Source organism: Zonotrichia leucophrys, chromosome 1A (assembly GCF_028769735.1).
Source record: "Zonotrichia leucophrys gambelii isolate GWCS_2022_RI chromosome 1A, RI_Zleu_2.0, whole genome shotgun sequence".
NCBI lineage: Eukaryota > Metazoa > Chordata > Aves > Passeriformes > Passerellidae > Zonotrichia > Zonotrichia leucophrys.
The window spans coordinates 16,095,358-16,341,738 of record NC_088170.1 but is presented as its reverse complement, the minus strand read 5'-3'; the positions used below and the strand labels follow the sequence as shown (position 1 = coordinate 16,341,738).

Genomic DNA, 246,381 nt, shown 5'->3' with positions numbered 1-246,381 from the left:
GAGCAGTTTTTCCAGATAAGAGTTAGTGCAGACTTCTGTCAGCACAGTGTCAGAGCAGAAGAGGAGCAGTAGATCATGGCTGAGTGACAGCCTCCAGCTCTGAAATGTGCCATCCATCCCCTCGCAGGTTCTCTGTTCCCCATCACTTGTGGGACATGTCAGACTTCCTGCACATGCCCTGCAGAGCTCGTCTGTGCCTGTGCACTCCAGCCTGCACCTCCCAGGTGCTTTCCTGAGACATCAGATGGAATGCACGAGTGCAAGGAGCCGCTGATGCATGCATCTGGGTGGTCTTTTCCAGGACAGGAGGGTATGTGGTGCACCTGAGCTCTGAGGCATGGCTGCATGTCCATGAAACTCGGACAAATACAGAGGAACATCAGGCTGTGCCTGGGCATGGTTATCACACGGAGAGAATGATGTGTTGTCCAGGATGGAAAGATCTGTTCCTCAGGCAGTGGAGCTTCACACTGCTAACACACACACAAGGATAAAAGTTTAAAGGGTTTTTTTGCTAAATTTTACATCTTTTCCACAGAAATTTGGAAGTGGGTCTGATGAATGACTAATAATGCATTGTCATTTCTTTAGCGGGGAGAAGGTCTCTAACCTGTGTGATATTTTTAAGCTAATAAATAAACAGCTAATTCTTAACACTAAACTTACCAATCAAATCAGCCTCGTGTTGTATTGCAGTAAACCTTAGCGATCTCCTTTCAGCTGGGGTTAGGTGTTCCCTGCAAATCCTCATAAAATACGGAGCTGTGGTACTCTGCCTGTGCGGAAAAAGCCTGGAGCCACATAGTGATGTATCTGTTCAGCAATGTGAGACAGAAATTCCCTGTTCACAGCCCTGCACAGTCAACATTGCCTGCTGGTAAACTTTAAATTGCCCGAGTTGCTTAATGTCGTGATTAAAAGCCATTTGTTTCTTTCTTGTCCTATGCTGTGTTTGGCAAAACAGAAGGAACAAAAGCCTCACAATTGCTTGCATGCCCAGCAAACAATTGCACATTGCCCAATTGTATGGGTTTTTCTTGTTCTTAAAAATATGGTCTAATAATACTATAGATACCAGAGGACCTTTTCATTTCCCCATTGTGAGCAAAGTGAAAAGCTGAAGTCTTGAATACCAAAGTGCAATTCTGTGACTTGTGAAACTGAGTAGGTATATCCAGCAGCTACTGAAAAATGATGGGACAAAACCTCAAACAAGCCATCATTGTTTCTTCCCAAAGATGCCAATAAAAAACGCTTTGGAATAATATTCAGCTTTTAATTAAGACAAATGAGAAATGTCACAAATAATGTGCATTACAGGACACAACAAAACCATGTGGAATTTCTCCTGTAGAATTTCTCCTTAAACACTGATGTAATTCCAAGTCTCATTTAACATGAGTTTTTCTTGAACTTTACTGCTATGTCAGAGGCTGAGATACTGCAAATGACTCTAAAACCTGAATAGCAGTTGCTTATGTTCCTAATAGTAAGATAAAATATCTACATCCTCATGTATTAAAAATAGAAAATGAAGTAGAGAGGAAAAAAAAAAAAGAAAACAAAGTATTTGCATTTTGAAAACTGTAGAAATATATATTTGGAATGGCACTAAAAGATGAGCTGCTTCTCAGTGTTGTAAATGAAAAAAAATTACTGGGACGCCATCTATAGCAATAAAAGGTTTTTTATTTGGCTGGTTGGTTTCTATCAGTGATATGTATTTTTCAGCTGAGGGGAAAAAGTCCATTTCAACAATCAAGTGGACATATTTGTGCTCCTATTTTAGGAACATATTCCTTTTATAGGCATTAAACACAGTTCACTATTGGAAAATTTTCATTTATTACATCTGCTTCATGTAGGGTCTTTCATGTAAACATTATAAAAAGGATTTAGTGTTGGATTTAGAAGTTGGGGTTTGGTTTTTTTGCCCTTTGTTCTCATTTTGCATTTTATTTCTTTGGAGAACTCTCCTTTTTTCCCCCTTTCAGGAAATTTCACATAATCTTTTCCATTCGTCATCAGCCAGGTTGCTGATTACCAGAGTAACTGCCAAGCTTTCAACTCCTTGTCATCAATGGGCTGTGAATGACAGACAGCATTAATGTTGGCAAGCTCCCACTCTCCTTTTTGCCTTTCCCAAATGTAATTAAACTGCACTAATACAGCAAAAGAAAAGCTGCAGCTTTATTTTACTCACCCTAATAACATAACAATTAAATCAGAGAAGCACACAATTCAGTCAAATAAACCCATCACGACAAGGAAATTCAGAGGTAAGGGAAGTGTGGATCTATCATTTAGTGAGAAACATGAGCAGACTTCCTTTCCTTTCCTGGCACTCCAGTGACTGCAGTGTTTGACCTTCGGCGAGAGGAGTCCAGCATCCAGCATCTCTTACAGCTGGGGAAAGGCCTCCAGGGTTTCCCCTTCTGTTGCACCTTTGGGTTAAGCATAAAGGGAATGATTAGCTTCTCCCACAAGAGATCTGCTGTCCCCCACGCAGGGGATGGCTGGATAAGGAACAAAAATGTTGGGGGTCAGAATATACAGTCTGGACAGCACTGCATGCCTTGGCCACCAGAAGGACATGGCATTCTCCTGAGCTTTGAGGAAGCCTTGAGTCTTAGGCTTAATGTCTGTAGTGGCTAGAGGACAGCCAGGAGTCAGGAAGAGGCAAAAACCAGAGTCCTCAGAGTCCTCACCTCACTTGCAGGTCACTGTGGAAATTTGTGGAATGCACATACACCATTGAAGCAGATAAACTATCAGGAGATGAATATATATATATATATATATATATATATTTCTCTGGATCAAGGCCAGTGAAGAAGTTACTGGCTCATGGAAAAGCAATAGAATTTCCCCATAAACCTCTCATTTCTTGCAGCAGTGTTCTAGGATGGGAAGCAAGCACTCCTAAGGAGGCTGAGAACTGCCTGCCATGAGCTCTGTTAGCACAGCTCTGAGGCTGGCAAGAGAGCCTGTCTCGTCCTTCAAGACATCCTTAAAAGTAACACAGTTGGCTTACAAGACAAAGCAAATTTACAGTAATGCAGAGGAATGGTTTGACTAAATGCTGACAGAAGAAAATAAAGGCTGTTGCACAACTAGCCAGAAACAAGGGACACCATATTCAAAATGGAAAAGCCAGAACCCTCCTAAGCCTGTATTTGACCATACCCTTAGGCCAGCCTGGCTAAACAGACTAAGTCTGTCTGCTTGTGCAATTTGGGTGAATCATGGTGACTGTTAGCTGACAGGTGGTACCTTATAAATCCAGCCTGTGCCAAATTCTCTGAGGAACTGTTCAGTACATACTGTAAGTAAATATGTAAGTTCTGTGGAGTAAGTAATTTACAACTCTGAACAAATTGTCCTACAATACCAAAAGCAGCTCAATATGATGATAATTTTCCAGAGGAAGAAAACTTTGGCTGAAATCATATTTTAGACAAAGTTTAAAGCAGGATTTTTTGTAGGTCTAGAGCTGGGGTGATCTTTTATATGCCTGCTAATGTGGCTAAAGTGGAGTGAACAGCAAAAAGGAAAAAAGGGAGGCATGTAAAACATAAAAATGTAAATCCACTGGAGAAAAAGCATAGTTGTATAGTGGAAACACTAAAGAGATGGACTTGGAGGTTTCTGTTAGATTTGTTCTCATACAGTACTGTTGCTTTAAACAGCCAGTTGCAAAATGGCCCAAAAGACCTTTTGGTTGAGTGTCATGATTTTCTACTTGATTCAGCAAAGATCAAGGCTGCAGTGTTCCAAGCCAGCTCCAGGCCCTCAGAGGGAGAAACAGCACATCAAACACCCACCTCATCTGTTTTTGCCATCAAGCAAAGAAAGAAGAGGCCACAAAGGACATGGAAAAAACATATCAGAAGGGCATAACTGAGCCTTCAGCTGTTCTTGTGTGTCAACCATAATTCTTGTTAGAAAAAAAAAACCATGGCAGATTTGGTTCCTGTGTAGAAACTACCCTGAGCACTTTAAAAGGCTTGCTCTGAGTTTCCATGAATAGATGATTCCCAGGACTCCGTAAAAATTTAATCTGATTTTCAGACTGAATACTAAGTGAAGACTGGCAATAGAAATTGGCCCTAAAAATGAGAGAAAATGCTTTTACTGCAAGCAAGGTTTGCAGCATTCAATGTGGTGGCCTTTGATTGTCATAGTGGGCAGCTACATTTGAGGCATTGCTAACGGAGGCTTTGGTCCAGGACTACTCCTGGCTTACTCACTGCACCTAAATAGCACCCTGGGCATATGTTGGTATCTTTGAACAAAATAAGATATATTTACAAATTGGTTGGGATCAACCCAAAGCTGCTGGCCTGAAACTGCACCCAAAGCAATGGGGATTGTGTTAAAAAGAATGAATTTAGGACTGGCACATATAACAGTGGGGAGGGAAATTCTACTCTTAGGATCTATGGACACCAGAGAGCTCCCCAGAGACTTCCAGATGTGCAGTTTTGAGGGACTTTAATCCTACCAGAAAAAGTTGTTCCTGTTTTCTTGCGATATCACATAACATTTGCATAAACAATGTTATTTCAATGGTCATTGCGTGATTTACTATTCAGAGATGAAATGGTTCTTTTGACCTTTTCTGTGTTAACTGACCAGGGCTGCAAACCTCATTTTCAATTAGACACAGATGCTACTGTTTAGGCACTGGGTATTGATACAAGAATTAAAATTACTGAAGAGAATGACAGCCTATTAAGAGTCAAAGGTAAACTCTTATAGGAAAAATTATCTTATGTTCTGTAGGAGGTAAAAACCGTAGAATATGTTCACAGCTACTTGTAGGAAAGAGGTTTCTGGTGGAATGCACCAGCAGTGGTTCTTCAGATTCAGAACCAGAGGGGCAACTTACTTCCACCACAGACTGGAATAAGGGGAGCTATGGTTTTGTAGTAACCCAAAAGCATGGACTGAGGCTTTAACATTGATGGTATTGATGTCTTGTCCAAATAACTTCATTGTGGGATTGATTGCAAATGCCAGCCTGAACAAAAAAGGAGCAAAGAATTGATTGTTCTGGGCAATGAGCACGTTTGGGGAGAGGTGATTTTTTCCTCCTCGCCTGTATTTTTCAGAAGTGCTAATCCAGTGGAACAGTTGCTCCAGGGATTCCCAAGAAACTGAGTGATTCCCACAGAGGGAATCTGCTACCAGAGTACTGTGCCATTTGCAACAGCCATCCTGGAATACAATCTGTCCCAGTGTGAGTGAAAACTCCTGAGGTTTTTTTCACCTGAGTGAAAACTGCATTCACAGTGGAACGGCTCAGAGTTTATCATCAAGCTCTGTATAAAAGATGAGAGGAAAGCAGTAGGCTATAAGATTTATTAGCTAGCTCTAGATCTACTGAAAAAGAATGATGTAGTGCAATGTCATAATTTGAAAACTGCTGGAAATTTTGAGGTGTTGTAAAGTGGTATGATCTCCTTTGCATGTTACAAATGGATGCAGAAGTTGCTAAGAACCATTGAGACATAGGAAAAAAATTCTCTTAAGCAGGATTTTGCTAAGCAGCTCTTCCTAATATTTTTAATAAGGGCTAGTATTTATTATTTGCTTGGGAATTTTGCAGTAGTTCCCAAAATTACATAGAGATCACTTGGGAAGGCATTGTCAGGGCCCTGATTGCACTACTAAGTCCTAATGTCCCTGATAAGCCCTACCTGAGCCCTCTACCCACAATCCTTGGGAGAACAGGAGCTCCATTTAAGCTCAGCCTCAGCACTTCATTCTCTTTTTAATCTTTGCTGGACAAGTTATGGGTTAGAGCCCTGCTATGTAGCCAGATTTGAAGCTGTGCTCTGGCTTCCTAGCTTGACCTGAACCTGCCTCATCATCAGTCTTGCCTTAGGACCCGGATTCTTCACTGGACCCGGCCACCATCTCTGGATTCGTGCGTACAGGTATTCTGAAGTTCTGTGGGATGGGGCTTGGCCAGTGAGGCACCTGCCTTGGTGGCCTCAGCATTTCCCTTGGCTCACCTTCCTTTAGGAAATAGCCCTGCCCAGGTTGCTTCCTCACAGATACAAAGTAGTGCAGAATGTAACAGAGGATTAATTAGAGATGAAATTTTGGAGTGAGTCATACACAGGTCAGGAAAAAAGTTTTGATTTGAAAGTGTTTGAGTAGATTATGAGACTCTAAGAAAAGTATTAAATACCTGCCATCTCAGTGCAACAACTTCTGATAAGATAGTGAGGAATTCAGAGTGGATGCTAGCAGTTCAGCTGACTTTTTTATCAACAAAAGGCAGAAATTAGTGTTTTGGGCTCCTTTTGAAGCTGTAGGAGCATGGGCTAGTGCTCCTCACTCTTGATTGGGGGTTGAAGACTTTGGAAAATTTTCTACCTGGAATTTTTTGTGGACATTCAGAAGCCCATAATTCCAAAGGGAGGAAAACCAAAATGTCCTATGCTTGCTGGATATGTTTAAATACAGCCTGTGATAAATGGGACTATCCACTGCTGATGTTCTGAGTGTGTAAGCCAGAAGTACTCCCCTGCTCTTGGGTGTGGGTGCTGTGCTGAGACAAGAGCCAGAGCACATGAGCCCTTCATTCAAAGGAGGCTTGGAGTTTCTCAGCTGTGGAGATCAGGACTGCAGGGTGTGCCAGAGATGACTCTTTTTCAGTAGCAACAGTGTCATTCCTCAGAAAAAGAGGATTTGTTAAAAGCATCTTAGGCACTGTTTGATTTTACTGGATTTTACTTACTATCTAAGATAGTTCCTAAGTTTCTGGCAAACTTTGGAGATTATCATGTCCTCCCCACAGAACACATCACAGATGGAACTACTTGGAACTGGGAGTTTGAGTCCCTATCACTGCTTTGTGAAGTCAATGCTCATTTTATCTGTGATAATCACTGAGCAGCTGAATGGTTTGGGGAACTTCCAGTTCAGAAGAATTCCTGAAAATATCTCACTTAGATTTGATTTGGACTGGAATCAAGTCTGAAAAGCCCCCTCAAATTTCCATTGAACTGCAAATCTTGCTTTTGAGCCAAATTTGATTGGAAAACTTAAACTGGCTAAACCTTGGATAGGGCCCTGCATGGATCTGATGTGAATGCAAGCAGTGTCACTGGAGATAATTTGGGGTTCAGCCCTGGATATAAATTGTCATGTCCAACCAAGACCATTTCGAGGGTTAAGATTGTTCCTTTCCCTTTTTCATCCTAAAATTTGAGGGAGTACTTGACAATCTCAAAATTGCAAAGGCTCTTTCAGTAAGAAGCTGCTGCCCCCGCCCACCCCTCATTAGGACATAATCTGTGGGGTGCCACAGCCAGAAATTTCTGCTCATACACCTGACACTACTCAGGAGCCTTGAGTCATGTGTCCCTGCAGGCAGCCTGAAGGAGACCTGGGCAGGGAGTGAAAAACTCCAAAGACAAGTGTGCTGAGCTACAATTTGGAGTAGCACATGAAAACCCCTAATAGATAGGATACTATCTGATAGATAGATACTATAGATCTACGCTATAGAGAGCTGGTTAAAATTATGTAATTTGTATTGAATCCTCTAGAACAACTCCTTGACTTTCATTTCCTTTTGAAGGTGACATATAGCTGTCAACCTTCTGTCCTAAGCTGCTGTGATGAGTAAGTGAAGTTAACAGATAGGGCTGTGAATTGTCTTGAATTGGATCCTAGAGCCTCCCTTATAATTCTAGTAAGCCATAAGGAGCTGTAAAGCTTCTCCAAGAAACACGACAGTAGAAGTGATGAAGATTTCATTCCAAACAAAGTTATTTGTCCAGAATCAAAGATACAGAGAGTCTTCTTTTGAGTTCCCTTCTGCTCAGGCCAATAGGGTGGCATCAGAGAAATAGCTGACCTATCGGTCCCTCCTCCAGCTGGAGCAACCTGCAATGGCCAATTTGTGAGTCAGCAGGTAGCAGGTGTTATAACACACACGTGTAACTTGCTAAAATAATTTTCACTGTTTAGGAACTAGTTTCTTTTATTCACTGCATGGATCTTGTTTGTCATCTTGCTGTTTGCAAATGGACAGTAGGGAAGAAAAAAATGTTGGCACAGGGAGATGTGGATCCTTTCACGTTAAAGTTAAGGAATAGGGACAAGCACAAAGGAAAATTCCACAGTAGGAACTTTTTTTATTCATGGTGCCAAGAAAAAGCATGAAAGATAATACTATGAAGGTTGGAAAATAGGAATCTCATGCCCCTGATGTTAGAACCTCGGAAATAATGTGTCAAAGATGCTGGAACGTTTAGAATACAATCTTTTACTGTTTCAATGTCATCAACATGTTGTTCTTGCTATTTTCTGAGACAGGAGATTTTATTGAGTCAATTTGTCTTCAACATGTTAAATGTACTGTGTGTAGGAGGGCAAGCTAACCTTATTTATAAAGTATTACAAGGGAGAATGCTAACTCACATTTGCACTCTTGAAAACTGTACTTTTTCTGACAGAAAATACCACACATTCAACACCCATGCAGGTGTGAGAATACTGTTTCTTAAAAGAATGGCTTTTACAAAGAAGTAGTATATTGGAGGGTAACCTGGTTGTGGGGTTGAAGATACACAGACGCATTTATTTGGCTCTTGTCACTTTGCTTAAACTGCTCTCAGACCAGATACTCATCCTAAGATACCTTTTCTTACTAATCCTGAAGTATTGGTCCCATTTCTGCTTCATGCATTGATTTCATCTTTTCAGCTCCATCTTTTTTACTTAATTTTTTGTTGCTCTTTGTGATGTACAGGAAAAATTTTTTTCCCTTTTTCTGCCTTAGTGTTAATTTTGTTACCCCTTTCCTGCAGGTTTTGATAGAGCAAATGAGACTCAACCCTTTGCATTTTGCTTGTCTTTAATCCTGGCCACTTTATACCTGCTGTGTGACACCAAGGGTCTCAGTTGTCCAGTCTGGTCCTTCTGACTGACTTGGCTTTTTGTCACTGTCTGGTAAAACCTGTGCAGTACAACATCCCTCTCTGCTGCTGTACATACTCAAATCCAGCTGGAAGTTGGGCCACTTTATGCTAATTCCTTATTTTGCAGCAATATTCAAGAGACGCCACCTCTCTAAGAATTCCTTCTGACTGAGGTGCTCTTCCTGCAGGTGATCTCCATAGTACTGAACTTCCATGGCTGTTCTTTTCATGTCCCCTTTCCCACCTGGCAGCTGCCAAACACCTTTGCTGTTTTCCCTGTTACTTCTCCTATATGGCTCTTTCCTGTACACACACACAGCTGAGATTGTGACTGTGTGTATTCCTGTACCTACGTTCCCTGATATTTTCCTGCAATCTGTTTGAGATCAGTGGTTGTTTATTTGAAACTTCACCCTGAAAATCTAATTTAAATATATGCTCTTTACATTTTTAACTTTTGCCCTTTTCATTTTTCCCTGCACAGACTTCCCTTCTCAAGGCAGATCATTTCTCCAGTCTCATCTTTTTCAACACTTACTTTTTGTTTTCTAAGCAGCTTTGTATTTCCTCCACTTTCAATGGCTCTTGGTCAAACCTCAACACGTACATTTCTGCAGAGTAGTCATCCCATATAATTAAAACATCTAACAACCTTTTTACCACTTAGCAAAGGTAGGGTTTGCTAATATTTCTAGATAATTAATTAATCCTTAAATGCCTTCCTGTTTCTGAGAGGGATGCCATATGTTTGACTTTCCTCCCTTCAAGCAGAGGTGACATAGCTGCTTTTGCTAATCATGTGAAAGGTGGTATCATATGCAGAGAGAGGATAACAAGCAGGCTGAAGCCAAACAAGTCTAAGGGGTTCACAACTTGAGAGGCATGGTCTGACACCTCTCTCCTTTTCTTCCCTGCTCTGCCAAATATTTCTTCAAAACATGACTGGCTTCTTCTCTTGCTAAAATAGGGGTCCTTGCCATACTGTGTCTCATGTCATAGATACTACAATCTGTTCTCCTTTGGCTTTATAACAGCAACCTTGCTTATTCAAGCTAAGCCACTAGAAGCCACAGTCCTTGGATGTCAGTCCCAAAGCTCAGTCTCTCTTACCCTCTCCACTTGAAATTGTTGTATCAGTTTTCACACTGAGCAGAATGTCATCAGTTGCCTTTCAGCACTTAGTCCCTGTCTGGTGACATTTCTGACAGCTTGAACCCAGCAAACACTCTGCTTCTACAAACTGGTATGGACCATCCTCCTTCCCTGCTCTCTTAAACCAAGCCCATGTGCCTGGAACATTGTACTTGATGTTGTGCCTTGCCGCCTCACTTAGCAGCTGCACTCTGCAGGAATCTCATTCTTCTGAATCTTGCCATTAATGATATTAAATGTCCAAAATAAACAGTCCAGCCCTTAAATATCAAAACTAGGCCGGTGCTTTATGGAGATGTACATCTTATTGTTCGCTGTGGTGTCCCAAGGAAGAGCAATCTCTGACTGAAAACTCTGTCATGGTTGAGATGTTTGTATGGTCACTCTTGCACACATGGATCCTTGACATCTAAAAATATCCTAATCTAAATAACCCTCTTTTCCTTAGCAGAGATATTGGTTATGTTTCTGGTCACTTAATTTACTAATGCTTGAAAATTTTGGTTGATCTGGAGCCTGGCTGCCTGGCAAATTTGTTAAAAACTGTTAATGACTTGTGGAGGTACTCTGGGAGAGATAGATGTGCAAGCGCACACTGAGAACATGATTGCACAAGTGAAAACACTAGAAAGAAGCTTCTAATGTTTGTGGACATGATTTTTATCTGTTTTATTGTTACACACCCTTTTTATCTCCCCTCACTGACATACCTGATAATGTTGCCTCAATTTCTACTGTTTTCATTGGGTGTAATGCTTTCGTATACCAGCACTCCCTTAAGATTCCATGGGTTTAAGGTTACAGGTGGCAGGAGATTTTCTTCTCCTGTCTTCTGTGGTCCAGATCATGGCCTGCAAAAATACCATGTGTATGTATCCTGTGAACACATAAAATAATGTAAGTAAACTGCTTTCAAGGAGCTCTACAAGTTTGTGTTTGAGGATATTTTAACTTAGCACAAGGCAGTTGAAAAAACAGTTCTGTACCAGTGTGTATGGATGGAGAAGTTGGATACTTCTCTCAGTTTTACTGTGTTTCTTGAAAGAACAAGGAGCTCTGGATGCAGAGGTCACATCTGTATCTGCATTTTGGACAGTGGCAAGCACTCAATACATTTATTGGTACATGGGCAGGCCAATTCACAAATAGGGATGCCTTAATAACATTTCTACATTCTAACATTCAGAATTTGGGCACTCTGTTAAGGTCCTCTAGGGTTCACACAATGTGAATCCATTTGGCAGTAATGTTGGGAACTTTGTAAAAGTAAGACTAAACAAAAACAAATAAACTCCCAATCAACTACCAAAAGTCTCACTTGAGACCTAAAATTTGGATATTATTCAAAACACAAAGCAAAATGGGCTGAGAGGCACACTTGTAGCTGTTGAAATAGGTCTGGAAGTTGGAAGAATCTTCACTTAGTTTCAGTGATGCAAATCCTTTAAAAAGGCAAGAGCTCAGTGAACTGGATCAGGAAATATTTGAGTTATTCCTCTAAAGTGGATGAAATGACAGTGGCATAAAAATATCTTTTTGATAACTGATGGTGTTAGGGTTAAAGCGAAAGTGTACTTGCACTAAGAATGCATGACTGTAATGGGACACTGTGAAATGAGGTCTGTCCCCACACTGTAACCTTCATGGTTTTGGATTTTACTGTGAATGTAATGAATTAGAGCTAGGTTTGTCTATATCTGAGCAATAACAAGTCAGGTACTTAAAATTCAGGGTAAAAGAAGAAAACAAGATGGAGTTGCAGTGTCCCTGTAAGCTCTATGGAGCAGGCTTTAATTCTTTCTCAGCACTTGCACCATGCCCAGATTAATAGAAGGACCCTAATTATGGATCTGGAACAAGAGAATAGAAGATAAATTAATCTTCAAGAGACCCAAATCACAAAGCAATAGCATCTGAGAGGAAAATGTCATTAAACATGCTGCAAACATGCTGAGATTAAATCTGCTAAGGGGATGCTTAGTCAGAAGATTTTACAAAGTTGGGTGCTTTGTCTACAAAATTCCTACGACATTCTGCATGTATATTAGGCAATGATTTACAGATTCCTAAATTTGTTATTTGTTAAATTCTTTTCCTGATTACTCTCCTAATTTTGTTTCATTACTTCCCACACTGTTAAACCACATAAAAGAAAATCTACAAAATGAATTGTGTTTATCACTATCCAAAAACAAAGTATAAAAAAACACCTAGACCTGTTAATTCTGCAGCTGGTGAGGCACCTGTGCTGTAGCAAAGTCACCACAGAGGAAGATTCTCTGGTCTAGACTCAGTTCCACCAATAAGTGATTCTGGGTGCAACTTTCATTGATGTTAACATCAGAACTCAGTGTTTAGTAACTTGTTTTGAGTAATGAAATCTTATGCCTTGATCTACTTTGACAAAAAAGGAACTGAATAAAGAATAGAATAAATAAGCTTTTTTTCTCTGAAAAACCCAATTCTAGAGGGATGATGAAAAAGGAGCATAAACAAACTACTGGGAGAGGGAAAAATATATCTAAATTGGAGATTTGAGTTGCTACACAAAGGATTTCTAAGCGATGCTCAGATTTGCCCTTAAATTTTTTCTTGGACCTAAAGTCCCTGTGAGGTAAACCTGAGTTTGTACTTTTGATGCTTGGTTCTGGAGAGGTTAATGGATTCTTTGCTTTCCAGGAAAAGCCCTACGTAGAAAGAAGATATTTTGGAATACACCTACCTTCAAATCCCCTTTCATATTTTTTCTTTTTCTCCAAAACTGTCCTAACCATTAAACCACACAAGCCCAAATAATAACCTCAACTTCATTTTAATAACTTTGCTTATGAATCTGGCCACTTCTTTCCAAATCTTCATTCCTCAGAAACAAAACACTTCAGGTCAAATAAAATGTTTCCTTTCACTTGAAAAGGAATATTTTCCCTTTCCTTAAAGTTAAAAGTATAACTGTGGGTCATTCTGAAGCCAAATGTATATTAGATTCAGCTACCAAAATCATTTATTAGCACAGCTCTATGGCAGGGTGTTTTTCATGGCAAATTAACAACTCTAGTGTGCCTTAGGACCTTTGGATGAAAGGGATTATACAACTGGAAGGAATCATTAGGTCTATTTAGTTTGCCTTTAGTAAAACGATGGAGGAAATAATCAGCATATTAAACATACATGAAATATTTTTGGAATGTGTAGTGTGTTGGAAAGGAATGAATAGTTCGTGTTATTAGCTGGAAAATGAAGTATATATAATGCACTGTGTGTGGCTGTCATCAAACCCTTACTAGGAGTGCAAGACTAAATGTGCTATTTTTACCTTCTTCTTTCCTGCTTTGTTTGTGGCTTTGGCAGAACAAAAAAAGACCTGAATAAAATGAGAGAGATTGTTTTTCATTTATCATGATTGCGTTTGAGGTGCTGTCTTCAGCATGAAGACACAATATAAGCTTTTCATTCATTATTTGCATCAGAGTAGGGCATGGCAGCCTAGGCTGGTATCAAAACTCCACCTCTAGGCACTCTGTGCTCATGGGGAGGAAGGGTCTCTGCATCTGAGAAGTTTATGATAAAACAGCTGTGGCAAATGATGAGGGGTGAACAAAGCCACAGAGAAGGAACCCTGTGTTCACCCTGCACCTGGAACATCATGCCTGTGCTTGCTTTCTGCCCTGCTGCCTCCCCTGATCCCTGATGGATGTGCATCCTTATTGGAAGAGTGTGATACGTGAGTCACTACAAAGTGCACACGTACATACCTGAGCTGTTTTAACTTTATTGTGACAGAAATTTAAAAATAAATATATTCCTTTCACCTCCCAAATGTGACCTGGCAAGAACATTCGTTTAAAAAAGCTGGTGGTAATGCCATACAAGATATTAATCAGCCTTCAATCCATACCCTTTGTAAGAGAAAATGGGATGGTACATGCCTAGTCTTTTTTTATTGCAGTATTTTAACAACAGATGCAATGCTGCCTTTGTTATTATCCTTTATTCCTCAGACAGTGTTCCCCCTCCTAATTATTACTTGTCGTCTTCAGTAAGATTGAGAAATGGCATTTTTTTGAGCTCAGGTAAATATCAAAGCAATCTTACTTGTAATGACAGAGCTGCTTTCACCGGGGAGTGAAGTGTAATGAACTAAAAAAGGAATTTAATATGCTTTCCAAATTAAATAATGTATTAATTTCTGCTGAACAGGGGTCCCCAGCCCCCTTGAAAACAGCGGGTCTTGTATAAATACCTGCAGAGTTTGAGGGTGGTTTGGCAATCAGTAGCCAAGAAGCAAAAAGCAGATCAGGGCCATCTCCTTCAGCTCAAAGTTGCCCGTGATACCCTCGGGTGGGCTTTACCCAGGGCTCTCTGTGGGGACTCTGGGCTGTGTCCTTTGTCTCTCCCCGGGTTTTGCTCCTTTCCTGCTGGTAGTGGAGGACATCACTGACCCCATTCCCACTGTGTGAGCTCCAGGCTTGCTCTCCTGCCATCCATCACAGCGTGCAGCATCTTCCTTGCTGGAATCAGGATTTTACCTCCCCCTCAAAAATGGCCGGGATTCAGCTTTTGTGATAGCAGAGAACTGTTTGAATATAGAAATTCTAAAGGTTTGAAAATCAAAGGCATATTTAAAAACAGGCAATTTCTCTTTAGTATTTCATTAAGGCAGATACTCTTTTGTTTCAGGTACGTGTTTATTTAAAAGGAATGGGAGAAGATAAGGAACTCATTCAGCTCAGTAGTTTTAACCTCTTGGAGAATTCTTTAGGATTGTGCTGAAAAATCAGTGCATTGAATGATTTTTTTTTCCCCTGGCAACGTTATTTTTTTTCTTAACTGAAACATAATTTTTTATTCCAGAAAAGGAACCAAAAAAAAAAAATCCAAACAATTTTAGGTAGAACTTAGTGATTACTCTCTGTAACATGGCTTAAGGTCATTAAAAGCAGCATTGCTGAGAGCAAGTGTGGGCACAGAAACCTGTATTCCATCACTCTCTACAGAATAACCATAATTAAGGCATTCTTATCTAGGTAGAGAGAAATAGACTCCCAGAAGTGTTAAGAAATAAAGGAACAATCCCTGAAACTGAGAAATTTCCAGGCTATTGCTGATACAGTGGAACTCACAGAGCTGGCCAGAAATTTGTTAAGAACTACTTAAAAAAAAAAAATCTTATTTTGTTCATTAAACTCAAATCTGTTTCATTTACATTAATACTTAATGAGTGAAATAATCTTTTTTACTCCACGAAAAAAAAGCAAAGATGTGCTTCACAGGCTTGACTTTTCAGCTGTATTACATTTCTCTGCATATTACTCCCATTATTTGAAAACAAATCAGTAGTACTCATAGATATCCTTTATTTTTTTACACCAAAGTGACAAACTATCTTTATTTTTTTTCATTAAAACATAAACAAGAAGCTGTTTCAGTCCGAACTCAGAAACAGCTATTCATCACGGTTTTTGAAGTAAAACACTAAGTTCTCCTGCACCACAACGGTGACTCGGGGAACGCTCACATTCACACGTTCTTTTTAATATTTGGAATCAAGGTCAAAAATAAGAATATGTTAAAAAAAATGTTATTTAAGACATTTACTTTTTTTTTTTTTTTTTTATTTAACAGGCTCTTAGAAATATTTCGTCTGGAGAAGGATATTGGGAAGGCATTTCCTGTGAGGTGTACTGACCTTTAGTTTCCTTTTACACTCCGTTTTTCACTCGGTTTTCGCCCCGCTTTTCCGCGGCCCCGGCCCCATCCGGCGGCGGCGCCTGAGGCGGCGCGGGCGGGGCGGCGGCGCCCCCTCGTGGCGGGCGGCGGGAGCGGCCGCTCGGCCTCGCCCGGCCCGGGCCTTCCCCTCACGGAGCGGCCGCGAGCGGTGCCTGCCGATGGAGCGCTCGTTCGGGTGTTGGCGTTGGGAAATTCTTCACGGAAAGGGCAGCGAAGCGTTGGGGCAGGCTGCCCAGGGAAGGGTTTGATTTGCCAACAGTCAAGCGTGTTCCAGAAACTCGTGGATGTGGTGCTTAGTGGCTGGTAAAATTCACAACGCTGCAGGTTTATCTCCAAAAGGGAGACAGGAGAGTTATTCGAACATTATTCGAATAAAGGAAGAGGTCATGGGGTCTCTCAAATTGTTGGTGGATGCAGCCCCCTTTTTATCCTCATTTCCCAGACACACTGCCCTCTTCCTTCCCCCACTGGCTGATGTATGTGGAAAGTAGAGATTTCCCAAATCACCTACTCTGTGCCCCCCTCTAACATGCACTGCCCCCCTTTTTTTCCCCCTCTTATAACAAAACAGTATTCATAATTCTATTAGGTCTTTGTTCTTTTTCTCTAAGTTGAGGAATTTTACTCAGCCTTGGCTAAGCAGCACTTTGTCAATTAGCCATATTTTCTAGAACTGACGGTTTCTTCCATTAGTTCCCTATCTGCAAGTTCCTGGCCCTATCTACAAGCAGATCGCCATGGTTTGTTTGTAGCACATTCACCTTCTCATTCCATTAGGGACATGCTCTGGTGGTGGGGCTGTCATTGCGAGGTTGCTGGTTGGACTCAGTGAGCTGGGAGGCCTTTTCCACCTTACTGACTCCATGATCAGCCACCAGGTGACCAGAATCACTGTGTTTCTCACAGCTCTGCTGCCCTGGCTCTGACAGCCCTGCAGGGAGAGCCTTGCTAAGCTGTACTCCCTGCCCCGTGCTTTCCTGAAGTTTGCTCCATGGGACAGTTGTGCTCATCCTGATTGCTCAAGTGCCACTTAGCTAAAAACTGGTAGGACTGAGAAGGTCCCCAGGTAAATCACCCATGTAGGCAAAGCAAGAAACTGAGCTGTTTCCTTTCCCTCCCTAAAGATAAGAAATGAACTGTGTGACACACAGACTACAGCCTGAACGTGTCTCTCCCTTTTTCTTTCAGGCTAACTGGAAAATCTGCCTGCTTCAGACATTTTCCCACAGATTTGTGGTTGGGTGTTTGCCTAAACTATGGGCTCTGTGTTCAGCTGGGGTCTAGCAGATTGTTATATATGGGAATAGGGTCTTGTGGAAAGAAGTCCTGTAGGAGCTTGTGCTGTTTCCAAAGAAAGGAAATATGTGGATCCTTTGTCTGTTTCAACTCTTCGGGTAACCATGTCGTAGCTGGGAGAGTGAAGGGGGTGATGACACTGCTCAGATCCTGCAAACCTTAAACATGCACTGAAGTATTTCTGCTGCGGACTACACCACACACACTTGTATTATTTCATCTCTACTCTCTACCAGCTTCTCAATCCTCATGCCCGTTGTTTTTAATATTTAGGTGAAAATGCTAAGCAGAGTCTGACCCAAGACCAAAGAAATACCTGTATCCAGGCAATGATAAGTAGTAGGTGGAAAATAACGACACAAATTGTTCATTCAATCCATTGATCTGTCATTGAGTGGCATCTTCCAGGTCATTCATTAATCACTGATGTGGCCTCAGAACTGATGCATTAAAAGATAAATGCTTTATGGGGCTTTTTTAAGGTTTTGAGAAAGTGTTGGATGTTCTTTGGAAGAAAAAAAAAGTAACAGGAACTGTTGACTCATTCAAAAGAGTCATGTTCTTTTATTCCTGCACTTGTAGAACTTTCCCATTCTTATTCCTTACCTACAGCTGAAAAAGGGAGTAAACATCAGAAAGCACCAAACCAGTTTTTCTCCATAATTTATATATTCCCTTGGAAAAGTGAATTGCCTGCTTTGTTTTACTTGAAAGGTGTTCCATCTATTTTTTTATTTTTTAATGGAGAATGGATCAGAAGTAAATAAATAAGTGAGCTTCTTTCTCCTTACTTACATTGTCCTTTTTATTCCACGGAAGAAGATGCTTACAGAACATTTCTTCCCACACACTCTTATTTTGAGTTCTGTGCCCTTTTCTTTGAGAAGAAGGGGTTTAGAGATCACAGAACTGAAATAAATCCCTCCAAAAATCTTTTTTTTTTTAATATTTCTTCCTGTGAGAAAGACAGGAATGCAAGGCAGCAAATAACAGAAGTGTTTTCTTTTAAAGGTGGTACTAGGAATTAAAGTAGTGCTTTTCTTAGGATTAAAAATTATTTTCCCTTCCCCTGAAGTGTCTGTTGGGGATTTTTAAAGTTATTTCACTTTTTTTGTAAAAAATCTGAAAACTGAAGTTTTCTCTTAGAGTTTCAACAGAGGGAGGAAAAAAAAAGGTGAGAAATTTGGCAGAAACAAATATCCTGCCAAAGAGCTTCCAAAGTTAAATGAAGTGGAAAATGGAGCCATTGCTGGTGCTGCTGTTTCTTGCTCAACTTACATGTGGTCTGCATGAGAAAATTCACATTGGTAGGGTGTCAATCAGATGAGATCCAGTGTCCTCCTGACCCTTTCTGGAATTAGGAACTTAGTGGGACTGTGGTTTCTAGGTAAAGCCTGTGTTTCAGGACTGTCCAGGTCAGCTTTAAACATGAGGCCATCCTAGACAGAACAAGTGGCTCCCTGTGAGAATACACCACCCTCACAGGAATGAAAAAGGGTAAGGGAGAAGCAAATCAGGAATTAATGCTTGCTCATCAGCATGGTCAGAAATATGACAGTTATGTACAGATTGAGGCTCTTTGTGCCAAAAAAGCAATCCTATATTTTTAGGAGTTGATAATTTTTCAGCCTGCGGCAACATTTAATGCTAATAAAACAAAATATTGTGATTATCTGAAGATTAAGCTACTCCTGTAGGTTGATTGCTCAGATGTCTCCATAAGCATCTTCCAAGCTCAGTGATGTCCTGCTCTGTGTTATTTCTCAATGGACTAGGCATGCCCTGATATGTTTAAAGCCACATGGGAAAGATGTGACAGAAAATGTCTAGGGGGAATTATTGCTGGGAAAACCTAATCTTAATGATATTTCATTACCAGTTGGCAGGTCATATGCAGTGGCTTTCTGCAGTTTTTGAGATCTTTTGTAGAGCTTGAGTGTGAAGCAATGATCTCACAGTTTGTGCTGGCCTGAGCCTGGAGAGCACACTGTCCACTTTGTAGAGGACAAATGACACAAACCCCCATAAAACCTGCATTCTTGTGGACTCACCTTGTCATGATTCTTGGACAAGTGCCCCAGAGAAGCTAAAACAATCATGGTGTCTTGTCCTGGATATGTTTAATGAGCTGGTAGGCTGAACACCCAGTCCGTGCTCATGCAGTTGTTATTAATCCTGTATAATTCCAAGCACATAAATCAAGAAGCTCTCCTGAGTTTCCTTTTTAATCTCTAGAGGAAGGTTTCTCCCACCCATCCTGCCTGCATGTAATTCAATTCTTAAGTAAGGAGCAGGCCATCTCCAGAGGATGGTTAAGCTCGCTCAGGTGGCTCAGATGAGATGGAATCAGATCACCATTTCTTCTTTAATAGAAATGCCAGGATAGGCTCCATTGCACCTGGATCACATAGCAGTGAGTGCCAGCTGCTGAAGAAATTTGGGAAGTAGAAATATAAGACGAGGAGCGACACAGGTCTGATCAGTGCTGGAGAAGGGCAGGCAGGGCAGTGCTGACCCTGACACGACCTTATTCTGGCAGGCAGTGCCTGCTGAGTCAGCACTGGCTCATGTCTCCTCTAGTGCTGGCCAAGGAGTGCCACTGCTTCCCTGTCTTCTCCCTGCACAGTCCCCTGTGCTGCTCTCTCCAGAGCCTCCCTCCCTGCAAGAGCCTTTTCCAGAATGCCTTGGTATGCTACTGCCTCCTGTATTGTATTCCTCCTTCAGTGAAGGGTCAGAGTTATTTACCCCCACGCTTCCTCTGAAGTGGCACAGGAGAGAAGCACACATTGCTGTGCTCCACAGAGGTGAGGGAGACCCAAAGGAGAAGCTCCATTTACAGAGCAATTGAACCCACTGGCAGCACTTTGCTGCTTCCCTACCTGCACTAACTAGAGAGCACGTTTGGGGCTAAAACAGTAGAAAAAATAACTTGTTTTTTCTTCTTGAGCTTAGTATAGGAATAGTGGGAATGTGTAGCAGGATGTGGTTCCTTGATCACTCAAAGCACAGCCTTGGCCGCTAGACCAGCAACAGGTACAGCCCTCGGGGCCTTTTTGGCACCCACAGCTCCTTCACGGCCCTCCCCCCACCCATGTCCTTCAACAGCATCCATCTGTTCAGCTCTCGTGCACTGTTTGTGCTTTTAACCCAGCAGATAATTAGAAATACTCTTGCAAATTAGTTTGAACTAAAAATGCTGTTGCACTCGATTCTGGTTTCAAAAGGAATTCCAGTTAAAGCATCCCAGCTTCCACAGGGAGGCAGCAGAATACCTGACAATTTCTTTGCAACTTTAAACTTGCTCATTCTTCCAACAAACTTGCTTTTTCTTCTTCTTTTAAAGAGGTCTTTGACCCAGTATATATATTGTTTGGATTAAGAGGTTTTAAGAATTTGAAGTTCAGATGAAAATTCATTTTTTCGTGCCAAGATCAAGCTTGCCAAGATCAACATTCCCGTTATTTCCCTCTGAGCTGCCACCAAAATGATTTACAAGTTATAGAAGAGCCAATTTTGAAAGAAATATGCTTTTAATTAGAAACTAAAAATCAGGGTGAATATTTTGAGACATTGTAGTTACATTCTGTCAGAATTTCCATTATTTTCAGGGATTTATCACCTCAGGAGAAGAAAGCATTCTACTCCACTGAAACTTGGAATTTTAGTACTCAATACTAAAAATATAAAATAAGTAGAAAATAATACTGTGAATTCCAGCATTTCCAAACCAGGCATTCAAATATCATGGAGCAGACCTCCACCCTGCCCCCTAATTATGTTATTGGCTTTAAAAAGGTGAAAGTTTTAAAATAATACAAATAGGGTTTTTTGCTTGTCTTCTGCCTTGTGAGACTTTATGATCTCTATTTTCAAAATCTTTCTTTGCAACCACGGGGGCTAAAAACATTTTGCTTTTTCCCTTTTTCTAAATGGAAGTTGAGATTTTTTCACATGCTTGCATGACCCTGAAAGCTGAACTTTCAGGGTTCAGCTGAAAAAATTTTCAAATACCAAAACATCATATCTTCACTAAATTCAGCTACATGTAACTTTTCTGAGCTGCCCATGTGCTTAGCTTGTTAGGAAAGAGAGTCAGAAATGTTTTAAATCAGAATGGACAAGCTAGGAATATTTAAATTATGTATTTGCTTCAGACATAACTGGTTAAATTTAAATGTCCACTTTAGAGAAAAGATAGATTTTCACATTTATTGCTTTTGCGGGGGGTTTGGGGTTTTTTGTTGTTTTGGGGGGGGGGGGGTGGTTGGTTGGTTGGTGGGTTTTTGTTGTTTGTTTGTTTGTGGTTTTTTTCATTGCAAGTAAATTCATAATTTCTAACTTTTAGCTTTATCTACAGAAGAGTTGTCTCATTTCTAGGAGCAGCACACATTTCTTTTATAATGCCCTGAAAGATACCACTCTGCCTCTGAATTTCACTTCACAGGAGACATCCCAAATAAGCTTTCTTAGCTCCTTTTCTCCACGTATTTGCAAAAATACCACTCTCATGAGGAGTCTCTTACTTGATCCAGGGTTACAAATTCTATGTTCCTTGCGAGACTGGGGGTTTTAGACTATTTTCACAGGTTCACTGACTTGACATCTCTTTTTGGCTATCTCCAGGAGACTGGATCTTGCTCATCTCATGATCATGTCTTTGCAGCACAGCTAGATTTGGTTTGTTCAACCCCTGTCTACTTAGGAAAAAGGAAGAGGAATATTTTGTATGTTTCTGTCCCTCAAAATTCTGTTGAAGGTAAAAGCCTTGAAAATTCTTGTGTGTTTTTACCATGTACAGATATTTTCTTCATATCCTTTTTCATCGATCCACGCAAACAATGAGTTCCATTAAAAAAAAAATCTGGTGAAACAGGTGAGAGGTAGAGAGAGGTAGCAGTAACTGCCTTGTGACAAACACACATAAGTCAGGGAAAGCACCAAAGAGTGGCTTACAATCATAACCAAAGGAGACTGAACCTGTAACCTCGAGGTGAAAAGCTCCAGAACTTGCTACCAGAGCTGTGAGCTGTGTAATCCCTCTGGAGCCTGGTTATAGGCAGAAGATGGATGATACAATTTGGATAACTGGTAATGTCAGGCTCTGGTGAGGCACTGGATTCCTTCTCCAGCCCTAACATGGCTCTCTCTGCTTTGGAAGTGCCTCATTCCCAGTGTAAGCTGCTACTCTGAGCCAAAGGGCAGGGTTAAAGGCCCGGGGGGAGATGGATGGTGTGGCATTAGGGAAGAGCCAAAAGAAAGCTCCAGCTCCATGGTCAGTGACAAACACTACCTGAAAGATTGAGCACAGCCTAATAGTAGTTAAGAAAATACCCCAGAATACACTTAATTTCCACAGCAACAGCTGGAAGAAGCCACCAAAGTGTCAGTCCTGATCCATGACCCTGGAAGTGCTTTAGGTCTCAGACCCTGGTGGGGCCTGTCCAGTCCCCAGGGAGACAGGATGATCCTCAGCCTCTGCCTAGAGGCATCGATGGGACTTTGATACTGTGATCTAAGAGGAAGAACAGCTGCTGGGCATGGAGGGTGTGAGTCTTTCTGAGCCTTTGGTTCCTCCTCAGTGTAACTGATGATCTCTATTTTGCAGGATTGCTGGGAGGGTGAATGCATTAGTCACTGTTCCGATGAACTACAGGGATGGCTGTAGTCAGGTAATTTATTAACAGTCTTTCTTTCTTTCTTTGCTGCTTTTTTTCTCCACTGTTTGATATTGGTATCATCATGGCAGGTCCTCCTGGTATTCACAATTACATATAAAATAGTCATACTATGATTAAAGAGCAAATGTGCATCAGAACCTGAATTCAAATAGGGCCACAGAAACATAGGTCCACTGTGTTTCAGCAGTAATGGGGAGCCAAGAACCTGACAACAGGGCATCAACGAAGATATTTCTGATGTTTTCTGTTAAATAGATTCAAAGGCTCTGATTCAGGCTCAAGAAATTCATCTGCCTTTAAAATTAGCTGATCTATTTTTCACATCATAGCTGCAGTGTTTCTGTTCTCTGTCCTCCCTTTCACTTCATATGTAACCACATTTTGGTGGTAGATGAAGTGATTCCTATATATAGCACCCAAAACACTTTGTGATCCTTTCAGGGAATAAGTCCCAGATATATCAGATATTTATTTAGCACATTACTTTTTAGTAGGATCACAGACAGGAGCACAGCCTTGGAGCACAGCTCCAGCACCTGGCTTCAAGCTCAAAGCTCACCTACTGAATGTGGCTTGACCAGAATGTTTGCATAGTAGACAGGCTGGAAGAAAAAAAAAAAACAACTTTGTCTGCATCTTTGTTGCAGCAATGGTCTCCTCACCTTGGATTAATTGCAGTTTCCAAGGAGGCTGACAGTTCTGCCCATTTCCATAGGAAAGGAAATACCAAAGAGTACACTCAAAGGAGACCCTTTCCAGGAATTTAGGATTTGCTATACCTATCAGGTCAGATATCCTGTTCCTAGCAGCTGTCAGGACACGATGCTTCAAAGGAAGTTGGATGAGTTTGCGTAGCCAAAGCATGACTGACTAAAGATGGAGAGAACTGAGGTAAGCATCTCTCTGCAGTGCAGGACTCAGCTTTCTGCCCGTAGGAGGAGATCTGATTACCCCTGGCTTAGGAAGCTGTGTAGCTGTAATGTTAGCAGCAATCATATTCAGGCTTCTACAGCTTTGCCAGGTCATTACATTGTCCCTTTCAGTTCCCTGTTCAGCATCTGCTATGTTTTCCAAAGGTTTTACAACCAATATAGGGTACAGCTCAATGGGGAGACACAATGTAAGTTTGTGTGATTATTCTGCAATGTACTTTCTGCTGGGTCCTGATTTTTGAAACAGATGGAAAGTGGGCAGAGAGCTGAAAGCCTTAAGACCACTCAGCTTCAGCTGCTTTCCTGCCCACCAAATTACAAGGTCAGGTCTTCCATAACACTTCTGAAAAGTGCCATATGCTAGAGATACCACCAGTCCTTTCAAATGTCTATTGACTTCAGAGGCCAGACATCTTAAATTACCCTCCACCAAGTGTGCTACTGAGGCTTCACAACACCAAGTATTTTATTCCATGTATTCTTTCAATGTGCCTCATCTTTTGAAAGCTTACAGCATTAACTAAATTTGTCATCCAGAACAAATGGACCTAAGGTTTTCTAAATTACCTGAAGATTAGGAATTTGCTTACTTCTCATCTGCCTTCCCCTCCTCCTTGGAAATCACAAGTCATGTGGTGTTGTGCCCCTGGTGCTGCTTCCTTGCTTTTAGGAATGGCTTGACTTGAAAGTAGGTTGATAATTTAGTCACACTTATCTTTAATTATCTCTGCAGAAAAAGGACCCTTGAACATGTTGAGTAGGTAAATAAAACAGAGAAATAGTGACTTATTTCATACTCTCCTCAACTTGTATATGTTTTTTCTGAAGTTAGGTACAGTAGAAGGAGAATATTTATTTTAAATTTTGTTGTGGAAAGGTAGGAAATTAAAGAGGCTCTATTATTCCAAATAATTTCATTTTAAAACAGAACATTCCTTCTCCAAATCTCTTGAGGTATCATACATATCCTCTAGCATAGGAAAATCAATAGATAAAAAGGTTCCAGTTCAGTTTCCCTTGGATGTGATCAAGTACATTCAAATATTGAATGATAAATAGGCTAATTTACACATCTGCCAAACTGGCATTAGCATTTTACTAACTCCCTGCAGTGTCATGAGGTTTAATTAATGGTTGTAAAGCACTCCTCTGAATGAAAGGTATGACTTTTTACATTTGAGATTATGTAGATCCATAAGTTTTTGCTGTATTTGTAACAGCTGTCTAGAAGACTAATGGCTTTGCAGATTTACTGCTGTGCTCTGCTGCTTTCTGCTAGCCTGCACTTTTTGCAAGTTTAGTACTGGTAGTAACTTTCAGAGATTAAGACCAATCCCAAGTTTGTTTTCAGCTGAAAGACATGTCTTAATTGTTCAAGGCAATTTCCTTGCATTCTAGTACCTGTAACTTGCACTGTGTCAAATTAATACAAAGTGCACCACATTATTAAAAAGAATGGCGGTTTTCAAGTAGCTGGGGAAAAAATATCAATTTATGCAGCCTCAATGAGACAACCCAGTGAAGAAGTGACACTTTGTCTGACTGCAGCATCACTAGGGTGGCTGCAGGAGCAAGGTAACAAGCACTGACATCTCTACAAATAGGTTTAAGAAGATGGGTAAAGTGACAATTCAAAACATTTGTGCCATTCCTATCTGAAGGCTCTCTCTCGAGTTCTGCTCTAGCTCAATGTGGTCTTGCATGTCATCCCCCTGAGACTGCCCAGAGTATTCCAGTGAGGTCACCAGTGCTAACTAAAGTTCATGATGGGACCATCTTATTGAGGTACAAAGGACTTTTTCTTTTTTTTAACTCCTTTTCCTCTGCTCTACTCTATCAGTGTGTCTCCTGCTAATTTGGTGTAACTGCCCTTTGTGGGTAGTGGGAAAGAAAGAGAGTGAATGCATGCCCTTAAATTGAGCAGCAAAAATCTGCAGCCTGATGAAATATTCACTGATTTTGGCTTTTGCCTTTTGGAGTGCTCCACATCACTCAGTATTGTTGACTTGGTTCAAAAACATAATCAATTTTTTCTATCAGTGGTTTGAAAACTAAAGACAGACAAATAGAGCATGTGGTTGCCTTGGTCACCCTGAAGGTGTCCCACCCTCAGCTCCCATGGAGCTGCTGTATCCTGTGTTCCTGAAGGCTCCCCAGCTCTGCAGCTGAGCCCCAAATAATCCACTGCAATGCTCCACGCCTTATGCTAAATGGACTCCGTGGTCTCCTGAGGCTGACACAGCTGTCAGAGCTTGACAGAATGAGTAAAAACCAGGTAGGTTTTAGTATTATCCCATAATTCTGTTAAATATATAAATATTAGATACAGATTGAAGCAGGGTATCCTCGGCCTATGTAACTAACAGTTACTTACAGAAGGATGTAGCTTTTGGCCACATCAAGTAGGATGATTCACCCAAAGTGTCATTATACACTCTTTATTGTTATATTGATCCTAAATGTTGGGGGCTGCCAACAAGCCCTCTCTGCTTTAATTGGTTTTATTTGTATTGGCAGTGTAAAGACCAGGACTATAGAAGCACATATGTGTAAAGTGTTTGGGTTTTTTCCTTGTCTTTCCTTAGGATAGCCAATTTAGATTCAATTGTTTTAGAACCCAGCAATTCTCTGGCATGTATAACCAGAAATAATCCTGAATCAATCCAGATGTTGACATGTATTTTGATAATTCCTTTACTGCCTTTCTAAGACATGCCTGCTGTTTGAGATGTACTTTTTTAACCAGCACCTCTTGTCTGGGGAGCTAGAAAGCAGCCCTGCAAATAATTATCACCTCTGCATCAGTGTTGGAACAGGAAGCAATGCTGTACCAGTGCTAGTGAAGGACTGAAAAGTATAAAATGGTCTTTGGAGCTTTAATTACTGAGCAATTACTCAACCCACAGCAGGTCAGCAACAAACTTCAATCACCATCATTCTATTATTCTGTTTTTAAATGGTTTCATTTTCCTGTGAGAATTATGACAAAAAAGAAAAGCACTGCAGAATCCTTATGTGAGCTACATGTGACTGCAAAAAACCTTAAAAATAAATCTCATTATTGGTGACTTAAATGAACATATCCTGAAAGGTGGTGAGTGATGCCTCCATGGAATGCTTTACGGTACAAGTTGAAATTACAAACAGTACATGGGAGTATGTACGAAGGAAAAAGGACAAGCAAATAAAAGTATCACTGCTCTTGTATATGGAAGAGCACATCTAAGGGGCTGCAATTTCTGTAAGTAGGCAAAAGTTGCTCCTGTAGGATGGGCTTTTGCTCCTGCTAAGAAGACAGTATTACTGGAGCTTTTTGCCAGCCTCCTTCCAATGGCAGAAGCATTCCCAGGGACCATGGGGAAAAAAAACCATGGGATCTTAGTTAACACCCAGTGAAGCCCCTGTTTTCTTTGCACAGAAGCAGCTAGAAGCTGGTAGGAGTGGGATATGCCAGTGGATAGCCCTCATGTCCTGGGCACTTCCCAGGAGCCCTGCAGGTTGCTGGTAGGGAGGCGTGGTGGGTTCACCCAGGCGCCCACCAAAGCTGCTCTATCACTGCCCTCCTCACTCAAATGGGCAGGGGAAAGAAAATATAATTAAAGGCTTCTGGGTTGAGATAAGGACAGCAAGAGATCACTCACTAGTTACTGTCGTGGCGCAAAACAGACTCAGAGAACTTAATTGTATTTATTACCAATCAAAGCAGAGCAGGATAATGAGAAATAAAACCAAATCTTAAAACCCCTTCCTCCACCCTTCCCTTCTTCCTGGGCTTGATTTTATTCACAAACTTTTTACCTCTTTCCCTGCAGAAGTGCAGGGGAACCAGGAATGGGGGCTGCGGTGAGTCGATCTCAGTTTCTGCTGCTCTTTCCTCCTCAGGGGAAGGGCTCCACCCACTCTCTCCCCACTCCAGCATGGGTCCCTCCCACAGGACACAGTGTTCCAGCAACTCCTCCAACATGAGTCCTTTCCTGTAGGTCTTCACAAACTGCTCCAGAGTGGGTCCCTTCCACAGGGTCGGTCCTTCAGGAACAGCCTGCTCCAGAGTGGGAGCAAACCTGCTCCATCCTGGGATCCTGTCTCCACAGAGTCTGCCAGGACCCTGCTCCAGCACAGGGTGCATCTCTGCACCTCCTGCCCTCCAGGGGCTGCAGGGGCTCAGCCACCTCTCTGTGGGCTGCACCATGGAATCTCAGGGTAATCCCAGCTCTGGAGCCTGGAGCTGCCCCTCTTTCTGCCCTGCCCTGGGAGTTTGCAGAGCTGTTCCTCTCATGTATTCTCATCCCTCTCTTCTCTGTACCCAATTACAGCTGCGCAAAACCTTTTTTTTGTTTTGTTCTTAAATCCCTTATCCCTTAGATGTCACCACCTTCTCTGCTAGGCTTGACCTTTACCAGTGGCAGGTCTGTCCTGGAGCCTGGGCTGGCATTGGCTCTGCTGGACATGGGGGATGCTTCTGGGAGCTTCTCACAGAAGCCACCCCTGTAGCTCTCCCTTTACTACCAACACCTAGGCACACAGACCAAAATCAGGAAGGGGCAAGTACTGCAGCCATGCAGTGTCCAGTATCACCTCCCCAGGAGAGAGCTGAGATTCAGTCTTGTTGGCCTGGGCCAGACTTGTGCAAATACTCCATTTGTGCAACTGAATTGGAGGAGAATGGAAGAGGGAAAATAACTGTAGACATTTTAAAGCAGAGAATGAAAGATTGACTAAATAAACAGAATTGTGCCATAATACTGTAATATATCCAGAGGGTCTCTATGCCTCCTTTGTGTTACCACCCACAAAGTTTGTTTGCAGCTGTGTGGCACAATCTGCAGACCAATTGAAGGATATGTCATGCCACTGAAATCTCTTGCTTCAGGACTTGAAATTTCATCTTTTGTTTGAAATTTGACCACATTTGTAGTTCCTGAATTATTTTCTGTTGACATTTCAAGAAATGGATGGTGTTTGTAAGTAAAAGTGAATCCATCCATCCTCTGTCAGAAGTACTTTTAGGCAAATAAAATAGTATCCTTCCTTTTTGTCCTTTAACCAATTATTCTTTAATCTTTATTCAATATATTCCTTTTACTTGAAATGCCACATAGGCCTGATGCTATACTATGCAGCAATTTCTTTACTAATCTTGATTTGCCTTTCAATTTCGCTGATGAAGTAAGAGACCAATTTGCAAGCAAATGACCTGGGGAACAAATGCAAGAGAGTTATATCACACAAAACCAGTCCAGTTCTTCTATGCAGTCCCTGTTTTGCACAACACTATCTGGCTATATCAGGATGCAGCTCATGGGCAAGCTGCAGTGCACTGACAGCCTCTGCTCCTTGAGCAGGTGAGAGGGGAGTGTCCCACTTGGCTTTGTGCTTGTTAGATGCTAAGCTCTTGAGGCTCATTGGCTGTGGACCTTTCCTATCGTTTGAGAAATTCTGGCAGGTGGTGACTGTTGAACAAGATGTGTCACTGCCTTTCAGTGTCCAGTCAGAGGATGCATTCCATCAGCCACATGAGGTTGGGTTATCCCCATTGGTCTAGGGAGACAAATGAGGTCATAAATAATGGTTTGATGGTTTAGTACTGGGTTATGGCTCAGCCACTGCATAGGGAGCTGCAGTGTGTGCTCAGTGACGTGCACCCACAGGCCATCTGCTTCTGTGCTGATGTGATTTATAATGTAGATAACAAGGCTCCATTATGGATAGAGGTGTCACAATATGTCCATAGCAGTCCATGTGAAAAAAAAAAAAAAACCCCAAAACCAACAAAACCCACTGTGAATATAAGTTTTTTGTTGTGGTTTCATCCAGCAGACAGCTAAACACAGCACAGCTGTTCCCTCTTTCCTCTGTACTGTGAGGGGGGAGAAAATCAGAAAAAAGGTAAACACATGGGCTGCCATAAAGACAGGTTAATAGGACAGAAGAGGAAGGAAAAGTAATAATGGAGATAAGTGAACATGCAACACAAGTGATGCATAGTCTTATTGCTCACTACCTGCTGACTTAGGCCCAGCCAATCCCTGAGAAGCAGGTTCCCACGTTGCAGCCAACTCCCCCAGTTTCATTGTTCAACTTGAGGTCATATGGTACAGAATATTCCATGGGCCAGTTGGAGTCAGCTGTCCTGGCTGTGTTCACTCCCAGCTTCTCATGCTGCCCCAGCCCTGCTTCCTGGTAGGGCAGGAGAAGCTGAAAATCCTTGATTTAGTGTAAGGCCTGCTTAGCAACATCAGTGTGTTATCAACACTATTCTCATCCTAAACTCAAAACATCATTCTCATCCTAAACTCAAAAAACTCTTCTTGTTGTACCAGCAACTAAGAAGAAAATGATGTCTATCTCAGCCAAAACCAGAACATTTTTTTAAGTGTGCTTTTGAAATGGCACAAAGTACAGTAGGAGCCCATGGCAGTCTCTCTTGAGAGACAGAGTCCAGACCAGTCCCTGCATTCAAATGTCACTAGTCAATTTTCATGTCTTATTTAGGTTAAAATGTTTCATGTTCTTGGTTTTGAGACAAAAAATTTAGACACACAGTTAATGTCTAATTCAATAATGTGTTAGTGAGTTAATTATACTGAGAGAGCAATTTTATTTTACTGGCACCAAAAATTTCAGCAAATGTCAAGCAAGCTGTAAATGAGGCAATTCCAGACTGGGCTTTTATTGAATTAAATGGATTATTTCCTTGGTGCCTTCGAAGTCTTCAAATATGTCTGGAATCTCTTGTCCATTTCTCCAAGTCGGCCGAAGCCAGATTATTAAAATGGCCCGTTTTCCATAATATTGTCCTGGGTTTTTCTCATCACTCCCCTGATTATTATAAATTGCATGGTATGATATTTCAGAGGATTAATATTCCATCTGCTCTGCACTCTGCCAGAGGATCAAAACACTTGGCTGCTTCAACTCAGGCTTAATCTACATGATAGGCTAACCCCTGTAAACACCCGAGTTGTTCATGGTGGGCTGGTCTACATGGGTGGTTTACACTGGTGGAAAGCTGACTATCCATGTGCAGAGATCTGTGCCACACATCATTGACAAAATGCTCTTAATTCTGTTGAGAGCTTTTAATTCTGCTGAGATTAGTAGCACTGTGGCACTGGAATAAATACTGTCGAGAATCAAATTAATTTTGTCTGTGCTAACATGTTTTGTTAGCTGTCCAGTTATGTTGCTGTATTTCTTTGTGTCTAGTCTTGTACATCTGCCTGAAGATTCCCACTTCTGGCCATCTGGTGCAGCACATTGGTAAACGAGGAAAAGAACCTATTCCTCATTGAGGAGGAGCTAGCATTAGTCCAAAGCTTTTTGGGACACCTACCCACAAGCCTGAATACATGAAGAAAAGAAAATAAATCCTAGCAGTAACAGATAGCAGCCAGCAGTTTGTTTTGATATGGTTTCTGTTTTCAGCATTCTATCTCAGCAGCACAGCCTATACCACCCTGTTCAGAAACTCTTTAGCTCTAGAGAATAAGGGGAAATCATGGTGGCTCAATAGTGAGCCAGCAATGAATAAGTATTACATGGCAGTTTATACTCTTTGTCTGTGACAAAGGTGAGCTTCAACTCACAGAGGAACGTGCTTCTGGTAATTTTTTAACACTCAGAACTAATCTGGAGTGTAAATACTCAAACACAGTCGTGACAAAACAGTGTTGTTCACTTAGAGCAATGACTTGTGGTTCTTCCCCCTCAGATTTTCTACTGGTATCCTTTGCTGACCAGCTCTGCTCCAACTACTTCTGGTCACTACTGATGTCTGAAGGGAAAGGAAAACATTCTGTGAAATGACATTGTAATGTTTTGTGATGCTTATCTGTACATCTCTCAATCTCTCACTGAACAGGGTCATCATGCTAAATTCATAACTTGTTGCAACCCCACTGTAATACCATAAATGAAGAATTAATTTGGTATGCTGTATCTAAGTGGTTACTGAAATCACGGTACTTGCTAATGTGGACTCTTTAGAAGTTGTTTCCCAACCCTTCTTTGGTCCCCACTGTTTTTTGGTCCCCAGTTAAACTGCTAAAAAACATTGAAACTCCTAAAAAACATTGAAACTGTGTGTGAGCAAAAACATATTGTCTGTTATTTTGTGTAGTTGAAGCTAACAAAGCCAACCAAAAACTGTCCTGCTGAGTTTCATACAAGCATTTATTCTTCTCTGTGGCCAGGATTCAGAATTTGAAACCTCCCAAACCATCACAGAAATTTCTCTTTTGAGAAATTGAGTCTAACAAGGCTTTGAGAACCCTCATCTGGTGTTGAACTCCTAATTCAATTGGAGTGAAAAAACCACAGAGGCAAAGAACACAGGTTCTTAACATAAAAATTGTATTTCTAAAGGACTTGGCTGTACAGACCTTGGGGAACAAGTTAAGACCAGCTACATAGTTCCATTAATCCAGACTCACCACTTCCATATATCTGAAATTTATTCATTAGAGTCTTCCCCCTACACCTTGAGTCTTGCAAGAAAGTCACTGTATGTAGCTGCCATTGACCTGCAGCTACATGACTGCTCCAGTGCAATCCTTATCTCTCTTCCACTGAGATCCTGTTCCTGGAGCCATCATGCTGCAGTTGTGGTGTCTTGCACAGGAGATGTCCTGGTGAATAGTGAAGGGTCAGGAGCTGATGTCCCCAGCACATATCCCTGGGGATCCATTGCAATGGTCCTTCAGTGAAGTAATTTTACTTGGCTCAACACCTTGCAGTACTATGGATTGTGGACCTTACCCTCTCTACTGCCTGTTGGAACCCAGGGCACAGGGAATATTTCTGTCTGCTCTGAGGGGTCCTGACCCCCAGAGAAGCACTGCGTTTGACCTCTGCCTATGGAGAGGGCTTCTGGGACCTTGGGATAGACTGGGGTCTACAAGAGTGTGGAATAGATAATAGAGAAAAGTGTAGTTTGTCACAGGGTGAGAAATTTAGGTTTTGGGGGTTTTTAATATGGAAGTGGATAGGAAGCAAGATGGAGGATTTCAGGCGTTGCCTCGGGCTTCTTCAACTTCTCCATTTTCTGCAGTGTTGGTGGCCCCGGATGATTGGGTGAGGAAAGCTGCAGTGCAGAGGTTACATGGACAGACAAGGGATAAGTTATTGATAGAAAGGTGGAAATAAAGTACGTTTTAAGAGTTAGTTGGATGAAACAGCTTTAAAAGACCTTGAAACTGTACATCTTGTAGCCATTTTGCAATGCTTTCCTGTGCACTAAGTCTGGTATAGACGGCGTGCCAGAATTTTTGATAGCAACAAGGTGAAGACCAAAAAAGTCCCGTGCCTCTCTCTGTCCTGGCACAGAACTGTTACAAGAGGATTTCCCCCATCAGGGGAGCCCCCTGAGGCCTAACGAGAGGGACAAAAACCCAAAACTGCCCTACTTTTTCCTTTGTTTTTTGGAAATTTTGAATTGGAAAGCTGATAAAATCAAAAATAATAAATAGTGATAAAAAATAGGAAAGTGATAAAATAATAAATAATCTCTTGGGGACATGGAGGAGCCAATTTAGAGCAGCACAATACCCAGTATGTGCATGCAGATCACTCTGCATGACTAGCCTAAGTGCCAAGGGACACTTTTTGAAGCAGGTGTGTTTACCAGGGCAAATATAGACCCTAAATAGTAAGGACTATTATTGGAACTTACTTGTAACAGTCACTTCGAAAAAGGTCCTGGATATTCCAATTAAATTAAGCTGGATTTTTTTTTAAGGTGTAATGGTGTGAATTATTCTTTATGCCAATGCCAAACATTATTAGGCTCTTGAAGATGAAACCCTCTATTTTTTGAGTGTCTAGCCACAGTGAGAGTCCAAAGTGCAAATTGCCCCAGTAATTTTAATTGTTCTACAGAACCCAATTTGCTACCAGATATTTAAACAGTCTAGGAAGGGCCAGTTATTATAGCCCTGAGAGACTCCCACTGTAAGATGCTCTATCCAGTGGAAATTAAGACAAAATATGGTCATAATGAAAACCAACGTTTCTAGTAAGGTATTACAAGTGTGGAGTGAAAGTATCCATACCAACTTCTACAACTATTTCTTTCTAAAATGGACTGTGAGTTTCAGTTCTTCACCTAACCCAATTTGTTCAGCAGCAGCTGTTAGCTTGACACAAATGGAGAGAAAAAACACATTCTGAAAAGTAATCAGTTTTGAAATTTGAATACATGCTAGTGTCTTTTCTTCACTTTCACAGAACAGCATCTTTCATCTCAAAAGTTCAAAGCATTCCTCAAATAATTTATTACATCTCATCACCTCCTCTCTAAGGCTTTTAAATATTATTTTCCTCATTGCAGAAGATGGAAAAATGGAGAAATCAGAAAAATTAAGTTACTTTCCTAAGACCACACAGTGAGTCAGAATCAGAGTGAAGAGTACAAGTCTGAAGTGATAACTTCAGCTCTGCCATTCCAAATGCTGGATTATAGTTTGTCTGCAACATTCCCTACAGGGAGAAGTAATAACTTTCTGAAGAACTGCTGCAATTCAACCTGCAATTTACTGGGACAGATGTGTTAATTACTGGATGAAATTCTGTCACCTAACTATTCAAAGGGTCGGACTGGAAGGTCAAAAAGGTCTTGTGTCTAGTCTTAAAATAGAAGAGTCATTGCCATCATACAAATCTATTTGCCCTTTCTCTCCTTCCAACAAAAATCAGCAATTAGTCGTGTTGAAAAGCTTGCTATGAAACTGCATTTTTTAAATCCAAGGTATATTATGCCAGAGGTTAGCAAAAATAGCTTCAGAAATCCTGAAAAATTGACAGATTGAATCTATCAAATCCATTTTTAATTTTATTTTGACAAAAATTCACACTGGGGCTGACAGCTCCTTGTAAAAACAACATTGCTGACTGCAGTTTGAAACACGCATGCTATAAAACCTTGGGAACAGGATTTATAATACAAACCTGGCAGTCTCCTAACTCTACCAGTATTATCACCATGTGTGACAATAATATATTAGGACCATACTTCAGAGCTCCTTCATTAGATTCTGACATATGGAGGAGAAAAGAGACCCTGAAAACTAGGGAGGACATAGAGTGCAGTCTCAGCTGTGCATATTTATCATCTAAATCAAGTGAAGGCTATTTATTGACTTATTGATTCTAATTCAAAATGAGAACTTAATTAAAAGTTTAGTTCATTACCACACAATTACATGGCCCTCAAGACATTTCCAGGATAGTAAAGTGCACATTTAATCATGTGGTATATTGGATCTTCAGTTGTTATAAATCAGACATTAGTGGGGCCGTGCTAATTTACACCATCTGGGGACAGGGCCTATTAGTTTTCTATGCAGGAGACATTTGTTATTGTTTTAAATAAGGGAATTACAGTTTAATGTTGCCCTTTGCTGAGCAATAGTGTTAACTTCCAACCAGAAGGCAAAGCAGTGATGAGAAATTTCATTTTGGTTCCATATATAACACATACTTTTACCAGCCTTTGCTCAAGCAGCTTGAAGGACTGTCTGCCAAAATTATACTACCAAACCCCAAAGAAACTGTTCTGCCTTGGAAACAGGCTTTGGTGACTCTTCTAAGAGAGATTCTGACAAAGAACAATTTCTTTACAGAAGCACAGCACTCTTGTATCCAGATGCAGGCAACATCTCCATCAATGTGCTGTGCTAGTTCTGACATCCCTTTTGGTTCTCAGCCTCACAGGGCTGCACCTACACCTCACAGCTTGTGCTGCTTCCCCTCGACACAGCTAGTGGAAGAGTTTGGTTGTATAAATTTGTCTTCTGAGGTTCTTTGAATGCAGCAAATTTAGGATTTGGTCTGCAAAGGATGAGAGTCCTAACTATATTTGTATCCACCTAATGCAGCATTCCAGGGCTCTAATTGTGAGGATTTTTGTGTCTTTCTGTACTTTGTGATCATTTTTACTTATTTACAAATAGCCAAAACTGACAGTCTGGGAATCAATTTGTGACAGACTTTCACATGCAGACATGAGATATATTAAGCCATAGAGCATTTGAGGGCAAGTTAAGATGTTCATGAACAATCATTGTGTATCTTCAGTGACTGAAGTTCATTCTCTAAAAGAAAACTCCAAAAAAAAAACCCGAAAAAAACCAAGAAAAAACCTGCAGAATTAAAAAAAACAAAAAAAAAAAAAAAAAAAAAAAAAAAACAACAAAAAAAAAAAAAAAAAAAAAAAAACAAACAAACAAACAAAAAAAAAAAAAAAAAAACCAAGAAAAACAAAACAAAACAACTGGAAAAAAAACCAAGAAAAAACTCCAGCTCACACTACGCAGTGTGTTCCACAGTAAGGGTTTGAAACTTTCCCTTTGCCTGGCATCTTTATTCAGTAAATGCTTTCCACCTCTGAGCCTTCAAAAAAGAATTTGGGCAGACAATTTCTACATATGCTCATATTTTGGACTCTCAGCATAGGACTTTTAGTGGTACTGTGGAGTGGGTGAATGTCAAATTAATTTTATTGTACTTCTGACCTAAGGGACTAAAATATTTTTCAGATGGTGTGTCCTCTACTTCAACACATAAGCCATACACCAACAAAGAAGCAGGACTAGAAAGAGTTTTCAGTCAATTTTTGGCTCCCAGCTCCCAAGCTGTTACTCACAATTAAGAGGAAGAACTGGCAAGGCAGGTGTGAGCTGACTGAGCAAACAGCACAAACTACACCTGTTCAATCTGAAACAAGGCAAGGGCAGAGGAGCACAGAAGGGCACCAGACCCAGCCAGGAAGCTGCATTCAGCATTTGTCAGCCGGCAGAGATGAAGGCTGTGCTGCAGGAAGCACGGCGATTACCCATCACAGGTACGTGTGCTCGTGTGACCGCTGTGGTGGTGGCAACAGAGCCAGAGAACAGAAGCCTAAGGTGACAGAGCTTTTGAAAACTCTGTAGCCCAAGGAGTATCTGTAAGGAATTGACTGGGGGAGCAGGCATTTTAATAGCTGCTTATTAGGTGCACCTGCTACACTCAGCGTTCAACCCAACAGTATTTTCCAGCTATTGATTGAGCACATCCCAGAGCTGCTGAGGAGCTGGTTTTACATAATGCTGGATATTGTGTGTGACTCCTCTTCTCTTTTGCCTCAGATGTTTCTGTAACAAGGAGACACAGACTAAGATGGCCCCTGCTATGTTTGGTTGCAATACCTCCAGCTGGCAAGAGCCCATGTTTTACCCACTGCAGTTAGAATAATGGTTTGTGCCTTCCCAGTGCTTGCAGCTCTGAGCCGTCACACTGAGCTTGTAGCAATAGCTGCATGAGACATTCTGCTCTCTCAGATCCCATTTGCTGCTTCACTAATTGTCTTTCCTTTCCCTGCTTATGCTTTTTCCTAGGCTTCATTTTGGTAGGTTGAGATCACACAATATGTTTGTGTGTGGCCAGTAAATGTTACAGGAAGGGACAGAGGTGTGAGTAAGGGTAAAAGTTTGACTTGCAGCCATGCTCTGTGCCATAACTTGTAGACCAGAGTCAGTTTTCATTTTGCAGAACTTTTTGTCAACTTTTTGTCTGAGAGAAAATTTTCCTCACACCTTATGAACCCTACTGAAGTTTGAAACTGAGTATTCAGGGCTAGCAGATCTAAAACGGCCATCAATGTTAACAGAGCAATGCAACCAAGCAGATTATCAGTGCTTTTCAGGTTTGCAGAAACTGTTCTGATTTCTCTTAGACAAATAGTAATTGCTGGGTTAAATATTTCGTATGTTAGTAAATATGTAAATATAAACCCTATCAGGCAACGCAACATAGATTTGGTCCTTCTTTCCTAACCTGCAGTGATTTTAATAGAGCAGGAAGAAGCCTAATGAGATTTGTCAGGAGATACTGCTGAATCTGGAGGCTGTGGCAACTGAATGCTGGATAAAAGGTAAAACTCTTCATATAGTGCAGAGTGCTCAGGTTGAGTTGTTGACCTTTTACTATGGCTCCTTTGGCAGTTAAACTTCCATCTTTGAGACAAAGAAGTGTTTTCATACAAATGAATTCTGTAACACAGGGCTCCTGCAGCTCAAGAATGGTCCTGATTCTTTCATTACTGTAAACTGTTGGTTTTAGTGAAGCTGCTCACAGGAGTTCGTCTCTCTTAATCTTGCCCAGTGCTGGAAAATTTTACTTTCAAACGTTTTTTTATTCAGTGTGACTTCCTGTGGCTACTCTGCTGCACAGGTTTGTTGGCTGTTAATAGACTGGCCCATAAGCTAATTCTTTCCACGTTCTACCCAGTAGCTTTTTTCCTCTTCTTTTGTAAGAGACTTCAACAAAGATGGATTTTAGTGCTTTTTTTAGCTGTTGAAACCAAGGCTAGGGGAATATATCTAGCGTACCTAAATTCCTAAGGCAGCTCCTTGGCACAGAACAAGATCTGATTTGCAGTCTTCCTTTCTTACTGCTGCACAACGATAACAGAAATATAGTAAAAACAGGAGATATTTTATGTATTACTGAAAATCTGTCTTGTGTAGGGTGGGAAAGCATCAAGTTTCTTAGAACTAAGTGTCATGAGATATATGTCTGCTCTGAGGCACTTCCTTTCAAACCATTTTTTCAGTATTTTCATATGTTCTTATATATTTAGGCAGAGTGCTGAATTTTCAACAGTACTAAAACAGAGCTGGATTTGTCACATTAGATGTTCACAAAATCTTTCCCCCTCTCTGTCCCATTGCTCCCTCCCCATGTATATTTGCATTCTTTTTAGTGCTAATAGCTGATCTCCCTCAGAATTTTCAAAATCTAAGGAAAGAGTTTTTCAGAAAAATTCTGCTAAATACTGCTTGTTTTCAACCCTCCTGCAGAGTACTCAAAGACAATGGAATTTCTTTTCACTAAAAAATTTCATAAAGTCTAATTGTGCTTAGAATTTTTGGACGTTTTCGAGGGTTTTTTTGTGGCTTCTACTGGACCTTGGGTTTTATGCTGTTTGATTTTTTTTTTCCTTTGTAGACAAAGATAGCACCTGATTTACCCTTAAACCTGCTTCCTCTAGAACTCTGTCACCTTTCAATGACTCAGGTGTGCAGGTTTCCTCCCTTCCTTTCTGAAGGGAACAGATGGTCCAGTTAGAAGCCAATTTTCTTAGAACCACAGTAATTCAAATACACATTGATTCTTGGTCCTGTCTCGCCTAGTGACACTGCTGTGTTGTCAGTGACGTGCCCGTGTGTGACACCAGAGCAAACGTTTGCTCAGCAGCAGCCACTATGCCTGCTCTGGGGATCATAAACTAACTTTTACAAACCTTATCAAAAAAATGGGCATTTTAGTTTAGAATATGTGTAGTTTAGATTGTATGACTGTTAAATATGAAGTGTTACCTTCAAAAGAAAAGCACAGATGTCCGGTGTTATGCCAGTTGCAATTCATTTCTCTGAAAATATTTGAGTTGGGATACAATCTAAAAAGAACTTCTATTTTTCTGTCCGCTGCTAAAATTTTCTTTACTGAACTGTACTAATTTTAAAAAATTTAATCAGAGTTGCTGCTACCACTTCCTGCAAGATTTAGATTTGGTTGTTTGCTCCACTGTCTGACTAGGGTTGCAGTCATCTGTAAACACAGGGGACATTTAGAGTTAATAAAAGGAAAACATTGAAGCTTTGATCAGGGGAAAAGGAGGAGGTGGGTTTTGTTTTTTAATTTCTTCTTCATGATTTTACAGTTTATTAGCACCAACATAAACAAGCTAATAGGTTCCAATTACAACAAAATAATTGCAGGTTTTTTTAGAGCCACTATGAAATAAGCTCTCTCCCATTTTAACCTTTCATCTTGGTCTCATTCTTATCTGTGGACTGCCCCTTTTCCCTCTTCTTCCACTTTCCCTGAAAAATAAGCAGAAAATACAGTTTACATTATGTCTGTACACACATCTAGGTTTTTTTAATATATCCCCAGAGGAAAGTGGATAAATAAATATACATTTTTCAATAGCTGTAGAGCATTTGTTTAACATGGACTAACTCCCCAATAACTAGCAGAAGATTATACATGCAAATCTAATTTTCTGGCTAACTTAAGTCTCTCTTGGGAACCTTAGTGACTACTTGCAAATACTTTCCTTGAATCAGCAGTATCAGCAAAGATACATTATGGTGCTAAAAGTATATAATGTAAAAAGTGAGCTAAAAAGATGGAAGAAGGTTTAGAAAGAAGGAGGAGATGGAAAAGGGAAGTACTATAAAGGGAAGGGCATCTATAAAGAGAGAGGGGTCTAAGCCTTTTACAATAGAGGCAGACTGAAATAACCATGGTTTCTTCTTTGAGTCGTGAGAATAGCTATTTTCTTGTTTAAAAGCTTAAAGAGCTATTAAGTTGGGCAAATCACTGGTAAAACAGCTGGAAATGTAAATAGCAATTTAAACAGTCCATTGCCCCTCAATCCAAATGTGGAATGTGCAGATCTACTTCAAAAAAGTTCCTCTGGTTTTATTATATTGTCAGTGGTAAGAGGATTGAGTAGGCACCCTTTCTCCATGGGCTGAAAGGAGACAGTGTGCTTTATTTAGAAAATCCACAAATTTTTTCCTTTTCTCATTTTTCTCATTTTCCCCCTCTTCTTTCCCCCTTTTTTCCTTTTTCTCAATTTTTTCCTTTCCTTTTTTTCTTTTTTTCTTTTCTTTTTTATTTTCTTTTTGCAAGTGAGCAGACGAGTCTCTAATTTTCACACCATTCTCCCTTAGAGACCTCCTTCAATTGCACCATTCTTTCATTATGTGGAACTAATGAAGTGCTCTGCAACCTTTAGGTCTCCAAAGAATCCATTCCATTGCTTTAGGAATATAGTCCTTAAATAAAACATGTTTCATTGGCTGACTTCAAAACACTATTCTTATGGGGGAGGGGGGATAAATAATTGGCCTGGAATCACTGTGTGAAAAAAAGGAAGAAATTACATCGGACAATGCTTTTAAATTATAGTTACAGTCAAAGGATACATTCAGCAATGGCAGTTTGGGTTCTTATTCCTCGTAAGCTGCCAAAATTGGAATATGATTTCTTTGAAGTTCCAGATTGCAAATCTTTTTATGACTATTGTCCTTTCAGTGCCTGTGTTCTATTGAGAGCAAACGGTTTTGTGGTGTAAAAAATAATGCAGTAGCAGATCAATAAGACTAATAATTCAGCAGCTGAGTTGGAAGGCTGGCTGCTTGTGTGTCTTAAAAATAACACCTCACATTTTATACATTGCTTTTCTTCTCCAAAGTACCCACCAAACACTAACTCAGTCCCGTGGCTTGTTTATTCAGCATGTGGAAGCACAGATCTGTTTTATCCATGAGGTATCAAATGCCTTATTCTCCTCTGAATATTTGTGGGACGGAGTGCAGCTTATTTTCATCTGCCATTATGGACTATGGAGAACAGAGTTATTTCAAATTTGTCAAAGTCTCTTCTCTTTCTGTGCAACGTCTGCCCTCTGGCATTTTTAATTGATTTGCCTTTCTTCTCTAAAGCTTTTAATTGGTCTGAGCTCTGTTTTCCTTCCCTGTCCTAAAACCTTACAACTGAAATATGCTCTCTCATAATATCTTTGTCTGCATAATCTGCTTTTAAATTAGGAAAAAAAAAAAGGGAGTAGGGCAGACGGCAACAGGGGGAAAATAAAGCTATAGTTCAATGTAGGATTGCTTGTGTACGCTGGGTTTGTATCTGAACCCAGCAAACAAATGTAAACATTTAAATTTTTTTATTAGTATTCATTTCCTTTCACATTGCTTATCGTTTGGTGCTTGATTTAATTTGTAACATATTGGATCCTGGCTTTTGGTAAACTGAAATAACACTATCAGCATGATTATTGTTATAGTACTGGCACAAGAGATTTGCTGGCTTAATTTCAGTGAAAACTAGATGTCTGTCTTTGGCTGTAAAACAATTTATATTTATAGAAGCTGTTGTAATCATCTATTTTTGAGTGAAAGGATTTCTTGGAGCATAACTGTTTTGCAATACCCAGGACTTATCCCAAATTTCTAGTGTAAAAATTAAGCATTTAAGCTCTGTTGAACTGATTAGAAAAGAAAACAGTGTTTAATGAACATGGAGCTTTAATTTTTGGGTGGCTAGGGATAACTTAACAGCCTTTAATTAGCTCCCAGTGTATTTTGTTAGGACAGCACACTGCACTTTGCAGTACTGGAGACTGTGGAGCAGGAGTCAAGAACAAGGACTAAGTTTTGCCAAGGTCATTAGTAGCAGTAGTTGCCTAATTGTGGACCCTCTTGAGGGGCCTGATTTCAAACAGGCATGGAGCTTGCAGTCCCTGTGTTAAGCCACTCTTATATTTATAACGGAGTCACCTGAAATTCCTTCCCAAATCCTGGCTCTTGCTCCGTTTCTGGGTTTTCCAAACTTCTCATGTGAACCTGAGAAAGTAATTTAACCTCTCTGTGTGATCTTTCCCTTATCTTTCCTAAGGGAGACTAATACTCCCCTTTTCTGTGTTATGAGACCTAATCCATGAATATTTATCAATCTTTGTAAACAGAAGAGACTTGTACAATACTGGCCTCATCATAAATAATTTTTCAAATTGCAAACTGGAGACTTGCTGGAGTTTCTATAGCTTGATACAGAAGTGATTCTGGAGCTGCACCCTCACAGTTCCTAGTGTGGAGCAACTTTTATGTAACTTTGGTATCCAAAGACAAAATATTTTGTTTTCTGCCCAAAACAAAGTGTGCAGGCTGATCAGCTGGCAAGCTGTAGAAGCACAAAGTGAGGCCCAGGTGACCCCGAGTGGCACAGATGGCAGCACTTGCTGTTGTTGCCCAGCTGCTCATAGAATCTCTCATAGGGAGAGATGTGGGCTCCACTACACCTCACTCGTGTTCAGATGGAGCTGGGACATGCAGTGTAGGCCTCCCACGGGGCTGACACTGCTGTTCTGCACTCTGCAGAACTGTTCATCTTGCTGTTTAGGTCTGGCAGGGTTTGCACACCCTTGACACGTACCTGAGTGTGCAACTGAAAGCCAAATAAAGCCAGCAGAAAGCTCTACATTATTCTGAGTTGTGGGGTTGGACTTGCAGAGGTAGAAAGCAGATGAAAATTAAGATCCTGTTCAAACATTTAATGCCCTGATTAAGCACTAGCTGAAGACAGAACAGACAGAGAGAACTGTAGAAGGTAGACACTGTCATGTTCAGTGTCAGCTCCATAAAAACATGTAGATGAAATTGTCTATTTCCAGGTAAAAAACCAGGGATGCTGTGTTTCATTCAGGTTCTGCACATCAAGATCTTACATGTACTATCTGCAGTCTTGACACATGTAGATATATCTACATACATCTGGCCTTTTTGGTCCAGGGTTTCTTTCATCAAGAAATTGGTGACGCAAGTATTGATTTTGCTTCTCTAATTCTATTGTATTTGACTGAAATGAATTCCAAATTATTTTAGATGTGTAATTTAAGTTAAAGAACAATGATAATTTACCTGGGAGCTTTCAAGCAGTCAGTAGTTTGTGCCTGCTGTATTTTCAATTTGTTATATTATACATTTTTCTGATTTTATCAGCTCTCTGAGCACACTTTTATGAAGCCTTACTGTGCTGTAATCTTCTGTAAGCTACTTTCACTGCAATTTCCTATACCTGTGTTAATCCAATCCATCTCTAATGACATAATAATACCAAAAAACAGCAACACTAATAATGGGTCTGCACTGTGTATTTCATGTAATTTGAAAAGAGAAGCAATGAACATATGAGGCTAAATCCTCCTGTCATTATTCATTCAGCCATGGCCTTTCAATAGAACAAAATAATATGCAGGATTAAGGTGAGTGGAATTTTACCCTTTCTATATCCAGGCCTCCTGAGGATGCTGCATTTAATTCTATTTGATAATCTTCTCTTCTATTTGCCATTTCACACCAGCTGAAACTGCAGCTGCCTGTCAGGAATTGAGTTAGTCTGAGCTTCAGCTATCTCATAGGTAGCTTAGTGCACTAAAGCATAGGCTCCTCTGGAGAGTCCTTAGGGAGGAGAACTCATTTAGCTGAAAATTATAATTGGGGCTTCCGAGTCGTTCTGGAATCATCACTATATATTTCGACAGAATGATGTATTTTCAAAGCCTCTGCAAGTGTGTAACCAAGAAGGGTGTGCTTTTAAGGATGAAGTAAGCAACCAGAATGCCTTAATTCCTAGTCCTTTTAAACACGATTGCTGGGAAAACGTGTGAGATGTATACTCTGCCATTGAGGTGCAGCATGCTGGCAGTCTGAGGGGTCTGGGGAGGGTTGTTCCCCTTCTGTGCTGCAGAGGGATCTCCACTGGCTCCTTCACAGCAGTGTTGGGAAACGGGGCTGCTGTCTGTGTCAACATGGCCTGCGAGACACAGGCTCCCTCACAGCAGCTGCAATTACCCCTGCAGCCACCCTGGGACTGAAATAGAGTCCTGAGACTCGGGGGAAATGTGCGAGAAGGAATGAAGGTTTGCTGACCTTTTGTTTTGTTAAACTCAGGTTAGAACTGCAAAGATCAACACACTCAGGTGTATGGACTTGTCTTGTCTTGTTTTGTTTTATAGAGGGGGAGGCATTGGTTGATATGGTGGAAAAGTCTGAGGCAAAGATTTGAGCTTGGATATTTTCTGCAGTATCTTCTATCTTGGAAGTTCCTTGTAAACCACAAAGATCATGATAGCCTGGTTCCATCAGATTTATCTGGTGTGTTGACAAGTGCAGCATGATTCTACACAAGACATGGACTTTCCTATTGCTGCACATTTTGTGGGAACTGAATTTTACTTATAGTATTCCCATTAAAACCCTGAGCACCCAACTGTATCCTTAGGTCTAACTTTCATTTTTCTCTTCCTCTGTCTACTCTTTCCAACTAAACATATTTATTTGTGGTAAGGCTCATAACAGTGCTCAGCATCAACATTTGAAGCATTAAGAATACCTACAAATGTAAGAAACACAGCTGATATAATATAAATTGCAAAATTATTGTAATTCTACATTTTTATATAATTCTACTTTATAATGTATATTTATTATAATTTTAAATTGTTAAAATGTTAATTTATTATTAATTTAATTTATTCTAATTAATAAATTATACCATAATCTTGGCATGTCTAGACTTGGTTGTCTTTACAAGAATATTAACTTTACAATGCTGCATCCAAGTATTTGAAAGATCCTATTGTGAGATTTACCCTTTTTCCTTAAAAGACAATGAGGGAAAAAATCTCCTCCCTGTTTTGAATTCTTCTTGTTTCAGAAGCACTATTCTGTTTATTGGGAAACAGTTGAAACTTCTTTATTGTCACAATCCTTAGCTAATCTGAGCATGCCTAGAGCTGGAAAAGAGTAACTACAGGACCATAGGAGACAGGACCCTGCTTATCATCTTTCTGAACTTTTGATTGTGGTGCTCTGTAAGTTATTTCTCACATAGATCTTGTAATCATCTTATGCTCATGCTACAGGCCTCAATTTCTGCTGCTATCCCCCTGATACTCACTGGCCTTTCCAGGTGACAGCTACAGTGTTTCACAGTATTTTTTCACAACTGAAGAGGTTAAGGCTACAGTCACAGTGGGGGCGATGTAGGCTTCCTGATCAAAGCCCAGCTCAGTTCAGCTGTGTTGAAGGAACACAGCAACTGAATAAAAATGCATTTAATTACAGTACAAAGAATTGCATGCATTTATATTTCAATAGAAGTACCTACTTTGGAATAAAACTTTACTTGGTCTACAGAGATTTATTCTAGGATAAAATTGTTACTGGTAACAGGCCAGGCTTACTGGATAAAGTCAGGGCTTGAACTCAAGCACATCTTTCGTAACATGCTTCTTGTTTAAGATTAAGTTTATATGGCAGTGGGCTCTTAAATTGTGGATTGTGTGCAGTAAAGACTGCAGCCAAACAAGGGGATGAGTACATGTTTACACTTGAACTAAAATCAGCACATTGATTTTAGGAAATCTGTACTACACAGCTCCCACTGGCTTGGACTTGGTTTGGTAAAGGGATTGATGCTCTGACCTGGTGCTTAGCCCTCCAGCTGGTTTTGATGGAAGAGTTTGTGTCCCTGCAGTAAATTGAACAGATGCTGCAATGCAAAACCATCTAAGTTTCAACAGCGTTGGACTCTCTTCACATTACAGCAAATTAAAGGGAAAATCCTGAGAGCAGCTTTGGTACTGTGGGCCTCCCTGAAGAATGCAGAATTTCAAATTAGTACACAAATCTCACTCTAGCTCTCAGTGGCTGGGTGGGTAGGGAAGGAGGAAAATTGCAGGAGCTGGCTGCATTAAAGATACTTTTTCTTCCTGTCTGCAGGAAGGTGTCCTGAGAAATAACCTTTAAATAACCTTTAATTGTTTGTGGAATTGTGGAGAAATCAGGAAAAAATTTTATTTTATGAAAAAAGCTTCTGTTGGAATTTTTCTGGAGTCTTGTTGCTTCTAATAATGTTAAAAATGAAATGGTTTTGGTTCAGGAAAAGTTCAAAAGAATAGTTGCAGGAGTCTTACAAGATCTTACCATGATATGGCAAGATGTCTTGCCAACTCACCCACATCTCTAGCTGCTCTGCCAGGCTACAGTTGGAATTTGGAGCCTCTGGAAGTCCTGGGGCTTTTGTGAGTGCTTTTGGTTTGTGCTTGGGCTTTTTTTTTTTTTTTTTTTTTTTTTTTTTTTTTTTTTTTTTTAAGAGAAGAGAGGACAGGTAGGCCCTCAGGGCTGTGAATTGGAAAAAAATTTAAATTTCACAATATGAAGTTATGAAGTGCTCTGTGAAGCTGAATCAGCTTTTGGCTCTGAAGTGGTGCCATGGTGTGTTCCACAGAGCAGAGAGGACTGCCCATGTGGATTTGAGCCACGTCACTCCCCACAGCTGGTTTTGAGCTGCACTGAAGGATAAAGGGACTGTGAGTGGAGGGCACGGCCTCTTCTCTTTGTCCTGCACTACACAATCCCAGGCCTGCTGAGGCAGTCTTTGCAGAAGTCTATAGGCAAGAGCAGTCCTGCTGATCAATATGTACATGCTTCAGTGTTCCTTGCATGTTCAGGACCTTGATTAGAACAGGAAAGGGAACTGATAGCTTACCACAGATCATGGGTATGACAGAAAGTACCTCAGCCTGAGGGCCCAAAGTGCTTTGAAGAAGAAATCAGAGCCAGCTGTAGATATTTTTGAGAAAAAAGTTCACTTTCAAACAAGAGATCAGAAAATGTCTTCTAAAACAATCCAAAAGCTTTCTCTCATCAGCTGAGTTACTAGAGCTCTGTTTGCTGTTCTGTGCAGTCCAGAGCAGTCAATGACTATCCAGAATTTAAGATTTTAACTATGATAAGCCTAAAATACCAAAGACAGGACTTTCCTCTGAGTTGCTTGACATTTTTTGTGCACAAACCTGGTTGTTTAAGAGGATTCATTTTCAAAGTAACTGAAATGCTAATGTTAAAATACAATGGCAAGTAATCTGCAGCAGATTAGGAGCCAGAACTTGTACTAGCACAAGTCACAGTTCTGAAGTCTCCAGTGGGGGAGCAAATGAGTTAAAATTTTCATCCTACTAAAGCCTAGAGCTAGTGGATGAACAAAGAGCAATTGGATTTTTTTTTTTCCCTTGATATTTCCCTTCTGGCTTCCTTATGCCCCCACTTCCTAAAACCCAACCATTTCAGAATGCCACTTTCATATCCTTGTGAACACAAGGACACATCACTGCCACTTTTAAAACTATTTTGGCAACAGAGTTATCAAACAGGTCTTCTAGAAGGTATCATTCTCAGCTCTGTGTGTCCACAGGTCCTTGTCATCTTCTCCTACCTGCTAAGGTGTAATCCCAGAGCAGGTAGTAGGCACAACCTTGTTTTGTGTGTTCTCTTTTGCAGCTTTTAGAGATATCCCCTATTAATTTCAAGAGAGACTGCTGTAACCAGTCTCCTGAACAATGAAGGTTATGAGGTTTTATCCAGCTTTTTATGCATCAAGTCCTTATTCACCTGTTTGACATGTAACCTTCATCTTGGCAAAATATGCTTTTACTAAGATTGACTGAGTACCACAAAAGAAGGATCTACTCTGCTCTTCATGGTGATGGTGGTATTTTCCATCTCTTTGTTAATGTTTTCATCTTTTGCTCTCAGTGGTTATAATTCAAGCAGGAGAGAAAAAAATAAACATCTCCATTACTCTTCCTAGTAACTCCCTACTCTCCTGCCACTTTCTAGCTGTTGAAGCATTTTTCTGAATGGAAAACTGCTCATGACACACTTAGGAGGCAAGAAGTTTATGAATTTGTAGATAGTAATTCTCAGTAAGGCGTTTTGAGCCTTATAAGCCTTTTGGCCCACTGTGTAAAATAATTACAGGTGTAAGGAAATGCCTTTGCATGAGTCTCCATCTCTTTTGACACCCTGGCAATGAAAGGGGAGGGACAGTTGGATGAAGCAGGTGACAAATTTTGGAGGAAGGTAACAGCCAGAGAGTAACTGTCCTCAAGCATGGGTTGATGTCTGTCTTCAAAGTCTGGCACTAACTTACACCTTTTTTTTCCCCAGAATATCGAAATTTACCACTACTTCCACAAGGTTTCACACATTGTCTCACTGATGGGAGAGGGAGATAAAACTGATTGTGATCTCACCAAAACTATGGAATAAATGTCCCCTCTTAACTGTTACAGCAGCTGCTATGTAAGTCCTTGTTGCCTCCAATTAGGAAAAAGAAGAAAAAAATATCCTCATCCTCTTACATGCTGGATTTTCTTGTGCAAAACTTTATTATGGCTTATGGTGGACTTGTGTTGGTTTTTTACTCCCGTGTACAGGAACAAATCATTTAATTACTTCAGCAGCATGCTGCTGCTTGACTTCTAGGAAACTTACATGCTGTATTTTCCTGGAAAGAAGTATTACAGCATTGAGTATGCGGTGCAGTGCATGTCTATTGCCTGTTAGTTTCAAAAGCTTCCCCTAAATATGCGTAGAAATGCAGAATGGTCTATATTGCTTTGAAAAGTTGGGATTGCATGGTTCCTTTCTTCCTAATAGAAAGTATGTAAGTAAAGTTTGGAGATACATGTTTCACGGTTCATAATGTAGGTGTTCCCAGCACAAATTCTGGAACATGCATTCCTTGTCTCCTATCCAAAGGAGCCAGGTCTCTCCCAGTTCTTTGAAGTGCAGTTCAGAAAAATAGATGAACTGAAGTTAAAAGGGTCAGGTTTTATGTGCCTCACTGGCCTCATGAAAGCCCTAATTGGTGAGACAGACAAAACAAGTTTAGTGTGTTATTTTGAGGCTCTGCATTAATACAGTGAAAGACAGGCTCTGCTACAGTGGGCTTTTACTGCAAATGGGCAGAAAGAAGATGGACAGGAGGAAGGAAGGGAGACAGAAATGGAGAGGTAAAGCAATTGGTTCAAGTTTGCATAGGCTGTTGAGTGACTGCTGTGATTCCCAGCACTATCAATAGCTTGTGCTGCCTCCTGAGGCAGCAGTGGCCCCAATATACAAGTGTTCATTAACAGCAAACCAGGAAACCAAATAATTCTGCAGAGGCTGTTCTGTCTTTTCACAGCACTTTTGGAATGGTGCATATCTGTGGGAGAAGGTGTTCTGAAAGTGGGAGTACTGTTCTGCAGCCACAATTCTATTTATGCTCTTGCCTGATATGCAGCTTTGTATGGACTTTCTATTCTGTAAAAAGATGGATCCTTTTTAAAAACAAACCTCTTTTATTATTAAGCATTATTATTATTTCATTGGAATAGTCCCCAAAGCTTCAAGGGCATTAGTGTAGAAGAACATTAGAAGCCAATTAACATGCTGCTCCAAGGTTTTTAGGCACAGCTGAAGTACTTTGGCAGTACTTTCAGAGAAAGCTGAAACACTGGATGTGCCCCCCAGACTGGGCTGGCTCCACCTGCAGCCCAGGGTAGCTCTTGCAGAGAGCAGATTTACAGGCATGAATCTGGCTTTTACTGTCCACAATGGAAGAAGAGCTGCTTAGTCATTACTTCTAATATTAAATTTTTCATAAAAATAATTTTTGGAATTGACATAGAGATTGTGTTAGGTTATTATAATTAGAGAAACACAATTACAGGTGGAAAATGTGGGGATCCACAAGGATCCCTTTTCTAAGATGTGTCCCTCAGCAAGGAAGACTCTGAAAAGACCCATCTGGAAATATTCAGCCTGGCATTGTAGATGATGTTCTTTATTTTATGTGATAATCCTGACTTACAGTTCAGGCCCTCTTTTGATAAATACAGTACTTTTGTATTCCCTCGTGTATTCTATCTGTCCGGATCTTGGTAAAGGAAAAACACAACAAACTCACTAGAAGAGGAACAGCTGATATGAATGATCTTTAGCTTTCAGTTTATGCCACCCTCAGAGAATATATTAAAAGTGTGAGATTCCATCAAGGGCACCTCCCTTCCTGAGTGCCATACAGGTGTTATGGACTATAAACGTGTAGAGTTCATGTGTGGCGATTTCTGTAACTCAGCAGCTGCAGCTAACATGACACTTACAATGCATGGCAGAGAGCAAGTCACCAAGGCAGTGGAAGCATTTTGCTCCTTTAGCAAACTTATTTATTGCACTGTGGCTTTTTCAAAAGTTGAGATAGTTGATTTTTAGACAATTCTAGTGGACTCCTTAATGAAATATAAACTTTTTTTTGATTATTTATCCCATTACAAATTTTAGTATGATTCCATCAAATGGGGGGGTGGGGGAAGATTTGGCCTTACTTTTCACCTAGGACAAAACTCCTCCTTCCAAAAATCGTGAAGAGGAACGGCCCTTGGGTGGCGCTGCCCTGGCGGTCACGAGGTGGCGCTCCAAGGCCCCGTGTGCTCCCTCTGGGGACCTCCGCGGCACGGACGCGCCGTGGGGTATCCATGGAAGACTCGGGCATGGAATCCACCGCTGCACCTCAGCCGGGTCACACGCACACAAAAATAAGCGTCCGAATTTAAAATAGCAATAGCCCTAACCCCACCCCTAAGGGATTAAGGACGGGAATGCCCAAAGTAGAGGTGTAAACACGCGGAAAGCAAACAGCTTTGGCACCGTGCGGTAGTGGTTCAGTTTTATTGGAGAATAAGGACCGTGGTGTGGAGTTTTACTAAACAAAACTGGGCTGAGCAACTTTTCTTACGTTTCTTTCCCATCTCTTCAAGCTTAAAAATACTTAATAGTGCTACTTTCTGGGCAAGTGTATTGTTCTGACATATATGTGTATTTGGGAGGAACTTGTCAAAAAGAGGCATCTAAGGCTATGGCAGGGTGTATTTATCTTCCAGACGACAAGTGGAACTCATACACGACAGACAGACAGCCTCCCAGGGGAATTGGGAGTTGAAACTCCTAATTCCCCTGAAGTAAAGGGGAATTACTAAAGTAGCAAAGCATTTTAGTAGTGGGGCACCCGTCAAAGAAAGGTGTAAAGCACAGAGGGCGGCACGGCCGTAAAAATAGTCTATCCGCTATTTCAGTCCTTTAAAGACAGTCTGAAAGAGTTTAGGGTCATGGGGCTTGCCTCGGAGGGGAGAAATATGTCATGTTTGGGTTTAAAAGTGAAGGATTTTCGCCTCTAAGGCTATGGTGACAATGACACTCACATGTCCGTCTGCAGCGGAGATGATTTTGGGGAGAGCATCTCCCCGGCCCGGGCCAGCTCCGCAGGGATCCCTTGAGGAGCCGTGGTTGACCGGAGTGAAGGGCTTGGAGGAGCAAACCTCGGGCTGGAAAGGCGGAAAGGCGCACTGCCCTCCGCAGCAAAGCCCTTAAAACCTGGAGGAAGCCAGCGGCTGGTGATGACCCGTGGCAAGCGGGAGCGGAGTTAGCCGAAGCTAGGAGGTAGGCAGGGGAGAGGGGAAGGCAGTGGAAAAACAAAAAGTTGTCTTTTAGCCTGAACCCGAGAAGGGTGAAGTATCCCTGGCCGCCGTTGCCAAGGAGATGGCCAGTGTCCGCCGGCCTGTCTGTCCTCACAGCCGCGCCGTGGGGGTGGTCCGTCCGTCCGTCCGTCCGTCTGTCCGTCTATCCGTGCATGCCCTGGCGGCGCCCGCAGCGCCGGCCCCAGCCGCGGGGGGGCGCAGCGCAGAGGGTGGCGATGCTGCGGGGTCGCTGCGGGTCCCTGCGAGCTCCCTGCCGGGGCGGCGAGCCGGGCCGCTCTGCCTCGCCGGGCAGCGCCGCACGCCCCGCCAGCAGCACCGCCCGGGGCACGGACCGGCTCCCCGGGGCCCGAGCACCCCCTCCCCGGGGCGGCGGGGCGCGGGGGCAGCCGCGGGGGCGGCTCTGCCCCCGGCCCGCCCCGGCACCGCCCCCGCCGCGGGAGCCCCGGCGAATCAGCGGGGCGCTGTCAGGGCGTCAGCGCCGGCGGCTCCGCGCGGCCGGCCCCGAGCGCGTCCCTTATCGCAGACAGGCACCGGGGATCGCATCATTATCATGGGCACTGTTTGCTTTTCGCGGCGCTGCTGTTTGCTTTTCGCTCTCGCCTGGGCCGGCAGGTTGGCGGGAGGCAGCGGGGGCGCAGGTAAGAAGAGGGGGCTCCGCCGCCGTGCCGCCTTCCCCAGGCGCGGGCGGCGCGGAGCCGCGGCCCCGGGGGGACCGTGTCTGTCCGCTCTCCTCTGCCCGCTGTAAGGTGCTCAGGGGGAGGTCACTTCTCGCTGCTCCTAGCGCCGAGGGTTTTGGAAGTTGCGGTGGGGAGGCGTTTTCTCGCGTGTTTGCCACAGCCGGAGCCGAGGGATTTCTGCAGGGAGAGATGGGGAAGAAAAAGTTACTTTTCTTGAGTGCCTACGAGATAAGTGTGTGCTGAGCCCTGGAGACGCCGCAGAGCAAGCGTTGGCTGGGATATCTTAACAGGTTTTCCTTGTCTGCGCATTAACCCAAAGACCTGGTGTTTTAAACAGCGGCGCTCGTATCAGTTTAATAGCTCTAATTATACTTTGTCTTTGCTTCGGTGTTTAAAAAAAAAAAAAAAACCAAACCAAAAATCGAACACCCCCCCCATCCTATCTGCTTTGGAATGTTGCAAGCCCGAAGTGATTTCTGAAAGAAATGCATGCAGGTTTTGAAGTTGTGCGATGAGAAATCTTTTAAGGTGAAGTACGAGCGGGGGCAGGCGTCGGGGAGAGGGAGGGGGGAGGGTGTGGAAAAAATCCCTGTTCCTCGGATAGAGGAGTTTAAATGTAACAAAATGAACAAAGTCAGCCTAGAAGTTCTTACAGTCCCACTAATGCAATGTGAGATGTGGAGCAGAGCAGGGGCTCATACTTGGTTTTGCCCTTTCATTTGACTCATTGGCATTCACGCCTGACTCCCAGGCATCCTCTGGTTGCTGTGAAATGTCCCCCTTGGCTCAATGCAGTTTGAATTTTTGACGGCATTATAAAGAGTCCAGCTGTCACTTTTGCTGATCTTGATGGGAGATGGGTGCCGGTTTAATGACTCAAAAGTATGAACCAAAGCATTAAAAAAAACGCAGAGAAAACCCCCCAAAAACTTATTTTCTCTTTGTGCTTGACTGAATCTGTGCATGATCTGGGCAACACCTAAGCTAATTCACGTAAATCATAGCTAGATTTGAATTGGCTCAGCGATAAAAATAAACGAATGGACAAGAAAGAAAGCAACAGATTACAGCAGCTCTGCCTTAGTCCGGAAAAGAAAATTACGACGCTCGGTGTTCTGTTCCCCTCTTTCATAAAAAAAAAAAAAACAAAAAAAAAACAAAAAAAAAAACAAAACAAAACCAAAAACACCAAACAAAAAAACTCTACAACAATAACAATGCCGAGTCCGGGCAATTCTCTCTCTGGGATTCCAGAGGTGCCCCGCGGGGCCGCCCCGGTCTGCACCTCTCAGAGAAGTTCTCTGCTGTGTGCCATGCTACAATGTCTGCTTATTCTCCCCTCTCTAAATAGCCCCCTCCTGTTCCCGGTGACTTTGAAGGATCCGTGTGTTATCACTGGAGATGTCTGAGTGAGCACTTCTGAAACAATTAGCGTTAGGATTTCAAGCTAACAATAAAACTGTTTTCACTTTAGTGCACCTTTTGGAGGATCTGTTAATCTAATTGGCATGAAACCAACTGCACATGGCTCTCGCTGGATGCCCGTGTGCCTCCCTCCGCAGCACCCCTGTCTCCTCGGTGCTTCCTGACCGTACAGCGGGGGCTGTGCTCTGTGCAGCTCCCCGTCCCTCTCCGGAGGCCTGCCCGTGTCCCCCCGGGAGCCCCAGATGTGGCTGTGGCGTGGGGCAGGGAGGAGCCCCTGGGAGCTGCGGGACTGACGGCCCGGCCCGGCCGCTGTGCCCGGGCGCGGTGGCATCGCCGCCCCTGGCCTCGGGGGCTGCGGCTGTGGGCAGTGCGGGGCCAGCTTAGGCAGGGCTGTAAGTGTTCCCAGCACACCCCATCCCTGAATAGGTCGAGAGGTTTTTTTTTTTTTTCCCCATGCTCACTTCATTAACATTCCCACGACTACCAGATCTCGACTCTGTCTCATCCTCCTCCCTCCCCATCCTCTTTAAGTCTGGAGGAGAGAACGAATGCCCGTCACTAAAATGTTTGTAAAGGCTTCCTACTCTGAAAAGAAGAAAAGTGGTCTGGCTCCCCCCTTTCAGAGTAGGGCATATCCAGTAAGGCACCCACCCGAGCAGGGGTCAGGACGGCTGCTGGCACTTTTTTCCCCTAAATGTGTTACTCCAAGTAGATGATGTTATTGCAGGTTGCTTTCCTCCACTCTACCTTACCGAGTTTCATATGGTCTTCCATTTATTTATTATTTTGCTTCTCAGTAAAAGGTATTAATGTGGTTTTGCTGTTCAAATATTTCTTTTTCCCATTCCCCACCAGCTTAGTTTATTTAAACTAGGGTCTATCTCTATAAATTAAGAAAATCTCTGTGCTAGAACATGCAAGGGGTCTTTTTTTTCTCCTCTTACATGTAATTTAAGCATTCTCTTGTTTTACTAAGATGAGGGTCTCCAGTACCAGACTTCAACAGCAGAAGCTAATTTCTAGTGTCTAAGTGTTTTATTCATAGTGCAGAAATGTGAGACCGAGTCCCTCCAGCTCCGTGGAACAGTGCTTATAAGCGACTTGAGAATATCACGTTGTCTAGTTTAGTTATTTATCCTAAGATGTTCTCATTTCCAGCATGCCACTGGGAAGGCAGGCAGGCAAACAGCTTCAAGGGGAATATCTATCCTTGCTGTTTTGTGGCTCTGGTATCCCTTCTTATCTGTCCCCTTGGGGTTCCTTCTATGCTTCCAGATGTTGACGAGTGCGCAGAAGCTACGGATGACTGTCACATCGACGCAATTTGTCAAAACACGCCAAAATCCTACAAATGCATCTGCAAGCCGGGCTACAAAGGGGAAGGGAAGCAGTGTGAAGGTAAGGACAGATCGGCTCCTCTCCTGTCTCTTCTCCCGTCCCTTCTTTTATTTGTTTGCTCTTTGAAAGCTTTTGTAAATAGCTGAATTCCTGAAACGATTAATGCAGATTTACAGCTGCTTAACCTCAAATCTGGGTGTTTATTGGCAAGCATCCCCCTGCTGCTTTTGCTAATTGTCCGGCACCGCAAACGTTGTGCTCACCAGCCTGCTCTTAAGAATAAAATTGAAAAGAGGGTGTGAGGGGATGGCGTTCTCTGGTAGCACCAGTTCCTCCTGGGCAGTGGTGAGCCCGCCGCCCCTGGGTGCGGCCTGGGGATGGGATGGGATGGGCCGGGCCCCTGGCCAGCTCCCCAGCAGAGAGCGGATGGAAAGGACTCATCATTGATTTCCCCAGACAAGTTACAGAAGGTATTTTTCTGTACCTACTCAGACAGGACGCTGGACTTTGATTCTCTTTGACACTCTACATGTGTCGTGATTGTATAGTTCTAGTCCTTGGAACATTATTTTAAAAGGAAGCATTTCAGATTATTGCACTTATAACAGACTTGAAAAAACTTACCTTACTTCCCTGTGTCTTCACTCCAGTCTTTTAATTGAACAAGACCTAGCAGGTTTTATTAGGCTCTATGTACACTCATATTTTGGATTTTACGCTCTTCAACTTGTCTGTTGAATCTCAGTGGAGATATTCTCTGGTGAAAAGAACAAATATTGTAATCACAGCAGAATGCCTTACAAATAAAATATGCAAGATTGTTACTTTTTCCCACCTGTAGATACTTAGTAGGTATAATACTTTCCTTCCAAGTCTCTCTCATTCTACAGCAGAATGCAGCTTTTTAAAAAACATCTATAACTAGTCCATTAAAAAGATTGAAGACCTAGAAATTAATTTGGTCTACAAAAATTTGAAATCATGTATTATTCGCCATGGACCTCCAAAATGTTTGTTTAAGTACCCTCCAAAAGCATTTCTGTGGTTGTCATATTTTTCTGTCATGGGCTTAAATTGACAAATTCTGATTGTCCACCTTTTGGTGCTCTAGCATCTTTGAGCTGCTGTTCCTCTGGAAGCTGGATTTTCTTTCTTGCAAACAGGATAATCATTCAGCACCAGTTCTTTCTCTACTCATCCCTTCCAGGGAAAGAGCTACAGAACTCTGAGATAATGTACTCAAGGCCGCAGCTGTGGAGGTTACAGCATTCCCAGCACTGGTACTTCTTGTATTGCTTTTCTACATTAAAAGTTTCTTTATGCTTTAACTATTCATATTTTAGTTGTTGAGCTCTGTTTAGTGGTAGATGTGGCTAATATTCATGCTTGTCTAATACACATATATGTCTGCCTGACTTGCCTTGGTTCAGTTAAAAAAACCCTAAAAATCCCAAACTCAGTAAGTAGTGAAAAGCAAGAGTGATCCTTTTAATGATGTACAGAATAATGGAACATATGTGTCTGATATCAAACTAATATCTAATAGAATTTAGTGTCCGAAAAACCTGATAAGTAAACTGGGACAGACTGCAAAACTGCATGGATGTTCAGCATTAGTCAGGTAATATAAGCTGTCTAAACCAGGTGTTACTGTGCATGATATATAACATTTTTTCCTACAATATTATGTCAGCAGTTCCAAAGATTTTGCATTGGTTCCATGTCTGAAATTGGTAATTAATACCAAATTTTGGTAAAAGCAGAAAGCTTCAGAAAGGGTCAGTGGCAGGTCGAAGATCTGCCTCAGGCCTACTGTACATGGAAAGTGCATTATTTTGCATCTTGAGGTTAAGTATTCAAAACCTATGGAAATAAACAGACTAGCTTACTTGATTGGTATTTAGTATTTTGTCACAAGACAACCTCAGTGATCAGCTGTTAGAAGTTCTCTTATAAGATAAAAGTGTCTATTAACAAAGATGAAACCCACTGGATTGTTTTTGTTGTGCTAAAACTAAAACTGGGTCATTAAATAATTCTTGTCTTGATTTTAAAGTCCAGTCTTTATAACTGGGCTTTTCAAAATAAGCCTTCTGATCAGTGAAGCTAGTTACCTGTGAGAAAAAGATTTTGTACAGATAATGAGCCTCTTTAACTAAGTTTGCAGCAATCAACCAGAGTTGCTTCATGTGTGAAGAACATTGAGTATATAATAACTAACTCACTTATAGCCCAGGCTCTCTCATACAACCAGATTTTACTAAACAAGTAGAATTGCCATTCATGCAGCACAGTGAGCTTAAAGACATGCTATCAAATTCATTCTGATAAATTTTAGTGAGCTGTCAGTTTAGGTTGTATTGAGGCATTGCAATTAATTTAACAAGGTGCATGTTTGTTTATTCTAAGCGGTAGTCTTAAATATTGCTTTTGTTCACTGAAAATCCATTCTAGAGTAAAGGGTAGAGTATGGGAAGTAACATTTTTTGGATGATTCTGAGGAGCACATATTTGTACAAATGTGTCCAGTATATCAATATGTATTTGTGTACTCTTGTGTATTTAATCATAGTTTTTCAAAACAATGGAATCCTTAGATCAATGCAGTAAATGTGGAGCCCAGCCACTTTGCTCAGGTTTGCTGCTGTGAGCTGAAGGGTGGGGAGAAATGCATATGACACAAATATTCCTTTAAGGACATGTGGAGAACTCTAGAAGCAATTATATGGAAATGAAACATTTTCCTGACAGTCTGTTAAGTTTCATCAGTAGGGAGTTTCTTTCTGAACTTTGATTTTCTCTCAAAATGTCTTTTGGCTTGGGTTTCTCCAGAGTTTGTGAAGATTAAGGATGACTAGTCAGTTCACAGATCTTTTTCTTCTTTTATTTTTTTTCTGGCCAGCTTTCTTGCCTGAACCACTTGACCTGTTTCTTTCCACAGAGCACAGTTGTTTCTCTAGACAGAAGAGTTCCTCATTCTTCTTGTATCCTGTCTTCTGCTTCACTCTGTAGATTTCAGTTGACCTTTTTCTTTCTTTAAGGTATCTGTCATGCTTTGTAAAGCCTCATGGTCAGCATTGCCATGATATTTTCCCATATCATGTAATGGATCAATATCCCTTGAACACAAATTCTCTAGGTGGCATTTTCATAGGACAGAATAATGTGTCCAACCCAGATAATCTTTAAAAAAATAGTTCTCTCTTTCTAGTCAATATACAAAATCCATTTATTCACAATTAATTAATTTACTTGCCCTGCCACACCTGCTATTACCTAAGAAGTCTTCTCCGTTGTGATTTTAGTCAGGATCTGAAATGCAGTGGACTGGATTCAACTGCAGGCATGATCTTTCATGATCCATAGGACTTAGTTCTTACCTTCTCAACATTGAATTTTGGCTTCCTTCCTCACTGGTTGATATCTCAACAAAATTGTGTTGAAGGAATGAAAATTCCAGAAAGTTCAAAAGGATTCCGGGTCCTGGGGTTCCTTATGCCTCGGAGTATGCCGAGGAACGGAGTGTTCCTCATCTCCAATGCAATGTTGTGTGTTTGCAGTTGTAGGATATTCTGTCATTGAACTGTGGAGGAAGGGGTTTAGCTCTCAAACCCAGTTTTTTACCCCATACTACTTCTCTGACTACTCCAAACTCTCCTGCCATTAATGGTTACAATACTCTGTATAGTTGTTGGTTTATGTTTACCTATGCCCATTTTATATCCAGTTAGTGTTAAGTTTATTTTATAGGTTGATTTTTTTTTCTTAGCCTACTTTTTATTCTCAGTGGGACTGTAATTTCAGTGAGTTCCTCTGGCTGTTGGTTTTTTTCCTTTTGGATTATACTTTACATTGTAGGACCCTTAAGACATGTTTATTTGGACCTGTTACTTCTGAATTGTTAAACACTACTCAGTGCTTTCCCATATTGACTGAGATTTTCCTCTTGGAGCATTTTTTCAACTGTCTTTCATGGTATTTTCAGACTTCTGCCTCAGTTTTTTTAATAATTTATCTCATACAGTTGTTACAATGTTTCTTGAACTTTTTGTGCAGAAGTGTTCACAATTTTCAGCTGGACTTTTTTCCTTTTTTTTTTTTTTTTTTTTTTAATTCTCCTGTGAAGCTTCATCATGTTGTTGATTGATTTCTTGCTGAGGGCAACATACACATACCATGGCAAAGTGTCCTGGTAGAGTCTGCCCTGGGAGGGTGATTTTCAGATTTCTGCACACTTTGGAAATTTGTGCTATAGCAGCAGCAGTTCTGCTTGACTGCTAGGTGAGTGGAATTGTGCAGTTCTAGAGATTTAAGTTGGTCACGTGTTCATGTATTTGTAGTCTTTTTCTTAATGTAAATAATCATTCTAGATAAATAAGTAGGTGATGGTGATAATCTGCAATAAGGGCCTTTATTCTTGATTGCCCCAGTGGCAGCACCTCACAGGGTTTAACCATGGTACAATCTCAAAATAAACCATTCCTGCCTCAGTCACAGGTATAATGAGTCTCTCATATGTCCATTTGGAAGCACAGACCAATTGTCCCTTCTGAACCGTCATTATCATCTTCAGTAGTTTTGTGGATGTGAAGCCAAGTTTCTACTCGCACCTGTTTGTTAGATCTGTTTTTAATGGATTTTAAACAAATCTAAGCAATTGGAAAAACCTCTCATCACTTTCATTTAAATAATAATGATTGACTCTCCAAGCTTGACTTAAAACTCCTCTTATAATTTTAATCTTGTTGACCTGTTTTATCTTTCATTTCCTTAAGAAGCTCATTCATGGTTTCACTCATTGGGTTTTCATTTTATTATGGCCTTTGAAATACCTGTTGAGTTCTTCTCATGCTCTTCAAAAGTGAATCCAAATATTGTGACAGGGCTGCTCTGAATCAATCGATTTGGAAACACAGAACTTTCCAGACTTCTCATTTCCCAGCTCCCAGTCCAGTATCTCATACAAGATCCTCCTTTTGTCTGCAGGCATAAGTAAGGCACTTCTGGATGTCCTTTAAGTGGAACAATGATCCCATTTCTTTTAAGAGCTCCATGGTGTCCCATCAATCCACTCTCAGCAGTTCTTTCTTAAGTAAGTCATCTTCATCAGTGATGTCCTGGGAGAGCTGGAACACTGCTGGGTGTCCTTTGGTTTCTGAAACTTGGGCATCTTGATGCTTGCACAACTCTAGTGAGCTTAGACTTGTTCTGTCTGTCTCTGCAGAATAACAGTAATGCCACTGAACAAGGCAGCTTAAGTGACTTCTGATTGATGATTCTTCCAATTGCAGTAGAAGGTGAATTAATACTTTCAAGGACTCCCTTGGTCTCCCTGAAAGAGGTCTGCAGGGGATATTAGGTGCTGAAGCTGCTGTGCTTTCTGGGGTTACAATACCTTGACAGATGGTGCTCATATCTCGTGTTGAAGTTCATGTCACCCTCCCTTAGGGCTGTGCTCCAGATGACACCTGGTGCTCCAAGTCTGTGCTGCTGGAATTGTGAGGTTGGCTTGCAGCAGCCTGTCTGAGCACAGAGCAGCACACTCTGCCACCTCCAAAATTTATGGGGATTTCTATTCCAGGATCAAATCTTCCTTCCCAGTTTGATTCACACAAATTATGGCTTTACTCTGGATGAGCCTCTGTGCTGGTTTCACTGAAAGCAGCTTTCACAATGAAGCTGCTTTCAACAAATGAAGGAGAGAGAAAATAAACTAGCTTATTTGATTTGAGCTGGTAACTGCTTTTTTATTTTCACTTATTGGGTAGATTGATACATTTTATTTGGTTTAGGTGGATAAAAGTGTTTAATGAACTGAATTCTGAAGCCTTCTATATCTCTGCTTTTTTCTTTCCCCTTTTTTGTTTTAATTGTCTGGTACTATTTAATACTCAGTTTTGACTTGTGAGTTTTCTAACTTGCATCAGCGGGAGATGAATTTTCTTGGGAGATGGAGAAGTGGAGAAAGAGCTGCAAGTAAGAAAATACTCCTGAGAACATTCTGTATTAAATCAGAATTTTATTACAGCCTAAGTGAATTAACAGCTTATGATAACTTTTTTTCTTTTTCCTCCTTCATGCTTCTTTCTGTTCAGTGAATAGGGCTTTTGTTTTGGTCCGAGTTGAGCCTTGATTTTATTTATTTATTTATTTATTTATTCAAATTGCTTTAGTTTCCCAACTTTGTTCAGTAGTTCATCCACTAAAACCAGAATATCCCTTAGCTGGGCTGACATGCCCTGTTTAACTGCTCCCAGGGCCATCAGTCCCCATGTGTCACGAACCCTATTGTTTTCTCCTCTCCCTTTTCTTCCCTACCCTGTCCTACCTCTCAGAGCTGCTTTTTGACAGCCCATAATGCTGCTTCAGTGAACAGCTCCCCCGGTGGTCCACTTTGGAAATCTTCCATTTTGACTTAGAAAAAGAACTTTCACTCCAACTTTTTTTTTTCTCTCCAGAATGCTTCTTGGATACAAATATCACTATATTTTGCATAAACAAATACCATCCCATATGAAATATTGGCCTCATTCTTCAGCAGCATTACATGTAATTCTCAATTTGGAAAAAAGGAGGTTTTTTTCCAAGGACGCTTCTCTAAATAGTTGATAAGCTGGATGGTCTATGGGTACTCTGGGAACTTATTTATAAAATTTTATCAGGCCCAACAGTTGCTAAGATGCAGAGCCCAGGGTGGCCTCCTGGGGTGATATAAACTTGGTATTTAGAAGGAACTTCTTTCCACCCAGATACACAATGTAAATTAACTGCCAAAAAATTATAATGAAATGAAGGAGCATAAATAAAGTGTACTAAGCTCAATAGGTCTGTCCTTCTTTTGTCTTCATTCATTTTACATCTGCCAGATACTACCAGTTTTAGTAGTACAACAGTTTTCCTTGTTTTCCCACCCATCACCTTTACTTCTGGTGCAGTCCCCTTTTCTTGCAGTCTTCATTATGTTGTCTTGTGTATTCTGTTACTCAGCTGTCTTTTAGCCTTGTCATTTCCCTACTGCAAACCCCGCTTCTCTTTTGTTCTTTTCTCATGTATTTTCAATTATTTCGTTTAGCTTTCCTTCCCCTGTCCTCTCAGTAGCTTGCTGCAGTTACAGCAGTGTTTTTCTGAGAGCCATTGTCACAGCAAGCCCACTGGGCCAGGAGAGCTGGCAGCTCTAAGTGCCCCTTACTGGTCCTTTCCTTTGGGTTTTGTCTTTAAGTCAAAACAGCTACTACCTGCTCTCTTTTCTTGTTTTTTCTCTCTTGTCTCCACCTCTTTCCTGGCCCCTGTCCGCAGCTCAGAGCTCACCTGTTCCTCAGCACATTCCCTGCTGTTGCCACCCTCTGCAGAGCCATGGCTCTTCTCTCAGTGTCTGGCTGGAAAAACATCTTAGCCTGGCTGTTTGTCATCATTTGTTCGCTCCCCTTTGGTAATGGGCACTGTCTCCATGTGTGTCTTCACTGCCCTGCTGAAATACACATTCTTTGTTTGGAGGCTGATACAAGGACATGGCCAGGGACCCTCTGCTGGAGTGGTGGCAGAGGAGGAGTTAGGGAATGTGACCTCCTGCTGCTCCCTTGCCCAAAAAGGCTGCACTAATGCTGCTTCTGTCTCCTCTGCCTTTGAGCCAGGTAGCATCCACTCTGCTCATTAGCATCCATGCTGGCAGGACACTGTGGAGGAATGGGAATGATGGATGGTGGATACCTGATGGTGGATACCTGAGGATGGTGGGTACAGCCTCTGCACCCATGCTACCAGTCCCAGGCTGTTCTAGCCCAGGATAGCTGTGAGCCTTAAATGCAGGCCAGGTTTGGCCAACCTCAGGCAGTCCTGAGATGGAGGACGGATGGCAGGAATCTGTAGGGAAAAGGTGCATGGAGTCTGGTGGCAAAAGCAGTACTACTCCCTCTGCACTGGTTTAGGAAGCTCCTTTTCCTTGATGTTGGTCTTTCTTTTGCACAAGGGTGGTTGATGTGGGGCTAGTCTGTGAAGAATATCGCTGAAATAATACCCCCAAAATGCCCTGTAAGCATTTCTGCACTGAAAAGTCAATGAACTGGGACATAGAGGCTGAGACTCATGGCCGGGAGAAGGTGATGGTGAATAAGGTGAACAGATTTCCTAGTCTGGTTTAGTTTCTGGAGCCATTGTGGTGTGAAACTACAGCATAAGATTGAAAAAAACATCTAACAAGAAGGACATTTTGGAAACTTTAGCTGCATAAATTTCAGCAGATGCCTGTTGAGCTTTGGATTTATTATATTCTTCGAGGAGGGGAAGGGGTTAATGAATTTTTAGATGGGTAATTTTTTTTTGGTAAATTTTCAGCTGTAATTTGACCATCTTATTCTGTCCTGAGGAATCTCTTGAAAGGTAATTCCCTGACACCTTATTAGAAACAAAATCTGACAGTATTAAATCTGTTGAAGCAGTTGAGGGAGATTTTTTTTTTAAACATAGCAAAGCAGTGATTTTTCCATATAATCCCTTTAGAAAAAAAAGCTAATTTCCTGGAGTTTTTTCCCTTAGTTTGTTTTAGCATATATATATTTGTTTTTAATTTCAACTGAAAAAAATTACCTTCTCTAAAGCAGATACCTTGCGAGAAAAAATGTAGTTCATACATAAATGTTTGGCAGAGTTATAAGAAACTGAAGATAGGGTCTGACAGACCCCCTTGAAATTTCTTCACATTTAAGTGAAGACTTTTCTTCACATTTAAGATGCTGAGCAAAAGGAATACCTTTACATTACAGTTGGAAGAATTTTTGTTCAAGTGCCATAAATCACCTGAGTGCTCAAGCCTGTGTTTAATCTTAAGAAACTGTTACCTTTTAAAGTAATTATGTTTAAGTGCTTTATTAAATTGAAGCTGCTGCCTTATTTTATGTTGTAGTGCTGCTTTTCTGGAGCCTGTAGAAGTTCACAGTTTTTCTTTCAGTGACCAAGGAATTAAAAAAAATCTGGATCATTTAAAAAGGTGTTTTAAGACTTGATCTTTCACATACTTTAGACCTAAACTTAGTGAAGTTTGTTTGGGTCTGTAGGACCCATAGACAACTTAGCAAATTCAAGACCATTCTTTCACAGCTATTGACAATGTATAGCCATCAAAGAATCAGACATATTAAATAGACAACTTTCAGATTGTTCTGATTCTTACAGTAAATATTTTAAGCAGATGAGCTGTTAGAGAATAAAAAAGCCAAATTTCATTTACTCTCTCAGAGTGAGGTTACTAAGCTTCATACTATCCTTCCCATGCCTTAATCTGCATGAACCACTGTCAGTCCTTACATTTAACATCATGCTCAGAGAGCATAGTAATTTAACTAAGGGAGGAAAAAACAAGAGCAATGCATAATACCATTTTGGTGATTAGTAATGTTGTTGGAGAGAATGGTCCTGCTGTAGAAAGTGCTTCAGAGAAGGGCAACCTCTGCAGAAATAGGTATTTGTTGGACATATCATTGCTGAAAATACTACAGGACATTACTGCTGTGCACTCTAGTTCTTGCTGTTGTAAGAGGGAAACTGCACTGAGTGCCTTTGTTCTGATTTCATTACCTGGAAGCAGAGGTCACATTCAGAACTTTCATTCTCCCTGTTATAGTGGAAAAAGGGGTTGAAGTAAGTGGGGTATTTGCTTTGCTGAATAAGTAGGCTAGGTAATGCATATCTAAATTGTTTGGCAGCACATGCACAGAAGGAATTCGATATCTGACTTCATACCTCTAGAGATGTCAGTGTCTCTACCAAGCAGAGTTGTGCCTTTATTCTTTTTGCACATTTCTGTTTGCAGAACTTTGTTGGGAAAGGATTCCATAAAACCTGTGACTTGGAGATGTGCCAATGTTTTTCTCTAACTACAAAGCACCAAAGTCCGACTTTATTTGGAAATTTCCATTTTTTCCTGATGCATTCCAACCTGTCTAAAGATGCATGCGATCAAAGCTCCTCTTTGCATCTTCCTCCCCCCCACACACCACTTTTCTCTTAAAGCAGCCCAATTCTTGCTTGCACAGTGGTGGAGTTCACCTGATCTTTAGTGCAGATCTTGGTGCAGCACGCTCTGCAGAGGCAGGTGCTCTGAACAGTTCACTCCTGCCCCTGATTTGGGATTTTCCCCAGGGCTCTGGTGGTGGCTTTGTGTGCATGGGCAGACTGGGGAAAGGCAGCTTCCTTTGGCTGTGCTGCAGACCCAACCCAAAGCCCTCAGGGAGGCTAACTGCATTATTTGGCTATTAGAGGGCAGACACAAGTGGAACCCTCTGGCTTTTGCTTGGCTCGAATTCCTAAGGAAACGATTTTACCTCTATTCAGATGGGAGCGTGCAGACGTATTGAGAGTGCAAGAAACAAATGAGGGAAGGAGGGCTGCCAGGATTTCTCTGACCTGTGACTGTTTTGCTGTAAGAATGAGCCAGGGAATGGGTATAAGAGAGGAATAGACAACCTCAGCCTGTTGTCTGGAAATAAAAACCTGAATGCTAAAATGCTTTGGTTGGATACAGTCTGTTTCATTAGGTATAGAGTGTTTCACTTTGTGAAAATGGCAGCAGCTTATTCTGCATACACACAGTTTTACATTTAAGGAGATTATGACTTCTGAATAAAAAAACTTTTATAATACAGTTTTCTCAAAATCTTACACAGTGGAAACGACCTCATCAAATTATAGTATGATTGTTTACTAGGAAGATGCTTTTTTGTGATATGGGTAAACTCTAAGTTGCTGTCACTTAAATTTTGAATTAACAATCACATCTAGGTGTATATTAAATATATTTCTCTTCTTGATCCTTCTGGCACTTTGCATCCTTTCACTGTCTGTTTTGAAATATTTTTTAAAAAAATCTTTGTCTTGAGGGAAGTGCAAGAACTGCATTATAAAAAATTACCTGTTGACTGCATCATATGTGGTCTTACGGAGCTAAACCCAAAAGCTTCAGCTTTTATTCTAAATAGGAAATACACAGAAATCTATTCAGGATAGCAACAGCAGTAGCATTAATTTTCTAGAACAGCTTAATAATGCATTTTACCTTGAGTTTATACAGAAGGTTCCAATGCACATTTCTGAGTTCTTTACTGGATTTTGCTGCACAAAACCAAAAAAGAGTTACTAGAAAAGAGTTACCAGAATACATTTCTGTACTGCTGAAAGGCTCTTAATGATGTCCATGACTATTGATGTTATGATTAGGTCCTAGTCCTAATTTTGAGCTGTTTTTAAGACAAGTATTCTGGTGGTCTGTATGGAAGGCAACAGACACAGACAGCTGCTGTAGCCTGCTCCACAACATCAGTCTTTATCCTGAGTAGGATAACATGATAAAATTGCCTGAGTTAGCCAGAGTCTGGATTCAAGGGATGGGGGCACATGTTCTGGAAGAACCGGCATGTTTTCCTTAATGCTGCCATTCGCTGAGGAAAGCCCCAGTGTTTGTAGCTGGGAGAACACCTCAGTGCTCCTGCTTGCACACAGCATTTTCTATCTGATGGAGAGGACAGCCTGTTGTCTTTAAAACTGTGATTTATTTGGGTGCTTTGGGGGAGTTCTAGAGAGTCCAAAAGGCAGGTGAAAGGTTTGAGTGTGAATGCACCCAGAGGGTCCTGCTGGAGATGGGCTCTGACGCAGCCAGGCAGAGGGATGTGGGGGAGGCTCTCGTGCCCTCAGGAATACAGCCTTGATTTGCTCACCCTGTTTGGCTTGAACTTGCAAAAATAACTTGATTTTAAAGATGGGACCAAGCATGAAGAATTTCAGTCTTTGAACAAGCTGTGAAAATGGGAAAAATGGGAAATGGAAGATGAGGTGGGAATGCTTTGAGTCCATTTATGTAAGTAGTAGAAATCAGAGTTTACTTCTACCTTTATCTGTCAAATACACACAACATCTATGCTTAAGGCCAAGCCAAGTATGATCACAACTATCAAAAGTCAGAAATACACCTCTGGGAAGTTTAGTGCATGTTCTTATTGATATTTAGAAAATTAAGGAAAAAAATATAATAGGAACAAACTTTATAAAACTGCAGAATTTGTTTTTTAAACAATTAACAACATATTGTTCACCTGAAACCTAGTTTACCAAGAGTTTCTTCTTCAATAAACTTTATGATCAACAAGGAAGTAAAAAACTTAAGGGAAATAAAGACATGTCTTCTGGTCTGTATTAGTCACTGACATAGTCTTTTCTATTATAGTATTTGAAGCAGGAGGGAGTGCTTTAAATGCTTCAACCCATTTAACCTTAATTGCTTGGTTTTAATAGACATTTGCTAACTAAAGGAACCAGATTATAGCTTGAATTAGGCCTTACTAATCTTAATTAAAAGCTCTACTTTATAATCGGAAACAGCCTATGCTTCAGAAAGTAAGCCTTTCTTGAATGGCTTACTTTCAAATGCTAAGGCCCTTTTGCTAATAATTGTTTAAACTGGATATGGGTAACCATTATTTTCCTTATATTGCACTTAATTAAAAATATCTCCTCCATGTGGTTTTCTGCAGTCTGCTGGCTGTAAAATTGTTTGACTGGTGGGGGTGGGATTACTTTACTTTTCCTGTGGTAATTTGAAAACATGGTTCTGCCTTTGTTTTAAAAGTTTTCTGGGGTCACAAGTCACAAGACTAACATGTGAATCAATAGAAACATTCGCTTCCTGCATTTGTCTGTCCTCAGGCAAACGTTTGTCAGTCACAACCATTAATAATACACCCTATAATTCTTTTAGTTCAACATTGAAATTGAGCTCAGGCACTTGATTATGGTCTCTGCACTCCTTCAGAGACCTAAATTTCAGAATAAATCAAGTCTGTTGTATTGGGAGGGAGGCAGGCCCTGGCTCTATCTGTGGAGCATTTGGTGTATTAACAGAGCTCCTGTACTTTCCAGGGCTGTCTGAAGCGGACAGAGGGTGGATTTCATCTTTGCAAAGGTGGATCTCAGTAGTAGAGATCAGCCCATTTAAACCATTTGCTTTGCTTTCCCTTTGTGGTTGAGGAAGAGAAATTTTCTTAAGGCAGTTTGCCTTGCATTATTGGAGGCAAAAATAAGTCAGATAAATCATGTCCTGGAAATTAGCGTCTTCTTTCTGACACAGATGTGGGCATCTACAAAGTTGGATGAGGTGTGTCACTGGATCATTATAAAATTCATCCTCCCAGTCTCAGTTTTATGTTTTTACAATCTCAGTTTTATGGTTTTAATTCTTTAATTTAATTTTTTTCTTAGTGCAATCTACTCAGGAAGTACTGCTAGACTGTGTGATCATACCTTTATTTAATTTGCAATGCTTTTAATTCAGTGGCTGAATCACCTACTTGCACAAACTAAACACAAATTAAAAGTCCTTTATATACTAAGCCTGCTAGACCCCATATGCACTTGGGAGAAAATTCCATAAAAAGTCAGTTGTGCCAGTTATGGAGGTGGACAGATTTTCTTGAATGCCAGTTTTGTTTGCCTAGTTATCAGATCTTTGGAAACCCCCTAAAGCATTCTTTAGAATTTCTCCTTGATGTCCAGTTAGTTTCATGTTCTATGCTGATGGAATTTACAAAGATTTTTAAATTATACCTAGTACAGGAAGGCAAAATCAGGACTCTCAACAGTGGATGCAAAGAATCTGGTCCCTACTATGTGTATTTATATTTTAATATCAAAAGTATGTAAGCTGGCCAGACCAAGTTTAACTGAAGATCTGTCTACCCTGATGTGCAGTCTCTGACAGTGGCCAACAGTGGATGCTTACAGTAGATTATAAAAAAACATGAAATGGAAGAATGCAGCTAGAGACTTAAAGACCAGCGCCAGAAATTTCATTTCCATCACTGTCTCTAACGACATCTTCAGAATAGGAATGGAAAATAAGTATGTTTGCTTCTCCAGGTGTTCTGCAAAACTCACAGGGGTAGACAGGAGATCAGCTGTGCTCAGAATGCTGGTGAAGAGTTGTGCAGGAGCAGGTAATTGTGTACACCTGTCTCTTTGCAGCCTCCATCTAATGTGGTTTAGCAGGAGCCTCACACTATGTTTCCCTACATGGGCAAACCTAAAAACCTGAGTTGTTGTCTTGGTAACTAACAGTGTCTTCAGAAGGATGGGCCTTCACACTTTTCTGAAAATGAGACTTCATTAAGGAGAGTCTCAAGTCAGTTGTGAAAAATTAATAGGTACTTTGAAAAGCTTGACCTGGATGTTTGACCAAACTTCAGATGGCTGCACTGTTAAATCAGGTGCTGTGGATACTCACCCATAACCCTATTATTTCATTCTTGAGCCTTTTACTGAGGCTGATGTCCTGTATTATTTATGGGTGAGGTAACTAGTCCGGCCTTGCTGCCTCTTTTCAGTGGATAATCGAGGGTGTTATAATGTGTTCTCTCCTGGACTTTATGTATCTTAGAAATACTGTGAATATACACCAGAGACAGTGCTAAAATAGGGATTCTCTGGAAAGATGGGAAGAAAGAAGAAGCATGTGGAATTCATGAAGAACATTTCAAGAAGTGACATCTCAATTGTCTAGTTTTATGTTGGATGTACTGTCCAATTAAACAAACAAAAAAAAAAAGAACCCAAACTGTTAGTTGGATTGTTAATCAAGACTTTAGGCAAGACATTTCAGCATTTTGGTTATCTCTGCAAAATAAAATAACATTGTTATGAAAGGCATCTCAAAATAAATCATCTACATGAGAGTACTGGAAATAGGTCTACAAGACCAAACAATTGTTTATATAACCTTAGCCACTTTTATCTCTCTGCTGTCCGGGAAGAGGTCAGTGCAGTTGTACAGCTTAGCTTTCTGTGGTGTATTCTGTCAATGGTAGATTATTATTTGAATACTGCACAGTAGGCATTCTTTGGTTCTCTCTACCTAACATTCTCTCCAACATAACGAAAAATAAATTGCTTAAAATTCCCAAAGGGAGATTTCCAGGCTATGAATATGAGCACTCTTCAATTTAGAGCAAATGCCCATGTTATTATTCCTGTGTCTGCAGTTTCATTCCTTTTTCATTTAATACTGTTAATGGAAGCTGTGTGCACTTTCTAGTACAGGATATTTGAACTGTGGAGCCAAATTGTCTGATTTCATGGCAAAGCTGAAATTGCATCCGTTTGCCCTATCTCCCTTTCTTGTCCAAACATCAGATGTGAGCACAGCTTATAAATGAAAATATTTGATGATTCACAAGTCAGCAATGATGTTTTTCAGATTTGAATGTTAAATTTTGTCCTTAGCACTTTTCCTGGACTTTCCTCACTACTAAACTGGTGTTTGTACAGCTTGGCCTGGCCTCATCTAACCCTCACTTACCTCATGTCCAGCCAAGATGAGTGTGTCACTTCATTAATTCCTGTTCCTGGTCTTGCTTTCTGCTCTAGTTACCAAACAGTCCAGGAAATGTTTGAGTCTGGAAAGGGTAATGATGATGGAAAAGCCAGTGGATTGCCTGCTATCTATACATTTATGTCCCTGTTGGACAATGGCTGTACATCCACAGGTCAAAAACTAAAAACTAACAGTGCTTACCACTGTTCATTAAATTTTCTCTGTGATTATTTGTCTTTGGTGATAAATAGGTCTCTGGTTCACAAGACTTATTTCTGCATGGCCTTTTCAAAGACTGAGGAGAGCCTACGTCATAACTGATGAACTCTCTTTGTGGACAAAATTTTAGAACTGTCAGCACGTATCAGTAGGGTTGGGTTCTCTGTTTCAGGAATAAAAATAGTTGGAATAAAAAAATTGCACCAATGTGGTATTTGTTAGAAAATAAAACCCTTTTGCATTCATCAGCTACAGCAACATCTAGGGCTTCTTGTCCATGCTTTCAAATAAAATGGAAAACATTCAGTCTGTACATCCAAGCAAAACTGCATGGCAGGTACTTTACACGCTATGGAGACACAATTGTTGTTAAGAAGCTGAGAAAGGCTGTGCCAGATTTCTGAGCTGTGCAGCAAAATTGCCAACTGTTTTGGCACCTTGAAAATAGCTCCACATTTTCTGATTGTACAGTCCTGATGGAGAAGGCTTTTAGAGCTGTGAACTGTTTCAGGCAGTGCTTGTGTGTGCTCACATTTAGGATGTCATCATTATTATCACAGGTTTAGTAAGGTTTAACTTAATGCAAGTGAGATGCTAAAACACAAATCTGTAACAAGCCTAAATTTTCATAACAGAAACAAAATGTGGATTGATCATCTTAAACTCTTGAATTGTAACAAAATTTGTAGCCTAGTAACTTTTATAGCTTCTAGATGGTGCACAGAACTGAAAGGTGGTGGACAAAAATGAATTTAAGCTTTTTTGCAAGACATTTCAGGTTTTTAAAAAAAGGTATTGTAAATATTTGATTATTCAGTTTAGTCTTCTCAGATCTTTTGAAGTGAATGTATCAAGTACATAAATGAGCTTAGTGTAAATGTAAATGGCTTAGTGTAGGGTCATCTCAACTAATTTTACTGTTTGTTTCCTAAAAATACATACAGATGTGCAATAGACTCATGACAGAATTAACACCACTCTCCTGAAAACTTAAACCAAATACAAATCATCAATCTATATCTAGGCTGGAGCACTGAAATATTTTTTTAAGAAATGTCTTAACCACATAGAAAAGAGAAGGAAAGTAAAAAATCCTCAGTACTATCTCTTGGATAAAAAGCAATGTAATGTGAAATTATTAATATTGGAAATCAGGCAGCATGCTAGTATTAACAGATTACTCTTATCAGGGGTACTTTGGAGTCTTAATTACCATGAGTGTAAGGGACTTCTTTTTCATTGTTTTTTAGTGAATGAGCAATCCTTTCATTTTTCAGAGCATTTCAGCATTTCACACAATTCAGGTGTGTTACAACCTTTTTACCATTGTGTACGCCCTGCTAGACCAGGTAAAAGCTTCTGCAGGTAAAAAAACTATCTACAGCAAAACCAAATGTAATGATTCTAAACCAAAGAAGGATCTGTGTTTTGATGAACCAAGTTACCACCCAGCCATCTGGAGTTTACTGGGTGAGGAGTTATGGCCTTTATCCCTGTGAAGGACAGAGTGGACTCCTTGTGGGCTGCTCTTTACTGTTGTCTGCAAACCAAAATGCTGAGAGGCCTTCAGATCATGAAGGATGTTGTTGGGGAATGGTATGAATTTGTCTGTATCCAGGGAGCAGGTGTCAAAATAGGGGGCAGAGTTGGTTTCTTGGGCTTTCTAAGTATTGCGTCTGGCAGGGAACACAAGTTCATGGCTTCCCTGTGAATCATATTTAGAAGTAGCTACATCACTTCAGTAAATACTGGAATGAAAGGCAGCCCTGAACAGATGATTCCCTCATTGCAGGGCACATCAGCAGTATAAGGTAGAGCTGCTCTGCTCACAGACAGATTACTTGTGTGGGACTGTCCTGCTAGGTTTTGTAGGCTGGCAAAATTAATATCTGATATGTGTCTTGCACAGAGTAGGACGTTTGACCAAGTGCTACAGGATGACAGGAAGTCCCGTATTCAACAAATCTTGCCTGGTATAAGTCACATTATATTCCCCAAGTGATTAACCAGCACAACAGAGTAGTTTTCAGCCAGAAGCCTGAGGTACAAGTGGGGAAAAATAGTTTGAAATGGTAAACCTGCTGTCAGAAGATGTAAATTTGCTGACGGAGTGTTTCCACTTCTGCTGGAAAACATACTAGTTCCTCATATCCAGGAAGGTTGAAAACCATTGCTCTGCAGCCTCCCATGTTTTTTGTGGTCTTGGCTTTTTCAGCCTGAAACTGAAGTGTCGGTCTGCCAGGGACTAAGGAAGCATGTGCTCTATGATACCAAGAAATCTTCCATTTGGCAGTGCACAGTCTGCCACTGACTGGTTCTGAAATGGGCAAGAAGCAACCTTCTCTTCCCCTACATGAAGGGCCACAATAAAAAGAGTTAATATTCATTCACTGATAGGTAATAAAGAAATTTACTTCCGAATTGAAGGCTGGGATTTTTTCCCCTTTCAGTGGACAGACATTTAGAAATTAAATGCAAGTGAGGTTGGAGATAAGTAATCTGAGAATGAGATGCCTACAGAGTCTGGGAAGAAAGTAGATGAGTTATATCTGTATCAATGAGATAATTTTATTACTTGAAACACTTTCTCAAAATTAATAAGTGCAAATTTGAATTTAAAAATCTAGGAACAACCTCCTGCCATGACTTACTGAAAAAATTATCATTAGGATGCATGCACACCAGCAGTGCCAGTAAAAACATAGAACTACTCTCCCGTTAGATGGCCGAGAACTTTGAAGATTTGCTGTAGAATCAAACATTTCCCATTATATTAAAAGAGGGAATTGGGGTGCAAATGGCTGTGATTTAGAAGTGGTGAGGAAAAAATGCTGTCAAATGTCATGTTTCACATTCATAACAGCTTGTGAACAGGAAACCTCTCTGCTTGAGCTTCTCGGGCATGGCAGCTACTAAATAAAGACAGGCTTTAAAACTGTTACGTGCTCTGCAGGTATCCATCTTTATTTGGGTATCTCACTTGAGCTTCAAAGAACTTGCAGCCAATCTGTTTAAATATCAATTAAGACAAATGTCAAGCTGCTCCAAGCTCTAATCAAGAGTTCAAGAAATGCTGAATGCAGGATTACAATCATTTTGGGTTTATCTAGGAAAAAAAATCTATTTACTATAAATGAAGCTGGAATGGTCCCAAATAAGTTTCCATTGTGCTAGTCAAGATGGCAGATGTCACACAGGGGTAATACTCAGATACATTAAGAGAACATAAAACATTCCTTAGGGAAAGAACTCTGCTTAATTATTTTTTCCTATAAATGATTCTAGCTCTCCAAATGTTTCAGGCACCCAAAAGGTACTATAGGTAAAAAGCTCTGTAAAACTCCAGTGTTAATGCATAGGAAGACTTGTCAATTAAGCAGTCAGAAACTCTTAAGGTGCTAAGTGAAGAGTGTTTTGTATCAGTTGTTTGATCTCCTCCCCATTCCTGCTGCTGAGGTGCTATGTATGCCACCATATAGAGTATTTAGGTGGCTGGCAAGTGACACCAAATGTGTGCAGAACCTCAGCTTTCAGTTTGTAAGTTACCTTTTTTCCAATATTTTTGCATATTTCTTACTTCACTGTACTTCAGTGATAACTTTCCAGTGGCAAGGTCCTTGTGGACTGAGGCAGGAATACCTGCCTTGAACCTCAGGTATCCTCAAAGAAGGAATCAAAGGGGTAGGTTCTTGTGCCTGTTGTCACTTTGATTGGCATATCAATGTCCAGCCACTAAAAATGTTCTTTCCACTCTTCGAACTCAGAGTTTAAATAAGGAGGGAAATGCACAGGAAAGAGAACAGTGACAGGAAATGGAGGAAAGGAAGGTGAATTTAAGAAAAATGTAAGGAGGGGTGTCTCTAGACAGCATATTTCTTATTGATGAATGAAGAATGGGATGGTTACTTACCAAAAATGTGAGATATAGCCATTCAGCTACTGTAGGAATTTTGCATTTTCATCATCTATTGCCTTGTTGCTTTTTCCAATGTATGAGCTGAGTCAGCTGAAGTCAGCTTACAGCACTGGGTGCTTGATACTGTCTAGTCACTCGTGCCTTTAGATGTGGCTCTTTAATTCTCTCTGTATGATGCACAGTATTTGAAGATCATTAACTAAAATTTGAAAAGTAGCAAGTGCTAAGCACAGCTACATTTTCTACAGGTGATAAACTCAGTTCACTTACTTCATCTCCTCCTTAGAGAAGGATTCGTGTCTGAAAGTTGGTTTTCCCCATGATGCCTGTGAGGCTGCCTTTACTCTGTGTGACTTGAAAATTAGATTCATGCTTGCTGTACACAGTATAATAGTGGGAAAAAAATTACAGACACAGGGCAAAATAGGGATTGTTAATAGTTGTCTCTGTGCTTTCTTGAAAATGATAAGTTAATAACTGTGGTTAGGAAAAAATTATTAAGCAATATTAAAATAATATTAAAATTTTAAAAGTCATATTTACAGACAGTGATAAATGTGACGATATCTCATCTGTCTTTCAGACATATCCTAAATACGTTTAGGCAAGAGAGTTCTAAATCTGAAACTGTTCACACTTTAAAAATGTGTGTGTCTTGTTTAACCAGCTGGACATAGCTTTACATAGTTGGTTTGTATTCCATTTCACCCCACTTCTTTCAGACAATACTTTAGCAAGAGATAAAGCATGATGAACTTTGTGTTTAGCCATCACAGAAGGAAAGGAAACAAAACTGCTGCAGAATACTTGATCTTTTCTGGAAACTGGATGGAATGGCTTCCAGAAAAACAGCACAACAATACCACAGATTGTATCCAAATCATGTCCACTAAACTGGCATGGCCTTCTCATTTTATTGCCAGTTTAATACTGGGAAATAGGGGCTTGTGACATTTTTGAAGGAAGTTGTAAAATTGATTTTTTTTTTCTTTGTGGACGCACTAATGGGAAAAACATGGGAGAGGCAGTACCCATAATGGAAAGGCTCTTGAGGGATTTACACTGAAAAAACCTCATGTTAAACAACATATTGTACCTGTTCTTTTTCCTTCTCCACTGAGAAACATCCGGCTGCTCTTTCTGAATTTACCCTGCTCCCAGCCTGCCCACTCTTGACCTTGCCTCTTAGAGAAGCCCTAATGGCTATCAAATTTTACAGTTTTCTTTGGCACAAGCGTCTTGAAAACATCATAGCAACTTGAAAGCTGTAAAAACTGCACTCTGTGTTCCTCTGATTCATTAGATTGTAACATTTACAAGGTCGCAGCATCTAAAGAATAAAGATGTTAACATTTATGAGTCAAAAAATAAAGTATTGCAGGAAGGGCCATATGTAACAAATAATTTGTTTTATAGAAAAAGTGATTTAACAAGCACTTCGTGGAAAGAGATTTTCAAAAATGGATTTTTCTCTGGAGGTGAAGGAGTTTTTTGGAGTAGAAATATTGAGAGTCTTGGTATGTCAATATATTCTCATAAAATTTGGACTTGGAGTAGATGATGAATTCCAATGCCACAAAACAGATGGAAGTGCTATTTCATCAGGTCAGATTTAGTGAAATTGATAACTGATCACATTTTCCCACCCAATTCTTCATACTTTGGTCATATTTTGTAAATTTTAAGAGTAGAGCAGACTTGAAATGTGTGGAAATGTGCTGATGCTGAAGTCTTTGTAAGAATCTAACGTGTTTAGTAATATTGCTTAGGTTGGGTGTCCCTGAGAGCTGAACTTATGGCACATTTCACCTGCACTTTACCAGAATGGTCTTAAACCTATGTTTGAGCTTTTATTCTGGCCTTTGGATCTGGAACTGGTTCCCTTCTTAAGGAAAGTGCAACTTGATGTGGGAAATACAAATGCCTTAGGTTCAGGTTGTCCAGAGTGTGATGTATATCTGCTGAACGTATATTAAATGTAGACTCTGCCAAAGAATATATATAAAAATGTGACTATTCTTATGTAATTTTTTCTTATTTTCATGGCTTTTGCAGTCTCAAACCCAATTATGAAGAAGAAAAAGCTGCTGATCTGACTGTGATCCAGGACTTGAACTTATATGTCATTCTTGTCAGTGTGCATGTAACTTCACTTCTGCTTGTTTCCTTTAAAGCAGTGGAGTCAGTGCTACATTGCTGTTTGCTCTGAATTGAAAATGGGAACAAAAAATTTCAGTGCTAATCCTATCGTACGTATCTCTCTGCTGTGAATCCCAGAAAATATGTCTTCCTGGCTTCACTAAGCCAGTGGCAAAAATTGTAGAATTGAGTTTTCATCTCAGGCTGTTTTATCTTTGGATTTTACAAGGTTACTTTCTTTCACAAGCATCTGAGATCAAGCTTGCATGAAGCTATGCAGTGAGGAAGACAGTTCTGCACTGTAAATCTTAGTTGTGTAGGATTTAGAACCTAGGGATGGGCCTTATTCCCCTGTATTTTTCTGTGAATATGAGGATAGTGCATTAGCTCTAGGAGGAACAGTGGCCAAAACTCGATAAAGAATCAATAACATTTTTTGAAAGCTCTTAGTAGAGAAGCCATAAAAGTGAAAAATATTACTACATGGAAATATGGGCTCCAGCACCTTGCAGTGTTCTTTGCTGCTTAAGGGTTGTGGAAAAGCAGGCAAGATGCTGCTGTTGCAGAACTGTAGGAGGGCCTTTTTTAGCAGAAGCCAACTGATAAAAGAGAATTTTGCATCTGGTGTGCTTTGCCCTTGGTAGGGGCTAGCAGCAACCCCTTTTAAAGCAAGAAGGTAAAACACAGTTTCTTTCCTGTCAAGTTTGTAAGGGCAATGTTATTTACTGTCTCCACAGTGCCTTTTTGGCAGTATTTTGCTTAAAGCAATTAGATAAAGGAAGATGAATATCAAAATTTTCTTTCTTTAGATACTGGAGAAATACATGGCTTCAGGCATCAAGATGTACTTACAAAGATTTTAATATTTCTTTTTCTAACTATTTAATGGATCCAGCTTCTTTATGAGAAATTCTACATCTGCATAATATACCTGCACAATCGCCTTTGTTTGTGGTTCTGTAAATTAGAAGTTGATGTGGGCAGACAGCTTTCTTTGGCTATTTGTTTTAAAATGTTCAAGCACATAAATTACTCCATTCAAAGTCAATTGAAGTTTTTGTTTACTAAATTAGCTCCAGATCTTGCCCTTATATTGCTAGTCAAGAAATACTTTAAAATGGACACAGATTTTGTTCAATCCCACGCCAACTTTGAACATCTTCTATTGCATTGTGAGTGTTGGGATCTGTGGCCTTGACAGATGCCAAGATAAAAATTGTGTCAATGCACACTTTCCCATTTTCTACAGAAATCTGTGGAATTCAACACTAAACACTGAATTTGGCTCATTGACTTCCAGGCCTCAGTCATTCTTCCTTTTGCATGTTAATAGCCATAAGGCTTCTTGTGACAGTTTAGCTGTGACACTCATCCAAAATTCATCAAATCCATGCAGGCATTTGCTTTGATTTCACTAGCTGTGCCCATGATGATCTGTATCTGTGCTGACAAAGTTTATTGCATGTGTTGGAACACACATTTTTGGACCTTCAGGAACTTAATTAATTTCAAGTGATGCAATGAGAGTGGGAATTAATTTTTCTGGAGGTAGACTTTTTACTTACTTGGCATAAATTCTGTTCCACCTTCTAGGAGAGCTGGTTACTGCTTGGAAAAGATGATTAGCACTCAGTCAATTAATGACAGTGCTGAAAATGTTCAGACAAAATGGGAACCAGGCATTTTGCAACTTCCTCGTTTTTTTTTACAGTTTGGTTTGTCTTGTGGGCATTAGTTATTGCATGCTGATGTGTCTTCTATTCTCTGCTGTAACAGAAAGCTGAAATACTGTGATATGGGAAGCAAAAGAGTTTGATTCTTGTTTTATTTTGAACATTTCATAGTTATATGTGTTTCTGGAAGAGATGCTTCTCTGCAAGGTGGCATTGTGAGGCTTATGAGAGTTCCATCTCTTTGTGGCAGAATACACAAATTAAGCCAATCATGGGGCAGCATCAATTTCACCTCTAATAATGAAAGAAGAATTAACCCCATTATGTATAAGGGAAATACAAGTCCCATCAAACTAAAAAGAATCAGATTACTCAAAACAAATTCAAATTCTCTTCCTATAACTGAAATACAAGGACTGTAAATTAGAGTACATCCTCATGGTAACACATCCTCAGATACTTGTCTAGAGTATTTTTTAGAAGTTCTTAGATGCTTGCATTGCATAATAACTGCAGTCGCATAGAGTGAGTGTTCTTTAAGTAACACCACTGCTCCTTGAGGAGGGCAGTAGAAGAGCATGGCCTGTGTTCCCTAGGGATCTGCTCAAAGAGTTATTTCCAGATGGTAACGAAGAGATTCACCTCTGCTTTCCAGAAAGAATTAGGATGGAGTTTCCAAGCCTCTTTCACCTTGGTAAATAGCTGAACCACTACAGTTACTAGTACACCCAAGTAAGCAAGTTTCTTTTTACCTCTTCTTTCCTGATGATTTTTTACTTTTCACCTTGGTAAATAGCTGAACCACTACAGTTACTAGTACACCCAAGTAAGCAAGTTTCTTTTTACCTCTTCTTTCCTGATGATTTTTTACTTTAAAACTTTTGAAACAAGCAGTGAATTTTTGAGATTTTTCTGAACCAGTTCCAGAAAGAGATGATCAAAATTATTTTGCCAGCATCTGAGGATGTCCTTACATCCAGCCCTGGTATTGGGAGGTGTTGTCTTTTTTGAATACACTAAGCTCAAATGGGTTCTTGGCAGGTTGTGTCAGTACTGAAAATGTCTCTACACCATCTTAATCATTTTGGTGCATTTAATTCTTGTCTGAGACTACCACAATCCCTGCCATTGTAGTACCACATGGATTTAATTTCTCTTGGAGTGGAAATACCGCAATTCTCTTTTAAGGTGATTTCTTCACTAAATACCCCAAGAGTTCCCCATCTAAACAGCTGCAATTTAAGGAATTGAAAACTTTATCAATATTTTGCCAGTGTAGACAAAACTTTGGGTTTCTCTTTGAGAAACCTTGCAAATTCATCAGTAGATACACCTGCGTTCATCACAATTTCATGGTTGAATACCTACATTTATTTTTTTCCTCTTGGTTTTGCTTTTTGTTTTTGTTATGGTAATTCCTGCATGATGAAAGACAATATTAAGAGATCAAATGCTAAAAATGCTAAGGATAGTTGAAGCTATAAAATTAGCAGGAAAAGCAGAGGTTTTTAGAGTTGAGATTTTGATTAACACCCAATTCTATCAATTATAGGAAAAAAAGAATGATAGGATATGACCTGCTCAAAAGGAAATGAACAGAGAAGGCCCCTGTGAATTTTAAGGCTTATAACAGACAAAATGAAAAGCAAGGCTGCAGGTTTTATGTGATTGAATGTACTCCTATAACTTTTACTCTATATGAAGCTTACTAAGGAAGCTGTATTCTGGCATGTCAGATGTAGTATTCTGTCCATAAATTACAGCTGTTGTGCACTGAGGCATTCTTTAAAGAATGTCTTCCTCCAGGTAAGAGAAGACGGAGTGGTGGTCACGTTGCATGCATTTCTCTTGGCAGGTGGAGCTTCAAAAATGTTCAACATTTGGACTTTGTAGGCTTTGTGCATGTTTTTGTGAGGTTTTCTTGTTTGGGTTTTTTTTTTGTTTGTTTGGGTTTTTAGGGGGGAAAGAGGGTCTGGGGTTTTTTTTTTGCTGTGCTGTGTTTTTGCTTTGGTTTTTTTGGACATGTAAATACACCAGTCTTAGCCCCTTGATTTTTTTGCTAGCCATGCTGGAGATAAAAATTCCAATCAGCCTGCCAGGTGAAGTTTTTAAATAGTTATTTGGGTTTTGGAGGGAAGAAACACAAAAAACCCCACAATGTGGCTCTGAAAATGAGTTAGAATGTTTGGTTCCACTTCTAGTTTTTTACAGCTATTGGGGTGCAAAAGGGAGAAATAATATTCTAATCCTTTTGCAGTATTAATTGTGACTTTAACTTCTAAGAGAATGAGATGAAAAGTATCTCTTTCTTTTGCTATTTTTGTGGTTTCTGTATCTGTTGCATTACCTTTTCCATAACTGGAGTATTTATATTGCATCATCATTTGTGCTGCTAATCACAGTACAGCTTTTTAAAATAACTATTATATAAGAGGCAGTCATTCAAAAGGCTTCACATTTCTTTGGTATTTTTTGTCCCTTTTGAAAGCTTTCCCACTGCTTGTTTAAACAAATAGTACTGTTTGGTTCATTGTTTGAAAAAAAAATGGAATTAATTGCTCAACCCTTGGCAGTCTGATGCTGAGGAACATAACAGGTGGTAACAGCTTCTTCTGAATGCCCTCTTCTGAAAAGACTCGTTGCTGGATGAAAGTTAAGAACAAACCTTGAAATGAAGATGCCATATTTTCTGAGTGTCCTGAGGGGAACCCCTGAGACACCTTACATCAAAATCTGTTAGATGCTTTTTGAGTATTGATTTGGCCTGTTAAAACATGGCATTACTATAGAGCTCTCTTTTTGTCCCTGTAGCCTGTAGGGAACAACAAGAAGTTTCTGAAAATATTAATGAATGGTTGTGGAAGGTGCAAATTTCTGCTGAGTGGAAAGCAGACTGTAACATTTTGGGAATATGCACCCAGGCACACGGAGCTGTGGCCTAATGAGAGCAGCTTCTCAGAGACTGCATTGCAGGTTGTTTGGGATGAGCACTTGACTTGCTCATTCTTGTTTTCAATAAAAATCATAGATTTCTCTTTTTCCTCTCATACTGGACTTGGAAGGTAGAGCACAACCACAGGCTGTGCTGAGTGGGCACTTGTACATCTTATGGATGGAAATTGTTAGTGAAGAATGAGAACCTTCAGAAAAAGAGCAGTGCTTTAAAGACTAGGAATTCTACCTTTAAGCAGCAGCTTGTATTTTGGTTTGGAAGATCATTTCTCCAGCTTCCTATTTCTGGTATTGCTATGGTGCCAAATGCTGAGTTACAAAATAGCCAGCTGGTTTTGCAAATAAAGCCAAGCCTGTCATTCCCTTTTCAAGCTGTGGAGAAGGTTGTACAAGGGGAAATTCAAAGCTGTTGAAGGCAGGTGGATGGAGACTTGGAAAATTCTGAATTTAAGCTATATTTCTGGGAGAGGCCAACATGAGGGAGAAGTCTTGCAACAGAACTTGGGAAAAGCCTGTCCCTGCTCTCACAGATTGTGTGAGGAGGGACATTCTCAATCCAAGCACCAGAAGTGATGAAGGCACGGAGTGGCTGAGTCTGAGGTAGCTCTTCAGACGGGTCTGATTTTGCCAAAACCACCTTGTCCTCTTTGGATTCCATCTGGGTATGATACCAGGTAGCAAGAGCTTTTCATGGAGTGCTTTTAAAAGGTGAAAAAAAAAGAGAGAAAATCTATGAGAACATTAACCTAATTCAGAAAAATGTCAATCACCTCTGCAATGGAAGGCACATTTGAAATGTAATGCTGGGGTAACTCTGATATTCTACCAGGTGGTTTTCTAAAATAAAAATTTTATCTGTTTATCATGTTCTGCCTAACTTAGGGAGATTAGCTGTGGTTTTTGGTCTAGCACAACACAAATTTAGAGCTGGTACTTATCAAGCCATGAGGCTATCTTTAATTATTTGTGTATTTTTAGTTGGTTGATGCACACCACTTAATTATTCACAAGAGTGACTGTGATAGTGATGTTCCATGTATAAGCCAAAATACAGTTTGTAGAAAGAAGAAAGTTTGCTTTTTCTAGAATGAGTGATTTTTTTTTTTTTTTTTTGTACGAGGGAGGGAAGATCATGGCAGGATTGTTTGTAACTGAAGCAGAATCCATCTCTCATCTTTTATGATCCTCTTTAAGATACAGACCAGTGTAAAAAAAACCCCAAACAACTCTATCATATCTTCTGAGGAGAAAATACTGACATTTTTATGGTTCTGATTGCATGTGATTGATACAGAAGATTTTAGTTTATTTGTTATAAAAGGCATACTTTTGTCTCATGCCATATTAATACTATGCTTCTCATAGTTGTTACAAGTCAAAGGGTTCATTCATTCTTTGCTTAATTATATTGAAGCCAGAAAATAAAAACTACATTTTAAATATAAAATGTAGCAAAATCAAATGTTCCTTTTTTTATTTTTGACAGCATATTATTGTTTACTGTGATAATACTCCAATTATTTTGTGGAAGAGTGTTCTATACATTGGCTTGCTGCTTTTCAGACAAATATGACCCTGATATATTCAGTCCCTGACCACGTGTTGAAGTAGGCAAAATGAGCCTAAAAGAAAGATTAGGGATGGGCATATTTGAAAAAACATGCTCAGTTGGAGAATTTTTTCTGTATTGTTAGAATTCTTTTTTTGCAAAAGCTTTTTTTTTCTCCTCTTGTGTTTTAGATATCGACGAGTGTGAAAACGACTTCTACAATGGGGGTTGTGTCCATGAGTGTATCAACATTCCAGGCAACTACAGGTGTACGTGCTATGATGGATTCATGTTAGCCCACGATGGCCACAACTGTCTTGGTAAGTGGTGAATGCAAGAAACTTTCATTTCATGGCCGTGCCAAGAAGGCCTGATATGTTTTCTGCATTTTATCATCTGGCATATCTTCAGAAAAGACTTGATCCAGGTCTCAATGAATACATTCAAACCTGTGTGTTGGCCTCAGTGTGGTTTAGGTCACTCATAATCTCGACATGATCAAAGCAGAATACCCATGTTTAATATTGCTGAGGAAAACCCTGACCCCCAAAGCCTGTGCTGGATGCTTGGGCTTCTTCTTTAAGAAAAGTAATCTGTTAAATATATTAAATATACTGCGGTATATTTTGTCTGTTTCTTCCAACTTTTGTCATCCCAGTCATATCTTTAGAGCTTTCCCTCCCCTTTTTCCCCTTTTCAGGCAGTACAGTTCTGGGATATGGTGTAAGAACATAAATTATGGAATGTTAGAAGTACAAGTAAGCCAGGGAAGAATACTTGGACAATGAAACAGGGCAGAAGAAACACTAATCACTAATAACTGGAGGAACACTGTCCACTGACTGCGAAAGCCCAGTGCAGGATCTTCATTGCTTCAGCAGCCTGAGGATTTGGGGATCTGTATTTTTGATTCATGGCCATTGCTGTGGTTCAAATAGGGTGGGTTTGTCCTAGAGTTACATAGGTGTATGTTCTTATTATGAAATTCCTCGCACCAGTTGCCTGGAAATGAACCTACACTGCTATGTCCAGTTTCCCATAACTTCTTACTTGTTGGTCATTTTTTGCTTAGAGACTCTTTCTCACTATTCCCAATATAAATGCAAAGACCACATTTTGGTACAGTCCTAAGTTAATTTCAAGGTGATGTTTATAAAACAGTATGTAAAAGGGATATTTTTCTCTGGGTCAGCAGCAGCTCCACTTTAACAAAAACTGAGATATTTTCAATGAAATTCAAGAAATGAGGCAGCAAACCAGAAATATTAAAGTCCAGTATCAGCAGTCTGCACTAACTGAAGATATGAAAGAACTAGGATTTCAGGGCAAGGATTTGATTAGCCTTTCAGTAGATGTATTTTGTACTGTATTTATTTTCAAACAGAGTAATATTGTTCAGATGGATTATATATCCTGACCATTGACAGGGGTTTTTACTCAAACTTCCAAATTTCATTTGTAATAGAACAGACTAAAATAGATTTATTTGCTTCAGCCTGAGGTGGTCAAATGATTAATGGTGCAAGAGGTATTTTTCATACAAAGAGCAGCCAGACATTAATTTAAAAAATAAAGAAAAGCTCTATTTATTCTAATATTCACAAATTCTTACTAAAACAGAACACAGACATAATCAAATAGTTGAAGTATTTGGAATTCAAATAACTGTGCATATGTGTTGTTTCAAAAAGCTTGCTAGTTTCAACTTTGTTCAAACAACTCCCATTATAGCAGGGAAAAAACCCTTTTGAACAATGAAAAGCAAAAGGAGTGACCTGATCAATGATGAGCCATTGAGGAGATCTGTGGGATTTTTTTTGGACCTGCTGTCTATGTTATTGCTCTCTGGTCATGAAATGAAGAGGCTAAATCTACAGAGATAGTCACATTTCTAATTACATTTTCATTAGCCACTTGATATTTTTGTGGGGTGGTTTTTTTTGGGTTTTTTTTTTTCTTTTTTGATTTTAAAAAAAGGCCAACAAAAATACAGACAGGTGACTACATTGGGAGTTATAGCAAAGAGCTCCCTTTCTCCCAATGTACAACCTTAGGACACTAAAAGAGGTCACATTTGTCTTTCTGATTTTGAGACTATGGACTGGGGAGATTGTGTCTGCAACTAATAAATGGTCTTTAGCATGTCTTAGTAAAATATCTGGTTTTGTACAGACGCTGCAAAGGGAATCAAGGCACATTCCCTCTTCCTTCCTTCCTTCTTTGAAATCTGAATGATTTTAGCTAGGGCCAGCATGTCTGCTTGCAGGGTTTTAGACTGAACATTTTAATTGTGACAGTGACCATACCAATCTTGCTATGGCTGTTTGTTTTGTGCTGACTCGGGTTTGGGACACCATTGCTAGAAAAGAGAGAAATTTTTTTTTGGATGGCATTTTTCTGCCATTATTTGCACCCCACCTAGTTGCTGGCATTGTCAGTTATACTGACTGTTGTGACAGCCTAGTGGTTTCCATTAGTAGAGTATCAGTTTTTGAAAAGGGGGACATTCTAATCCCTTCCCTTCTTGACCAGCTTTATTTCCCTTCTCTTATGCTACCAGAAATATGTAAATGCAGTAAGAGGTTGCAGTGAGGTCCCATAAACAAACCCTGTATTTGCACAAATAACTTTAAATTAGGATTTCTATAATGTTTTGGAAATTGTTTTGCTTATTCCAAAGATTTTCTTATTCACCATGATGAAATTTGGCGTTGAAAGGAATTGAAGTTTTGCTGAGTCCGCTGGTTTCCATCTGTTCTTGCTTTTTGAGAAACCAGTCATTTTTCATGGATTTTATGGAGACAAAGAATGCTTCACAAGATTAGTATCAATGCTTTTCACCTTTGTTATAATGAAAAAGATTTCATCAGAACTTCTGCATAGCTTCTTTGACATCAGGATTTCTACATATCTTGCTTGGCTGTGGTCTCTGCAAGATCTTAAGCCATCTCTTCTTGACAGGGTTTACATTCCTTCATAAATCTTCACTGAATGTCTTTCTAATAACATCAGTACAGCAAGATGACTAAAATCTTCTTTATAAATAGCAAACTTGGAGTATTCAATTACAGCAGATGCTGTGGACAAGTTAAGTGCTTTTTCCTGAGTTCTTCCTCCATTTCCTTTCTTCCTCCCTCCCTTCCTCCCTTCCTTTCTGCCTTCCTTCCTTCCTATGATGATATCCTTGTCTAGCTAAAAATAAACATTTTCTACACTCCCTTGAGTAGTTTTTTCTCAAAAATTTCTCTAAATTCTACTCAGTGGATGCAAGACTAGTATTTGGTGTCATATATTAGGTTTGAAATAGGATTCCCCTTCTTGTACATGAAATACAAATCTGAGGGGTTTTATAATGCTTATCTGTTTTGATGTAAATGAGAATAGCAATCACCTGCTTTCATCTCTCCTTTTTGTGTGTTGTTTGGGAATTTTTTCATATTTTCTTTCTGCTGAGGTCTGATTTGTGATAGTCACTTTTTAAATAGGGAATAAGCATTGCTTTTTTGCATAAGCAATTCTTGCTACCAGGCTGCACACATCCTAACTCTTACTTTTTTTAAAGATTAAGATAGGATGAAGTCCTCTGCTTTTTAGTAAGCATACTAAAGATGGTTGCAAATTCTTCGTAGAAAGTATCAAAAAAGATGCAAAGCAGCATAGACAAAAAATAAATTATTGTATTCAGAGACATACTTATTTTATTTAAAAGTTTTTCTGTGGTATTAATTGCTGTAGGAACATGTCTTGATGCCTTGTAAATAGTAATAAAATTGTCCTCAGCAAGTCCTGTAAGGAAATGAAATAAAATTTTCATTGTTTTATAGATTAGTAACTAACTAGACAAACAGATAAAGTTACTTCTCAGTCTTCACACAAGGTCTACACCATAGGCAGGAATAGAATCCTTACCCTTCTGCATCCCTGATTTTATTTCAAATAGTCTGTGTAGCTTTGGTTTCTCTTACAGAAAAATAGCAATTACTAAGTTTGGACACCTGTAATATGATATCTCAATTGATTCTTTTGTATGTGTGACCTCCTGCAGATAACTATAAAAGTAGGTTTTGATGATTCAATATAGCTTATGGTCCTTCAGCAGCTAATTATTTGTCTGATTGAGAAGAATCCTGGAAGCAGAGGGAAATTCTGGTCAGAAATCGAGACAGAAGTGCAATTCCTAGTGTGTGTGATAAGTTCCATGGAGCTCTCTGCAGAAGCTGAGCAGACAAGAGTGTGGCAGACACAGGCACAGTGTCAGCTGTGAATTGAATAGCAAAGTCCTGGCTGTGTCCACAACCTTGAAGGTGTGCTTGGGGCAGAAGTCCTGATTTTCCAGCCTGAAAAATGGAAATTAGCTTTTTATTTGTCTGTTGTCAGATGGTACTTTGCATCTCTTGACAAAGTGGCTAAGTCACATGGAAACCCCTGTGGGAAAGGAGTGGTGGCACTTTCCCTGGAGCATCTGAACCTGCTCCAGGAGTGGTATTGATTTGCCAGCTCTGGTAGGTGCAGCAAAGCAGCAATTCCAGCCAGGCATTCGGGAGCCTGCAGCTAAAAGAGAAACTTCTGAGATGAACCAGGAGCTGATGAGACACAGGCCTTGAGATGCCTGTTATAAAATAGACCTTGGGATCTCAAACCAGTATAAAATTTCATGTTTGAAGTCACACAATTTCGTTTCTTCTAAGGTCTGAGGTTAAGATCTAAACCCAAGTGTCTGTCTTGAAGTACTCCTTTAAAATCTCTTGGCTTACTTTAAAAGAGAAGTGGTTTAACCATGGCATGGAGGTTTAATTCTTGGCTAGGTGGTAGTAATCTGCAATCTGCCTCAGATGAAAAAACTAACATTACTATATGCATAGAATCACAGAATCATTTAGGTTGGAAAAGCCCTCCGAGGTCATTGAGTTTAACCTTTAGATCATCGAGTCCAACTTTAAAATGTATGTATATCACATCATATGATTCAATCATTTTTCAGTAAATCTTCCAGGGTTCTATTTTTTTGGGTTTTTTTTTTCCAAAATAAACCCAAACCCATTAGAAATTAAATTCTACCTGTTCCTCTCCTGTTGTCCAAACATAGACACTGGGACTTGGGGTTGTGGCCTCATCTGACTATCAACATGAAGTGGAGGGGAGTTGCAAATGTGTGAGAAATCATTCCTAAAGCTACCAGATGTATTTTCTCCAGAAGTGTCACATAACTCAGGATTGCATAATTACTGGTATGATTAAAGAGATCAGTGTCTTCCTTTTTATTTAGCTGTTTTATTTTTCTTCTTCTCCTGACAGCTGTGCACAATTGTTGCTTGCTTAAACTCCAAGCAAATGCTGGTATTCCTGATGTTTATTTTTCTTTATGTTTCTCCACAGCTCAAATAGATTTTTTTTATTAACCTTCTCAATATGAAACTAAACAGCTTTTGCAAAGTTGTTTTTAGTTTCATAAAAATATTTTAGAGGAGCTGAAAAATGGTCAATTTTCTTGGCCATCTTCCAGTTTTCCTTGCCCTTCTTTCCTAGTTCCAGAAGACTATTAGGTGAGCTGACAGTTATGTGTTGTCCCTCTCTAGCACATTAGCAGGTCCTCCAATAATAATATCAGTTTTAAACAGTCTTCCAGATTTTCCTGGTTAGTAATTCCAAGCCCATTGGCAGATGGAGGAAGGTTGAATATACCCAACAGCCTTCTTTTTATAACTCTTCCTTTTTTATTAAAACAAATGTAAAATTATGGTATTTTTCTAGAGAAAGTTAATAATCTAAATCTTGAAGTTCTTACTCATTTCCAGACTTTTACTTGAACAGGATTTTGGGACTTGGAGGTGGTTTATGCCTTAAGAGAAGCAGGCCAGGCCCTGAATCAGGTCTCAGTAGTTGAGTAGCAAGGAGCTGTTCTAACTGTGAGAGGTCCAAGCCACAAGATGGGAATGGGAATGTATAAAATATATATTTATAGACAAGATGAGAACTGTTGAAATGCAAGGTTTAACAGCACATTTATCTGCGTGTTTTAAACTCTTGTGAGCTCTGCCTTTCTGCAAAAGATGACAGGCAGTGATCAGGTCCTTGGGGTGTAGTAAGATCCTTAAGATGAGGGGAGCTTCTGGTATTTAGCTACTGAACCTTCCCAAGACAATCTGCAGTGAGCACATTCACACAAATCCATGCTACAAATTGCGTAGCAGACTGCCTTGTAGTGACAAATGTGTTCTTGCAGAATGAAAAAATTGAAAGCATTTTTTGAAGTTCTTTGGTTTTCATATGCAAGCCTAAGTGACAAAGAAATTTATTTTCTGATATATTTCTTCAGCAAACTGATTTTTACCATATTCCTGGTTTCAGATATTTCACCAGTCTTGTTTGGTCTGTACATGAGATTAATAAGAACAGCTGTGATTCATCACTGCAATTTAAAGTATCCAGTCTTCATGGTACAGTAGAATGAATCAGATTTTAGAACACATATTGGTATTGCTATTCTGCAGTTTGTGCTGACTGATGAGTAGGTGCTGAGAAAATATGGATAGCTGGGATGTAAATGTTCTAGAGACAATTCTCTATTAGATGTTTACATGCAACTTCTGTATACATGGGTTTACTTTTGTTACTTGGCTGTCTGCATCTTGTGAAAGTCTCCATGGTGCCAAATGGTAGCCGGCAGTCAGAAAACTAAATTAAATCTCTCTTTCAAGATAGGATTATAACATCTGAGTTCTGATGATCTTCCAACGTCCAGTAAAAATCTAGAATTCTCTTGGTGATTAATGGAAAGGTCATTGGTATCCAGCCCTCTCCGAAGCTGGGATCTCAACACTCTGCTTTCCTTATCTTGCTTTTTCTATTTCTGTGTAAAGTTTTCTCCTTTAAAAGTACTCTAATGTTTGGTCACCCCACATTAATCTTTGGAGTTCAAATGGGATATAACTTTCTTTACATGTTAATTTGCTGTATGTTTGCTTTCTTAAGCCAATGTGATCTGAAAAGTACCAAAACAAGTGAGAGTATAAATCAGCATGGACCAAAGGTTTTTGTTAGGTATGGAGAAATAATCAAAAGTGTAGAATAACTCTTGGTGGCTGTCAGCTATGAAGTTGGATTCTCAGACTGTCATAATAAATTAGGAAACTGGGAGCTGTGTGACAGCAGCATCAATCTCAGTCTCTTGTTTCTGCAAGTCTTCTTGTTGCCTGAGCCTTTTTCTTCTTTTTTTCAAATACTTACTCCCTGGAGGAGGTAATCAATCACAGCAAAGATTTCTCTACATTGAACACTCAGGAAAGTAAAGAATAAGCAGCTTAGAGTGTGAAGCTAATATGTGTAAGTTAAATCCCATATGGATGCTCTTAGTTAGTTTAATACGGCTGTAGATAGTGTCTTGGCTCAACAAGCTCAGAGATACTGCATCCTTACTGCTTTACCTCATTTATGTTATTTTGTGTCTTTTCTTAATTTGTTTTAACTTTCTCATAAAAGCAAATTTCTGAGTCAGTGTGGCCTCTATTGATGTATTCCTTAATGGAAAAACTATAAAATATGTTGAATTTATCAAAGCTTTGGGAGCTGCATTGTGTTTAGTGCTTACTTAAACCAAGGGAGAATGTGTGTTCACCTGAGGGTCCAGGATTCCAGTCTCTAATGGGTGTGTCAGGTGTGAATGGCATTCAAGCCCTCCCTAAAGAAATGGTGCCTTTTTGAGTCCTAGAAATTCCATAGGTCCAGTTGAAACACTGAATTCATATGGATTACAAAAAGACATCAGACAAAGAAGTCATCAGATCCCTGATTTCAGAGTCAGTGTCGAGCTATGCTTAGAATGCAGTCAGAACTTGGCAGTGTTGATTTATGGTAAACAATATGATTTATATAGTCAAGAAACAGCCATCACAAAGAATATCTACTACATAGTTTCTGACTGCATTAGAAAATGAGACCTAACTCTTTTCCAGTAGGAATGAGTTCTAGATGAACGGTTGGTAGTGAATTTCTTGCTAAGTAGATTTTAGTGTCTCAGATTTCCACAGTGCCCTGCCTTTGCTGTCTAACACTCCTCATGAATTTCTGCATCTTTACATTATTCTTTTGACTTCAGTGTGCAGTGTGCAAACTTGAAAGTCTGGATCCAACTACAAGACTAAGGTAGAGGCTTGTTTTTACTGCTTTCATTACCTTCTGCAGACTTCAGTCCAGTTCCTTTTCAAGCATCTCAAAATATTCCTTGTTTCTTACTGGAGTTGGATCAGAGCAGAAGACATAGTTTTGCATAAAAGAGGAGCAGGGAGGAACATGGAGTAGTTGATGGCAGGATGTTTTAATATGACTTTTTTGATGACTGTAGCTAAAATCAAAATAATAATAATTACTCATTAAAAAGTCACTGGACATACTTTTACAAGAATGATTGTCTAGAGAATTTGCAATGTTTGAGATTAAAGCAAAATTTATTACTAAGAGGCCTTATGAGATGTGGAAAGAAATTATTAGAAACAATTCACTCAAGTCTTCAAAAAGGGGCAAGAAGGAAGACCCTGGAAAACTACAGTTCGATCTGCCTCACCATTCCTGGAAAGGTGATGGAACAGCTCATCCTGGATGTTACCTCTGAGCATGTGGAGGAAAAAAATGGTAAAATCACAGAATGGTTTGGGTTGGAAGGGACCCTCAAGATAATTCAATTCTACCCCCTGCCGTGGGCAGGGACATCTTCCGCTATCCCAGGTTGCTCCAAGCCCCGTCCAACCTAGTCTTGGACACTTGCAGGGATTAGGCAGCCACAGCTTCTCTGGGCAGCCTGTGCCAGGACCTCTCCACCCTCACAGGGAAGAGTTTCTTCCTAATTTCAAATCTAAATCTACCCTCCTTTAGCTTAAAGCCATTTTCCCTTGTCCTGTCACTGCTTGTACTTGTAAAAAGCCCCTCTCTCACTTTCTTGTAGGCTCACATCAGCTACTGGAAGGCCACCATGAGTTTTTCCTGCACCATTCTCTTCTCCAGGCTGCACAATCCCAATTCCCTCAGCCTTTCCTCCCAGCAGAGCTGCTCCATCCCTCTGATCCCCTTGGTGTCCCTGCTCTGGCCTGGCTCCAGCAGCTCCCTGTCCTTGCTGTGCTGGGCCCAGGGCTGGATGCAGCCCTGCAGGGGGGGCTCAGCAGAGAGGGGCAGAGGGGCAGAATCCCCCCTGCCCTGCTGCCCTGGGGCTCTGGGTGCAGCCCAGCACAGGGGGCTCTGCGTTGGGGCAGGGCCAGCTCTCACCCACAGCCCCCAGGTCCTTCAGCCAGGGCTGCTCCCTCTGCTCATCCCCTGCCTGGATCCATCACACACAGGGATGTGCCCAAGACAGGGGCAGCACCAGCACTTGGTCTGGTTAAACCTCATGAGATTCCCATGGGCCACTGCTCGAGCTTGTCCAGGTCCCTCTGGATTGTCACTGCACCCTCAGCTTGGTGCCATCTGCAAAGCTGCTGAGGGTGATCCCTTTGTTTATATCATGGATTCTCCAAGGGGAAATCACGCTTGACTAGTTGGATAGCCTGCTGTGATGGAATGATGGGCTGGAGATGAGGGTGTTCTCTGCCTTGACTTCTCAAAGGCTTTTGACACTGTCCCCCACAAGATCCTTGTGGGTGAGCTCAGGAGGGCAGGTTGGCTAAGTGGGCTCTGAGGGGCTTTGAGAACTGCCTGAACAGCAAGCAGAACAGCAGTGCCAGGCCTGACTGGAGGCCTGTACCCAGTGGTGTCCCCAGGGGTCAGGACTGGCCCCAGTATTGTTCCTCTTACTCATCAGGCCCTGGGTGAAGGGGAGATGTATCAGCACATTTGCTGATGATACAAAGCAGGAAGCAGTGTCCTGTCACACCAGAAGGTGCTGTCATTCTGTGAAACACAGGCAGACTGGGGAACTGGGCAGAGAGGAACCCAACAAAGTTCAGCGAAGGCAAGGTCAGGGTCCTTCACCTGGGCAGGAACAACCCCAGGTACCAGGACAGGCTGGGGTGATCTCCTGGAGAGCAGCTCTGAGGAGAAGGACCTGGGAGTCCTGGTGGACACTGAAATGTTCCCAAGCCAGCAGTGTCCTGAGGGCAAGGAGGTGGAATCCCCAGTGGAATCCTGGGGAGCATCAGGAAGAGCATTGCAAGCAGCTCAGGGAGTGATCCTACCCCTCTGCCCAGCCCTGGGAGGTGCATCTGGAGAGCCATGTCCAGCTCTGGGCTCCTCAGGACAGGAGGGACATGGAGCTCCTGGAGTGGGGCCAGCAAAGGGCTGCACAGATGATGAGGGGACTGGAGCACCTCTCCTGTGAGGAACCAAATGGGTGAAGACATGACTGAGAGGATCTTATAAATGCACACAAATATCTTCCGGGACAAGGGGCACAAACTGAAACACATGAAGTCTCCTTCTGAATATAAGGAAAAACTTCTTTACTGTGAGAGTGACAGAGCACTGGAACTGGGTTCCCAGAGAGGCTGTGAAGTCTCCTTCTCTGGAGAGATTAAAAACCTACCTGGACATAATCCTGTGCAACCTGCTTTAGGGGTATTGGGCTAGATGATCTCCAGGGGTTCCTGCCAACCCTATCTGTTCTATGTTTCTGTAACGAAAATATATTTTGTTACATAAATTGGGGCATAGTTTGGAGCAATAATGTTTGAAAAATTAGACAAACTATATAATTATTTGTGTTGCTATTTTGAAGGCATAATTAAGAAATTGCTTCTGAAATTAATCAGAAATTCCAGAAAAATTATGAGTATGACAGCAATGAAAGGGTTCTGGACCCAACTAAGGATTTAGGGGGGTTGGATTTGTACTGTGTGTCCAGTCATATAGGGCTTGTTAAATAAGATGCTAAGCACTTTGTTCCCAGTGCATCAAAATTTCTATGTGCACAACAGGTACAAATCATGGTATCTTGCTGCCTGTACAGCTGCAGTGCTTTCTTAAATAGGCCTGAGAGTGGCTATATGTCACCAAATGCTGTTCAGTACTTACAAAAAACTCCTAAACTTCCTGTATGAACATGTTAGGGAAGTCTAAGAGATTTGGTTTTAGTTACTTTAAAAATAACTTTAAGATCTCCTCTAGTCTATAAAACCTGAGTGGACCACAGGCTCAGGCTGTTAATGACTGCACATTGAAAGAATGTGAGTACTCATTCTTGTGCTCTGAAATTACATGAATACCCCAGGCAAGGACTGAGTTTTGCTTTGAGTAGATTCCAGCAAGTGTCCACTTCATCATTTCACACAGACTGTTTGAGTGGGACCTCAGGGCTTTCAAGTTGCAGAATTTGTCAGTAGATGGTCAGTCCATTTGCCTTAACATGTAAATAGTTTCCCCTCTGATTTAAGGTTCTGTACAACCAATATTAGGTATCTCAGAGTAAAAGGTAAGAAAGCTTTCAGTGGAATGGCTGTAGAAAGCTCTGCATTGTTCCTGTAATTTACAGATTAATTTACATGCAAGAATCTGTTGGATTGGGTCCAGCAGAGGGCTGTGGAGATGATCGGGGTACTAGAAATCTCTTGTATGAAGAGAGGCTCAGAGAGCTGGGCCTGTTTAGCCTGGAGAAGAGACAGCCAAAAGAGGATCTTACCCAATGTCTGTCAGTATCTGCATGGAGGGTGTCCTGACAAGAGCTGGGAGCCAGGTTCTTCTCAGTGATGCCAAACAGCAGGATGAGTCAATGGGCAGAAATTAAAACACAGGAAGTGTTCCACGAGGAACATCAGGAGAAACTTCTTTACTATGCAGGAAACTGAGCTCTGGCAGCCCAGAGAGGGTGTGGAGTCTCCTTCCATGGAAGACCCTCAAAAGCCATGTGGACACAATCCTGAGTAATATGCTCAAGGATGACCCTGCCCGAGCAGAGAGATTGGATGATCTCCAGAATTCTTACGGTTTTTCCTTTAAAAATTGCACGGTGTTATATAGCTGTTTGAGAAATCTATTTATGTGTTCCCGAGTGCTGGCAAAAAGAATATGCAGGTCTGGTGAATTTTACAGGGAAGGTGGAGTTAAGGTGTTTGTTTGTTTTGATTTATTTTGGGTTCTTTGTTTGTGTTGGCTGTACACTACCAAGCCAGCTCCAAACTTACTAAATTCTTGCCTTCTCTACATAAATATGATGTTCCTGAAGTCAGGTTTTTTGACTGCTGTTGCTTTTCATTGGTAATTCCCAGCTCAGGGCAATGTTGGTCTCTCTTTATAAGAGGTGAATGTGGCTGATGTGTCCATCTGTTGAGTTGCTTAGTACTAACACAACTTAATGTAGCTTACATGTTCTAATGGGTGGCTGCTGCTTAGCTGGTGCACAGGGGTCCAACTGTTTTCTTAAACCCAGGTAGTCAAAAAAACCCCAACCAACCAGTTCAGCTTTGTACTGTGTGATATAGAAGAGCTGGGTTGAGTAGTAAGCTAGTGTTGCCATTTAATATTAAAAAAAAAATTACTGTTTGCTGTAAAATCTTAAATATGTTCCAGGTATTTCTGTCCAGAAAAATCAGAGAACATATTTGTTCTAAATACTGAGATTTGTGTTGCTCATGTTTAGGAGAGTGGAAATGCTGAACTCATTTCCCAGGTGGCAAAAATGCCCATTTGCCCAAACATTTTGAGCCCAAGGAAGCATTCATTCTCTGAAACTATTCAGAAACTGAGGCTGTGTTTATAAAACAGTTTTCACCGATGGAGTTACTTTCAGGAAAATGTAATTGTTTTGATATGACCTACAGGATGGATTTCAGCATTTTTCTGTTCCCCAGAAGTTTAGTGAGTAGATATGTGTCTGACTAAGCCAATTCACCTGAATAAGCCAATCTTTTTCTACTCCTGCTATAGTTCTCATTACACTGTATTGAAAGTTGTGCTTGAGACTCTCCCATTTCTTCCATTTTTCATGGACCTTAAGTGTTGTCCATATAGAGCATGAGAATTACTTCATAGCCTACTGGGTGCTGCAGTGTTGAGGTAAAAATCACTCATCTGTTAAAATCATCTCACAGTTAGAGAGGCCCCAAGCTGTGTTACTGACAGATAACAACAAAAATCTTTAATCTAGCCATTTTCTAGGCTCTTATTACCGGAGCTCAGGAAGGAAGTACTTCATGTGCCATAGACCTGGAGATGGTCTATGGGAGGTGGAGACACTGTCTCACTTGAGACAGAGATACTGTCTCACCTTCCGGGTCAAGGTTCATGGTTTGTTTGCCCCAAAAGAAAAAATCTTTTTTCATTATTGAGACAATAATAACAATACAACAAGAACAACAACAAGCAGTTTTAAGTTAACCCAAACCAGATTTTTGTAATCTTGGTAGGGCCTATAAGTAAATGTAAAAGGAAGCAGGTATAAGCAGTAATTATCCTGGAAGAAGGATAGTTCAGTTCAGCCTGCAGCAGTTAATGATGCTGAGGAAAAAGACAAGGGGGCATATGATAATAGACTAAATAATTTACTTATCTCAAATTTTTCCTTCAATTCATCTGGACTGCTGCTTGTTTGTATCTGTAATGAGCTTCCCTCCAGTAGTTTATGGAGTAATGTTAATCCAGCATTTGCCACTTGGAGTGCCTACATATAACTAGATATCAGTGGGAACTGCAAACTTATACTAATGGAGCTGTGGATCTCTGTGTCTCACAGAAGAGCTTCATGCCAGAAGGCTGCTGGCATCATCTGGACAGTGGCACAGATGAAAAGAAGTGTGATCAAATTCACACACAATTGTTTTGAAGCCTGAATCAAAAGAGTGGGTAACATGAACAAATAATTGAGCAGGAACTTTGTTGAGTTTAGGCACTGTGAAAGCATAGAAGCTACAACTGTCACATTCAGGGATATGGATGTTTATTTTGGAAATGCTAAAAGCTGTGAAAATGGTTTTAGTGTCTTAAGAGGAGAGAGAGAGTGGTGCCCAGTTGATTAAGAAAGGACAAATGACATCAAGAGAGTTGAACTTGATGCAACATCTACACAATATCCATGGGGCTGTTACCTTCAGCTCAGCAAGTGGGCAGCAGAGTTAAACTGGGAGTTACATGCATGTTTCCTAGGCTGTACAGAGCAAAGAAGTCTCTTGCAGCTGCATTGACGCCGTGTTTGCCTACTGTGAAATTTAAGACATTCCACTGTGTGTCAGAAAATAATTACAGAAAATATTTGAAGCATCCTTTTCAAGTTGTGCAGGCAAACAAGATGCCCAGTCAGTGGGTGCTGAGTGGGAGTGGATAGGTGATTGTAACCCATTAAAAGACTGAATTCTCCAGGACAGATGCAGCCATCACTTTAAGTGTTCTATCCTTGTACATATCAAAAGAGTGGTTCTAGAGATCAATTAATTCATCAATTACTTTAAAATTATTGTAGTATTCATCACCCATGAACATTCTTGTGATTGTTTCTTTATGTCTCCCATCTGCAAAATGTGCTTTATTTCTTGGGGACAGGTAGTTTTGCACACTTTTTGTTGGTTTGGGAGGTGTTTTTTATGTCTACTTCAGTAAACATTGACTACTGTAGGATCCCTCTTCTGTAAGTGCATCTTTTCTCACCAAGGGCTCTAGTGGGTATTTTTGCAACTGTGGGAGTGAATGAAGCATTGAATTCAGGGCTGTGGTGCTCTTTCTCCTTTTCTTCACCAGATTTTTCAGTTTCTGAAAGGAGGGGATAAAAGTAGAATCTAGCCTCATGTACAAATAACAGAGAATTCAGGCCCAGCTTTTAAATTTTTGATGAAGTCTGATTTCAGATATGCTGGAGATACAAATGCTGTCTACATAGGTAGCAATGTCTCTTGCCTCTATACTTCTCTTTGCATGCTCATATGAAGTCAGTCTAAGGAAGATGGTTTGGCAGCTCTTCCAATTAGCAGTGATTCTTGTTTCCATGGCCCCCTCAGCTGCTGCAAGGGATCACCCTCCCTCCCTTCACAGCGTGTCACTGCTTGTAGGAACGTTCCAGCAGGAGCACCTGCCTGCAGCCTCTGATCTGATACCACTCCTACATGCCAGATTTGCTCTTTGGGCTCACATGGGTATCTTGAGATCCCATCTTCCAAGACACCCACTCCAACAGAGCATCACGGTACTTGGAGGATTAGAGAAGTGAGAAGAGTGTGTTCCAAATGTTGCTGTCATTAAAGGTTAACTCACAGAAATGAGCACATTTGGTTTTAAACATGATATACTGAAGTCATTTGAATTGTTTCTGTGATTATCTTATTTGTGTATTGCTGTGCTTCAGGGTTCAGAATAGATGAGAGAGACAGTATGAGGCTAGGGAGGATTTGTAAGATGAAGAAAAATGCAGAAAAAGCAAGTAGTGAATGAATATTTACTCTTGCTCACAATAATGGAATCTGGGGGCATTCATCCAGAATATGAAGTAGCATTTTAGAAATAAACAAAAGTATGTCATTTTTACAAAACTTAAAATTGAATCTCATAATTGAATTGCAGAAGTGATTGCCCCATCATGTTGGGCTCATTGGAGATTAGAGAAATCACACAGGAAAGACCCAGCAGGACAATAGTCTAGGAAGTGATTTAGGAGAGTTGATAGGTGTGCGATGCTGAAACCTGGGAGAACATGTCTGCAATGGTATTGTCCCATCTTTACAGTCTTCTCCTGAATATCAGCTACAAGGACAGTGTCAGAAATGCTGGGCTAGGTGTGATTTTGATATAAATATGACTGTAGTAAATCCAACACTGTGATTTTTAAAAATTTTATTTAGACTTTCAGCCAACTTTCTGACTAGAAATATTCAGAATATAATGATTCTAAAATTCCAGAATCAGGCACTTACATTTTCCAAGCCTGTGGTTGCTACTCTTTTCCCTTACAAATGCAAAATATCCCAAGTGGTGTTTTGTTGCTAACATTTGTGTCAAGTCCGCAGTATTGCTATCAGTTCTTCATCTCTCTCTCATGATGTTCTGCACTGCTTAAATAGGCATCTTAGAGATATCTTCCAAAAGTTTCTAGGAGTTGCTTAGAGGAAAAAAAATAGCAGGATCAGCTCCTTAGATCATGAGTCAAAATCCTGTTTTTGGAAGTCTTGGTGCAACAGCAAGTACATTTTACTATGGTTCCCAAATGCTTTGGTGATTTTGAAGACTCAGATTTCTGAGGGTCTTAAATGTTCATGAAAATGCTGACATAAAAATGTCAGAAGGAAGGAAGAGAAGATCAGGGGAGGAAGAAAACAGTGGACATACTGTTCCTGGCTTTGACTCTGTGTAGTGTTTCCACTTCTGTGTCTTCCTGCTCATGGTTTTGGTTTCAGGTACCCTTAGCAGACCTTTCTCCCTCCATGGTATCCAAACAGGACACTCTGCTGAAAGAGCTTCTTTAGGCCAAACACTGCAGGAAGCTCTGTGCCAGATCAGGGTGAAACACCAGTGAAGTTAATTTGAAAAATTCATCAGATAAATTAAATGAGAAACTGAAAACATTTGTTTATTTAATACATAAAACATTCATCTTTATCAACTGTAATATTTCCTACCCTTTGATACTGTTCCACACTACCATTCTCCAGAGGATCTCATCTTACTAAGGTATAGAACACGAGTTTGATTATATGAAGGCAGTGGGCCAAAAAGCTAGAGGTCTTATGCAAATTGAAATCTGCATTCATTTGCATAATGCTTCTGATATAGAGATATAGATATAGCTACATATGTATGCATTTATGCAGCTGTTATCTCTCTGTCTCTGCTGAAAGATCCTTCTCCTTTCCCAGCCTTTCCCTGAGCTGGCTCTTGCCCTGGTCCTGCTTGTCCTTGATGAGGACTGGCCACTCTGAAGTCCAGGGGCTCCTCTCCCTGCCAACATAGGTTTGTCCCTGGTCTAAATTCTGCAGCAGCAATTCTTGCTTTTGTGCTGGTGGTCATCTGAGCTGTTTATTTGTGCTGGTAAGGAACAGCTAAAAGCTGTGGAAACTGAGCTATTTCTAAGTGCTTCCAGCAGCAGTTGTCTTTGGCAAACAGAATCACAGGACAGTTCTTTGTGGATGAGCATTACAGAGGATGGCTTATTCACTCTCTACTAGTTCTTCATCCTCTTTTTGAGGTTGAGGGTGGGAGTAGCCATGTGGAATAACCATCTGAGCTCAGCTCAGGTGAGAATAATTTAACATTCTTTAGTGGGTTTGGATTGTAAAGACTTGGTGAAATCTTCCTGCATCAGTTGGGTTTTGGGACTCAGCTCTCCTTTGAGAACTGGATAATTTACTTTAGGACCCAGCACACTATCAGGTGGGGAGACCAAGCTGAAACTTTTGTCATATAAGGAGGATGGGAAATGGATTTGACTTTCCATACACCAGTTTAAAGGAATGGAGGCTAGCTCCTTCTACCTTGAGGCTGCCATCCTCAGAGACAATCTGAATTATTGTCTCCTGACAATCCTGACTGATCAGTGGTACCTGATTTTGTGTAAAAGTTTATGAAAGAAGACCTGTCTATTGCTCAAAAGAAGAGAAAAATTCTGTTTTATTAAGAATAGAGTAATAAACCAAGTAAGCTTTGTATTTGTGCTCAATAAATTTAAAAGTTTTTAATATGGGTTTAGTTGGGGCTTAGAGTAGGTGTTTGAGTCACTTTTATGCCATAAGTGACTTTTTTCAAATCTCCAGAGTTAGGCCCTGGAGTACAGGTATATACTGTCACACAGAGTTGGCACCAATTAAAGCTACTGAGAATCTACTCTCAGTTTTTTCAAAACAGTCAACAGCCATGTTTGACATGTAGAGAGTCAGCAAAACTGGAGCTAAAAAAAAGCTTTGTGGAAAATCTGACTACTTATTTTGGTGTTTATGTGGAACTTAATTGCTAGGAAATCTGGTCCTAAATTCAGTCTCATTCGTGTTGCACTACCAATGTTTCCACTTTCAGGTGGATAAATTGAGCTGCACTGAATAAGAATTGGACAATGAAAAAAAGAAATAGGCCCTTGGGCAGGTGTTTCATTTGTGAGATTTGAAAAATATCAGAGACATTAAGGAATTACTCTGCTGGATCTACCAAAGCTTGAGCTTCTTGGAGTCAATGGAGTTCTCTTGCATAACTTCAGAAGACTATTTTATGCTGTTCTCTCAACTGCATTATTAACGAACTGATAGGTTGATCATAAAATGACTTTATTGGAAAGAAAATTTTCCAAGTGAAGAATTCAGTAAATATTTTCCAGGCATCCATGTCCAATAGATTGCTTGGTGTGATGAATAGTAAGCAATAGTGCCCTTTAAGACTGCAGTTATACAAAGTGGTACAAAAAGCCTAACCCACTCTCAGGACTGAGACCTGAGAACATGTAAATCCTGCACCATCAGGCCAAGATCCATTGCAAGGCATATGTATGGTGTAGAGTAGTCCTAGATCCCACCTGTTTGGTTTCTTCAAGTCCTTCATCAATGCCTACTAAAATAATTTTGAGAGTAGCAATTGAACACAATTGGAAGAAATTCCTCATAGAAAATCCTTTTAAAGAATTTTGATTGTAATAATTTTATTCTAGCATATGGATTTAGGGCTTGGTGATAAATTGATTATTATGGAAATGGTAAGTGATTAGCATTTGCTATCAAGAGCAGAAAAAAAAAGTTTACAAATCAATGCATTCGTTTCAGAGTATTAATGAGAGTTGAAAGGCAACTGTTTGAGTTAGTTTGTGATACCATAAACAGAGCTCTGGGAAGACCACATACTTTGTAGCATAATTTGAGGTTTGTGCATGTACCAACTGAGACTTTCCTTCAGTAAGTGCTCAGCTAATTTTCCAAAAAGGAGAATCTAGATTCCAGGCTGCTATTCTGAGGGAGCAAGTTTGAGTTGGCACTGACAGGGCAGCAAGGCCTGCTGACTGACAGAGGAAGGATCTAACCAAGATTATTTTCCTTCTTGTGCAGAAGTAGGCAAGGAAAGTCTTCACTTTCCCTTTTCCTCCACACTCCCAAAATCTCTGATTGGGTCGTGACAATGTTCACATCTGGAAAAGAGGAAGAACTGAGGGCAGGGGGGATTTTGATACCGAAAATTTGTCAATAGCACTTAACATTTCCTGGTAAATAAAAAAAAGGAGGACTGTCTACACACTTACATTGTAGTTCAAGACAGAATGAGACTGCCTGGTTTCCCTGGGTGCTGCTGTAAATTACCCAGAGCTTTTTTCTCTGTGAGAAAGAGCTACAACTGCTGTCACACGAAGGCAGCACAACAGCAATAGCTGAGCAAGCTGCTGGAGCTCATGGCCAGCCCTGCATTCAGAGCTGCCTGGAGTTGGCCTTGCTTGCAGCAGTACCATCAAGAGCAGCTTGGGTTTACCTTACTGTGTTGTGGCCACTCCTGGTGGAATTAATTTCTGCAGGAGCTATGCCAGCTTTTCTGAGGTTTGGAGCGTTGTGGATAATTTAACTTTGTTGTGGTTTTTTTGCCCCTTCCAAAAAATAAAATGAAAGCAAAACACACACCAACTCCATTGCCAACATGTTGGCACATACTGTGAAATATCGTAACTGGCTGAAAGGTCTTCATAAAAAAGGAAAGCGTGGAATTTTCAGGTGGCAAAAAAAAGCAAAAAATAGACATTACTCATTTTCATGAGCAAAACAGAAAAATTGCAAAGTTGAATGTGGGTCAGATACCTAGTAGTGGCAGTGCTGATACATAGGTGTCTGTTAAACACTACAGCCTAAAAACAGTTACCAAAGAGAAGTGATGGAGCATAGGCCCTCAAACAGCCAGTAGCTAATGCTGCCTTTGTGGTTTTATATATTTGCTTATTAAAATGACAATATAGACACGGAACATTTAGATTTAAGAAGCCTTCTTTTCACTAAACAACATTAAACAAACTGACAAAGTAGGGGGTTATGACTCCAGTAATTGAAACATGCTGTTCTGTTCAAGACCAGAACTCTATAAAGACTCTTTTCACCCAGTAATGCCCTTTGTGTTTGCCTGCTATCCCTGCTAGAAGTTACTGTAGACCTGAAGTATGTCTTTCCAAGTGGAGTGGGAATGACAGAGTGCAACAGCACACTTGGCAGATGGGGTCACAGCCTTTTTAGGTTATTCATGTTCATTGTGCTCTGGAAATCAATTTGCAGCTCAGAATACATGAAGGCTTAGGGAGATTCCTCTCCCCACTGTTTGGGGTTTTGTTTTGGTTTTTTTCATGTCAACTTCTGCCCTAGGATGCAGAAAAAACAATTAGAGGGATTAATTTGGATTAACTAATTTGAGTAATCTTCATTAGCTTAATTTGCAGTGTGCCTTTTTGTGTGTTCCTCACTCTTCTAGATTTGTATTCTGAATCTGTGCATTACCCTGAATTTCTTTTTCCTTCTGTCTTCTAGATGTTGATGAGTGTCTGGATAACAATGGAGGGTGCCAGCAGATTTGTGTCAATACTATGGGCAGCTACGAATGTCAGTGCAAGGAGGGTTTTTTTCTGAGTGATAATCAGCACACCTGCATTCATCGCTCCATTGGTAAGTTTTCAGTGGGTAAATGTGCTGTTTAGAATAACCATGCTCTGTCAGAAAAGCTGAAATAGTTTGGGGTTTTTTGGGTTTTTTGTTTTTAAACCTCCACAGTTCCCAAAATCATTTTACTGGTTGGTTGGATTTGATTGATTCCTCTGCTAGCCAAACTTGTAGCAGAGCCATAAATAAGACAAAGAGACAGGCTTTGGTTTGACACACAAATTATACTTGGTTCACACAGCAGACTCTTTGTGTAGGCAGAGACAGATTTTCAAATAGTAACTTTCTGGTTCTGAGTTTCCAGAACTTAAAAATCTGTTTATTGGATAATGGTGCGCCTGTGTTTCACCTTAGAAAGCATGGTATCTCAAATCCAAACAAGCAGCTTGTTACTTCTGTAAGTTACACAGCTTGTGGGGGTTTTTGCCAGTTGTGTAGCTCATTATTTCATTGCAGACTGATCGTGGCTGATACTATATTGGCACTGGATTTTTCTGTGGTTCAGTACCCTGTCCTTGGGTGGATTAAAAATCGGTTTCTCTGTTGCCTATGCCCTAGCAGTAGAAACAAGGAATCCCTAAAGAACTGTGATCCTTGTCTGCTGCTGTTTTGGACTAGAATAAGCAGCTTTCCCTTTTCTATGGATGTCAGACATGGAAGACAAGTTTGAGTGGAAAGGGAGAAAAGAAAACAACATAGTCATAAATCCTTGCAATTAAGTGGATTCTCTCAGTGTTCATTCAGGCTTCTGTGACCCTGGAAGCAGTGGGAAGATATGCTAGCAAACTCATTTACCAATAAGCAATACAGAATGACAAAGTAGCAAGATGAGACTGGTGATCAAGAGTGCTGTAAATTTCAAAAGGCCACACAAATGCTTCTGAGCTATTTTAAGAGACTAATACTAACCAGAAAATCATGCTTGAATATAGAGTATGAGTTTAGTCATTCTGTTGATAAGAAAGCAAAACGTTGTTTTGCCGCAACGTAGCATCTCAGAAATGTAGATGTGTTACTGGCACTGTGTGTCTGCTTAAACAGAGTTGTAATGACAAGTAGTGATTTTGACTTTCAGAATCATGAAACTATGGAATATATATAACTGTGGAATATATATAACTATGGACAGGTCCACTTTTTAGCATGATTGTTAAGTTTCAAGTATTTTGATTATGATAAGAATATGCAATTAAGCTACAAGAACCAGTGCATGTTTGAGGTTGTTATCTAATAGGTTTTTTTGTCATTCTTTAAACCTAAATTGTCCAGATTTCTGTCCACCGTAAAGTAACCCTGACACAGAGATATCCAACAGAGCAAGGAATAGTTGCTGGAGGCTTAATGAAAAGCACTTGCAAAGTACTGTGCTACAACCATTATTTCAATTTGCACATTATAAAAATTCCCAGCTGTAATAAAGAAAGAATCTAGTTATCTGAGATGGAAACTAATGAAATAAATGAAAAATGAGACTCTAAAGGCAAAAGTTTATTCTAAGGAATAGTTTCATGGCAGGAAAAGGGTGTGCTTTTATGGCAATGAGGATTACTAGTTTGTCAGAAAGACTAGGGGAGTGGATTTGATTACTGACTGCTGTGGGCATATAATAAATATGCATGGAAAATATATTTGTGTTAACTTGTCTACAAAGAAAATGTCATGTAAGATATGGATATTTAATTTGAAGCAATATCTTAAAGTTGTTTTAGATCTGAAAAAAAACAAGCAAACTACCAAACAGACGAGTGGGAATTGCAGTGTGTTTTATGAACAAATGGTTTGCAGCTTTTCAAAAGTAAAGTGTCAGTTTACAATAACAGCAAACGTTACACTGCAGTGTCATGATCCCCTAACAGAAATACATCAGGTGGGTATGCTAGAGGAAGGAACTGAGATGAAATGATCTCTCTCACTTGCCAGAGGTGCCTGAACTGCAAACAGTAAACATGCATGATGAGAAAGCAAATATTTTTTTTAATATTTGTGTTTACTTGCTTTCATAGCTCTCACTTGTAAGCGCTGCTACAGAAACTGTTGGAACACAAAAATACACATCAATGTATTTATCCAGAATGGTGCCAGGGCTATATTGTGACTGTGCCTCTGTTGGTAAACAGGGCTGGAGTGGACAAAGGCACCCCATGCAGCCAGCACTGCAATCCAAACACGAAGGAACTGACTTGCCAAAGCCCTTTAGCGAGGTTGTTGACTTTGTGCATAATAAGATCTATTCATTGCAGAGTGGGTGCATTTCTATCTCTGTAAAATGCATGTGCAGTCACAGAATGTTGGTGTCCTGAACATTACCTAAAGTCTCTCCGAAGACTCAGCTAGTCTCAAACCATCGGCCACAAGGATCTTCATGCAGTTTGCTGCCACATTTCCCCTCCTGTTTTCAAATGCCTTGGGAAAAAAGGCAGAAGCATTGCAAGGTGCTTAGGAGATGATTGGAGTTGGGATGTGTTCAGAAGCAGGGGAGCAGCACAAAGCCTAAGGATGCCTTGTCTGCAGGCCCAGCTCACCCGTCTCAGGCACCAGCAGGGCTGGTACTGATCACATGCTTGGAGCTCACCAGCACATTCAAGTCATGGGATGGTTTCAGAGTTTAAAAAGGGCTTTGGGTCTTGAGAGTTGAGCAGAGGAAGGAATACATCCCTTTTTGCACTTAGCAGGCAAAAGAATGGTGTCTTCCAATAAGAGAGATCCTCCTTCAAATTGTAGGCTGCTCTGTGAATTTTCTCTGCTTCCAGAGATGCTCTGTGCTTGTCCCAGTGTTTTTGGGGTGTTTTGTGTCACTGTGCTCCTACTCACAAGTTGTGGTTAAAAGCATATTGCAGCTCATGATGCGGATTTATGTTCTTGTTTCTTAAATGACACCTTGGCTTGTCATCCAGAAGTGTTATTATCTCTTGTAGACAAAAAGGATTAATGATCCACAGAGAAATAATAATTTTATACTAGTGGGAGGCCAAGCTGACATTAAAGTCAGAGCAAACCCTGGTGTCCCAGCATTTGCATTGTTTCACTGTCTTTGTTGCAGGCCTACTTATTTCTTATGTTTAGTTCCAGTATCTTTTGGGAGGATGCTATGCCCAGTACAACTTACCTCATTTGTTTTTGCATAAAACTGAATTTTGCTTTGCTGAGTCAGATTTCAGTGCCAGTTTACTCACAATAATGATGGCAAGAACAGAGAGAGAGAGAATGGTGGGGAGAAGAGATTGTAGAAGTTATGGAGAACTTATCAGTTGTTTATCTTTGTATATCTTAATTGCATGAGTGGGTATGAACACTGAGAATCATACCAGAGACAAGGTTATGTGTGTTTCCTCATGACTTAAAGAGCAACCTGAATAAAACAGCTGTTACTGACTGTATCATCTCCAGCTCCAGAGGGAGCATGTGTTTAATAAATGTAGAGATCTCTATCATACACTAGCTGTGACCAAGTCAGGTTAGTGGGTTACAGCACGTTTGAACTGAATTTGATGATAAACCAAAAGCCCTAATTCAACAAAGCCTTTGGGCAGATCCTTAAAGTCCTAATTTAGGAAAGCTGGTGAAAAATCTAAATTGGGCTTAAAAGGTATTAAAGTAGACTTGTGCCTGTAGGTAGACAGACAAAATAGACAGAGTGCCTGTATCTCCACTGAAGCTCACAGCGAAGGCTTGGGTACATCCCATTTGTGTTACAACTACATAAGATGATGTGGGCAGGAGCCCTGGCTGCAAACTGCCTCACCAACCCAAATCCCCAGCTGAGCCCCACCTAGCAAGTCTCCTAAAGCACAAAGGGTTTTTGCCTAGAAGCTACATACTTCAGGAGCTCTGTGACTAGGAATACTTCAGCCCCTTATATTCCAGCCCTTGGATGTTGACATCTGGCATAGTTATATTAATAACTATGTCTTATGTCTGCTCATCATTCACTGCAATGGTTTTATATAGCAAGTACCAAGTAGGCTGAAAAGCCAGGTGAATTACGAGTGGCAATTACATGTGAAGATGAGAAGAGGTGGAGAAGTACCAGGTTATAGAAGGCTGAAATCATGGTGGTCTCATCAAGTGCTGAAAAAGCTTTTGACGCAGTTATCACTGTCACTTTCAAGTCTGTTAAAACACTGCTTAGCAAGGAAATCCTTTTTCACTTCCTCTTATCCCATTAGCCTTAGCAGAGTTAGGGAACTTGACATAAAGTCAAGCTACCACAACTTAACAAGATTCTCAAAAACAGCTTGTCTCTTTCTGTACTGAAAGTGTAGATTTAGACCCATAGGAAAAGGAAATGTACTAAGCCACATTGTCTTGCACTTGCTAAGCAAGCCTGTGGAATGGTTTATCATGCTTTTGCTGATACACAGAAACTTGTTAAACTTGATTATGTGTTAAACCCTTGTTAATTTTGCAGTAGTAGCATAGGAGTCCATTGGTCATCAATGGACTACTGAGTTTCTTCTTCTGAGGATTATAAAGCCATCTTTGTTCAATTTTTTTCCTTCCTATTTTCCATGATTTATTTTTATTCTTCATGTTTTTTCTTAGTTCAGTGCAATTTTGTACTGAACAATGTGGTGGTAGAATAATGTGTTAGGACTCCCTGGGAGGAAACGCTGTGCCAAGTCACTGAACAAGGTGTTACAGTTGGGATTCTGGGATTCTTTATTCCCATCTCTGGTGCTGATCCCTTGTGGGACTGTGGACAAGAAGGTTATTGTGACTCAGAATTTCTGCAAAGCCTTTTAGAGGACAGAGGTGTTTTTTCTACAGAAAGCACAATCATCTCTTCGTATTTAAATTCATGTGGAAGGGTGACTTTAAATAAGTAAGTGTTTCTCATCCCAACTATGAAAGCTCTTCCATGATGATGTAACCAGTTAAATTACTCCACCTGAACATGCTTCACCATGGCTACCCTGAATGCAGGTGTCCCATTCACAGAACAATCCTATTTGTCTTATTTTAATTGGAATCCTAATATGATTGTAAAGGAATGTATGTAAAGAAAATTTTATAAAGGAAATCAGTTAATAGATAAATAATAAGAAAGCATTTCAGACAGCAGCAGTTTTATCTAGACAAACTTAGTGTGATCTTGGAAGCCTTTTCCTAAAACTGCACACATTATGACATAAGTGTAATTGAAACTTGTCTCTTTAAGTGTTCCCATGATACATTTAGAATAAAACATTCCATTTATTATCTTTCACATAATATAGGAGATATAGATATAGAAAAGCTATTCGAAATCTCACTGTGCCCTGTTAGAAATGTATAACTTTTTAAAACTTTGTATAACCCACAAAAATTGCTGTACTTTCATTTCCAGGATTCTTTGCTCCAGCAGCCTGTGTGAAGGGTACCTTGCATTTTCTTTCTCTATTCCTCTGGAATAGAAAGAGGTTTTAGTTTGTCTGGAAGGAAGATGCAACAAGTGAAAATACGTGGGATGAGTAAAAAGTAATTTCTGTTAGACCTGATCTCCCTCCTTTCATACACAAATGACTGATAATTGGGACTGGTAAAATGAACTTGGGACTAGTAAACTGGTGTAAAACCAGTTTAAGTGTAACCTGACTTAGGTTCAGCTGTAAGGGGACGCAATAATCATCATAGAATCACAAAATCAGTTTTAGGTGAAAGTTTAGGGCTAGATGTGATAGTAAGCAGTCTCACAGGATCCTAGAACAGCGCAGGTTGGAAAGGACCTCCAGCCTTCTGTGGAAAATGGAGCCTGGATGAAAACAGTGCCCTGTCTGGTCACATCCTGAAAACCACCATCAGCAGAGATGGTGACTCCATTATGTCCCTGGGGATGTTTTTTCACTGAATGGTCATTCTCATTGTAAAAATTATATTTCTTCAGTCATAAGATCAATAAAACCTTGGTCAGTGCAACTTGCAACCATTGCTCTTTATCTTTTCTCCCTGTGGCTCCTTGCAAAAGGAGAGCCTCCACCCTCTTTGTAGCTGCCCTCTAAGGACTAAACACTATCAAATAAAAGTAAGCCTGTCCAAATAAAACTGCAAAAGCAGAGTTTTAAGTATCAAAATTCTCGGTACTATTTTGTTGATTTTTTTTCCCCTTAGCTTTTAACTTAGGACCTCCAGTAAATGTCAGCTTAAATGCTTAGGATGGAGACAAAGACATGCTACTTTTGGCTTACAGAAAATTTAAAAGCATCTGAAACCTGAGGCTGCAATCTTCCATTTATATGTAAGAAAATGTAAGTGTAAATATTATAGAATTGTCAAAGACTGTGTCTGGACTGCAGGAGAGATCCCATCCATGAGAGCAGCAGCAGTTCTATTGCTCAGAGGAGTCCAGACAGAAACCACGATATGAGAAAATGTTATGTGACATGAAATCAAGATAGATTTTCAGTATATCCCAAGTTGCAGAGTTAAATACAGCCAAGTAAATTTGATTGCAGTCCTGTGTTGAGTTCCTAGGGACTAATTCAGATTCGTATCATACTTTCACTCAGCAAAATGGGACCAAGTCTCTGCACATTCTGCTTTGGTTTTTTTAGCTCACTTGCCTTCCAAAAGAAAAATCTTTTGTTTCAAAATTTTCTGGGACTTTGAATTAGTTTTAATTCAGCAAGAAAACCAAATTTTGTTGAGCAATCAATACCTATTGCTGCTTTGCTTCAGCTGAGATTGAATGCACTAGAAAGCAACAGTTATGAAGATACAGTAGGTCAGGAGAATTGAAACTCAAAGAAAAAGTCTCCCAACACTCAGGAACAAGAGCAGATGTCCAGATTTTTCCAAAATCTGGAATTGAATTCCAAGAGTATTGTGCAGAAGCTGTCCTTCAACAGGTACCAGATTTAAGAATACTGATCAGAACAGGCATAAATATTTAAAAAAGAAAACAGAAAACAGAACAACACTAAAAAAATCATAGCCAAGATGAACTAGGAAACATCAGCTGGTAGGTAATCTAGAAGTCATATGGATATAGTGCTTGAACAGTAAATGCACAGTTGAAAATGACTGAGTGATAAACTAGGACATGCAGGTAATTTCTCAGCGAGCAAGAATCTAAAATAGTTTAATGGTACAGTCAGTGTTTCTTCATGGTTCCGTTGCCAGTGCCTTTTGGTGTGGAAAGGATGAAAACTAAAGGGGGAAAGTTAAGCTGGAGGTGCTCTTGGAAAGAGCAGCTGTTTGAAACAGCCTGCAACAGCACGACAGCCAGCCAGCTTGCCAGGGGCAGCACAGGATTTGTAAGTCCGATCAGAAATCTCTCCACACCTGTGTGACAGAAAGTGCAGCAAGCAGGCAGGAGCTCAGCAGCTGAGTGACTGGAAGTGCTGACAGGATGGGAAAACTACACGCATGAATGGGAAAACACACTGGAAAGCAGGACCTTAAGAAAAAAAAATGAAAAAGAGAAAATAGGCAAAAGAGGCTTTCACACTCAATCATTCAATAGCACTAGAAGGGAACCAATGTTCTGTTCATACTGTCTACTTTGGATATAGGAAGATTATACTAAATAAAAGAACTGACATGTTTTTTAAAGGCCTCTAGCATCCAGTTGACTGAAACATCAGGTGAGAAAGATCTGGGAAGAATATGAAGCCAGAGCATACTGGAAAAAAGCTTGCATCCACATATAGCACAACAAATGAACTCTGTTTTAAGTATATGCCATATGTTGTATTTGTCATGTGTCTTTCTCTGAATGCAGGGCCTGCTCTGAGTACTATGTAAAGATGCTCAGCATCTTTCATACCTGCTGTAGTCTCTGCATGGCTTGTGGTTTTCACTGTGTAGAGAAATCAGTCACAGACCATGTTGCAGGCACTGTTCCTCTTCTCTGCTATCCATTACAAATCTCAGATGTGATCCAGCAGGAGCTCTAGAAAGCGATACTGCTATGTGTTTCTGGTGGTTATAAACCAGGAGAAATTCAAGATATGAATAGCAAATACCTGTTCATAAAAACTGTTAGCCTCCTGCATGTGGCATGCATTTTATTGGTTCTATTAATTATTCAGTTCCATGTAGTTGTGTTTGAGGTTGCTCTGAGCTATTCTGAATTAATTTAGGAGTTAATTGAAATAAGAAGGGAGATGCATGTATTTAATAGTCATATATATTTCAAGCCTAAGAATACTTGCATGCTTTGTTAAATTTTATACCTTAGAAGTCACTGTGAATGCTTTCATAGCAGGAACTTTGTAGGAACACCATGAAATATTTTTAAGAGGAAACAAAAAAATAAGGGAGTGAGACAAAGGTTTGTCAGGCAAACAGAAAATAAGAGGAGGAGGAAGAGAAACAGCCAGCCAAGTGGGAATGAGGTGAAGAGGAGGAGAATAGATAGAAAATGAAGAGTGAGAAACAACATAAGGTGAAAATCTATACTTCTTTTCTCTCCTTAATTCCCTGTCTCACCAGTAAAATTTCTTTCCAATGTCTACTCCCTTAGAGTTTTCATTTAGGTAACTTCTCTCTTGTATAAGCCACATTATAGTCACAGGTCAGTCATGGTAGCAATGTATTTGGAATCTTTTTTTTTCTCAGTGGAATGGATTGTGCGCTGAGATTGCAAAGTCAACCTGCAATCATGAGCAACTCATCAGGATGATTTCCCTGCTTTGCTGCTCCCAGGATTCCAGAAATGCAGAAACAGAGGTGTTAAGTGTGACAGGGGGAGGAGAGCATCTGAACTATGTTCATTATTGATAAAAGCATTGAGCTTGTGCAGCAAATCGATTAACCTAAGTTTTGTGCACCATGCATAGTATGACTAATCATTTTCCAAAGGCTATGCCTGATTTATCAGGGCTGAGAAGCTGCAAGTAATCTTTCTTCTCTTGTTCCATCATAAAACATTCACCTTGGAGTAAAAGCCACAGCACTTTTGGCCCCCTTTGATATGGAGTACCTTCTTTAAAAGTTCTCTGTGTTTATAGCTCACTAAATCACTGCACATGCCATGTAAGCCCGTGTTATCCACTGCGGTGCTGCAAGCATTGTGTTACACAGCTGATTTACCAGAGCTGGCAGATTTTCTGCCTACACGTTACATGGGCAGAGGATGGAAAAATAGCTGCTATCTTCAATCCATATCAAACTGCAAAGTGCTAGAAAGGCCAAAGCTCAGAGCCTTCTTGCTAAAACATTAATTTTTAACAGAAATCCACATGATCAGTGTTGGCATTTCAGTATTTAGTGTAATGAGGATTGGTTATTTAAACTGACATTTCCTTGTAAGGCTACAAATGCCAAGATGGGGAAGCAGGAATGTGCATGTTCTTATGCTGTGTATTTCTTCTCCTTCTGCTTCTTCAGAAGTGAACTCCTAGTTACTTGCTTTTCTAATCACTAATTGGCATGGGAATGTCGCAGGAGTTTACAAAAACTACCTCCACTCTGAAAGAGGACCTACACTATGTGCTGTAACTTATAGATGTGAGGGACAGAAAAGTTAAATAATTTGCCTAGAGTTACACAGGAAGGCTGTAGAAATCACAAGAACTTACCAGAAAACCTGTGAGGGGATCATTTGTCAGTACATGCAGTTTAACTGATACTGTGCTGATTTCACCAAATCTGTTTTGTTAAGCTGAGTGTCTCTTTTTATGTATGCTCCTACTATGAATAGAATGCAGATACCCTGAACCCCATTCTGTTGATCTGTTATTTAATTTATCTTTCATCCCTGGTGCACTTTAACATCAGTGATTGATGAATTTTGTGTACGTGTTTGGAGGTCAAAGTGTAGCACAGGGAACCCAGTGGATAACAGTGGATATCACAAATCCTATTCTCTCCCTCCTTCCCACATTTTTGTTCGCTTTGTTCTCTATTGGCTCAGTGTTGTAAATTGAAAAATTCCTGATGGTGTCAGGCAGCTTGACTTCTCACTGAAATTCAGGATGACTGCTGACTCTCTGCACTGTCCCTTTGTACTGGGAAGGCGGCAAAATTGACATTGGAAATGGATAGGTTCTGAGAAGTGAGGAGGAATATAACCACCTGAACAAGCCAACAAAATGTTGCCAGCATTATTTTTGAAAGAAGTGTATTCTGTCACTAAGTCAGATTTTGTTCTCTGAAGTAGTTGATTTTTCTGTTTTTCTGTGGTGGTGGTGGTAGTATTATTTTTTTTTTTTAATTATTATTATTATTTAGGCGTGGAGACATTGTCATTGGCAGTGTGTGGAAGTGGTGTTTAGGCAGCCTTGTCTGCCTCTGTGGGCACTGCGAACCCATGAAACTCTGATCGGGCAGAGAGGCTGCTGCAAGGAGCAGCTCAAACACGGAGCCTGATTTGCTGGGTGCAGGAGGGTGTTCCTGGTAGTGTCTCTGAATCCAGTTTCCTTTCACAGGTGAAATATCTCAGTATTGGGGGAGCTTTGCAGGAAAATAATGAGCAGAACAAACCCAAAGGGTCCTGCTGGCTCTGCTGAAGGGCACATCCAGGCAATGCTGCAGGTGAAACTGGCCTGCCTGAGCAGCAGCTGTCTGCCTGCTCTTCTCCAGGACTGGGATTCTGCTCCTCACCTTTCCAGACAAAATGCTTTCTGAGGTCCCTCTAAGCTTCCCAGGAAAAGCTATCATTTGGCCTAAACACTTACTTAATGGCTATTTAATTGTTCTGCTCTAATCTGAGTCTGAAAAACATATCATAAAAAATACAAACAAACCTGTAATGAGCTGCTTTAAAGCAGGAGTTGTAGTTTCCTAAGCTAATCTGTGTCTCATACTTGTGTCCTGAGTAGTACATTTCCCTGGAGATTTATTTTGAAACTGCTGCGTGTGTAGATCTAAACAGGACTTTTGAGCATTTGGCATTAGTTCAGAATACCGTGTGCTTTTCAGTCTTCCTAGAATTCCCAGAAGGAGATAGTGAGCTGCCATTGCTGTGCTGTCTCAGAGAAGCTGACCACTTATTGGCCCAATGAACACTGAATAATCTGGAGGATTGCCTATCAGGAGCTGCCAAAATGCTCCATAAAACAGTCTCACAGCAAAGTAAAATGCCAGAAAAACAATAAAACCAAAGAACACCAGTTATAATACTCAGTAATTAGAGCCTTTAAAAGGATCTTAAGGATCCTCCCTGGTGGGAGCAGAAGAGCTCTTTTGTGGTTTTTATGTTGTTTTTGTTGGTTTTATGCAAAAGTTATATTAGGTGGCTAAAGGAATTTTCCTGTTGTCCAGACTGTGGATTTGTTTAACCTAGCTGTAGTTTATATGTAGTAGCACTTCTGAAAGTCCATCAAATTCACTTGTTCCTATTAGCTGTCAAGTGCCTAAACCCAAAATGTAAATAAATATACCCCCATCTTATTTATATGTCATTTGGTTAAATATTTTAGGAGTTGTTTTGTTTCTTCATTTCCTCCAAAACACCTGCAAAGGCCTTGTTTTCTCTTAGTGTTTTTTATGACTCATTTCATGGAGATACTTCTGTACCGAGCTATACAAAGTTGAGCTGTCTGAAAAACAACTTTGTGAACTAAAGTGTGGCTGTGTTGAAGGACATCTCATTTTTCCTTTTTCATATTTATTCTCTCTTTGGACTTCCATGAGTCATATTTACAGGCAGAACCAGGATTTCCTTGCTTTTCAATATGCCATGATGTCAGGAAAAACACTGCTATTTTTTTCTGCTTACTTTGACCACCAATAAATACCACCCAAATTAAAATCCATGTTCAGTGTTTAGTGGATGTTTTTCATCAAAGTATAAAAATCAAATACAGCTGCTTATCAAGAAGAATTCTATTTTTTGTGTTCTCCCAAGCACAGCACTATTGACTGCACTCTGTTTAGTCTTCTGCTGACCTCTGGCAAACAGCTTGTAGATTCCTAAGGATTTTCTTCACCTTTCTTTACTTAAATCATTAAAGCCAGGGATTGCTACAAACCAGATATGCTGCTAGCAATCTCAAGCTTATTCCCGTGTGCAGTTCTGCCAATGCATCTCCATCTTCACTCACTCTGTCTTTTCACCTCCTTGCTCTTTATAAGAAACGGAACTCCAATTAGTGTATACATGGTGACTAGGATGAAATAATACACCATTTCTAGCCTATGAAATCTATAGAGGCCAAAGACCGCTCCAGTCAGTGCTGTAGTGCTCTCTCTGAAGTGGAGATGAGATCCAAGCCTGATCAGAGCAGTTCTGAAGCCCACAGAATCCCAGCAGTTTCAGTAGGATTTGAACAGGCATCACCAGACTGTGTACATCTGTCAACAGGAGAGATTGAATCAGGAGGTGAAGCAAATCATCATTATTTCTGTGGGTTGCACCATTGCTCAGGTAGAGAAAGTCAGGAATAACTGTGCTACAATTCACTTCCTGCTGAAGAAATTAGCAAATCATTTTACCAAACTATAGGTGAGAAGTGACTCTAGATTCTATGCAGAGCTGTGAGAAAGAGGGTAAAAAGCAAGAAAGAAGCCAAGAGGTACTAAGTAGATTAAAGGCAATTCAGTCCTGAAGAATATACTTGCAGAGCAATTACACAGCCTACAACTCCCAAATGCTACTAATGATTATTATGTTAAAAAGAGCAGAGCTATAAACAGGTGATGCTCTTCACTTTGGCACAGAAGAGAGCTTGCTAGTGTTAGGGTAAAGAAACTATACTGTGATGCTAAGCCTCAATGCACAGAAAAAGAGCAATGATGTGACAGCAGTAGTGTGGTTTGTGTACACAGTGGATGTTTCTCACCCTGAATGTGCCAGCAGAGCATATAGAGTTCTGAGAGAAGCAGGTTCTTCCACTTTCACACCACTATTGCCCTGTAAACATTTCATTCATCTCTGAAGTACAACTTGCAGATTAGACTTCCACTCATTGTGTTCTTGATAGCATTTGGTCTTAAATGGCTAATAACATAGGACTGCTATTTCAGGTGCCTCCACATGAAATCTGATGCTGAGTGCCCCAGAAAAAAAAAAAAAAAACAAAAAAAAAAAACCGTTTGTGACAGGAATGGGATAAAATTTGCTGCTTTGAGGAAGATGTATTTGCCTACAAATGCCCACTGTGTGTCTGTGTTAGGTGCTGGTCCTAGCATTTGAACAGAGAAGCAAGAGGACTGTAAATACTACTGACAGTAAAAGCAGAAATTATAACTATGCTATAAAATGGTCCTTTTGGTAATATTGTTGTTCAGGATTTTGTCCCCTGAGGTAACCGGAAAATGTTCTGATCACAGGTAACTTTTCTCAAATGGCAAAATATTCATCATCCCCATGCTACACCCATCCTTCCTGAGCAGCTCTCACTTCTCCCCTGACCTAGACCCTGCAATATTGCCTTCCAGACTGTGAATCACTCATCTCTCTCCCTTGTGCCCCCACCAAATGTTATCATCACACCCGCTTGAACCCTGACATTTGTTTTGTGTAAGCTACAATCCATGGCTCAGGCTGACATTTTATTCAGATTCCTCTTCTGAACTAAACTCAGGGAAAACACAGCAACATATTTTGTTTGCACAGAATGGCAAACTGTCTAACCATAAAAGCAAGCCCAGTAAAAAGTTTGGAAGTTTTTTCATAGCTAAATAGCCCTTTTGTATTTCAACTAGAAAACAAGCTGGGTTTGGGTTTTTTTTCTTCTTCTTTTTGGCCTAGAAAACAGTGTTATACCACCAGTGTATGTATATTTAAAATTTGTGTATACAAATACACATGCATTTCGTAAATACGTTTGCCTAAGCTATCCTTGAAAGCGGCTGCTGTGACCCCACTCCTTGCTTGCTATACCCAAGGGAGGCAGCATTGATTTTCTTCACTGAGTTCTGCAGGCTTTAATGAAAACAAGGGAGAGGCTTGTGCCTACATTGCAATTTACTTTAATGTATGGGCAGTCTTTCAGACCTTTGTTGTTGGGACTATTCATGTGCTTAAGTGTTTTGCTGGATTGAAGCCACAGAGCAGTTAGCAAATTAGTGCACATACCAGGGTAGAGCATTCTATTTCTTCTTCCCAGACAGTTTGCATTTCCAGTATTTGTGTAGGATATAGAGTGACAAGCAGCCCATTTGCTTTATTTATTAAATTGAATGTCAAAAAATGGGATGTCTTCTCTGTAGTTAGTATTTCTGCATCGCTTTCTGAAAGATCTTGTTCCCCTTTTCTTCCCATCCAAACTCCATTCCCTACAGAAAAAGTCTGGAGGGAAAAAGTCTATGTGGTAGCTGTCATTGCCATACTTTATCTTCTGTGAAAGTAGCATTGTATGCATGGTTTTTCCTTGTGGTATGTTCAGACAATGTTAGAAACAAAATTCAGCTGTCAAATTTTTAGAGTGATAGTGACCACAGGTATTCATTGCAGGCTGACAGAAGCTTCTCTGAAGGCATTTGCCTAATTCTGTGCTTCCAGCTTGGAGTATGGGAGAGTAGTTGTACATCTCCTTTGGAATGAAATTCTGACAGTGGCGTTTGAATTGGAAAAACACACATTTCTACACAGCTTATTAGGCAACAGATGTGTTCTCACTTTGTTAAATTATTTGTGAGCTTCTATATTGATACTGCTTTAGCAACAAATTGACCAGGTGAGTTGAGGATGTCCACTCTCCCGCTGGCACTGCTTTTTATGGCATGTGCTGTCAGTCACCAGCTCATTTATTCCACAGCTCTGTTGTATCCTGCTTTACACTTCTGATTAGTACTGGATGGCTTTCTCAGAGCAAGGTCATACCCCAGTAGAGCCAAAAGCAGCAGAATTCCACCTTGCAGAAAGCAGGGCTGCTGACTGCATCTTAGTTTGCATGTTGACACTATTTCCTGGCATTCTAGGCCTTATTCTGTCCTGCTTATATTGCTGTATCCATGCTTGTTGCATTAACTTTTAATTCCTGTGTGGTCTAGTAGGCCAGAAGTTACTTTAAGACATGGCTATGCATTGTTTTCTCACGGTGCAGCTTCTGAGGTAGTTACCTATTTTTTTAATAGAGCCCCTTTCATCCTGAAATATCCCAGGGTGCTTTAGAGCTGTGATCCTAGGAAAAGACATTACCCCAATACCTCTGGACAGAGATACTTGAACTTATGGGCAGTGTGGGATTTTCCTACAGCACACGCTGGCTTTTACTTGAAACAAACTGTAATGCTCCCAGTAGTGATGAACACTACAATCAGGTGAAGGGAATGAGGAGCTAAGTCTTATTTCCCCTTCACCACTTCCCTGAAAAACAACTGGAATTCATCAAGTAAGAGGGTATAGAAACAGGTGGACGCACAAGTCTCCAAAAACAAAACAAAACAAGGCTTGTTGTTGTAGTGAGTGGAAAGGCTGATGTGCAACCAGGGTCAAAGAGTCAGCAGCAGCAGCTGGACTCCTAGAAGAGGGAGAAGTTCTATATACGAGAGAAATAAGGAAAGAGGGGTTTGTAGAAAAGTGAAGGTGCAGGTGGTAACTACTCTGTAAGTAAAGAGAAGAAAATTGGAGCAGTAACTTGCAAGGGATATTAGAACAGATCTGGAAATGCAGTAGATGTTGGCCAACATGACATTAATTTGGGAGCTGGAAACAGTGATCCTGATTGTTCCCATCATCTAGAGATAAGTTATGGTTCTGTGATTAGGGAAATTATCAAGAAAACCCAACAAAAAGAACACCACCTCAGGAAGATATAACTAGACTGGGATCAGAGACAGAAAGGGATGAGGGATGTTAAAGAAATAGGGTGAGGGAAGGAAAAATTCCAGACCCTTGCTTGGAAGTATCCCTTGTATTATCTTCCCTTTTTCTACATAAGAAGAGACCAGAAGTTCCACTATCTCATGGGTTAGCATGTCCTTTTCTTCTGTCCCCAAGGGCCCTGAACAGAAACTCCGCTGAGGCGAGGCAATGAAGAGATGGGTTCTGGGCAGTGTACTTACCTGAGCAGTTGGGCAAGGGACCTTCCATTGTACTAGAGGTCACTTTTAAAGAAAGCATATGCAATGTTCTATTTCCAGGAACCTACAAGATGCATCAGATTGCTTTGATGAGCTTTCCTACCCTCACTGGGATATAGAAGGGAGTAGCCTCTACCCTGGAAAGTTAGCAAAAATCTCTTGGAAGAGGGATGAGTAGTTAAATTTTTTTTCTTTTAAATTGCTGTAAATAGCCTCAGTAAAAAGTAATTAGTGGTAAATGTGTTGTATTGTATGTAGTGCAGTGCTCTGGGTTTGTTTAGCTACTGAAAAGTAAAGTGGGAAGTGTGAAAGAAAACATATCTGGGCACAGTAAAATCTATCTGCGCTTATAGAAAGTGTATTGTCATATGCTGATTCAAAAAAGTGTAAATCCCTTCATATACCAACCTTAATCTGAGAATCCTGGAGCTTTCTGAAGATGAGTTGATATTAAGCATGTAAGGAATAGATGGTAGAGGGGAGTTATTATCTGACACAGTGTAAGCACCATGCAATATTTATACAATCATTAAACTCTCTGCATTGGATGGGTCATTTGCTAAGGTAATTTTTGCTCCTTGTGTTCTCAATGGGCCCAGTTGTCAGTACCATTATGACCAATGGGTCTCAGGCTAACACAACTAGTGCCTTTTGGTTTTGAGTCTCTGATTATAAATAAATTAATTTATTCTGGGATGCTCTGAGGGAAAAGGACTTACTGCTGCTTTCCAACTCTATGGAAAACACAGTCATGCTGCCTTTAGCTGTTCCTGCCAGAAGAATACAGTGACTGTGTGTAGCACCCTCCTGTGGTGTTTTGTGGCTTTTACTGCTGCTTTCATTTTATCCTTTGCTCCCTCTTTATCAAAGTTAGTGTCCTGATACTCAGTACTTGTAGCTAAGATTAGGACAGAAAAGTCTACCATAATGAGCAATTCATGTCATGCTGTCAGCTTTCCTCATGGGTCTTATTCATATTTCTGGATACTATCACAGCTTTTCCCCATTCTGCTTGAAATCAGGATTTTAAAAATATGTACTGCTTTAATCTTCAGGTTTCTGAATGTATTTAGTTTCATGTTAAGAAGATAATTGAAAGAAGGAAAAGTATTGTGAAAACTTAGGTGTAGTATGAGCAAATGTCCTTTATCACATCTTTTAAAATTCCTCATTCTTATTTTCTGGTGGCATCCCTTTTCATTTCTGACCCCTGGTCAGAAAAAGAAATTGTTATTCATGATGAACTAAGTTTAAAGTCATCATATGGAAGCATTCACCTGAATGGTTCCATTTACTCCAAAAGCTGAACATTTCCAGGGTGCAGTCCAAGCAGCATTTGTCTGCTGTGGTGCTACTCCATTCCATACATTCTACTGTATCCTAATCATCTTCATATATAAAACCTGCAGTATCACTCTGCATCATCAATAGAAGTTATTTCTATTGCAGATAGCTTGTTTGTACTCATGTTTTCCACCTGATGTGTGTACAAGATCTCATCATTCATTTCCCCTTCTTCCATTCACCACCAGGAAGGAATGTGTGTGTCTCTTGTGTCTCTGCCATAAACCAACTTTACTTCAGAATTACATCTTCATAAAGAAGCGATTTTTAAGATTTTAGTTAGATCATTCACAGTAAGGACTTTATAATTCCTCTGAAGATTATGAGAAACTGCATGTTGAAATCTTTTAAGATAAGCATCAGAAATTTGATGACACTTCAGCAGCGAGGCAATGTAGAAAATTGGGGTGATGTCTGATGTGCCTAATCTAGGTAAAGCACTGCAGTTTTTTTGTAGTGTAACACCAGCATTCTGAAGCTCTAGAGGTTTGGAGCCTGGGTGTGTCACCCTGCTCTAGTCCCACTGAAAGAGGATAGCATCAAGAATTACTGCATCCAGGCTTAGAGGCCATTTTCCTTTTCAGGCACAAGGAATAGGAGAGGCTGTGTTAGGCTTTACTTGGCAAGGAATGCAAGAGGCTTCCTCAGCTGGGAATAAAACTGACCAATTAATATTTGACTGAAAGAGCCTGAAGAGTGTCTGCAAGCCAGTCAGAATCCTGTGTCCATCTGCATCATGTGCTGTGGATCAACATTAGTCCCACTTTTTCATGATGATACTTTTAGAGGCACAGCTGAAATGCAGCAATGATATCATAGACTGCTACTGTTTAAGCCTGTCATTCCTTCAGGTGCAGATTTTTTATTATTATTAATTTTCCCTTTTTTCCCCTTTTTTTTAATGGATAAGATCTGCTACCTCCATAATAAGAACAGACACCATTTTGTATGGGCTTGGAGAACAGCCATACCAAAAGTAGGTTGAACTGATAGGTTTTAAACTCTTATCTATGAGAGAATGTTCCTCCTTTTGTATAATATTAAATTGCTGCTGTGTGTCTCTGTAGAAACAAGAATGGTTAGATGGGTGATGGAAGATAGGCTGACAGAAAAGCACTAATTAAATACTGTTTTGCAAAGCCCTCATTGAAATTCATAGCTTGGTACCTTTGGGGACTTGAAAGCAGGGGAGATGGAAAGATTTCAATTAAAAAGGTATTTGTATGGTTCTTTGTGAAGCCAATGATTGCCTTTTTAATATAAAGCAAGTATCTAATATGCTTTACAAACATCAAATATCTTGCCTTGAAACAATGAGTGTCTTAATAAGTCTCAGAGGAAGATACTTTGAAATAAAACAAAAATCCCATAGACCTAAAATTTTATTCAAATTAAGGCTCTGCCAGTTTTTTAACACAATAGCAGTCTTATGTAATTTCTATATTGACTGATTAGAAAATTTGAGAGGAAAAATAAACATGCAAAAAAAAAGGTGTTTTTTTAATAACTAGTTATTTGTGTTTTGCTACAGTTGTAGTTCCCATTTACAGATTTTTAATGTATTAAAAATATGGTGATTCCTTTATTCTTGCAATACTTTTAGATTCTTTCCTAATTCAGGGACTTCTGCAGCATGAATCCCTCATTGAATTGGTGTCTGGGCAACAAATAACAGAAATATAGCAATTTATGTCCACAAAAGATCCCCAAGGCTGTCAGTTGAAGTCATTTGCAGGAGACACACAGTTCAGAAGGGTTCAGAGAACATGTATTCCATATGCAACTAAATACCACGAGCCACAAAACGCTTGTCAGCAAAACAAACTCAAAACTTAGAGTAGAACCACAAAAGCCTCAACTGTAATTTACCACAGTAAGAGAAAAGCAAAAATCCAGGCCATTGCCAGGTCCCTAGATCCTTGAAGTCATGGGGAGCATGAATGAAATTTCCAGATAACCATAGAGTTCTGTGTCCAGTTGCAAGAGACAGAAGATTCAGAAAGATTGCTCTCAAAGCAATCTTCAGTTGAGGCGCTGGGGCATGGGTTGGACTCGATGATCTTGAAGGTCTCTTCCAACCTAGCCATTCCGTGAATTCTGTGAAACTGATTTCAGATAAGAATTTCTCTTGTTCCTGAATATCGTGGTCAGAATACAAGGAGAGTGCAGCAAGCTTTGAACATCTGTTTTAAGAGCTGTGGAACCCACCTTGTCTAAGCAGTGTTCTTCACCCTCCGTCTTCTTACTCAGTCGTGAGCTCTCTCTCACTCCTACAGATCCAGGCAAAGCCGAGGGTTTTCCACCACACCTCAGAGAATCCCTGTTGCAAGTGCAGATGGTGTAATTCAGAGCAAAGTGCCTGAGCAGAGGCCAGCCAAGACAATTTTGCAGAGTCATTTGGATCTCATTAGATCTCGGGCAACACTCAAAACCATATCTTGAAGCCAAAAAGTTTTCACCCTGTGGATCCCTAGAGCATTGTCTTTAAATGCACAGGGTTCCTTGGCAGGAGCATAAATGGCAGCATATTAAATCAGTGCCCTTTCAAGGCAAAACTGCTCATGAATTTAATCATTTTTGCTGTGTCTAGGTTTGTGGGGACATCTATGATGACACCCCTTCATGGCTGCATCATTGGATGCAGCAGAGCACTTGACAGGCTCTACAATAAACACAAATACCAAAACATGGGCCATTCTGATAAGAGAAATTCTACCTCCCTTATTGAGTGACAGGAGGCTGTAATAGAATGCCTCATGTGAAATAAATTATTTTACCTAATACCATCTCCCCCAAGGTTTGCTCATCAACTCCTTTTTTTTTTCCCCAGAAGTTGCCTTAACTTTTAGCTTGATCCACAAACCCATCTAGTGAATAATTTTCTTGATGGTATTTCTGCCGATTTCTTATGTAGAATTGTATGGTTTATGTCCATAAAGAAACTTCATCATGGCTTTTTATCATGCAGCATGATTCAGGAGTCAGAAAATAACTGTGGTTTAGGGCCTGGTTGTCATCTCACGGTCAGTGGAATGCTTTCTCCATACTCATGCCCACACACTACCACAGTAACTCTTGCACAGTTGCACGCACATAATTTCCCTGTAAGCAACAATAAAAACAAATGACATTTAAATAATAACCACAAATGGTATCAATAGTAACAGGTAATAACAATAAATATCACTCCATTATTTTCTTTTATAACTATGACTGCATTTTATTTTAAAGTAACAGCTACTTGAAAAGCTCAGATTCTTAGGCTTGCATTTTTCAGTTATGAGGTATTCTTAATTTTCTTTTTAACAAGTTCTGTGCATAGCTTGAATCAAAACTTATAGTCTCTTGATTTTTTTTTTCACTTTTGGCCATTCATGCTTGATAATTATGGCTGTTTTACATGGGTTTAAACATAGTAAGAACATAGTCTGCCAGTAGCAAAGCTTGTGCATTGTACACTTTGAAAAAGCACACAACTATCACTTAGGTGATGAATATTTTAGCAGAGGAGCTGGCATTGAACAAGATGATGCTATTTTCTTTTTATACCGCCGAGGTCTAAAAGAAGTTGTATCACTGTGGTAATTGCAGCATGGGTGGTGAAAATCTCTAATGCAGTGCATTTGTTTTGTGGATAGTACTGTGGCCAAAAAGTATATTTAGGTAGCACTGGTGAAGGGCTTGTGGAAAAGTAGTATTAATTTGTATTACAATAGCTTTTAGGTCTGGGTCTATTGTGTCAACTGCTATACAGAGAGAGAGAGAGGGAGAGAGAGAGACTGAGAGAGACTCCATTCAGCCAGACAAAAGATGTGTATCCCTGCTTTACAGGCAAGGAAGCTGGTATTCAGTGTGCTCCTAGAGAGAGAATGCTGCCTCCTGATTCCTAGCCCACTAGATTCCCAGCCTTCACTAACTGTGTTGGGCAAGAGCCCACAGACAAACTGTTCATTAGTTGAAAAATCATGTTTATATAACCTGGACTGATATGCAAATTCACTGAGAAATCAGAAAACTTTCTCAGAGAAACAGTAATTTGAGATTAATACATTTACATTTTTTTTTTAGATGTTGGGGAGAAAAAGGTTAAAATATCTGCAGATTAAAAAATTTTATTGATTGTCTTTAAATGATGTTGTTGATGCTTCATTTTTCCAAGCAAACTGCAAAAATACCCATGTGAATGGACCTAAAATAAACAAAACCCGAAAGTCTTCTAGCCTTAAAGCACAAAGCCATCCTCCTCTGAGGATATGATGGAAAGAGGTTCTCTGGAGCTTTAGTATTCCTGCTGAAGTCATTAATAGTGATGACTATGAACTCTAATGAAGCTGTGCTTCAGAGCACTTGAGTTCTGCACATCTCCAGAAGGTCCCAGGAACACTGGTATTAGGTGCCTAAAGTAAATAGTTCTGATGCATCCTTTTGCCCCTGAATTTGATGTGAATTCTGTACTGCAACTTCATGTCAAGAGCTGGGAACATAAGCTTACTTTCACTTGAAAAAGAAACCAGTGAAATCCTATTATAGGTCTGCTAAGGCAGCAAGAGCAGGATGCATTTGTTTCAGTGGCAATTAAACCCCCACTAGGTAAATTGAAAAGAAATTTGCCTTTTAAATTATGAAATAAAACTCCATTGCACCCCAAATTTTATTTTAAATTGTAAAAATTGGTTTAAAGGTATTGTAAATCCTTGCAAATTAGCCTTTATAAAAAAGTATTTGCTGGTATTTTGAATACATGTGTCTAACTTTGCTTTCTGTATTATGAGGTTTGTCCAACCTTAATGATCTAGAAAAATGGTTTGTTATCATCAGAAAACTGTTGGGCGAGAGTAAATGGGATTCAAATATGCAAGTGTGTGAGTGCTAGTTTATGTCTGCAGAACTAGCAGCAGAAAAGCTAAAAAGAATAGCACTTAAGAAATGTCTCATGTGCCTTATGAGTAAAATAATTTCTACATTATCCAGGGAAAGTCTGGAAAGGTATAATCTGTTAATAATGGGAAAAAACAGAATATGTAGGCCACAGGGAGCATGCCAGAGGGACTCTTCTTAGATAACAAGAACAGCGGTACTTGATCAGAGTACATGTGCCTGTCTTGCTGTAATAGCTGTCTCCAGTAATAGCCTTAAGTACCCAGGGAAGAGGAAAAGCAGGGCAGGCACACGTGATACTTCCTGAGCAGTGCTTCCAGCTCAGGGGGGTTTCACAAGCCTGGTGTGGCTTGTCTGCTTTGTGGCCATTAGTGGATCCCTCTTACACACACTCTCCTTGTTTACCTTGGATGCATGCAGGCGCTCTGAGAGGAGCCCTTCAGGCCTGCAGCCTCTTGTCTCAAGAACTGCCACATCCTGTTTGTCTCATCCTGGCTCCTGCTCCCTGCATTTGGTGGCCTCTTGTTCCCAGGGGGCGAGAGAAGGAGAACTGTTGGTTAGTGTGCACTCTCACACAGGCTTCCTGCATGATTCCATTGTCTGCACAGTCCCCTCCATTCTAATCCTGCTGCATCCACTGGTCCAGCATTGGCACGGCCAATCCATGGCTGCAACAGGTCAGCAAACCTGGGGGCCAGCAGGAGATGCAGATGTCTGTCAGAGAGCCATGAGAAATACTGGGAGTTTGCTTGCTTGAAGATTATGTGGTGCTATGTGTTTGAAGATGTAGTGAAGGAAAAACACAAAATATTAACCACAAGAGAGATATCTGAATATTTAAAGCAGGGCTTGTTTAGTAAAAGCATCAAATATGTTTCAAAGTTAGTAGTGAATATAGCTGGAAAAACAATTCTGTGACTGTCTTTCCCTCTGTCCAAACAGACATAAAGTTCGGTTTCATGTAGGTGGGCTGCTACTAAGCCTCTATTAAGAAGAATTACTTCTGTTGCACTTTGTAGGACAAAAAGTTAAGTTTTTTTCTCTGAGGTAAAAGATGCAGTGATGATTTCTGTCCAGTGACAGGGAACAAGCAGACCTACTGCTTTGGCCCTCTCTCTGTGTTTGCTGCTGGTTAATTCTTCCTTCCAGCATGCTGTGCTGCCTAACAATTGCATTTCTGGTGTTATGGTCTTGTTTGCAATATAAGCACACCCATTTTCTGCAACGTGCTCTACAGTTCTGTTGCTTTCCTGAGACATTAAGTTGGCACAGGTGTGAGGTGAGGCAAGAGGAAGCAGACTCAGTATCAAAGCTTCAGCTCTGTGCTGAGATAAGGTGGAAAAAACAAGTAGCAGACTTGTCAACTATGTCTGGGTGTCTGAATAAGAAGGATGGAAATGTATTGTTAAAAATGATGCACTGGAGTGTTGATAAATCCCTTTTTAAATTATAGAAATAAATTTCAGTTACCCTTTTACAGTTTAGGTCCTGTAAACTTTCAGAAGCATACTTACTTTTACTCCATAATAATAATTCGATGTGACATCAGTGTGGTTTGTTGGTCAAAGATAAGCAGAGCTGTCTTTCTATGAAATAAAATCATAGGATGAAAAATGAATGGAGTCGTGTTTGGCATGTAGTAGTAGTTTGTGGTACAGAGTATTAGGGCCTCTGTTATGCTCCTAATCAGTTATAAAGAAAGAAATTACAGAAGTGAACTAAAAAATTCAAAATTAAAATTGTCATTTTCGTATTTTTTTTAAGAATCACATCTAAACATCCTACATTTCTGAGCAAACAAAAACAGTTATGGGATTAATCCACTACTGCTGTTATCAATGCATCTTTATGTTGAATTTAGCAGAATTAAACACATAACCACAGAGGTTTGTTTTTTTTAGTTTCCTTGATTTTTTCTACACATGCTATTCTATGGAAGGGTGTTGATTTAGTTACATGTAATAGATTGCAATGAGCTATTACATGACGAATTATGTATTTTAAAAGCAGTAGATTTCACAAATGGTATAAAAATTCTTTTGCAAATAGCTCACATTTTGTACCACTTGCATTGTTTCCCCTGTTAGATCATGAAACACGCCTGTGCTTCACAGATGTCAGTAGTGAAATGAACTTCTGACTCCAGAAGGAATAAATCTCATGCAAGAGCTGTGTTCTCAGCTGACATTCTGGAGCAGCAGGTGTGTTCCTAAGGCAGACTGCATGGGCATGATGTGAGGAAACTCTTTATCCTTAGCAGAGGGAAAGTGTTTTCTATGTATACCTAAGAAAAGAGAAATGAAAATTTATGTTGGACACTGATGCAGATGCACTTTGTCTAAAGCAGGCATTTTGTCACAGTCTCTAGTATTACTGAACTGTTTTGTCAACAGTTTCAAGGAAGAAAAGTGCAGTGGGTCTTCAGATTGGAACCGTTTGGATTTCTGGTTTCCAGCAGTGACAGGTGTGCCTGCAGGTCTGGTTGGCCACAGCCCGGCATTAAATGGACTATTTTTCAGAAGGAGTGCCTAGTAATTTCTGAAAATTTTACTCCTTAACTAGAACACAGAATTTAGATCCTGAAATACTGACACATCCATTCCTGAGAGTTGGCTTAAAAAAAAAAAAAAGAAGAGCTGATAACTCACTGTCTCAGTCAATGGAAATACACCTCATTACTAATGAATACTGCATCAGACTCAACATGCCTACAGCAAGTGAATTCCTACATCAAGAACAATTCACTTCATTCCATAGAAAGGACAGGGAACATTTGTGTTTAGAAGAACAGGTCATGCAAGTATATAGAGTTCCAAGCCATTTTCTAGTGCTCTCTGACTTTCCCTCCTAATTTTTATTATGTAATTTTCAAGGCTATTAGGTTTGACTCAACTTGCTTTCCTTGCCTTTGCAGCCACCTTCCAATTACAAAAATAAGCTGAAGTGGATAACAGCTCTGGCCTTTTGCTCCCAGCCCTCTGTTTCATCTCCAGGGTGTTGTTTTAATGGAATGACTTAGGTGGTCTCTGTTCACATCCCGGCTGACTGTGGACTGTATTATAAAATCACTGGGTACAGATTCCATGGAATTGGCAGCTCTTGCTTGAAATAAATCCAGGGCCGAGCAAGCATAAAGAATTAATTATTTCTTGCTTCTGGAGAGGGTCTCTTTGGGTCAGGGTTGAAAGTATTGGCAGGCCAGTGTAGGGACGCTTCCACTCCAGCTGCCTGCATTGAAATTAGGCTGTCGATAAATAGAGGACTACAGTTTTCAGAACTGCCAACTCCTTAACCTTCATTAGCACAAATATTTGCTCAGGGTTTTATGAATGTTGTATTTTCAGTGTGTACTGTTATATTTCGTTCCTAGAATGATCTCTTCAGGACAAAATATTAGGGAGTTATCTTTTTCTTTAGCGGACATGCAGCAGCACAAGCAAGGTGTACAAGATTCTGCAATTTTCTCAGAGAAATTTCTGAAAATTTCTCAAAGCATTTCCTCTTGTCTATGGGTGTTGGATTATATGGTAAAGAGGTAGCATGATTTTTTCTTTCATAAAATAAGCAGGAGGCCCACTGGGGCTCATAACTTGACTTCAAAAAAACTGCTTTCGTAAGCCACTCCTTATGGCAAACTAGGACTCCCTGGAGAGCTGGGTTAGTTTGTGGTCTTGGCAGGGTTTTCTTCTGGCTGAACCAGGTCTGGTGCAAGCACAGGTAGTCCTAGGCATAAAACCCCTCTGATTTTAATGAAAAAGATTTATGTGGTCGTAAAGGAAAAATTTCTCAGTGAGCTAGTTCTGTACATACCTTAATACCTAGACAAATATGTTCAGAAAAATTGTGTCTATTTTTCTAGTATTATTCCACCACATTGACAATGGAGATGACTTTGGATAAAGCTCTCAGCACCATGTATGTTGCTGGAAGTTTCTAACTGGATGTACATAAATTAAAGAAAAAAACTAGAAGTGAATATCACATGAAGAGATACAGCAAAGAAAAATCCCTTCTCCCTCAAAACAACATTTTGGGTTTGGACAATAGTTCTCCCTATTTCCTGGTTGGGAATCCAGGTGCAGGGAAGTGTGGATCTAATACATAAGTAAGGACAATCTGTTGCAAATATATTTTTGTGGATCTTTTCTAACTCTGACTTTCATCACCCCACAAGCAGAGTTTAACAACAGGCAAAGGGCACTGGAGCTCTGGCAGTGTGAGGACATCCCCTTGCTCCCGGGAACAGGACCTGGCTAGGGTCAGATGCCAAAGTTCTCTCCATCCTTTTTTGAAGCAGAATATAGAGAGGGTTTAAAAGGGTGAAAATTTAGTTATATTGAAATTTCAACAAATTTTGATATTGTATTAAAGCCGAGGGTTTACCCAAATGAAGGAGTATTTCACAATGGGATACAGATATCTTATTAGAGCAGTAGGGCAGTCATAGCTGGGATCACCTAATGGCATAAGAAGCATTTGGATTGTCATAAGACTGGATTTTTTTCAGACTGACTTGATAGACATGGAAAACAAAAATATTGGAAGGTAAATCTGAACCAAGCACAATTGTTCTGTGTTTGACAAGATGCAGAGAGGGAAACACTGGTTGTAGTGAGCAGGGGAATAAAGAATGATAAAATCGTTATCTTCAGTGTGGAGAAAAGAGGGATGGTAATAATTGTTCTTCAGATGATTCTATCTCAGTATCTCCTCCACACAGGTAACTTGGTGAATTTCGTTATTTAATTTTTTTGGTAATAAAAGCACATTGCTAAGGTGAAAAATATACAGTCGACAAATGTCATCAACATGAACTTATCAGTAATATTGCATAACAAATGGCTGAGAATTTTATCATAAAAATCCTCATAACTAATTTTCTAATGTTTAAAAAAGACATTTCACCAAGCATAACATAGTTCATAGCTGCTGTGCTGATAAATAGGTATCACTGAGTAAGCAAGATACAGCAATGCAAGACCCAGTGTAACTTCCAAGCTTTAAACAAATGATCTTTAAAGTAGCCTTCCAGTCTATGTTATTTAATTATTTGATGACACCAAGAGTTCTGTAATTGGTGTTCTGATGACATGATGATAAGTATGCAGGTACACAGGTGTGTAAAGTGGTTGGGCTGTGTTGGAAGTGTGTTCTCTGAATCTAGATTGCAGTTGTAACCCTAGGACAACCTCAAAGTGAATGTATATAATGGAGTCAAAAGAATGTCCTGTGCTTCTTAGTCCATATTTATCTCTTTTCAGAGCAGTTCAGCATTGAGCTGGCGGGAGAAAAAGGTTCCAAGCTTTTAAAAAATTGTTTGGAGATACCTAGCTTTTGTAAGTGCTTCTGAAGTTTTCCCTGAATGAACATGGAAAAAAAATATCTCTGGTTGCATGACACCAAAACTGTTCTCCAAGGACCTTGAAGCTCAAATCTCTGGCTCAGAAGTTAATTTTTTTACAAAGTTTTACAGCAGAGTCACCTCACACAATGATCAGTTCATAGTTCAGAAGGGGATATAAGGGCAGAAGGGAGAATTTCTGAGTATGCATTCCCCTTCTTTACATTTTCAGGCTAGGGTGCTATATAAAGTTCCATTTTATTTTATTTACAAAGCAAATTCCAAAATAGCATACAAATTATTTTAAAACTCTCCCCAACTGACTTTTCTATTTGAAGACTGCACAGCCTACACCTTAGATGCTGCATCTCAGACAGCCATTCCTGTCACCTTTAAATCCAGAGACAGTGACTCAGTCATAACCCTTTTCTAGCCTTTCCATTCTTCGCTGAAAAATTTGGATATTACAAGCATGTTGTACTGTGACATTGCCACAGACAAATGAAATTTCTTATATTTCAGTGGAATTCCCTCTTGTCCCATCACAGGGCACCACCAAGTCTGGCTCCATCTTTTGGCTCCACCTTCTTTACTTCCCCTTTACTATTAGGTGTACACATTGGTGAGACCCCCCTGAGCTTTCTGTTCTTGAAGCTAAATGATCCCAGCTCTGTTAGCTTCTCCTCACAGGTCAAATGTTCCAGCCCCTAAATCATATTTGTATCTCTGCACTGGATTCTGTTGGAGCACTGGGTGCATAAACAAAACAATAAACTGAAATTTCCAAGATTTTTGCTTCAATATACTATCTCCAGGCTAAAAGAAACACTACCATATCCTGAAAGTAAATTTGCTTGGGCTTGGACAAGCCAATGTTTGGAAGGAGTTGTCCCCCATGCCCAGAAATTTTCCCTAATAACTCGCCGAAAGGCCATTTGGACTTTCAGGCCTCGATCTGACTGCTTACAAAATTATAGCATGTTTTCTGCTTGCTACCATTCTGTGAACATAATATTCCAGTAATATTCCAGTATTTCAAGTTAAGCCTGTATAATAGACCTATTTCCATGGCCTTTTTTTCTCTACACTTTAATTTTGTTCTTGTTTTCATTTCTAGTGGGCAGATATTTTTAAATGGTTGCAAGAAAAAATTGTGTCATTTTTAGACCTTGATTCTTTCCCTAGTTATAAGTGATAGGTAGTGAAGGAAGATGGTCTTTGTTGGTTTCAGTGGCCTAATTGTAATCCAGTGTCATCAGTATCACACCAGTGTATCAGTATCGCACCTTGAATCTTGCAGTAGCAGTAAGGAAGATTTACTCCAGTAGCTACAGTTCAGTCTTCACTCACAAGGTATAGGCTGTTTGATTAGTCCAGTTTTCATTCCATATCTACATGCTCTACAAGTCATATCTTCATGATTTATATTACCACCATGGCTAGCGCTCAGGTGTGAATTCTTACTCACATACTCTCCAAATATTTCTTTTCATAAATGATGTGGAATTCCAGCTTAAAATTTGCTATTTCAGCAAAAATGTTTTTGCCATCAAATTATCTGAGGGAAATTCACTAAAAGCATGCCTAAAAGGGGAATGCAACATTCATGAGTATTTTCTTTAAAATACAGATGTACATTGGGCATTAACAGCATTTTTAGAAGTACTATTGCATTGTTGTTCAGGTCTTCAACCCTACAGAGTTTTATAGCTGAGGACCAGCTTCTGTGTAGACCATATTGGTGGTGATTTGTGGTAGGAACTGCACCATGTAATAGTAGGGTTTAGCCCTGGAAAATACCAGCAAATTACACAACTATCTCATCTTCTAAACCACACAGCAGTTATATGGTAAATACTCAGGGATCTGATTGAGCTTAATTATCAGGTGAGCTGCAAAGACGTGTAATTATTGTGAAGCCCTACCTATGATATCCAGTGGTGGAGTTTCCACATAAGTCAAATGCACTTCAGAGCTCTGTACTCACTCTGTCAGTGTAAAGCATTACCATTAGTTTTTGTCATGGTTTTTCTTGTAGGATTCCTTTATTTGTTGAGATTTCAGCTCATGTTTCCCATTGCACTCTTATTGCAGCTGCCCAGAGGAAGGGCTCACCCCACCTCTCACATGGGAGAGTCCTGAGGGAAGGGTCAGAAACCTTCCATGCTATCCATCTTCTCTGTCCTCCACTTCCTTCAGCATGCAGGTAGTTCTAATCATTTTGTTTTCTTGGGAATCACGTTCTCCTGGACTGTAGTCCCTGTGGACAGCAGCCAGCTGAGCCAGCAAACCTGACACCTTCAGAACTGCACTTCCAGCTTTACCGGGCAGCTCATGAGGGAAATCTACCTGTTCTAATAAAGTGCAGTACTAGAAGCTGAAAAAATGTCTACATAGCTCTAAAAATAAAGGCAACAGCTTGAGGAGATAATGGATACCTACATTTCTTGGTACTTGCATTAACTGGTGTGAACACTTAAAGGTGAAGCACAACCATGGTATAAATTGTCACCAGTGGTCCTGGTGGCAGGGAAGACTAAGAATAGTAGGATGAAAATATTTGAAGTTTGGGAGGAAGCATTGGTAGATGCTCCAGATGTAGTTGTTGCACTTTTTGAATGAAATAGATGTCAGCTTTTCTGCTGTATTTTGTAATTTGTGTCTCTGGGAGCGAAATCTTTTGCTAAGGAGATTTTTTCTTCAATGTTGTACACTGCACAGGACAAGAACATCATAGTTTAACTGAAGTGAAGCAGAGTAGCCTAGATGCTGGACAGTTTTGTTTATTTTAGGTTTGTTTGGTTTTTTTAAAATCCACAACAATTATACTCCTTTGAAACAAATAATGTTTTCTTTGATCATCCTGTACTAGGCAGTTGTCTTAGTCAGACACTTGAACAGAGATTCATATGCACTTTTTACAATCTATTAGTCATAGGAATGTTCAGTCATATTTTCTCAAAATTATGTCCAAGCCTTTTTATGCATCTTTATGGTATTAAAAGTGTGTTAGATGGCATGGAACTGTTGGAGCAGGTCCAGAGGGAGGCCACAAAAATGATCAGAGGTACAGCACACCTGTCCTGTGAAGAGAGAGTGGGAGATTTAAGGTTGTTCAGCCTGGAGAAGAGAAGGCTCTGGAGAGACCTTATTGCAGTGTTTCAGTACTTTTAAGGGTTGGTTATAACAAAGATCTTAACAGGACCTGTTGCAATAGGACAGGAGGTAATGGTTATGAACTAATAGATTCAGACTTGATATGAGGAAGAATTTTTGTGTGTGAGATATAAAACTAACATGATAGAAGACTGTTCTCCAGCACAGTGAACATATTCAATTATCTTTCAAAATACATTCACCTGACATCATGTTGGCAAAGTTGTAGCTCACCAAAAAACTCTCTTTAAAAGGCTGAGGGAATTGAGGCACTGGAACATTGTCTCTGCATTTAATGTTGTGTGTCCAAGAGAGATTCTGACTTGTAGGGGAGTTTATTTCTCCCCCTTAACCATGCAAGGAGAAAAGAGAGACTACATTTCTTCTACAGACTGCAACTATTTGAGATGGATTATAAAAACACAGATTTCCCACTTTCACATCCCTTAGTTTCTTTGGAGTTACTACTGTAATCTAAGTAGTCTCAAATTTGGGTTTACTGTTTGTTCATGTAAAATGCATTTGGTTTGGAAATTTCTGGGAAGGAGTATTTTTGCTGTGAAAAGTAGCAATTAAAATCACTGACTTTACTGGTATTGCTATGAAAACAATGCTGTTTAATTTTCTTCAAACTTCTCTATTATCCTTGGAATCAGAGAATCACAGAATGGCTTAGGCTGGAAGGGCCCACAGTGGTTCAAAGGGTCCAAGCCTCACTTCAAGCAGGGTCAGCCCAGAGCACAGGGCACAGGATTGTGTCCAGAGGGGTCTGGAATATCCCCAGTGAGGAGACTCCACACCCTCTCTGGACAATCTGTTTAGTCCTCGGTCACTGCACAGGGAAGAAGTTCTGCCTCCTGCCCAGGTGGAACCTCCTGGGATCAGTTCCTGCTTGTTAAAAAACTTCTGAAGATATTGAAAACAGTCATAATTACAGAATAATTTTATTTGGAAAATACCATCAAGACCATCAAGTCCAACATATGGTTGATCCCCATCTTAATCAACCAGACCAGAGCACTGCATGCCACATCAGTCATTCCTTGGACACCTGCAGGGATGAGGATTGCCTCGCCTCCTGGGCAGCCCCTTCCAATGCCTGACATCCCCTTCAGTGAAGACATTTTTCCTGATGTCCAGCCTGAACTTGCCTTGACACAGCTTGGGGCCATTTCCTCTTGTCCTGTACTTCCTCCTGGACTGCAGGAGGTCTGTTCTGCTCCCTATAATACTGATTCCTTTTGTCACTGCATGGTATAGTGATGCATATTAATTTATCCTTACTCCTAGAAAATGAAGTTTATCACTTGAGACCTTGTCTGAGAGTATAAGAAATTGCTTAGCTTCTTCACTTTTAAACTCTGAAAAATTCTTACAGAGCCAAAGAAGTCAGAATTAAACAAAATAGAATACTTTTCATTGGTAACAAATCTGTCCACTACTTGTTTGTCTTGACAAGGTATCTATGCAGAAGTGGTCATTAAAAAGTAAGCTTTCACAATTTGTTCTTAATTAGCTATGTCAGGCTATCACAATCCCTGTTGTATAATTTTCAGTGGCAGTAACAAGGGCAATTTATACAGAGTGACAATAAATTCATCTATTGTACATTCACAATGAACCAGTAGCTGCAGTAATCATTCAACAAGTGGCTTGCACCATCTTAGAGGGAGGAACCTTTATAATTTTCTGTTCAAACAGCCAATTTAATTCACAAGCCCTTTCATATGCTTTCCTCAGGGACTTCGTCTAAGATAGCTTGTCATCAAGGACCACAAAATAATTTTCTGGTTTCCTTTTTGTTCTGACATTGGTGGCTTAGTTCAACCAAGTTTTCTTTTCTGTTCAAATGGAGACCCCTTTCTAGTTAGTCCTTCATTAAGGAAATTAAGTGGTGGTTCTGTGCTGAGTAAAAAGATTGCCATTGATTATTGTGTTGTAGTGTCCCTTTTGGATCTGAAGGCTCTTGCAACATCAGAAATTCCATACAAAGAGCAATGACTTCTAAATTATCAATTTAAGCTTGCTGAACATTTCATCAAAAACCCCTCTTTGGTAGGAATGTGTGTGTAAATGTCATCTTAGAAAAACACATTATTGCAAAGCCTCTTAGAAAGTAATTCTTGTTTATGAGATTATGTGGGTTTACCTAACATCGCTCTTGCATTCCTTATTATTTCCAAATTGCCATCACTAGAGCTCTCAGGCAAGAGAGAAGACCTGGAAGACAAGAGTCAGGGTCAAAAGTAACCACAACTATCTTAGTACTTACGAAATCTGGCAATTGCCATAGTGGAGGGAGAAAGTAGAGTGGCTGCCAGTAGGGTTTCATAACAGAAGGAGAATCTCTGTGTGTTTGCTCATGCCATGAAGTTGGAGATGGAAGTTCAGTGACATGTTGTAAGTCATGTGGAATGGCTTCCTAGTGCTGGGAAGTTCACAGTTGTTAGTCTGGGGTGGGACATACTCTTGTTTAGCAGATGTGCCAGACCTATAAACCTGCATGAGCAATTTGTGAAGGCGAAGTCATAAAAGCAGTTTCACAGAAGAATTTCAGTCAGAGGGGAAGAAGAAAGGTTTCCTGTAGCAGCTCTGAAAGGCTTAGGGAGTGTTGTCCCAGTTCTCTCTGGTATCCCCCACTAGACCAGTCTTCTTCATCACTTTTGGAAGCACAAAGAGGGAGCACTTCCAATCTGGTAAACACAATCCTCAAATAGCATTGTGTTCTCTTCTTTGGCTGGCCAAGTGATGTAGGTGGAGCTTGTTCTGCATATGTTGTGTTTAATTCAGATTGTGGTACCGTGTAATTTTCTAGGATGTGGATTACCATCAAACTCGATTTTTAAATTTGAAGTCAGACCCAAGTATGTGTTCTTTGCCTCTTTCATTGTTTCAATGAGTGTAGAAAAAAGCCCACGAGTGATGCCCAAACCCAACAATATGACATGTATTAAAATGGCATACAGACCACACCCTGTGGGAACTTTCCAGATCTACAAATAATTCCAAGTTATGGTAATAACACAGCCAGTTAGAAACATACTTTCAAACCCACAAAGAACTCCACTTCATAAGGACTCAAGAATGCTGATCTCAGTATCTTACCTTACCTGGAGCCTGAAACTCCTGCTTGTATCACAGGTTGTTTGCCCAGTACTTTGCTTCTAAACATACAGAGTTTCCAGTGTTATGCTTTACTGACTGTTGATAATGATGGCTCTTATGCCAATGGCAGAGAAGAATGCTTATGTTTTTTCAGTCTGATGTCGTCCCACAAGCAGCCTGGGCACACAGAGCTGTGGTGAGAATGTAGTAGATGAAGTCAAGCCTTCCCATTGTCATGCCCTGTCATTGAGGAATATGGGAAAACTCAGTGGCACACCTTTTCCTGGTGAAGCTGTAGGCTCTGGACAGTGAATGCTTCTGTCTGCTAGACTTTCCACTTACTACTCCTTTATCCTACTCTTTCAGTATTTTCTTCTGATTTTTTCCTGTTTTCCTAGGTGCAAAGAATGTAGCTTACTGGACTATTCAGCACACTACTTTCCCTATTCCATATTCACTCTAGATCGCTTCCAGCACTTCATCAAAAACAGCTTTGCTTTCCTTCCCTTGATGGGGCTTTCCTTTCCTTCTCCAGCATGGACTGTTACCCTGTCTGCTGACTGTTTATATGCTGAGTGCCAGCATTATTCCTCATGTTCCCTGCAGGCCTCTGACTCAGGGACAATGACTGACTGTCCCTTCATGCCTGTCCAGCCTCTGTCAGCTCCTTATTTTGCCTCTAAGACCCAGCTCTCATTTGCTTTCTCCATCTGAGAAATGATCACACACTTACAGCTTTTATTTTTCTCTCAGCCAAGGATCTGGCAAGTTTCTTAGCAAAGATGTGTCACAAAAAGCCTACTCTGTTACCTCCAAGGTGATGAAAGAGCAGCTGTAAGACATATTTGCTAGCTTTTGTTTTGCAGACTGTGGCCAAAAAAGGTGTCATTAAATCTTTTCAGTGCCATCTTTGAGAACATTTAAAAAATAATTTTGTGGTCTAAGTGTAGGGCAAATACACCCCTTGAAGGGGAAATTGTGATCATGTACAGGTGAATGAATCCTTGCAGAGGCCATAAAAATCTGAAGTTTTAATCAGATTATAGTATTATATAGTTGGCTTTATTTTTGTAACAGTCCAGCCACAGGCCACTATGGATGTATGGGTTCATCTTCAGACTTTTCTGCAAATATTCCTGATTGGAATTCCTAGATGGAAAGATCTTTCTCTTTTGAGAAGCACCATTAGTATTTAGAATAGGTTAACATAAGGAAGTTTGATTATTTTTTCTTTTTTTAACATTATTCCTTCTGCTTCTGCCTTAAAAATGTACAATTGTACGGGATCAAATGGAGGAAATTCTGTCTGAGGATTCAGGGGATGGAAAAAAGGAATGATTTAGGTAATGCCTGATTGTTGTGAAGATTTTTTTTTTTTAATTACTGGTGAAGGAGAATAATTTGTAAGTACTGGCATATATTTCAAAATATCTCAGTAGCTTTCTTCTCTCTTCAGAATAAAAATTAGAGGAGATTTTCTCAAAGATCTCTGTAAGAACAGTATCACACTAAAGTGACCCTTGTGTATTGCATGAGTTCTGAGGTAACCTACAAGTAATTAATACTAAGTGTCCTTTCAGTCACAGAGTTCAGCAGAGTTAGGAAACTCTTGCTTAATAAGACACATGTACACTTTTAATACTTACTTCATAAATTAGGCATATAAACTTCCAGTGGCCTTGAAATGATCTCAGAGGGGTTCAAGAGGCTTTTAGCAATTCATCAAAACAATTGGTTTGTTTTGCTGACAGCCGTGCAGGAGTGTTGATCTGAGGGACTGGTAAACTGGGAATTACCGTTCAGTTTTCAGCCTATTAAGGCCAACTGGGAAATTACAAAAAGTAGACATTTTCTTTCCAAGTCTCAGGCAAGTCAGAAGGGAAGGGAATCATAACATTTCCTTCCAGGAATTTGTCTTTTATTCCTTCGGCTTATGAGATAAAGAGTAATGTTTGGATCTGAGAAACAGATTTCACTGGTTGTTGTTTTCTGGAGAATTTGGTGAATAGCCCCTCAGATAAGCTGGGTTAGACCATCAGCTGCTGTATTAAAGTCTTTTCACAGGGTTTTCTAAACAATTCCTAAATATGTTGAAATCTAGAAAGAATGTGTAAGCTCTTTTTCCAATAAAGAGAACCCAGTCAGTGTTAGCATTTAAACTGAAGTGAATAGCGGCACACTTTAAGACATTGCAGAAGTTCTAAATAGAAGGGAAAATAGTTGGTTCCTGCCATCTCCATATGTTGTTCTACTCTACTGGGTCGCAATCCCTCTAGGATTTCCACAGTGACAAGTGGAAAGCTGAAGGAGCTATCCAAATGAGCAAGCATTATCTCTCTTTAGAGGTAGAGGGAGAAGCAGTGAGAAATCAAAGGACAGTGTAAGATCATGTGTGCAGGAAAAGATTCAAACATCTTGAATTCCCTTTCCTAACCGCCACAAAATTTCCATTGTAAATGTGGCCATATGCTTAACTACTTATCTTTTACTCATAGACCACTGAAATTCAGCTCAAGAGCTTGGAATTGCATGATCTTAATAATTTCATGTTGGTGCTTTAAATCTGATCCATTTTCTGCTATGTATCTTTGCTGTCATTAACCCTACTAGCCCTTTCGTCTAACTCTGTGGGACATGCACATTCCTCATCTCCAACTCACATCACTCCTTTCTTGCTTCCCTCCACACTTTTCTCTTACACGACAAGGAGAAGGAAGCAGGAGGTTTTCCATACCCACCTTCAGCCTCTCACCCTAGTATAGGTACAGAAAGAATGGTCCAAAAGATAAAAACAAGCCAGTGCACGGTACATTGACCTTTACTTTATGTAGAAAGCACCAAGCAGCACGTTCAGGGCTCCTCTTTGAACACCACCATCAGAGTCATGACAAAAGTGTAATGGCTCAGAAGGACTTCCTAATTATTTGCTGTATGACTCTTAAAAGTTCCTGCAGTCAAATCCTGCTTTGGAAAGGTTCCATTATTTATGAACTGACTTTGTGTAGGAAGTGTATCTACAATTTTGCTTTGGTCATTGAGGTTTTAAACTGAACAGTGTTTTCCAGCTGTTTGGTAACACATCCAGTGTTGAAATCGTGTTTATCCCATTTGTACAGAATTGGAATACCTTCCTGTTATTATGTGGCTTTAAAAGCCCAAGTTTCCCACTATAGACAACTTTACCCTGCTGGCTTGAAATTTATATTGATTCTGACACTAGTCTAGCTCTTATTGTTGAGTCTTTTAGGTGAATGGGCAGGGTTCTGTAAATTTAATTGCAGCAGATGTTTCTCTGGGTTTTCTCTCTCTCATTTCACTCTGGATTTTAGTTGTTTTTCCTTGGAAAGGTACATGAAAGGGAAATCCTTGTATAATCAAATGTTTGTTTTACCATCTAAAGCTTGCAAAGGGTCCTTAGCCTGGGCTGATTTCTTCTTGAAGAGCTGTAATTATTCATGGAAAGGAAAAAAAAGCCTTTGTCACTAATAGGCTTCTTGGTGCTTCTTGTAACAGTCTTTATTATTCCTTTCTACATAATTTTCTATTGATGAGGTGAATAAAGGCTTCCTCTGCTGTTGAGAAAGAAAAGGTAATTGTTCTTTTTTCACATTTACCAATGCTTGTTGCGTTCCTTATGTGTTTAAAGGACAAGGATGCAGAAAATGATGTTATTGATGGCATCACCATGGCAACAGTTCTTTGGAATAACACATTCTGGCATTGTTATTCTGCACACACAAAAAAAAGGGGACTTTCTTTTAAGCACAAACAGATTGTGCCCCTTTTAAAGGCACCCATGAACTTTGCTTTTCTGAAGATTTACAGACTGGTTTGGGGCAGAAAGGATTCTGACATCATTTACCTCTCTGTGTACATCACATTATGGTGTTAAAAAATAAAAAACACTTTGAAAAAGCCAATGGTTTAAAGAGACACAGTATGGGAAGGATACATAAACATTTCTTTGATCAGAAAGACAAAAAAAAAAGTTGAAAGAATTTTGAAATTTATGAGCTCTAGGACCAGACTCACTAAATAATCAGTCAAGAGACAGAGGAGACGGAGGAGTCAAACACTCTGAGCTTATTAAAGTAGTTTTTTAGTTATGACAGTACTCCAGATAACATTGCTTTTACCCCAGACACTACACACATCTTAACACATTTTGATAGGAAGCTGAATTGCTTCCTCACAAGGCAGTTTGCAAACATATATCTTGGCTTTCATATTTCATCTTCCATTGTCCTCAGGTATGTAAAATCCTGCTACGTTTGCATTTAGAAGCAATAGCATTTTCTAAGGCATGGTTCAATTTTATTCTTTTTGACTCCACTGCAGTTCTAAAATGGATTAGTTTATTTCTCAGAGACTCATCAGTGAAATACATCTGTGTTTTTGTAAGAAAAAGGAGAAGGGACTGTATTGAACTTGGGAATGTTTGAAATCCATTCTGCTCTCTGTGGTGCTTTTTCTGGCACCCAGGTGCACACCTTCCTGTTTGACTTCTCCAAGGAACAAACTACCTCCTGCATGCCAAGGCTGCATGGAAGTGGGCTGTACAAACCCTGGGACTTGAACACTTTGCACCTAAAATGAACTTGTGTTGTGTGCAGATGTACCACTTAAATATAGCCACTGTCTTATTTTTGAGAGAAATTGTGGTTGACACTCTGGCTCCAAATACACTGTTAATATTTTGGTTCTAAGTTACATGTGACTTTTCTGGAAGTCACCACAGCTGGTAGAAATCAGCTGTTTGGTTGTTGGACAAGAACTGACCACTGTATTTTTCTGCTCACAAAATCTTGATGAAAATATGAAGCTCTGGGGGCTACAGCACAGCTATCTATGGATGTTGCTTCACATTCAACTTTCCAAAGCTGAAATGACTCCCTAAAATTGAACAGGAAGCTGAAAACTCTATTGCTTTAGCCTTTATCTTTGACAAGTGTAACCTCCTTAGTGAGCATGGAGGAACTCCTTAGTTTCTTTTTTTATTTGGTAAGAAACAAAGTGACAGAATGAGCTTTAGATCTCGATCGTGTTTAGCCCTACTACAAAAATTATGCTCTGTATTTACCTGGAGGAAAGTGAGCAGCCTTCTTTCCTTGCAGAACATATTTTTGAGTTTAAATATGTTATATATACATCAGTACATATAGAATCACAAATAATTATGAATATTCATTATATATAAAGATTGCTGCATATATATAATGATACATACACCTATTACAGTATATAAGATATATAGATCCATATACTATAACGCCCTCTATCATTTTGCTAATTACATTATTTTGTAAGAAGTTGTGAAATTGTCCTGGGAAGAGTTTGGGATGTGAAGGAGTTCCTGCAAAGGAACGTGTTGTTGAAATATTTACTCTTATTCCATCTATCTGAATGTATTCTATGTGTTTGAAAAAGTGCCCTAGAAATATTTATCTTCAAGATCTTTTATTAGAAATATTTCTAGAATATTTCTATCTATTGTCTGTCTCATGTCACTTGTGCATATTGCAGAAGAAGGAAGAAATTACAATATTTTAGTTGGGGATTTTTAGTCCTATCCTCCCATTGTTTGCCTTATCTTTATACAAATGATACTGCTGTGATTTAATTTTTGCTTAGAACCTGTTCAAAACCTTCTTATGAAACAGTAATGAAAAGCCATCTTTTCAATTGATTTTTTTAAATTTCTGTTTGTGAAAGTGTCTGCTCTCTGACATGATTTTAAGTCTTTTTATTGGAGACCTCAAAACTTTGCTACATCTTTGTGAGAAGTTCCACTTGGTAGAGGTAATGAATGTTTGATTAAATACTGCATTTTCCTGCGACCAGGAGGGAAAAAAAAATTCTTGCCATTGTCTGATCTTCTGCTGTACAATTTTCCTATATTATATTCAGGTACAAAGAGAGAGACTCTAGAAAATAGTGTGACAACCTTTCCTAGCTCTAGTAAACTAAGAGGCCCAAAGACCTCATATGAATCTTTCTTAAAACTTCTGCCAGTTTCTTATTCTTGTGCCAACTCTGGATTTCTTTGTGTTTCCTCAATCCTGCTGTTGTGAGTGAGTGTCTGAGACCCCAGAGTGGGCTGAGGTGATTGTTCCACTACCCCTGCCCAACTGAAGGTGCTCAGGCTTGTGGTGATGCTGTCCGTCACTGGCTCTGCACCACAGCCCTGGCGCTCAGGATAGCAAAACTTGCTCCCACCAAGGCACCAAGAAATAGAAGAGAGGTGGTGAAGACTTAGATGCAGAAAGTGCATTTCTCTCCTCTGCCTCCTGCACGGCCTGGTCTCCCCTCAGAGTCACCGCCCTCTGCCCAGGGACATCGTGTGGCAGTGATTCCCTGAAAACCTCCCTTTTCTTTTGCTTTGCTTTACTCTTTAAGGAATTGCTATTTAAAGATGAAGCAAAGTTAAAAGCAGGTAGTGCTGACCGTGTTTTTCTTGTCCTTACCTTTTTCTTCCCTTACCATTTATTTCCCTTTAACATCAGGTGCCAAGTCTACACTAGCAGAAACTCACAGTTGATTCTGCCAGAGCAGCATTGGCACACAGGTTCTGGGCTATCTTGCAGATTTTATTTTTTTTTTTTTTAGATAATCCATATCTGTGTGTGAGAAGGTAACAGAAACTATTGGAAACAGTTTCAGCAAGCCTCAGCTTCTCTTGGTAGCTCTGCAATATGGAAAGCAGATTGAGATTGCAGACGTTCTTTCATGTGTTCACCAAAAAGCCATCATACAGCCACAAGTTGGTCACAACCAGCATGGGATGGATTTCAGCAGTCTTCTTTATTCTTGTCTTGGTCCTATGGGAATTGATGACATTTTCTGGCAATTTTGGAATCTGTTTCCTTTCCACACTTCCATGATTCCTTTCTTAAACTTGGTCCTTTCATTCTCACCATTCTCCTGAAACCACAGCACCTTTGCAGAACTGCAAATCTGTGCTCTTACTGCTGAAAGAATGAAGTTATACTTCTGATACATTCCCATTTCTAAATTTCAAGACAAAAACCCTCTCCATGTGGTTTCCTGGCTGCCACTCAGAGCAGGAACATCTTGTCAGACTGCAAGTCTGCCTTCTGAAGATGCTGGCCCTAAGCACATTTCAGATCCAAACTGAAAAGACATGCAATTGCTAAACAAACTTCAATTTGTTTATTTTATAATATACCAGCAGCTGTTTTCTTGTACTATGTCCAAGATATTTCTCCAGACAACCTACTTAATAGTGTAGAATTCTGTTTCCTTGGGTCAGTTTGCCTGCTTTATTTGTTTTCTTTCCAACCACTGTGGGGTGAGTTGTAGTCACTGAAACAACTATTTTTCCTAAAATTTTAGGCAGAACCAAGTAACTTATTTCAGAAATGAGGATGGGAAGAAAATGTTGTGTGCATTCACTTAACAGTATGAAAAACATTAGATGTTCATATAGATGATTACATTTCCAGCGTCCCCAATGTGGGGTTTCTCACTTAGCTCTGAAGGTCTGTTCCTAGATGGATGCTTTGTGCCTGTGGTGTTGTGATCAGCTGAGGAAGGATGCCTGCCTCAGCCAATTAGTTTCACCCTCCATTTTCTTGCTGAAGAGAGCAAATCTTGGTGGGGGTTTTGATCCTCAAGAAAGGACATTCTGTTTTGAGATGAAAACATCTTCTCTCACTGGGGAGCAGAGGTCACCCAGACATTCCTCACATCCCAGAATCAGGTTCTTATTAGGGAGCCAGAAGTGTCCAGAAGATCTGATGCAACCGTGCAGCATAAAGGTCAGATCCAGTCTGTTGGAAAACAGTCCTTTGGCTTTAATGGTCCTAAGATCTGACCATCTGCATTTGTTGACTCTAATTGGGTTGTTTAGCCAAATGCTGATTTTCATCACCCTTGAGATGCACATGAGATCCTGGAGTTAGAAGGAAAAGGCAGGGACATTCCCAGGTGTAGATGGGGAGCTGCTTTCCACAAGCCAGACAAAAGGTTAACAGTCTGTTTCTATAAGATAAAAACATACATGCATAATGTACCTTATGGCTTAGAACAGCCATCTCACATTTTCGCCAACATCACGTTCCTGCCTCCATCAGAAACTTGCTGTCTTTTGGTTGACTTCCATTCCTCACAGAGTAGGAACTCTGTGAGAGGAGTTATCTTTGTCAGTTTTCTAAACTGCCTGGTCATTGACCAGTGTGTTTTATTGTAGCACTGTATTTTCTTACACAATTTTTAAAAAGAGAACAAAAAAGAAAATCCTATGATGTTAATAGTTTACAGAACAAGTAAAATGAGAATTGGCTTGTTTCCTCCTATATTCTTTTTTCTCTCTGCTACTGAAGATGTATCTTGTATCTTACATATGGTGAAGTTTAATAAGAGATCTCACTGTGTACCTTGTGTTAAAAATAACTTAGCAACAAGAAAGGATAATATGATTATGTAGTTTTCAAGACTGTGTGTAAATTATGCAAATGCTGCTGGGTGTGTCAGTGTGTATGTATGGGTTAAGTTCAAGGTATCTTGTAACTTCTTAGCACATTCAAGCACATGTAGTCTGAAAATATTCTGAAAGTTATTGATGCAATTTGAAGTGGTCTTTTTCAGGTGTTTGGAATCAGCGTGCTTCAGCATGTATAAAAACAGCAGAAATATAAATGCAGAGTAAGTGAAATCATGGCAACATGGAGGATAATCTAAGCATATATGATGAGCCACATGGTAAAATAATTGCTAAATGCTAAAAGTCTTAATTAAGATGAGAACAGACAGTGTTAATGAGAAATAAAGGCTGATCCATGCTTTAGTTGTCACAGTCAGCCTGATTCAAGCACTTTCAGGGCCATTGAGCTGAAAACATTTTTAGAGCATAATACAATGGAGAGGCCATTATATCAGACTGAACATTTTGCAGAACAGCACTATTAAGAGATTTGTGATAACTAGATGGCAGACTGGATTAACGTAGTAGACTCACATCCAAATCTCTCCTAGGCTAGGAACAAAAATGAGTGTGGATTGTAGGTATACATAACAGTGGCTGTCACTCTCCCATGAACAATCTTTTGTAACTTAGAGTCAGGAAAAAATCCAGGAAGGCAATAGAAGAGAGTTTCTCAAGTCATATCTAAAATGCTGAGAGAGGATTTAGTTTAATTAGATCAGTGTTTTCCTTTCTTAAGTGGCATTTCCCTTCCTGTTTATATTTTCCATTGGATTTTGTTTTGCTGTCTGTAAGGTGAATTTTCTGAGAATGTGTCTGTGTTTTAGAAGTTTATTTGACTTTCTGCCAGCACTGCTGAAGAGACATGCACCCATTCTTGTGCTGGCTTTAGAGATTACCTTGAGTAGCAGCATTTGGGATTAAGACACTGCTTTTATGAACAGTTAATGTGTAAAACCTAGAACATTTCAACACTGGACATTTTAGTGTCATGCTGATAAAGTAAGGATTTTGTGTTTGTATGTGTGTGTGTGAGTACAGACTTCTCTCTTATCAACTCTCTTATCAACACTTTATATTTCCCTTCATTTGGGAACTGTGGTTTTTCACTTAACCCATAGTCCCATCAATTCTTGAAGCTGGGATGCACCGAGCACTGCAAAAATCAAGACAGGCTGGGAGCAGCTCCTCGTGTTCCAAACCAGAGTGAGGCAGATGTGCACACAATGGAGAGAGAGGCTGGTCACAAGTTCTGTAAATAGTTTTGTAAATACCTTCTGGTTAGGGCTTGGATGGAAGATCCATTGTCTGATACTTTGCCCAGGCCGTGCAACATGCTGAGGTAAAACTGCTGTGGGCATAATTCTGTACTGATGTGGGAGAGGCCTCCAATAGTTCCATGGGTGTTGTCCCTCTCTGTACTGTTTCTGCCCTGCATTAGCCAGCTCAAGGAAGGGGCGCCATGAGAAGCACAGGGCACCTCTTGCTAAGAGGACTGATGGTGATAAAGAGAAAAACTTCAAACAGATAAATGAACAGCAGAATCCCATGCAATTTTCCCATCATAATGTGTGTGTGGGGGGGGGTTGGTTTTTTGTTGTTTGTTTGTTTGGTTTTTTTTAATTTGAATGAGTAGTTTTCCACCCCTTTCTGCAAATAAAGAGAGTTTGGCCACAATTGTGAGGCTGGAGCACACTGCCCACCTCCTCCTTGGGTCACCCGTTGTCCTGGGGCTGAGCAGCAAGGCAGGCACTGAGAGGCTTAAATCCCCCTTTAACGTTAGGGAAAGTTTTCCCATGCTGTTATTCCCACTCTTCACCCCTTATGGAAAAAGCATGTGTGCATTAGGTGGCTGCTAAACATTAACTAAAATATTGCAAAGCTTTCTTTCTCAGAGGGCATGAGCAAAGAGATACGATAGTTCAAACATCTCACTGCTCCTGTGGCAGCAGTGTGAACCCAGCCAGAGCAGTTCTTCACTACCAGCAGTGCACCTTCTTATAGGAAAATGCTGGAGGTGCTTTATGTGTTTCTCGTCTGTTTTAAAATTTGGACTACATTCTACTCAAGAATGCTGAACAAAGTCATTTTAGGAATATTTTTCTCTCCTATTTATATGCATTTGTTTAGAAGCTAAGATTAGTACTAGAAAGGTACTTAGCATATTTTTGTATTTTTAGTGTGACTTATGTGCCATATCATTAAAGATTCTATATTGCCTCGAGAGTCAATTAGCAAAAAAGTAAACTTTATCAATGGTGATTCATAAATTATTTGTGTATGTAGATTAATACAGAAGACATCTGGACAAATACTGTATCTGCTGAAAAATTAGAATTTTGAATTATTAAAATTATTTGCAAATAGACACAGTTTTAGGTTAGATTGCATTTTTAGCAAGGTAAAATATTAATTTGCTGTATTCTTATTTCACTAATCTTTTCAGGCTAAAAAGGTTTTGTTTAGGAAATTACTTATAAATTAATTTTTAGGGATTTTGAAAAATACTGAAATGAGAATTTTTGTTGTGCATGGGCTCCTGCTTATGACTGAAAAATAATGGTCTTTCATTTCACTGTTATATTGTCTGAAAGAATGATTTTCAGGCTCAGGAGATTTCTATGGTATTCTCCAGCTAGACATGCAACTGAAATAATTTTTAGACAACTCTGATTAATACCACAAATGGAATAATTAATACAGTAGCTAAAATATTGTGGTCTTACACACAACTATCAGGATCACTTTTGTTTCTAAAGATTTTGATCTTCAATTTCCCCCAATACTTTCAGCAGTGCACAGTTTCTGCCTTCCCATAAAGGCAGAGATTCGGTATCTGCAAGTAAACACTGAAAAATCACTTGCTTGATTACACTTGTGGGTCATTAAATATCTGCTTTCATCTCTATAATTCCTCTCTTCTCAGAGTCTGGGCAGTGGGACTCAATCAGCCATGTGTTATCTTTCCCAGATCCCTTTCGGAGCATAGCGCAGTGCACAGGAATGCAGTTTGTCAAACACATTGTGTCTGAAATCCTTTGTTGGGAGAAGTGGAGAGAAAGAGATTATAAAATGCCTCAAACCCTTCAATAAGGCCATTCCCAGGTTTCTTGTATCTGTTCAGCCCAACAAAGCATTCATACCTCGCTTTGATGTGGAGGATGGTGTATTATAGCATGTAGTGTGTGTTGTATCTCAGGGCAGCATCTGTTGTCCAGGCTGCAGTTTACAAAGAATAACTTACTTAGTTGTAGTAATTTACTATTTTTTGGCAAGTTTTTAGGCTCAAGGACAACACAGAGGGGAATTTAGAAGAAATAAATACATCTGTTGTCTATAATATTGGTTTTCATAGGTGGCGAGATTTAAGACCCTGGTGTGTTTTGCAGGAGAGGTGAACAAAAATACCCAATCAGACTGGTGATGTGTGTTTTTCATTACTCTGCTAATACAAACCTCTCAGAGGTAAAGCTGAACAGTGTGAATAACTTCTTGAAGCTGTTAACTTCTGTCACCCTGAGGCAATCTCTGACTGACTTTTTGTAGCGTTTCCTCCTCAAAATTCTAGGCACAAAAAAACCCATTTACTTGCAATACACTGGCATTATAGGTTTAATAATTTTAAAGTTTTTTTTTTAAATAATTTTAAATAATAAGGTTTAAGTTGAACGTTTTGCACTGGAGTAGTTTTGAGAAATTAGTCTAGAATAGGTGGGAGCAGACACATTGCAAAGTGCCAAATGAGTTGCAGAGTCCACGCTGATGTTGCTTACAGCAGTGTAGCGAGCTGAGTTAAAATGGGAATTCTCTGCCAGTGTATTCTGAGAGAATTTGTCTCTCCTTTACAGGTCAGATATCCAAGGGGAAGTCTGGGAAGGCTTTGTAATGCAAATCTAGCTAGCCTTCGTTCACACAAGGAATGTTAGATGCTGACCCATAAGAACTGAGTTCAAGATTTCTGTGAATATGTGGGATTTGAATTAGCACGGTAATGAAAGGCTCCAAGAGTATAAGGTGCATTCAGTATCTAAATCACTGACATGGTTTAGAAAGCTAAATTTGTCTCTGTGATGATTAAAAGAAAGCTGGTTGATACTATTCTGTGGCATAAACATTAGCGGGAATCCACCCATGGCACTTGGATGCTTGTTGAACAGCTGGTGTGTTTTGTTTAATAGAGTCAAAGACAAAAGTGGTAGTTGGTTTGTTGGAGATGTGCTGTGTTTACAGTGGATGACAGAGAATTGAGATGTAAAACAAATAGCAAAGAAATGGATCCAAGCAAAAATGCTTGGTTATAATATTTGGCAGATTTTGTGTGTTAGAAAATATAAAGCACATTAGCAGGCATATAAAAATGCACCAGACAGTAACAGCCATTGAATTTATACAAGGAAAAAAATAACAGATCACTTATTCAGCTCTGTGGGACAGACAACTTCCTGGAGTATCCTTTAAATCCCTGATATTTTCATGAAAGATTAGACTATAGATACAGAATACAGAAATCCCAAGTTTCTGCTTGAAACAGAGACACACAGTAGTGCTCATATTTGCCCCAGAGCATGTTTGTCTTTTATTACACTGTTTTGTTGACTATATATCTCCTTTCAGCTCTGTTCTTTTCTACTGTGGAACATGGTCCAGATGAAAAATAAAAGTTACAGATAAAATTATTGGAGGACTGGATATGCATAATTATTTTGCAATTTTATTTTAATACTAATATTTTCTATTTTTCTTTCCTTTTCCACAGAGGGTATGAACTGTATGAATAAAGATCATGGGTGTGCACACATCTGCCGGGAGACACCCAAAGGTGGGGTTGCCTGTGAATGTAGACCTGGCTTTGAACTTGCGAAAAACCAGAAGGACTGCAAATGTAGGTAGATGAAGATTAAATTTCAAATGCCCCAAAATGTCTTGTTTTCTTCGTTGCTGTTGTGTTCCACAAGAAGTTATATTTGTTTTGGCCAAAGGTGATTGATAATTTTGGTAATGAGGGTTTTTTTGCTTAGAAGATGCATTTGGAGATGGATTAGAGGGATTGAATAATAGAATCTTGACAGTTACTCAGTTATCAAAATCATAACTTTTCTACTTTCCCATGAATGCAGAAAAGTGAAGGATGAGTTTGATCCAGGCTTTCCTTGTAAAGCAATACAAATAAAGCATAATGAATTCTGGCTTGCAATATTTTGAAGGTCCACAAAGGTGGATGCATCAATTAATTTAATGATAAATCCACTAGAGCTATCAAATTAAGAGTGTCAGTTTCAATATTTTTAAAAGACAGAAATTATTGCTCTAGTCTTGATTCTACTGCTCACAGTCTACAATATTACTTGGAAAACATGCAGCTGCATCATATATACTGTTCTTCAGAGAAAAGCCCAGAGTGTTATATTCTTGAAGCTGGGATGCTAAAGATGCAGATACTCATTAGCCCACAAAATTAGAAATTGTTCTGTACAGGTTCAAATAATTGACCTCAGCATTGTCATCGAAAAGCTTCAGAACTGAGTCTTTCTGATGGCTTCAGTGAGTCTTAAATCTGAGTCCAATAGCTTGCATTCCTACTTGGTAGCTTTGAGAGAGACAAAAGAAGTGTAGTAAAACAACATAAAATGTTTGCTGCTTTGCACAGGGCCAGTATTTTTGAGACAGTCTTTCTTACACTTCAGTTTTTTTTCTTGCTGAGATCTCACTATGTAAACACGCATAGATGATGTTAGTTCACAAGTACAAAGTGAAAAGAATCACTTTTGAATGCCGTAAAGAAGTGCCACAGAGTATTTACAGCCTGATTTCTGCTCTATATTAAGAGGCTACACAGGGCCAAAGGCAAAAGCACAGAGAAAAATGCCTTTATGGTAGCTTTCATTCTCAATGTTTATTAGAAGTGAATATTGCATGCTGTTAATTGGAGTGCAATGTCAGCTACATTGGTGAAGTATGGGAGGATGTTTACTAATGTTGTTATTATTTGTTTCCTCAAATTCTTGTATTCTTTGCGAGTTTCAGTAATGGATGATGGCAGGAGGATTAGAGCCTTTTCTGGAACATTATTTCTAAATGCCTCAGTGTTTAGAGTAAAAACTTCAATTTATTCAATGCCCTCTGGTGTTCAAATTGTAGTTGTAAGTATAATGAACTTTTGGTGACAGATTTCTAAGTAGGGACACTGAGTTTTCCAAGGCTGCAGAGCTTACTTTGAAGCACATCAACCTCTAAACCCACAGCACATTCTACAAGTATGATCCAGAGTTCTTACTTAACTATTACTTACTTGTAATTACTTCTAGTCCTTCCAGATGCACAGAAGTACAGAGGTGTAGCCCGATGGCCTGGGACAGTAATTGTGAGATTACAGCAGGCTATTTATAGCAGCCTAATTCTGAAACCAAATCTCAACTTTTAAAAGAAACTTTTTCACAGCTAACCATTTCAGTGCAGCTATGTTGAAGAGCTAGACACTTCACACTTGCCAGCCTGAGCTGGGTCTGTAGCCCTGTATAACAGGGACAGGTAGGGTCTAAGACACCCTTGTAAAACCCCATATCCTTGTCAGTTATGCTGTTTTATCATGGTCCTCCAGGAGTCCAGGCCTTTCAGGGTTTGTCAGAGCTTGCTGCTCTGATTTTTTTATGTGAACAAGTGACAGAGAGTGTAGTACCTCTCAGTACACCTAGTACCTCTCTCAGAGAATTTTTATCAGCCAGTTTGCAATTCAGTCAGACCACTGGGAGAGGTCTGCAAATGTATTGGCCCAAGGCCTTTAGTAACAATTCAAGTCTTCCTCAAGGAAGATGTTAAAATAAGTGAGAAAGCAGAAACACTTGGAAGGCTCCATGCTTTTTATGTATCACAATTGTCATTACATGCTAGTTACATAAGCACATCCCATCTTATCATTTACCTTCACATGCTGATAAGGCAGTCACTCTTGCTTCATGCAGTGTCCATTATGGTCAGTGTTCATTAAACAGGCTTGTGTTCAGTAGCTTCCTCTCCATAATTTAGTGTCATGCCTTTCCTACTGCACAGTACTTAAACCCTATTGTGAACACAAAATTTTTCATCCCCTCATGGATTTTCCCATGATACTCATTACTGTAATATCAAAGTGCTTTGTAGACATTTGTAATGTATCTTCCAAATACTCTTCTCAAGTTTAAAAGGACTACTTTTCGCATCTTACAAAAGAGAAATTAATATAAAGATATTAATATCAAACTCATTTGGTAGTGATAGGTGATTAACAAGAGCCACACAGAAGCCAGCTAAGCATTTACAGCACATTATTATGATCCAAGCCAAACTCCTGATGGCTCCAGCTGTAGTTGCAAATGCCATAGAGAAAGGACTATAAAATCAGTAACCTGTAATTGAAGAGATTCAAGTGACTTGCCAAGCTCTAAGTAGGGATTCCTCAGTGAAGGCAGAAATAGGTTAGAGTTTTTAGGACTCTTTTCACTGTCTGATCAAGACCATTCTTTCTTGACAGTCCATTTCTGGTTTGCTACTCACTCTGCAGCAGATGAGAAAAGATTCCCAGCTGTTTCCACAGCCCTGACTTTCCCCAGCTCCACTAGGCACTAAATGAGACAGGAGCATTTTCTGCATTTGTCATTGAGGAGAGTTATGACACAATAGGTTTATTTAGAAGTCTGGTATTTTGCAGCTTTTGAGTGCTCAAGACTGCAGCCTTAATGGTTTCTTAGTGTAAATTTTAAGTATGCAATTTCTAGTTGCCCAAAATGTTAAGAAAACACTGAAGTGTTGAGGCTGAAAGGGACCTCAAGAAGCCATCTAGAAATACACAAAGCAGAATCATACAGATCCATACATGATCCCTCAGATGAACTGCATCCTTTAGCTCCAAAGCATCAATAAACTTGAGCTTTGCAGAGTTTACTGCTACTTCTGTACTTTAATGGCCTCTGGTGTACACAAGCCCAGAAGAAGATTATGCTTTGTCAGTAATTTTCATAGATACTTGCTGTCAGCAGAAAGAAGATACTTCAGAACAGTCAATTTGGCTCCAAATTATGTTGAAAAAAACATAGGAATTTACCTCTTCTTTCTATGTCTATATCCATGACAGATACTAAGATCCTGCTCCTGAGCACAATTGCATTAGAAGTTTTTGATAAACTGAAGGTTTTTTACCCAAATATGAAAAAAAACCAAGACATTTTATGTCACTCTCTTTCTTAGCTGGAAGCTTAAAAATAAGAGGAAATCTAAAGCAGATTCACATACCTGCAAGTTGCAACCTGAAAGAGTTATAAACAAGTAAAAGCCGAATCTTTTGGTGAAAAATGCTGGGTAACCCTGCCTACAGCTGCTTCTGTCTGCCCCCTTGGATAATAATGATTTAAGTGAGCAGGAAGGCTAGTGCAAAGTCATTCTGAAATCCTGCCTAGTACTTTTACAATAAAATGCCAACCTCTCTATGCCAAGTGGCAGATTTTCAGCTCCTGCAGAGGTTGTCCTCATGCAACTGTTTGCTATCAGTACAAAGATCCCCAGAATGTCAAAAATGTAAAGCCATATGGAATAAATCATGTAAGCAATGTTGCATGCACAGCTTTATCACATAGAGGTGGCCATATATTTATGCAAATTATGTATTTAATGGCCAGTTTAGTTAAGAAACAGTGCAGTTTTCAAGTTATCTGGGATGACAATATGCTTATTTGAGAAGTCCATCCTACAAAAATGAAATATCTGTCTGTGGCATCTGAGCCATGGTATGTATTTCAGTCCATACTCGGACAGGATCAGAACACTATTTTTTAAGTTACCAAGTAATAAATGCTAGATTAAATAATTTGCCATATGTTTTCAAGTACTTCTTGTCATTATCATGTAAGATGGATTCTGTGAAGTTTCAGAGAAGCACTGAAAACAGGATTTAGGCTGTAGAGTGAGGCTGAATTCTGGTACCTTCTGTCTGCTGGGGAGTTTAGCATGGAATATCAATGTCAATACTTAGTAGCATATGTACATTAAAATCCTTCTTGTTCTTTGAGATGCCATTTCTCTTTCAGACAGTTGTTTCTCATTTTTCATTATCAAAATGTCATTTCTACACTAGTCCATATATTTCTCTGGCTGTAAGCTCTGGCCCACATGCCAAGCTGTGTCTCAGGACTGTTTGGCTTAGCCCAGTCAAACTGAATAATGCTGCTGGTTCCAGTGTGGGCAGGTGGACAGGTAGAGCCATTCTGCTGCCTGCCAGGGCCTGAAGGGTGTCTGGCCAGCCCAGGACCCTGAGCATTGTAGTTAGTGAAAAGAATTAATCTGGTTTGAAGGCACTTTGAAGCCCCAGTGTCAGCCCCAAAGCTCTTTATCCACGTGGAAGAGTGTTGGGAGAACAGGCTGGTGGTTTGGCTGCCAGCACTGGACCTGTCCCATAGAGGGTGTGTGTCATTTGTGTCATTTGTAGGGCTTCTCTGCTGTTGTACAGGGCATTCCTCCCACTAAGGGAAAGAGCCGAGAATTCTGACTGCACTTAGCCCAGAATTCTGCGCTGCAAATGCTGAAGCACTGTCAAAAGACGGTGTTACTCTGGTTTTAAATCTGCCATATGGGGATAAGTATGTCTGAGTTCTAAAAGATATGTGAACATTCTCCTTTGGTTAAAAAAAAAAAAAAAAAAAAAAAAAAACAACAAAAGAAACAAAAGCAAAACCAAAAAAAGCTAAAAAACCCCTCATTATTTTCCATCCCTTTCATTTTAACATGATTTATGATATTTTAAGGTGATCTCTGTCTGTTGGAATTTACCATTTTGCCTCTGTTTGCCTCTTCAGTATCACAGACTCTGAATGAGCACACAGCTGTTTGCATAGCTGCAGAGTCCAAATTTATCAGAAATAGTTTTTAAAGTAACACTTTGTGAATTCTCGTTAATATTGCTTTAATTCTTTCTCACAAAAATGGAGTAGATCTGGATGTCCATTTGCTTTTAAATGATTATGACTTTCTTCCTCTAAGCAAGAGAAACTTCCCACTGTGTCACTGCCACAGAATGAGGACTGGAAGAAAATTGAAGTGACATATTTTACCATTAGATTTTGTAGCAATTTCACCTGTAGAGCTTGTCAAACTTCAAAATGTTGACTCAAGTTACTTAAAATAAATAAATAAATTGTAGTCTAGACAGAAATTCAAATCCTTCAAAAACATGATTTACTAATGTTTCTAGGAGACGGGAAAAGGAACTGACCTACATGTGCATTCATGGACTGGGTAGAATGGGAACCAGCAACTTTTATAGGCAGGGAAGCTGTAAAAGTGTGTGATTCTGCAGGATTTGCTATAAATGCCATCAGTCTGGTGCAATTTTTTCATAGACAAATATAGTAAGGAAAAGTTCCTCATATTACGTGGGTCAGAGCAAGCCTGTTCAGATATTTTCATCTCTGCCAGCAGAGGCTTTCAGCAAGGAATGCCAAAAATAACCACTGCAGTCACATTTTTTAAATACACACTTTGTTGCTGATTGCACTTTAAAATCCTCAATAAAAATACTGTTGGCTAGAAATGTATTTAAACATCTGGCATAAACAACACCTTTAAGTTAATTTGTGATGGCCCTGCAGTCCAATAAGGATAGAAACTCCACATAGTCCTAGAGGCATATGGGGTCAAGTAATAAGCATGTCTTCATTGGAAAGGTGGGAACTTTAAGAATAGAGAATTGACATTGAGTTTTGTTTGTTTTGCATAAAAAATAAAAACCAAAGTGTTACAGTGTATTAAAGGGAAATAAATGTTGCTTCCTTTGGATGCAAAGCAGACTGATTTGCTTCTGGTATTTTTTCACAAAAATAAATTATTAGGTTAGGTATAAAAGTGGAGAAGGAGAAAGAATGCCCGAGGGTGACTGTTGCTTAGGGGCTTTTGTAATGTAATTCCTTGCAAGTTTAGAATTCTCATGATTTGGGGTATATTCCCTGCCCTCTCTGGTTGGACTGAACCCACCATTTCCATTTTCCAGTTTAGTGCACAAACTGTCAAGCTGCAAAAAGGGAACATGGATCAGGCAGGTCTCCCCATGTTTCTCACTGCCATTCTTTCCAGTTGGATAGAACAGTGATATTCCTGGAAAGTGGGAATCCAGGCAGTCTCTCTTTTCAGAGATTGTTCTTGCCACCAGGCACCAAGGCTATTCCATCTCTATCTCTGAACAGCACAAGGGTTTTTATTCCAAGTATAGAGTGGGAAGGACCAAGGATGCTTGCACCTGTAGTGGCCTCAGGTCTGTACTCACTTGAGAGGTGGACAATTCCTGCTGAGATCTTTGCCAGAATTCAGGAGCTGAAATTGTAAACTTGTGGTTCCCATTCTGGCAGGAGGTTTTAACAGGAATTCTGTTGGATATGCTGTGGTGGGTCTCCCTCATTTGCTTTTTTTAGAACTGTTCCATTTTAAGATAAATACTTCAGTGATTACTGAGAGTGACATGGCTGCTCAGCACTGAGGCACTCACACCAGAGGTGGGATATTTCATTTCTAGTAACTGTGATGGAAAATTCCGGTCTACTCCATTTTCAGGAGCTAGAATTAAAGCAGGGTCACTGAGTTCAGTGGGAAAATATATGAATGTAGCTCTCTTGCATTAGATACAACCTCAGATTTTAGTCAGATATATGATTTTCAAATACTGTTAATCATTATCTTGGTTTTGTTGTATATTGCAACTTGCTACCCTGCCTCTTTTGTAAATTTCTATCTAGAAGGAAAATTCTGCCAAGACCAATGTGAGGAAAGTTCCTTCTGATTACTGGGAGTCAGTATTTAAATAAATGTAGTCTGCATTTAAAGTACCATAACATTTCAAAACATTTAAGTCCTCTGAAATGATGAGTATATGGCTAAATAATGGCATATTGGATTTCTCCCATATTTGCCAATATATATTTACCAGTAAAGAATCTAGTCCAAATAAAGACAGTAAATTTAATTCAGGAATCAGTCAGATCAGAACTGTTACTTAGCATCAAGGTGTGCAGCTGCAAAGGATGAAATGACACAGGGGCAAGTGAGAGGCTTTATTAAATGCCAGCTTCATATTTTAAATATGGTTTGTCTTAGCTGGCAGAAAATAAATCCATAATGTGACAAAGGAAATAAATTGAATCTGATCTGTTAGTTCAAAACCTTCAAAAGTCTACCTATTCTCATGAAAAATATTTACTTTAATATATCTTTAGTACTTTTTCACCAGAGGACATTTGAATTGGTAAAAGCTGTTCTTCTTTCCTGGAAGTGAAAATGGCATCTCCAGTGCTTCCTTCCTGGCTGAGGCAGAGCCATAACAACTGTGCATTTTTTGTTGCAGAGAAGGAAAAAATACCCCAAACATCTCCTGGTTTATTTTTAAACTTGTTGCTTTAGGGGGCCAGCACTTGATATAGCAGATTCCAAGACTTTTGTGGTTCTGTTCTTGCTGCTTGGTCTCTGCTTCCTCTACTGAGAGAATGATGGGGCAACAAAAGAGAGATTCTGTCTGTAGACCTGAAACTATACATTTGTATTGGCAGACTTAATTTCATCATGGACATGAAGCATGTAGCTTTTAGGAAGACATAGAATTGGCTGAGAGTCACACTAAAATTATTAATACAAATAGATACAAATATTAATACAAATAAATACAAAATGCTTTTATTTTTCTTTTGCTTCTTCACTGTATGGATTGAGGCTAGGGCATGAGACAGGTAGAAGGGAGGGGGCAGAAGGAAAAAATATAAATAATTGCAAGCACAAATCTTATGTTGCCTTATGTCTTGGTATGTTACTGTTCTTCTGTGTTCTGAAAAGCTCTCAAGACTAATTGGTTTCATTGTCATTTTATTTATATATACATATATACACATTCATTTGGGGCTTAACTAGTAACCTGTAACTATGGGAATGGAGGCTGCCAGCACACCTGTGATGACACAGATACTGGCCCTGTGTGTGGCTGTCATCAGAAGTATGCCCTGCACTCAGATGGCCGAACCTGCATTGGTGAGTACCTCTTTGCAGCTCGTTTGATTTGGGGTCGCTCAGGATCTCTGTGCCGTGTGTGTGTGTGTGTGTGTGTGTGTGTGTGTGTGTGTGTGTGTGCGTGTGGTGCCTGGTGACAGAGGGGTGCTCCAGCAGCTGACAGAAGGGTGTTCCAGCAGCTCCTGGCTCAGCCAGGCACACAGAGAGGCATTTGTGTGTGTTCTGTCAAAATGTTTGTCAATGAAGTATCCCTTTGTTACCTGCTTGTGACTTTTGTTCTGTTCATAACTAGTTTTGAAGTAAAAAGGTGTAGAACATTCATCATTTTAAATGAAAGTTCAGCTCTTCAGTTCACTTTCATCAGTCAAGATTTCCTTGCTTGAGCAAGGTTAGAAAAATTACCTCCCTTTCTGAGCTGTTACCAGGGAAAAGGAGTCATCATTATGTGCTGTGTTCCCTGGTGTATGTTTCACGATTCTAAAAACTGCAACACTTGTAGTGATTAAGCTTTCATTCAGAATATCAGCACGAAAGAGCCGGTCAAGATATGGAGCATCTTGGCAGATGCTTTGCAAACATTTATGATTATAAAATGTATGATTTGCTTAACTCCATTTCTTTCTACTCCACTTTAAAATAAATTAAAAAGTGCATTTTTGCATGATGCAAGTTAACATTTGAAAATTCTTACTCGCAGATTCGAACCTGAAATCCATAATGGTTTTCATTGGCATTGCGGACATGATGAGTTTTTTTGTTTGTGTAATTTCAAGTTCTTACAAATTCTTAGCCATTTCTTGAGGTAAAAAGAACACAGATACATATTTATCGTATTTTCTCTCCAGTACTGCAAGACAGAGCATTTGAAACCCATGGAAATCTGTCAGTTACCTTTAGCCAGTGTCTTGGTCAGATCCATGGCATAAAGCTCTGTAGCTGCTCAGAGCCTTGCTCACTTCTGAGGGGTTTAACTCACAAATTGTGGGGCAGTGTGAGGTTTATGCTGGCAGAGGTGAAGCTGAGCAGGGCTCAGAGCTGGGCTCTGCCTTTTTGTCTGCACAAGGAGTGTCTGAGTGCAGGGGATCTCTCAGTGAGTGCCTCTGATAACAGAGAGCTCCAGCCTGCAATCCCTGTCCTGTGGCAGTTCCACATGGGGAGAACTTGCAAGAGTGAGAGCCTTGAGAGCAGGTTTCATTGAATGTATAATTGATCTTCTATTTATTATTGGTCACTAACATACTTGGATGTTTTATTTTGTCCAGCATGTAAAAAAAATATTTTAAAAGATGTTTACATTGCATCTATTTTTTTTACTTTTTTTTCCCATTTTTGTAACATAATACATTCAACTCCATGTTACATTCCTTGGTCTTGTGATGTAAGTCACATATTACTGCCTGTGCTGATTTTCTTCCCTCTAAAATAGTTCTTTCTCTTAGAATACTTCTAATTTTTTTTTTTTTACATTTATTTATTCCTGCTTTCTGGTGATGGTTCCTGATTGCCTGTCTTGTCTGATAACTGACGTTTATTAATTATTTACAGAGAAAAAAAAACAAACAAACTCAAACAAAAGCCTCTATTGCAGCCTGATCCCATCTAGAACTTGTTAAAAACAAAACAAAACAACTTCTTGTTACCACTCAACCATGTAGAGTTGCCACAAACAAAACCTGCCAGCCTCCTCCTCCTCCTCACTTCAGTGATTCCAGTGTTTGCTGTCTTCAGTGGTGTATATATTCCAGCCATCACTGCAAGAATGCAAACTTCTGCAATGCCAGATAAATACTTGTTGACCCTTTGTCTAACATATTTTGTCTTCGTTTGCTTGTCTTAACTTTTTTTTAATGTTTGTTGCACGTGAAAGTCCCAACTTGCATTTTCATTTTTTGTTTTCCTAACGAGCATTTCCCTTTTCCTACAAATCATTTTATTTACCCAGCTGCTGCTCCTCCATTGCTCTCCTGTATCAGAAATCTTTAATTTTATTTCACAAACTGATCATCTCTTCCCATACTTGTTGCTGTTTCTGTGTATTTCTAATGAAGCATAACCAAAGTCCTCATTATGCTGTATGAAACTCTTACATGTAGGATGTCAGAGACTACCTTGTAAAGTGACCTCTGATGACATCATCCTGCTCACTGCATGCTAATAAAATTACTTAACCCTTTTCTTGCAACATCTTTCCTAGCGTTGAATGTTTAGCTAGTAGTGTTTCATAGACAAGCAGGCAACCAGCACTGCCCAAATTGATCTTTTTTTGTGTTTGTTTGGTTTGTTGTTTGTTTATTTTTGTTGTTGTTGTTGTTTAATTTGCATGCTGTTGTTTCGTTTCTCAGTGTGTCGATGTGTACAAGGCTGTGGTGCATCTGTGCCCATCCATCACCGGACTCTTCTCGCACTCTCTGTCTGTCCCAGTCTTCTGCCTGCCACCTTCACATCCTGGTGCCCCCATTAGCCTAGGTTGTCTTTGGTAGTTTGTTTGACTAGCCTTCCTGAATTTTAATTTTCATCATTAACACCTCTCTGGGGCACCAGTGTTAGCTGTCTTGTTCTCCAGTAGAAATCCAGCTTCCTCTGTGTGATTAATTACTTCTGAGCTGATCGTTCTTCCTTCACACCCTCTTTCTTCCTCCTTTCCCTTTTAATTTTTTCCTGGGTTCTCAAAGGGAATTAACTCTCTAACGGGGATTTAGTGCTTTCATGCCTTGCTTCTTGGCCTTGGCTGTGCCATGCCAAGAAACTGTCTTAGGCAGCGGAAAATTGGGCTTGTGATTAACCAACTGCTCCATGTTTGTCCCTTACTTGTGTTTTAGAGAAGGATGAGGCTGCAATTGAGAGTTCTGAGTACAATACCACGTCAGTAGCTGATGTGGACAAGCGGGTGAAACGGCGGCTACTTATGGGTAACACTTTTCTTCCACTTCCTTTGTTGTGCTCTCACTTTTGTCTGTATGTATGTGGGGGGGAGGTTCTCCTTTGGTCTCATTTGGTTTTAGTCTCCTTTGGTTTTGGTTTGGCCTGGTTTTTTTTTAACCTGACTTCATCTGTGTGGAAAGGTCACCAATTTTGTTAAGTTCTCATCTGTTTTACAGCTTCATTCCTTGTTTTTAAACTTTTTTTTCCTAATGCTGCAGCTTTAATGCTCAATTTTCTCTGCATAGAAAGAAGCTTTTGCCATTAACCTTACTTAGCTTATGCAAGCTACTTTTTACATGTGATTTGTGTGTTTGTGTGTATGTGTTGCTCTAGAATTCCTGAAAAATCTCCTGTTGCAGACCTGCCTATTGACTTAAAAGTGGATGATGATGATGATGACAATATAAACCAATGTTCTATTACATTTGTGGTGTTAAATGAGCAAGTGTATTTGCCTAATTAAAATTTCCTGCTCTTTTGATTGAAATGTAAATGTTGTGAGTGGAAATTCATTTATTTCCTTTGTGCAACTATTTTAGTAACCACTGAAAGATCTTTCCCTAGTGACTAGTGAGCTTCTGTACATTCTTCTTTCTGAGGCATGGCTTGTTTCTCTGTGTTGTTGGAGCCTGAGAGAGGAACAGAGTAGGAAGTGCACTGAACAGTGAAGATAATTCTTTAGCTTCTGCTCCCATTGCACACCTTTGTGCTTGTCTCCTCCACTTTACATTTCTGGCTGTTAGTGAGAAGAGCCTTGTGGGAACAGAAAGGGTCGAGTGGCTGGGCCTCTGCCAGACTTTGCATGTGACAAAGAGCACAACATAGCACAGACTGAGATGTACCCAACGGACCCAGGTACAAGACAGGGATTCATCACCACAGAAGAGACAGGACAAAATTCTGCTCTCTTCCTTCAGGGTTGCTATTTCTTTTCTTAAACCCACTAAGTCCTTTGCAGACTGTCCTGCCAGCCTTTGAAAAGCTTAGCCTGCCTGTGAGCATCCATACCTACCTGGAGTGACCACCTTGAGGAGACTAAAGCCTCGCTTTGAGTATTTAGTTGATTGCTGGGCTAATAGTTGGAGTAGGTGGAAATATTTATAAAGTTTTCATATCATTTGTATCTTGTCATCCATGACAAATAGTCCATTTACCCAGAGACCAGCATACAACCACTGTGTAGGAAATGGCATAGTGTTATGACTTTGTAATGGTATTAGATGACAAGATTGAGGTAAAATATCTTCCTTCAGGTGAAAATCTGGGCATATGTTCCTTAATTTTTAGATTATCCGTGACTGTTAATTTCCAGTTAGCTTGCAGACCTAGCAAATGGCCCATATTGTTTTATTTTTTAATGTTACACAATTTGAAATTATTTAAGCCAACAAAAGCAATGAGACAGCTTATCTTGCTTTATAAATGTGCTGTTAACACTTATAGCTATAATTTCAATGAGACCCATAGTCTCACAAGAAGTCAGGAAAATTAGTGTGCCAAAAGAGCTCCATGCCACTGAAAAATGCAACCCTCTGGGTCTCAATGGTGAGTTTGCCCAGCCACAAATAGTATGTGCAGTACTCTAGAGGTACTGAGCAACATAGTGCACTGTGTTGATGCCTCACCCTCTGAAAAAAATAAAAATCCAACCTGAAAATAAGCTTACACTGCTTCCAAGAGTCCAGGTAAAAAGTTTAGCATTAAAAATATTAGTAACAGCCTTCTTAATTACACCAGGTCTGCAAGTTCCAAGCTGAACATAGACACTAGAAATAGGCTTAGGGAGATATAGTTTAAGATCCAATTTGCAAAATACATTGTTGAATTCTTCAGTACTTCCTGTATTAGCAGGTATCAGCTGACAGCTGAGAGTTTCTGGACACGCTGTGTTTAAATCACTGATTCCTTAGAAAAACATTAACTAGAGAGGAAAATAAATTTAATTAGTGAGTGAGATCTGAGTGGGTGGCTTAATATTTAGGAACTTTTCTACTTGTATGTTTCTGCTGGTTGCTGATATTCAGATTTATTTTTTTTAACGCACTCTTACTCATTTCCAAAGTGTAGTGGCATTTCCATGAAATTCCATGTGTCTTCAGATATTTTATAAACAGCTGTTTTAGGAAATACTGGAGGTTCCTCAGGAAACTTTATCCCAATTTTTCTAAATAGACTGTGATTTTTGACCCTCCTGCAGACAGTCTTGGGAGAGTAGGAAAAGTAGATGACTTTATGTAATTTTAGTAGTGCCTTCAGTTGCAAGTCCTGAGATGATAATTGCTAGTCCCCTGTCATTTGCTGCATGCTATCAAAATGACTGTGATCTGTATAACCCTTGAAGTCAGCCAAGGCTCAGAATAAGCCTGACAAGATTGCTTTAGAACAGTGTTGCTGTCAGACAAGGCTGCCTAGAGCAGTCATCTTGCTACACCAAGACTGGGCACCTCAGACTGGCTGTGTCCGAGTCATGGTGTAGTCCTGTGACTTGTTGCTAAATCTTAAATAGAGAAAATAAGGTAAATACTCAATTTTCCTTCCTGTTAGATGCATTCTTATCTAGATCTTCTGAGGCAGATGAGAAACTGGTCTTCTCTGATGACCTACAAGAAACTTCCCTTTAGAACTGTCCATAGATGCCTAGGAATTTCCATCCAACTTTTTCATAATCTTTCATAATCAGGACAGACCCTGAGGGCTTTCAGCTGAAGCCTTATTTCCCTGAATCCAAGAAAAGCACTTGCATTCACAGTCAAGAATGCTCCAGTTCCAGAGATGGCACTGAATGGCTGTTGTCTCGTCAGTGAGCGTTCATACAGCTCATTTCCCTCTTCCTCACTTCCCCTTGGCCGTTGCCGTCATGGAATGGAGGCAGTGCAGCTTTAGTTGTTCTCCAGGGGGGCTCCTGGAGAGGTCGTGCCTCGGTTCTGTGGTGGCTGCTGTGAACTGCACCTTGAGCCATGAGCATTCCATAGTTGAGAAAGGACATGGATCCTGCAGAAGTGCACAGCTCCAAAAGCAGAGCTGTACCATCACCTCTAAGGCACTCTTACATTCCTTTTTTTGCAGAACACCTTGCACTTGCTACAAAGCAGAAGGGCACCACCAATGTCTTCATGTCTTCGTAAACATCCGGTGTCATTTATCTTGCAGTTAGTTGAGCACAGCCTTCAGCTCTTAAAATTATGTTCAAATCTCTGTTTTGTGTGTGTGTTTTGTATAGCAGAATATTTTCTGAAAGTATTTTGTGTGTTTCTTAGGAGCATCACAGCAACCTTCTCCATCTTCCCTTACCTTCTTTTCCTTGGGAACCCACTTGCTACAACTGTTTTTTCTATCCTAGCATCATAGGATGAATCTGCCCTGCCTGGTTAGAGGAGTGGACTGGTGCATTTCACATATTTTTCAGTCTAAATCCAGAATGAGTATGAATCACAGTATATCTGCCCTGCCTAACTGTATGACACACGTTCTAGTATGGGCACACAACTTTCAAAGCACCAAACTTCCAGTTAACCTTAATACATTTACCTTCAAAATATTTTGTTCAGTATCACATCTTCATCAATGGAAGTTGCTTTTATTCATGTTTCCATATCTCTTTTTGCTGTTATAGCCCTGGATAGAATTCATAAGTCCAACAGCCCCATCACCGTCTAAACTGTAAAAATAAATCATCCAGCAGCACTTTATCATAAATGAATTGTAAGTAATTAAGTCTTTTGGGCTTAATTCTCCTTGACCGCTGTCTTTCACTCAAAAAGGCTGCAATGTTTTTATAGAACAATTGTCTGTTGATATCCTGAAGCTTTCTTTTAGAAACCTTTAAGAAACCCTTTAGAACTTGATATTCTAGTCACAAAAATAGAATTCATAGCATCAGTTACACCATCAGGCTCCCTCATTACAAATAAGCCAACTGCTTACAAAGAGGTGACAAGCATCTGGAAACTTCCTCTTTAAGAAACCAGAATGTAGAACTGTCTGAAATTTAGGCTCAAGGAGTTTCGTCAGAGATAATGCTTTGCTCTTTGGCTGCCCTTGACAATTCTTTGAACCAAGCAATTTTATGAAGTATTTTTTTATATTGTCTTTAAAAACGCAGTTACTCGCTATATCACCATCATCCCAGGCTTACTGGCCTGCATGAATCTGTAAAGTGTTTTAGCAACTCAACCAGGATGCTTTGTGCAGGTTGTTTGTTAGATCCTGTCCTCTGGTCAGCTCTTCTTGAGGAGGCAGACCTGACTCATTTCTCACTGTGTTTCATTTTCCTTCCTCTACTCTTTAGCAGTCAATGAATTGGGTTCATTTGGGCTTAACACGAGGTGACTTCAGAAAAACTGCAAACACTAGACATCTTCCTCACCCTCAATCCCTTTTCCATTCTTCACAGAATTCACAGAATCACTAGGTTGGAAGAAACCTTAAAGATCATCAAGTCCAACCCATGCCCCAATACCTCAACTAAACCATGGCACCGAGTGCCACATTCAGCCTTTTTTTCAACACATCCAGGGATGGTGACTCCACCACCTCCCCAGGCAGACAATTCCAGTACTTTATCACCCTTTCTGTAAAAAACTTTTTCCTAATATCCAACCTTTATTTCCCCTGGCACAACCTAAGACTGTGTCCTCTGGTTCTGTCAGTTGCTGCCCGGTGAAAGAGACCAACCCCACCTGACCAAAACCACCTTTCAGGAAGTTGTTCAGTAAAGAGTGCTCTCTTCTCTGAGATCACTGTTGTAAGAACTCACTTTGACCATAAAACATTCTTGCTCTGACCCTAGAAGATAAAAAGTTGGTTCCTTCGCATCACAAGAAGAGGGGTGTACAAAGCACTTGTAAGTATAGCAAAGAGCAACAGGACAATGAGCGCATCCTGAAGTTGAGGAATTGTAGTAATTTCCCTTCCATGCTTAAGGGAAGCAAAACGGACACGGCTGCTAGAAGTGTCTTCAGAAATCCAAACTGCACAGAAATTCACTGCTTCACAAGACATAGTCAGCTAATTTTGTGTCAGGGCAGCTGAGGATTTTGTCATTGGACATCGGCTTCTTGGTCATCAGTAAGGTTATTTGCAACCCACCTCAAAGAGAGATGCAATTCTCTTTCCTGGAAGCTGGTTCCTAAGAACCCTCCAAGGTATTCTACTGTCAGCTGAAATGCTGGTATAACCTGTGCATTGGAATTGTGCTGGTCTTTGTTACTTCTCAATTTTACTTCTGCCTTGATTGCTTCTGGGGTGCCATTTGGAAACCAAGGACCAGCTTTGCCAGGCTGGGATATATGTGCACCTCCATTACATTTTATCTCTGATTTCCTAGGAGTTGTTCACAGGCAGAGCTGTGGTCTGGCTGTATTCCTGGCACTTAACCAGCAAATAAGGTAGTATTTTCACTAGTTCTGTATTTTCCTTGTTGTAGCAAGAATCATTTGATTTCTGCAGATGTCTCCTCTTTCATTATCTTATCAGTGGCTTTCCAGCCGTTTATTATGAGCACCCAGGTACCTGCCTGGAGAGGTGAGTGTGCAGTCAGCTAAGACCATTCCCTCTGCACAGCAATAGCTAGAGATGTGAACTGTGGAAGTTGCAATTTGGGCATTTCTGCCGTGGATTAGTTTATGACAGTTTATGATTAGTTTATATCCTCCCTGCAAGTTATGTGGGGCAGAATCATCTTTTTGTTTGCATTTGCTTGCTGTGGAAATTGTACATCCCCATCAGCTCAACGCCAAGGATTCCAAAACATTGCAGTACACAGCCAAAGCCAATTCAGAATAATAGATCACAAGAGCAAGTCCTGCTCTGGCCACTTGAATGGCATGCCAGTGCTTCCTTCTCTGTGTGCTTGTCAGCTCTTTCATCCAATCTTGTGCCTCCTGAAGGTACCTGGCCACATCAGCCAAGGTAACTGTGTTTATCCTGTCCTGGTCAAAGCTGTTTAGCCAGTACCTACAATGGATTTTAATGAGCTGCTCATACCATATTAAATAAAAAACCCACAACTTGAGCTTGTGCCATGGCTGACAGCATTTGTAGCAAAGGCAAGCATTTAAAATGTTACATCAAAAAAGGCAGAGAGCTTGTGTTTAGCCATTTGAACCCAAAGTAGTGCTCAACATCATATTTCTTAAGTCATCTCAATTTAATAGTCAGCCGTATGGCATCTTTTCTTAACCTCCAGTTATCTAAGAATTAGGCTGCCCTATTCATCCTGAACATCAAACTGACTTGTCTAGAGCACCTGAAAAATGAGAAATCTTTTAATTTCTCTAGTGGGCTTTTTTTTACTTCCACCTTGCTTTATGACACACAGGACTTTTTGAATCACTGTTTTCAGTAGAGACATTCAGCTTTTTATGATTACAGGAAAATAGAATCCACAAAGTTAACTGCAATTACCAGAGTCTCAAATTTATTTTCTCCTGCCATGTTTAAAATGACTGCATATCAATATGGAGATTTTGCTTCTATAGTCTTTCACCATTCAAAGATCTCTCTCCTGGTGACTCAGTGTGAATAACTTGTCCAAAATCAAGCATCTTGAAATACTATAGAATCTGTAGAATCTATCTTGAAATATTGTATAAACCACACAGTGACAGTGTATATAATATGGAAATCTCATCATTTTCTGGATTTCAGGACTCTGTGGTAAAGCCATATTTAGCTTCTTTGCAGATCAGAAAAAGGAGCTGTAGAACGTATGAAAGCCACATATTCTTAACCTTAAAGAATCTTGTCATCTGATGAGAGGTTTCTGTCAAAAGGCTTTTTTCTTGAAAGTAGGTTGTGTGGGGAAACTCTGGGTTTTCACAGAGCTTTTGCCTGGAATGGTCTTCAGAAATAGGGAGACAGAATGTACACAGACAGAACGTACTTGTTTGAATATTCATTTGAAATGTAAGGAAGTGATTCTAAAGACCCTTTCACAGTGCATTGCCACCTCTGTTCAAGAAAAATGTTGGTCTATAAAGTCAGACTAACTCATTATTGCCTCATGTATATTTTCCACGCTTGGGGCCACTATTGGTAATCAATAGCTTGATAGGGATTTTTCTGTTTCAGTAAACATAAAAGCATAGAAAATGTGACCTGGGTTTCTAACATGCAATTTAATGCCTAAACTACCAAACACTGGAGTAAAGAGTGTACGAGATCTGGTTTGCCATCAGAAAATTTCCAAAAGCCTTATATTGTTTCATTCCAACATGAATTAAAAACGGATTCTGCAGACTTTATTTTTGTCTTCTTTCAAAATAGAATGAGAGTGATACTACTCCCAGGTTTCTGTCTCAAAGAGCAGGATGATGGACAAGCTAGTGTTTGTTTTGAAATGTTCTTTCAAAGCAGTTAAATTCTATCACAGTTACAGCCTACCAAGGGTCACTTTAAGCCAAGAGCACCTTTCCAGTGTGTACTTCAGTGCCTGGCTTTGTTGTACTGCCTCCTAGGATTCTTTCCAATTACTTAAAATATGTCTTTATTTTTCTGAATGGCTTTTGCCTGACTTAGAAACGCACACTGTCAGAAAGCCAAGCGTGTGTCTCTGTATGCATCATAATCCTTTTGTGCTTTAATCAATAAAGAATTGCAAACATTTCATTAGCAGGCATATTGCTGGGAGGTTCTGTAATTCAGTTACTGACTGTGAAACCAAGACCTCACTTTAACTCCTTCTGTCAGTTCTACTTTGCTGTATGAAATCATAGCAAACAGGGGGAAGGAATCCCTGAGGTCACTCATGCATTCTCCGTCTCCCAAGGGCAGATCTTTTCATCTTGAGTTACCGTCACTTTTATTCATTGAGTTTGTGAATGGTGTGCTATTTCCTGTAAAAATCCCTTTTCATTTCTTTGCTGATGATAAAGACTCTGACCTTATCCAGAATTCCTGGCAATACCTTCCATTGTTTTGCTTTCCCATTTTAAATGAAAGGATTTATCCAAGGTCAAGAGATAATGCTCCTTCACGATGTTCAGAGAGTTTCAGGTTTTCTTAAATGCAGCTTCTCTATCTAGAGAGAGCACCACAGCTACAAGTGTTAATTTTAAGAACCAGACTGGACTCATAGGATGCTTATAAAACACCTGATCCAATCTATCAAGTGGCATTCCCTAAATATGTAGCATTCCCTGAAGAGGAATAGAGTTTTTCTGAACTGAGAGCTGAGGGATTCATGATTCAGTGTAAGATTCACCTAGTTTTTTCTTCACACATTCCCCATGTGGCAGGGCAGAATTCTCATCCTATTTTCATGCAAATAAAATTCTACCAATCATGAAATTGCTAGGAAATGAGGAGACAAGCATAACGAAGTGAAGAATTCAACATCCTGCAAGTTACCCCTTTCTGTCTTACCTTTTTCATTCCCTGAATATGAAGCTCTTTCAGTTTCTCCTTCATCTGTTCACAGCTATTTGTTTCTTTCATTATACTCTTGTGAATGCTCTTTCTCTATCCTTTCAGCATCACAGAGCATAATTTGCATGAGAATAGCACAGTTCTCCCTTAACTGAAAATTGAAATATTTTGTGTTTCGTTTCTTCTTGTGCTTGTTGTCCTTTGAGTCCCTCCCTGTACCCTGATCTACTGCCACATAGCACGTGTATCTCATGTACTGCTGCTTTCAGTAAAATTCTTTTTATGGATGGCAACAGCAGTCTTATCATCTGTTCTCTGTCTCATGGCTTTCTTACTCATACTGCATATTCCCTCTTACGTAAAGGCAAGCTTATTTTATAATCCACAGAATTTTTTTAATGGCCTTTCCTGAGTTCAGTTTGAGTCTCTTGCAAGTTTCAGGCTTTCAGGATTTGTGCATTTTTGAGCAGAATTTGCAGGGGATCTTCAGTGTGGTCTTTTTTATTCAGTTAGGTAGTCCTTGTTCTTAGGCATGGTCATGTGCTTCACCTACCACTAGTGGTTAAAATTATTTCCAGATTCTCTAGATAAAAGTTAGGAGGAAGAGAGAGAACCCCAGTTCAAAAAGTGCTCTCTTTGGTGGAGATTGTGCTGTGACACCAATGTGAAAGAAACAGATGAAATGTCTGCACAGGCAGCCTTTGAGCCAGATGGAGCAAAGTGCTTTTTCAGGAGGGGAAGGGAGGCACAAATTAAGGACTTCAGACACTTTGTGTATTAAACTAAATTAATTCAACATTGTTTAAGAGAAGGAAGCCTGTACCACTGAGCTCAACAGGATCTTGTCCTCTCATAGAACTGCTCTCATACCTTACCATCATCACTTTTTCAAAACTGCAACATAGTTTGCACAACGGAGTCCTGATGTTGGTCCCAAAACACTACAGTGATGCAAGGAATCACAACAGACAATGGCAATCAATGGTTTCAGATTAGACCTTCTCAAAATTCTCAAAGCCATATATATGACTATCTTTAACAGACGTCCTTAATCTTTTCGCAGTTGTTCAAAGTTGGTGTTTCACTGTGAATTAAATAAAGAGAAATTTAAAAATGAGAAATAAACTCATTTTTATGTGCTTAGGATAGGTAAACAGGTTATCAGTTGATTCAGAGACAGTAGCAGTTTACAACAGCTTTAGTGACAGTGCATCTGCTGAGAAACAGCTACTGGGAGTAGTTTACCCTTTTTGCCACTCCAGTTGCCAGGAATTATTACTTCAGAGGTACCTTTTTAGGAAAAACATGGTCTAATTAATCCATATACCTTCTCTTTGCACTGGCTTAAACTGAGTGCACTAAAGCTGCCATCTTGCTTGCACCATTTAGCTTTAGTTGCATGAAGATTAAGTTGTTCATGTGTCTGACCCCTGAATTCTGAGCAATGAGATGCCATGTTCAGATCTTGTGCAAAATCCAGACCAAGTGTAGAAGGAGACATGATTACAATCTGAGTATGATTACTCATAACTTTACTTAGATTATGATTTGCTTGATAGGACTTGATGGCTTTTCTAAATTCTGAGCTCCAGGCTACTCTATCAAGAATTGCTCTTGCCTAGCATAAATATTGACTCAGAATAAGCTCAAAATAATATGGCACAGATTTTAGCCCAGTCATCCTGTTTCTGCTGACCTCAATGAGCTTTAGTCCACTGCAAATGAATTCTAAATAAAGGCAGTTTGAATTCCTGGTTTTCTTTAACTTGCCCTTTGGTTAGTGTTACCATTTGGGTAATCATAGGAACTAGGTGGTGGAAAAAAGCATTTTTCCATTTTCATGTCTTCCTTTTGGCTGTACTTACTGCTTACCATGTCAATCTAAACAGTTCCAAAATCTGGCAAACTTAGAGAATACTCTTTGGTTTGGACTGCTATGTGTTTTATCTGCAGCCTACCAGTTGCTGCAAAAAATCATTTTCCTCTGCACAAGGCCTTAAGACGGGGGGTCACTCCAGCCTTCTTCTCTGATTCAGAGGAAATGGCAATCATAAGCCCTACAGAACAGTCATTTCATTTAGTCCAAGAACAGCTTTTTCTGAGCAAGAAGGTGCCACTCAGTGTCCCTCTCATGCTCTTCCTAAGAGACAGATGCTGCAAGGCTGCCTTGAATGTAGGTGATGACTTTGGCGGCTTCCCTCTCCTATTTTCACTTAGGTTGTGTAGTTCTCTTGTTTTCATGTCAGCTAGGGTTTTTCTTCTGTTAAGACTTCTTTGCATGAGAAGAGAGAGCAGCTCTTACGTTTACAATTGATATTCACTCTTTCCAGCCATTGTGTTATGATCAGGAGCCTGGGAGGGAATAAGTGGGGTTTTTTTGGATCCTGTTGACTTTAGACTGCCATGATGAGTAACAAAAAAGATCAGAGAATCACTTCTCCATATCTCTAAATAAAGCACCTTGGTGCTAGATCACATCCCCTTGCCTTTATTGGTGTTTACCTTGTCCAGTTGTAATACCTTTCCTCATGATTTATCAAATATTATAGAGAATGACCAAGTTAAGACATAGATTACTGAACGATCCTCAGATGGAACCCTGCTAATCTCAAGGACCTATGGAATTTTGTTCTGCTTTGCATCATATCTTAGTTCCTATAAAATTGGTTTGGATTTTAGTCCAGACTGAACCAACAATGAATAATGGAAAATCCAAGATTTGCCTGATTTTGACCAATACCCTTAAAATCATGTTATGTTACTTCATTCATGAGATAACCTGAAGTCACAGAAATTGGCTTTATAAAGTAATTGGCTACTTTAAAAACCCCAAACAAACAGATTTTTATTAGAAGTTAGTATTTTAAATGGTTATATTTACTTGTTTCATAGAAGAAGCTGAAAATCAGGCTTTCAGAAATATTCTCAAACCATGAGATCTGTTTGGAGTTTCAGGCATTTATTAGTTTCAAAGCCAAATAAATCCTGTCTAGTGTGACTCTTTAAGAAAGTGACCTGTTGCCACCTGATAGAGATTCTGGTTTAGTTCAAAAGCTTCAGAAGTAGAACCTGAAGAGCTGCTCTTTCCCTGCTGAACCATTGCAGGCACTGGAGTAACTTCACCTGGTAACCAAGTCTATGTTCCTGATCTGGTGCTGAAGGACTAGCAGCTCAAGCTTGTGCTTTTTAACTGGATATTTTAATATCCAGAAGCTGTGCATATCCCATAGTGCAGTGGACTAATGTTAAAGCAATAGTTCCTGTGGATTAAACCATAGCACATTGGTAATGATTTTAGATATTTCTTGTCTGTGGATCAATTAAGCAGACACATGAGAGATTGTTCCAAAATTAGGAGCTTACACTGGAAAAATACAATGTAATGTCTCCTAGACCGTCTCATATAAATAAATTTCTTTTTCTTTAGATCCCCGTTTCTGCTTGAATTTTCTGGTATGAATTCAGTAGGGATGTATATGGGGCTTCAAATATCACTTTAAATTAACAGTAAGGTCTAATTGTTTCAGATTTTGAGCTTTGTCATAATTCAGAAGCAATCTAAATGCCAGTAACATGATGCTGCTTTAGTTGTGTCTTCGAAAAAAAACAGCAAAAATGATCTGTAGGACCAATATCCCCATGAAGACTTGATCCAATTTCTATTGTCTGTTCTTTCCCTTCCATAGCTTCTCCACTGTGATATAATGGAAATAAGTAATTTACTTCTGCTCTTGGCTTGAGGCCTAAAAGTTGTATTTGTGTTTCAAATATATGCTGAGGTTTGGTAGTGCTGAGGTGAGGGATGAATTGATGTGACCCATCTCAGAAACACAGGTGGTCGTGCATTGGTTTTGTTCTGTGTGTAGCCCTCAGCTCCTCTCTTTGATGTAGCCTCTTTCCCACATTCTGCTATTCATGTTTGCTTTCTTTTACCGATGTTTTCTCACGACCTTGAGTTTAAGGAATTTCATCAGTACATCTCTCCAATTATCCAAAGTGTGAGAGGTACTGTCACATGTCCTCTTGCTCACTTGGATCTTCATTCTGTTAAGAGTTTGTCATGTATGAAAGTCAGAGTTGCTAGGAAGGTTGCAGGGTATTTACCCTTTTTGGTTTGTTTTACTAAATCTGTGTGAAAATAAGAAAAGCTGCCTTGATTCCTTCTATTTATACATAGAAATAACTCTTGTTCATTGAATGACCCTTACCCTATAGATCCAGTCATCCATGCCATGAGAAAAAAAAATTGTTGTGTCTATTCATTTTCACTGGATGTCATCCAGAAAGCAGAAATATTACTGCTTATGTTCATCTTGTGTTGACACACTGCAATAAAGGAGTCTTCATATGCCAGAGTTAATCTGCTAACAGAAGATTTACTGCTCTTTGCAGTGCCATGCCAAACGTAACCTTCAGTGCTTTTTCCTGAGTTTTAACCTTAACTCTTTACTCCTGGCAAATCCTCCTGCCCTTAAACTGTGCCCAAGTTAAAAATTTTAAATGACCTGATACATTTTGCCTTCCCTCAAACATAAAATTATTATCTGATATGTTGGTCTACGAGGACGCATCCATGTTCAGATACAAATGGAAATGCCAGAATTGTCATTAGCAGAATTCTTCAAGCAGAAGTTTCAGCCTGTAAGTCTATAAAATAGTGCTTTCCAGAGAAGTAGATGAAAATCAGAACTATATTGCTTAAACAGTTAGGTTGAGGTCCTGCAAGGTGAACAAGAACTGTCTGAAAATCAGGAGCTCCATTTTCAGAAATCCTTTCAGACTCATCTCCATTTTCAGAAATCCTTTCCAGATAACATGTCAATCCCTTTGTTAGTTTTGCTTGCTGGCAGTTACATGCAAATCCATTTCTATACTGGTAGCTCTCTGTACATGATGTCATTACATAGCAAACAGTCATAAAAATATAAAATCTATCTGGAGGACCATGTGTGAAGGTATATGGGCTCAGAGACTTGTCCCATGCTGTTAATGCTGTTAAAAATCTGTGTTTCAGTCTGTTCCTAAGTGCCAGGAGTTTATTTCACACTGGTGGAGAGGCCTGTGCCAGTGCAAAAGAGAAAAAAACAGTTACTTTTTTTTTTTCTAAGCAGTGAAGTTCTTAAAAATGGCCAGTCTAAGTTCACCTTGAGGGCAAAGCACTTTAAAATAAAAATCTTTTAGTACTAGTCAATAGAAAAATAAAGCCTGTTCTGTTCTGTGTAAATAATTTTTGATCAATGTACTGTTCTAAAGCAATTCCCAATTAGCATATCCTATAGCTGATTGTCAGACCCTGTCCACAGGGTACAATTGTGACGCAGGCTGTGAATATTCAGCAATAGGAGTCTGTAAATCTGAGTAAGTAATGACAAAGCCTCTTTAGGGAAAGAGGTGAGCTGAGTATAATAATGGCAATCTTGGGGGGCAGTGGGGTATTTTAATTTAATCAAATCCAGAGCAACTGAAAAAGATACTATTAAAAGGACTTATTCTCTCAAGTAAATACTTTTCAGAAAAATGTACAGTTCAAACTGACGTGCTAAATTGGCATCCTTACATCCACTCCATTCTGTGGATCAAAGAGAAGTTAATCATTTCCCTTGCCTTTTATCTCCTTTATGGATGTGTTTGTGAGTATGTGTGCATATGCATGTGTCCGGTGTGTGCATGTGCATACATGAGTAACACCAAACAACGGCAGCGAGGGAGGGGTTCTTGCTTTTTCTGTAATGAAGTTGGAGATTTTATTTTTTTTTAATCCAGTGATACCTAATAGTCACTGCCCACTGTAGTAAAAGCTCAGAAGTATTGCAACTTTCTCTTGCCTGTGTTTGCCCAGCCACCCTTCTACATACTACAAGCACTGGGAAATTTCAATGACACAGCTTGGAATGGGTTCAGTGACCTCAATTATGCCCTCCCACCCACTCCAAACTCCTTTCAATTTGCAAAAAGCTTTAAGTGGACAAAACCCAGATGCCTTTTGCTTGTAGTTCAGTAAGAACAGATTGGGCATGTAGATTCTTGTCAAAGTGATATATGTAGTTCATTTTCCATTAACTCTTTCTTAACTAAGGGTTTTAAATTCTCAGTTCCAAGCCTAGCACTTTGCTTTGCTTTCTATTGTTTTTAAAGTTCATTATGCCTACAGCATCATTTAAAAGTGAACTTTAAAATACCTCAGCTAGACATTGACTGATGTGAAACAGAATGTTTGATTCTGCTTTTAAAGGCAATCACTTTTTTTTTTCTTTTTAAACTTGTTTCATATGTAATAACCCATCCTATTGTCTAAGAGAGTTGAAAAAACACAAACTAAATACACTAAGTAAAATCTCCAGTTTGGGAGGAAAAAGAAATCATGACTTGTGGAAATGATTTACCAGTCAAAACCAGTACGTGGATCCTGATGACCTTGAGCTTGCTTCAGTTGGCTTACTTAAAACTTACATTGCTTTTAATATGTTGTAATATTGCCCCAAAGAGGCAGCGCCCTTCCCCTCCCCCAGAGCATTTCATTACACTGCCTTTCTCCCTCTCTCTCCCTCTCTGTCTCTCTTTCATTCTGCAGAAACATGTGCTGTCAATAACGGAGGCTGTGATCGGACTTGCAAGGATACCGCGACAGGGGTGCGCTGCAGTTGCCCAGTTGGATTTACCCTGCAGCCTGATGGGAAAACGTGCAAAGGTCAGCCTCTGTTTGCTTTGCAATGCATCATTTGCCTTCAGCGGGTCCAGTACAAGATGTAAATATGCAGTTATTTAATCAATACTTTTTAAGGCGATTCAATACTGGTACAGTAATTGCAATTAAGTTCATTAGCTTTCTCCTTCCCTAATTTTTATGTATTTACCTGGTTCAGTTGTTTTTCTTTTTTATTTATTAGAGGGTTTTATTACTGCAAAGAAATGAGATGCAGAGGTCAAACTGTTTCAAGCTGAGCAGAGATTTAGAGGAACAACTCGGGACTGCAAAAAGCCTTTAGTTTCAAAGGACATTCTGATACCTTTTTAAAACCTCAGTCATCTAATGGTGTCTGCATTTTTCTATTCAGAAAGCAAGTTACAATTGTCAAGCAATACTTTGTTACTTGGGAATAATCAACGGCTTATTGCTGAGTGAAGCCAGGTATGGCTCAGAAGAAAAACCCAGATACTTGGTCATTTCTGCACCTTCAAAAGATAAATAGCCAGCTCCAAAGGAAAACCAAAATAACATTGACAAATGCAGGAGTTTAAACCACAGCTGATGCTCAGGTTTTAGCATCAGGAGCACAAGAGCCTTGCCATTCATGTGTGTGTTAAAGCTGAGGTCAGGGGAAAAGAGAGCAGAAAAGAGCATATGATAGCACTGTCAGCGTGTGCTCGCAGTTAAGGAGACAGGGACAGCTCTCAAATGTCACCACACAGTCACACTTCAATGGCATATGAGGAGATTTGGGTACATGTTGGTAGGATCAGGCCATACATCAACAATTTTCCCACTTTCCTCTGGATTCCTTTTGAGCTTCTTTGCAAAAGACTTGGAGATGGAGATCCAGGAGACCCTGGCATATATTCTTATCACAGAGAATATTTTTCATCACTCAGTGACTTAGCTTAAGTTGACCTAACTTGCTAAGCAATTATTGTGACTTTTTTTCCTTCAAATTAACCAGAAATGTCAGAATATACTCAGTCCAGGGCTTGACGTTACTTAAAATAGTAAAACCCACAAAAATAAACAGAAAATGTGTGGTTTCCTCTTGCTCCAGGCAGAAAAATCCTGGTGCTTGGACATGATCCTGTTAGTATTTATAGAAATAACAGTCCATTTGCCTGTTCATTTGAAAATAAAACATTTAAGCTGCCATCGCACACAATGTTAATAGTTAAGGGTGAGCACACATCAAAACTCAGTCATCTTAGTTCAAGCCACATAAAAATAAACCTTCATTTTTGTCAGCAGACTAGCTAAGCTGTAGCAGAACAGTAACAGTGATTCCACCAAGTGCTTAAAAAGGAGGCATTTTAATAATGTAACATGCACCTAGGCTTGATCATAATGTTTATTATTGAAACTGTGTCATGAATAAAAAGCATAATTCTAAATTTAGACCTTTGGCCAGAGAACTAACATGAAACAATATTTATATAATAATCAAGACTATAATTATTCCTACAGAAAAATGAAATATTCTACTGATCCTCAAACCAAATGCCTTAGCCCTAAGCTCTTTCACATTTTGCTTTTCCTCTTTTTTATGAGTAGAAAATATAAGAAACAAAATCTGTATTTTTATGATGCTGCTGATTCTTTCTTACTTTCTTAAAATAAGCAGCCACTGGAAATTAACACAGATGGTTTAATAAAGCAACAAGCCATTTCTTTTTAACCTATATTGACATTTTAGAAAATACTCTTTATCCTAAAATGGTAAAATATAAATTTTGAATTTGATTTAATTAATAAAATTTATCTTATGTATTGCACTGTGAGATTTCTGGGCTAGATCCTGCTCTCCTGAAGCTGAAGTGATTTTGCATTTAAATCTGTAGGATTTGCATCTCCTGAGGGCAGAAGAGAACTTTTTGGTGGAGTGACATTAATGTCTTCTTGGCTCCTCTTGCTGATAGGTAAAGCCTAGAAAAGACCAGGCAGGAGAAAGTCGGTGTACACATATTCCTTCCTCTGCAATCTCTAGAGAAAAAAAGAGAGTAATCAGCACAAGTTTTCTCCTTGGATTTCTTTTTCCTCTTTACTCTCCTTGATTGGACTGGCCCCCAGTTTCTCATATACCCACTCCCCTGTTTCCTCCAGCTGTAATTTTACATCTGTGTGGTAAGAGCAAGAGATTGTCTCTTGGATGCCCTGTAAAGCATCTTCAGGGATCATGGAGCTGTCACATCCTGTCTTTCTCGGGCACAGTTTTCAAGTCCATGGAGCATCACAGCATTTCCAAGTGAGGTTTCTCATATAACATCATTTTAAGGGAGGTTATGTTTCTAAATATAGAAGAAAGATATGCCATTGTCTGTTAAGGGAAAGTAGAGATGTAGGGCATGTAAGAAAAGCTAAGAGGAACTGGAAGGAAAATTAATATATTAACTGAAAAATGCAATTGTGGGTTGAGCAAAATTATTAATATGGTTAGGTTTAATTCAGTGAATAATGTTGACCAAAAATAATGTTTTTATTAGAAAGTCTGAGATTTTTTTTTAGTCCATTTTGGCATCTTCCTCTCTAAGCCATTTTACATAGTGCAGCTACTACATGAAATTGTGTAGAAGCTTAGATTCAAGTGACTTAAATAAGACTCAAAGAAACATCTGAATTTTGGGTATTACAAAGTCGATGTAGGGTAATTTATTAATGTGTAATTCTAGCTCACTTGCAGGTGAATAATATATTTACAATAATGTGCTTTTGCTATACTGGTAGTATATCAGTATATGGATATCTGCTGACACATTTCTTCCTTTTTTTTTTTACAAGTGAATGAAATATTTTTTTTTTAATTCACAAAATAGAAGTACTATTTTTCTAAATAACAAAAATTTCTAGATGGTTCTGTTCAACAGTCAGGATTCTAGTCAATTTTAGGCACTGTGTAGATGTGTAATGGGAAAAAAAGTTTACTGTCCAGAATGTCCACAGGTTTTTGTTTAGTTGTTGGGAATTGCATTAATTGTTTAGTATAGGAAAAAGGAAAGTATACATAAAAAAGTAAAGACAAGTTCTTAAAAAAGAGTTTATCCAAACATGCTTGATTGCCAAAAGGTGGCAAAGAAACCCTTTTAAATGTAAATAATTGTTCTATGCTTTGTTTGCAACATCACAGTTCCCATTCTGTAGGTCTGTCATAGAAGCTGGCAGAAATTTAAATCACAGAGTAGAGAACTGAGTTCTGACTAAAAATCTGGTATTTCTCCTGGCCCCTCCCAGTGTATCAGAGAATGGAAGGTGTAGGGGAGCAACTTCCAAGTCATACAAAGAACCTGCCTTCAGTGGTTTTGCAAAAAGTTGACCTCTTCTGTAGTGAGAAATGAGAGTTCATTGTTCCTCAAAGAATCAAGCTCCTTTTTTAATGCACAGAACACTGGTTTATATCAAATGTCAGTAAATTCAGAAGGAAAACTGTTGTGGATATAATTTTAACATGGAATACGTACAGGTATCTGCAGAGCACATAAGAAGACTACTGTCCTTTGTTGTGGAGGATTGCTTTGCTTTCTGGAAACCGGAAAAATCTTTTTAATCTCTGATTAAAAATCTCTGATTTCTCTGTTACATACATTACTTACCTGGTCTTGCAGTGAAATAAGAGCAAAAGTGCTGTCTGTGGTCTAGTTAGAATGATCTTCAAATGTATTAATGGTGCTTGGATAAAAGTTCATTAACCTTTTGCTGTCTTTTAAAAGTCAGTCTTGAACTCAAGTCCTCCCTCAGTTGGCTTGGCACACAATGGAGAATGCTCCTTTATTCCCTTCAGCTTTCCTGTCAGCTTGGCTCTTAATAAGCCAAACCATGGAGGCTTTTGACAGCTAAGAGAAGAGACATTCCAGGCAGAAAGGGTTCCATGTTCTCCCTCTAATTAATGCTATTTAATTTCTACTGCCATTGTAACTGGGTGATGCCAGCTTGATGCTCAGTTCATTTGATGCTGTTGATTATTGTGCTACACATGAGGAAACAGTGTAGGTCACTTCCTTGAATGCCTACCAAGTTATCCCACAGAATTCAGCCAATTCAGGCAGAAAGGGAGACTGAAGATTAAAAGACACAGAGGCCCAGGATGCTTATTGCTCATTACCTCCTACCCACTTTTTAATATCCTCTGTGTTGAGCATATCAGGGGTTCTGTGGTCCTCATCTCCCTTGTTTGTTGGTTTCTGTGCCTCCTTCCTGCTGAGTGACCTTTCCATGGATCCAGCTCCATTCTGCCCTCAGTGAGAAGATTCATAAGTTCAGCATTTTAATTATACTAAATACTGCTTGGGTAACTGATAATGAATGAGGCTCATTTGCAAAAGACTTGTAGGGTTCAAGAGGAGTGAAGTCAGACTAGATTAGACTTAGCAGAGGTTTCTGAAGATTGTTTAAATCCATCTGCCAAAATAGATCAAACAGTAAAGAGCTCACCTTCCCGAGGACAGTTACAGGAGACAAGCTGGGCCAGGGAGAATTCTTCTCCCAGGACTTAAAGTAGAGAAGCACTGAAAATAATGGCAAAAGATGATGTCTGAGAGAGACAGGGTCTTTCCCTGGTGGCTTCTCTAAGAAGAGAATCAGAGCAGGAGGAAGGGCCACAAGCTTCTAGCATGGTGTAAAATGTATGACCGTGTATATGATATATATGCTCCATTTCTGCTCTGGGACTTAACAAAGAAACTGTGCCCATAGATAGGCACTCTTGTGCCTGAATAAAGCAACTTCCCAGCACTCTGCACCTAGAGGTACAGAGGGGAACTGTGCAGACTGCAGCCCTTGCTGAGCTCCTAGAGTCACATAGCACAGCAAAAGGAAGTTTTAAGCAGGAGAAACTGGATTTCAAAGGGTCATTGAGCAAAAGCAACATCTCAACTATGGCTTTCCCACAAACATCCAAAAAGTGCTACCTAACTTTGCATAGATGGTTGGTAATACCAAGATGTGGATTATTTTGTTGAGCTGATTTCCTGTTTTGTATCATTTCACCCGTATTTCATCATTTAATCTGCATCTTGTGAAGATCCACCCTTAAGGGGAAGGAACCTGACAACAGGATTTTGGGATCCTCAGCTAGGCTGGAATGTCAGGGGGTTTAGTAGCAATGTGGTATTACACGTTCATAATGTGCCACCAGCTGTGACTAAGTGCAACAGGATCAATTCCTGTGCAGGAACAGGTCTGTGCCGAGCCCAGGTGATCTCACAGACGTGTTTAGGAGACAGAAAGTTCCCTCCCATCCCCACCTGGGGAGATGGAGCATTTTCCTGGACTCAGTCAGCCCTTCTCAGCACTCTGGCATATTTAACCAGAGCGGTGTTACGCTGGGGTTATGTGCCTGCACGGCAAACATTTCTCCTTCCTGCTGTCTCATTGTCATGGTGACCCAGCAATGGGGAGAGCTCTCCACTTCCTCGAAGCAGGCCCCCATCCTTCAGCATTCCGCCGTGGCAGAGAAATGTGGCACTGACGCGCTTAAATACTTGACTGCGCTGCAGTGGGAGTATCAGAAATGCCTGACTGGTGAATGATCTGTCCACTAACTCAGCTCTGAAAACTCCTTTATCATTAAGCAATTTAGGAAAAAAAAAAGGGAAAAAAAGAAAAAAAAAAGCAGGAGTGTAGAGACTAATCAAAGAAATGCATCAAAGTTTATTTGAAATAAAAGGGAAATTTTGCATTGGCTGTGCTAGCTTGATATAATAATTACATTTTTTAAAATCTTGACTAATTGCAGCCTAGTACAGCAGGAAAATGTGTTTTAAATCAGTTTTGAGTACACAAAAAAAATGAAACCCTGAAGGTGAGTTAAATTTTGAAAATATAATTGTTTCCGTGAGAAAAGGGTTTTTTAAAGAATGAGTTCCAATGAAATAAAGTATGTCATGTTTTGTTAAATATGAACTGAAAAGTTTCATTAAATTAAATGCTTTAAATTAATGCTTGACATCAGTTCGGTATAAGATTATGACTCAGATGCTGAAGGTTTTCCTCTCTTTTCATTCAGAACACACTAAGTGAAAAGCTCACAGTGAACAGTTTAGCTGGCCAATTTGGCTTCATTTCCTGGCTACAGAATATCTGTGAACAGTTATGATTTCCTCCTTACTTCCATTAATCGAAATTACATAAAATTTGTTTCAGTTTTTTTTCTCTAAATTGGATTAAATTGACTAGAGCACTTAGAATTGCATCTTGTCAGTCCTAATCAATTCGTATGAAACTGAAAATGTTTCCTCTTTTTTTTAAAAACAGTACACCAGACAGAACACAGGTTATTTTTACTATTTATTACTAGTAAGATATAGGTGTTAATCTCATGCATCCACTGTTAGCTTGCCTGAATTATGATAATACCTTTATTTCACTGTGATTGATTAGGTAAATTTCAGAGTACTATGTTTTTTTCATTTGTTGCCTTAATGCAATGGTCTTCCTGTCAGAGTGCCTTTGATAAACTCAGGTTTTGTTTGATTCATATCCTCGATCAATTTGATGGTTTTTTCACATGTTAGCAAAAATTAGACAGTGCAAGAAAACCTCTAAAATGTATGCATCAGTCAAGTTTACACTAAGGCAGATTAAACTTTCATGGCTTATATGACCACACTTCTGACAACAATAGAGATCTCAGTGCCTTTAGAGTCAAGATTGTAAGTTTGGAACAGGCCTTCTGAACTAAATGGGTCTGACCTAAGAGAAAAATACAAGACAGACCCAAATGATTTCATGTGAATGAACTTTTATTTCCCCTTAGTTGTAAAGTGATCTCATTAAAAGTAGTCACCCAAATACAAAGCTTTCCTTGGTTGAATTCATTCACATACATCACCATTTTAAATGGAAAGGAATTTAAATTATCTCCTGAAGAGTTTAAACTTTAACATTTAGAGGCAAATCTGTTCATAGCTGTCTGACTACTCCTGCTTTAAATCCACAGCTTCTTTCTATGCACCTCCCATGAGCAGTGTGTGCAATATCTGTGATGCTTCACACAGTGCAAGGAGTATCAGTGATCTTAGAGCAGGTCCTGGGGCTTACAAAGAGAGCTTTTCCCAGCTCACCTTTCTCCAGCAACATTAATTATTGTTCGAACACATGTGAAGAGGTCAGTTCAGCTCCATCCACACAGGCACATAGGGTTTTTGAGGAACATAAGCATTATGAGCCATTATCCATAAGAAGACATTACCATTTTCCAATGCTTTCTAAAAAAAAAAAAGAAAAAAAAAGGAAAAACATACATACATGCTGTTGTTAAAGAATGAACTCAAATGAAAGAAGTAGCTGACAGTCATCATCTCCTCCTCTGCAGTCAGAGTGCTGTGATACCAGCAAATGTCAGCATAAATGTCAGCTTCAGAATTACAAGCAGCAGTGGGTTTTTGAAGAGGATGTCTGGCAAAGCCAGAAAGGGCAGAGACCTGCTTGTCTTATTCCCTTTTCTTCTGATTACATTTTCCTTGATCATTGCACCATGGCCATCTCTTATCTTTGAGATAATTTAAGTAGTTAATAGAGTGATTGTACTTTTTACATTTGACTCTGGTTCATAATGTCAGTGCTTCATGCCAGAGCAATGTGGTGTACAGAACATTCAATTTTGTAACATTCTGCTGATATAGTGCCTTGCATTCATAGTTTGGTTTGCAAAGGAGCATATAGGAGATGGTCCCTTAGCCTTACCTTAGTCAAAAGTGCAGTGACAAGGAATGAGAGAGGACAGCTTTTCCTTTAAGCTGATGAGTAGCATCTGTCTTCTTGCTGCACATAAATGAAGGTATCTGGGCTGGATCACTCTGGGATATCCCAGAGATGTAGTGTGCATGTTTTTTGGAGTCTGTCAAAAGTACCCAGGGGAAAGACAGGATTACTCTCAGCATACTTTAACTTACTCTGCTGGAAAACAAAATGCCAAACTCTGCAAGTGGAACAAGATTGAGATACTCTTAGTGCTTAGACTCTCTATGAAGAAGCTGATCTGAGCACATAAACCACTTTACCCATGATCCTTGGGAGTGGCAAGTAGTACAAATGCTTTAGGGTAATAAGTCAGATACACTTCTGACTTTTTAGGGGAAAATTTCTCAGACATTTCAGAAAACTGAATGCTCATGGGATTTCAAGTCAAGAACCTCAGTAGGAAAGGCACTGAAATTTGCTGTTTCATTTTTTAAAACAGACGTTGTCATCCTCAAGCCTTTGTGTAGACTCACCTTGTGTGACTCTTCATTTGATCCCCAAGGCCACTGTTGCCCCCACTGTGGATACTCAGCTAGAATCCCCATCCTCTCTCCTATGCATCAGCCCCCAGGGACATCAAATTTGATTTTGCACCTCATGCCTTTTACTTCTCTCAGGAATCCCACACATGGAAGTGTGTTCTAGAATATAGTCAGAAGAAAAGGTGACCCCAAGGGAAAATAAGCACAGCCTTTGGTAATTCCTGGTGGGATTAGAGGTCTTACATCATATGGTTCAGCTACCTCCTATATGTACAAGCTTAAAGAGGTGTGCATTGGGAAATAACATGGGACAGCTGGCACCCTCTGAACTCATCTCCTATTGCAATAACATGCTCCTAAGGACATGGGAAGAGTTTAATCCCAACCTGTGGGGTACCCACTTTACTTACCGTGACAATATCTCTGAACTGGGTTAGCCTTTCCACTTCCCCTCAGAGGAACACAGTGCCTCTCCTTGAACTCAATGATAGAAACAAAATATAAGAAAGAATGTTAATATAGTGGTGCTAAGAGGCCTGTGTTGTGCATTCAGACGTGGAAGTCAGTGCAGGACAAATTCTCAGTCCCTCTCTGGTTTTCTTCAGTGTTCCTCCCTCTGAAAAACATCCTTCTCCAGGGGAATCAGAGTGCCTTGATTTTTTTCAGTGGCAGGCCAAAGCCAACTGAATTTATCAAATTATTTTGTCAAAGCCAGTCCACAAGCTGTCTGAAGTCAGAGGGTAGAGGTTTTTAGAAGTTAGCTGTTAAAGTATGTGTTGTCTTTTAGCAACCCTTATGTGTTGACTGAAATGGTTCATTCTGAGCCATTCCTCCCCCCCAGATGGCTTTCTCCCTACTTCTCATCAATTTCAGTCAAGAATAAACTTCCCAATAATCAAATCAAGATCTAGTTTTCATAATTCATTATAAGCAACTCTACTTCTATCAGATTTCATAAACAACTCTACTTTCAAGTAACAGCAGCTACCCTCCCAGAGTTTGCCACTAGTAATAAGTGTGTGTTTAAAGATAAGCCCCATTTGAGTTTGCTTCTCTGTACCTGCAAGCGAAGAGCTATCAGAAAATAGATCAGGTGTAATCACAAGCCACTACAGCCACATGTCAGAACAAAAAATACCTTTGCCCTGTCCATGCTGATCATAAGGCAAATACGAATCTTTTGCCTAAAGTCTGTCTTTTAGCCTAAAAACAAGGGGAAAAATAAATAAAAAAACCTCTTATGTCTTTGCATGAACAGAGGGCCACCTTTGCCTTGCACGAGAAGCCAGTGCCTAAATTAATTCATAAAGATGAGACTGAGATCAAGAATGATAGTAGTGAAAATGTGGGTTCTGCCATATTTAGATTAGTGCTTTTAGGAGGAACAAAAATATTAATTTAAAATAATACTTTTCTATTTATGTGTGATGCACAGATTAAATGTGCAATTAAATGTTCCATTAAAATAGCTTAACTTCCTTAAAATCCTTCTGACAAACCAGTTCTGACCATTACCCAGTGTTCTGCACAGTTAAAGGGTTTTGAGACCACATGCCATTTTCAGGAAGCAAGCAGGAAGCACTCTTGGTAAAGGCAGACTGGTGTGAATCCCAAACTGCTCAACTGCAGAAAACAGCAGATTTTTATTTTTTTTTCTAATGCTGCTGCAGCTAGATCACCCTGTCTCTTCCCCTTCCCAGGACTCCTCTTTAGTGACAAAAACATTTGATTAAAAAAATAGAGGCATTTGTGACAAACATGTAACTGAACGCAGCCAGTGGGTGATTTCATTCTGTGAAACAATAGATGTGTCTGCCCAACCAAAAAAAGGTAACAAAAACAACATTAAATGAGAAGAAAATTAGGATTTTTATCATGAAAACAGTGGTCCTGTTCAGGGCTTGTGTACTGGCAAGAGTTTCAGAACACACACTTTGGGGAAGCCCTGAGACGAGTCCTACAATTGGACCCACTAAATGCCTCTACAGGGGAGTTTTTGGCACATGAATCAATCACATGCATGCTGCAGAGATAACAGGTAGGCTTGGAGTTGATGAGAGAAGAAAACACAGAGGGAACTTATTTGCTAGGAATGACAAATGAAAAGATAAAGCCAAAAGGGAATATTAAAATACAGAGGCAGTTTTGAGGTTATTTTTTGTTTGATATGACTCTAAGTGAGATGTGAGACCATCTGTGTCCAAAATAAACCAATATAAACATCAGGACTGAGAGAGGGGAAACTGAGTAACCAATGGGAGAGCAATAATCGAGTTCAGCTTATCAGAAGAGATGCTTGATTTAGAAGAGGTGGATAAGACTCACAAACTGGATGAGAGCAGGAGTTCCCCGGTAGCTACAAAAGCATTTTCAAAATAACTACCTAAATGTGGATTAAAGAAGCAAACATTAAGGCCTTTTTGCTGAGGCTGCAGTCATTTTAGGCTATTCCATCGATGTTGTCCAGGTCTCAAGACAAAGAACATGCAGGATCAATCCAGTGTGAGGAAAACAGAGCAGCATCCAGCAGGCAGCTGTAGCAGCTCATTAGGAGCTCTGTGTCATGTCCAGAGAGAGAACCACAACCACCTGGGCCAGCCCTGCTGCCCTGGAAACAGCTGTTTCTAGATTTGCTAAGACTGGGAAGTGACTCAAAACTAGGTTTCTATTTTTGTCCCCCACTTTTTAAGAGCAAACAGGGAGTTGACTGTTCTTGGTGTGTGATAAGAGAGGTGGTAGAGTATTGGACTGAGGAGAAGGCTCAGAAGAGGTCATGGTAAAACCATAAATTGTGGAAGAGATGTTGGAGAGGGGGAAAAGCTACTGGTTACCAGCAGAAAATGAGTGGATGAGTAGGATTGGAGGGAGAATAAAATGGAAAACCCTTGGTGGTAGGTAGTGACAGTGGTCAGAAGCCTAGCAATCAGAAAAATGAGCAATTGAACACACACTGAGGAGTATGTGTGTGACTGATTTAGACACATAATTGATTCAGACTCTCCAATAGACACTTCAAGTTTCAACCTCAGTGATGAAAAATCAAATTATAAACCCATTATTTAAAAAAAAAAAAAGGAAATGCAAATTTTAGATATCAACACAGACAAAATTTGTCAGAAAGAAGAAAATTTAATTAAAAAAAAGAGAGAGAGAATGGAGAGCAGAATCCTACTAACTGCTGCTGCAAATTGATCTAATCCAGAATATGTGTGAAACTTTCACTGCCCCTTCCCTATTTTTAAGGGAATTGCCTTTTTTTTTCAGCTGGGCCTTGGGTTTAGGGGTTTTTTTCGTTTAAAGAGATACAATTCATTTGTCTGCTGTAGACTTGTTCATGACAGACAAATATAATATAACAAATTATCTTCCATTTAAAAATTGCAGACTTGGGTCAGCTGCCATGTAAATCATTCTGTTTCATTCCCTCCCAAGGGTTTCATCTATCCCCACAAAATAAATTCATGTGTACTAAGTTAGGGGTTTTTTCATGACTAGGCAATATCCCTGTTCCCTAGAAACTTGCAGTTGTTATTTGTCTTCGTGAACCTCCCCTTTGAAAATGCCAAATCCTTTAAATTAATGCTTCAGAGGGTCATATTTTGCATTTCAGTTGTTGAAAAGACCTTGTGTTTATTCAACAATATAAAGCCCCCTGAGGATCAACAACCACGGTATATTAGGGAAAAGTGTGCTGTGCTTTCTGTTACTTGGGAGCTGACTACTCACATGATCATAATTTCCAACTTTCAAAACTTAAAGCACTTTTTTCATTATTTTATCATTGCCTTTTTCATTATAAAATATGTTTTTTCTTCTTTAATATGACTAGATCCTGCTCTCAGTGATGCCTCTGTCTTCCCTGGTACAGAGCAGATCCCTGGCTGCTTGAAGTAGTGTCTTCAAAAACTTTTGGAGGGTTAATTTTTGGTCAGCATCCAAATTTCTTTAATTCATTAAGAGCTATTTAAATTATCATGGGCTAATTGTATTCAAATGCCCCTTTCAGAAGGAGTAGCTTTATCCCAGTAAAGCTATCACAGTTTCACTGTGATTTTAGAGAGAACACCAGTACCTTTAACTGCCCTTAATACCAATTTTATTTAATTAAACAAACACTTTTCTATAAGCAAACTGGGATTCTTGGAAATAAGTACAGAGCTTTCCTGAGCAGTTAATAATTCCAAGGGGGTAAATGAAAACAACTATGGGTAAATGTAAATTGAGTTCATACACTAAACTTACGGATTCTTATATCTTGGTCCAATACTGCAGTTATTTCACTTGCCCCTTTGCTCTTCATTCAGAGTATATTGAAAAATTAAATACAGTAAAAGCCAGGCCTTGTTTTTTAGTGACACCTAGCACAGAGAAAATGGCCAGGGATGTCATCCATAGCTCTGTCTGATTTACTCCTTAAGAAACGCTGAATTAACTATTTTATTCTTGTTATTAACCTGCAGCAACCCACTTTGTTCTGCCTCTGCTCCTGCTGCAGAAACATTACAGATAGAGTTATTCTGGTGGTAGTGGCTGTGTGAATAATTGAGGTAGCAGTCAGCCGAAAGTATTTACCCAGTTCTCTCCCACTGTTTTACCCACAGCCTCCAGAGCCGCCTGTACTCACCCACGTGGCCACAGGTACGGCCGAGTTTCCCAGAATCTGATTTCCTGTACTTTCCATATGCTCTGTAAAAAACAGAAACACATTCTTTGGTGTCCCCAAGTACACATGGGAGGTTGAACAGCACGCTTATTTCTCCCTCTTCAATGTTTTATAAAGAGTATTTTGATGGACGAAAGCATTTTGATTGATAAAATGTTACAGGAGGAGGAAAAGTAGTTTTATTTCCTGGGATTCCTGTGAGCTTTATCTTTGCTTCTGGCAGGGGGGCACTGGGGAGGAGGGGTAGTTTTAACATTTAGCTCAGCCTAGACACTGAAAAGACTATCAGTCTGTATCTTCATGTCTCCAGTTCCCTTCACATTCTGGTGTCACAGCCTCAGCTTGCACTGTCTGGGTTTGTAGCGTTGCACTAACATGTTTTTAAGGTTAGAAAAGAATTCAGTGTTCAGCAAAAATTTTAAATGAAAATCCTTTCTTTTCACATTAGATTTAGTAAATCCCTTCCCCTTTACAAATGAGAAATCTGGGCCTAACCTATTATGACAGCGTTTCTGAGTTTTTCACCTGTGAAGGTTTTTGTGTTTTATAAATCTAATTAACTGTAATAAGAAAATAATAGGACATAATGTTTGTTTTACAAGGTGATTGATCTCTTGGCAGCCTGGCAGACTCTTTTATTGATTGGTTGGTGGATAATGTCAGAGTGGATATGTCCTGGAGGAGAATAGCTGACACCTAAATCCATATGTGACAGATTACCATCTGTGTTGGAAGACAGGTTTCTTCGTGAAATTGCGAAGATAACAGGTGAAAATTGAGAAAGTGACATGAGGGAAATGTGTTGAAACCTGCCTCAACCTTTCCATGCTCTAAGAGCATTTACACAAAGCTCTCTACTTTGTGGGCAGCCTGTTTTCAGGATGAGGAAGATTAAATTTTAATTACATTCATTCCTGTCTGCCCAGTCTAGATTTAATCCTGTTAATTAGGAAAATGCCTTGTCCCACAACCCAGCTATAAAGCTAATTAAACAGAGAATCTTCATTTGCTACTTAGTGGAACTTCAGTTCAGTAATGACTATCATACTTTACAGTTAATTAGCACTGTGGGAGGGAAAATGAGGATGTTGTTGAAGCACAGAACTCAAATTAGAGGTGCTATAATATATGCTTTATTTCATTTTGTAGCTATCTGATGCAGGCAAGTTGCACACTATCCTACCTGCCTCAGTTTCACATTTGTTAAAGAAGAATTAATTAAATGTATCTCTCCTGCAGAAATGTTGTGTAGGTTTAATGTAATGAAGAAAATAAGCTGCTGTCCTTTGTAATCCTCAAGTGGAAGGTACTGCATAAATAGAATTATTCCTCCCTGAAACAAGCAAGAGACAATGAACTGTGCAGTTTCAGGTGGAGTGTTGGAACAGAAATTGTACCTCCTAAAGTAAACATGGCCCTAACAGTCCTGCAGAGATTCACAAAATCTTCCAGTGCAAAGCACTATCAGCAAGGAACCTGCTGCTGGATCAAGCCATTCTGAAGCCCAGACCAAATTTAAAACAACTGTAATTTGACTTAAAAATTTTGACAGAAAATGGCTTGGATTCCTAACACTTTGTTCCATAATGTGCATTTGAAAGTATTGGTCCTGAAAATGCCAAGTGATAATTACCAATCCTCAATTTTGCAAGTGAAATAAAGCAGGGAAGTGTTACGCCTTGCCCAAATGTTGGATAAATCCATTGTAAAACTGGAACTAGGACTTCCAACTCCCTGGAAACTAACTCCACAACAGCTGGCTTGATGCTTCTGGATGGAACAGCAGAACCTGTGTTCTACTTTGATTTAGATTTTATGTTAGTGGCACTGATCCAATGAATCCACTGATCTGGGGATATGAAATTATCTTTCTACCATAATCAGATATCCCTGGCATGCATTACTTAAGATGCTATGCAATATTACATTTAGAGTATTGCAAGTGGAGCCTGGTAGCTTCTGCTTATGTTAATCCTGAGTTTACAAGTTTTATTGAGAAGTGGCAGGGCAAATATCAAAAAAATTTCAGTCTGAGCATTGGTGGCTTTGTAATATTTGTAATGTAGAACAGCATGCCGTGCCAGGTGTTTTGTGCAAGCCTGTGCTGATTGGCACCCCAGGGTAACCAGCTGAGTTGTACACTGAAATTGGATTCAAGTGTGGATGAGTTAGTTATTTTTTCGGTTCCTCTATTTCCCTAGCTCCAGCATGGGGTTAAAAAGTTTTGTGGCTGCTTTATTCTTTGTGGTCTGTGTGCAGCAGGGAACTAATATCTGTGTCAACAAGGCATCACTAGTTCCAATTTCTAGGGGACAGTGGTGATTTGTAAAACCATGAGGAAGAGCAAGGGAAGAAAAGCAAGGGAAAATAAGGAAATCAGGGAACAAAAACAACTAGCAAACCAGCGTACCTTGCAGAAAATGTATTTATATTGATGTCCACTGTATACTCGTAATAGCATTACTAATTCCAACACGCTGGCTTTCCTTATTAAAAAGAAGAAGCTTATGAAGTTTCAGTAATTATTTTAGGTTGATCTGGGAGTATATTCTTTTCCTGGAGCTAGGTAGCATTTTAAATCTGTGAAGGATTAGACAGACACGATCAGTTATAATATTTGTCCAGCCATTGAAAGGAGGATCCTCACTTCGGCCTGTGATGAGGCTCTGGAAACCTCCATCTCCATCATTGTTCAGCAGCTAAGTGAAGATTGCATGCTGATTACCCTTTCAGTTGCCTTTAAGCAGCTTATGTGAAATGTTAAGTTCTAAGTTACCTAAAATCCCTGCTTTTTAATTTGTTCCCTGGCCTGTATGCAGCGAGGCAAATCTCTGTGGGTTTATATGTGCACACACAAGTGCATACATGCACCCTGATCAGAACCAGCTCCTTCCAAACATGAAGTGCACTGAGCAGAGCTTAAAAAAGGTGGAAGAGGAGCAGGCATTCCCATTAATCTTCACAAGATCATGAAAAGAAAAATAACAGTCTGCTTGCTTAGCTGAGTCAAATTGTAGCATTGTAGCTATGCAACTTAGCACAAAGCATCTGAGTTTCTATATTTTTATTTTAAGCTGATTCCACTGCCTCCCTCACATTTTGACATCCTCAGAAAAAAATAGGAGAGTCTATTATTATAGATTAATATACTTATTACAATAATTATTTTGTTGTTTTTTTTTTTTTTACAAACCCATGATTCATTCCTGGGTTCACATGGACACACAGTTTTTGTGATGGTATTGCTGAGCTCCATCTCCAGGTGCAGATATTTGCAATTGGGGTTTTTTCCTTCAAATATTACAACTTTAAAGAAGGTGTTAGCTTCCTTGTTGCAAATCTTATCTTTGCTTTTGTTTGTATTTAATTGCTTGGATGAACCATTTTCAGAGCTAACAGGAGGCTTGAGTGATGAGTTGCTTGTTACACCATACCTTCACCTGATAGTTTTGACCATAATTTTCAATACCTCTCCGGTTTCTCACTGGCCTGTATTTTCATACCTGCATGTGTCCCATTTTGGTATTTTGTAGCAGATCATGAGCTTGGATGAGCAAGGTATTATTTAACAATATTGACTCACTGCATTGGGATAAATCCCTTGGGATTTATTCCCAACGCACTGAAAGCCCATCAGACCTCTCGGTCTGAAATGACTCTCACAGGATCATCAGGGCATTTTATGTACAACCCCTCAGAGGAAATACAGTTCTTTACATCCTCCTGCATTTCTGAGGATAAAGGGGAGCAGAGCGTGTGGGAAGTTGGAGCTATTTTTCTGCAACCTGCATCTCAAGGAGCCACTTGAGAACTGTTTGAAAACAACAGGTTTATGGCTGCTCCAGAGACAGTTCCAATAATAGTAGGGAGATATTTGACTAAATAATGTCAAAGCTGGTAGAGACACCACAATGGGTTTCCACTGTGTATTTTTGCCCAACATGAGAGGCAGACACACTTACTCTCTGTGAAGTTCAAAGAGGCACTTGACAAAGTTGGGTACCAGTGAGTTTAAATATAAATGTGACCTTACCTTCTCATGCAGTGGAATAATTTATTTTCACATGGCTCATAACACATATTATTTATGACCAAGGAAAGAAAAATAGTGGGGATACAGACTTCTTGCAGTTTCTCTGAACCAGCTAGACATGATACATACAGTTGGATACTGCTCTCTTCCAAGTGAAATGCAGCAATGTGCTGCTCTCCAGAGAGTGAAATAATTTTTACATGCCTTGTCAGTCTCGCTATGACCATGGAAAGAAATACAGTGAAAGCAGAGACATTGGCACTGTTTATGTTATTTAGAATGTTTTTGCAGCTAACAGTTTTGACCTCTATTCTGTTTTGATGGTCCCTGTTTCAAAAGGTCATGTCATGTTTTCCAGTTAGAAGAAATGAATAAATACTTTCTTTTCCTGTGGACTCTCACAGGTTTTACTCAGATAGTGGTTTAGAATTATTCCAAAGAATTGCTGGTGTAAAGTTAATATGCTGCATTGTTAATGGAATTACAGTTATTAACAGCCTAAAATCTACACTCTGATGCCAGCAGAGTTTCATTTTTACCCCTTATGGTTGTGAGTGACACAGAAAAGAGACTGGAATTTAACATGTGAAATCCAGGGGCCATCATTTAAAAACATCAATCGTTATTCCAGAATGGTGTTTGACAGGCTGCAAGTAATTTCTACTTCAAGCAGTCTCAGGCAGCAGAGTAGCCCAAAGGTCATGTTGTTCTTATCACGAGTAAAAGATACTTTCTTCATGATGGATGACTCTTCTGTGTGTTTATGATGCATAACGTATTAGTAATTTTAATTCACAATTCCATTTGTCCCACAGTTTTGTCAGGGCATGCTAAACTGTAGTTAGGTACACCTGTGCTCTGCTAAAGGATGGGATTTTTTGTGGTAATCCATCCTAACACCCACGCCACAGTCCCATTTGCACATTAGGGAGCTGGGAGGAATCACTTCTACAAAAGGAAATGCCAGGCTGCAGGAATTGGGCCAAAACTTTTGTCTTTTCACTGCCAGTCTTGACCTGTGCAGATGATCACAGCCAAACCAAAAGGGTTGCTGCCTCCAGTCTCCTTGTGTTACAAAAGGTGACGCTCAGTGTGTTCTTCACCAGATCTATCAGGTTGGGAGCCCAGGGTTATCTGCTGTTGACCAGCCAAATGCCAGAACTGGAGCACCACAGACAACAAACAGACTCCTGATTTTGGGGCACTTTGAGAACTTTGTTACCCAAGACACAAAGATTTGAGCTGCTTTTTGCACAAAGCACTCAGGGTGTTCCACAGCTGCTGCCTGCAATTTACCCTCATTCTTTAATTGGGTTGAATGCAAAAGCCACTCCTCTGCAGAGCCAGACACAAAAGTAATAAGCAGCAGCATTACTTCAGAGGGTCTGAGAACAAATTTCCCATCTCCTTGCCTTCAGTGCAACTCACAAGAAAAGCTTTATAACAATATACATTGTTCTTGCTTATTTGAGCCCTGGACATATTTCTGTCAATGTGTGTGCAAAAAAGTGCTCTTTAGAAATTATAGCTGAATTTCCCTCTCAGTGGTTCAAATTTTTAGATTTACCACCTCACTCCTCTTGCTGCTGTTTATATTTTACATGCAGAAATGTGGTAAGCACCATGCCTCGTTCCCATGTTGGAATCATATGTTTCCAAAACTTAATGAATTACTTTCACTAAGAATCCTGCTGAATTCAAATAATTTTTAAAGCATGTCCTTCATTCACCATCATCTTGCTGGTTTTGATAAATTCCCATCTTCATATGTTAGACCTTTTGGCATCTAGATTTGCATTTTGCAAGATTTACTCTTTAAATGGCCAGCTGTTACCTCAAAGTTTCAAAGATCTTATAGCAAGAAGCTTTCCAAAAGGAAACATTGCTCTCCATTTAGTTTCCTGAAAGGTCTTGTTTTCAGTTACAGAAGTGGGAAGCCAAGGCTCAATGTCATATTACTTCTTCACTATATACATTCATTAAAAGAGCTAATTTTTGGCACTGTTCTTCTCCTGAAAAACAATAAAAGTACTTTTATTTCCCCCTTTTTCAAATAAACATAAATCCATGGTTTTATAATTGGAGGAGAATGGAAAGATACTCTGCATTTCAAATGATGTTTTGTGGCCTGTTATATACTTACTTCACAACCTTTTATGGATTGGAAAAGGGATTGGTCATTCCAGATCTTCATAACATTTAGGAGAACTTAAAAGGAGTGGGAAGCAGAATAATCAGTATGAAATTCAGAACAGAGGTCTTATCAAGTTCATCAGTCCAGTTCATAATCACTATTTGAAGTAAGAGCCATTGAGCTATCCTTCATACTGTGTGTGTGTGTATATATATATATATATATATATATATATATATGGCTTTCAAATGAAGGCAATAGGTGCTCTGTCTTCAGAATAACTGAAGAAGCAACATTTCACATGCACTCAGAGTTAGTTCCTTTTCTGCTACACCAAGTGAGAAAAGTTTGATACGTGAAAATGAATGACACTCTGTGTCACTGTGTCGCTGAATAATGAGCAAAATAACATATAATGGTCATTCTGAGAAAATGTATCCTTGCATTTGTTTGTGTAAGGATGTTGGAAGTATTTCTTCAGAATTCAAGAGTCTTTTACTTCACGTTTGTTATTTCTTCAATTTTTTTGTGTGTTCTTATGTTTTGTTAGTTCCTATACAAGGTAAAACTATTCACATCCTTCCCAGGTTGAAGTCTGCTGTCAGGCAGAGCACTCCATCTACAGAGATGCTTCCATGAATGTTCCTTAACACCAAAGTACCTCAGCTTGGGTCATCTTTTGTTTCCAGTTCTGAGAGAAACACCTTTATCTCCTGAACAGATCAGGCCATAGCTCTCCTTGTAAGCCATGTGAAATAGGTCTGGGAGGGACACATCTGACCAACCTGGTTCTTGACAGGGACAGTAGCCTCGTTGGGGATCTGAGTATTCCTGTATTCCTGCCCTGAACAACTGAATTGCTGTCACAAGTTAAATTTTTGCTGTCATGAACTAAATCTTTGCTGTTCATTCTTGCAGATATTGATGAGTGTTTGGTAAACAATGGTGGCTGTGACCATTTCTGCCGAAACACGGTTGGCAGCTTTGAGTGCAGCTGCCAGAAAGGCTATAAACTGCTCACAGATGAAAGGACCTGCCAAGGTAATAGCTCATTAACCTTACTCTTCACATAATGAGAATGTTTTTTCCAGTGCATTTTTTTGTTCTTGTTGTTTTTATACTTAAGTCATTTGTACTGCAGGTTTTAATTGTAGGTAAGTAAGGTTAGAAAACACCTGTGAGATTTCTGTTTTCTGAGGTGGGATCAGAAGAAATGTCTTGTTTCATTGTTTTTAGTAGTAGGAATGCCAGTATCCTGTTAAAGTGTAAAAATCCAAGTGGGGTAGTGGAATAGCCTCAGGCAGAGAGTCTTATGTTCAGATCCTCTCATTTGCTATGCTCTGAATGGGACAGAGGCTTATCTTATTTAGACCAGAATCATTCAGGGTAACTGACTGTAATACAGCATTTGCAAGATTTGAACTATAAAAAATCGGTTGGATTTGTAAGCTCACCTTTGCCTGAGAGAAACTATTTATGAAGGGATAATGGTGGCATTTTGTGGGAATTCAAATGAAGCATGTTTTATATCATTTGCTGTGCATGTTATGATTTGTTACCTAAATCATCTGATGTTATGTATTCTGTGCCTAATTAGATGCATAACCATTTCCAAGTACTGACCATGTCCCACTTTGGAGAAATGACATTTAAACTCTGTAGCTTTACTTTTTAAAAAACTCATAGGAAAGGCTAGAAAGATGAGTATGCATCAATAGAGAAAGAAAGTGAAGGATGATGTATTCAATTAAATTTTTGTGCAGAAAATGCCATTTTATTAATACATGACTATTTGCATGGGTTTTGAATAAGTAAAAGTTTAGAAGTCCAAAACAGCATTAGTATTTTAGATCTTTTTTGTTAATCCACAAGGGAAAAACCATGATCTGAATATATATGTGCCATTCAGAATTTTTCCATTGCTTCTCATTGGTTCTTCTATCCATCATTTGAGAAGCCACCTCCACCCTGACTGTGTGATTAGGCACAAAGGAGTTAGTGAAAGGTTGGTTTTAGGCTGGACAGGATGGGAAGAGCTGAGATTAGCACAGCTCATGCCACACAATTCAGCATGTGTGAAATGTAAGATTGTGTCCGACATGGGGAAGTTGCCAGGTTTTGATTTACCTGCTAAAAACAGGGACAGAATATTAAAAAGAAACATTCCGTCCATGATGTATTTAGAGATGGTTGGAAAGACCTTGTTCATGAGTTTCATGTGTGATGACATGCTTTCACTGTGGTATCAGTCAGAGGTTTCCCCATTGAACTAATTGTTATGACGCCAGGGAAAAACTCAAGAAAAGTTAGGCAAGAGCTGGTGCAGAATTTATTTTTTCATTATGCAGAGCATTAATAGTAGGCTATAAAAGCTCCCTGTAAATAATCAGGTTTCTGTGATGATAGTGAGAATCTAGAAGCAGCTCTGTAAATGCTATTCAAGTGAGTTTTGTTTCTTCACATGCCAGAGTTCCAGAATGAGGGAGCCACCAGTAACAAAACACACTATGCAAGGACTAAAGCAGCTGATCTTCTTCCCCTCATGTGATCAGACATGGAAGTACAACCATGGTCTGGGCATCCTGCTTTTTCCATTGTCAGTGAGGAAGGGCAGGCAATCCATCTTGTCTCTACATGCTACACTGATTGATAAACTGTAGCTTATCTGTTGCTGTAAAAGATAGATAAGTGCAAGTCCAGAGAGGTTTTGGGCTGGACAAGTTCCTACATCCCAGAAACTCTGGTTCTTCATAACATGAAATCTGGAGGACAAAGTCATTTCCTGTTTAAAGTCTGAGGTATTTGGGCCCCCGCAAACATGGTGTGATGCAGGCTTTGTGGAGAGATCACTGTGATAATTTAGTTCCTGTCTGGTGCTGAAGGTGATAATTGGTGACTCATGCAGTCAGTATTAGCCTGCTAATAAAGAGAGAAGGAAAGTGAATGCAGAGCAAGAAATTGCTGATATATGAATCACCTGCACTTTGCTTCTTCCCCTGCGAAAAGAATATAGTCAGGGGAAGTGGTTATAGTTCTTAATGTCCGCTCCATCAGGAAAATGTGGTTTGGGGTGAGTGACTCTTCTGGGATATAAATCATCCACATTTTGGTTTTTTGTAACAGCTGGTCAACACTGACTGTAACTTATTAATGAGAGATTCAGGGAAATTTATTTTAGGCATATTAGCCTTTCCAAAGAGTGAAACAGAACAGTCTAATTTCTGTTTATAAAGGATGCTGTTGTTCATGTTACATCTGTTGTTTTGATTCATAATAGAGTTTCCATGATTTATGATCTTTCTGTCAACATTGCCCTTCTCTTCTGGTTTTCATCTTTTAAATAAAGATTTCTTTCAGTTACTAATCAACATGTTTACAAAACACTCATTTAGGGCCTTAGGAGTCTGCCTTGTTTGGGACTGGGTCCTGTTTAGTTCGGGTGGCCTCCCCAGTGTACAGCGCATTCATCTCCAAACCTGTGCATCATTAATATCAGCACAAGGCAATTCTACACATTTCAATATTAAATGTTCCTTTCTATTCCCAGTGAAATTCTGAAGTTGTCCCACCTCGCCTATTTTCCTTCATGTCCTTTCATTGTAGACCTCAGAGCTGACTCTGAGATTACAGGGAAATTGTATCAGTCACAGACTTTGTCCTGGTTGTTTGCAGAGCTCCCACCCCAGTCATACCAAGTACCTCCCCATATTCATGCTCTCTGTGAAGATGAAAGTATTTCTCTTTCAGTTTTTAGGCAGGAAGGGTGAAGCCATATATAACATCTTGCCTAAGATCATGCATATAAATACCTGGACTGCCCAGAGAACAAATCTCCAATTTTGGTAAATCTGCCCGTGCTCATTTGTCCATAACAAGGTATTCTTTTTCTCTTGTGCTTGTGCTCATATCCTGATACAAAAATTCCTTGATTTTTTCAGGAATCTGAAGCTTGGTACTCTCTTGGTGCCACCCTGCATGTTGAGCACCTGTGTAAGCAACCCTTGCCTTAGGAAAGGGCCTTAAAATGTTCTGAATTTGTCTGTTTACAGCTAAACCATTTTTATCCCTGGCTGCCAAGAAAACCATTGTCAGTCACAGATTACTTCTGCTAGGGAGTGGTTCTCACGCTGTGGCTCCTTGTTAGACAAGGAGAATGTGGGGGGTTCCTTTCCTTTCCCCTCCCCTGCATTCCAGCCATTAAAAGGAAATTTCCTTGTAACTCAGAAGGTGAAGAATCCATACTGCAGTATGGAATATTGTGCAGACTGATACTGTTTTCCCAGCGTCTTTTTTTTTCGCTCAGACTAAAAAATAGATTTTTTTCCCTCCCTTTGACAGAGAAATCACTTCATGACAATATCAAGCCCATTTATTGTGTATTACTTTAATTGATCCCTTAAGTCTAAGGTATTGTAAATACTTTGGTGCAGGAAGAAACAGTTGGATCTATTTGTAAAAACCTAGCAAAAAGAGGTCTGCATCTCCTTTGAACATGTAGTAAAAATAACATAGCTATATTTATAGCAAGGACAGTTTGTGTTTGTAACCTTTTTGGTAATAGAAGGACAACAACTCAGATCAGTTCTAGAATGACATCAGCAACAAGCAAGCAGGCAAGACTTGCTGTAATGAAATAATGCTGCAATGAATGTGTGTAAGCTCAGACATAATTACCTTAATCCTCAGCCAGGATGAGTTTTAGAGCCAGTTAACTTAATTGCTTATTCAGTTTCTGTTTGTTGTGCAGTGATCTTGAAAAAAAATCAACAATAAGCAGTCTCTCTACTCTGCTCAAGTTCAAGCTTCATTAAGCACCCAGAAAAATGTGTGAAATTCTATCATAATTAATTTTCTCTTCCTGCTCTAGGCATTGCTTTTTGCAAAGCAAGACTGGGAAAGACAGGACACACATTTGTTGCAAATCTCTCCAGGGAGTGGTAGAGATAGAAGGAAAAAAAGGGGGGGGGAAGTGTTTTTAGTAGGAACACCCAGTGATCAATATGTAATATTTTGGGCTGCTAAATCTACACTCACCCTCTACCCCTCACCACCCCCATTCAAAATAGAGACAAATCCTCCTACACCAAGGAATTTAAACTTTTGCAGGGGGCAAAAGCTCAAGGCATTTGCATCATTCTGGTCCCGTTACAATCTCCAGAGTAGGCTTTGAGTGGGGTTTGGTGATATCACAGACATAGTAAAGTCTGCTCAAGTTTCCTCCTCACCAACCATTTGAATTGATAGAGCCACTGTATGAAAGGAGATGACTGTCCACCAGGGAACAGTACCTCCAGGGCACATGGAATACCTGCATGGGCCACCTGGCCTTTTTGGGTCTTCTTTACAGCCATGGATGACAGCAATTTTTATTTGCTTTGAAGTATTGCTAGTTTGACTGTTGGTTATTCTTTACTACCTTCCTAGCAGAAGGTAGTACATTTAAACAAATGTAATTGACCCTTTTGTAGCCAAGCACTGGAACACAGGGTCTCACAGTCTGCTGTTGATATTGTTGGTGTCTGTCCAAAGGAGACTCAGGGATGCATGTTTCTACAATAGGAAATCCCAAACAGAATTTGCCCCATTACTTCATGAATAATTGAATTTTCCCTCTAGTGATTTTCTGTGGGCACTTTTCACTATATTTAGATAGCTACAAAGCTCTCCAGTGGAGGTCCAAGTACAGCAGATTTGAGGTGGTTTTCCCTCTCACTACAAGGGAGTTTTCCCTCTCATGAGCATTAAAACCATCGTATTTGATATTTGTACTTGTCTTTCATTGAAAACAAATGTGCTTCTTATGCCCCACTCCTCCACCCTTCCTCTCTCCTCAGTCTCACTTCTAGACAAGTGTTCCTCAAGACTTGATGCTCATGGAGTGGAGCAACTGGAGTAATGGCCTAGAGCAGTGAGGAGATACTGAAGCAATTTCCTAAGTAACTCCGGCAGCATTTTGCTGTGCTGTCCTGCAATACACCTCAAATTTTGTCCAGCTCTGGATTTTTTGTTTCCTGGGTTTTTTTTGTTTGGTTTGTTTTATATCTCTACATATCTGTCAATAGAGGGATGGTTTACATAGGACTTCCAATGCCTACTGTCAGGAGAAACCTTCTTTCATCCCAGAATGAAAGAAAGAAAAATAGCACCTTGAAAAACAGTAGTTGTCTGTGATCCAAGGATCCTGCAGGCCTGGTCTTGAAACATTGCCCTATTAACTGGGTAGGTAATCACCTTTCATAATGTCCATCTTCCAACTGTACGAAATATGCACTATTTGCCTTCCCAGGGTAAGACTTGGATCTCCCAGCACGGTATCTCCGTTTTGAAAATAAGTATGAAATGAGGGATTAATCATACAGGGAAGGACAGATAGAAGGTGTTTGTGGGAATTATTTTTGGCCTAGAGAAGCCCCTAAAGATTAGCTACAAAGATTTCATTATACTCTTCTGTATGGAACCATTGATGATAAATGTGGATATACAGGACCAGTTTAATCCCAAATAAATCAGGGCATCCACATCAGCAGCACTGAATCCCCAGCCATCTTTGACACAGAGTAACCAAATTAGAAAATAAAAAACAGCCAAAGAGGTTTGCACCCTTGGGTTACACGACAGTGACCTGTCACTCACATTTGGTCATATAACTCAACAAAGCAATGGGCCTTGTCCCGCTCACATGACCTGATGAAGGTCCCAGGATTAGGATGCAGCCCTTGCATTGATTTATATAGGACACAATCACTCATCTAAGATAATAAAACACATCAGAGCATAGAAGTCAGAGCTGGAGCATCTGGCCCCTCAGATTCAGTTTATCAACATGGTTCGACTTTCCAGTGAAAAGGGGTGGAAAGTTTCATTGTTGGTCTCCTCTGTCTCTTTCCTTTTCTTCCCCTGTTAAATACACAGAAAAGCAAATGCACTCATATACTCATCCTCATCAGATAGATGTGTCCCACCATATAAAATACATTGCCTTGTTGCAGGCTGATTTTCATCCAGTCCAGCTGAGTGTGACCCAAGTGTGTATTAATTGTGGGAACTCTTCATGCACAGACAACAGTGCTGGTTCAGCTGCCAGGGCAGTGTAGCTCGAGAAGCAGGCACTGATGCTCTGGAGGAGATACTGGGAGCTGTTGTGGAAATCAGGCTAGCTCAGAGAAAGAAAACTCAGGATGATTTCCCTTTCACTGATGATGTTCACTCCCTATGCAGATTTTCTCTCTGGCATTCTGCACCACTGAGCCTTACAAAAATATCTCGATTATGACAAGCACCATATTGCTTCTCGCATCAAGATTAAAAAATACTCCACTGGGTAAGCAACATGTTACACTGTCAATGAAAGGAATACTTCTCAAATCCTTTCTGTTACACTGGGTGTCAGTGAGACTGTGAATATTGGTACAGTCTGCCTCTGTGAGAAAAAAGGGTTTCAAGATCATACCCAGAAACAATAAATGCCCCAGGTATGAAGTAAAAACAGCTCTAGCCAGTACAAGTTTGTTTGCCAAGTGATAGTATCTGCAGTGTTGGTTGTAGCAATTAAGTCTGCTGAAACATGAAAACAAACACATCCCTCCACCACCTCCAGTTCTCCCCTCTGCAGCAGTGTTTTCATAAGTTAAAGGGGAATGGTCTTTGGTTGCTGCTTCTTGGAAGGCATATTAAATCTCACAATCTAGGCTTTAAATCACTTTCTAATAGAATGAGACCTAATATGGAGAGGGCAGATGGGACAGATTATTTCACTTCTATTTTCCCATGAAGCTTCTGACATAGGCTACTGTTGTAAGTTAGAAAGTAGATTAGTTTGACCTCAGGTCTCATTCAGTATGGTAGCTCTTATACTGTTAAACTCTATAAAGTACACTGCTCTCAAATTGCTTTTTACAGCTCTGTCTGGCCCCCTCCTCTTGATGATGTGTGTGGGAAGCCAAGCAAAACGTTCCATTAGTGTTTAGAAAGAGAATTTGAGATATATTTTTCAGTTGATGTTGTAGGATTTATGACTTGTATAGCACAGAAATTACTTTACTGGGCTGGAATCATGTTATGTATTAATGAATTACCAGGATATGAGTCAGCCTTGGAATAGTTTGAGCAGGAAGGTAGCATTCTTCCACAAACAATAATCTGTTGATAAATCATGCTGAAAGCTGTAATTCAATAGGAATTGTTTTTAAAGGGAATCAGAGAAAGACTATACATGTATATCTATTCTCCACTATGGCACATTAATGCCATATTACTGAGCTCAAGCCTTCAGTCACACTGATTATGCTCAGATAGCCTTTACCCTGAGTGCTAAACAGAATTGCAGTAAAATGACATCCCTATCCCAAATATTAAAGAGTTTCATTTTTCTGTGCTTGCATCCACACTCCTGGGCCTTTCAAAAGTGCCCTGCTTGGACTATTTTCTTCTAATGACAGTAAAAGCCTAACCTGTTGAAACAAAGGAGTGTGATTTTTCTTACATTAGCCATGTTGTGAACCGCTTCTCTTTCTTTTGGTAGCTTGGAGATGAGGCCTTAGTTAGGACAGGTGAAATAAAACCAAAAATCTAAGCCCAAATATTGAGTCAGTGGAATGGAGGGGTGTCTTCTGGTGTTTTGCTGGGCAGAGGAATTTTGAGACATATTTGCAAATCATGGTGTTGGAGTTTTCAGAGGTATACCTGCTGGGATTCTGGGCAGGGTTTTTAAGCAAGCCTTTGAGGCAGAGCCAGAGAACAGCAATTCTTGTGTATATTCAGTGGTCCCTTGACTTCAGCAAGAGCTTGAAGCAAGCTGGGAATGCACAGGTCCACGGGAAGTGAAGTGCTGCATTTGAGTTCTCAGCTGAAAACTGAAACTGTGTTGTTGTACTTGCTCTTTCAGCACCATCAAATAACACCAGACATGTTTTCACCCAGACTAGTCCCTTGCTCCTTCAAGAAGTCTCACTAGCAGCTCCTACTAAAGGGTGATAGAGACAACACCTTAGCAACCTGAACAGTTTTCTCTTTTCAAAAATATAGCTAAAAATCAAATGTATTGCAGGATAGAGGGAATATTCCTTCCTTGATACAGAAAGGGTAAAACCTTTATTATGTTCTCCTCAGGCTGTTAAGCTGCTCTTACAGAATTGCTATGTAAATAGTGGCTTGAGCAGAGTGCAGACTAGTAAACATATTTATGTTCATAGGAAAACAAATAAACCTGCCTGAAGTTTCTTTTAATGCGCTTCTCTTGATATATGGCTTCTCCCACCCCAAGTTCTTGACGTAGTAGCACAGTTCATTCCTATAATAGCAGTAGATAACTCAGCTTGCCTTTGCCTTGGGAAATGATTAATGCTGGAAAATTATACAATTGCTTATAAAATCCTGGCAACCTCTTGATAAAAGTACTTATTTTCTTTAAAAAAACACTGTAAAAGTATTGACTTCAATTGCATTTTAGATTGTCCTACCAAAACAATGGTAAGAGGATAAATGTAATAGGAACCAAAGTCAATTGCCTCCTGCTGGGTTCCTGAGATTAACAGAGGAACCTGAGCGCAACAAAGCCCTTAAGTAATGGAGAGGGGTGGGGAGGAGCTGGGACAGGTAAATGTAGCCCAAGAGCAAGGGTAGTGTCTGGGAAGTCTGAGCATTGGCACAGTTTTAGTTTCCAGTTTCGAGATGTCCTTCTCAAAGAAAATTAGGCTTTTGCCTTTCTTGTCACAATCTCTCTTTCACTTCATGTCACAGCAGATTCAGCCCTCAAAGCCTGGAGGATCTTGTGTAGCTGGGAAGTGGTTGTGTCCAACTGTCCCACAGAGAAATACAGATTGGCTCAAGAGGATCTATATTTTCATACCATAAATACTTCTGTTTCAAAATTGTGTGTCAAAGACAATCTGTACCTAATGTGAGAAAGCTATAAAACAAATAAATTCAGCACCAGAGATGTGTGGAGGATGGTGGTTCCCCACTTCTGCCAAGAAATGCATTTGTTAGCACTGGTGCGCCTTTTACAGAGCACTGAAGATGTGCTTGCACAGATTGGTCCCTGAAATGTTCATACATTGAGAAGAGTTGTCATCCAAGGTGCCCACACTGCTACAACTTCATTGGTGCTAACTTACATAACAGCTTTGACTTTTTCAAAAATGCCACTGGCTGTTGCTGCGCTTGGCATTCTCCAGGTTAAGCATTCAGGGGGTACAGTTTTGAGTCAGGCTCATTTTTCACAGCTTTCTTGACCTTTCTCTGATTTGCCATTGCTGAAGTTGAAAATGTATTTGGACTTTCTTTGTCCTTCCACCAAGCACTTCCATCCCTTCCTGATGCAATCACGGGAAGATTTTGTAGCTCCTGTGATCTGACAAAATGCTTAGCTTAACTCATTTCCTATTGATTTTTAAAGTAATAGGTTATAAAAATGAATTATACCATTAAGTGTACTTAGGCATTTTTATACTATTAGCTTTGGATGTTAGAAGATAATGGTGCTTTACTCAGGTTCAGATGCCTATAGTGCATTTTTATATGTTTTAAAAATCATTTGGAAATCCTCTCAAAATTGTTATTCACAAAGATAGCAGTATGGAGAAAAGGCAGGATGAGAGAACTGCCATGAGCTTATGGTGAGGTTAAGTGTGATGTGCTCAACAGAGAAAACCAATACCAATTTGAAATCTTCCCTTCCAAATGCCTTTATAGAACACCTCCCTAGGCTCACTTTGTGCCTGTGACCTTGGGCAGATTTACTAATTTTATACCATTTTGTCTAGTTATTAGTAGATTTTTATCATGTTCCATAAGAGACCAGGCAAACTTCCTTACCTGAAAAAAAAAAATCCCTTTCTTTTTTTAACTTCTCTATTTGAAAGTATCTGTAGAGCTGTCTCTGGTGACAGCATTGGTTTTCTCATTCTTCTCTCTGCTAGGACAGCTGACTGAATTCAGAATTGAGCTCAGATGAAGAATTGGAGGAAGAGGGAAACTTGGCTTGGCACTTGAGGCCAGGCACCTTTCCCTCCTCAGCAGTCACATGGTGAAAAGTTGACCCTGCAATTCCCCAACTCTGCTTGCAGAACTAAGATTTAGCAAGTAGTTTTGCTCAACCATGTTTAAAATATTAGAAAAAATAATTATCTGCCAAAATTGAATTTATCAGGTAATCCTCTACTGTTATTCTGGTTTCAAGTTTGGTGCTGCCCCCAAAAATATCAGATGATGAGGTCTTCCATGCTGCTGCAGAGAAACATGTCGGAATTATTTTTTTTTTGTTCAACAGCAGAGAAATATAATAATAATAATAATAATAATAATAATAATAATAATAATAATAATAATAATAATAATAATAATGGTGGTGATAATGATAATGTATTTCATTATAGAAAAAGCCTTGGTCCAAATCCCATCACCTACAGTCAAAGAAACCCCAAAGACCCCAGAGCTGGCTGCCAACTTTTGCCTGGCTGAAATTGCCAGATTCTGCAGTTTCCATCCAAAAGCATAAACCTTCCCACCCCTTGGTGATGCAAAAGCAAACAAATGCATGGCTGATGCATAAAGCAGAACAAAGCCATAGTGCCTGGCAGCAGACTTGGCTCTGCAGGGCTGACAGGAAGAGGAATGAGTGGTGGTCACTGGGCTTGGCTCATGCGTTAAGGGAACACACACGAGTGTTGAGGGAATGGGCATTTACTGCAGTGAGATGTTCCACAGCCCCATTTCTGCAGACTCAGAGGAAGTCCTGAGGAGAGCTTGTGGAAGAGAAGGAGCTTGTGGATTCTGTGTGGAAGAAAAACTAAATATGGAATTTTGAAAGAAACTGAAAAGAGAAGGGAAAAATTAGTTTGTTACTACATGAGATCACATAAAGCTCTCTTGGAAGAATTCCTAGAGAAAAGATTGTGTTTACTGGGGAGAGGGAGCACAGAATCTAGGCTTACAATTTTATTGCCAAGTCTTGTTTTTTAACCTGCTTTGCTTTTGTTTTCAAGCTCCAGAGATAGCACGGTGGTTCACAGAAAGTGCAACTGGTCTCTTTTGATAAGGTCTGATAGCAGAGATAAAGGAAACAAGCTGCCATTTGCCTTTAAAGACCTTCCCAAATGTACTGTCTTGCTCTTCCTAAAAGCAGTTCCCTTTGCTTTAACATCTAGGTAAATAGTGGGAAACCAGTTGCTGTGATGTTAATGAGGATGATGAGTTTGCTGGGTGAAGAGTGGTCCCCTTGGTACTTAGCATCAAAGAAGGACCTGCCTGCTGCAGTTCCTCTAACACCCAATGAAAGATTGCTGTCTTTTGAACTGAGGTGAATTCACAGGAATTAGTAGAGGCAGCCAGCCAGCCCAAGGGAGCTGCTTAGTTGGAATCATTCCTGCTTTCTTGTTTGTAACCTCAGACCCAAGAAAATAATACAAGAAATCTAAAAGGAGGTCCCTGCTTGTTCCTGAAAGGATCAAGTATGCATTGCACTTTCTAAGATAAATTCAGCCTCTAAGTGTATTCAGCCTTTACAAAATTTATCAGTTAAAAGGGATCACACCAATTTAAACTCTGAAAGTTAAATTGATGAAAAAGATTAAGGGATCTGTTCAGGAAAACACCTAGACAATCCCTTCTGGGACAGGCATGCTTTTGGAGTTTACCAGCAAAATGCTGGAGGCTGCTTAAGTACAGGAGGTTGGACTAAAAGAGTATGAGTATTTAATGTTGGCAATAAATGTCCTCATTCTATCAAAATAAACATTCAGTTTCTGGATTATGTCTTGGAAGACATTATTCAATTTCAGACATGTAGCAGAAGTGTGAGAACACACAGTAACAGGAGAAGTTACTGATGCCCAGATATTCCTTAAAGGAAAACGAGAGTATCTAAAATGATCAGACCAAAATGATAAACAAGAGAGGCACCTGTGGCTCCCTAAACTGCACTTGCACCAGAGCTGTATGAAGTGTTCATACTGCATTTGGTACTGCATGAAGACACAGAAAGACGTGGCCTGTCCTAGGAGGGACAGCCCCAGAAGCAGAGATAAGGGGTTATTGAGCTTACTGTAAGTACAGATAAGCTGGGGGGTAGATGAAAACAAGCTGTTTCCAGGATCTCAATATACTGAATAAAAACATACAGACAGGATTCTGAGGCAGATGATAACATTTGTCCTTAGTACAGCTATATACTGTGTGCCTATCCCTGAAGCTGAGTAGCAGTCACTTTGTTGTGTACTGCTAAATCCTTTAAATACCTCCTCAGTGGGATGCTTACATAATAAGTCACAGGTTTCTAATTATTTATTGCCTCTGTCTCAAACATATACTGAAAGGTTCTTTTGCTGTTTATATACATTTATTTGTTTTATTACTTCTTTGCATTCTAACAAATCATCTCTAATAAAAAGCACATTTCCTTGCGAACAGAATCAATTTCCTTCAGAAGTCTTTCAGCCCCTGATTAGTGGGTTACATTTGGTCTTCACTAATCACATACTTAACTGTGAGCAATAAAGTTCTTAAATAAATAAATGCTTTAGTCCAAGTCAACATTAGTCATGATGGACAGTTTCCCACTCCAATTTCTGAACTACAAGATGAGACTGTGCAACCTGGGCACTTAGCACTTCCCATTAAAAGTACAGCAATTAATGCCAGATCTGTTTTTTCTGCAGGTCATTAGGTATGTTATTAACAATTAAGTCCCAGCAGCAGGATGATTGCAGCTCAGTAATGCAGTGGGAAGTCTAAATGGGTGTGGGTTTTCAATTACTTTTAAAGGCCTGGGGTTATGGCTATTTTTTTCCCCCTTGGTGTTAGCCTGCTCCAGAAGCACTCAGTGGGAAGGTAATGAAGTAGAAGATTTGTACATTACTACATCTTTCTCTGCTTCCTTTTCATTGGTTTTATTTTTGTAGGCTTTGAAACTTAAGGAGAAGTTAGCTGTAAGCCATTCCTCTTGGTCAGGGTTGGCCATGTATTAAAGAGCTACGTGCTCACATGGAGGATGCATTTTACTAACTGTGAACAGGGCTAAGGCACTGTGGATCAGAAAACCTGAGATGTGGTGCAAACCCCATCACGTGGCTGCTGCAGCAAAACAATGCCTTCCCAGCGTTGAATTTAAACCAGCATTTGTTGGGGAACATAGCTTGAATCATGGCTCCCTGTGGTCCAGCAACCACTCAGATTAAGATATGTGGTTTCCCTAATGTCTGTCAAATATTGTTGGAAACCGGGCTGGCTCGGCCGTGAGGTGAACAACATTACATGGGTGGTATCAGCTCCCCACAGAAAGTGGAGGTGGGGGCAGGAGAAGACAGAATATAACTTTCAGCCAAAATACATACAAAAAAAGCATTAGTGTTTATTTTAAAAACATCATGTAACACTTCTTTAGAGTTCCTGTGTATGTGTGCTTAATGAATGAGAACAAGGAAAGGCTCTGTTTCTCACAGGAGCCGATAACTTGGAAGTTGAGAAAGGTGAATACAAAACTTTCTGACTAAACTTGAGTTTGGCTTGTGAGCATGGCCTGGGGTGCTCCACACTGAGTCCACATCTGGCTTGGGGGTTAAAAATAAACCAGGGCTGTGTGAGATGGACAAAACAGAGCTACGTCTTGTGGGCCTTTGCACGAGGAGAATGTGGCCTTGTTAGGAGATAACCCTAGTGCCCTGAGAGTGGCTTTGCTGTGCCCACTGCACTGGGACACCTGGGCCACTGCTCCCAGCTGTGGCTCAACCCCCACCAACACCTGAATCTGAAAGCCACAGGTTCCTTGTGGTGGATAGCAGCCTAGGCAGCATTTATGAGATAGAAAAAAATCTTTGCTGCCATAATCAAGGTATACCTAAACTTACTGGGAGGATTGGGACTGTATGGACTCACAGCTGTAATTGCACTTTAAAGTATTGTTGTAATATCAAAAATTACCATTTTTGACTGATCTACCAGCATTCAGGGTGTCATCAGTCACTTCTACTGATGAAGGAGTAGAGAAAGATATATCCTTTTATTTTTATTGTACATTCAATTTCTTAGTAAAAACTATTTCTTTTCTGTTTTACTTCTATAGTAAAACAGATAGTATAGTATTTGAAATAGTATATCTAAATTTAATGTATCTATTTTGCAAATATGCAGTTATCTAGTGCATACTTCATGTCTTGCCTCACCAAACGCAGACAAATCAAATGTAAGATGAGTTTTTTGCTTACAGTGTCCAGGACCTTTACAGTCTGAACTCTGTTCTCCATGCCTGTTATAGCTTTTGTTGACTGCCTTTGAGCCATTCCTGTCTTGTTCTCTGTAGCACAAATAGCACCACCAAATAACAGTGATCTCTCCTTACTGCTTTTATTTTCAGATCAGGTAAAAAATACTCCAGGCTCAAGACTAAACTCTTTGGCAGTTATGATATACAACCTGTGTTTTGCAAGGGGGCTCCCAGTTTCATAATTTGACCTAGCTACGTGGTGTATGTCTCAAGAGAAGCTGTTGAGATGACCATTAATTTTCTCAAAACAATTTCTTCACTTGATCTTAATATTAACAAAATTACATTAAGGAAAACAGAGATGGCACAATCCTCATTTTTGAAGTAGATTTTTAATGTGAAATTGGGAAGCTGAGCATTGAATTCTTCAGTTCTCTAACCACAACCCTCAAATCCCACCTCTGTGCGAGTTTTGCATATGTGCATTCTGTCAGGGAGTCACAGCAGTTCCTGCATCAGTTTGCAGTTCTAAAACACCTCTAAATCCAGCAGGATTTACCAGTCTCACCTGGATGTGTCTGGTGCTGGGCTACTTGTTTGTAATGCTAATGTTTTTTTGAAATGTCCTGCTTTATGCTTTGATTTCTTGATCACTGGTTCCTTCTTATTACTCAGAAATTTATTTTAGAGCGAAGACAATCAGGAGTACAGGGTACTGTGTCTGAGGGTTGGAAACAGTGCAGAAAGGAGCCTTTCACTTCAGTGCTGCTGGTGGGAATCCAGCTCAGGTCCAGGCTTAGCAAAAATCACTGCTGTGTGATGGCTTCTGGGTGCCCTGCACTCCATGTCCACAAATGAATCAGTGTCCACATCACACAAACCACAGAACAATTGGTGCTACTGTAATTGGGAGTCTAGTGGCAGCACTAGTGGAAGGGGCAGGGACTTGAATGAGCATGGAAAATGAGCTGCTTTATTCCCTGCTCCCTCAGGTCACCTTTGAGACACATCTGTTTGAGGAAACTTAGAAGAAATTCGATCTCTGGTAGCTCCCTTTTGGAGATAGAAGAATTTACTTTGCAGTACTGACAATCTGACACCCACTAAAAATCTTTACATTCAAGAAAAATAAAGATCATTATGGGATCGTTTAACATGGGAAAGCCTGAACTGAAAAAAAAAATAAAAGCTACATATGATTGAAAAATCAACAATAAAATCCAAATGCTGACTTGAAATAATAGGAACCTAGCCAAACTAATATTATTGAGCATGGCCACCACTGCCAAAATTTGCTTCCCTCAAAACCCCAGGGAAATCCTGCTCTTTTATTAAACCATTGAACAATCTCTTCTAGTTGAATCCATTCCAGGGAAAAATTAAGGAGTGTTTCCTCAACCATTCTCTTTGGAGGTGAGAACATGGCTTGCTAGAAGAGATATTGGACTTTATTCAGCCTGAGATGATGCCTTGATGTCTTGGAAACAGGGACTGGAAGGAGAGCTGTCAGCAGCACAGGACACCATGAGGAGAAGTCTGGCACTGCCAGTGTGCCCATGAATCCTTTGTGGAGTCTGGAAAAGACCTTTGGAGGTCGCCTGCTCCAGCCCCTGAACTTAGCACTTCCACTGGTCCTGCTGTGAAGTGGGGAGCTCCTTTCTTAGATTTTATATGTATCATTAGTATTCCTAAAAGAAGTTGGCAGGAGACTAATTGTGTGTTACCAGCAGAGAATTTGGCCCCCTAGGCCCTGTAAGCCTTGCACAGCTCAGCTGTGAAGACACCTCTTAATCTGCTGAAATGACACAGTCACCTACGCTGATTGCAGTGGTGAATGTGCCATGAAATTTTGGCTAAGTAAAATTTAAAAAATGTGTTTGATGTCAGATAAGTGTGTTAGCAAATCTGAAATGTTCGGAGACAGCTTGAACTGCATGTGAATTTATGCCAAATGCAACCAAAAATAGAATACAAACTTCACCTTTAAGATGAAGTTTTCCACTGCAGTACTTCAAAACCACAAGATTTTGACTTTTTATCTCCAAACAGTCTAGAAAATAAATTTTAATAACTTTAAATCATTTTAAGAGTACCTTAGACCCAGGAAGTTAATTTATAAGTATTTATTTTGGGGTGTGGGAGGGGGAAAATTCAGAGCAACACAATTCCTAAATGTCTGTGTGTTTGAGCGTGTACATGGTGGTGGGAGCGTGACTATAACCTGCCACATCTCTGCTTTTGTATTTTTTGACTCTCTTAAATAGATGAGGCTACCAGATTTTGTAGAGTTGCTTGTACAAAAGAGACAGGGTTTAGATCCCCATGTTTGTTCTCTGTTCTTGTGGTAAAGCAGGATTTGAAACCCAGGGCTGGGAAGATCAAATTCCCAGCTCTGTGGTGTCTTGTGAGATACACCTGTGTCATGAGGGTGCTGGGAAATAAGCACATCCTTTCAGCCTAAATATGGAGAGGTATTGTGAAGCACCACAGATGTGTGAGGGCCAGCTTCAAAGTTCCTGCGACCCTGGGGATAACATCAACCAGAGCACAGATTTCAGAGTTTAAAAAAAAAAAAAATAGGGGAGGATTTCAGCATCCTGTATCACACCACCAGTTTCTTGTAATGAAGAGTATGTGGTGCATATTTTTGCCTTTTCTATGACAAGTGCTGAATTCCTCAGGGGGCTGGTGATTTTGCAGAAAGCCGGCTCCCTCCCTGCCCCTCAGCCAGGAGCATTCCAGCAGGATGCTGAACTCAGCAGCCTGAGTGTCTGAGAGCAGCAGCAGGAGGGGGCTGAGGGGTTTCAAGGGTGAAAAAGCCATGGAGCAGAAATGCATTTGGCCATCCTGGGTGCCTGGTACTTGGCAAGCAGTGGTCACGTCACCAGGCAGACTGTCCTTCCATGGGCAAAGAGGGAAATGCATCCTCCTTAATGGAAGAAAAACAAGCCCTGCATGCAGCAACACACAGTTCTGCATGGGAAAGCAGTGCATAAACACTATGGACTAAACTAGTGCAGGATAAGATCACTGTTCAGAAATATGAAATTGGTTCTGAAAAAGAGATTCCCGAGGTAAGTCAGAGGCCAGAAAATGAACTGCTTTTGTAAATCTCCCTCAATTCCATGTAGTGAACGAGGTTACACATGAATGAAACCATGATGTATGATTTGGCATCTTAAACATTAAAAATCCTTTAAACTATAGCTGCACTGTTCATTCCCAAATTATTTTACTTTGTGTATTTATTTAGAGAAAGCTGAAACAGTTTGCCATTTACGTGAATTCAAAAGCTGCACATTTCCAAGACTATAAAAGAAACCTTAGAAAGAAATTACTTTCAGAACTCAAATTATGATATTTAAATTGGATTTAAAATGCATTTAAAATTAAATAGCTGTAAATTGGATTTAAAATGCATTTAAAATTAAATAGCTGTAAGAAAGACAAAATCTCAGTTGTCATCTTTTTGTAACTTTATCAGAGAAAGTGATTGTGATGCACACATAAAGCTGGACAGCACAGATTTCTGTTCATCATATTTATTTCATTTTATGTTATGCATTTGCCTGAACAGTTGCTTCCTACATTGTGAATTACCTTTTGTGTGAATGTTTTGAAAGATTTAAAGTTGGAGGTCATATAAAATATAGCTGTATGTGTCATTCTAAATTTGTGCATGAGCTCTCACGCAGATTTGGGTTTGTGTACTCATAGAGGAAATCTTAATTTTATAGTTCTGGAAGGTAAGTATTTTTATTTATAATAACAGAATGAGACTTAGAATGCTTCATGAAATGTGAAAACTTTGTAAATAATACTTGAATATAGGAATTGGGTTAGAATCCCCTGAAATATGGTGAGTTTTCAAGTATTTTCAAGCACCAACAGCTTTCCAAGCATGCACAATATGAAAGTCTAAGTTACATTTGTAATGGTGTTGTTCAGGTTTTGTTCTTAAAAACCAGCTCTAGAAAGTGTGGGAATTCTCATAGGAATGCTATTCCATTTATAACTCGGGAACATTGGAGGAATGAGATTTGTTGAAATGACCACTCTCAAATAATGTCATTGTATTCAACTTTCTGACCTGTAAGCAGAAAAATTAATTACAGAAGAGGATTTATTAAAAAAAAAAAAAAAAAAAAACCAACAACAAAATTAACTCGAAAGTGTTATTTTGCAGAGATTGCTGTTTAAGATACCTTTAATTTTTCCAGCAAGTCCATTCTGTCAGGGCTGCTCTCATATCAACCTCCACAGCACCTGCTCAGCAAAGCCTTTGTGCTGTCCTGGAAGCAATGTGCTCTCGGTTGCTTTTTTCATAGCCTGCTGGATGGAAGAGGCTGTGTAAGCCAGGGGTTCACATTACTGAGCAGTGATAATTAGAGCTGCCTGGCTTTTTTTGAGGGGAAGAGGTCATATTTTCTTGAGTTGGGTAGAATGTTGGGCTAATATTTTCAGTGCTAGGTGCAGCCTGTTCATTCCTTATGAGGGTTTCTTCTCCAGCAGTATTTTGCTTACCCTCTGCAAGTCTTGCAAGGCAGAGCAGAAGTCTGGGAGCAGCTCCCTGTCCTGCTGGGCAGGATGTCACAATATTGGTCAGTGAAAGAGGGAATTGCTTGGTTCAACCTAAACCTTTTTTCCATTGTGCAACTAACTTCCCCAAAAGCTCCATACTTGCCCAGCCCCGCTGGGTCAGTATGATCAGAAGTTAAAGGTTGCCATCTAATGGGGAATGTACATAATACAACCTTCATTGGGTTTTACCAAATTATCTCTTCTTGTTCTTCTCCATGTACCTGTATTTTCTTTACAAGGCACTAGAGGAATGAGAATGATATTTTATTCAGATTTTACATGGGATGGTAAAGGATATTCTATCAGTAACAAGGCGTTGCAACCTAGTGAGAAAATCCAGTCATTCAGTGTAACCTGATTAAGTCTGACTTCTTCATGCTTTTTTCTATTCATTCAGATATAGATGAGTGCTCCTTTGAACGGACCTGTGACCACACCTGTATCAACTACCCTGGAAGCTTTGAGTGTCTCTGCCACAAAGGCTACACCTTGTATGGACTGACACACTGTGGAGGTTTGGAAACTGAGTTTTGCTTACATGTGTGTTTGTTTGCTTTGGGAACTGTTTACAGAGACACTCATTCTTTTAGATTAAGGTTTTATAACTCAAGATGGTAAAGACATAACGTTAAAATACACTTAAAATATCATGAGCTGGCTGTGACTAAAATTTCAGTATCTCAAATATGCTGAAGCATTCTCCAGAAAAAAACACCAATGAAAACCAATGTCCCACCATTTTCTGATCAGAACTTCCACAGGACTGAGGTTACTCACTACTGCAGGGAGGCATCATATGATTGGCAACAAAGAGAATAGGGGAAAGAAGTCAGTTTTGCAAAGTTTGCATATTTTGGCTCTGATGGCATTTGTCCTTACCAGTCTGTGGCATAAACTGCCTCTGAAATGCATAACAGAAGGCTGTGGTGGATCTTCCTCCCATCTTCTGGGGACCTGCTTTCAACCTTTTAGGCATGACTGGAAAGAACTGGTGCTGTAATGTTTCATTATGTAGGAGAGGGATATTTTTGAAGTGCAGCATTACCACAGTGACCAAATTAGAGGTTTAGCTAATGTAGCAGAAACAAAGGCTGGCCCCTCACTTCTGAGGGCTGCGTTCACCTGATTTTGCAATGTCAGCGTGAGACACTGCTAATGGTATCTCTGCATGGCTTCTTTTTTGGGGGAAGGATGTTGGAGGTGTGTGCTGGTCTCTCTTTTGTGGAGAAGTATCACATGAATTCCTGATAAGAGTAAGGGCAGACAGGAAGAGAAATAAGAGTCCGTCTGAGGAAGCAGTTTGGGAACAGGCCCCACTTGAAAGCAGTTGTGAAAGCAAATTCAGAGTCTGAAAGTTTTGGGGACCTGTGTTATATGAGGTGTAGAGAGACTGATCTTCAGTTTCACTGTTAATTCCTTAATTACTTAATGCACTCATTTAGGGAAAGCCTCAAAGTTTGGGGTTCTGACTCAGTCTTTAAATAACCTTCAGCCTCAGTTCAGTTTCAGTCTTTTCAGTAAGACTGAAGAAGGACCAAAACTCTCACTGGAAACACTCAGTGCTGAATTTTGAGCAAAAACATAACTGGATCCAAACCTCCTGCTTTTATCCATTATGAGCAGATGCAAAATCACAACTCTGAATCCAAACTCGTCCAGGCCCCAAGTTTTACCACTTAGACCTGTCATTAGTTTTAGTCCTTGCATGCCTAATTTTGAGGTCTGCCAGTGAGCCAGAGCATCAGGAATTCTGTGTGTCTCCTGTTGATTTGGTGTCATTTCAGCTCATTAAATAAATAAATGTTCTTTCTGGTGGTGGAAAGAGAGGAGATGAGAGATTGACCTTGTTGGCACGAGTATATGAATGCTGAATGCATGGACTAAAAAAGATACACTTCATACTGGCTAAATACTTTTCTAATGTATCAAAAGTCAAAATATTTTCTGTGGAGTATCAGGGATAACACACATAACTTCTTCACTTTCTTGCAAACTTTACCTTTTATTTTTATTTGAGGAGTGGAAGTCTAAACTACCCTTTAACTGCTTAGTTTCTTTCAAAAGCATCATTTCCTTCTTCACCTGAACTTCTAAAAGAAACTCTGGGAATCACTGTGGAGAATTTACCTCCTTGTTTTGCTGAGATGATGTAATCTCACAGAGGTTTATGCCATTTTTCTATATTGTCCATTATTGTCCAGATGCTGCAGACCCTTTTGAGCATGTTTTGTACCCAAGAATTTCAGTGTAACTGGTCCTGGCAAGTAAACTGTATCAAATGCATAAATCCTTGGGAGAGTAAGAGCTGTACAGTTTAAGGACAAATACAAGCAATATGCACTACAGTTGTTTCTCACTCTCTGTCTTTATACATGTTTATATGGGCTCCATTGTAAAAGATGCAGTAGAAATAGGTTTCCTTATGCAAGTTGTGTCCTAATGGACAGTATATGTGTATACACATGGTTAAGACTCTTCACAACTTTAAATATGTTTTCAGATATTGATGAATGCAGCATCAGCAATGGTAGCTGTGACTTTGGGTGCCTTAATACCATGGGGAGCTATGAGTGTGTCTGCCCACCTGGAAAGAAACTGCACTGGAATAAGAAGGACTGTGTTGGTAAGTGTGGAAGTGGGACTCAGAGGTGACTGTGGTGAATGTGTTCTCCAGGAGGGTGCAAAAGCCCATGGTTTTGCTTTAGAGAGGCTGCATTTTCACAACCTAGATCCCCAAATTCCTTCTATAAACTCAGATACATATGATCCTGTGGAGCTCCGTGGGCTAGGATACAATTCTAGGTCAATTAGTGAATGAGCAATATGTTAGATTTTATTTGTGTGGAATGGTTTTTTAAGTTTATGAATCCATTCACAGAAATCTAAGTTGTTTATTATTATTATCATTATTGTTGTTGTTATTGTTGTTGTTATCTTAGGTATTTTATACTTTTGTCCTTAATTTGCCCTCTTCCCATCTCTGTAATGTCAGCTATAACTCTATTTACCTCTAATACTAATTTGGTATATTCAAAATATTTAACTGTTTACAAGTAGGACATGGTAGGATATCATACCTACATTCACAGAGTCACACCCCAATTTTTCGAGTTATCTCTGAAAAAGTCCTGCTTCATATAAAGTACTGACACTAGCTATGTCAAAAGTATTAATCAAAATTAACGCAAATCCTGAGACCAGAAAAATTTGGTACTTGCTGCTAGTGCCACTTTGTGGCAGACCTGAATTTCTGTATCCTTTTAAGGTACAGCTTGTTTTTCTAGAGTCTTATGTGAAGCTCAGCAAATCTTGATCATGGCTACAGCCAAAGTCTTTTCTGTGAGATTTTAATTCTGTTTTTTTATTTTTAATGAGAATGGCATACCTGGGGTTTTTCATGGCCACATTTTTTAGACACAATAACTTCTTATAGGCACATGATGAGATGGGATGATACCTAACACCTAATTGGGAGCAAGACAGAAAAAGAAAAAGGGGGATCTCCCTTCCAGGAATCTCTGCCCATACTGAGAGAAAGCACTGCTTAATCTGGAGCAGAGAGTACTGCACTGGCCTTGTGTGATCATGCAATTGTGGCATTTTTTTACATGGGTACAGCAGTACAGAAAGCACTTTATAACCAAGGTGGGGTGGGGGGTGAGAGCCTCAAGCTGAATTCCAGCCTTTGCCTCTATGTTTTTCCTAAGCACAATTAAGTGCTTCACTTTCCTGTTTACCTGGCTATTACCTTCCCTGCTATGTAGAGAACTAAGCATTGTGACAGCAAGAAATAGCTCACTGTGGTTTTTAGTTATCCACTAGGTCTCCCTTGCTATATACCAGTTATTCCTCTGGAAAGGATTTTGTAAGTTAGCAGCTGGGACTAAAATTTTTGGAGGTCTGCTATGAAGTTATACTACTTGTGCTATATTGCCTCTCAGCCTACTAAGAATGTTGCTGTATTGAAAATATTCTCCTGCTTGTAAATTTCTCCTCATTATTTATAATGCTCAGCTGGAAGATGGAAATAGAACACCCTTGTCTATTGATACACACTCTAGTAGTTGGTGACTTCAGTGAGGCTTAAAATGGGCATCATCTCCCTGCTGATCACCTGCCTTTATTACCAACATTTTGGAGAGGAAACTATATTCTAAATTGTTACAAAAACATGATAAAAAGTGTAAGAATTATATTTAGTGATCCTGAAACCATGTGATTTGGAGACATTTGCAGTAACAAAACCCTCTTTTGCTCAGCAGTGGCACTCTTTGTTTTGTTGCCTCCGCAGTCCAAGGAAATAGTTTCCTAAAAGATATCACCAGAGCATCATAGAAGACTTAAGAGGGAGATAAGTGAAGGATGATTATTCCCATATCTGAGATGTGAACATCAGGCATGTTTATGGGACTTGTATATATTTATATTTAATGACCAGTGAGGCCAGGAATACAAACCAGCCGGAGGCTGCTCTCTGCACTCAAGCCAAGTCAGGCAACACTCATTCCAGCTACTGCTTTGGAACTGCTTGTTTCACGATGACTTTCCTGGGCTTTTGCCAAGCCCTGGTAGACCCAAACCAGTCTAGCTGCTAAAGCTCTGGTGTCAGAAGCAGCCCCTACCTCAGTGTGGTCTGCTGGCAAGCTGACAGGTAGGAAAAAAGACATTTACAGTACTACAGTCAGCACTGAGAAAAGCAAATGTCAGCCAAACCCTTGTAAGGTGAGCAGGTTTGGAAGAAGTAGCAAGAAACAGCTAGAGAAAAATCATGTACCTGAAACAGCATTTCTATGGGGCTGAAGCAAGAACTGCCCCACAGCCACCTGGCTGAGATTTGAGTAGCTGCTTGAAGAGGTGCACAGCTGCACTTGGTCAGCAGACAGGGCAGAGGGGAGCCCTCTGGGGAAAGGAGGGAATCAGTGAGGCTTCCTCCCTGTAGGAAGTGATGGCATGTGCCAGCTGCAGGCAAGAATGAGCCTTGTCATTTGTGAGGGAAAAGATGCATTTAAGTAACACTTCAATCCAAAGGAGAGGCAAATTAAAATAAATGGAGGTTTATGGTTATTGGTGCCATTCCATCTTCTCAGGGTGAAACAGAGTCTGCTCCAACAATTAACAACAACTTCATGTGTCTTCAGCTGAAACACAAGCACTGCCTTACCCAAGTGTGAAGAGTCACTTGTGAGACCTGCAGGGTGCTCTGTCTTTATCCTGCCATGAAGCCAAGAGGAGGAGCTGGATTTTTCCTTCACATGAGCTGCAGTGTGCCTCATGCTGTAGGCACTGATGAGAAATGGCTCTGTGATCTCTGGGTGTGGCACAGGGTCCCTTCCAGCATTTTTTGGGGCATTTCAGCAGTGTCTGAAAGGGCCAGCAGGACTATCCATCTCCATCCTAGCATTTGCTGCCTCACCTCTGCCTGGCTGGGAAGTTTTCTAGCTGCAGAAGCTAGGGCATGGAGCTAAAGTTAAAAAATCAGTGGGAGTTACAGAATTAAAAAATATAATTTTAGTGGTCATCTAAGTAAACAGACCACTGTGCACAGTGTGTAGTTGGTCTGTCAAATCAGAGAGCTGTGCCTCCAAATCAGAGAAAGGACCTCTCAGGTGATTAGTGCTACCTATTGCTTCTGAGATCAAGATGAGCACACAGAATTGTGCTCATAGAGCACAAAGATCCCAACACGGAGGACAGGAGAGAAAGGCTGATGTAGAGTTTAGGTCTAAAAATGTGAAGGGAGTTTCATTTTCAAGTACGAGTTCAACATCCCAATCCAAATGCTCTCCCTTATGAGATATATGCTTATTTCAGAAACAATTGTATCTGTCATTATGGTTTTTGCTACTTCCTGCCTTTTCTCACCATTGTATCCAACTGTGCACACAAGGTGCTGGGTTGGGCAGTGTCCAATTGTTTTACATTTCTTTTTTTTTTCCTCCTCAGAGATGGTGAAATGTCTCCCAAATGCCAAACCAGCTCCCAAGGCTCAGCTAGTATGCAGTAAGACAGGAGGCATAGAGAGCTGCTTCCTGTCTTGCCCATCCAATACTCTTTTTGTTCCAGGTTTGTGCAAATTATGTCCTCTTCATCTAGGATGTGACTTGTTGACTTTTCTCTCTTAATGCATTCATGATTCTTGCATTCATTTTTTGTTATGGACAACAGTAAATGAGCAAAACCTCATTATAAATGAAATCAAGAAGAGCTGATTGTCAACTCCACATGAGAAGTTTGGTCCTTCATTGTTTAATTTGAGACGTCAGTTGAGAGGGTGGGAAAATTCTAACAAAAAGCTTGTATTAAAAAATAACAGGAATTCACTGAAATCAACTGTTCATTTTTGCCTTCCCTTTTACCACAGCAATTCAACATATAACAATTTTTTTCTGGACCATCCTGGTTAACATGGACATGTCTCAGTCCAGCTGAGTATTATTTATAAAAATTTGGGCATTTCATTCCCCTCCCTCTTTTTTTTTTTACCATTTGCTACTGGTAGTTTTCATCTTCACAGTTTTTCAGGGAAGAAGGAGGGGATTGCTACTCCTTTTTCATAGATCTGGCACAGGATTATTTTTGGGTGTCTACTTTTCATGTTTAGCCTTGGCATTATATGCAGTTCAGCTAACATTTTATTCACATTTTATTTCCAGTTTAGGAGATATTAGTGGAACTGTGCATTTCTCTAATTGTAAGCACCAAGACAGAGTTTTATCTCTGTAATATGTAAACACTGTTATGGTTCTAAGCACGCCATTTCTGTTTCTGCCAATAAGTTCTGTTGGAGCCTGAAGCTAAAATTATTATGAAAATACACGGTTTGTTTTTTAAATTACAGGGAAGCTGAAGGACTTTGCCATGGACAAACACAAAATATTTTTTACTTGTGCACACCTAACCTTGTGCCAAATCACTTATGAAATGTATCATTCCAGTGCTGGAAGCAACAAACCTTGCCATCAACACTGTGAAGTGTTGAAGCTTTTTGGCAAACTATTTCAGCCACTTAAAATATCTCGTTGTTTAGCAGCTCTGAGGAGCTGAAGCCCCGAGTTTGGTGAGGCTGTTGCCCATGTGCTGACTGTGTTCTGTCCCCCAGACTCGGAGAACAGCTACACGCTGAGCTGCGGCGTCCCCGTGCAGCACGGCAAGGCACAGCCCCGGCGCAACTCCACCCTGCCCAGCTGCTCAGGTGGGTCTGCCCTGCTGCCCCCCTGCCCTGGGCCCCAGAAAGAGGGCATGGACCTCGGGCATTGCAGGACATCAGGCTCATTCCTAGGTAAGGCAAGGGTTAAGGTGTTGCCCAATAGCAGAAGGAAAAGCCTTGCCACAGAGTTGAAGCGGTGTAAGATAAAAAAGTAATTCCTGCAATAAAGTGGGAAGGTAAAAAAGTAATTCTTCAATGAAAGCTTTCAAGTGCACAAAATATGGCTCCGTGCACACGTGGTACAGGATTTCTGTAATTCTGTAAGGTTAATTAATTAAGATATCTGGCTGGGACATCCAATAGGAAATTAGTTACCCCTGTAACCCACCCGTGGGTCAGCCCCCTTGGGGCTTCTTTGCTCTCTTCTCTTGTTATGTCTCTTAAGTTCTGGTAGAAAATAAGATGTCCTTGTCAGGAAATCTCTTCTTAAGAATAAGGCTAAACAGAATTCCAAGTATGTATTAGTAGGGTTAGCTTATTGTTCTAAAATCTGAGAGAAAAGGTAGGAAAAATACCAGGAGTTATATAGCCATGTATTAATGGTCTACAAAGCTACAAATACATTGAAAATTTATAAAAAGCAAAAATCTTGAGGCATCAAAGGTAGCCAATGTTCTCTTATGCACACACTCCTTTTCTGCAGCCTCTCCTTGAGGGTGGGGTGTGTGGAGCTGCAGCATTCTGTTGGTGGGTCAGGGTGGGAGTGCTGCAGGTTTGAGACATGTTCAGTAAGGACTAATATTTAGAATTATTTGCTTTCCATAGTCTAGCAAGGCAATAGTGAGCATATCAAAATTGGACTTTTTCCCAGGCTAGGGAGTGAGCCAGAGGGACCCAGCAGTAGCACAAGGGTGGGTTCCAGCCCTCCCCTGCAAAGCCCTTCCACAGGAGCACAGCCTCTCCTACTGCAAGGGTAAAAGGTTATCCCTGCATAAAAAGGTTGTGAGACTTCTGTGAGAAAGTACTGCAATTCATGCATCTTTTTCTCAAAAATGGCTGGACTGTTTTTGCAGAGACATTTCAAATGTTTATGAAAGCTGATACCAAAAAAAAAACCAAAAGAAATACCCACAAAAACCTGAAGCCTGGCAAAATTAGAAACAGCTGAGACAACATCCACCAGTAGGAAGAGTCAGCTCACCTTACACGTACCTGCTGTACTTCTCTTCCATTTCCCAGTTCTCCATGTATTTCTTATATATCTGGGGTGTGCTGGGAGGTACAGTGCTGTGGAGTGACACAGCCTGGCAGCAGATGTGCCTGCTTGTGGCACAGGATCAGGCCAGCTCTAAAGTCCTGCCCCAGCAAAGCCCCACCAAGGAAAGAGGGACCCCACTGTGGCATCACCTGGGACCACCCTCCACCTTCTGCAGGGCCAGCAGGCATCCCAAAGCAGCTGGCAGGTGACAGCCAGGCCAGTCTTTTACTCCAGGGACTTGGTGAGGAAATCAGCCAGCAGCTCCATTTTCTACTCATTGCATGACTGCATAGCAGCCTTTAAAACAGGACTGTGAAAGCTGCCTTGGGTTTAAAACTGAGGGAAAAAGCTTGCAAGCCACAGACTGCAATAGAGGCAGCTCCTTTGGATGGTTTTCAACTGCCAACAACACAGCTCCACTAAATTAACCTTACTGGCATCAGCAGGAGCAGAGCTACAAGTAACATGGGAATTCACAGACAGAGAGCCCAGAAAAAAAATAAAGGTAGGAATTAATCTTTCTCATAGAAAAAGACAAATTGACCCAAAATCTGAGAAGATGTGCAGAGCAAGCATGGTACTTGCACATTCATTGACCTGGTTGGGCCTAAGGGTAGGTACTCTCTTAGAAATTGAACTTGTGGAAATGGACCCCCTTGTGCAAGCTGTGTAATTCTTGGGCTGCCTCTTTTCTAAGTCACAAGAAAGCTTTTGAGACTGTTTTTAAAAATAAGATCCAGATCTCCTTTCATTCCTGTTGCAATGGTAGCTTTTTTACTTTACATCAACAGATTCCCTAGCCCCTCCAATCAAGCAGAAAGCTCGTTTTAAAATCAAAGATGCAAAATGCCATTTACGGCCTCGCAGCAAAGAAAAAAACAAAGATTCTGGGAAGCAGGCTGTTTCAGGTAGGTAGTTTCTTCCAGCATGTAAACAGCACTTTAATTTTTTTGTTTGTTTGTTTTCTTGTTCAGTTGCATGCTTTGTTTTCATACTGCAGATAAGGAAAAAAATCAATGGTTTACGTATTTGGTCTGAATTTAAGTTAACACCAAGGTTCCCACTGTGGCTGAACAGTGCCTTGGGTTTGGATTTTGGGTGCTGAAAATCTCACCAGTTGCTTTGAAAAATCTTTGTTCAAAAGTACATGAGTTGGGAATGAAGCTGATCCTTTTTCTGGCCTTGTAATGGCACAAATATCCTGAGACAAAAAGCTGTGACTAATGCAAAATTATGTGAAACCATGTCAGTTTGGTTTGGTTTGGTTTTCCCAAGTGAGGTTTTTAAAAGAAAAGAAAAGCTATTAATTGTTTGGTTTATGCTGGATTAGTAACCTATTGTAGCACCAAAGACAACCCCTAAGAAGGAAGGTTGTTATGAAAATCTGATGTTACACAGCCTTAGATCTTTTGTTCTGAAAAAGTGAGTAGTTATGATGTTAGAAAAAATATTTATAAGATTTAGGTGTCTTTAACAAAAATGTGGTAAAAAAGTTAAATTGCAACTTAACTTAGCAGCTTGCACCAAACATCTACTGGTGATGCATTCTCTGTTTTGAGTTTGTCTTACCACCACTTTCACTAGCAAGTGAGAAATCTTACTTGAGCCCTGAACAGAGAAGAGTAAAAATACCTATTTTTAAAAAAGTGAATAGTTTAAAGATTTTATTTTTAAAATTTACACTCATATTTCATCTTTACCCTGCAATCTACAATTTTGTATCTCTCATTTTACAAGTATTGACTTAAGTCTTAGTAATCAAGATGCTTACCTTGTGAATAAGATGTGATCATCAGACTCATTTTTAAAGTCATAGAAGTCGAATTTTTTAGTCCATACAATCACTATGGGAATTTGTTTCTTGGATGCATCTCCTTGTGCATCTCCTTTGCTTGCTTTGCTTTGTGTTTGTTATGTCATCTGAACCTCTGAGTCCAACAATAAGATTACATAGTGTAACTACACCCTTGGAATGAAATCCTTCTCGTGTCTTGAGGGCTACAAACTTCTCTGTCTCCCCTGACCTGGAAGGTTCATCACTTGTGGCAAACTACAATTCTTGCTCAGATAAAACCTTCCAATACATTTTCATAACCTCACAATCAAAGCCTTTTAAAGCCTTTGCTATCTGATGATTGTCACTTCTGAAAGAGATGGAATGCCCACTGATAGAGTCCCAGGCCTGACATTCTTATAGATTTATGAAATTGACTCCCTTGCTTTGTTCAGCCATCAAATATAGTTTATAGTATTTGCTAATTTAAAATAATTTCTGTAAAGAGCTTTCTAATCCTTATGCAGAAAAGGGCTGGGCAGTTTTAGGCATTGGAGGCACCACTGTGCAGCTGATCATCACCAGGCTGTGCTTTTGCCTTCTGCATTCATAGCAAAATGAGCAATCCCAGCACTGCCCAGAGAAGGAGGTGTCTCACAAGACACAGGAAATGTTATGAAGCCTGTCACTGCCTTCATGATAACCCAGTGAGATATCACTTGTTAGCCTGTTACGTGCTACTTTGCTCCTTGATTTCTTCCCTGTGTTTCTTCTCTCATGCAAAGGAGGTCAGTTCCCCTGCACAGACAACTGCCAGGTGACCTTTGTGAACCTCAAGTGCGATTCCTCCAAGAAAAAACGCCGAGGCCGCAAGTCGCCATCAAAAGAAGTGTCCCATATCACTGCAGAGTTTGAAGTGGAGATGAAGTCTGAAGAAGTCTCAGGTTTGTGAAAGATTGGTCTGTGGACAGAAATCCACAGAAGTTAGTTCCTCAGGGTGTTATTAAAATGTCTTTGATGTTATTTCATCAAGCTGCCATGAACACCTTTTAGCACAACACCTTGTTCAACTCTCCCAACTCAAAGTTTCAGAGCTTTAATTGAAAAGAGCCAGGGATGAAAATAAGCCAAAGCAAAAACTGAACCTGCATCAAAATTTCTTCAAGGCCTTGAGTTAAAACATGTGCTTTAATCCAGTGTGATTTCTTTAAACAGCAGAAGTGTTAATCGATGTACAGGGAACATAAAGATTAGGTAGAAGTTCTGCAAAAATGATGATAATCTCCAAAATGTAAGTTGCTGAATATTTACTCTGCAAAGCAGAGACTTTTATCACACAGTTGAAAAATTCATGTTTTCTTACCAAACTTTGGAATAAAAGTAATTGCCTCAAGTTATAGATGAGATGGAATATTATGTTATAAATTCCAGCCAAAGAAAATGTGGACTGAATCCTATAAACATGTCAGTCCTCAAAGGCAGATTTCTTAACCTTGAGGGGCATCTCATTAGCCAAGTGATTCAAACAGCTCTTGTGCCTGGAAACACCTTTCTTTTTGTCACTAACACAAAGATGTTTTGGTCAGGGAAGTGGCAGGAGTTCCTAATCAACTGAGGAAAGCATGGGCAGAGAAAATTCAGGAGCATTAATGGTGGCAGACTGAACACACACCTGACGGAGAGCACATTGGGATTGATGCTTTCTGCAGCACTCAGTGTGCACTTGCAGGATACTGTCCTGTCCCTTTGAAAGGCCTGATGTTGAATACAGGGAGCTGCTGCTTCAATTTATATGGACCAGACAGTGAAACAAACAGAGGTGTCATAGTGCAGTGCAGGCTAAACTTTTTGTTAAGCACCTCTTTTAAACATGAATCTCAATTGCTTCTAGTTTTGTTATCATTTCCCATCTAGACACCTGTAACATTGACTGTGTTCGGAAAAGGATGGAGCAGAAGCTGCAAACTGCAATCAAAACATTGAGGAAATCTATTAATAAACAGCAATTTTACATTCAGTTTTCTGGGACAGAATATGAAGTGGCTCAGAAGCCAGCTAAAGCTACTGAAGGGCATGAAGCGTGCAGTACAGGGCAAGTACTGCAGGATGGAAAATGTGGTAAGTCCAAAGAGCTCGAATATTCAGTCATATCCCCCAAATCCAGCGGTCTGAAATTACCTTTTCCATGGTGAACTCAGGAGGAAATCTCTGAGATAATGATTTAGAATTTAATGATCAGTATTACTCAGCATATATGCATGGACTATGGATGGTTCATAAGACTCTGAAGGGAATTCATTAGATGGTTGTAGGAAAACAGAAGTGTAAATATGGATACATTCCCATGCTGTCAGGTGGTAGATATCAAAACCTGCCACAAGACAATGTTGGCAGTTAGTTCCCAGTTGCTCCCATCTTATAAAAACATATTTACATATATTTACATTTATTTATGTTTGTATATATTTACAATTCATTAAAACAATAATATGATGTTTGCCTAGTTGCTGTGTATTTACTTTTACATCACCAGTGTCAGTCTCCTCGCCATCAAACAACCTGTGATCCATGGATATGTTATATTTCATGCTCAAGAGGTCCAGTTAAAAAAAAGTATAGAAATCTATTTAATGCAAAATACGTAATTCCTTTAAGCCTTTTCCCATGTTATCAGGCTCTAATGCTTTGCTGAGGACAGTGTGCTAATGCAAATTTATTAATGGCAGTTCTCAGCACTGCAAGCTTTCTAATCACTTACAGACATCTTTTCAAAATCAGCATACCTATTTTTCCAGCTGTTGAGATACCAAGTGATTTACAAGCCAAAAGAGGTCCCATCTGATAGGTGCTTCCAGTGAGTGTGTTCAGAAGTGGTTGTCATCATATGGGAAGAGTGATATAGAAAGTGTATTTGAAAGGTTGTTGCTATCAGTATCTAGAAACTGGACATTATCTAGACATTTTAACCACCCCTTCCCAGCAGAGAAAAATGCAGTTACGTGCCCTGTTGAAGCCAGAAAAACGCACGTATTCATGTCTGTATTTAGGATGCTGTACAATTGGGGTATTTGAGTGGCAAGAGACAGAAATTATTACAGAAATTATTACAGGGAATACATTGTCAATGGAGAAATCTCTAGAACTGATCTCAGGGGACAGACTTTTTGTTGTCATCTGCCATAAAACCAATTTGTAACTGCACCTGTTATAAACTAAAAGCTCACACTTCCCACACTTTATGCAGCACTGCTTTGATAAACTGCAAGATACTCCTTCAAGACTGCACCCAGCTTTATTAAAGCACATGTGTGATAAACACCTGAGTGCACTACAAAGCATTAAATAGTTTAAACATTAGAAGCAGGACCTCACCCTGATAAAGTTGACCTAAACCCCAGTGGAGATGGGTCTGTTTACATCCAAATCCTGGACTAACACATGCAAGACATGTGCCATCATAATCCTGGAGCCAAAGACATCCACCTCCTCTAAATGTTCGATATTAGGGCGAATAACGTGATCAAAGTGAACATCCTTACGTAGGCTCCCCCTTGTTTCCTCAGTTACCTGCAGCACGGGCACCTTCTATAGCGGAGAACAGAAGCAGTGCGTCCCGTGCTCGCCAGGAACCTACCAGGACACAGAAGGCCAGCTCACCTGTGAGCCTTGCCCCAGCAACGATGGCCAGGGAGTGGCGGGCGCCCGCAACGTCTCGGAATGTGGAGGCAAGTTGAACTTGATCATAAAAGCTTTAGGTGTTGCCACACACACGCCCTGTGAGGCAAGGAGGCTGAAAGAGGAGAGAGCCTGCCACAGTTCTGGCTTGTAAAGGTAATAGAAGAAATCTCTGTGCACTTACAAGCAATGGATAGTTTGGCTCGGGCCATCCGCTCCCATTGCTGACCAGACGATGGGATCTGCTGCAGCAGTGTGAGTTATGGGATGGAAATGAGCAAGCCAAGCAAAGCACTTTGTGCTTCACCTCAGGTATGGAAACGCCTTGACTTGTTAGGACTCATCAATGTGTTGTGAGCCAAAGGGATGGATTGCTTTGGACTGGTATTGGTGAGTCTAATAATGAACCTGCTCATTTAGTGTTTTGCATGAGATGCAGCTTACTTGCTCTAATTAGCAGCAATTATCAATTTGAGATAGTTATCCTGTAGGGATCTGTAACCCAGACTCAGAACCAATGATTGCAATTTTCAGCGCTGCTTGAATGCACTGTAACTTTGTGGTGTAGCATCTCTGATTCAACTTCATGATTTATAAACTAAATTATAATGATGATAATACCTGATGCTTCTACTGTAACTAAAAGTTTTTTAAGATACAACTGTTTATTTTCTTTACCTCATTTCGTTACAGACTATCAGAATCCAGTTTATAGCAGATACATTATGTGACTTTGAAATAAATCTGTCCTATCTGCTACACAAGTTCTAGCTTGAAAACTCATCCATGTAATTTACATTACCGAGTTCTTCAAGGAGATCTAAAGAGAACACATGGCAAATATCACTTGAGAAACTGATACTTTTTCTCATCTACTGAATAAAAAATAACTGCAGTGTCACCAGTCCAAACACATGATAGATTTTGCTGATTTGCTGTATGAAGGAACTATCAGACAAAAAATTTGAAACACCTGTGCATTTTTTGCTGTGCTGATTTGTTTTTATCCATAACACAAGAAAAGCATATCAAAATACAGTCTGAGTTCATAAAGATAGTCTATGGCATCCTGACAAAAGCAGCAAAACAACTAGAAGAAAAATACTTTTGTTTCCAGGCTTACATTGGAATTATTGTTCTGTACAACAACAAAAAAAACCCCTTCTGATTATTTTTGCAAAGTGGATTTATCTCACAGTGGTTATTGTCAGATCAAAACAGTCTGTTTTTCAGCTCAGCTCTCCCCTTTTCCTCTGGAAGTGGCAAAAGAGAATATACTTTGGACTTCATGAATTTCCCTGTCAAAGATTTTATCAAAATTTGTGTCAGCACATGTGGCTTTGTTAGAAACTCTGTACTGTCTGTATTCACTGCCAGTAATCAATAGTATCTTTGCATCCTATCTCCCAGAGCAGAAATGCCTGTGCAGTAACCCATAAACTTTCACTGAAATCCTCACCTCTAAATGTGAGGAATGTACAGTCCACATGTCAGAGATTCTAAGTGCCTGTTGTGCAGAAATCACTTGTAGCTGCAAGTGAATTCCATGCTGCAATGAGTTGCCCCTGCCTGGACACCAGGCACCCACCAAAGCTGATCCCTCACTGCCTTCCTCAGCTGGAGAGGGGAGACAGGATTAATGTTCATGACTTAAGGGCAGGGAGAGACCCCTCACCAAATATCAAACAGACTTGAATTGGGAAAATTCAGTGAATTCATTACTAATCAAAATCAGAGCAGGACAAGGAGAAATAAAATATCTCCTAAAAATGCCTCATCCACACCCCTCCTTCCTTCCCAGCTCTACCTCCTCCCACCCAGCAGTGCAGGGGGATGGGAATGGGGATTATGGTCAGTTCATCACACTGATGATGTTCCTGCTGCTGCTCCAGCATAGCGCTCCTCCCACAGGAGAGACTTCATTAACTCCCCAGTGTGACTCCATCTCATGGGACAGAGTTCTCCAAGTCATTGTCCAGAGGGTCAGTCCTTCAGGCACAGCCTGCTCCAGCATGGGTCCCCCACAAGGGTCACAAATCCTACAAGAAACACGTTCCAGTCTGGGTTCCAGTAACCAGTTGGACCAGGCCCGTTATATCACTTTTGCTCCTAATAACAAGAGCAAAATTGTCCTCAAATTAGTAATATCATAATATTTCTCTGAGGTCTGTGTTACTACAGCCAGTTTGTACAGTCATATTTCAGCCAGTGGGGAGGGGAGCACAAGGAGACCCTGGAGATCCTGATCCCACAGGTGTCCATAGGAGTTTGGCTTTTGTGGGGACAGAACTTGAACTTGGCTTTCACTCAGGACCTCTAGTTCATCCTAAGTACCAAAGTTCCTCACATATGCCAAGCACCCAAAATACTGAATGCCCCAAACATTTCCCAGCAAGTATCAGGGTTGTTATGAGACTGCAACAGTACCTAGAGCTCTCAAAACTTTCTTATTTTCAGGCCAGTTGTTTCTGTCTGCTCTTCAGTTCTCAGGGAAGCTAAATTATAAAGTACTGGGGTTAGGCAACCTCAGGGAATATGTAGCATCTCACAGTGCTGGTGTCCCAGTCTGGAGTGGGGTGAAAATACACATTCATGCCGCAGTCTTGAAAAACTTGACATCCTGGTTCTCAGGTTCACAGAGGAAAGTACTCAATCTAGCAAGAACAAAGCCAAACAAATGCCTATCAGAAACTGCCTGGAGAGCGAGTTTGGAAACTTCTGTCAGTAGATTGATTCACAAAGCAATTTGCTTTACACAAATCTTTCCTGGCAGAGGAGCACCTGACAAGCACTAGTTTTCATAACTATGTGAAAAGCTGCTGGTGTTAGGTATTCTCCTCGACAAGGTGCTGGACTGCTACCATGCCATCTGGTAAATAAACCCCATGATCCACTGTCCACATCACTAACTTGGAGGTACAAAAACTTGCTTCATAGGCATGATTCAGTTCCATTTCTTCCTATAAAGTGCTTTTGAAATACTGAGATGAAAGATTTGGTGAAAGTACAAAATATTCTAATGAAATCTTAGTAGACCCTTTTTTTAAAAAAAAATCCAAATAGAATCATAGTTGCCAAAAACCCTATTATGAAACTGGTTTTATTTACTGGTGGGGGTTTTAGGAAGAAGATACAGGAACAATACAAAATATGCAGGTAAGATTAGAATTTGATCTGCAGCTGTCTTGATGTCACATGATTAAGTGAAAGAAAGCCTTGCTAACTACTTGTGGGTTTTATACTTCATCCAGAAATGTCAACACACTAATAGAGATGATCCTTTTCAATTTCTAGGGCAGTGTTCTCCTGGGCACTACTCTTCAGATGGTTTTAAACCTTGTACAGTCTGTCCTCTTGGTACGTATCAGCCTGAACCAGGAAGGACCCTCTGCTTTCCCTGTGGCGGTGGGCTTGTGACCAAATACGAAGGTGCTGTTTCCTTTCAAGACTGTGAAACCAAAGGTGAATTCAAAATCCTTCCACAATTCATCTTCCTACTTCTGGGCCTTTGGCTTATTATCATCAGTGCCAAGGGGCTCTTGAAGGCTCTAAAACAAACATTGCTGCTTCATGGGCGTGTGATTAAATGAAATGGTCAAGAGATCTGTAAACTGGGAATGGTCTCCTGGGGTTGTGCAGGCTGAACAGGATTTATGGTTTTCTTTGAAAACCTGACCACAGGCAGGCAGGAGGTCAGCACTGCTATTGGTAAGGGAATCGGCCCCACTGTGTGGCAATAAATAACACAAACTTGGATCAGACAATGCTTTAGCTTTCATGTCTTGTATATTTTTATTTACTGTATCACAAAAACTAAACAGTACAAAAGTTATACCAAGTTAAGGATTACTCATGGGCTAGGCAGAAACTGTAAGGGTGCAACGCATTCTGTATTCCATAATGTCAACTTTCAGTGCCAATGCTGAAGAAGGAATCTGCCCAAATGCATTTTGGTTTAGTTACTGAAATGACATGCTGGCTCTGGCAAACAGACTCTATTGGAAACCTCTCTCCTGCTACTGTGAAAGTAATTTTTCTTGTTGAGGTGGATTTACATCCATTTCCATTTATTACAAATATATTAAATACAGTGAGAGATACATATCACACATTTCTAGTTCATATGGGTTTTGCTCTGGGTTTTAGTTGGAAGATTCTTTATACTGGGAAATACAGGGAGCTAGTGTCTTTTCTGCTTTTTATTGCCTAGTAAGAATGTTGCAGACAGGTATGTCCACCCAGGGCAGAGGAAATCTCTCTGCACTGGAGGTTGCTCCTTTTTGAAAATAATACACCTCCTACCTTGCAGTTCACTGTTCTCCTGGACACTACTACAACTCCACAACACACAGATGTATTCGGTGCCCTGTGGGAACATACCAGCCTGAGTTTGGTCAGAACTACTGCATCACCTGCCCTGGCAACACCAGTACAGATTTTGATGGCTCCACCAATGTCACACATTGCAAAAGTAAGTGACATTTATATCAGTGACACAGAGCGTGTCTTTGGATCTGAACTGCAGCTCAAAGGTTGCATCTGTCAGGCTGGACTTCAGATTTGTATTTCCTAGTTAGCAAATATCTGCTGCCAGAGGGAATAGTAAAAGTAGGGAAAACAATGAGGAAAAAAAGTTAGGAAAGTACCACTTGAGGCATATGAGTGTTTTAGATTTAATATGATTTCACAGAGTTCCAGCTACAAGGTAAAACTACAGAGCCTTTAGTTTCCCATATCCTGTAAGTTGTGTAACAGTGATGCATATTTCTCTGTGTCTCTGTAGAGCAGAATATCTTCTATCAGAGTAACTGCCATTTTAGAATAATTGTAAAATATCAGAAGATGTGGTCATGCACGCTGCAATTGCCAGGTATCGCTTCGCTTACGATAGTGAGATCTTCTTGGAGGCTTTTTTGCAGTACTCAGCCTCCTATCTTAAAAATTTTAAATGTCCCCAACGATTTCAGTACAGTTTTATTTGATCCTTTGTGAATGACTGATTATTTTAGGCAAGCATTTTTTTTCATCTCTAACGTGCTAATTTAAGAGAATGTTCCTATAATAATTAAGCAATGTTATCTAACTAACTATTCATGTGCAGATCTCCTGTAAGTTTTTAGTCTGATTATGTGCCATGTGTTTTATAAGCCCTTCATAATTTCTAATGTCATTTGAGTAAGCTATATATTTGTATGGAATTTGAAGAAGTTTGCTGATTTTCGTGTAAAATAAAACCACCCTTGTTACTCTGCTGTCTTAGGTCATCTCAGTTTTCAAGCCAGTTTATGACCTTGCATACTATTTGGGGGTTGAATTAAACAAAATATTTAAACATATATCTAATTTTATGTGCATGAGTAGGCCTGGGGAGATCAAACTTAAGTAACTTGTGCCAAATTCAACATGATTTTTGAAAACTCAGAAAGAAAACCTGATCCCTCAGTGGAGATCCTTTATTAAGTGGTTTAATCTAAGATGAAGCAAGGTAGGTCTGTAATTAAGTAAGGCCAGCTGTTGGGACCAGCACTCTCATTCAACTAAAGCCAATTAAAAACTAAGTTAAAGCAGAATATCTTCTGCATATCAGCACAGTGTCCATAGTAACCACAACTGGATCATGTTTATCTACCTGCATTTCTCAAGCAAAGTTAAAGCAGCCTGGATGAAGCATTGAATCAGTTCGTGCACCAGAGATTAAGGTTTTGCAATCAGCTGGAGCAACCTCGTGGATCAAATATTCCTTTAAAGCTGGAGAATGCATGCATTTCTAAAGCCACAAGGAGGAGTTTAGACTTGCTCATGACAGATCCAGAAAAACACCTTAGATGAATTTATCAACTAAGACAAACACTAATTTATATTTCTCCCCAGACCAGCACTGTGGAGGAGAACTGGGGGACTACACTGGCTACATTGAATCACCCAACTATCCTGGAGACTACCCAGCTAATGTGGAATGCATTTGGAATATAAATCCACCCCCAAAGAGAAGAATACTCATCGTAGTACCTGAGATATTTCTCCCAATTGAAGATGAATGTGGCGATGTTTTAGTAATGAGAAAAAGTGGTAAGCTGCCAGACATGGGTTATATTTCCTGCAAACTGATGGAGTGAATAGTTCATATTGAAGGGATGACTGTCTTCAGTGTAGCTAGTGTTCCTAAAAGGCTAAATTTAATTTTTTTATTGGTAGTGTTCTAACTTGCTTTAATTATTAGTGTTCTAACAATTAATATCACACAAATAACAGTTATTGGTGTGATATTAATTGTTCAAGTTTATTGTCTGAATCACAAAGCAGTTAATGGGCTTATGTCTGGCCCAGTTACCACGAGATAAATCACTGCCATTCTAGAAATTAACAATGATAAATTATATTTGGAGAACTATCTCTGTAATCTGTACAAACTGTGCTCTCACTTATCTTTTATAAATATATATATATATATATGTGCTGCAGTTATTGCTAAATCTGGGCAGTGTGTTGATACAACTGACACCCTCAAGAAATCCAAAGTTATCCTGCTTTTCTGTGGATTGGAGGAGGTGCATTGTATCTTTGATTATGAATTTAACTCAACAACTTCTAAAGTTAAGATCCCGATGAAATGCACTCCTCTTTTGCATTGGAGGATGTGTGCATCCTTCTGGTGATTTTTGCTATATATTTTTTGCTTAGAAGCATCAAACCTGAAAGGCAATTTTTCATATGGAGTTTTTGTTCAAAACAGTGTATTTAGTCACAAAAATGGTGTATTTTATTTGCTAGAACAATTTTCACAGTTTTTTATCCCTGAGGGCCTGTATTGACATCTCTGTATATCAGAAAGAAGACATCTGGTCAGTATAGATGGAAGGAAATTATACCTGTGCAGATGAGCTTTTTGAAAAGCAAACAATTTATAACAAAACACATCAGTTGTCCTTCTGACCCAAAATTGTGGTTCCAACAGTGCCCAGAGCCAGTCACATCAGGGTAAAGTTACACTTCAGATTTGCCCTTAGTGAAGCTGTGCTGGCTGTCACCAACCACCTCCTCACATCCAGGTTAACTCTTCTGTGGATCACTGACTCTGCAGGGTGTGACAGTCTTTTCTTCAAAATTACCATGCCAAACATTACTTTCTGATTTTATTGTGTTTCTATTTATAAGTGGTTTGTTGCTATCAGATGAATTCCCCAAACTGGCCATGTGAGGGTCTGGCTACCATGTCTGCCTGGCATGCAGCTCACTTGTCCTCACCTGTCTGGGACAAGCATATGGGCACTCTGGGATACAATGCTAGAGTAGTAAAAAAAAAAAATTAATATTGACAGTAGTTTTAAACATCAAAAATTATACCTCTATGGAAAAACCTACTTCTCTTTATAGGCAAATAAGGACAGCATCCGTTCTGTCACAAAAAGCTTCTGCTCTCAGGACACTTCAGCTGAGAAGTGTCTTGTCAATTTGACGTGCCTGACCCCTAGATGAGGAAGGGTGCAAAAATTGTTGTATAAAGAACATCATTTAACTTTATTTCTAGCTTCTCCTACTTCAATTACTACGTATGAAACATGTCAGACCTATGAGAGACCTATTGCATTTACCTCAAGATCAAGGAAACTCTGGATTCAGTTCAAGTCAAATGAAGGAAACAGTGGCAAAGGATTTCAGGTTCCCTATGTGACTTATGATGGTGAGAATGGAATTGGTTTTCATCTTTGTGTTATAGCTGAATTACAGAAAATTTTTTCTTTAGAATCTCTCTCACACTGCTTGCAGAGATAGAAGAATGAGGAAAAACTTTATGTACCTCATTTAATTTTAGTTGCAAAGACTTTGAAATAACATATATAATGTTTGAAAAGTTATTTTGCATCCCTGTTTCTTCATCTCTAGAGTGGAGATAATACACCATTATTATTTGGAGGGAGTAGTTTTTTGAGGATGTAAGTATTTATAGCAATAATTCAAAACCACTGTTATAAAGAAATAGAGAATTTTAAGGTGAATTAATTAGAATACAGCAACCTGAGAGACACTGAATAATTAACTGGATGCAAAATTTCTGAGCTCTGTCTTCAAGAGGAGGTCGAGCTCATGTCTGACTATTGCCCTCCCAAAGGATGTCACAATCACTCACCTGATCTTTATTTTTCAGAGGATTACCAACAACTGATAGAAGACATTGTTCGAGATGGCCGATTATATGCATCAGAAAACCATCAAGAAATCCTAAAGGTAAGAAATTTCTGCTTTCTTTGAGGCCAACCAAGAATTCCTTTTCCTAAGCATTTTCCTAAAATAGTTCTCAACACCTTGATACAGTCATATTTAAAGCTCAAGTGTGACCCCAAATTCAATTCTCTGTGTTCTGAGGTTTATGCTGGTATTTGAAGCAGCCCAAAATCAAGTAACTAAGCTGGGCTCAGAACATGCTTATGTCCTTTGTGGAAACAGGAACTGAATGAGATATATGTTAATATGATTAATAAGATGTTCAAAAAATTAGTCTGCCAAGAATGAAGGACCTATTGTTTGAAGAGCCTTCTTCAGCCTCAGTCTGGCATTTAAATGTTTAAATTACTCATTAAGTTTGCTGTGCATTAAAAAATGTATTCACCTAAATCACTATCTTGCCTCAATAAGAAATAGTTTTCCAAAGATACAAGCAACACCTGTAATAACTAATTAATTAAAACTGAAAAAACAGCTGATCAGAGGGCAAAACTGAGCCATGTAAATGTAGGGCTTGGGAGGACAGGAGCTGAGGAAGGGCTAGCTCCCTTGGCCATCCCTGCCCAGCACTGTTCTCTCCCTCCAGCTTTTGGGTTGCCCAGGTCCCAGCTGCAGTGCACAGTGCCAGGCACAGGCTCAGCTGAGGCTCGGGATCAAGGCTTTCCCAAGGTACAGAAGGTCCTTAGAAAGCTCAGCATCGCTGAGGACCAGCCTTGTCTCCCATCCATGGAGGAATGGCCTGGACAGAAGCATGGAGCAGGTGGGAAGGACAGTCAGAGGCAGCTTGCAGTTCTAGTGCAGACATCTGCAGTTTGTGGTTAGTGCTCCTGCCAGGAGCCTGCAAAAAGCATCCAGCACAGCAGGCAGACTCGTCCCTCTGAAACTCCACTGCAACGTGGAGCAGTTTCCTTACACTCTTCTACCCAGACTCAAGTTTGCAAAACAGACCTGGTTGTTCTTCAGTTTTGAAACCTATGCAGACACTAAATCCAAACCTTGCTTTTATCTAACATATCTGTGTTGTTTTCCATAGGACAAGAAACTGATTAAAGCTCTCTTTGATGTACTGGCACACCCTCAAAACTATTTCAAGTACACAGCACAAGAGTCAAAAGAAATGTTTCCAAGATCATTTATAAAGCTACTGCGATCAAAAGTTTCCAGGTTTCTACGACCATACAAATAGTCTAGTGGTATTCAATTTTTGGTTACTTTGCATTCCTGTCAAATATTATCTTTCCTCCATAGTAGAAACATTTGCTAATTCGAAAGCTCTTTTTTGCAGACTTTGTTCACAATTGTTAATGAAGAACACCTATAATGTTTTATAATTGTTAAAAGTCAATGTTCTGAATGGTATTCTTACTAAAAAAAAAAAGTGCATCCCTGAGTACATCTAGTTGGAGATCCAAATTTGTGTCTGCACTAGTGTATCCTCACTTTTCATCTGAAATCTCACAATGTAAAAATATTCTTTCTAGCTTTTTATTTTTCATCAACAATAACTTTTGTCAAAAAAAGGAGGAATCTATTCAAATATTATTAAACTACCTGCAGATAAGTTCTGTTATAGAAAAAGTATGTAGTATAAATAATACTTGGATTTTGAATTGCACTTGAAGTTTATATTTGAATCTTTAGAAGAAAACTAAACAATCTGAATTTTGTTATTTCTCATTTGTGGCTTGGTGGAACCTCTGTTCAAGTAGAAATCAAAAAGGAAAAAGAAGAAGAAAAAAAAGTATAATTTTGTTCTATGAATTACATGACATTGAGTCCCATGCCCTAATGTCCTAATGTTTTTATCTGTCCTCTTCTAAACTTCTTCAGAGGTTTGCCACTGTCAATTACTTAATTGAAACAGATTAACTCTGGATTTCCATGCATCAGTCGGTCCCTTTAAAGACATTTACAATAGGACATGTGAGAAATAACCAACAACATTAGTAGTCTTGGTTTTCTTTCCATTAAGAGAGCATCTAATTAAGTACAATATATAAATATATAAATATATACTTCTATTTGTGGGTACATTAGTAATGTTATCTCTAGTTACTGTAAATATTATTCATGCTTAAATCTTTACTCCCACACACCCTATTTACTCATATCTATATGTAACTTTGTGTAGACAATTAAATAACTTCTTCAAGTGCTTGTCACTTCTATTAGCATCCAACTGAAGCCTTTTGAGGTTTTAAAGTACTGGATAATGGTTTACTCTGGGACAATCTCTTTCAATATGTATTATTCCAGGAAAAATAGCATCAGTGGAGATGCAGCTGCTGCCCAGTGTAGGGTCAGCTGTTGCCTCTCCCTTGGGAACACTCACATGCAGACCAACAGAGTCACCCTCAGGACAGCACAGTGGAGCAGCTGCTGCTGGACCTGCTCTCTGAGACACTGGGAACACAGCTGTGGCCAAGGCCCAGACTGTCAGGGCCTCGGGGGGGAACAGGACACGGTTTTGCAGAAGAGTTGGAGGGCAGGCTCTGTGTTTGCAGAGACCTGGCTATCCCTCTTATCCCAGATTTGTAGCCACAGTGCCCATCAAGCACAGGGACTGCAGGAGAGCTTTAGCCGTGTGCTCAGGCCCTGCTCACAGAGCGACAGAGGGTTTGCCATGATGGTAAATTCTGGGTTTCCTGCTGTTTCCTGGCACAGAAGCTAAATCAAATGGGAGAGGAGCCTTTATTTTCTATTAGTATTTCAGCCTCTTTCCTTTTCAGTCCCTTCCTCTTCTGTATCATTTTCCCTTTTGATTCTACAAGTTTATTAAATGGAGAAATGAACTCTCCTGGCAGCATCCTTTCAGAAGAAGACTAACACACAGTTTTGCTTTGCTGCTTTTTTTTTTTTTGCCTGTCTACCCTGTAGTTTAACACATGTTTGGATGTTCTCAAAGACATGTATTAGGGGTGGTTGTGGCTATCTTCTGACACTTCCTTTTTGTCCTTGAGCAAGTACTGCCTAAACTTACACAGTTGGTTTCTGTTGACTACAAGCGGTTGAATATTCCATTTCTATGAGAACACACCTTAAGTATTCTGTGTAGTTTTTCTACTTAATCATCTTGTAATTTTGCTTGCCTACTTTCCTTTTCTGATGAAGAATATAATTTTTTTCTTTCTATGCCTGAACAGCCTGACTTTATAGTCTAACCATTTTTTTTCCACTCGTGGTCTTTAGATCTTTGGTGAGCTTTCTTTTTAATAATACATTAACCCTTGTTAAAAAATGTCACTTCTCCATAAAGATCATTTGTTAAAGGCTGTTAAACCTAACTTTTTCTTGAGTAAAACTACTTTTATTTATGATTCACCAAGGGTCATTAAAAAGGACAAATTTTCATTAATTTTTTCTTTGACAGTACTCACTTGTACAAAAAAAAAAGTTTTTAAAAAGCAAAATTCTTTTCAGGTACTCAATTATGCAGGAGTATATAGCTAAAAAACTACTTTAGCCAAACATAGTTCGAAGTCTGATAGGTTATTCAGAGTTTTATTCAGATCCATTAAAATGAGTCAGGATTGCAGCTATTCTACTGAAAGATATGAAGGAAAATATATGGAAAATATGGTGAAAAATAACTTCATCACTTGGCAAATGATTTATAGTGATCTTTAGTATTTCACTTGAGAAAGCAGACTTCAGAATCTGGTATTGTACACTGAGTTTAGTAAAATTCTTGCTAAAATTTTTGTTTAACAACCAACATGTTTGGACATCATACCATTGTATGATAGTGATGCCAGAATCCAGAAACCACTGCAGCACCATAACATTTTCCAGATTCCAAGCTCCATGGGAAACCCAGTGCCAAAGAGAAACCATAAGAGGGACATGTCCCAATTCTGGCCACTGGTAGTAGGACCTCAGTAGAGCTGTGAGAAGGGAATACAGGCAAGAGAAATTGCATTTGGCTCTGGCACCATTTGCCCTGACTTAAAACCACACTACAAAAGTGGGGTTGTGTCCAGTTCATCCTGAAGACAGCCTGAGAATGAGGCTGATATTCCCCAGAGCCACGTCAGGACAAGGCACTCGTGGACTTCTGAGGCAAACACAGGCTTTGTGTTGCTGAAGGAAGGTGCTGAAAGAAAGAGAATAATTTGACCCTCAAAAGTTGACACTTAAATGCTTTTGAATTGAGAGGGTTCATATCTGATATATTTAGAAAATGAGTCAGGCTTGAACGCTTGCCACTCTGCATAGAAATGCTCTTGGATGTGTAAATTTCTAATGAAGTAAGTAATGACAAGTGGTATATAGGGCAGTCTGAACTGGTTTCAGTTGATTGGAAAAACAGCATAGAATTTTTATATCAGCTCTAGAAGTTAAAAATGCTTTGACTTTCATACTAGGTTTACAGTTACAGAAACTGGCAGTCACCAAATAGAAGATGAGTTCAGCTCTTCATCTGTTAGTGTAGGATGCTTTCATTGTCAAAGTCAGAAAACCTGTTGCTACTGCACAATAACAGCACAGCAACAAAGAATGCCTTCTTCTACAGATGAGACCTACACACATTTGGGAATCAAAAACTGTACAAGGAGAAATAAAGCTGCCTTTAAGCAAACCAGCTTCGGGAACGTAGCAGAATATACATTTTACCTTTTACCCTAAACGTGAAATACTTCATTTGAACATACCAATAAATACAGCCCTGTAGCTGTTCTTACAGAATTACACATTGTCTGCAGGACAGGTGCAGCAACAAATTTATGTGTTAATACAGGTAGACTGAAGAAGTGCCCATTTGTGATTGCCCAGTTCCGTGGCACAAACAGAGCTTTTTATTTTAATTTGCAAATGCCTATATGCTTAAAACTGCACCTGCAGCACTTACCATTTTAAGCCTCTCTTTCTGCTTTAAAGAGTGCACTTATTTTTAGTGAGGTGGTGGTGAATCATCCCTAACCATTCTCACAGGCCACCAAATCACTGCCTGCACACCTGCTGCAGTCCAGGACACTGCAGCAATCACAAGCTGCTCATCAAGCCCCGAGTTGTGCCTTGAAAGTGCTGAGGACACAAAGGTGCCTCTGTGTGTCACTTGCACGCAGGGAGCAGCAGGATTCTGTGTTCAGTGCATTGCCACCTCTTCTGCCACCCTGCATCTTGCCTTCAATAACAAGACTTATCCTGCCTGGAGATTTAGCTCGCTGAAACTGGATTTAAAATAACTGAATAATAACTGAAGTCTTTCTTTCATCCCATTTTCTTGCCCTGTCTTCCTTCTTCCATCATACATTAGATTTTTACCTAAAGACCATCTTTTCAAAAGAAATTTATTTCCTCATTGTGCCATCCCCACAGAATAAAGTTATGACTACTTAAGATTTAGACTAATCCTTTCTACACAGCAGCTTTATTCTAGAGTAAGCTTACTTAAAACTAGCTTACCTTGTAAACCAGGTTTAGTTTAGTTTAGTTTTAGACTAGCTTAAATAAATACAGGATTGGTTAGAGAATTTTCAGAGGGTCCACATTCTGAATTGTCAGCAGGTTTTAAAGAGCACAGCTCATCCTGTCTGTGAGCAGAATGCAAGGATGCTGCCACATGAGTGAGAAACATCCTTTACATGTGTTCAGCATTCCAAAAGGACAGTCAAACCCCACCCTGTGCCTTTTTATAAGCCTGCCCAACACATTCAAATTTTTCAGATCAGTTTTACCTATAAAAAACCCCGTTTTAATCTTGCAGATAGCAGGTTTGGAACGTCAGGAGCAAAAGTAGTGCTGTGATTCTTATACAGGGTCTGCCGACAGGTGTTTGACAGCAAAACTCACCTGCTCTGTGACAGCTCCCATGTCTGGACTCTAAATATCTTTGATTGCTCTTACAAACTTAGCTGGAGTAAAATCTTCAACAGCTGGACCCAGTGGCAAACTCCTCAGCCACCTCAGGGGTCTGGATGATTTCTAAATGATGGGAATGAGTGACACACACAGTTCCTTATATCTGTATCACGAGTTCAAGGAGCTGCATTTTTTCGTAGTTTAAAACCACTGATTGATAGGAATGGGAGTAACTGGAGGAGTTCTTATAGAATCTCAGTACTTTGGGACTTTATTGAAGTAGTTTTCTAGAATGGCAAACTGTTGTAAGCACTTGGGAAAAGGAATATTTTGTCTTCCAGAAGAATTTATGGAAGAAGGGAAATTTCTGTAAGGTACTATGAACTTACTCCTCAGCGAGAGACTTGGATTCAGAGACAAGTCTTGTGTTTTATCTCTCATCTGAATAGAAGCAGAGTGGAAAATAAACAGTGTCAAAAACCTGTTATCTAAGGATCTGAATATATACAATTCCAGTTTGTTATTTCATTTATTTATTCTTTCATCATAAAGCCTTTAATCTATAAAATTAATATGTAATATACAAGAGTTAAATGTACAGAAGTACCTTTAGATCTAATAATTTAAACCATCTGTATTCAGAGAGCAGAGATAACAAGTTTAAAGATATACAAACAATTGCAATTCAATTTTCTCAATATCTAGAAAAAAGTGGCTTTGATTAATTAAACTTTATTTTAATTATTGTGAAAATACCTTTTTTAGAGTTTGTTTTTGTTACTTTTTTAATTAAAATTATTTTGTAAATATTGTTTTCTATGTTTTATAACTTAGAAAGGCCATTAATTTGCATTGAGAGCAGCAGGGTCTCAACATGTTTATTATAAAGATACTTTAGGAGACTGGGGTGGATGTGAGGCAGTTGCCAGATGTATCATTCCAGATTACAGATTCCTGTTATTTCTTCAGTCTCACTGACATGACAGGAAGAGTTTTCTGGGGCACTTGAACATTCTAATTTAAACAGAATTGACTATCAAGTGTCATTCTAAAGTGCTTTCCATTTTCATAACATAAAAAGAATATGTATCTTAAAGTTAGTGCTGGTTCTTCTTCCATTGTTAGGATAAGAAACAACACAGAACTCAGAAATACAAGGGAATTTAATAGATTACACACATGGATAGTAGAAAGACAAGAAAAGCTGTGGGATCTCTATGCTTGTAGGGAGCAGTGGAAGTGATAAAACCTCACATTGGATCAGATCACAGAGCCCTTTTTAGCCAAAACCACTGAGGCCAGTGGTACTTTCACCTGCAAAAAAGTTCATTATGACCATATCCAGCACCAGTGTAAGCAGGAATTTCTGGCAGGCTGGATTTCAGGGGGAAGCACACAGGGTGTAATACTGGTTTCTGCATCAATTTGCTCCATGTAAACCACTGGGCAGGAGTGAGATTTTAAACTGAACTGTTGTAGATGCTGCTGGGACTTCTAAGCTTTATTACCAATGTAAATTGTGTACAAACAGCGATTTCCATATGAAATGTACAATAATAGTTTAGAGCAAGGGTAGTGAATAACTGTACAAAATTTGATACTTAGAAAATAAAATACAGTGCTAAGCTTTACCAATATTTTAACAATTCTGTCAGATTTATAGTAGAAAATGTTGTTGTAAATGTACCTTATAAGAAAATACATTTCCTTTTGCCTCTGTATATTAATAGCTTTGATTTCTATGTCAAAGTTAAAAATGAAGCATGTAATAAAATTTTTTGTTAAAATCACTTTCATAATAAACTTAAAATGGAATGGATACCCCTGCTTGCCATTTATTTGTGTATAGGACAAGGCTTCTTGCACAAGTGTGGGCAAGAATCAGAAGAGAACTTTTCTTTTTTGATAGCATTTACATATTTTGGTCTAATTTTCATCCTTAAGCAACAGAGCTTTTTCTTTTTCATCCAGCTGCTGGAGTTTGTGGACACTGATACAAGTTCCTTCCAAACAGGCTTCAAGGAGAGTTTTTTAAGGAAGAAATCCTGGCTACAGCAAAGGACTAGATGACCAATATTCCTCCAGGACTTTTAACTACTTGTTAAACTAAATCTGGTGTTACCATGAATAGCTCATGCAGCTGCCCTTGTCACAGCCCTCTATTGAGAAGCAGCCTCAAAGAAAGAGAGAGAAATCTCTCATGTTCCAGCATGGCATGTGCCATGCTGCTGCTGTCCTCAAGTTAGCAGTTCAGCTTGTTAAGAGAAAGCATTTATGATGTGACAGTATCAGCTTTGCTGATTTTATATATATTGTTCATTATATAAATACTGTTGGTATGACTGATGACTCTTGGTGTCTGGCAGGTTTGAAAGGCATCAGGAAACTTGCTGTAAAATATCCATTACTGCCTTTTCCAGCTGGTAGGAATTCACTTGGGTAAAATGGCAGCTATCCTTACTGCATTCCAAGAAGACATAACATCACATTTATGGGACTACAGATGTGCCATATGAAATGGCACTCAGCTGTCCTTGTGGCTTCAGAGCTTTAAATGAGTAACAAGAAGAGCCAGCTCCTATCAAAGACAGAAAAGCTGAACCTCAAAGTTCCTAAAAGTCATTGGAAATCAAGTTGATTACTGGTAATGAAGTATCTGTGCACAAGGACAAAATCTGGAATGGGAATCCAGGGAGGTCCCAGCTGACTGGAAGTTGGCAAACATTGTCTCTATTTTCAAGAAGGGCAAGGAACGAGAACTTCAGAGATTCCAGGCCTGTCAGTGTCACTTCAAGTGCCTGGGGAAATCATGGAAAAGGTTATTCTAGGAGTTACTGGGAAACACCTGGGGGACAACCCAGGCATTGGTCACAGCCAGCAGAGCTTTATGAAAGTCCTGCTTGTCAAACTGATTGCTTTCTGAACAAGAGCAGAGCATGCAATTTTATAACAGCCACTTATGTTTCAGCAATCATGGCAGTCTTCATTTAAATACAAGATTCTCATTTACTGGAACAGGCATTGCCTGGTGTAAACTGCAGAAGGGTCCATTCTCAGTTCCAATCTTGCTGTGACTTCCCAACAAGTATACAAAACATAACAGCCTGAGGAACAGCACTCTGGCACAACTCAGCAGGTAA

The 246,381-nt window shown here is 39.8% G+C and overlaps 1 protein-coding gene and 1 long non-coding RNA gene across 4 annotated transcripts; one reads left to right on the top strand and one right to left on the bottom strand.

The window, feature by feature from the left end:
* The first annotated feature begins 36,450 nt into the window (after nucleotides 1-36,450).
* SCUBE1 (signal peptide, CUB domain and EGF like domain containing 1) lies at nucleotides 36,451-245,003 on the top strand. 3 transcript variants are annotated; one of them, XM_064701742.1, is made up of 23 exons: nucleotides 36,451-36,565; nucleotides 55,030-55,152; nucleotides 83,081-83,209; nucleotides 103,256-103,390; nucleotides 150,299-150,424; nucleotides 158,455-158,571; nucleotides 161,370-161,459; nucleotides 176,411-176,527; nucleotides 196,501-196,623; nucleotides 215,760-215,876; nucleotides 217,863-217,985; nucleotides 221,306-221,425; nucleotides 222,462-222,554; nucleotides 224,559-224,675; nucleotides 226,327-226,485; nucleotides 227,456-227,659; nucleotides 229,105-229,266; nucleotides 232,511-232,678; nucleotides 233,526-233,687; nucleotides 235,088-235,285; nucleotides 236,745-236,897; nucleotides 237,363-237,442; nucleotides 238,473-245,003. In XM_064701742.1, exons 1-23 carry the CDS (start codon nucleotides 36,523-36,525, stop codon nucleotides 238,623-238,625), a joined length of 3,012 nt encoding a protein of 1,003 aa, XP_064557812.1. In that variant the 5' UTR covers nucleotides 36,451-36,522; the 3' UTR covers nucleotides 238,626-245,003. The 3 variants fall into 3 exon arrangements, with proteins under 3 accessions (XP_064557812.1, XP_064557811.1, XP_064557813.1); XM_064701741.1 differs by lacking the exon at nucleotides 36,451-36,565 and adding an exon at nucleotides 52,157-52,290; XM_064701743.1 differs by lacking the exons at nucleotides 36,451-36,565; nucleotides 161,370-161,459 and adding an exon at nucleotides 52,157-52,290.
* LOC135456793 (uncharacterized) lies at nucleotides 183,254-187,290 on the bottom strand. The gene is made up of 4 exons (XR_010442612.1): nucleotides 187,136-187,290; nucleotides 185,163-185,232; nucleotides 184,214-184,367; nucleotides 183,254-183,735 (listed from the first exon to the last, which is right to left on the bottom strand). It is a non-coding gene; the product is annotated as an uncharacterized LOC135456793 (long non-coding RNA).
* Nucleotides 245,004-246,381: the final 1,378 nt, after the last annotated feature.

Bases quoted from the DNA above. Each gene is read 5' to 3' on its own strand.
- SCUBE1 (XM_064701741.1), top strand. From the start codon at position 52,203: ATGGGCACTGTTTGCTTTTCGCGGCGCTGCTGTTTGCTTTTCGCTCTC. The intron at 55,153-83,080 runs GTAAGGACAGAT...CTTGTGTTTTAG, and splicing joins GGAAGGGAAGCAGTGTGAAG to ATATCGACGAGTGTGAAAAC. The intron at 158,572-161,369 runs GTGAGTACCTCT...CTTGTGTTTTAG, and splicing joins AGATGGCCGAACCTGCATTG to AGAAGGATGAGGCTGCAATT.